General features: G+C 40.1%; 6 protein-coding genes across 15 annotated transcripts in view; 5 read left to right on the top strand and 1 right to left on the bottom strand.

Moving 5' to 3' along the window:
- The window catches only part of MTCL1 (microtubule crosslinking factor 1), a 101718-nt gene extending 67932 nt beyond the window's left edge, over window positions 1-33786 (top strand). For 3 of the 5 annotated variants that reach the window (XM_083869489.1, XM_083869492.1, XM_083869493.1), the window contains 9 exons: window positions 1268-1360; window positions 4174-4404; window positions 5975-6163; window positions 12279-12446; window positions 16259-16513; window positions 20525-20830; window positions 23082-23113; window positions 24747-26301; window positions 32846-33786. In XM_083869489.1, coding sequence (XP_083725615.1) covers window positions 1268-1360; window positions 4174-4404; window positions 5975-6163; window positions 12279-12446; window positions 16259-16513; window positions 20525-20830; window positions 23082-23113; window positions 24747-26301; window positions 32846-33037 — 3021 coding nt within the window. In that variant the 3' untranslated portion in view covers window positions 33038-33786. Of the gene's footprint in view, window positions 1-1267; window positions 1361-4173; window positions 4405-5974; window positions 6164-12278; window positions 12447-16258; window positions 16514-20524; window positions 20831-23081; window positions 23114-24746; window positions 26302-29862; window positions 29921-32845 lie in introns of all 5 variants that reach the window. The other 2 variants (XM_083869491.1, XM_083869490.1) reach the window with 2 other exon arrangements.
- A 90322-nt stretch (window positions 33787-124108) lies between these two features.
- NDUFV2 (NADH:ubiquinone oxidoreductase core subunit V2) lies at window positions 124109-136266 on the top strand (the record flags this gene model as incomplete). Its single annotated transcript, XM_083860321.1, is given in 9 exon segments — window positions 124109-124210; window positions 124213-124290; window positions 125346-125408; window positions 131068-131130; window positions 131214-131330; window positions 132905-133073; window positions 134277-134386; window positions 135120-135196; window positions 136111-136266. Coding segments are annotated over 9 exon segments (873 nt in total). The 3' UTR covers window positions 136205-136266.
- A 5717-nt stretch (window positions 136267-141983) lies between these two features.
- On the top strand, window positions 141984-201187 carry ANKRD12 (ankyrin repeat domain 12). 2 transcript variants are annotated; one of them, XM_083863668.1, is made up of 12 exons: window positions 141984-142159; window positions 161310-161447; window positions 167677-167824; window positions 175165-175311; window positions 176311-176508; window positions 179652-179794; window positions 181350-181497; window positions 183904-188591; window positions 194644-194742; window positions 196866-197009; window positions 199480-199575; window positions 199910-201187. In XM_083863668.1, the coding sequence occupies exons 2-12, from the start codon at window positions 161361-161363 to the stop codon at window positions 200093-200095; spliced, it is 6084 nt and encodes a 2027-aa protein (XP_083719794.1). In that variant the 5' UTR covers window positions 141984-142159; window positions 161310-161360; the 3' UTR covers window positions 200096-201187. The 2 variants fall into 2 exon arrangements, with proteins under 2 accessions (XP_083719794.1, XP_083719795.1); XM_083863669.1 differs by lacking the exons at window positions 141984-142159; window positions 167677-167824 and having other exon boundaries at window positions 161350-161447.
- A 2089-nt stretch (window positions 201188-203276) lies between these two features.
- Window positions 203277-230454, top strand: TWSG1 (twisted gastrulation BMP signaling modulator 1). The gene is made up of 5 exons (XM_083875452.1): window positions 203277-203292; window positions 205221-205386; window positions 212374-212473; window positions 216073-216339; window positions 223896-230454. Exons 2-5 carry the CDS (start codon window positions 205264-205266, stop codon window positions 224075-224077), a joined length of 672 nt encoding a protein of 223 aa, XP_083731578.1. The 5' UTR covers window positions 203277-203292; window positions 205221-205263; the 3' UTR covers window positions 224078-230454.
- Window positions 230455-230726: 272 nt separating this feature from the next.
- RALBP1 (ralA binding protein 1) lies at window positions 230727-263955 on the top strand. 2 transcript variants are annotated; one of them, XM_083868425.1, is made up of 10 exons: window positions 230727-230827; window positions 247600-247893; window positions 255041-255499; window positions 257272-257621; window positions 259033-259194; window positions 259695-259826; window positions 260330-260437; window positions 261184-261305; window positions 261694-261817; window positions 262041-263955. In XM_083868425.1, the coding sequence occupies exons 2-10, from the start codon at window positions 247650-247652 to the stop codon at window positions 262302-262304; spliced, it is 1965 nt and encodes a 654-aa protein (XP_083724551.1). In that variant the 5' UTR covers window positions 230727-230827; window positions 247600-247649; the 3' UTR covers window positions 262305-263955. The 2 variants fall into 2 exon arrangements, with proteins under 2 accessions (XP_083724551.1, XP_083724552.1); XM_083868426.1 differs by lacking the exon at window positions 230727-230827 and adding an exon at window positions 254685-254779 and having other exon boundaries at window positions 247782-247893; window positions 262041-263906.
- Window positions 263956-269714: 5759 nt separating this feature from the next.
- PPP4R1 (protein phosphatase 4 regulatory subunit 1) overlaps window positions 269715-288358 on the bottom strand; it is a 63820-nt gene continuing 45176 nt past the window's right edge. For all 4 annotated transcript variants that reach the window (XM_083881073.1, XM_083881074.1, XM_083881075.1 and 1 more), the window contains 9 exons: window positions 282189-282364; window positions 278029-278124; window positions 276581-276766; window positions 274947-275108; window positions 274243-274343; window positions 273751-273871; window positions 273514-273648; window positions 272365-272506; window positions 269715-270768 (listed from right to left, as the gene is read on the bottom strand). In XM_083881073.1, the coding sequence (XP_083737199.1) occupies window positions 270605-270768; window positions 272365-272506; window positions 273514-273648; window positions 273751-273871; window positions 274243-274343; window positions 274947-275108; window positions 276581-276766; window positions 278029-278124; window positions 282189-282364 (1283 nt within the window). In that variant the 3' untranslated portion in view covers window positions 269715-270604. The remainder of the gene's footprint in view (window positions 270769-272364; window positions 272507-273513; window positions 273649-273750; window positions 273872-274242; window positions 274344-274946; window positions 275109-276580; window positions 276767-278028; window positions 278125-282188; window positions 282365-288358) is intronic.

Here is a 288358-nt window from a genome sequence, read left to right as displayed (position 1 = left end):
CCCTAGAGGAGGGGTGAGGAGTGTCTGTTCCAGGGAGAAAAACATTTTGAATAACCAAAATGTTCCAACAAGGGCTGTGTGGCCTGAACAGCAGCAGCTGCTGGCTTTGCTCTGGGAGGTGGGAGGAGTGTCTGGGGAGGAGGTGGGTGCTGCGGCTGATCCTGGCAGGGAAATGGCAACACAGCCCATGAGAGCAGTCCCACGACCTTTGTTATGTCCTTGCAGCTGCTGAGGTTGGAGCACAAAGGACATGGGCCAGCTGAGAATTTGGGATTACACTTTGAAGCCTGAAGCAATCCTGTCTTTAAGGACATTTTTGCTCTGGGAAGTCGGAGTTTGGTGCTGTAGTGTTTTCTGTGGTTGCACACAGGAAGAGGATGGCATCTAGCCAAGCATCACTTTTGTACAGATAAATCAGTTTTAGCACTAACATGAGAGATGCAAAGTTCTGATCAGAAACATAAGCGCCACAAGATTAACTGCTGTAGTATAAATAATGAGATCTGACTGCCTTCTTGGGTCTTTATTTTTGAGTTAAGCAACTTTCAGGAGTAAAGTTGATGGAATGCCAAACTTAATGAGAACATAAAATTGAAGGTATTAAGATTAAAACATTATTGGACCTGAAAGGAGGGATACTTAATTATTTTGGTCATATCTCAGGCCCACACAGCTTATCACTGTGACATTTTTGTAGTCATTATTTTGAGTAGAAATCACAGAATGAAGTTGACTTGTGCAAAGAGCTGTCTTGTATCTGAAGAAAGGGTCCTTATGTATACTTAGTTGGTTCAATAAATGCTATCCCATTAACTGCCCTATCAAAACTGTTGCAAATGAATAAATAATTAGGTTCAATATGCGTGCATTAGATTAATCTTGTGCAGAGATGTTAAAATTTTGCAGCGTTGATTATAATGAAGAAATGCACCTCCAAATATGTCATCCTGTAAACAGGAGTCTCAGCTATTCAAGTGCAAACCCAGAGCAAAGGCCTGAAGGGAATATCTAATATGTAACATCAGCATCCCAGCTTTAGTTTCCAGAAGAAGCCACACAGGAAATTCCCACACAGATTTAGGACATTGTTATTTATTTGCACACTGTGCTTTGGTTTTAACTATTGATAACTGTGAGTTGTGCAGATGTCTGTCCCGTGGCTCTTTTCTTTTTTCCTTTTATTTACACCTCGGAGACACATTTTCTGCTAAACCTATCCCTTTGTCCTGCTGATCAGCTCAGGGATTCCCATGTTTTACCTGTACAGAATGTATCGATACAGGAGCTTCAGGCTCAGCTTGAGCAGGAGACAAGACTTCACCAAGAGGAGCAAGAAAAGTTTACAGAAAGGATCATCCAGGTAAATACAAAACCCACCTGCTGGGATGCAGCATGATGTGTGACATGAGCCTTGCTTGTCAGGACTGTGGGAACTTGTGTCCTGATGGCTGTGCCTGTTTGACCTCATCTGAGTAAATGAAGAATCTGGAATCTGGGGAAACCTAAACTCAAGCTTGTTGTACCACTGTGAATCTAGCTTCTCTGCTTGGTGGAGAGAAATTCTGGCCTCCCCTATGCAGGGGAAATTGTGGTAGAGACATGAAATACTGCATGGAGAATTCTGTCACCCTTCAGCTCTCTGGGAAAGGGTGCATTTCATCCCTGGGAGCTCAGTTTGGCTCCATACCCTATTCTGACTCCTACCCAAAAGAAAATCCAGCACCTCTCTGATGTCAGAGGAGTTGTTATGCACACATAGCTGAGAAGAGAAACAAATCAGGACATTCATTCTTGTATTTCTCAGTATTCAGTGCTTCCAATCTTTGTATTGAGAGCTGGTGAATAAATCATATTTTTTTTTTACATGAGCCCCCCCTGCTCTTTTGAAGGCTGGAACAGATTAGTCAATAGTTTTGTGATATCTAACTCCTAGAGCGAAAAAAAATCTGTTGCTAATTTCTGCAGGTTGTTTGGCTCCTAACTGAAGTTTTCTTTTTAAATTTACTTCATAGACTAAATTCAGCATAATTGTTGCATACTGTAAAGCATTTTTCCTTGTTCCAACTGATCTCTTTATGCCCAAGTGGTATATCTCTGTTTTTTCATAACCAGCTTTAATTTTCTGTTGATCTCCACTGGAGCTTTCGACTGGAACTTTTGAAGGCAACCAGTAAATAGATTTCCTTCCTAGTTGCCCCGACTGTGAAAGCTTTTTGGAAGCTATGCCTGCCTCTTAAAGTTCTTTTCTTTTGTAATTGCTATCCACTGAAACAGCATAATACTCTATGAATCGACCTCCACTAGGGTCTTCTGCAAGAATTCATGACCACAGGGATTTGAAATATAACAGCTTGTCAAAACAAAGAAAAATGCACTAAAATCAAAGCTAGCTGTCCATGTTGATAGCCAGCAGAAACAGAAGAATAAAAGTATCTTCTGGGTTCTTCTTTTTTTTTCCCAGGTTATGTCCATCCTTTTGATAATATTCCTTTTTTATCACCTTCCAGGATTTCTGGTGGAAATTACTCAGATTTTTGCTGTGTTTAATTTCACAATTTCATTTAGTGGAAAAGTTGTCATCAACATCAAATCTACTTCTTTCTTCCTGTAAAAATTAAATTTAAAATAAGCCCTTCCTTTACTATTTCATTTTTAGGAATGTTTAATGACATCAAATTGATGTGTGCTAGCAGTGTACAATCTCCATGACTGTTACTAGGAGTTGTGTGTAGGTTTTACACTGGGCCATACTTTTAAGCTTCATTTTAAACACATTTAAGCTAGCCACTACTGTAAATAATTTCAATTTAATTGGGAACTTTTTAAGGCATAGTAACATAGATGCTAAAAATTTGCATTATGCTGGAACACATCATTTAGGGATGAAGGCAAGTCCTTAGAAAACTATCTCATATGGACTGGTAGCCTGTTTCAGAAGCATCTGAAGGTTGCCTTGAAAATCAAACATATATTTTTTAGCAGTATTTATTGCTAGGGAGTCCTAGTCCCTGCAATATTCTTTATTCTTATGTGAACATTGTTTGTCGCAGGGTGTGTGCCGATGGTTTGGATTGCTGTGGTCATAAGTGTACTGTGGCTTTCATAGATTTCATCTATGGAGCTGGTCAGGAAAAGGAGAGGTTGTGTTCTGCAGAATGGAAAATAGAAACTGGCACCTGTAAACAGTGATTTTGTACTAATTTTCCATTTGCATTTTCTTTATCTATGAAGAAGCCACAGCTTGGTTGAAGTGGAAACACTTTCATCTATGCACCATATGAGATATTGTACAACTAACTTGTATAAGTCCTGTTGGGTGCAGATCATGCCATGGTTTGATTTTTATATATTGAGGGAGAGGTCACTTTTAAAGAATGATGTTTCAGGTGGCCTTGCATAGAAACAGGTATAATTATGCATGTCCTCTAAAGAATGAGCTTTTCTTGGTGATTTTAGTACTAAGGCTAAGACGTGTCAAATGCTGAGTTGCAATCTGTTCCTGTCTCTTCACTTCCTGCTTGTGTCCCAGATATAGTCATATCAGAATGAGAGACTGCTTACTGTGGTATCATTCAGATGCCTTCAAGTATGAACTGCAAGAAGTGAGGGGACCAGTAGTTGTGTCTGAGGTACAGGAGGTGTTTTCTTGAGAAGTGTTGCCCTTCTAGAGGCAGAGGGAGACGTAGCAACTGTGGAAAGATTGAATCTGTGGCTGTGGAGGGAAGTTGCAAGGCAAATATTCCAGGTTGTCTGAAGGGCAAATGTGGTCCCACCTTGTACAAATGGCTGCAAATGCATTTAGTAGGTGTGCAGCAGTGTGGGCTGGTGGCTGTGCTGGGAACCTACTGCAGAGATACAATCAAGAGAGGGAGGAAAATATGAGTGGTGTAAAATGTTTAACCAGCTTCAAGAGTTCTTGTGCATCTTTGAAGTAAATATCCACTTCCACAGCAGGTTACTTGCATATGGTTATCTGAGCAAAGCTTATCATCTTCTATCCTCTGATTTCCTCAGCAGTCAAAACTGCTGAGGAACTTATTGAGCCAAACTCAATAGCTACTCACTACTGATGAAAATTAGAGATTTCACTTTGTCTCACCCAATGAAGTACAAGTCCTGGAGACTGCCCCTGGACATCACCCTGTTGATATGTTGCCTGTTATTCCATTAAAGCTGGAGGAGGAGCATCTACAGACCCTGCGGAGAAAAGACTTAGAAGTGCAGAGCTTGACTTTGCAGAACAAACTGGAGGAGAAGACCTGGAGTCAGGAGAAAAATCTGCTGCAGCAGGAACTCAGGCATTTCAAGCAGGACACCTTCCTACTGTATGTCAAACTGAAGTGGCTGCTGAAACACTGGCGGCAAGGCAAGCGAATGGAGGAGGAAGGGGAGGACACAGTAGAGGTAACTGTCCCACCTTAATAACACAGATGAGTACTGGGATGTCCCTTCTTTAAGTGTAGACTTGAAATATGATGTGGCATCAGCAGCTTTCAAATTGCACATGTGTTGAAAGGGGATTCAAATTAAACATGAAAGCTTAAGTTGGCTTGTGCTGAAGTATATTCTGCATGATGTGTTACAGATCACCCATCTTTAAATCAAAACCCTTAACTAGTACAAACAGCTGGTCCTGAAAAACTCTTTCATAGTAAATGAAAAATTAATTAGGTCTCAAAGATATGACTCCTGAGTAATTTTTTGAAAGAAAGAAAGCACATTTGCAAGGTGAGGCAGTCAAATCTGTTTAGATGGATTGAGTGCTGTTGTTTTTCTCATCCTGTGCACAGTGTGTTCCTTACAAAGCCTTCAGCAATACAGATGGAGGGAAGCTCTGTTTCTGTGTTGGCAGGAAAATTACACAGCTTCATGTGGGAACTTACAGTGAATCATCCTTATTTGTTCCCCTTTTCCATACACACGTCTGTCGCCATCAGCAGCAGTGCACCAGTCATGGTGCTTTTCTAAGTACAGGCTTAATCACGATCAGGAATTTCAGAAGTGTACAACAACCTGGAATCCCCAGGCTGACATATCTTAGCAGGCTTGTGGTTGCCAGCCAACATGTACTGTGAAGGAAGTGTTGGGTTGCACGCCGAGAATTACCATTTGATTCTTAGCTAAAGAAAAAAAAAATAAAGTGTTTTCCCATTCTGACATTTTATACTAAATTCTTGAGAACTATAGGGTTTTTTGCAGGATCATGCAATTCTGAAGCCATTTGGTAAGCAATGAAGTAATTTTTCTCAGTATTTCTGATCCTTTTGTACCTAGTCTTTTCCAAGGTTGCTGCACTTGGCAGTACAAGTAACTTTTCAGGTCGGATGGAGTATGCTTAAGTTGAATACTCCAATGTTTTGTATTCTTAGATAAAGGGTGGATGAATATCTTTAGATTCATCTGCTGTGGTAATATGAGTCAGAAACAAGAGACGAGTAGCTGTTTATTATTTAGAAATAATTTGCTTCTACTTTACTTCAGCAGTGTTAATTTGCTTCTGTGTAAACTAGCTCATCTTCTAATACCAAAAAGCTTTAATTTCTTGACTGTCTGGATTTTTTGACTGGTTAGTTTATTAACAGCCCAGCTCTAGTCATTAGAGTCATTGGAGTCATGTTTTGCTCATGTTTTGCAGAAAAAAAAGTGATAGATTTGGATACTTCCTAATCTCCATTATTTCATCACACAATACAGCAGTGTTTTGTATAGTTCTTGATTAATGTGTGATGGATTATATCCATTATGTGACATTATGCCCACCTCAGCTGCATAAATCCCATGTTGCAAGCCTGCATAGTATTGTGTTCACCTCTGCAGTATGTGATGTATCACCCAAAGATAAGTTCTGAACCCTTGGTTGACATCAATATATGCCACCACAGTGATACAGTCCCTTCCCTTAGTCCTTCAGCAGATTTCTGGTCCTAGAGGCAAATGGCAAAAGTGTGTTCCTGTGTTCCCTCTTGCATTCTAGATCGAGCACCCTGAGGCCCTCCCAGACTTCAGCATTCAGTCTGAGCAGAAGGCAAACGATGCAGAGCGAGAGGAGGAGGAAGAGGATGTTGTGTTTGCACTGACGGATTTCTCCCAGCGGCCCACCACGGAGAGCACTGATCATGGACCACAGCTGCAGACTGCAGAATTACTGCAGCAGCAGAAGCAGGTACTACACCATTTATATATCTTACCCTGAGAATGGAAATTGTAGATTTTCTGAGAGAGTTCTGTGCTGCTGTGTTAAACTACCTAGAATCATATTGTGTAAATACTTCTAGCTACACAACAATTACAGTGGATTTCATCCATTATATTTATATTTAAATTTAATCACGAGCCACGTGTTTACTGTTCTTCTGTTGACAGATGCTATCAGTGAAAAATCCTATTTCCTCTTGTGGCTGTTTGCCCAGAAACATCTATCAGTACGTGATGGTTTGCAGAATTTACATGCTCCTCTTGTCTGAGCACATCTATTGTACTGTACTGTCAAGCTTTTAGCAAGAGCATGTGATTTTATTTCCTTTAAATAATTTAAGAGACTACCACATATATTTAATGTTTCCCTTAGAGATGATGGGAAAATAGTGTAAAATTTTCTTTCTGTCACTGGGCTTGTTTTTAAAAGTCCAATATCAAATCATGCTAACTTTTCCCTGGCATCTCCTCTACCCTGACTGTGTGTCAGAGCACTGCCATATATCCTAGCTTTTTCATTTGTACATTTAATATATTAACTATCCTAACAACACAAATAGAAAACATTCAAAGAAGACAGATTTCTTATATTTTTAAAATGAAAACTGTTCATGTGAGACCATCCTGTTACATGGATTCATTTGCAATCATAAATAGAATGGAGCAAGAATTCCATGTGAAAAACAAATTCAGGGGGAAAAAAGTCTTCAGTCTGTGTGCCTGATGTCCCTTCTCTATCCAGGCCTTTGACTTGGAAGCCTGCTCCATAGTGACAGCTCTCAGGCAAATATGTACTCCCTATGATCACAGTACTTGGCTGGAGTCACTGCAGGGCCTGGGGATTGTGTCTCTTTGCATCTGAGTTCTTCACCTTGAATTCCCCAGACTTTCATGATTATAACCTGTTTGCTAACTGCCTGTGTGTTGCAGCAGGCAATAGGAAGTCTCTATCCTATAAAAAGGATATTCTCTAGCTATTATTTTCTGCAAAGTGTGCTACTAAATTAGTATTCATTTGATCTGTTTGAAATTTGGAAATGTTCTACCTTGCTGGTCACCCAGACCCATCACTATCTTCCTCTCAGCAAGATATTCTCTGGAAAAAGGCTGTAGAAGGCCATGCAAGAGATGGTCTTGAACACATTGGTCAACCATATTCCATCTGTAGACTGATTTATTCTGGAATTAGTAAAATAAATATATACCAAAATGCTGTTTCTGTACAAACTTCATCATGTATTAACTTTCCATATAGAGCTCTTCATGAATTCAAATGAATTATGTATTCATTGAAATAATCATTGCTTAGGCATTAATCTCAATTAAGGTGACAGAAATGGGCAATAATTCATTTTTTATATGCATCACATACATTAGCAGTTCCAGCTAATCTTGCTTAAAGAATTGATCTGCAGGAACTGACCGCATCTCAGTACTCCCCATGATGATAAATAGCGCATGATACCCAAATGAACTTGTCAAGATAAAACAGATTCCTTGCTTCCCAACCAGGTAAAAGTGTTATTTTGACACTACAAGAATGAATGAGTTTGGTAAATATTTCTCATTTTAAGCACAATTATTTGTTTTACTTGCACACACTAGGGCATCTTCTCACAAACATTGCTGCGCTGAAAAACACACTGAGTTTTTAGGGGTTTTCTTCAGGTTCCTTAAGCCCACAGCTGGAAAAAAAACACTGTTTATACAGAGAATTTGGAATGAGTGTTGCAGCTGGAAGTCTCCAAGGTTTGCACCTGCCCAGGAGAGCCCAAAGTTGCTAGATCTGCCTGACAAACTCCAAGATGAAATGCATCAGCACTTACTTCACATCAGGAATAAAACTTTTAGTTAGTCTAAGAGTGGCTGAGATAACTAGGTCAGAAAAAAGAAAGGGCTTATTAACCTGAGGTTACCCATATTTATTTTTAACATTCAATGTTAATATTTAATGGCTTGTATTTTCAGACTGCACTCTTGCTGCTGACTTTCTTACTCTGCCTGGAAAGTGGAATTGTTTTGAGAAAAATTATAAAACCATAGGCCTTAATTTCAACATGCAACTTTTAATTTTATATTGCTATATTTTGAGATACTCAGTTGGCTGGAAAGTACACCAGTCTGGCTTGTCTGGGATTTTTATTTGGACAGTGTGTGGAGGGATATGGCAAGATGTGGCAAGGCAGTGCAGAAAGGGGAGAAAAAAGGCAAGCTGCTAAGAGGCAGAGTAGATATGGAGTCTGAGAGAGGTCAGTTGATCTTTCCCTGCATGGGATTGTCCCTTGGCTGGTAGCTGGGGGACACAGCAGAAAGTGTCAGGCAAGGTTAAGAGCGAGGCTGGAAGTTTGATTGTGTTTAGGAGATAAGCAAGTTGGACTGGTGGCACAGCAGAGGAGGGTTTGCTATAAGTCAGTGCTTCTATGTGTATGGTAAGAGATCAGGGAGAGCAGCCTGTGGATAAAGGAAGAGCTTTGTTTCAGATGAGTATAAGTGGTGAGATGCCTGTTAGATGGCGTAAGATAAGGGAATAAGGAGAAAAGAGTTTACACATCTGTGGTCCAGTGAAAAAATCTTTTAAAACCAGTACAGTAGTGTTGTTGCTGGGAGGGGTGTCAAAAAATCCCCAATTAGATCTCTTTTCTCTCATACAATGTTTGTTTTCTAAGCTTACCTAAGAGAAAAGCCCAAAGGAATAGTTATTAAGCCCTGAATGTACTAAAATGGGTTGCACCAGCTTTTCTTTTGCCTAGATCTGTGATTAGACAGAAAAAATACATGGTTCACATTTAAGCTCCTGACCTTGTGTTTTTAATTGACTGCTCTACTAAACTTCTCGTAATACCAGGCAGTGGCTGAAGTCTTCAGTGAAAGTTTCAATTGAAATTCTCCGAGAAAAAAGAATTGTGTTTGAAAGCAGAACCAAGCTGCAAACTACTCTTGTCCAAAACTTTTTCTAGAGCTGGATGCTCCTGTTTCTGTGGTTAACTCAATAAATGCTCCGATGTCCTGGGATTTAATTGGAGTTTGCTACATAAAAGTTTTGTTTGTTGACAGCTTTTTTCTATAAATCCAGAGCTGTGGGTACAAGTTCTAAACTTCTGTAAATCCTTTATAATTATCTTGTCTTAGATCAGTTGTGAATCAGTGAGATTCCTGTAAGCTTAAATTTTAGAAACAGCTAAGCTGCTAAAGGGCCATCTCCTTGCATGGAAGACTGTCCAGAGAATCACAGCCATGCCAAACCTGCTGTGCAACATGCCTGAAAGGAAAAGGAAACTTGTGAAAATACTTGTTGTGTATTTACAGGACTTAGTCTTATGAATAAGCTGTTTGGCAGTTTTGCCAACAAAATCTAAACCATGACTACATGTAATCAATGTATTTCAGAGCACATTCTCTCAAAACTACTTTCTCTGTTCTCCAAAACCACTACAGTTTGGCAAAAGAGAAAAAAGTAATTTCACAAACTTCTCCAACTTGAGACAATTAATACAAAGTCATGCAGAAGAGACTTCTCTCCAGGAACACAAAGTATGTAACCAAAATTGGATTTATATTGGCAAGGTAATTAAAATCCCAGCAAGCCAGGGGGCACCTGGGGTACTTGTCTCATAACAATGACATTGATGTAATGCCTCTAGAAATAAGAAATGCCCTCATCCCAGTAGGCTACAAACCTGCAATGAGGCTCTTTTTTCTCCTTTATGTATTAGTCCATATCTTCTTTCTTTGCAAACCAAATTTATAGCACTTTAAAATTATCAAATGTATGCACAGGAATGAGAGATGTAACTGACTTTAATGCCCTTTGGTTTTATTTTTCTTCTGTCTCATTTCTCTTTTGGAGACTTTTGACTGCTTTGCCAGAGAAAGGTTTGTACAGCACACCAGAAAACACAGAACGTGGCTCTTGAATGAAAGCACTTCACAGACATTTGGAGTCAGGTTTTTCAAAGAGGATGAGACCAGATTGTGATGCCTTCAATACCCAGCAGCTTCTGTTGTGACATTAAGGGCAAAACTTCAAAGGAGTTCTTATTCTGATTATTACACAAGGGGCTTGAAGTGTTTGGAGAATTTAGGCTTAATTAGGTAGTAGAATGAAAATGCATGGTGGAAACATAAAATCTCATTGCATATTGAATAGTAGGTGATCTTATATGCATGATGGAGACTGCTGCTGGATAGCAGGAAACTGCTAATTGGCATTAAATGTTAATGGAATTAATTCTGCTTCTGTGGGTGCGTTTCTTGCAAAACCCCATCTTGTACACCATCACTTTTCATTAGCCCAAACACACGGGTCAGTCAATGAGCACCTGCAGTCATTTTCCTACATCTGGCATATTTTTGTTGATGCATCAAATGGCTTGGAGAAAGTAGACCACATTTGTTTGTTTTTTAAAGAAAAAAAGGGAGCTTGGGATGTATGATTAGTGATTACAAAAATGGCTGAGGTGGGTTCAGTGATACCAAAAATCTGATGAGCATATGAAGTCAGCTTAGTTGTCTGCATAAAATTTTATAGGTATTGCCATTGAAAAAAGCACATGACAATTATTTAGATTTTTCTGTATGTCTGTTTACTTGACTTGTCTTCAAAATGCCTCAATGTAGTTTTTTCATGAAACACCAGATAAGAGGGAAGGCAGGAAGCTTTCACTTGGGAAAACAAGTTTAAAAAAAAATCAGTCAGAGTATCATGCAAGGATGGAGATAACTAATTTGAGTTAGGCCTTCCCAATGGAGTTAATATATTCCTGAGAACCAGGTAATTAAATGCTGAATTTTTTGAGTAAGCTTTCCCATTTTTCTGCCCCTTGCTGTGTCTGCTAGTCAAGTATAATTTCCATAAAAGTATTTTCTAGTCAGGATAACTTGTCAGATACAATCTCTGGTTACTCCCTGGTGTTTGAAAGGCTCATTGGGAATATTTGATTTAAATTTTGGACAAATAAATCATATATTTCTGTTTTCTCATTCAGTAACTGTGAAAAAATAGGTGGTGGGAAACCTTTTCTTTTACTCATCCGGAAGGAACATTTAGAAAACATTTTTTGATATTTAACATAAAAATGGCAGGTTTTGCAAATACCCAGAGAATGTGCAGAAGGTAAATGCCAAAACTAAGGAGAAAGAAATAAGATTTGTGTAAGAATATGTGATGTCCGCTCTGGGCTAGACTCTTAACTTAGCTGCACTCTTGGTTTCTGGCTACAAGACCTCTGACAATATTTTCAGTATGGCCATGACACTCTCAACAAGACATGAATGTGGTTTTGCTCTTTGATCCCCTCTGCAAGAGGAAAAGTGGCCTCCCTGGCCTTCATCCCTTCGGTACCAGGAAGGATGCTGCTGCAAAGTTAACCTGAGTGCAACTGCCTGGCATGGAGCAGGAATGTGAAGTACAGACTAATGAAACACCTTAGCAGAGATACTCAGCTCAAAGCCTCACTGCATTTCCCAAAACAATTTTATCTGATAATACAAAAGCAGTGAAAAGTTATGCCCTTTCTTTTTATGCATTTTACAAATATTTGGGATTTGATACTGAGCAATGACTGTATCTGTAAGACAGACATGTAACCACCCAACAAACCTCAGGAATGATACTCTTCTAGCTTTGGTTTACAGGTTTAAAAAAAATAAATATTAATTATGTCCTCAGTCCGGAAAGATGCTTAAGTGCCTTTTTCAAGGTGAATTAAGTATCTTCGGCTTTCAGGAAGCATCAGCACTAGGGCTAAATGAGGAGCAGAATCATAGAATCATTTAGGTTAGAAAAGACCTTTAAGATCATCGAGTCCAACCTAACACTGCCAATTCCACCACTAAACCACATCTCAAAGTGTCACATACACACATCTTTTAAATATCTCCAGGGATGGTGACTCAACCACTTCCTGAGCAGCCTATAGTCAGAGAAGACATTGCTATTCTTAGTTTCCTCAAGCAAAAGTTAGCCCAGGCACTTTCTCTTCCATGCAAGGGACACACAGTCATTCTTCATCCTGAAAAAATGAAGCTGGGGATTAAAGCCGGCATCTAGTGACAGCATTTTGTCATCTGCTTTGTTGTGTCAGGCAAGCGAGAACCGTAAGCTGCTGAATGCTCTGAAGGGTTTGCTGGATGACTTCCGCTCGGAGCTGCGGGACGAGGAGCGGGAGCGCCAGGGCCTCCAGCAGCAGTATGCCCTGCACAAGGCAGCCTGGGAGGTGGAGGTGACTCAGCTCAAGTGTCGCCTTGAACAGGTAACCTGCCCTAAGTCCAACAACTGTAAAGATCAGCTGAGGTGCTTCATGGAACAGGAAATTTATGACAAACTGAAAAGGGACTTTATTCATGTGTTTTATCCTGGTGTCTGAAAGCCCTCACCTGAACTCTGATCAAAGCTTTGCCTCTTGGGATTTCCAGTTGTCCCAGTACAAGGGCCCATGCAGTGGGCGCTGTGTGACGTAGGTGAGAACTAAGGAACCGAACCTCTTGCTGTATTTTCTCAGCAGAGTTGGGTGGTAATGGATCCGCTGTGGTATGAGGCATGTAGGTGTCTGTATTGCAGAGAAAAATGTCCTGAGGCTGACATGCTCACAATTAGTTCATCACTGTGCCTTGGTATGTAAAAACTGCAGTATCTGATTTATAGGAGAGAAAAGAGTGATTCAACACCAAATGGATACTTCAATGTATTAATACTAAATCAGCCATTCAAAGCTACTGGTTGGTGATGGATGGCACCTCAGTGAAGAGAGAGCTCTCACTACCTGCCATGGGATACTGTTAGAAGTATTTGTATAAAACCTGGTGACAGGTGCTACAGTGTCATGTGTGGCAGTTCACAAAAGATGTACTGTTTCTGAAGCAGCATGAAAACAAATCAGCAAAAACCCACAAGAATTTATTTCCAAAGCTAATGGCATAAAAGCTCTTATTTTACACCCTGAAGAGCGAAGGGGTGGGAGAATTAGTACATTCAGATCTTGAGAAAAATTAGTAGAGCTTCTCTTCAGAAGGAAAATATAATAAAATATTCACTGTTGGGACGGTGGTACATTTAGAAGGATTTACTAAATTTTAGAGTCTCACTGTGACACACAGGGCTAAGACATGAGCACTGCTTTTCCTGCCCAGGTACTGTGGACTGCTTTCTCAGAATGAAGGAGACAGCTTTCATTTTTAGCAGTCTTTTAGAGTCTTCTCCCAAAAGGTTCAAATTCTTAGTTCCTCTGGTTCTTAGCACACAAGCATTTCTGAACAATGTATCACTTGAAAAAGGAAACAAAATCAGTTCCTGTTTTGGCTCCTTCTAAAATGTCTTGGTGACAGATTTACCTTAAGGTCATGATGGCAACAAAGAACAAAACTTAGAGAAAAGTGTGACCACAGAGCCACCAAGCTTCCCTGCTTTGCCTTTGCATGGGCAATAAAATTCCAGGCTGCCACTTTGGCTGATGTTTCGCACAGGATGGTGCTGGCACTCCTGCTCAGGGGTTTCCACTCTTCCTTCTGGGGCTTTTACAAGGCTCTTTACTACCTCCACTGCTCAGCTGGAACTAATATATAACATTTGGTAATTACTGGGCAATGGGTGTTATTTTTTACATTTTTTCAGGCAAATGAGAAGAATGAACCCGGCCGATATTTAAGACACGAAACTCTCTTCCTAAGCCAATTCCCCACAACATTTCTATTACAGTAAAAAACAGGTCCTGAATGCAGTAGGAAAAAAGACAGCTCACCTTTAACCAAATACTAGCCAAGTCTGTCAGGTTCATGTGTGTAGAAGGATCTCTCATGATGCCATTTTGTTGTATTGATGGGTGGTGATGAACTTACCTCCCACCACAGATTTCATATGGAGCTGGCAACATCTTGACAGGCACACAGAGGATCAAGGTCTTTCTAGTCTCTGCTGTTATCCTCCCTGCTGCTGTTTTCCACCTTTTTTGTGAAGCAGCAGGTCATTTGACAAAAGTATTTTCCTCGACAGAGTCAACTCCTAATTAATAGTCACTGGCAATGATTTTGCATTTTGATGCTTCAACTATCTCTGTATAGAAAAAAAAAAAGAAGAAAAGGAAAGAAAACTCTTCTGGTATAAAACCACTGTGTATCATAGGTGACAATGTACTGTCATCTTCTGCTTTGGAGTTTTAGCACTGTAAAGATCATTAAAAATAAACAGAACTGCATATACATCTTATTTGGCAGAAGGATCCATGGGGATTGTTTTTAAAATAGGAAATAATGAGATTTCTCCCAAATATGGAATAGTGATAATGCTGAGGCAATAAAGAGTCACCATAATTTTCAGCCTCCAGCTCAGCAAGTGAAAAATCCGAGTATTCTGGAACCTGTAAACTGAGAAAAGTTTGCAAGAAACAGTGAGTTAGTGTTAGGGGCCAAACCCTATATGTGCTTTGAGAACTTGCATTAAGGACATGGGACCCATTAAGGATATGGGAGTCCCCCACTAGGACTTTGACCAATAGTCCAGCTTCAGAATGCCTGGGGATAATATAATATAATATAATATAATATAATATAATATAATATAATATAATATAATATAATATATTATAATATAATATAATATAATATAATATAATATAATATAATATAATATAATATAATATATGATGTCAGGTCAACTTTGTTAAAATAGGATGCTGCTCTTTGAGAATTGATTTTTTTGGTAGGTTGTTTGGTCATTTGAAAGAAAACAACTGGACTCTGAAAATTAGTGGTAGAAGACGCTGGTGTTTTTAAGACTTCTCTGTCACTGCAAGTGGCAGTAACAGGATGTTCTCTGCATCTCAGTACAATTTAAGTAACTCAAGCAACAATCTCTTGGTCAATTGTTGGGGAAGCTGTTCCAGAGACTAGTAAGCATCACTCCTGAATCCAGTCTGAAATTTCTTTGTTCAGAAAGTTCGGGCTTATTTTCCACATAGGGCAAGGTGAAGGTGTTGTTGTTCTCTCTTGCTACAAGAATATGCTTCCCAGCAGACCTGCTGCCTCTCATTGTTGAGGACAACGTTAACTCCAGGGGTGGAAACTGCTTTTCACTCCATTTCACCTGCAGAGCTAGGGGATGAAGATGTATCCCATTCTGAGTCACACACACATCTACTGAGCTGTCAACAGAAGGTCGGATTCCAAGGATAAATTCTTCACTTGCTTGAACTAATGCAAAAAAAAAAAAAGCACTTTTTCCCTCTTACAACGGTCCAGCACTGGCCCAGCCTGACCAGAGATATTTAGATATTGTGCAGTCTCTGCACTTGGAGGTTTTTCAGGATCCATCTGAACAAAGTCCTGTACAACCCATTCTGACCTCAGAGCTTACCATGCTGGAGACAGAAGGTTCAACTAGAGACTTCCAGACATCCCATGGAACCTATGTTTTCCTATGAATCTATTACCTTGGGCCAGCTCTTCTGATGTGTTTAAGCTGACCCTGATCATGAAATTGAAGAAAGGAGGGGAGGTGGCATCAGATAACTTCCCGTGAAATCAGTTCAGACTCCAAAACTTCATAGATGGGGGGGAATGATCTTGGTGCATCTGCTGCTGCTGCTAACACCTTCTCTTATTGAAAGGCAGAAGAGTCATACAATATCACCACTGCTGAAGGATGTTGTGGGATAAGTCTCTTTAGAAGATGAATTCACTCAGGTGCACTGAGTGATAGGACAAAAGCAGAGCAGTAGCTGAGGACATTGTCCTGGAAATTGTCTCAGAGATAATGATGAGGTTGGAGTTTATCTCCATGTTTCCTTCATTACTTATACCTGATACCTATATTCCCATCAGAAAGATCGTAACTGGTGCCTTAAGAGAATGAACTGGTAGAGTTTGAGAAGTTATTTCCTGTAGTTTTCACTGTCTTGATTTTAAAACTTTTTCCACGGTGAACATATTTGATCATTTATTGAGATCTTAAGATGTAAGAATTGCTATTATTCTGCCTTTACCATTGTGAAGTTAGGTTTTTAATCCATTGTCAGACACAGGTTTTTATTGCAGATGTTAACATCCTAGTAACATTTGACTTTATTCCCAGCTGGAAGGGAAAAATGAGAACACCTCTGGAGAAACAGGTCTTGGTTCAGATGCAAAGGGAGCTTTCAAAAGGGAAAGAGAGGAGCACAAGAAGCTTCTGGCTGACAGTCACAGTGTGGTGATGGACCTCCGCTGGCAAATCCAGCACAGTGAGAAGAACTGGAACCGGGAAAAGGTGGAGCTCTTGGACAGGCTTGATAGGGACCGGCGAGAATGGGACCGTCAAAAGAAGGAGCTGCTCAGGCGGATAGAGCAGGTAAGGAGCTGTCAGGTAAGGAGTCATCTTGGGTGAGCAGTGCCTGTCTGAAAGAATGAGGCCATTGTATCATTACTACACTCAGGCCAAGCTCAAGGGACAGCATTAAGAAGCAGCACAGGAATGATTTTGCTTCCTTGGCTACATCAATGTTTCTCATGTTATGAAACAGTTTATATACACAAGGGAGTAAAAGGAAAATGCTCATAATCCCTATAAAAGACCACTTATGAGAAATCAGCTCTAGGTTAGAGGTCATTTCCCCACTTCAATTACGCTGGACAAGCATGGTCACATTCTGTTTGAAAGCTTTAGTGCATCTCTGTGTTAAAGCACTCAACCCACAGAGTTATTCAAGGTTTGGTTGCCAAAAGAGAATGTTCATATATGAATTAGCCACCAAATATGCAGCTGCTGCAACTATTCAGTCTCAACTGAATTCTTTTTCTTTGGCAATGGAGCACAGGGGTTAACATGAAGAGCTCTGACTGATAACACAGTTATCAGTACTAAATATTCAGAAGAATATTGGTCACATGAATATTGTGCAAACCTCTGTTATCACTTGCAAATTTGGGAAATGCAAACCTACGCCCTTGTTTTCATGCCTATCTGTATTTTCATCTGCTTGGTATTAGAGACAAATAATACCTACTAAATTTATTATCAGGCTGAAAGCCGCACAAAAAAATGAAGTTTTATGAGAGAGAGTTAAAATACTCTTTTTGACTGAAAATTTTTCAGCTCTGAGTCATGCATTCCAGGAAATACAAGAGAAACAACTGAAATTTCGGATCCTCAACTAATTGAATGCTTTCTGTCCTTAGGACATCAGAAATGGAACCACACCAGACTTGTGCATGCTCTTTAGAGAGCATTATACTTCAGCAAAACACAGAATGGCCTCACAGGTTTAAATCAATGAAAGCCCACTGTAACTTCATGACCAATTTTTGAAAAGGATGCATTGTCTGTGTCTCATGTTCCCATGTCAGAGCTGCAACGAGAAGTTAAAGAAAAGACACCAGGCTGGAAATATTATGAGTACAAGACTAAACCTTGTTTTGAGCTGTGGCTGTTAAACCCACAGAGAAGCACTTAGGAAAATCCCATGTTTATGTGGGTATTTCTAAAACCAATGCTAAAAGTGTAGATCTGAGTGGGCAGTGCCAAACATGAAGGTTTTATAGACCAGAAAAAGTGATTTTTGAGCTTCTAAATTTCAAAAATATCAACAAACTATACTCTGGATTTCTTAACCTCCTATATGTCTGAAGAGTTTTGTGTGTACTTCATGCAGCTTTTTGAGCTAGCCCTTATAATGTAACACAGTACTGCATCTCCTAAGATAAAACTATCAGAGCCTGTGAGCCTTATAGGAAAGCTCCTCATGCAAAGTTCCTGGTTTGTAGGGTTCAGTGGCAGAAGGTGCTTAGTTAGTTCTCCATGGCTTGACTGGGCTGGTTTCTAAATTTCGGGTTGTAGTGGCCAAACTATCTCCTATGGATTCTTCATGCACAATGGGAATTAAATCACCCTCAAAAATTTTTCCAATGTACTAAGGATGTAAGACAGAAACTTTTCTTTGAAGAGTCACTGGTACCTCTTTGGATGTTTTCCTGTCCTTTTAAATTGTGGGGTTTTAGTTATATCCTCAATAGCTTGAGGGACTTCCCTGCAAATGGGGCACATTGAAGGAAGCCATGGAGAAATCCTTGTTAATGTTACCTAGCTTTTAATTCTCTTAAAACCTGACATAACCTCTCAGTGTCATCTTGGGAGAGCCTACCGAATAGCTCTTAGCTAGTGCTGCAGCTGATTCCTTTTGTTGTTTCTGAAACCTTTGGGCTTTAGCTATGTATTTACTGTATTGGCAATGAATAGGGGAAATAAAAAATTTTGTATCAAGCTAATTTCAGAGGACTAGATGACCAGAAATAGCATTTGAAATCTTGGCTACCTGCCTACAAAACTTCATAACTCCATCTTTGCTTATAATCAAACATTTCCCTGTGTGACAGGAAGCTTCCAAATATTTGCAAGCTTTTAATGGAATATCTTCTCAGATTGCAGTCGTGCCCTGCTTTATATGGAAACAATTAGTGTATCTCTGAAGTTCCTACTCCCCAGAGTTTTGGTGTGTGTATTCCATGTATGGCAATACACAGAGGATGGGGAGACTAGACCACTGTGTATGTTTGAAACAAAGTCTAAGAGATAGCAGAAGCGTGTGTGCCAGATTTCATTCTAATGCTTTATGCCAGTCTGCTTTCACACAGCTCCTGAATAATACATGTATGATAAGGGGGAAGTCACACCAATGTATAAAATATATAAAATACTTTACTCTGGATGGTGATGGGAATACTGCTTGCATAGAAAAAAACATGATGACCTACTTTCTTCAGAGCTCACAGTTGTTGTTTTTTTCTTTTTAAGTACTCTGTCACTTCATTTTCCCTTAGAAAATCTCTCTCCTCTGTGCTCCTGAAGCTAATTGTGCACAGAGAACACTAACAAATATTTAAATCCACAAGATCACCAGTATGAAAAATTGTGTATTTAAAAGTATAAACACATGGGGACTCAAAATTATTAGTCATTCATGAAAAGTTAGGGCAGTATTTGTCACTTCAATTCTCCTGTCAGCTCTCTGAGGTTCAGAGAGTAAGGCAGTATTGGTACTGTTCTCTCATAAAGGTTTCCAGAGCCTTGTCCTTATAGGATCCCTAAAACTCTGAAGGGCTTGCAATTGGAGCTATCTATAAAGAAAGCATGTAATTACCATTTCTCTTTCCTTTGAATCTTGCCCATATGCTCAAGAACAGTCTCCAGGATCTACTTATAGATACTCTCCAGCCCCTGCCTTTACAGGACACCTCCTTTTAATAAAACTGTTTCAGATTTTTTATATCATGAGCAAAACACTGAAGATGCATTTCCCTTTTTGTAGACCTGAATCAAGAAAAAATCTCACTGTTTTCAGCTCAAGTGTAAATTTAATCATTTGGGACCTGAAATGGTTTGGTCTAAATTAAGCAATACAATGTCTGTTGATTTTTCCGAACACAAGCAGCAAGATGAATGCTTTGTAGTTTCTCAGTTTCCAGGGCCCTAGTGAATGACTTGCATTTTCAGTTTATTGTCACTAATCTTAACATGCTGCTCTAGCAAAACATCAGAATTCCTTTGGTCATTTATCATGTTTGAAATTATCATTTACTTCATCCATCCTGTTGTATTTACAGTTAAAAGAGAAGCTGATCACATAATCTAATTTTAATATTGGCAATTTCACTAACGGTTTGCCTTCTTTTCACTAGTTTTTAAAAAGTGTAGAGTTAATGTACTTGATGCCCCTTCTATGAATACACATTTTCTTTGAACATGTTCTGCATGCCTAATTCATCCCTTTGACAATGCTGTTCTGTACAAATACTAAACTTTCCGGCCATGCATTCAGGCTAGGCCATTTATAAAACAGAGCTTTTGTTTTTTTGCTAAGCATGACTTTCCACTTCTGGAAACAAGTGATAAACGTAAAAGAGCAATCTTTGGGTTGCTGAGCAGAAGAAAAATGTGTTTGTTTTGAGGAGAAGGCAATTTGCTTACCCTTCCATCAGCTTCTACTGCTATCAAGATTGCTTTTAAATAACAGTCTGTGTTGATTTGTTTCCTTAAAAAACAGATTACAGACAGATGCATTATTTTGTATATACGTATATACTCAGTGTGTATATATGTATACATATACATGTAAATAAGTAAAACTGTACATATACACATTTAGTCACTCAAAATCCCATGAGTACTAGCATCAAAGTTCTAGAGAACTCTCCCTTTGTGGAACAACCAGTAGAGCAAGGCCACTGTGCCTTGCAAGTACAGCCCTGGGGCAGGGCTGTAATCCCCAGGGCAATGGGTACCTTGCTCCTGGAGAAGGATGGGTTCTGTGAAGTGCCATACACTGCAGAAGTAATTGCTGTTCCTTTTAATCTGCCTCGTCTCCAGCTCCAGAAAGAAGCAAGCCCACGGAGAGGAGGCGGTTTGGTGTGTGACCAGAACGAGAGCAGCCGTCGGCCGTTTGCGCCGCAGGGGAACCTCCGCGTGCCCCGCTCCATGGGGTCCAGGTCCTACTCTGACTCCGACACCATCCAGTTTGATGAGCGGTCACTGTCCAAGCTGAAGGAGAGTGACCGGTGCAGTGCCACGGAAAACCTCTTTCTGGAATCACTGTCTCTTGACTCCCCCGATGAGCCTGATGAGCACCGCTCCCGGCAGCTGGAGCGGGAGAAGTTCTTGACTGGACTAACAGAAGTATGAGCTCTTCTACATTTTATCATGCTGTCATGTTATCTCTTCTGTCAGGATCAGTACAGCTCCCCTGCTGTAGGAAGTGAGATATTGTGTCACGGGCACTGCTAACAGTAGTAAATTTTATATGGACAAGTTTTCATTCCTTGTTATGAGCTGATTAGACCAGTGTCAGTCACCTGAGAGACTGGGAGCCAGCCTGAAGGTCCCAAAGATTACTTAATCTTGTAGCCATTCATATTATGTATGAGAACTATATTTGACACAACATATTGCCTTAGAAGGCCTTCAATCTTTTCTAATTGTAAGTAGATACATATTTATGAAGAAACGTGGGCTTTACTTTGTCAGTAAAGCAGCAAGTGCTGTAGAGAGGCACTTCTGATTGTTCTGCCGTGGTTGCCTTCTAAACAGATCAGCATGAGTAAGTGAGATGAGCTGTTAAAAAAATAAAGCTATTCATCAGCAAAGGACCTACCCTGAAGTCACACCATAAAGCTATAAAGATATAAAATACAGTGCTAAAAGATGACAGTAGGAAATGGTGGATGAAATCTGTGTCCTCTACCATGGCAGGCTTATTTTCATCAGTTCTAGGTCTTCACAGTTTGTTTACATTGTTTCTGAATGAAACCAAACGTCCCTGCCCCCAAATGCTGGTACAAAACTAAAGGAATGAGAAATCAAGTTCTTTGAGAGAATGAAGAGAAAAGAAGATCAAGAGAGACAAGAAATGTGACTGTCCTTTTTACATAGCTGTAGGTAGCTGTGTGTTCCAGTTAGATTTTCTTCTCTCGGTGCCATAAGTATATTGCTGGCAGTGTGGGATCCCATATTTATTATTTCTTAGCTTTTTTTTTTCATATATGTCTAAGTGCTCAGTGAAGAATGTTGGTAACACTATCAGTGAACTAAGTTTTGTGTTTAATTTTGATTGCTGTTCCTCTTCCTTCAAATTTAGTCTGATCTTCAAAGAAAATCTCTCTTCCCTTTTCTGTTTTTCAGATATTGCCACCATTAAAAAAAGGGCGGGCAGCAATATTTGTCCTTGGTGATATTAGCATAGCTTCTTTCCTTCAAAGCATGTTTTAGGGAAACCTGGACAAAGCAATTTTCCCTCAGAGGGTTTGCTGAAGCGAGACTGATTGGAGTTTAATGAGTAGCATAACTGAGGATGCACAGAGGCAACTGCAGCTTGCTGATTCTACCTTCCTCTATATTTTCTTTTTGGAACTAACTGCAGTAGAAGTCAATCCAGCCTTCACCTTCATTATGCATTCAGTTAGGTCAGATTTACTCTGCAGTAACTCCACTGAAGCCATCAGTGTTATTCCAGAATTGTACCACAGGGAATGCAAGGAGGATCAGTTTACTACTATTTTTTTTTCCCTGACCCGGGATAAATAGCAGAAAGGTATTTGCTGAATTAAGCAGTGCTGTTTTTAAACAGTCCCAATTTGAAATGCACTTTTGGTAATGTTCTTGATTTCATGAGGTCAAATAAAATATTTACGGTACCACTGCGCATTTTTTTCCCCAATTCTATTTTGCATTCCTTGTAGTTTACTAGAAATACAAGTAAACAGATAGAATAATTGTACAGCAAATGCTTGAGAAGTAGCTATTTAAAACCCCAACTCATTATGGGAATTGTCATAGGGAAATAACTGCCATAAAAACATCTTAATGCTGTTAGCAAGCTGCAGGTATTCCAGCTATGAAACAAGCAAGTCTCCCCACACATTTAATATATCAGGCTTAAGGAATTTCAACCGGTGTCACTTGTTGGTTTCTAGAAAACATATAACAAAATATTATGTCAAAGAAACTCAGTTTATCTTTCAGTTCAGCACAGCTAGGCCTCTAGCATAAAGTAGATTACCTCCACAGAAAAAAGTTGCTCAAAATATATAGTCCAAAACAATATATTGTGGGAAAAAAAGCCTTTTTTGGCCTACATCTATTTGTGATTGCATGAGAATAAAAAAGTTCAAGGCTGTTGTAGATTTGGCATCCAGGCTTTACCTGTGCAGTATGTTATCCTGATGGGATTGCCCACTCTCCTGCCTATTTACAAAGTGAAGACTATTCCCATTGGCACTTTAAGGATCTATATCAGAGACAAAATCAGACACTTTTTAGAGACAAACATACCTGGTGCAACTAATGCAAAGTGAATGACAGAATACCCATAAGCTAATGCCACTAACATCTTTACAAATAACTTATACTGCTTGTTTCTGTTTTCATTCAGGAGGAAGAAACACACAAAGGAAATCTTCAAAGGTGAGTAAAACTTATAGGGGAAAGGCCAGCAAATACTCAGCTGCTGGAGCTATAACTCTCTGCACCCAAGCCACAGGCCCAGGACACAGCCATGCACCTCCTAAACAGCCTGCAAGCCAGATTAATGGATTTACCCAGGGATTAATTTGTTTCAATATGCTTCTGTTCTACTCTGATTAACTTGGGCCACATTCAGCTGTCACACACAAATATCAAATTCTATGAAGGTGCATGAAGCTGCAGCTTACAGTGAAATCTATGCCTGCCTTAGCAAGCAGTGCAGTACACACTGCAGGCATCTATATATAGAGGAAGACACTCTGTGCTGAGGACCTGATATGCTGCTGCATGTCAGGGATATTTTGCTTTGGACTGGTTCTGGTCTTACCCCATGGGCTGAATACCCACCTTACTCTAGAATGCATTACTTGTGCTTCTGGAGAGCATCTTCCAGCTCATTTTCATCCCAAAGGAACAAAGCCTGTGCTTTCTGAGATTGCCCTCCTGATGTAAACCAGAGCATGTGACTAGGAGATCCATTTAGAATCTGTACTCACCTAAATCCCTAACAGAGACACACCCAAACTGCAGCAGGAGCTCTTGATTAAAAACTCACAGTGTGACTAGGCTGTATCTTCTGGATCACTGATCCATGAAAACCACTGCTTGCTGACTTCTCATCCAGCTTGACCTAACTCATTGAGCTGACTCTCACAACTACACTAATCTGCATTTTTATTTAGTCTCATTCAAAAAATTTGATTTTTTTTTCTTAAAACAAAGCAGTAGGATAATTCATCTGAATGCCTGTGATTGGTACAAATTAGTAAAATGCGTGAGAGCCAAGAATTCAGCATTATCACTTAGAGATTCACTTCGGTCAAATTTCAGCATGAGCTCAGTTCACCAAGCCAGTTCAATGTAGCAGCATTTCTGCTGGATGTCCCACATCACTGCACACCAGCTGTGCAGCCTGGGCAGTCTCAGGAGTAGGGGTGGACTGGATGATTTTCCAGCAGGTCAGAAATACTCTACACTTGCTTTGAAAAGTGTGCCTCCTAGTTTCACAAACACTCATTTCCCATGAATGGTATAATTCTGAGATGCATCCTACTGCGCCACATTACAGATATTTGCCAGGCAGTAATCCATGAGAAAGAAGGAAATTAAGAACCTCTAGTAAACCATTTGGTACTTTTAATGGCACATCACAGATCTTTGTGTTCACATCTTATTTCAAAGATAATAAAAGGGGACTTAAATAAAAGAAAGACCTTAAGTAAGAAAAACTAGGAAAATGTTTTCCATGCAGAGGGTACTTGGGCACTGGAGCAGGCTCCCCAGGGAAGTGGTCATGGTATCAAGCCTGCCAGAGTTCAGGAAGTCTTTGGACAATTGTTTGTCTCAGATACATAGTGTCATTTTTGGAATATCCTGTGCGGGGACAAGAGTTAAACTTGGATGATCCTTGTGGGTCCCTTCCAACTTGAGTCAGTCTATGATTCAGGGATTGAAGTGGGTTTTTATGTAAGCAGATAGTGAAAGTTGGGTTTCCAGAGTTTGCTGCTGAAAATAAGCTACTCTGTGACAATTTCCAGGCACATGAGTGACTCTCTTGTGTTCCTCTCTCCAGGGCAATGTCCGTTTCTTCCATGTCCGAATTTCAGCGCCTGATGGATATTTCTCCATTTCTACCAGAAAAAAATTTGCCTTCATCTGGCAGCAAAGATGATATAACCCCTCCCTTGTCTCCTGATGATCTGAAATACATTGAGGAGTTCAACAAAAACTGGGATTACAGTAGCGCTAGGAACCATGGTGGGGCAACTGAGAAGCCTTCAGAGGGCTGGGCAGAAAGGACAGAAATTGGAAAAGCCGGGAACGACTCTGCTTCAGATCCATTGAAGGCATCCTCATGGTACCTCACCACCAGTGTCACTATGACCACCAACACCATGACCAGCCCGGAGCACTGCCAGAAGCAGCCGACGAGGAGTCACAGTGTAACTGACAAAATGGGAGTTCGGGTATTTCACAGCCCACCCGTTGTCCGTAGGTTCGATAACTCAGTGATAGCTGGCAGTGAAGGGAAAACCCAGGCTGAGCCAGACTTTCTGTTTTCTGTGACCAAAGCTATGGGGAATGTCACTGAGACAAAAGGTGCTTCCTCGGATATGTTTGGAAGGTGGTCTTGTGACCTGGCCAAACACCATAAAGATTTTCTGGAGAACGGTCTTCATCCCATTGAGCGTCCTATTTGCACTACTGTGGGCTTTGCCTCACCCTTGCACAGCTTGCAGATGTCCAAGAACATGAGTGACGACATGAAGGAGGTGGCTTTCTCTGTCCGGAACGCCATACGCTCCAATTCCACAGAGCCTCAGTTCAAGGACACGGCGTGCCAAACCAACGGCATGAGAACCACAGGGACACAGACCACCCAGACCATCAGCGTCGGCTTGCAGACAGAAACCCTGCGCAGTATCACCAGCAGTCCACACAAGTGTCTGACACCAAAGGGGGGGTCCACGCCTGTCTCTTCGCCATCCAGAAGCCTAAGAAGCAGGCAGGTGACCCCCGTCATTGAAAAGGTCCAGGCTAAGTTTGAACGCACATGCTGCTCCCCCAAATATGGCTCTCCAAAGCTGCAAAGAAAAGTCCTTCCCAAATCAGACCAGCCAAATAACCGGACTTTGCCTGGCACACCTCAGAAAGGATTCAGTGAGTCCGCCTGGGCTCGATCAACCACCACACGGGAGAGTCCTGTCCACACCACTATCAATGATGGCCTGTCCAGTTTGTTCAACATCATTGACCACAGCCCCATCTTTCATGAGACCTTCCAAAAATGCCCCAGATCTGGCAGCCGGTCCAGGTCAGCAGAACCCAGACCAGAACTGGGCACATTGCAGGAGCCTTGTACAAATGCCCGTGGCAGATCACCCAGTCCTCTCCGACTGGGGACAGAGACACAAAAGGAAGAAGGAACTGAGGTGACAAGTATTAGGCAGGACTTATCTGCTCCTCCAGGGTACACACTTGCAGAAAATGCTGCCAGGATCTTGAATAAGAAACTTTTGGAGCATGCCTTAAAGGAAGAGAGAAGGCTACCTTCACACAGCCCGCCAAATCTTAGCAATGACAACAGCACAGGAGAAACTGTCAAAGTAGATCCAGGGTCCATAGAGGTAATGAGTTTGTTTGTTTTTCCTCCTATAGCTAAGTGCACTCTTCTTTGAGCAAATGTATTATGAGATCTCTTGCAGTTCTAGTGAGTATTTACAGTGAATATCCTTGTCCTGTCCTGGTACCACCAGCAATTTCCAGTAGTGAAATTTTGGATTAGTCACTGAAGAATGTATGAAGAATTGAGTTTCTACCCTGGCAGCTTATTTGGCTTGAAAGCATCAGAAGAGTTTTATCCTTTATCTTTTATGGGATAAAAAAAGGTTATTCTGAATGGCTGGGATAATGGTTTTCTGTCACAAAATACACCACACGTTACAGATGCTCTAGGGACGCTAGGTTTGAGTAAATTTTTATGCTGGATGGAAAGGTAGATTCTTTCTCCTACACAAGAATAGGTCTTAACAAGTTTGTGTGAAAAACAGTCTCTACAATACCCTGGAGTAAGACTTCAGGGCCTTCAGCATATCTTTCCTGAATGTATCTGATTAAGTTTGGCTCAGGTCTGTGAATGTGATTGAATGGCCTGATGTTTGGTACTGACTGCTGCTGCCTCACAAAAATAACAAAAAGCAAAAAAAACCCCACATAAAATCAACTAATCTAGGCACATACTTATTTAGTGTTTAAGAATTCCTTGTTGCTATTTTGTGATCAACAGTGTAACAGGCATCATCTGTCTCAGCAAGTGTGCCCAGATGTTGGGGGTCAGTCTGAGGTGCAACAGCAATCAACAAAACAAGAAGGTGTAATGATGGATGAAAGCTTTCAGTTACCAGCATTTAAACCTCCTGTTTCTGGTGAACCTTTCAGAACACTTGAGAGTCTTACTCTTAAGAAGCCTAAAAAAGCTGAATTATGCCCAGCTCTTAAATGCATATGTTGTCTTTCTGGTACAGCCATGAAAAGGGGTATGTACTGCTGGTTGATGACAGTCCCTAGGGCAGAAGCAACTGTGCTGCCCCTTTGGCATCCTAGTCTTGGGGTGAGTCCTGACTCCAAGGCAACAGCTCCTTGACCCCTGCACACCCCATAAATCCACCTTGCCTTTGCTGGGCAGACTCCTACTACCCCTGCCTCAGATACCTCAAAAGGGAAGGTTCAAACCCCATTTTCAAACTCAACTTTTGGCATGAAGGATTTCTGGAGACCTGAGGGCTGAAACCTTTGGTCTGCAGTTCGCCTTGCCCTGGTGGGTGGCTCTCAATGTACAGTCAGTTCCTTTTCTGTAGGTACTGCTCAGAGAATGTGATCTTTTTTTTACCAAACAGACAACCCAAACCTAAGGATATGTTCCCTATGTGCAATTTAAACATATAAGCAGGGAATTTTTTTACATTAAAAACCAAACAAAAAACCAAAAAGAAACCACATGCACATTATAAATACTAGTGAGTGAAAGTGGTCTTGGTGCACAAAGCTCAGAATTAATAAAGGTGGGAAGCAACCTCATTTATTTGACTTTTTCCCACTATCTCTGTATTTTGTCCTTAGTTTGCAACACTGGGAATACACTACTGGGCCTTATTAGGAAGTGTGTTGTACTCTTACAAGTTCAATTCAGCTTTGTTTTCAAGTTATCCCTGGAAACTTTTAATTTCCTCCTATACCTTTTAACTGTCTCTAACATAAAATTTCAAATATAAATGGATGGATGTCATCCCACTTCATTACAAATTGCTGTTGGCAAAACACAAACTAGTGACAGTAGCTGAGTTTGATGCACAGAGAGATTTGGGTCAATGCTATTTAGCAAAAACTCATTGGCCATCAATCTGGCAGAAAATTGCTCCTTTTTGTGAATTCGCAGTATCTTTTGCCTAACTTTTTGAGTTATGAGCCCTAGTGCTCATAAGACTTGCTTCTCCCTGCAACTCCTATGTGGCTGTTATGACTGTAGTTCAGATGCACAGGTTTTGTTCTTTGGCTGGTCCCAGCATTTCTCAGGAATGTGGATTGAAAAGGAAAGTGGTGGGCATTCACACAATGAGCTTGGCTTTTCCTAAGTGAGGTGGTGCTCTGGAAGATGTACTCAAGGGAAGCGTGGGTTCACTGCTGAAAGAAACCACCTACGAATAAGTTTAGACTCTGCAGGTGCCTTGGGTTATTTGTGGATCACCCTGACCACACAAATCACACTTTGTACAAATTCCATTTAGCACATTTTGTACAAAGCCAGATGCAGCTGTTCAAGGAATTATGATCTTGAAGGAGGCAGCTTTGTGCTTGGGGCAGCGCCGACACAATGCTTCCACCCTCCTGTAAATCCCTGCTCTGCTTCCCTCTCACCTGTTGGTTTCTGGCCAAGTCAAGTGCCCTTCTTACCACCAAACGCCTTCTGGATTCTGCAGCCATGACATATTAATGACTTTTAAACTTGCATGCAGCACCTGTTGGTGACTTTTCCTTAATTTGAGCTTCTGAGTTGTTTAGTTACATAATTTGCTTCTATATTCCTGCTGCAAATATGAAATCTAGTTCATATATTTATCTATTTATGTACATGTGTGTGTGCATGTGAGTGTACATGCATACAGAGTAGCAATAACTTTGTGTTTTCTAACTTGCCTGGAGCTGCTTACAGGCAAATTCATATCCACATAGTGTGGCCTACTAGTGTCTTATCCTGCTAATTCACTAAAGCCCCATCTTACTTGCATATCATAGGATTTATATACATTTTACTATTAAACATGCAGATTAGCATTACCTAACTAACAACGTAAGAGCTTTATGAACATTTTGCTTTTATGACTGGCAAGGGTCTAGATTGTGGAGGTTACACAACAGTCCTGGACTGGGAGTCAGACTCATTTCTGGAGGCACTGTGAAAGGACCATCCACACAGACCCACAGATGAGAGAGCAGGTGCTGCATCCTCCGCTCTCCAGAGCAAAGCAATTGCCACAGGCTTGCCACTGAACCATTCAGCATGTGAGGGGGAATGTTGAAAATCAGGGAAGATGTCGTCAGAACTAAAGGGCTATTGGTTAAGCTTGAGTTTCCCATCCAGCATCACTGTTGAAGAGAAACAAGGAAGAAAGGTGAGGCAAAGCATTGTCATGAAACCTGAGCAATGTGAGTGTAAGCAATAAAAAATAAGTCATTTTCTTGCTTGTTAAAGATTTCCTAAGCAGAAACTCTCCCTTGAAATCAAATGAAGGGGGGAAAATACAGCTTTATTTGCTTTATTCCTCTTATAGTAATGTGGTTTTTCCTTAGCTCAAATCAAGGTTGGCAAAGGATAACAGATACCTTTCTCTGCTGAGTAGAAATGTTTGATTTGTTTATTGCTATGACCACTTCTGAAACTGTGCTAGGTTTGTAAAAGGTTGATTTGTTTGCTTCCTTCCTTTCCAAGTCTTGTTCTGCTAGTGGCTTATCTTTTATTTTTGGTTATTAGTTTCCCTGTGATAACACTGGTAACATGATCTGAATGAGTAGTAACATCGGGAGACTTCTTCCTTGCTGACATGAAATCTTCACTTAAAAAAAAATAATCAATTAAAACAGTTCTTTCCAACCTACTTGCTTTCTTTTTCTTTTCTGTCTGTTCTGTCCAGAACCAAACTGTCTTATTAACTACCCCCTGGGGACTCTAACCCTGCCTGCCTCACTGCTGTAAGTCCTTTCTACCTTGTTTCCAGAGCTTTCCGAAAGCAGTCATTCTTGAACATGTGGGTTAACAGAGGGAAATAAATGACCACAACTGCAGAGGTATCAGCACACCCCTGACATCCCTGTGAGGTCCTTTGTATGTGACAGTCAGGAAGAGCCCAGGATAGAAGCTCATCTCCTGTGTCCTGCAGCAGCAGAGGCTGTGAAGAGGTCACACTTAAGTCAAAATTTGTGCTGTTGGGTTTTTTTGCTAAGCTTTTAAAAATCAACAAAATTTAAGACCAACAAAAAATATTGGGGAGGGAATCAGATTTATGACAAACACTTTTTTTTTTTTTTTTTTTTTTTTTTTTTTTTTTTTTTTTTTTTTTAAATGCACAGCACTGTGCAGGGCTTCTGGGCTTCTGGCTACAGCAGCAAGTGCAGGTGAAGAGGACTGGGAAAGGGTCTTCAGCACCAGCCTGTGGGTAAAGACTAAAGTCACCTTTGCTCATTAAGCAGTTCTGGGCCCAGTTCTGTCCAGTGGCTGTGGTTGCCACAGTAGAGGGAAGACACTGTGCAGACATAAGCTGTGACCATCCATTCTGCCCCAGAGAAAAGAGAAAATTGTTTTCTTTATTTATTAATATGGTCATGGTGGCTGACAGCCTGTTTTAGGAAATAGCTAAAAACTGAAGCTGAGATCATCTTTCCATTTTCAGTGTACAGGCTAAGAAGTGTTGCCTGTCCACCCACACCCCTCAGCAACTACTAAACTAAATTACCCACAGGTTATTTATTTTTTTAAAAAATATTCTAGCTATGACAGCTACATGTAGTAAGGGAAGAGGGGTTTTTACAAACCATTCTGCAGAATTTCCTTGTCATGGCTGGATTTCCACGCTGCAGGTGGGGGTGACTGACTCAGCAGCCAACACTTTATAAGATTATGCTGCCAGTCACTTTTGGCCCTGAAGCAACATCTGTCACCAGCACTGCCTTGTGTGGTGCTGGGCATGTGTACATCACAGATAAGATGAGCTTAACCTTGCTGTTTGGTAAAAGCTGACCAACATCTGCAGGCATGGTGGAGAGAGGCTTTTGAACTGGGAGGCAGCAGCGGAAATAAATTTTCTTATCACTATGCTAACTCTGATTTAGTGCTCTGAAACTAGGATAAAGCAGCCAGAGGCAAGCAGCACTATAAAGATATCATTTTAAGCCTCCTTTTTGAAAGAGGCTAAGACAAAACCCGCAAATCTCCCAGCCTCAATGCACTGTGTTATGCTGCCTGTGTCTGTTGCTGTGCAGATGGATTTCTCTTAACAAATCTGAGTCTAGTGGCAGCTTTCACAGACCATATGCTGCCCCAGGCACAATGGGATAAGGTGAAGTAAGGACACACAGTCCATCTTTTTTGTTAGCACCAATTTATATTTCAGCCTTACTGCTGTTTTAGCAAGGGTTGTGAAGTTTATGGCACAGAGATGGGCCGGGGGATGAGGATGCAGAGAGGAGGGGGTGCAGGCTGAGGTGCTCTGCAAGTGCCAAGGGCACGTGGTCATGGCTCCTTCTCAAGCAGCTGTAGATCACCCCACTGGCTGCATGCTGCTCAAAATCACCTGGGTTCACCCTTCACTGAGGCTGCACTCAATGCACTCTCTCCAAAACAGGTGTCACCAGCTCCATTTCTCATACCTCAGCTCTATGTCTTCAAAATTGGTCTTTCTGTCCTACGACATTCATGTTTGGTCTTCCACTACAATTGAGAAGTTCAGTGTCGTACCACCTTGTTTGTTGACTGTCAATCACATCATGTTACCTACTCCAATATTCTCTACCCTTAGTCACTCTTCTCCTTCTCCATGAGAAACAGCGTGCTGAATCCTGACCTCCCTGCTGCCTTGGTATCCCTGCTCCTTACCGTGCCAGAGCTTTTCCTTTGCTTTGTATCATTTTTGGGCTCTCTCTTCATTTATCACCAGTTTGCATTCTGACTTTGGTTTTTATTGAACTCCCCCGAACATTCCAGTGACTGCTGCTTGGTGTACACATTGCTAGAGGTTGGCAAACTGCTCTGATTTGCTTTTATAAATTGCAGAAATTCAGAAGTCTGGCTTTGACCCTATGAGACAGACTTGCTTCCACAGTCACTCAGCTTGACGTAGGGAGCATCCAGAGCAAGGCGGGAAGTGCAGCTGTACTTTGAGCAAAGTCCATAAATATTAGAGGCATTAAAAACTTAATGCCAGGGTGAAAAATCACTATAGCAGATTATTTCTAATTGCAAAGGCAAACTAACCAAGACAGAAGAGTGTAAACTTGGTGAAGGAATAAAATTTCCAATTGCTTCCACGTGAATGTTGCCTTTAATATACAGTACCTCTGAATCCTGTAATTCAGGCTTCAGCAGCTGGCAGTTAGAAGTGGTGTTGCAGAAAATGAAATCTGTAGGTAAGCCTCATCTTTAACCCAGCTGGAGATCATAACTACTCCTGTAGTCATTATTCTGTGCTAAGAAATCTCCTGCATGTCAGTCTGAATTCTGAAGGAGTAAAAAAGGAGACAGTGGTTGATTTTTCACCCCGCTTGCAAATGCCAAACCTGGCCTTTTTACATCAGGTCAGCACTTAAAGTGTTGAATAGTGGATTGTCCTGAATTATTATGCAAATGTACTTTTCAGCTCTTCTCTTTCTAGCCGAGGAGAAATAGCAATTGAAGTTTGTCAGCTGCTCCAATCACCCTCTTTCTTTCATTGTCTCCTTGCCTGTTCCATAAATCATGGACACACACGGAGCCACACGCGGCCCGGTGCTCGCTGCTTGCTTTTCTCCCTTGCCACGACACCTGCTTAGCTTTAGTTTGACGGGTTTGTTTTGTAACTCTTGGCGCAGCCCGCGGTCCCTAAGGCGAGTCGCTAACGCTGTTTTGCTCTCTTGGCTGCCAAGGAACTGCCTTGTTCTGCACTAGCCCCGTCCCTCCAGCCCCGCTTCTCCCGGCCAGAGAGACCAGCGAACCGCCGCCCACCCTCGCGATGGGCTTCACATTCCCCTACTGCCTCACAGCCGCAGTCCACCGGAGAGCTGAGTTCCTCAGAGGAGTGCGGCAGCAAGGAGCAGCTGGCAGAGAGCCCCGCCTGACTCCGCCGGGACCGGCGCTGGACACCGCCCGCCCGCCCCAGGGCGCCCCGCCAGCCGCCCCTGCCAGGAGGAGGGATGCAGGGATGGATGGATGGAGGGACATCCGCTCGGAGAGGTCAAAGAATGTTCTCAGACGCAGCTGCTGAATGTCCTACCTGGGAAACAGAGGTGTTTCTGGAATGAAACAGTTAATGTGCCTGTAATAACTTAATTTTTTTCATAGCTGAGAAAACTATTTTTGTCTCCATCTTTTCTACATACAGTATATTAACAAAAACAAACAAACAAACAAAAAAAAAGGGGGGGTTAAAATGATATAAAGTAAGATTTAAAATAAAATGTAAATTAAGTTCTAAGGGAATTTGAATACATGCTTGTGCTCTCTCCAAATACTGACTGCCTTTTGGTTATATTTGCACTGTTATGTTTTCAGTTTTAGTTTGGGGTATTTTGGGTTGGGTTTTTTGGTTGGTTTTTTTTTTTTTTTAATTTCATGTAAACTAGGGTCTTAAGTTAATTTTATTCTATTTTAATGTCAGTGTTATCAGTTTTTAAAGGTAAGGTTCCTAAAGATGCTTCAACTGTCTGAAGCGATACCTTTTAAGTAGTGAAGAAAGCCATTAAGCTCGTTCACTAGACTTGTAATTAATCGAGATGGAGGGGAATACAGGTAAACACAAGTAAATGTGTTTAAAAAATAAAGAAAAGAATGCCTCAGAAAGTCTTACAGAGTTAGCTGTAAAATACACCTACAATACTTGACTTGCATGCCTCTGGGTCCTCGCACTTTAGTGCATGTACATACTGCTACTGTACCATCACATAAATGTGAGTCAATCTGTTTCACTGTAATATTGTTGTGAATTTACCTGTACTGTACTTTTATTGTTGGTATTCTTGCATTGACTATACAAAAAAAGAGTTTTTAAATTATTGTTAGCAGTTCAACTGGCTATGTACAGCGTTTACTGAGGACTTCCTTCGTTTTGGAAAAAACATGGAAATCTCTGGGCATACTAAATTGTAGCTGGTCTTGTTTAAGAGTCTGTTGGAGACCATGTGAAGTGGAAATAAAACCCTCAGTATTTACAAGCTGCTCGAGTGCTTCATAATGTTTTTTTAATGGTGGTACTTCCCAGGTTCATTTAACTGGGGGAAATAAAAGCCCCTGAAGTCCTCCTTTATTCATAAGGGAAGAAAAAACCTTCCTTATATGAAATAAATCACAGCAAAATCAAATATAATTATGTGCTCCACAGACTCCTGTGAACACTGGATCAGACCGTGGGAAGGTTCCTAAATTCCCCCTCCCTGAACTCCACAAAACATCTTCTCACAGACAGATTATAGGACCCATCTTCTCAGTTTCTCTGAGGCCCTATGGCTTGTTTTCTCACTCATGGGAGTGGAAACCAGCCAGCTAAATGGAACACCAGTAACATGACATGTCCAGTATTAATCTAAGCTTATGTACCATCTGCATTACACGCAGAGACCAATAAACAGGGCTTTTGTAAAACTGAAGGCTAACAATAAGAAGTAAATGCAGCCAAGAACTCACACTTCTGAGAGGTAGAAACCTCTCAAGCTACTTTGCCTAGGACCATCTGTTTGGCCACATGCTTTCTCTGGAGCCCCAGAACTGCTCTGACTAGTTATCCCATTGCTGAACTGGCTCATTCCTGTTCTGTTTCCTTAGCTGAGGTTTTCTGAGGCTCATATGTTGAAGAACACCATCTGGGCTCCCTAGAAGCCTTCCTGGTTAGCTCTGTGAAGAAATAAGCCCTTCACATCCTGTCCTGCTGTGTCACAGCCTGCTTTCTAGGAAGTTTAATTTTGCTGCTGGATAAGAACAAACTCCCTGTCTCCCAAATCACAGCCAATTTAGGTCTGATTTGTCCCGTATCAGGTAGGGCTGTGGCTACTGACCCAGGGCAAAAATGTCCGCCTGTGGGTCATCATTACACAAATGGCCACTTACCAAATGGGCAGTGATTGACCAGTACTGTTCTCTGTGCCAGAGTCAGAGCAAGGGGTGTCCAGTGCTAGTGCAGAGCAGCAACAGTCATGTTAGTGATAGCTGCCTTCCCAGCTGTCTCAAAGCCTCACTGCTAGACTTTTTCATGAGTTAAGCATAATCCTCCGATCTAAATGCTCACAATTGTCCATGGTGGCCACCCTGTTTGCTTGAAAAATCTTCCTTCTGCAACACATTGCTGAATTGTTGCACTAATTTTGGCTTGGGAGTGGAAGGAGGAGCACATGCAAGAAGCGTTTTGAAGGTGAAACACAAGAATCACAATGATTATTGGAGAAGACTAAGCCACAACTGAAAAATCCTTATTTGTTTTAAAATATTGCCAGTAGTAGCTTTGCAGGGATAAGAGGGAGATTGCTGCTTCCTTAAGAGCTGTTTCTCCTTGATGAAGTAATTGAAAGTTGCAAATGAACGAGCAATGTTGACAACTGGCAAGTAAAAACGATGTTCTGTTTCTTGTGACAGCTGTAATTTTTTTTTAATGATGCACCAGAAAATTAAGAGCACCAATCTGTTGCTTTGATGCCAGGAGATGATATTTGCCTTTCAAGTCAAGGATACACCAGTTTGCAGAAATAGCTGCTGGCCATCCTGAAGATCTGTGAGGATAAGCAGCTGCCTGTGGCTTGACAGGTAAAGTGCTTCTGAAACAGCAGGAATCACTGAAACTCTCACTGAAAAAGTGAGAGAGCAAGCAATAACAAGGAGAAGGTTAAGCACAAATAGAGCTTCTGTGGGCAATCTTAGAAAGAATGACATCAATTAAACATAATCTTCTTTCTAGTCTAATTAGTGAATACAGTGACATCGAGAAATATCCCATGTTACTACTGGCTCTTTGGAAACAACAGGGCTTTTCACTTCTTATATAGCTGCTGGTGGGTTTGGGACATTCCTACCCACCTTCCCATTATCCCATCATGCTCCATAATTACTTACATAAATCATAAACCAAAGGACAAGTCTCTAGTCCATCTGAAGTCCTTTTACAATCTTCTGAGAGAAAATGAAAAGCCTTTTTAGAAAGTCTGTAGCTCAGTGTCTGTGGGGTATCCAAATTATTGCCTCATGAATAATCAGGGCAGGAGAAGCCTCACAGATTAGCACACAAGTTCGTGCAAGGGAATGTGAATCCATCTGTCATGGCTTGCTTTGGTAAGCTGAAATAGGTGGATTTTACCCAGGGGTTTGTGGTGCCGGAGATGATGGCCTTGGGATATCACCTGCTCCTTCAATACAGAGGGGATCAGGAGCAGCACTGTGACCTGTGGCATCCCTTCCCAGTCCAGACAGCTTTTGAGGTGGCTGTAGCACCCCAGGATGATGGGATATCCCTCATGTCACAACACTGCTGTGTCCATGTGGGCACCATGAGGAGCAGAAGTCACCCCTTTCTCCCGTTTTACCTCCTGCCTCTTCACAGTGATCTGCCCATGATATGACAGGGAGACATGGATATATACCAGTGGCAATGGTGTACGGCCTCTTAACTCACCAACCCAAGGAAAATACCCAAGTACCCAAAATACCCAAATATTTCACAAGGAAATACCCAAAACTGGACAACCTGGCAACCCCACACCTGTGTTGTGCCTCAGTGACTGGAAAATGACCAGACTTAGACCATCTTTTCCCATTACCTTTCACATCCTCCTCTGCACAGAGGACCATGACCATACAGTACCCCAAGGCATGAATTTTCCCCTGATCTCTTCCTTTCCTGAGTATCTGAACCACCAAGCTCCTCCATGGTCTCTTTGGAGGTATCCCATTTCTCGCTCACTCCCTGTTCCCCAGTTTTAACTTTGTTATATGTAAATCATTCCAATCTACTGGAGTATTATTAAGCTGTTGAGTACATATAATTTTCATTAAAAATGACAGCTTATGTCTTCAGTCTCCACACAGCCCAACCTGCTTTGCAGAGAGGTTTAATAGCTTTGAGCAAAGTCTGCTTCCCTTCCCTGTTATCATCCTCTTAGCCATCATGCAGACATAAGAGACACTGTACCTTCAGTGGTGAGATGTTACTGCCTTGCTGTAGATGTTTCTAGAATAAAAGACTAGCATTTGTTGCTGAAAACCACTTTTTATTCCCTATCAGGGTAGATTTAGGATTTCTCTCATTATTCAATCTTCTTTTTCTGGCTTTTTTACAAACACTTTCTGGAGTCTAGTCTTGTCATCCTCTGGAAAAAAAATATGTGAGAAATCCTGAGAGAACTTTATGATTTGGGCAGGATCTCACCAATGAGGGAGGGATCAATGGGCTGCTCAGAAAAGCCAGTGCAGACTCTGATCCTGAAGCTGGTCTGAAGAAAGGTGATGCTCCATATTGAGAGGTGGGTGGCAGACTGTTCCCTTTTTGGGCACAGGGCCCAGGGTGGTAGACTGAGATCTGAGGAGAGAAGGTCAGAGAGAAAGAAGAAAATCAGTGTACTTGGCAGCTGCAAGTAGATGGATATCTGAATGAGGAAAAGAAAGAAGGTGATTTGGATATTGAGTTTTATATGTCTCTAGATGGCAACAAGCCTGGCTGAGCAATGTAAGCAGATACTGCACTAAAAGGGAAGAATGCTGTTAGGCTATGAAATGTGAATCCTATTAAATCTCAACAATAGCAAATTACAAATTTATTTTGTCCTTTTAAATGCCTAGGTTATTTTTGGGAAGGTTGAGGTTTTTTATATACCATAATTGTATTTTTTAATTTCTACAGTAAGACATTTACACAGAAAAATGTCATGGACTCAGGTACTCCCCTAATCCTCCTCCTGCTCCTCTCTCCCACTGTGATCCCTCTGGATTAGTCTGCAGAGGAGAGAGCTGAGTGCAAATGGATGGGCTCATCCCACAGGTTTTGCTCAGCAGGAACCTCTTTCTCACTGAGTTGGTTGGAACCAGCCTGGCTCAAAAATATTAAGCTCTGCCATAATGGCATAGGGCATTATTGTGGGTTTGGAAAAATTCCCACTTTTACATAGGAGATGAGCAGTCCATACATTTTAGCTATTAAGAATTGCAGTGTTAATTGTTTAGCAATTTAGAACATAAACCTCATTGATTTTCTGCTCAGGGAAGAGACAAGCAACTAAAGACATTTGGGGAACTTTCATCACAAATCTCTGACTACAGCTTCAATGTGTTCATCTTTAAAATACAGCCTCAATTCCTGATGTTGTCTGGGAGAAGACATGTATTGTGTTGTTCCTCATTGCATTTTCTGCACTCTGCATTGGCAGGACTGAAAAAAAATCCACTTTGCATATATGAATGAGAGGAAGAACAATAAAGGCCATGATTTTGTCACAGCTATTTCCATGACAAAACCAAAGACTTTTTAGAGGGAGTTTTCTTACTACAATGTCACTGTGGTTTGTCATGGAAATCACATTTCAGACAAAAACAAAGCCCTGGCTTCACAAATTATCTATGTTCCTTTTAGTCTGTGATGCTTCTGACAACACCTCTGCTTCACTATGTACACATAAAAATGTAAGTTAAATATGTTGCACAGGCATCTTAAATGTGTTACAAGTAGGTTCTGATGTGTACTCACATTAAACAAAACAACACCACCCAAACAAAAAATTAAACAAAAGAATTTTTATTTTTTAAGTAATAGGGCCATTATATAGTTGGAAGGATAACAGCAGTAAGAAGCTGGGAAAGACAGAACCCCTGGAAACCAACACCCTGAACTGTGTTTGGTAAACAAACCAGTTTGTTTACCAGTTTGAGTCTCGTTCTGATCTCCTGGGGAGCAGCCCTGGACCTGTGCCTTGGCTTTAGCAAACCTTGAGTGGCATCATTTTCATGGGAGGACACACAAAGGGACAAACCTTGCCTGTCTATAACACTGACAGCATCTCTCAGCAGCAGTCCACATTTGAGTGACAGGGAAGCTCCAGATGATGAGCTGCACTGTGCTGTGCTTTTCCCAAAAAGCCCCGGAGCCTTCAGCAGGACAGACTGACTTGCCAAGCCATGAGTACTGAAGAACACAGTGACACACAGTGGAGGAGACATGTTGGGACACTATTCCCTAAATTATGCAACATTTTTCACATCAGGAACAGAAGCAACATTATTCAGAAACTGCAGCATTATGGGATAACACCTCCTCAGGTATGTGGGTTACTTTTACTCAGCAAATAATTAGTGCACCTTCCTAGCACAGAGCTAAATAATTTAGCACTTAGAACTTCCCCACTTAGAAGAGTCTTCCTGAACTCTTGGTCAGCAGGTCTGGTTTAGGTGACCAGCAGCCCCCCTGACCAACATCAATCCTCCATGAAGAGCTGGGAGAACCTCCACTCACTATGGACCCTGTCTCACAAGCATCACTCAGCCCCTTCCAGCTCCCAGAACCAGAACTGATTTATTTATCTAGTCCCTACCAGGGTTTCTGGTTTCTCTGACAGGAGCTAGTTACCCTGAAGTCATCCCAGCACAAGCACAGAATATTCTTCTCATGCTGGTTCTTCAGGTTAGGCAGAGGCAGCTCTGAAACTCAAATGGAGCCAGGATGGGGAATGGAGTGAGGAACTAGACCACTGTTACCTGAGGCCACTTCTGACCTGAATGGAAAAAGAAAACACATACCCTACACCAAAATTAAATTATCATTTGAGCTACTTAGCAAGTTAACTAAATTGACTGTGACCTACATACCAGAAAGCGTTGGATATATGGAAATGCTTCTTTCCATGGGAGTCAGGTCACTCAGTAAAATCTAGTTTACAAATCCACACACATGTTTCTGAAGCCTCCATTGATCTTGCTGCAGAAACAGCCAATCTGAAGAAGCAGTAGGACATTTTTAAACCTTGACATCTATTAGGTCAGGCCTGCAATGGTTTTAGTCTCTTGTCAGGGTAGCAGACAACACTGACAGATGAACTGATTAGGCTTGGTGCACATTGCAGTGCAGACACAGTAATTACAGCCTAGAAACAATAATCTAAACAGAAAATAATGTATTACATGCAGAAGGTTCATTTCCAGCTGCCTAGAGGCAGCACCTCCACAGTTTCTATGCAGAAGTAAAACACATCTAGCAGCACACTGGGCATTTAATCTTTCTAAAAGTACATCAGCTAAAGACCAACAGCGGATGTAGTCACAGAAGAGAAGACAATTAAATATATATATTGAAAACTGTCTCTTAAAGGAAGATAGGAAAAGTCCATGTCTGTGTCTCTCTATATTTAAAACAGAAAACCTCTTTTATCTTTTTATATCTATCAATGTATTTATAGGGGTAACACCAGACCCTAATAACTGACACTTTGCATGGTCTATAAAGTGGCCTTTTCCACAACAGGGTGGAGGAGATATTGTTTAGACCAAATAGACTTCCCCAGCCCTCTTAGTATTTGTCTTTTATCCCATATCAGCTTCACACAACTTTTAACCACAGACTGCTGCAAACCTGTTCTTTGGAAATAGAGTCACCACATAGTATTTGCTCTGCTGTTTATAAACAGTATTTGTGTGCAAAATCTCAGCTTACATTAAGAAGAGAAATACAATACAGAGCTTTAAAGATAAGTTAAATGGACAGTGAAAATTGGCCTTTAATCTACTTAGGAAGTCTTTGTGATTAAAGTCTAGCATTTTTTTTCTGTGTTAATGAGGGACTAGGCAAGATGGTCACTGAAGAAATATCTGGGGAATAGCATATAACCCATGGCTGGTGTTGTTGTTTTCTCTTTTCTTTCTAAATCATTTACTTTGATAAATTTTGTGTTCTTTTCTGTATCAGTTTCATCAGATGGAGCATACAGACACAACCAAAATATGCATACGTAGGTTTTCAACCTCCTTCCTGGTGAGCTCCCTTTTTCCAGCAGGCATCTGAGTGTGCTACCACGTAAGCAAACCTCCTTTTGATGCATGTTTTATGCAAACAAGCCTTTGCTTTAGGGAGCAGCAGGCCACGAGCTGGCACATACATCAAACAGCATGCAAATCCTTCCCCACCAAAGACTTGGTTTATAGCATGCCATCGGATTGTAAAAATGTAAAACATCTGACAAATTCTGTAGGGCTATGGCAAGATGGTTTTCTAGAACAAGCAGGTATTGCTTTCACAGAGCAGATGTTTTGTAAAACCTTCTCTGGAACACCTATGCCCTCAGCTGTATATTCAAAAGCCATAAGAAACAGCAATTAATCGTCCCAATGCTTTATGGATTAGGAAGCAAAGGAAATGGGTGTAAATCTCAGATTAAACCAAGTCAGTTTAGACTTGGAGTTAGAGTTTAGACTATTGACTGATTTTCTGGCCACTAGTTTTAGCAGCAAGACAAAAATAATACTAAGAAGGCACTAGTATTCACTGGGAAGTTTAGGAAAGTTCAAGGGCCATCTGATTGGAACAACTGCATTGCATGGGAAGGTACCTCTTGAGGTAGAGCTGCCCTCAGTTATCCTAATGTTTTCTAGATGAGAAATAGAACATTATGTCCCAAATGAAATCAAAGAGGCTTTGTGTGCTCACCCTCTCTGAAAATGTTTTATTAGAAACGGACATCTGAAAATAATTTTCCCTCTTCTACTCAGTCCTGCCACTCTTACTACTTCAGTATTTAAACAGTGCCATGCCATGGTTTAATAAGTAGCATGACTAACATCTGTCTCATAAGGTACTTGCTCATCCTCTCCCTCAGGATAGACCCATGTGCAATGGATGTGCTTTTCTTATGCATGCACATCAAAAAATACATAATTACACAAGCACACACATGCCCATGTGAGTTTGTCAGAGAGGGCAAGATGAAAGCAAGCGTGGCTCAGACCTCAGGCAGGGGGTGCTGGGGTTCACTTTGCAAGAATGGGGAGGTCGAGGTTTAGGAGAGCCCCCAGAAGGGGCTGCCCAGATACATCTCACCCTTCTCCTGGATACACCACAGCTGTGTTGGGAAGGTGTTCATTGTTCTTAGCAGCATAAACAACCAGACACTCCTGGTGGCCAGTGTGACTTTGTGGTTACGGAAAATTTGGAATCTTACATGAGTTTTGGCTATAGCTGCTACATACAGTGCCTGGTAATGTGGACCCAAAGAGCTTGGCCAATTACCATATACCAGGATTTCTTACCAGTTTTGAGGAGTTTTCTCTATATTAGAACATTTTACTGGGAACTTGTTTTTATAGTAATGTCTGTGGTACTTGAGTGACCTGGAGTAGAAGAAGCCATTTCCTTAGTATAGGAAGAAACTGTGGTACTAATTAAATTTGAGCAAGTAGAGGCAGGAGAAAGGAATTTCTTTGTCTCTCTGTTATTGGCAGTGAGAGAAACATATTTACAGGGAGCTTTTTGGAACTTGGCCTCTTTGAATAGGGTATATCCATAGCCATTCAGGAAATACACTAATGCAGTAGCTGTACTATGCAAGAAGTTATCAGCTTCTAGTTATTGTCATAATGCAGGCTGGGTGCCCTTTAGTTGGCTGTGTCCCATGACTGAAGACAGGAATGCTCTTCATTTTTCTAGATGTGTGTGCTCTCTGTGAAGATGAAATTGTATTTTTTTTTTTAACTTGGATGGAAAATCCAGCAGTGCCAACAGTACTAATCCAGAGAGCTCAGCACGTCTGAGCAGGAGGGGTCAGGCGGCATCACAGAGAAAATAAGTGACAGCAGACATAAGAAACTACAACTGCTCATCCAAATTCTAGGATGAAGGTGAAGAACTCAGCAGGACTGTGTCTGACTGTCAGCCTGTTTTGTATCTGATTTTTTTTCCCTGCTCAGGTTCTATATGAGTTCAGGCAGTGCTTACACAGCCATTTGCTTCTTGGGAACATATGGAAGTTTGTTTGCTCTCCTGATGGTTGCTGTTCTTCCAGCTGAGAAACTGAGGCATTTAGATGTTAAATAATTCACTTAAAGAGCTGCAGTAGAACTTGGAAAACATCAGTTCCTGTTCCTTACTAGGCTGTATTGAGTACATCAGGCTGCCTTTCCAGTGGATCAGTGGCAAGGTTTAATAAAAGTATCCAGATCCTGTGAGTTTTTCCATGAAGCAAAGAAGGGGCCATCAGGCTATAGAAGGTGAGTCTGCAGGAGGAGAGCATCCTCTGGTGTTACAGAGCTGGTCTCTTAGCATTGCCAAATAATTTAGTTGATAAATTCCTTAAGGAAGTTACTGAGCCTCATCTCATACTGCCTAAAGCTCCACCAGTGAAAGCAGAATGAGTATTACAGTCACAGACATAACCTCCAGCCACTGTAGACTTGGACTGATTTCCTCTGGGCTCCACCATACTGTCGAAGGCAAAACTGTCCAGAGAGCAGCTCTGGGTGCTGCTGGGCTGCCTCCGTGAAGGGAGCAGCTCTGGCTGCAAGGATCCCCGCCATGGGCTTTCCACTGCTGCCTCACTAGAGCTCTGCAGAGGCAGAGAACCTGCCTCCCACCAGGCTGCTGCAGTGAATGTCTGGTACACAAGGGAGGGTGAAGCAGGACTGAAGAGGATAATCAGGGCAGCTGGAGTGGGTGTATCCACAGATCTGCCTCCATTTATGTTTCCTGCTTTTGCCAAAAAGGACAGCACAAAAGGGCAGCATCATAAATACAACATTTTAGCTGTTTTCCTAGCACTCAGAGTGTGAAATATGCTTGTGCCTTAACTACAGTCGTGGCAAATACCAACATCTTTGAGGATTTCCTGGGAGTTGCAGGTGGCACTCTGCCATATAGAGGGATTTAAACACAAATAAGAGCTGGTCTCAGTGGTAAATGAGGAGCATGGATCCTTACAAAATATGTTGCTTGCAGGCATGTCACAGACTCGCAGTGATATCAGTCTCAAAGGTGGTGCTGGCCTCCTGCCACCACTCAGCACATCTGAAGGCCAATTTGGCAAGGAACAGGACATTGTGTGGAGCTGTTTGTACAGCAAGTATGGTGCTGCAGATTGGGAAAATGAAATCTAGTATCACCTTGAACCATTTCTTTATGTTTCCTGCACTGAGAGTGCGACTTGACCTGAGTTTAAGCAAAAAGAAGGAACAAACCAAAAATGTTAGTTTTGTTTAATGCCACTTTTAGCTCTGTGGATAGCACCAGGTTTTCATTTGTGCCTGCTTGCCTGCACCCAAAAGCTTTGCTTATACTCTTTTATGGTGGGGACGAGCACAGCAAAGCAGCTGGGACAGGCTTTTCCTGCACCACTGAAAGAGCCCTCAGTACCTGCAGAGCCCTCCTTCCCAGCTCTGTCCTTACTCAGCACAGCAGGGCCTGGCATGTAAAAGGAGGATTCATGTAGTGCCTGTTGTCTGCTGAGCATGGTGAAAGCACTCCAGCATTGACTCTCTGGGCACTGGATTCCTCTAGGGGGGAATGTGGCAAAACTGTTCGTGGAAATCCAGTGCTGTTCTCAGAAATGAGTGAAGGTTGCTGTTAGCAGTATCAAAGAATCAAATGATTCCTTCACACATTCTCAATAAGATCAGGGCACAATTTTAAAAGACAAAGCATTCTAAATATCCTGGTATGTTTATGGTGAGCAGCTTGGCTATGACATTCCAACCTTATTCTCCCTTAGCATCCAGAAGAGGAGTCTATTTTATGCCTTAAAATTTGAGAAGGGCAGAAAGATCATGGGTTTAGAACATTGTTCTTCATTAACATATTTTTACTCTGTTTATTAATAGTTGAATTTTCTCCACTCCTCTCAAATGTCACCCTCATATTTTTTTTCATAATTCTTCATTGAAGTCTTAAGCATTCAAATTATAGATAGAGATCACGACAGACATGGAATATTATAGATTACATCTTCATCTCCTTGTGTGATTCAGTAACTCTGGCCAGCTTGGGCTCTAGAAGTATTGGTAACTCTGTAATTTCTTCACAGAAGCTGAGTCCTTCATAAAACTCATCTTCCCTTTTTTCTGTGGTGTTGGGCCCCAATTCTCTAGTCTCCATGTACATAAAGTACATGAGGGATTTAGCAAGGAAGAGGATATGGGATCAGGCCCTGGCAGCATGCAGAATATAAAGAAATTGGCTCCCACTGGGCCCCCAGCTGGCAGCATTTACATCATTGTGGCTTTCACAGCAAAGTGATCCCTGTGCCAGAGCCCAGAAACAGAACCCACTCCCTGCTCCTGCTGAGCAGCAGTGTAAGGGCAGGACATAAAGCCACTCAGGCCTGAAGGATGGCATTTCATGGGGCCTTTGAGATTGGCATCCAAACTGCCCATCAAAGGTGTCATGCTCCATTTTACATTACATTTGAAAAGAAGAAAGAATATGTAAACTGGGCTAAGTGTCCAGGCGAAAAACAAACTGAACTATCCTATGTGTGGGTGCATCTGAAGTCTGTAGCTTAACTGGCATTGCTTGATAAGATGAACAGCACAAAGATTACAGTGATGGAGGAGCACTTCTGCCTTCTCAGGCTGTGCAGACAGCTGAGGAAGCTAAGAACTTAGCAGGTACCTTCTTCCTCCAAGAGACCACCCTCTGTCCATCCACAGGTGTGTCCATCTCCCACATTCTGACAGAAGATCAATGATTCTCATTCTAAGCAGTTTCTTATTTCCAGCCAAAATTTCAGTTGTTGCTTTATTCCATTCTTTACCAAAACACAAATGGTTCAGATCCAGACCAAGCCCCTGGCTCATGCCAGACATTTTTACTGCTTTTAAAACCTTGACCAAAAAATATATTGCAAGGCTTGATTCTCCTGGCAACTTCTGAAGACATTTACATCTATGTAAAATAGCCCATGGATGAAACTCTTTGCAGAAATTACTCTGCTAGTTGCACTGAGAGTCACCAAAGTGACTCAGGCAGAAAGTCCAACCCAGATATTTTGACTCAGTGCCATTTCTGTGCTCCATGTGAATAGGAAAATGAAGGCACAGAAACCAGAGCACTTCCAGCCACGTCAGCAGGAGCCCCCTTTACAGACAGAGAGCAGAGATTGCCCAAGGATCTCTTTTCTTCCACTTCATTTCAAAATGTACCCCTAGGAACAATTCTTCTCCTGATTTCCATCATTCTTAAAATCTTGAATTTTGCTGAGAGGTATTTCAGTCAGAATCAACTTTTCTGACTTTTAAGGCTCATTGTTCCTGTCTCTTACACTGTTCAATGTGTAACAGCCTTGCAGTATGTCAGTCATGTTATACTACAGATAGCAATAAAAATTAAGATAATGATAAGGATACATGATGATACATGCAACAGCAATAGGTTTTTCTATGGTTGGGCCATTAGAACAATAAATATTTGCTGCATTGGGGACGGAAGGTTTTCTGTCTAGGACAAAATTTTCCCCCTTTTATACTAAGTAGGGTAATGAATTTTAACTTCTTCCACTGGAAAACAAAATAGTTCAAATTATTCTTGCCATCAAGGAAACTGAGAAAAGGCTTTGAAAAGCAGTATTGGCTCTAAACCTCTAAAGTATTGGCAGAATTGGCTCTAAACAGTGGTAAATAGCAATCCTGGTTTTGCAACCGGCTTTTCCAAGTAAGAGTTTTCATGGGCACCCACTCATCCTGATTCTGTTTCAGCACTGAGGTTTCAAATCAAGAGAACTATGCAAAACTATAGGTGAAAATACTGTTAAAAACAAAAATGCTTCGATTTTTGTTAATATTAGCTAAGAGTCAATACATTATCAGTTTCCTGCTGTGAAATAAGGGATTTTTTAAAATATTAAGGTGTCACAGAGGCTCCATGAGCTGAGAATATCAAACCCATAAATTACCATCATATCAAAAATAATGCACCTAGCTATCATAGGAGCTTTCCCCTGTACCAGAGAAAGGAGAGTGCTTAGACCCATGGGGGTTAATGTCTGGGAAAGCATTCAAATTACAGAATCCACAAATGACTGGCAGCCCCCACTAAATTCATTGTCTTGAATCAACTGGGAGTGGTGTAGGGGATCCCACAAGGGGTATTATCCTGTTTGGCCTTAAGCCACTCACTGAAAATATGCATATTGGAGGTGAAATTGAATTGCATAGGTTTGTTCTCTAAATATTCACCATATGTTCTCATAAAAGTAAGTGCCAGACCCATCTATAAAATGAACTGTGTATTGTGTAGCTGTTTTCTTTAGGCTTTTCTTCAAATTCTTAGTATACAATGTGAGATCTGTAAATATTTGAGTCATATACAAGATGCAAAATGAGTTTATTCCAAATTTTTAGAAAGGGAGGCTTTACAGCCTGAATGTTTGTTTACATGTGGATTGCTGTTTTATGTAATTACAGTCATGCTTCAGTCCCTCAGCAGTTTCAACTTATCTCTTTCAATTCTAAGCCAATTTGTGCTGTGTCAACTATTATGGAAAAGGTAAGTATCTTCCCAGAAGAGACCTCATCTCAGTCATCATTAATAAACTTGTAACACAGAAAAGTAACACAACCCGTTCTCTAGTTAATAACATCTTGTGTGGTCTGTAAAAGCTGGCAAAACCAACTGAGAATCAAAGCTGTATAGAATATATGTTCAACAGTTATCTAGTAAAATAATAGGAATGTTTTAGTGGCTCCAGCTGGCCTGTGTAGCAACAGAAGAAAACAGCTGTAATGGCCTTGACACTTTGACTATACAAAGCTAAAAGATGCCTTAGGGCCCCTGGGTGAGACACATCAAAGAAGCCAGGAAGAATTTCTGCTGCAAGTAGGCTTGGATTATGTCTAACACCAATTTCACTTGTAGCCTGTTTTCCTAGGTCTTATTAAATGAAGTTTGGATTTTCACGAGAAGGTGTGAAGGGAGAGGTGAATGAGAAAGAAACTCAGCGCCCTCCTGATGCAGCCACATGACTGCTGCAGTATGCCCAGGCAGGAATGAGCAATCAGCATCCCAGAACATGAACAAGGATGACAGGTGCTGGACAGAAGAGGAGTATGGGGATCTGGGCTGCCAGGCAAGAGGTATTCATGTCAAGAAGCAAGCACTGCAACCATTCTTGCAACAACTGCTGGAAATACCTCACAGCTCTGCACAAAACCCCAGAATGTCCAACATTCTTCTTCTGAAGCACTGCTCAAAAGCATCTATAAAGACTGAATCCAAAGACACTGAATCAAAAATATTGGCTCTGGTGGAAATGAAAGACAAATTTGTCTGTTAGGTGTCAAAATACTGGGCATGACCTGCACAATCTCTGAGCAAAGAGGACTGGTACTCTCTGAAAAGCCTTCACTGGACCCTGGGAATGGCTTATTGAAAGGTTTAAGACATGCCATAGGTAAAGCATGGAAAAGAATCATGACTGGGAGCAGGAAACACTGTTCCTTCCCTACCACCTCCTGCCTCAAGCATGAGAAACAAACACTAAGATCTCACAAAATCCCCCTGCATGAGCTCAGTGCAGGGAGGCACCCACACTTTTTTTACAGTACTTGTAACTAATCTCTCACCAAGTTTCCTTCTCAGATCAAGCACCTGGTATTGATATGTTATACCTTGAGCTTGGCAAATTTTGCTGTTGTGATGCTGGACTTTGTATATTCCATAACTTCAGGTACTGTTCATGGGCTGTGTTTCTCCTCCAAGATCAAACAGGGGCTCAGAAGCAAAGGAAAAGTCCTTTTTCAAACAAAGGAGGGATTTTTTAATCACCTAGAGAGACATTTTGCAATCCATTTGCTGAATTTTTTTCTCTTGTTCACAATATCATTGAGGAAGTTCCCAGGAAAATAACAGGAGGCTCACTAAAAATTATGGCTTCTTGGGAACATTATCTAAAGAAGCAAATGCTTGCCTAGATTTCTGCAGCTTTCTGTAGCAGAACTCGTGAGTTCCAGGGCATCACAAATTCCTATTTCTTCTTTCCTGTACTGTATATTTAGATTCCCATGAGGAACTTGCACAACTCCACCAGGACACACACTCTTCCTCCTCCTCATAATATGTTTATCATAAAAACTCTGACTGGCCTGAGGCCACATGGCTTACAAGCAATGAAGGTGAAGTTCCTTCTCTCAACTCTTACAAAGAATCACAATCTTTTTTTTGTGTTTGATTAAAATATGAATGTGATTATAGTACCCACCTTAAACATAATTTTGTTCTTTCTGTGACATAACATGTTTATTGCTGATCTTACTTTATATAGATCAGATACACATAATAGCTTTTGGCATATTGTTTCAGTAATATGTTTTATTTGGTAAGCTCCTAAGAAAGTAACCCTTGGAGCTTACATATTCATAGTAGTTTAAAAACAAAACCAAAACAACAACAAAACACAACTCTGATTGAAGGGTAACACTTCAGTAGAGATGAGATGGTTTACTTTGAGGCAACTTGAATTTAACACTGTTTCTACACTTTCTATGGAAAGTGTATGCCTTAATAGTGCTGACATGAGATCTCTTCATTGGTATCCACATCATATAGGGAATTCATAACTTACCAAACATCTAAAAGGAAAGACCTGGAGCGAAAATAACTATATTCATATGTCATTTCAAATGACACAATTCAAGGCTTTTTAAGAATAGGAGGAAAAGAGGGACCTGCTCATCAGAGAGATATGAACACTTTACAGATGTTAATTAACAATGTCTGGACCCCTGTCTTGCAATTCAAGATTTCAGAATTACTCAGGAGCATTTTTTTAAATTATCTCTTACCATACACCATGACTTTCCTACAAAGTCTTCCCCAGAATATTTTCTTAATAGCTTCCCCTTTACAGCTAGAACAGAAGATGGTGCTTTTAATGGACTTTAGTAGGATCTTCTAAGGTCCCTTTTCCAACAGACAGGCAGCTAGAACTGAATAAAATTCTGCTGTACTCCCAGAAGAGACAAGCATGCAGTATATGTGTAGAAGATAACACACAGTATGTTTGTAGGTCCTACTTCTAAAGAAGGTCATCATGCTCCCTCTGCCATATTCTCTTCAAGTCCGGGACTCTGCAGAAGGAAACCTGCCACTGCGTGATTTTCAGTTCAAGTCTGTCTCTTCTGATTCTATTTTCAGATCCACCACAAAGAGTGAGATGCAGCATTCCCTGTGGTGCAATTATCAAAGGCTCTGAGACAGCAAGTCACCTTAGATCCTTTCTGTTGTGTTGCTGAGAACTCCATGCACTTCCAGGATGCTTTTTTTCAAGCCTGAGCCCATGTGTTGAGCTCAAGTTTGTCCCCAAAAGGAGCTATATTGGGTCACTTGTTTCCCAAGTGTTTCAGGGCACTGTCCAGCCCTAAAATCATGTTAAATCAGTCAGATTAAATGGTACTTGAAGAGGTGCTGATATCTGGCGACAGACACAAAGGACAAATTGGTCTTCCGGAAATCATCTCAGCTTAACTTCTCCATCATTAGCTGTTGATCAAAACAGAGCTAGATACCTGACATTATTAAAAAACAAATGGATCCTGCAAGCTGTCTCAAAAACTGTGTGGTAGGAATAGCTCTGAAATAGTTGCAATGATAAAATCCAGATGGATAAGTCATCCATTTTCTAGCCATGGAAACATTGGTGAAACTGTTTCTATTTTGGATACAGATTAGGAAGCCCTGCTATCCTGGAGCTGCGAAAGGGATAAGAAGTTATTAATTGCTCAAAATGGGGTTAGGAGAGTTTGTGGTCCTCACACCAGATGAACCAAATGGAGCTCATCTCCAAAGGAAAGTGTCAGTAACTGCCTGAGAATTTCAAGTCCCTGACTTGAGAAACTGAAGCAAAGAAATGGAGGCAGGATGACTACAACCCTAGAAGGAGGTACCTTGATGAGAAGTGAAGAGCTACAAGAATGATTCCTTGATGTATTTATTTCCTGCAGAATGAAGACAGGTGGTCTTTATGATTTGACCAGGAATGCCAGAATGATTTATCATGTCAAGGTTCTCTCATGCAACATTGAAAGCAAAAACTCTGGAACAAGGATAAGGGAGCGGGCAGGAATTGCAGACTGGCACACAGAGCAGAGATCACTTCAAAAGACTAGCAAAATTGTGCACAGCTATATTTATTTTCAATTGAACATAATTTTGGATTCCCTCCATTCTACTGAGTTGAAAGAGGAAGAAAAAGATCACCCAACTCTCTAACATACCATGGACCTGCTCATTTCTGGAAATGTCCCAGGGGGTGAACATTATGTGGTGAAATGTTTGCAGCAGCAGTGCTGCCTATGTAACAGAAGGTGCATAGAGATTGCTCTAGTAAATTATTCATGGACAATAAATAATGTATAATGTGTCTCAAAGATTAGGGAAGTGCACTGTGCAATGCACACAACATTTCTATTCCAAAAATAATTTTTATTTTTGTTTGGATAGTTTTTTCTCATTAGCTCTGTGGGTAAGCATGACCCCACATAAGCCTGGGAATTTTTTCACACATTTTTCATGTGACAATTCTCACATCTAATACACAGACTAAAACAAAAGAAATTTTCTTGATACTGTCTTTATTGGAATTTATTTCTTTATTAAGTTCATATATAACAAGAGTAATTTATTAGCTTTATGTACACATACATTTTCTTGGGGGTAAATTCGTCTCTGAACCATATTATCCTGTTAGGTTTAGTGGTACTAAGAGTGTTTCCAATGGCAGTTATAGGGCAGGTTCTGTAGCAGTATGTACTGCATCGGCCTCCTGTGAAATAAGCTCTCCATCCCTGGGAGCTCATAAACTAGGATGTGAGAAGTTGCAGCTGGATGATGAGGTAACAAGAGAGCAAGATATCATGTCCTAATTAAAGGACTTGGCTTGCTTTCCACTTGGCTTCTGCAGTAAAGGGAGTTACTTGGAAAGTTACTTGTCTTCCTACCTCATGTCTGAATAATGTTTATTAATCATCACTGATTTCTCAGTGCACTTCTCCCCTGTGAGAAACAAGGGAGGATGTTTCTCTCTCCATTTCACTCTGCGGTTTGCAGCCTGGATGACTCAGGCTGAGCTGGGCTGTTTTTTCTCCTTTCATTTCAGGTGATGTGTTTACTACACTGGTCTGGGCTGCAGAACAACCTGACCTTCCCCATTAACTATTTAGAAAGAACTAAGAGAAAGACCTTTAGACTAAACTAATGCATACTTTTGCCTGAGATTCCCTTCCTTCACTCTTAGGATCTCTTGGACAAAAGCAGTTGAAAAATGAAGTAAAGTAGTTCACACACTCTTTCAGAGATATCAGCTTGAAGACATAACTGTCCTGTAAAGATTTATTTCCCGAAGAAAGTGTCAGGGGCAGTTCCAATCCAATTTCACACTTCTTTTAGGCTCTTCTTTCAGTGAAGATTTAGACCAGATTTTAGGGAAAAATCTTAACCAAAAGAGTTGGAACAGGTTGTCCAGGAAAGTGGTTAAATCACCATCCTGGAGGCATTTAAAATACATGCAGTTGTGGCACTTAGGGACATGGTTTAGTAGTGGACTTGGCAGTGATGGATTAATGGTTCAACACAATGATCTTAAAGTTCTTTTCCCAGTTAAATACTTTTATGATACATATTTTTCAAAGTCTCTTTTCTTATTATTTAATGCATCTTGGTAAAGATGTGAGAGAAGAAAATCTATACAATTCTAAATTTTTTTTCACTTAACTTTTTGAGTATCTTTCTCTTGTACAAGACAGATATTTTGTAAGTCTTGACACAAATACTTGAATAATGTCTGATTGCTCCTTGAAATTAAAATGGTAGCCATTAGCAGAACAGATTTATAGTTATGGGTTCTAAATTATGTTAAATCCAAACGTCATAGAAGTTGGTGGTTCAATTGACATAGGTGCCAATTGAACTGAATAAATACAGTACATACATCCAGTTTAAAAGTTAATAATTTCAAAGATCCCATTTATGCTTCAGGTAGTTAGAACTTACAGATATTCCAAGAAATCTTCAACATAAATACACCAAAAAGAAAAATTTCTTTAGCAAAAAAGTTACTTGACTTGAGTCTATGATTAATCACTTGTTAATAATGAGTCATCAGACTGCAGCTGTACACATCTTGGGTACTTCCAAGGTTTCAGATTTGTCTACTTTGAGTGCTTTAAAAATCTCATTTCTTGCTGAAGGGCACACATGCAATTTAAGAGGCCATAATATTCTCACACTATTGTTACAAACTGCTTTGCAAACGACTCTCAAATTGACCTACTTTACTCTTCAAACCAATTTCTCTGGAAATGACAGAAGTAATTGGCATGACTGGCAAGTACCAAATTCAGTGGAAGATGAGAGCATAGGAAACACTGAAAAGAAATATGCACCTTGCATTAGAATGATAAAGTACTCCAAGTACTTTGGTGAAATTACACAAGGAAAGAATATTCTTTGGGACAGCTAGAAGTAAAAAAAAATCAATAGATCATTATACCTAAAAACTATCAACTGGAAATCAGATGATGACCAGCAAAGATCTGTTATTCCATAGTTCTCCAAGGTTAAGAAGATCTACTCCTCCCCAAATCCGCTTAAAAATATATAGCTCCTTCTTGGTTAGTTTTCTCTGGTAACAGGTGACATTCATAACCTTCAGGAATAGCTCCATCTAGGGCTGTGCTTCAACAATCTGCCCTGAAGATGGCCAGAACAACAATTATAAGGGTCCAATTTGGTCAAGCATAGATATCACTATCAACAATTTACTTCCCACCTTATGTCTAAGTGTTTGCCAAGAACAAAGAGAATTCAGCAAAACTCCTAAACAACAAAAGACAATCAGCAAATTTATATAGTGAAAATGGGCTTAGAAAATTTCCTTACTTCACTGCACCCTACTCTTAGCCAAGTCTACTTGGCTGACACTTTAATGCTAGCCTTTTTCTCAATTGACCCCACATTCATTCCTACTGTGCTGACTGGATGAAAAGAAATCCAAGAAGTAAATGCTGCCTCAGTAACTCATAAAATTGTGGTTTCACTGGACGGTAATAGAGCAAAGACTGGAGGTGAGGGCACTCCACACAGAGGTACTAAGACTAGGCAGTCCCTGGCGTCATTCTATCTTCCCACTCTCTGCATAGAAGAAAGCCCTTGGCATGGCAGAAATGAAACCTCCTTCCTCATTCTCCCAATTAGATTTTTTCTCTCATCTTGGACTCAGTGTTGTGGTTTTAAATTTTTACAGTACCTTCAGGCTCTTGCATCACACCTATTCATTAAAAAGAACAGTCATCTTGAAATCATCTTCTATAGATGTGAAGACTGTGACTAAGTAACTTCTCATTTAATATACCATTCCCATCTTTTGGGTGACTTGGCAGTGCCGTAAGGAACTGCTGCTGTAAGCCCTCAATCAAACAGTCTAGAAATACTCATATGCCTCAGGATTGTCCATTTTGTTCTTTCTGCTTGTTCCACAGAGACCTATCAGAACACCACCACCATACAAACTCACCTGGAAGATTTAACAAGCAGCAACCAGCAAAAAATGTGAAACTGGAAGCCTTTTCTGACAAGAGTGAGCAGCTATTTAACAGCTGAAATCATTGGGATGGTTTGTGAGAGTCTGTCATCTCTCAGCAATGACAGTAAAGACCTCACCATTTCATCAGATTCCACAGAGGCCTTACAGAAGGCTCCCAACCTCTGATGCATGAGGTCTGGGATGCTGTTTAAGAGCTGACATATGTGCTGCAGAGAGACTGGCTGGTTGCAAACAGATAAACTGTCTTATCTGGTGTAACAAAATTCATGTTTCCCAACAATTGCCAGATGTTGTCAGTTCTCTCTTCAGAAGATGAAAAGGCAAAGAAGACATGCAAATTGTAGATGATAAGAGGATGTGACTCTGACCCCTGGGCCTGACAGTTGATATTAGGCTGCTCCCGTGGCTCTGCTCTCCCCAGTACATGGCTCTCCACATCCTCTTAGTTTTCATATTCACATAGCAAATTCAACATGGCATGCAATTTACAGAAAAGTAACATACCAGTACAAGAATGAGCTTGTATCTGAGGAATGTCAGGATCTTAAATGTCAGGATTTTGAAGCAAATACCTTTTTTTTTTCAAATGCCATTGAGTTTTGCAGCAATTAGGAGCATGGAACAATCTGTTTAATATCAGGAGGAGTAGAATCATCACAGGACGTGGCCTTCCATCGTAGTTTCATCACATGCTCAGCCAGGTTAAAGACACTTAAAGAAACCATTCCCTTTATGGGAGAGACAGAACATCCAAAAGCTTCAAGTCTTGACCAATGAACTTTTCTTTGACCTCACACTATCTGTGTGTGCACAACTAACTGTAAATTTATTTACATCCTGGTATGGGACCAAGCATGGTATACAGTAGCAGGAAAATAAGACATGAGTTTCCTGGAGCAATTCCTGTTGCAGTGAAAACTGTTGATTTGAGAGTTGAATCAGTAGCTATTTGAATGCCAGTACTCCTCAAGGTAGGCAATATTCCTCTAAGAATTTTGTTTTGCAAGGGTTTGTTTTCTCCTAAAATGAGATGGGTAAAAATGGCTTCATTTCTCATGCTTATAATTATGTTGGTCCTCTACTTCATACTACCTAGGGTAAAATATATTAAGTAAGATTCACCTTAGCTGCACTGAAAGTATTTCTTGTTCTGTTTGGCATAAAGAAGTGGGACCATCACACCATGGTAAGGATGATAGACTGTCCTTGAGGATCCTTAGTAGGGTAAAGGGAAACACCTCATCTGCCTTTCCTTGATGAAGCTTTACCTGTTTTTATGAAGTAACTAACACTAACATCACATGTCTGACCTAAAAGTTTAGCATGTGCTACTAACATCAGTTAATATCTCTTTAATTGAAGGTTTAGTAATTTTTGGTTCATTGGAGACTAAGATTCTAAATTCATATTGAAATGGTTTTTGTACTCTTTACATACTGGCCATAGCCAGAGGTATTTGTATGAAACATCCATTTATATACAAATATGGAAATTCATTCTAAAATATGAGGTCTCTTTCTCCTGGAAGATCTGACAGAATATTGGAAATCCTGGATATAATTTTACACCCTGCAGCAAACTGTGATCAAAGGAGTGCTCTTCCTGAACATTTCCTTGCTCCTTTCCATCTCATTTACTATGTCCTTGTGATTGCATAAGAAAAATGACAAATAAAAGTTCATCATTTCACTTTTAAAATGGAATGCATCAACATGATGCACTTGCTGTCCAGCGCTTTGGGTTGCCTGAGTGCTGGGTGACCTCACTTGCTCTTTGTAAGCCAGTAAGTCCACTTAGGCAGCTGTGTTATATGCAATTACCTTTAGTATACAGCATTCTTTTTTCTAACTGTTTTAATTTCTGTTTTACAAAGGAAAACAGTGTATGTAATGTATGAAAAACATCTCTATATGCCACTCCCTTAATAGAAAAGGACAAACTGGAATTTCAAGAGAGCTTGACTACATTTGCATTTTAAAACAAACTTTGGATTTAGCTTGCTGAGCTTCCTTTTTTCTTTTGCATGCCAGATGTCTGAAACATTCTGGCCTCCCATCGTTCAGTAACAATCTCAAACAATCCCAAACAATTCAGCTATGGCCTATGAGTTTTAAACACACCTTTTCAGGTTACCCAGAGGAAGGTTTGTTCTCATACATCTGCAAACCAAAACTCTTAGCTCAGAAACTCTTAACTTGGTCCTCAAATGTTTGCTGCAAACAAAGTAACTCTGCAAAACTGAAGAGAAGTGGGAGATTCCCTCCAGTTCCTCTCCTCAGCAAGGGTGGAGTCAGGATCACAATGAAAACACCAGCTCTGATCTAAAGCAGAGCCTCTCAAGGAGACAAAACTTGCTGTCCTCCATTTTTGGTGAGGAGGACAGTACCTAACCCAGCTCCCACGAGGGTATGGTGGGAAGCTGGACTCTGCCCTTCGTTTGTAGCTCCTGTTCTGACATGGGAGGTAACCCACGCCTTACAGCATGAGTGACTCGGGTACATCAGGTTGTTGAATGTGCTCATACCCCAGGATATGAGTGAGACTAGCTGGAATTACACAACACTGATATGAGACGAAAAATAACCCAACTTATGCTCAAGGTGTCCAGGGTACTAAGGTGCTGTCTCTGAACCAATAGATTAGCCCTAAATCAAGTCTATCCAATTCCTGCCTACATCAGTTATTTTTGTTCCACAAAACTGAGATACATTTTGCAAGTGAGATGAATACAAGCATGCCTCCTGCAGCAAAATCTTTTATCTCCAGTACAAAATCAACAGGGGATCTATTTCCTGTCAGGGAAACAGAAACCAGTATGGCTCAAATATGGACAAATTCACCTTAGTTCCCTGAAATCTGAAACGAAGACAGGAAAGAAATCAGTCACAGGGATAAGAGCTGCAGTTCAACTATCTTTAGTCTGCACTTTTTGTGTCACGCTAGAGGTCAGAGAAGCAGTGTATACTTATCCCTGAAATGACAAATGAAGATTAAATGAGACTATTCATGTGGAATTTCGCTTGTATCCTGAGCACATGCTGCTTTGAAATGTGCACAGAATTAGCATTCCTAGCCCAAGGAAAACAAAGCCCCTATCTAAAATTTCTGTGGTCTGGAGAACATGCAGAGGCTGCTGCAACCTAGCTCTGGGCAGATTTTCCATGACAGTGCCAAAGAGCAAAAAAGCCAAGACAAAGATTCTCATTTTCAAAAGTGTGCTTCCATCCTGGCTGTGGTCTTGTCCCTCTGCTGACGGCTGTGCCAGCCCTGGAGTATGGCACACACACACACTCTGGTTTGTAGCATGGAAAGAGAGTGAGCTACTGTGTTCCATCAGCTTCTGAGATTTCTGAACTTCCTGGAGCTTTCAGAACATACTGAATTATGCCAATGTTCACAGGCAAGAAATGACCGTTTAAATGAAAAATATTGCTGATGTGTTTTATCTGTATTGTCAGCTACTGATTCTAGACAGCATTTTTCCCTTTATGCAGAGAGACTGGGCTTACATGTGTGATGAATAAAGAAAACACTTGCTTCCTTTGCAGTCCAGGATCATCACTACCCATTCTCTGAGCCAGTCCTAAAAGGACTGACTTTTACCATCTGGTCCTCAGTCCCACCTTTTCTCCAGTACTTTAGGAAGTCCTACAAGCCATCTTCTCTCTCACCAACACGCACAGTGATTTCTAAATCCACTTAATATTTCATCCTTTTTAACTTTCCTCCTCTCCTCTCCTCTCCTCTCCTCTCCTCTCCTCTCCTCTCCTCTCCTCTCCTCTCCTCTCCTCTCCTCTCCTCTCCTCTCCTCTCCTCTCCTCTCCTCTCCTCTCCTCTCCTCTCCTCTCCTCTCCTCTCCTCTCCTCTCCTCTCCTCTCCCTCTCTTTTTCTTCCACGTCCTCATTTTGTTCATCTGAGATGCACAGCTATGGACTCACCCCACCCTTCTGTGGTACCCAAGTTCACTGCCTCCTCTTTCTTTTCCCCTCCATCTATTCCTTTTCCAGCTCCAACCCATCCCACCCTCCTGGCAATGCACAGGAACTGGAAGTGACTTTCCTTGTCACCATCACCCTCTTTAAACAGTTGCCTTTTGGTTAATCCAGGCTATGTGTATATGTGTGACTCTTTGTGTAAAAGTCTAGACAGCTGCAACTTGGCAACCTTGCTGGAAGATCTCCATGGAGTAAGGTTTTTAAGTAGCTGTTGGGCCTTAGTATCCAACAGGAAACAGAAATTTGACCTCAGTAACTAGACAAATGTAGTGCTAATTTCTGAAAGTTAACATAATCCTGCTTTTGTCTCCTATTTTCCTGTGTCACACACATAAGTATGTCATACTCATTATCTTTAAACATCTCATTTGGCCAAAAGATTGGTTTGGGCCTAGCAGAAAGGTCCAACTAGGCCACATTTTTATAGATGATGTTTCTTATTTCCCTGTTCTGTCTGCACCCTAGGCTGTCCCTCTGCCGCTGTCCTTAAATTGATACCAGTTTTCTAGGATAACTCTCATTGTACCTTTCTGGATAAAAATTTTTGATCCCTGACATAAATCCAGACCAACTCTGCATTTAATGCACTTAAAAGAATATATTATGAAATTACCATTTTTTCCTGTACACACACTCATTAGGCATAAAGAAGATACCACAGGTATCATAAATGGCACTCTGATTTGAGCTATTTCTAGGAAAAGAGCAGACATTCAAACCAGAAATGATTTACGCAGATTTATGGAGCTGTGTTTTTAATTTTGTTAAGGAGAAGCAGACAAGAAAATGTGTCACATTTTCCAGCAATTTACATGAAACCTCAGTGTACTCTCTGAAATCTTGTATCCCTGATTCTGCTTATCCAGGAGCTCCAACAATTTGAAGAGTCCACAGCATGTGCCAGCAGCCTAAACAAAAACAAGGATGAGGGAAGGATTCTTCTTTGCATGCGAGACTTGGCCGTGCCTTCCCAAACACAAACCCAATTCATCATCTTCCAGACGCTATTTCATACCAACAATTTTGCTGTCTCTTTAATGCATCTGTCTGTTTATCTATTCTCAAGTACCATCTGCTTGTCCTGCTCTCTCACACCGCACATGTTCACAGCCAATACACCTCCAAGGTGACAAATGAGCAGTCGAGCTAATTTCATTGGGATAAACAAGAAAGCAAGAGCCAGATGGAAAGCCATGGAGAGAGCCAATGTCATTTGGGGGGAGGAGTGAGTGTTTGGAGGAAGAATCACCATAACAACAGCAAGTGCAAAGAAGAGGTTTCTATTCTGTCTATGCCACTAATTACTATGAATATTTTATTCTTGCCCTGTGGTTTATCCATGTCCAGATCAACGATTTACTGGCAGATGGCTTATTTTGTTCTGGACTGGGTTTTTTTCACATTAAGTTTGACTGGTTTGATTTTCATGAGGTTTGGGGTTTAGATTTTTTTAGTTCTCTTTTAGGAGTTTAGACTGTTTTTGTCAGATGCTCACGGGGAAGCAGCACTTGAAGCAGTTTAATGGCTTTGTGAATTCCAAAATGAGAGCACCCTTTTATTGCAGATTTTAATTACTGTAAAGACACAAGTTGCTTGTTGATAATGTTCATTCAGACCCTGCTTTCAGTTTACAGATACCCTTTTGAGACTGTAACTTTTCTCTATATCGCACTTCTAAGCCCTGGCACAGCATAAAGATCTTAAATAATCCTGACTACATTGGCAAAGGTCCAGCCAACTTCAAAGCACCAAGATCTCTCTGGCTGTCAAAACACAAGGACTGGAGCCATTTAACTAAACTGATTTTAAAACACTCTTTAAGTAAAAAAATGCAAAGCTTGAAGTGTGTGTTTGTGTGTGCGCACAACTTTAAAACTGTTTTACATTGTTTTAGCCTGCTTCAGCAAGAGACAGCTCCAAAAGTGACAGAAGAAAACTTAAAATTGAGCTAAATATGTTTATATAGGCCTTAAGAGATTTTTAAAACATGGTTTTAGTTCAGTTTTCAGTTCAAACTGTGCTTGAGGCATATTTATGCAGCACAAAGCAGCACAGGGCAGGTACACATTAGCTGCTGCTTGGGGAGCTAGCTTACAGCTGGAAGCAAAACTCTTTGGCCAGACTAATAAACTTGTTCAAAAAAGGCACAGCACAGTGTCTTGTGGAGATATTTGTGCTAGCTGGGCATTCCCACATGGTAAAAGTCAGTGACCTTACTGCAAAGGACAATCTGGTTTATGATTTCTAGTGAACAAATACAGAGCTAAGCCAGCAGGTTGAGAAACCTCTCAAGTTCACTGTCATTGCATTCAATAATGGCTCAACAAATTTACCAATACAGGCTCAGCAAGCACTTTATTTTGCTAAAATGAACAGGCAAGGCACTTTAAAAAAATGTCTCTGGTTTTTGTACAATATCAGTTATCATTCAGTGTGAATTGGCTCCTATAGCTCAACATATAATATTAAAAAAAAAAAAAGTGAAATTATCATGATCTAACTAAAATACCCCTCTACCTGACCTTCCCAAAGTTCAATTTCAATCTTCTGTACACTGAGCAATTTCTTCAAAGACTAATCTATCTGCTAGAAACTCCTATTTCACGCTTTTCAGTGAAGTGCCTCTCAGAAAAAAATTGCTCCCTCCCCCAGTGAAATATAGACTTTCACTTTGAAGATACATTTTCAAGCAATCTGCTTTAGACCTTTGCTATACAAAAAGAGTCATTCTGGATGTAACACAGTCATGTACTATAAGCATTGTCTTTTAAAATTGGTTTTAGACTCTGTAAAGTAGGAGGTACTGTGTCTTCATGAATAGGAGCTGTTCTGCTGAATGATGCAGGATCACACCATGCGCTGGAAGACTTTACTCTTTGTCTCCCTTCTCTTCTCACTAAACACATGGTTCTCCACCAGCTTACTCAACCAGTTTGCTTTTGTTATGTTAAACACTCATGGAAAGATTAAGGCTCGGATCTGTCCTATATTCCTGTGTGTTCCAACTGCACTCGATGCTATTTGCATGAGAAGCACTATTTGATTAAATTTTGGGCATGGTATTATGCGGCAAGTTTGCACAATAAAGTGGGGGCCTAGGCTTAATAAACAGAAGGGTCCTTCCTCTTCTATAGCCTAAGATCTTAAGGGAAAGTCCACTCACGTGGAAAAAGGTCCTTAGTAAAAAGCCTGTTAATGGTTAAATTTGATTCTTAAAATCTTATGTAAGGTTTTTCTCTAATGTTGTAGTCCTTGGAAGACAATGCCATGGTAAATCACACTGTGTGTTCTTCTACTTGTAAATAAACAAATCATATTATATGCCTGAGGAGCACACCCAAAACCACAAAAATAAGATGTTTTAGGGTGGAGAATGTTACATATCTCTATGTGTATGTAAAAGAAATGTGTACAGTTTGCAGATGGAACAAAAATGGAATAAAACTTGCCATAAATATAGCTCTCACATGAGTGTCTGGTGGACTGGTATTGTAAGAAAGAAGTTTAGGTTTCACTTTTGTAAGATGTGTAAATAATCGCCAGAGCAAGGCAGTTTCAAGAGAACAGGCACACCTGCCTACACACAAATGATTGCAAAACTTTTTGCCTCCTCAGCGGCCATGAGATGCCCGAAGTCAACAGAATGGAAGACCTTGAAGTACCTCAGAACTTTTCCTGAACAAACATCAGGAACTCTGGGAGGCAACTTCATCCAGGGCCTCCCTGACAAGCCTCCTGTAGTCTGCAAGGACAACAGTACGAGAGGAAAATATTTGGTCACCTCAAATGCAGGAGACTCGCTCTATTTTCAGTACCACCCCCTCCTTTCCCCTGCTCACAGCACAAACGTTGAGGTGCTTCTGAGGATCAGGCCTGGCCTGGGCAATTTCCAGTGTCTTTATAACCCTTTGACCTTTTCTTCTGCCTTTTTTAAGCTCTGTTATTTCTATTTCAAACACTCTCGTCCATCTCAGGATGGATAGATGGATGGACCTGCAACTGGTGACCTTCTGCTCATTGCCAAGGTGGAAAAAGCCAGTGGACTCAGTTAGCAATGGATATTTGCCCACCAGTATTGCTTGCAATTATTTTCACATACCCTGGATGAAATGACCATTAATCCACATTCTCCCTCTGAATACACAAGGCCTTTGGATGAGTAAGCAACACCCTGAAATCAGTGAAGCAACTGCATAATGTGCAGGTGCTCTGGAGAGAATTGCCACTTCCCAGGGCTATCATGATTGTATAATATTAAAAAAGATAAATCCACAAAATAAGCCTTATATAACTTTTTTAAAAAAATGCCTCTTCAGCTATCCTTTCGTTATTCTTTCCTTACACTGACTGCACTTTGTTGAGGATCTCACTCCCACTGTATCTGAAATAAAACATGATATGTCTTTTGGCAAGATCAAAGCTGGAAATTTGTACCAGAACAAGAGCCTGTGAAAACCCTTTAAGAAAATCAATTTCCAATATAAAAACTGAAATGCAATAGCTTCTGTTTAATCTTTGAGGAATGCTTATTTGATTTACATGAACATGTAATACTTCATAACAGTACAGCTCCAAAAACTAAGTACAGTCTTAATAATCAATAATCAGCTTTGTTGTTGATTGTAGAGATGGGCAGAAGAAAATCTGGTGCTACATTTACCAGGTCCTGAAAATGGATTATACAGATGACAATTGGAGGAAAAACAAAAAAAAACCTGTGGTCAAACTGACCCAAAAACCACACCTGCTCCTGCAGTTGTACCATTTCAAACCACCTGTATTAGAGCTCTTTGCACGAACTTTACCATCCTCCAGCCTGCAAAGCTGCATAACAGGGGAAGAAGTTCTGGATTAGGACTGCCAAGTGAAAGAAGGTTACTTTTCTGGTGGGTTCAGGATCAGGGCTAGAGGCTTTAACTTCACTACTGATTTAAAATTGTTTGGGACTTTTCAGCTTTGATGCCTGCATCTAGAAATACTTCTCAGAAATGCTGTCCTTCCTCACAGCAGCTTTGCAGGGCTTAACGACCTGACATAAGCAGAACATTTTAAGATGCACATTATACACAGCTCCATTATTAATAGGGCTGAATGTTCTCTTTTCCTACGCAAAGGTACCAGGTCTCCTAAATAAAATAATTTTAGGCACTTTATGGAAATAAAATATTAAGAATAGGACAATTAAATAACTATTTTGGACGGTCTTTTATCTCCACATGTACCCAACGGTCAAGCACAGCTTCATTTAATTCTGCACTAGCCTAATTGCTGGGTACCTTCTACATCCATCTGTGTGCATTGTGGTGAGTACGTGCACTGAGGCCTTAATGAGTCTGACACCTGCTCAGATGAACAAATGGACTAGAATTATCGCTGCTAATATCATCCATACATTTAAGATGCTCTTAATTTAAAGGGAGTGGCAGTGCACTGAAATAAATGAACTGGTAAGATTACTCCAGCCAGGATGCATCTGCAGGAATGGTGACATGTCCCTGGGACCATGCTCTGGCAATGCAACTGGAGTGACTGCACCCACACACTCCAAGAGTGAGAGCTCTTGAAGCAGAGTAGTCCTGTGGGGAAGGTTCCTGCCAAATATACTTAGGGACGGGGGGCTGGGGAATGCTAGTTGGTTGTAGGAGCATCCGCAACGGCAGGGAGAGGGATCTCTGGAGACCAGGGAGCCTCTTGGAACACATAGTTTATTGCAAGGGTCGTGGGTAAAAGAGCCTTGCCTTCAGCCACCAGCCTCAGCTGAAGGGGTGCCCCAAGAGAGTTGGGTCCTTGTTACAATGCATTATATCTCTTTTTGAGTTGAATATTCTAATTTACAGTAACCAACCGGTGCAAGATACAAATCCTACAGAATTTACATACAGCCTATGAGAACTGCTATATTACCATATCATTCTGTATTCTCAACCTTAAAGGCTACTTTCTAATCTACCTTTTCCCTGATACCTTGGTGGTCTCCTCCCTTAGGCTCCTTGGTGTCCCTTTGTTTGCTATTACTCAACCCACCTCCAGCTAATCACCTTCTTCCTGCCTGCCATGCTTACATCTCAAAGCTTGCTTTCATTTCTATTTCACTCACAGGCTTTATATTTTCAGAATCTCTTGCCAAGCAAACATATCTGTAAGCTTTTCCTGTCTCATCTTTCCCAACAGTTAGCCTGGATCACCACTGTGATAGGGAGCATTTTAAGTCTGTAACAGCATAAAAGACCAAATCTCACTGATAAGAAATGTTCTCTGGCATTGTTCTGTTTACTGTGACTTAATTGCTAGTGAGCCCAGAACAGAAGTGCTACAGTACACAGAGCGAGGCAAGACACTTCAGTTCAGTGCCCATTACAAAAAAATACCACTTTGTGTTTTCCATGCCATTAATAGAATCCTTATGCAATTTTCTGGTCCCAGAAAGATTTGACTATTAAGTAGCTTATACTCTGAGTAACTATAGATACTACTGAGTCAAGCATCCCAAAGAGCCTCCCACAGCCAGAAGAGTTGTTATGGTTGTGCTTATGGTGACATTTCAGAAAAAATAATGCAGAGGAATAATCAACAGAAGCACAGATACAGCAGGATCATAAATATTTACTTCATATTCAGTGTGTAAAAGGGCTTACTCAATCTTGTTTACATGTATGTTACTTTAGTATTTAGCTAGTATTTCTCTCAGGGCTTTTTTTCCAAGGCCTGAAAGAACACAGATTCCAGTATAAACTTTTTTCAAAGCAGATTTTGTGGCACCCAGTTAATACTCTGTTCTTATCAGCATAGTGCTCCTGATTACCCTCATTACCCTAAGCTACCAAGACTGTGAAATTCTACCTCCAGAAGAGCCCTATCTTCTGTCTATGTTTGCACAGGTAGAGAGGACTGAGCTGTGAGTTTTAGCTCAGTTCTTGATTATTTCATGTTCTTCTTTCCATTCATTTCCCCTTTGAAAGCCTTGTGCCTGGGTTCTGCCATTTCATCCCTGCCTTGTCCTCTTCCACCAAATACAGGTCTGTCTTCCTCATAATTCCTATTCACTCCACTTCTGCGCTGCTTTCTGAGAGACAGTCCTTTGTATCTACCTCTGGGCTTCCTTCACCTCATCTCTTCCATCAACCTTACCACTGATTGCTAATGGGAAAAATGAACATGAATTTCCCACTAATATTTGGTCATTTTCTTCCACAGCTACTATGCAGACCCACTCCAGCTGCTTCCACCAGAAAAGACCTCAACTAATACCAGGATAAAGATTGAGAGGGGCTGCTCCAGGCCTAGAAGGACTTTTATATGAAAATGAGAGGATGCTCTCAAATTCTTGTGGGTACATGTTTAAGTACAGGATGTATATAGAACCACATGGCCATAGAATCAGAGAATCATTTAGGCTGGAAAAGACCTCTAACATCATCAGGTCCAGCCATAAACATGGCACTGCTGCAGTCACCACTAAATCCTGGTCCTAAGTGACAGGTCTACATGTCTTAATTTTTCAGCATTTTTTAAATTCATACATACATACATACATATATATATATATATATATATATATATATACTACAGAAAATATATTATTTATTTTTTAAAATTATCATTTGCATAGGGGCAGGGTGATCTAACAGCAAGGTCTCTGTGTTTACAGATTTATGAGTCAGCCTTCACATAAGCACATATCTATAATTTTAAATTTTAGTGTGCAATAACACTTCTTTTGAATTGCCCATGAAAGCTTAGGATCAGTTAGAATGATAACGCTCTGGAAAAAAAAAGGAGTCAGAGCATGCTAAAGCATAGGATAAAAAATTATATGAAAAGAGGGTGTGAACACTACAATATACATCTGTCCTTCATATAGGACAGTGGAGAAATTTAACCTCTGTCTGTTTAAGCTTCTCTCTTTCTCTTGGTTGTAGCCTCCAGCCCAGGTGGAGACATCCCTGTTCCAGCACCATGAGCTAAACTGAAGACGTGGCAGCCGTTTGCTTTTGCTCACTGTGTGTATGCTAATGGCTCAGCTGGATCAATTCCTTCATCTCACTGAGTCCTGAAAGGTACTTGTTAGTGCCTTGTTCCATTAGGACAGCACTATTAGAATGCACAAGTGATTCCTCCAGGGCTGTGTATATATTATATGGCTGGCCAGGACACCAAGCTGGGATTTATTAGTATGCAGTGTACAATAAGTAGCAATCAATACTTCAGTCTTGGCACAGTTTAACTCTGCAGAACAGTCTGAAGAGATACTTCATGCCAAATAGCAGCATAGGATTTAGTGCAGTACAGATGTATCTGAAATATTTTAATAAAAAGAAGGGTTATGAAAAACATTTGGCAGTTTCTGCAGCATGCAGCAAATACTACATTATATACCATCTATAACAGTATAGCTGAGCATGTAAAATGTATTAAAACATGTTGCATCCATTTCCTATAAGAAGTTTAATCTTTCTGTAAAAAACATAAATGTTTTAAGATTTTGGGGTTTTTTAATGTTTCCAATTAGGCTGGATTTGTTTGACTTGGTAATAAAATCCCATTTGTGCTCAGCTCAACTTATTTAATACTCTTGAGATAAGAGAAAATTTCTTAAGCTCTTTGCAAGAAATTCCATTCAACAGTCTTCAATTTAAAATGTTCTTGCTAGAATGTCCATGAAAAAAATGTATTCTGGACTCCAAATCCCAAATGTTTGTGCTGCCTTCAATTGTGGCAGCAGAAAAAGGCTTTTTATTCCAATTAACTGGCTTCCAGATGAGGCAGCATTTCAAGGACTGCCACTACCATGATGAAATCACCTCATGATCTCAGTCATTAAGCTAATGCAACACAAAAAACATACATGTTAGGGCTAAAACCAGACTTATCCCTTAGTGAGCACTCAGAAAGGGTCATGTATTAAAGAGTAACCCTTTAAGCTGCATGGGTCCCTTAGTGGTACAAGCAGCTGTAAAGAGATCCACATCTGAGGGAGAAAAGTGCTTCCTCCTGGGTCATTAGGGATGGAAGAAGACTCTGGTGACCATCACTGCATTCATTCAGACTTGAAATCCTGTTGGTTTCCCCACTCTTTCCAAGCATGTGAGCAACAGTGGAGTAAGTAACACTGTAAAATTCCAACTAAATATGCAGATGGAAATTTGAGCAGAGGAAATATCTTATTTACCAGATTCTGCTACACCACTTCTCTAAATAAAGCTAATCCTTTTCACACCAGACCATTGCTAAGTGCTAACAACAGGGGTCCCTGCAAAAAATAGAATTCCACGTGTCCCCTTCTCTTTTGACTCACTGCATCCCTAAATGTGTTGCTCTCATACATGAACAGGAAGGCTACAGGATCTGTAATCCTTTTCATGTCTGCTCTAGGAGTCATTGAGGCACTGGCAATATATTGATATCCGAAGGAACAGAGACTGGTGACACATTCACCCAGGAAAGGCACTGAAAAGTGGCAGCTCATTGCTCAAATGATGTATTCTATAGTGCTTCCTGAATGCACTACAAGGCACAGAAGCAGGCTTGAATTTCTGTGGTATGATATGAAGGTGATTATGGCATGGAGAAAGTTTATCAGATCTTTCACTGTCTTCTCATTCATTGCAAAATTGTGTCAAAAATACTATTGGGCAACAAACATCCGCCCAATTGGGAGTAGAGACATGCAGCTGTTGTAGCCATTGTGGGAAATATGATGATATTTTAGGTAAAATTGCATCTTGGTCTGGCATGGGTCTTTCTCTTGATCTGGTGTTCTTTGTCAAACCATTTGTGGTGTCTGTGCAGGACTGAATCCCCATGCATGTGATGACTACAGGAAACTGAAAGCCTTTTAGAATAGCACTTCATGGTTAAGAGCCTAAATCTGACTTCCTTTCTGCCTTATAGATGTAGCATAATGTCTGGAACAACAATGCCCCATTCAGTTTTGGTTTAAGGATTACTTTTCTTTCTACCACTACAAAAGAGTTGTATGGTACAGACATTCCAATTCAGCGCTTCTGAACTGGTGTCATATTTGAAGCATAGTCTCCTAGGCAAGTGAATTCTTTATGGAAACCTAGGAAATTTCTTATCTTTGACCAGCTGTCAGTACTTTCACTTGTAAAAGTGCAGTGTGCAGTGTTCACTCTGCTTTTCAGGATGTTCTGTCTCAAAATATTTTCTCTTGAGAGCCCTGTAACAAATAAACTGGGGAATTTTTAAGGTGCTTATTTGAGCTTAGGCTTTTTTTTAACCTTTAGATTAGTTATTATCAATACTAATATTCCCTAAATGCTTTGTCGTGGTAGTGATGTCTTATCTAATAGTGAAAGAAAATTTCAAGTCTCTTACTGAAATAAGGGAAAAGTCTCATTGCTTGGATATGTTCTATTTCTCCATGTTATCTAATAGCAAATCATTACTACAGACAAGTTTTTTTAAAAAATTGTCTGGGATGACATAAAACCTAAGAGACCCTCTGGAACTCCAGTAGCATTGAGACAGATGCTGTTTCTCATTTTAAAAGAGATAAGCATTGCAATATCCACAAATGGGGTGCAACATATAATAGGTGGAAAAGACACAAATAAGTAATAATGCATTTATATGCATACATGCCTGCATATGTGCATACATAGATCTGTTAGGGCAAGTCCAGAAAAAGCCCTCTGAAAAGGCTCAGAGGGATGGAGCACCTCTCCTATGAACACTTTCTGAGAGAGTTGGGGTTGTTCATCCTGGAGGAGAGAAGAGTCAGGGGAGAGCAGCAGCCTTCCAGTACCTGAATGAGGCCCACAACAGATCAGGAGAGGGACTTTTTACAGGGGTAGGGAGAGATAGGGTAAGGGGCAATGGCTTTAAACTGAAAGAGGGCAAGTTTAGATTGGATATTAGGAAGAAATTCTTTACTGTGAAGGTAGCAAGACACTGGGACCTGTGGCCCTGAGAAGTCATGGATATTTCATCCCTGGAAGTGCAAAATAGAAATCCAGGTTGAATAGGGCTCTGACCAAACTGCACATTGGTAGGAAGGTTGGAATTAATTTTAAGATCTCTTCCAACCATAAACATTTGGTGATTCTATGATTTTGTTAAGTTTAAGACTAGAAGTTGTTATCTTGGTTTCATTTCACCTTGAACATTAATGTTCCCCATCTAGTTGTCTGGAGATGTGTCCATTTTGAAGACAGTATTAACACACCTGTATTTTGTCAGAAGTCTCAGGGAGAAAAGTTATTAGGTTGGAGTGTGGAAAAAAATGTAGAATGATAGAGGGGTCCTTTTCAAGTATCTCACTGCAAATAGATTATACTTTTGAAGCAGCTCACAGTGACTTGCAGAGCCAGCTACTATTCCTCACTAATTACCAAGCAATGATACACTTCAGTAGCACAAATGTTCACTTTCTGTGCCTACTCAGTACCATTTTTAGCTCCATTTACTGAGGAAATGAAGCCTATTCTGTATCATTGGGAGGTCTATCTCTTTGTCCAACCCAGCAATACTTGGCTGACTTAAATCAAATCTGACACTTAGAGGCTTTAATAGATAATGGGAGACAATTTGATTGCTCAGACAAACATCTAGAGCTATTTTAGTTGTCCACATGAATCCTCCATCTGCTGCTCCAGAGAGAGATGCAGGTCTTCAATTGATTTTGTATGTTAGCTCCATGTGCAAGTCTCTAGAGCAGGACACCAGCTTCAAGCAGTGACATAAATGTCTAGGCACCAAAACCTTGTCCTAAATCCCAATAAGTTTTTTGAAAATCCATTGTCTGCTGAGCTAATGGCCACAGAGTAAAACTAAACGTTTACCTGTCATATTTTAAGTGCCAGATCAGAGCTGGCCACAGCTGGGTGCTGCCTCTTTCACACTGGTATGTGTGGGTGGGGAAGAGCCTGGAGATACTGTGGAGAGGCTTAAGATTAAGTGGAGAGGAAACTGCAGGAATGACAGGACGCTCATAAAAGGCTGTGATTATTGCAGTGAGGTCAAGGCTGGAAATTAAACATTGACTTAAAGAAAACCAGACTTCCTTACATCCACCGTTTCCCATGTTTACTATATAATAAATTGCTTATATGGCTGCTCATTAATCTCTCCAGACACAAATAACCCAAAAGGCCCTGATTCATTTTCAGACTTTGCTAACCATCTTTCCTTATTGCTCACCAGTAATGGTTCTCCTAGGGCAGACCCAAGGCCTGGCTGCTGAAGAGTCCCCTGCAAGATTGTTCCTGCCCCTGGACTTCAGTCAGGGCTGTTACCTGCGGCACACAGATGCATTCTGAATATTCCTTTCTAAAATGATTGCTGTAAAGAAGTAGAATATTTGCCAAATTTAAACTGAACTAATAGTCAAGGACTAATTTTACCCATTGCTCTGTCTGCCTGGATCTAATAATGCACAGATTAACTCCCAGCAACTGAAGCACATTTTTAAATACCCCTGTAATGAGTTGGCCATACTCCAAGATAAACAGACCCTAGAGATTTGTCAAATATTTCTAGCCTGAATGTTGAATACTGCTGAGGGAGGAAAGGTCCAGATTTAATCTATATTAAATATCTCACTTGTACCTTACTGGGTCAGCCATATGCATTATGATAACATTGGAGAACTAAAGAGATGAAACAGCTTTGTAAGTAACCATGAAAAGGATGGAAACGAGGACAGGAAACATCACAACAACCACTCTGAGAGACAGGAGACAGAAGTATAACTTGGAGTGGACATATGGTCCTGTTCCACCCTGGAGCATTACGCTGGCTCCCCTGGAAATAACAACAGCCCTGTACCCAAATTCAGAGCCTAACATAAGGCTCCAAGTGACTGACATTTATCATGGGAACAATCAAAAACTGAGACTATTTGAGATCTTTTCATCTTATGACCCTCTTGCTCCTTCTTCACAACACCTCAGAGTAAAAGAACCACTGGAGCATTTACACACCTCCATTACAACACAAGATCTTGGAGATCCCATCTGGGCTCAGCAGGCAGGCATCAGCAGTATTTTATTTACAGTCATCTATCTGCCATGGAAGGGCAGGTAGGGCAGGACTGTGAGCCCTAATCTCATAAGACACTGCAGGAAGGTCCCAGACATTCTCTGTCACAGCAGAGAGAGTTAAGTGCCTTCTATCTGTTCTGGTGATCTGCTGGAAACGGATGTAAGGGTGCTGTGTTATCCTCATTATTTGGTTCTTCCACCACTGGCAAGTTAAATAAAATCATAACAATACACTCTTCTTCTTCTTTTTGCATTTGGAAAACTTTGAATGCTTTTTGACATGTGGCTGCTTAAAACTGAAAATTTACAAAATAGTTTGTCTAATGTGGTATGTTTGACTAATAATGTTTTAAAAAATAAGCCTGGCAAGTTGTGTAACAGAAATGCTTTCAACGCTTCTTGCTATCTGCAGTTTGCAGTTCTCCCTGGCATTACTGATGGTTAGTCCCTCTCTTTCAAAGCCCCAGTGCATTAAATCATTTTGTAAATTGAAAGAAGTGTGCTATCTCCAGCAGACAAAGAGTGGATAGGAGATGTCCTAGGTTAATGCCAAGCCCTCAAAAAGCTTTTGAAATCCCATTACTCAAGTATCTAATGGATAGAGTAACGATGAATGCATTATGTTTTCTGTGCATTGTGTATAATTGACAAACATCAACACTCAGTGTGTTGGTAAATGGGATGGATAATCTGCCAGGTTTTCATTCCCCTTAATACTCTTTTCTATATTGTGGAAATTAATGTTTAGATGTTATATAGCTATATTTATGTGTGTGCTTGTATTTATATATATAATTTACATTATGTATATATAATTTACATATTATATTTAAATCTATAAATGTAGTTAAAGAGAACTGTGATTCTGTATATTAGTATAGTATCACAGCATGTTTAAAGTGTGACCAGAAAGCCTCAATACAACACTTCACTTTATCTATTACCTAAAGTAACAAAAAACATATTCACAGCAACTTTTCCCTCGTGTCTTCTCAAAAATCCAAAGCCACTTAATCATGAGCAGGGTTTAAATTCATTAGTGTCTAATGAAGCACAAGTTGTAGCCTTATGCAAACCACAGTGCTGAAAATCACCTTCATTCTCACCCTTCCTTTTCTCTCTCTTCCCAAATAAAGTCTGAATTCACAGTCATATATCCTCGACTACAGACACCACTATAATCTTACTCCCCGGAAAACCTCCCCACTCTAAAAAATAATACAATAACCCAGAACTTAAGGCTAACTTACATAAGCTTTGATGTAAGTTATGTATGGATTCAAATATTACAGCATATACACAATTATTACATCCTAGGTTACATTTTCTTTCCAGCTGAAGAGAAAAATCACTTCAGCAAAAATTCTGGGCATTTCTGAAATAACACAGCAGCATTTAGCAGGATATACTAACCGAGAGAAAACTGCACACTCCATAAATTACTAGACATGGATATTCTAGAAAAAGCAATGCACGCTTTTTCAAAGGTACGTAACACTCATCTCACTCTGTACTACCAAGCCAGTTTGACAAATGATCCCAACAAGGCAAAGAGCAATGTTGAGCTCTCCCAACTGCCTTCTGAATTCAGTAGTCTTCTGACTGCAGAGTTTGGTTTGAAAAAAAAAAAAAAAAAAAAAAAAAGACTATCATTGAAACTTGTGCAGAGAATTGGCCCTAAAACAACCTTACTTCAATTCCTTTCCTTTTATTTGTGTTTTATTTGCCTTGGGAAGCATGTGAGAGCTTCTCTCTGCTGTGCACCCACCCTGACTCAAAAGCCCCACATCCCAGTGCTCCAGGCTGCCTATTGACAGCCAGGCTCAGCAAAAAGAAGTCGTGGGCCCACGTGGAGAGGTGTGTTTCAGATACAGAGGCCTCTTACACAGAGCAGATGGGATCAGCATGGGATGAGGAAACTAACTTAATGTCATGGCTGTAGGGAACTACCAAGTGATGCAAATTTTGGCTCTGCTCTGAAGGGAGAATGAACACGTCCATTTGCTACTTCCGTTCAAAATGAAGGAGTTCTCTGTGCAAGCAGACAGAGAGACCAATTGCAACAGTTACTGGCTAAAAATTATTGGACAAAATTTAATAAGATGATCTGGATTCATAAAACTCATGAATGTGAGTGACATGATGTGGTGTTTTTTCTCACTAGGATTTCAGCTAAATCAAATTCAAATTTCTACCTGCCTCATGAGCCAGTAGCAGCGTGGTAAAACAGCTTTCAGCTGTCTCTCACTGTGCCACAGGGCAGGACTGCCTCACTGCCTTCCACATTTTCTGGTTTTTTGAGCAGCCCAAAACCCTTTGGAGCCCCAGTTCAAGATGAGATGGACTTTTGGATCCATGGAAGACTTCATTCCAGACTACGCCAAGTATGGATCACCACCATCTGCACAGTTGTTTAACAAATGTCTCTGCACGCCTACCTCTTGAGGAAGTGTACTGCACTGCAAAAATACTGTGTTGTTGGTATTTGCTGTGTGATTTATTTCTTCATAGAGAATTTCTTCTAGAAATTCTAGAAAATTTATTTCATTTCAAACTTGAACAAACCCGAATGTCAAAATAATTACATGTTTCTCTGAAGAACATTTTCCTGAGTTTGGCTGGCTCTGATTAAAGTAAACTAAGAATGAATGTCCTCAAACTCTACATCCACCATTTATCTTCCAGCAAGCAACCAGCCTGTTCTGAAAAGCCCAAACAGACGTGCTGAGCAATTCAAGTTGCCTGAACAAAGAGATGAATCAAAAGCTGAACAAAATGTGTACATGGGAGCAGGCACAGCATTGTGGCTTGGGAGCTACATTATCCAGCAATCACAATGTGACAAGTGGGTCCTGTGGCCCGGCTGCACTTCAGTTTGGGAAGTATTTTGCATAGTCTGCTTTGCATCTTTCTTTGGGACTAACCAAAAGAAGATGGAGAACAGGCTTTGAAAGGCAGACACATTGATTTGTCATACTATTCAGGTGTCAGATTTCTGTTTCAGTGGGGGATTTAATTTACTTTAAAAATCCAAAGGTTAATTCCCTTTGTTTACTCACTCCTTCAGATCCAGTTCTTGCAACACTTCATTCTTCTTACATGTTTTTGAAAGCCATATGCATTCTTACTGGGAACAAAAATCATCTTAAATTCCTGAGTGTCTCACCAATATTTCTCTATGACTAATGAATTTTTTTCACTCCTCCAAATCTTCTTCATTAAGGCCATTGTTTCCCCAAGGAGATGTCCTTGCATATTAAAAAATTGAACTACATTCTTCCCATGTACTTTGTGGCAGATGCAGCTGAGTTCTGAACACCTGTGGAGACTCAGCTTCTCTGTGAGCTGGTATCAGCCATTAGTTGGCAAGCTCTAAGGATAATGTCTGCTATCGTAACTGCACTCTTATTCCTTTCTTCATCATGTTCTTATTCTACAAAGTTTATGGCAGGGTTGTATAATTTTTCTAAAAAGCCTATGATTTCTCTCCACTAGGAACATGGTGAGATATGCTTATGAAACTGCAGATTGTGACAAAACGAGATTTCTGGATCCTTGTCTCAGCCTTTCACTGTTCATCTGTCTCTGAACTCTCTGTGTAGCCCCACCATTCCCACATATTTTACAGGAACAAATTTTGGGGAAAGAGTGACAGTGTTAATCACAAAGGTAAAACCAGTCTTTTCCTCTCTGTTCCCTCCAGAATGTCTGTTTCCCTTCAACACAAAAAAAATTCTGTTTATATTTGTTGGGGTGAGGAAGTTAGTGGAAGTTCAGGCTCATGGAAGTCTTGAGTGAAAGTGACAAGTGAAAGCAAATGTTTTTCTTTTTTTCTGGTTTTACTTGAACTTCTGTAAAGAGACAGTGAAGCCCTTTACTCTGAAAGAAACCCTGGCTGTTAGACAAGATGGCTGCAGTAAATGACAGAATGAGATCTGTCTGACCTTTGCGTGTGACAAATTTAACTGATAGTTACAGAAGAATTTTTAAAGTGGTAGAAGAGGAACTGCTATCTGTTTCCCATGTATGTAGGTGTTATACCAGCTGCTCACATAGTCTAGCACCTTGTGGCTGTTATTGGTTGTTTTTAACAATTGTGCTTTAAAGATTCTTCCCTTCTTAACACTGGTTTTCCCCTTTCTCCACTGAACAAACCTGTGTGCTTCACAACCTTACTTAAATAGCCACAGCATGGCCTGCAGAATTACCTGTCTTCTGTATGCAGCAGCCCAGAGGATTCCCATTAGAGCAGTCAGGAGGAACTGCTTAGCTTCTCTTCATTTCACAAGCCACCTGCCCATCCAAACCCTTCTTCCATTCTGCAGAGATAGCTCTGCCTAGTTGGTGTCTCTGACACTGCCCTTCAGCTTAATCTCTTGGCATAAATACACCTGGAAGAGAAAACTTCCTTTGGGACTTTATGCTTTCAGCACATGTTTCTGCAAGCCCATCCTCTGCCACGAAAAAAGGAGATGTGGCTGACCCCAGGACACGAGTGGTTGCTGGCAGGACCCAGAGAGACTCTTTCTGATCTCAGCAAAGAGATTTGAGTGGGGGTATGACTGTATATTTTAGCATATTCAATATGTTAATCATTAGTGATAGGGAATCAATAGCATCCTTTCCCAGAGAACAGAAGGGGGAAATCTGTCTTCTTTGAGGATTTGGCAGGGTAAAATGCTGGCTGACAGCTAAGTACAAAAGGGAGTATAAAATGAAGCTTGTGTGGGTTTGGGAGAGGACAGGGCAGAAAGAATCTTCATCAGCATTTATTCCTCCTTCTTTCTTGCTATTGACCCAGCTCTCTAACTACACACAAACATGCACAGCTTATTACACACCACTGCTGGTGATGTTTTCAGTGTGATGGCTTGCAGCAGCCTTGATCTTAGTTTCTCATCACTGTATCTGTAACTCACATCTACAGAACAGTAGTGACACTAGGCAGGATTTTTACAGAAGTCAAGGGCAAAAGCAGCTGAGTCCCCTTCTAGACACTGAAAGCATAATGAATGTCGGAATCATACCCTGGCTGTTCAGAAATTGGTGCCATTAGCAGGAAAAAAACCGCATACTCATCAATAAGTGTTGGCACTTAATGGCTCTGAAGTATTGGTGGGTTGGCAATTTACATCTACTCACAGCACTGCACCGAGTCACAACAATTCACTGTCTGTTCTCCTGTTGAAATCCACCAATACAATTTGTCTGACTGGCACTTGCTAATTCTTCCTTCCAGTCTCATAAATTATTCTGTTTAGAAATCAATAAATCATATATGGGGAATGGGTAAGGAGGTACGGTGCTGTTTAATTAATAGCTAATTTTCACAAGGTAACATCATGATTTCCCATTTTTTTGATGCAACTCCATAGATTTACTCAGAAGACCTCTCATGGTAACATGCACGTCCTTCTGAACTTCTAGAGATCAGTTTTCACTTACTTCAGTCTCTTCTGAGGTGCTTGTGTTCCCTGTATCTCTTGAGATCAAGCTTCCTTCCTTTATGCACAGGATAATTTTTATTCCTTTCCTTTGTGCTAAACTCAAAGGACTCCATAACCTACCTGAATTCCAGCCTGGGAGCCCACCCTGGTACAGCCCAGGTCCTGGCCTCTGCTTGCACAGGAAAGGGCAGAACCCACCACAACAGGGGACTGGCCCTGCACTGCAGATTGCTCTGGTGGCCTTACTCCCAGGTAAAATTCACCAGTGGCAAATTTCAACTTCCCACTGAAAGCTTCACTCATGAGTTCCAGCTAGCCCACTTCTGAAGAGATGAGACTACTCTCTTTTAAGGGAAACTTTCCAGGAAATGGGCATTTTACAGAGAATTCCCTTAAATTATCATGATTTCTCCTCCAGCTGTGAAGGAAAACAGCAATGAACCCTAATGAACCCTTGGCAATGTAGAGAGCAACAAAAAAAAAAAAAAAAAAAAAAAAAAAAAAAAAAAAAAAAAAGGAGATTCATGGAAGGTTCACTGAGTCTCTTACTAATATACTAATATAATATGAGACAAAGTACAGACAAAGTACAGGATATATTCACTCACACTCCACTGCAAAATGGAAATGGGACAGTCACAGCATCCTTCTGAAATGTAGTGTTTGACACCTGACACCACACCTTTTCTTGCTCATCATTATAAAAAAAAAAATAAATAAAAATAATATTTTATTGCATTTTCGTTCTCTCAATACCTGAAATTTTGTTCCTAAAATAAGTTTATTAATTTTTGATAGCCTGTTCCCCAGTGAGTTTAGCTTGATCTGGCCAAAATGTAATTATAGACAAAATGTAATTATAGAGATGATAGCCAATTTCATTAAAAGTTACAGTGTGTAGAATCAAATCTCTGTTTCTCTCAGGATTTTCTTTTATCAGCATATTAAATCACTGTCTCGGACACCTGATGTGGGAGAATGAATTAGAGGTGAAATGACAATTAGCCTGAGAGATGGAGAAGGCCCATTGCACACCATGTGTGGGGAATGAGACAGGAGAAATTTATTTGTTCTCCTTCTTCACAACTGGGCTTCAAGAAATCTTAAATTGTATCTCATGGGCTCTTTATTAAAACAATTAATATCTGGCATAAAAAATTATTCTCAAGTCCACACACTGGACTGGAACTTACAAGACATGGTTGTCATCAAGTACTTCACCTAATCTGCATGTTCCTGAACATCCTGTAGAATGTGGACAGTGGCACTGCACTCAGAGGCATTTTGTGGGGACAAATGTATGAAGACTTAGAGTGAGCTCAGAAGCTGTACTGTTAAAGACAAAGCAAGTGTTAAGCAGAATTTATAAGAGTGGTACATGTGTTCTGCAGATTCACATTTTCATCCATTTAATTCAGGGCTTCTGTTTCATCACAGATGTAATAAGCAACTGAATGAATGTACAAAAATGCATCCTACTTACACTGTGGCCAAGATTCTCAGCTCTCCACTGAGTTCAAGGTGTTGCAACAAATCTAAGGCACCCTGTAGGTCTTTTCATGTTTCAAATACTTGTGAATATCACGGATCACACATATACAGGGAGATAAAACAGCTGCAGATGAAACAGCTTCTCATGTTTGAGAAAATATAACAAAAATGTAAACTATTTTATAATGTCTCAAAATTATTTGCAATCTGGAAGGAAGTGCCTGCTAAGCTCCAGCTGAACTAACACTTATTTTTAGTCTAGCCAAACAGTTGCAGATGCCCAGAAGACAGAGACCAAAAACTTTTAAATTGTTGGACAAGTGGTATGAAAGCTCTGAAAATGTTTTGGAAATGCCTGAACATGAGTTCTGAGCAGAGAGAGGCACTTGGAGTGGTGTGAGGAAGTCAGGAATCCAGAAAGCCCACCCAGCTATGGAACCACTCTCATGCTCTGGTTGGATCTCTGACAAACTATTTATGAAAGCCTGAGGCCTCTGGTGGAATAAAAAACCTAAAAAGTAGGCTATTCATACAAAAATAATGGTCAGTTACAGGTGAGACTCCAGAGGGACAGTATCTCTAGATTGCTGGAGACTTGCCTACAGCTCCTACCTTCTAGGTCTCTTGTGATGTGGAAGCCAGGGCAGAAAACTTTGCCTCACTAGGTAGGTGATACAGGGGGAGAGGGCAAAATGTCATGAAAGTTCTTCTGCATTCAGACAGCTCAGAAAAGCATCACTCTGGTCTGGGGGAGTTTTTAAAATGGAAACCAATCTGTACTCAGCCAGCTCTAGAGTGTTCCCGCATAAGAAAAAATACAGATTCCACTCCGACGGCTTCTGCAAGCAGGTGTGGTTGTAAGAACATGGTCATCCTCAGTGACAAAGGGTTTGGTCTGGTGTCCTGCCTCAGAAAGTCATCTTTGTCAGAAACAATACAAGAAGAGAGGCACCTCACTGAGCAGTATGACACCTACTGCAGACTTTGACTATTTACATATTTTTCTTAAACAAAGATCTGAATTCCTGTCACAGAGTTTAACATCTTGCATTTGGAGGATTTCTCAGGCTTTTTTGCTTTCTATACATGCACTATATTCTTTTTAATTTGTGTTCTCCTCTAGCCTAAATAAAATATTTATTTTAACATAAATTCATAGATATTAATAAAAGCACTAACTGAATGAAGAAAGCTTGCCTACAATATAACATTTATTTGGTGATGTTCAAATTGTTTGAGGTCTTCTGGTTCTAGAGGTCACTGTAGTGTAAACTGAGGTAGTCACTGGGTGGCAGAGTGCAACAGGCACCAAAAATCTGGCACAGTTCTAACAACTGGTCCCTAGGGCAGGCACATTACTGCTGAGATGAGCTGGAGGACTGGATGGGTTTGCTGCCTCTTGGCATGAAGCATTTGGTGACCTGAACAACCTGCCTGAGAGGGATGCACATACTATGCCTCTGTGTCCTACAGAAACTATCAAGATAAAATGTTCAGTGCTGTCAATCATTTGCTTTATTTCCCTCTCAGTGTTCAAATCCAGTATATTAGTTTATTAATAAACACCGTTTTTCAACTGCATCTCCTGTGTATTCCCAGTGAAACAAATAAGGTGCACCAGAGAAGCATTTAATGTTCAGATTCACTGGTTTAATTTTATCCAGTTGCCACTACTGCCTCATTCTTCATCCTACTAACAGATTTATGTCTAGGTTTTTTGATCATCCATTATTTCTTTCCCTATGCAGCGCTTTGCCTTTTTGCCCTTATTCTGAGCAGACAAGTGATGCACACACATCTCTCTCTGGGGCCAAAGACACTTTCAATTCTTCCTCCTGCATTAATAACACATACAGACAACTTGTCTTCTAAGGGCTTTTCATTGAATTTTGTTGCCTCTTATTCTACAAAAAATATACTGCTATGAAAAGATTCTTGCTTGCTCCTACCCTTATCCTCAGGGTACTGTCATTGTTATCTATTAGCTACAGAATAGACTAAATTTTTCATATTTCTCAATAGTCTTCTTTATTATTTACTGTTCTTTTCACCAGACTATCAGCTCATTTCTGCTCTCTGCTATATATCGCATTTCATCATTATGATTTTGCATCGCTGTTTCCCCATCTCCCATAAAAGCACTCAGAGGGGACAGCCCTTTCAATCCTGGGGCTATGAAAAATGCAACTGCGGCTTGCACCAAGAGGGACTTCTCAGCATCAAATGAAGCACCTTTCTCAGAATTTTCCATAAACACTCAGGTTCACAGGAGTTTGCTTTTTAAGTCTTTTGCTTTGCTTGAGACTGCCCCCCTTTGACAATGTAGTGAAAGTCTGATGATGTCTTGAAAGAAAAGACCAAGGTTTTTTCCCTGTTTCTGCCTGTGACTGGAACAGAAGCTCATGGGGTAGGAAGAGCTGAAAAGAGCTGCTTGGCAGTACACCAGACACAAGGCTCCATATGAAATCGTGCTTCATTCACTGTTTAAATTCTTGTTGGTCTTGTTGTTTAGCATAATTCTGTCCCACATAACTATATCCAGCTGCCTCTCACAAGCCCTTTAAAAATGTAGGTCTTTACATACTCCTTTTTCAGCAACATATAACAATAACGAGTAATAACTTACTGTTAAGCAAGTTTCAACATGTACAAGTAGCCTGTTAATGTAAATAACTTGAAGGGCTGAAAAAGCCTCATAAGAGCTCCCTTAAAGGACCATTAAGTTTATCTTAGGATTTTCTTTTCACCAGAAGCCCAGCAGTCACCAACAAACAATGCTTTACATAACATGGGTCAGAAGGTTCTGTTGTGGTGATGCTCTGTTCTGCTTTGTCAGCCTGCCTGACAATAATCCAGCTCTGGATGTTGCTCCACCCTTGCCAAATGAGAACGTATCAGCAACTCCCACAGCTCCTCCAGGCTTGACTTCAGTTTGGAGATCAGCACAGCTGAATGGGATATTTTTGTACTTAAGGAAAGGGTGGGGAAGAAAAGTACCTTATTATCAAACAGGCTCTTTCTCAAAACGGCAATAAAATGCTTATGGCAAATTTCAGCTAATGGTGGCCTTTCCCCACCAAAATACTGCATTCTTATCTCCAGACTACACCCAAATCCCCATCCTCTGATATTGCTGGCATAAGGCCTTTAGGACAACAGCTTCAGCCACACTGTTATCGGAGTATTGCACATCCAGGGAGTCATTGGTGAGTTTATTTACACACATCCTGCCCTAGTGCCCGGCTCCCAGTGCCAGACATGGCTGGGCAGAGACTGAGCAGCAGCAAACCTGGTGTTGATCCTCCTCAGCTCACATCCAGGGCATACCTGCTTCTTGCTTCCTAACAGTGGGGCACTACAGAATCCTTCAGATAAAGACACAGCCACCTTCATTCTGCACCCCAGACTGCCCCATCTGAATTCCTTGCCATATGAAGCATTACATGGCCCCTTCTCCCCTTTACTTCTTCTCTCTCTCCACAGTGGTAATAGATTTTGGAGAAACAGATGCACAACAGCAAATTCTGCTGAGTTTTTACCTAACCCAGCTAAGAAAAGCAAACACAGCAGGGAAGCACAGAGGTTCATTCAGGGTGCTCCTTAGTTTTTGCTTGCAGCAAAAGATTTTGCTAGGCCTTACTTTGCATGTGTTTGAAGGCATGGAAGCTTATGAAGTTGAAGGCTTGTAAAAAAAAAAAAAAAAAGAGCTGAGTCTTTTTTTTTCCCCTGCATTTGAATCTCAGTAATGTCCTTAGACTATATTACTTATATATATATATAATGTGTGTGTGTGTACTATACACACACAATGCTGACTGCTTTTAGTCTGCTCTGCAGTCCAGCGAGTGTGTTTCAGCTAACACAGCTTTGTGCCACCTTTTCACCTGGGTCTCTCTTATTCTACAGGTGAATCCCGAGAGGACAGGACAGGACAGGAGGACAGGACAGGAGGACAGGACAGGTGGGTAACCCGCAGATATTTCTGCCACAAAACTCTTCCAACACCTTCTCCAAGCCCAGACCCAGGCCCTCCTGCCTCCCTTTGCCAGCACCCTGACCGTCACTCAGAGCTGGGGATGTTTGTGCCGCCTGGTTTCGCATCTCTCCCGGCGGGAAAGACTCCACAGGCCACCGCGGGGACTGCGGCGCCATCGTGTGTCGGCACCGGGACACCGGGACGCCGGGAACACGGGACACCGGGACACCGGGAACACGGGACACCGGGACACCGGGACACGGGGCAGTGCAAGGCGGTGGGGCGAGTGTCGGGCTCCACAGCCCGCCCAGGGGTCTCTGGCTGCGGGCAGACCGCCCCCTCTCAGAGGCGAGCTCTGCTTTTTTGGATACCCTCTGATGATACAGTTTTCCCATTTCCCAAAGACCTGGCCAAAGAGAGGTGATTAAAGTGCTTGGACTGAGGACGGAGCCAGGGGAATTGTAGGGATGGGGACAGAGATTTTGCAGTGAGGAGGGCGAATTTTCCAAAAACAGTTCTGTCTTTTTCACTCAATCCAAAAATATGGCCCAAGAGATGAACACAAATGAAGGTAGCCCATGGAGATGACAGGCTACTGTGCTCCACACTCCCTGTGATTTCTGGCAAGTGTATGGATGCTCCATCAGGAGAGCCCTGTGGCCCCCCTGCAGTACCCAGGATCTGCATTGTCCAATATCCAGCAAGCTCTAAAGTCCAACAATTCCAGAAGCCAGGTATAAGGAACATTTTCACTGGAGAGCATTTTTTCCACCTCTTGTACCAGTTTGGTTCTGTTTTGTTGGGTTTTGTTTTTCCAATACCATTTTTGCTCAGCATTTTTCATTTGTTGTAAGCAAAACTTTTTTTTTTTCCAGACCATCAGCATCTGCACAAGATTCAAGGTAGAGATGTACTGGGGTCTTCAGTGGAGGTACACCAAAAAAAGGAGGAATTGAAGAAGTGGGATAGCAGAGTCAAAAGCTACACAGGAAACTAATGATCCTCCAGTTGGCATTTCTCCTCAGAGCTCTGAAAAGTGCTTGGGGGGGAAAAAAGCAGCACAGAGAAGCAAAAGGTGCATTGTTAACCAGTCCATGAAGACTTCTGGTCCTAAAGAAAAGAGAAAAATAACCCCTTGGAGCATGGAATTAAACACCAATTAAATGGAAAAAACATTGTAAGGAGCTAAATGAAATGAAGAAAATAGGGGCACAGAAGTATCTATGAGAGGAAAGAGTTAAAAATGAAAGCGTAAATTTCTGTCCCACAGAAAAGGTGAAGGCTTATTTCAACATAACTGAAAATGCACTTTAGTTATAGTATCATTCTCTCATTTTTACAAGTTATCTCAAAAACGCACTTCTTTAATGCCACTAACCTTTGGATATACTTGTCTCCTATGTCCTTTCAAAGGAAGGCCAAAGAAGGATAGGGAAAGGATGAACAAAACCACACAGAAGGTGAAAGAGTATATTGATAATAAACTGATCCTGAGCAACTAATTCCTACACATTTAAATACTCCTCAGGAGAGTTCATGACATACAGCTTCTTCTTCTGTTCTTCATTTTCAAGCATCTATAACACTAAACACTTTGTCAAATATCAATTAATCAGAACTTGATGATCAGGTTTAGGGAATTTCTTATCTCAATAAATAATAGAGTGTACTCATTTGTACAAAGTATACAACAAAAATGTACATCATTTTATAATGATGTACAGAATTATTTGCAATCTAAAAGTAAATACCTGGTTGCCTCCAGCTGAACTAACTATTAAATATAAACTTCACTTGAACATCTGTATGTTTTTTACTCTTAGGAGAGGGTTTTTCCTTTCCTAATGTAAATGGCTGACAAAATGGAACAATAAATCCACATTCCTCAATAAGTGAACGTGCATTTAGTCTTGTTCCAATACATCATTTCCATTACTATGTGATACTCTGGTTATGATTATCGTAAGTTTCTGCTTTGAAATATATCAAATTTATTTCATGACACTGTATTTGGAAAGAAAGAAAAAAAGCTGCTGGAACAAGATAAGAAGTCCAGATGGGTCTTCTTCTTGATGCTCCCCTCACAAGCCAGCATTCCCTACCCTATCCCAGAATGGCACCAACCAACCAAATGCCTGAAGCAGACATAAACCCAGATGTGCTGACCACATATGTGAACAAATGTGAGCAAAGGCAGTTTCATTTCAGTGCTGGCAGAGATTGTAAGTGCTCAGCAAGTATGTGATCAGTCTACTTATATTTAAAGCATGTTGCAGAGTTTCAGATATCAAATCTTAGGGGTGATGCTTTGGAAATTGTAGCTCTGGACAGATCCCTTACATGATGATGCATGAAAGGATTCAGTGCTTTTCCATCAATCCGGCAGGTGAACAGATTCTAAGACTTAGTTCATTGTACTGGGCTGTAATGGCCCATATCAGTGTTCCATAAAATGGGTGCTGAGCTCATCCCTGAGTCGAAAAACATTATTTGGAGTCATAAATCTCTCACTACTTATTGATGGAATCAGCACAGTCGTTGTGAATTCCTTACAACTTTATAAGGTACAGTATAAACTTATATTTTATTATACCCTTTCAAGAGAATGTATTTTCTTCTTGGGCTCATTGATGATAAAATTCCTGCTAAAAGTAGAGAGGGGTAGTAGCTCTGGCTAAGCTCCAGCATCAGCTCTGCAAAATTAATTAACTTTTTTATTTGCTCTTTTCACTCCATACTGTGGCAATTTTGAGCAAGCAGATCCAAACATGTGGTTTTAATGCAAGTGCTAGGGAAAGAGTAAGGAGGCAACTCAGTCATAACTCAAGGGAATGTTTGTCACCTATAAAATTGATGTCAGAGAATAAAAATAGAAAGAGTGATAAAATAAATGAAATATGTGATAATGGGTGTCAGCATTGCAGACAAAGCAACAAAGGCAGTGCTTTGCCATAAGTCTAGTGTGAAGCAAAGATCATGGAGGTTGGCTGTGGATCTTGAATAGCACCCTAAGTAAAAGGCATAGAGCTAGTGACTGAATAGGTTAGCCCTGAAGTCAAAAATATCTTAGTTTTGCTAGATTTTTCAAACAGATGAAGCATTAAATGATCATTTGTGATATTTGCACACCCCTGAAGCTCTTGTAGTTTTGCCATCTGCTTTTTATTTGAAAATATCAAGTTTATGCATCGTATCACCTAGCAGGAGTGTAACAATTCTTGTTACAATGTCTGATTTTTCCGCTTTCCATATTCCCTGCATAGCAAATGGAACAATAAATACAAGGAAGCTCAGGTGATGATTGATTTGTCATCAAAATATGTCACTAGCTATCTGGGGGCTCAGGAAGGTTTTTTGCTTTACATCCTGAAGTCTGTGAAGCTCTCTGATTTCAGAGGGCATTTTAGAGATTACTCAGAGGGAATACTGTCTTTATGAGAGAAATGTTGCAGGAATCAGCATTGCAACATGCTCAAGAGTGAGCTGGCTTGCTGAAATCCCCTGCCAGCTCAGTGTGTGACAGCACAGGTAGACCCCTGCATGTGCCTTCCTCTCTGTAGATGTGTGTGTGCATAAGATGTGCTCATAAATATGTTCTAACTGTTAGAGGAAACAAAATTATAGCAGCTGGTAGGAGATGGCACTTTTATAACCACTTGCTAATGTTTCCATAGCTTATCACCAAGCATTTTAGAACAGTGGTCTTGCCAGTAAGTGCCAGTTCTTCTTGTTCAATTCAGTTTAATAGCTTAATAATGCATAATTTGAGTTCTTCGGTGCTGGTAGTGAAAGGACACTACACTCCATTAAGTCCAGGATATTTGTTTTGAGAAAAATGAATGAGTGCACAATTTTCTGGGAGCACTAATAGACTTAAATGGATTTCAAAAAGCCTTTTACAATTACAGTATAAGACTCAGCTGTGGGTCACATGCTCAGCCCCCAGGATCCATCAGAAGGCAGTCTGTCACTGACTTGTTCTGCATAAAAGACATTCTGTGGATCTTGCTGGGAGTGTCCTTGATTCATTGAGCTATGAATGGGATCAGAGTCAGACCTCTTATTTTTAGAACAGGCAGCACTCTTTATATAAAGATATATGATCTTGAAACAGTTTAGTTCAGTATTATATTGGTAATATTGAAGGCTACCCACTAGATGTTCCCCTTCTCACTCCGCTCAAAATTCTGGTATTGTCTGATTCACCCACACAGAGGGATGCTGGTGTCAGGATGGTTTGAAGTTCTTTCATTGACTGGTGGGTTTCATGTTCAGATTATCTCCACCCTCTCTTCCAGTGCTTATGTGTGATGGACTGTAATATAATGTAACACCCTCCCTGCTGCTTCCTCTGGCCTCAGCACTATTGATTAGGTGGCTACTGGGCTATAGAGGTACCTACATGAAGTGATGGACATTTGGAGCTTGTTCAGTGTTTTTCATGTCTGTGGAACATCACACCCCACACTTCAGACATCCTAGTTCCTGAGTCTTCAACACAAATTAATCCACTCAGCAATGTACAGTACAGGGCATGTTATTTTCTAATATCTGATTAACGTGTCTTTTGTGGCTGTAACATCTCAAGCACTTCAAATTAGGATTCTACTTTGGTGTTAGAACAAAATTGCTAAGAATAAAAAGGGGAAAACTGGTCGAAGAGATCTGACACACACAATACATCCAGTGTGGCAATGCACAAGGTTTGTCTGTATTTCTTTCATGTCACTAGAGGGAAAGGGAAGTTGGGATATTTTCTGTTGCTCAAGCATGGGAACTTTATTCCCTTCTGATCAGGTTGGTTCATCACATCTCTCCCCAACATCCTTCAGTCTGATACTTTGATAATCTCTTGTTGACTCTCCCTCTTGTTAAATGCAAGATATTCTCTTGAGGAGATGGGACTCTTTTTTCCAAGAATGCATGGTGTAAATGCCTAAATGAATTCCTGGCTGTGTCTTGCTTCAATTTGAATTTGTTTTTCCATTGCTCCTAGTGCTAGTAAAAGTTATTTGGAAAATCTATCCATTTTGTACCTATGTCACTCATCTCACGTCTAAATAATAAACAGATGAAATTCATGAGCCCATATGCTGAGACAATGTTTGGCATATAAACAATAAAGTATTAAAACATATAAACAATAGTAAAAAACTCTAAAAAAATTCAAATTTCACTCTTATCACATCTCATTTTCACTTGTCACATGCATTTGGAAAACTGTACTGCAGCAATATTTTTCTTTCCAATTTAATTTTTATTGACTTCTATTCTTTTTTCATTCCAACTCCCATAAACATGACAATATGAGTTTTCTATGGATGATTCATTTATCTTGCTGGCAGCTAGCCAGACCAATGAATTAGAAACAATCACAGCTCCATGACATCTATTTATATTTTCTCTCTGGTTTTGCTATGTTTAAGACAAAAGTACAGTCTTAATCAGCTAGGATGCATTTTTTAAAAATTATATATATATATATAAGGACTTTTAGTTGAGTTAAAATATTTTCTTTTTTAATTTTGTAATCAGGCCGAAGACACATGATTTTCTGCAAGGAGTTGCAATATTCTATTGAATGTCACAGTTATGATATAGTATAATTATTACATTTCTTATTTCTGGTTATTTCTCTCTCTAGCTGCAGTTTCTTCACATGTGATGAGGCTTATATTTGAGCACCATAAACTACTTCACCCAGAAAAAGGTTTTTTCCATACAACCACTTTTCCCTTCAGAATGTCACTTATGTTGTTCTCCACAGAGGAACTTTGAGCCTCCTGAGTTCTTAGGACTCTTGACCTGGAGTCAGCCCCTGTCATACCCATCTCTGATGATTTTAAAGGCAGTGTTGCTAAAGATTTTCCCAAGCACAGTTCCTAAGGTAAGATGAAAGCAGAATCTGAATCCATATTTCATAACACTTCCAACTGCAGGGGAAATCCTAAATAGCTTCTTTCATCACCAGCCATACTGAGGACAAGGATGTGACTTCTTGTTCACAAGAATTCTTCTGTTGTGAGAACTCTTCCATGTTCCACGACTCCCTTTGAGACACAGGATTTACAAGTTTGTATCCGCAATTTCTATATGAAGATGATCACTAAAAACAAGATATGTCACTGAACTTGAGTGTGAACAGGAGGGTCTGCTACTCAATACTTCACCAGGAGGTGACCCACACAGAGCAGCCAATGCTTCTCTTTACTTTGAGAAGTACTTCCTAAAGGAGAGTCTTGTGACATGCCCAGGAACTTTGCTACTTTTACCTCCTACTGCCAGTTTCTGCACTGATCATGTATTGTTTCTGCTCTAGCTGAGACCCAGGAGGGGAATCGTTTTGCTGTATTTCATTCCACATTCGTACATACGGAATTAGTCCTACAAAAGCTTACATTTGCAGCTGGCAAAAAGCCATGCAACTTATAATTTTACCTTGCCTCCAATCTTTGGTGAATGCTGTCATTGACACCAAGGTCATTGTGCACCATTGGGCACCATTGTCATTTTTGCCAGGAGGACTTAATGTCAACTTCATAGTGAGTTCTCTGAGGTTGGTTTTCATCCAGGTCACCAGCACAAAAAAAAAAAAAAAAAAAAAAAAAAAAAAAAAAAAAAAAAAAAAAAAAAATCACCCACTGCTAGGTAAACTAATGCAAACTGTAAAACAATACAATTGAAAGAAATCAGGAGGAAAGTCAAAAGATTGTCTCAAGTGTGCATATGCTTTAAACTTTATAAAGCACCAAGTGTCAACCAAATGCCTTGTGGTTATGAAGAGATCAGAAGTTGAAGGCTAGGAGCCATGAAATTATCAAGATTCACAGATACATTTTGCATGGCTGCTAAACCTCAAAATAATTAGTATTGAATATCTTTGCTAATAATCTAAAGCAGATGTTGGAAATTAGAGGCTAAAACAAGTAATCCTGGATGCCAAAAGTTTTCCAAAATTCCTATTTATGGCACACCATTGTTTGGTTGTTTTTTATTTCAGAAGTAATTGAAACATATCGTTTAGAACCCTTGCTGACAAAACCTCACATTTTATTACCTGCTCTGTGATTATCTCAATGTACACATGAGCATGTCTATTTGGAAGATTCCTGGCTTTCATATACCAATTTTAAAACTGTTACCAATTTTGGCAAACAGCCATTTAAAAGCAAATATAAAATTTAAAGGCAAGTTGCTCATAATTAGTCACGTTATAATTTATATTGCAACATGCTCTGGGAGCTTGTTTGGGGCGTTGTGTGATGCAGTCATAGAATGAGCCCTAAAAGGGATTTTATTAGAGGAGAACAGGCCCAGCTCTGGGAAAACATTTGTTCACTTGCTTCAGTCTGCCTTTAGTCATCATGGTCCTTACATATATTCTGAGAGGAGCATTTCCAAAATTTGGGCTGAATGAGTTAAAGGGAGAATTTCAGTGGCTTTGCTATGTTATGAAACTCAACATGGGTTTTAAAAACAGTTACAGCCCGATTAAAAGATTTATTTCTTTAAAGTCTGAATACACTGTCATTTAAATAAGACTCATAAATAGTACCTGCAGAAACACCATCTGGCAACTTTGACAGTATTAAGGTGTTGAAGCCTTTGTAAAACTTGGAAGAAAAAGTTGGAAACTGATTTCTAGCATAACACAAAGAATATAGAAATATAGAGAAAATTACATTTCTTTATAAAGCTCATTGAAGGAAAAAGCAGCCTTCATTTTAACAGTAGGGCAAGCAAGCTCTATTGACAAAAATTTAATAAATAACCTCTTAAAAATAATGATTTTTTTAAATGTTCTTTGGCAATAGTAAGTAAATCCCAGGCCCTTTAATCTGTCTATCTGTCTTACAAATCAGGACCACATTTGAGAGGACAAGGCTTGAAATATCGACCTAAATAATTTGTTTGTGCTGAAATTTTTGAAGTCTGAAATACATATCCTGCATTGTTGTCAGAGCTTTTCTCCAAGATTTGTTCAACTTCAGCATAAAGGAAAATAGAGGGACAAATCCAGTTGTGTCTTATCTGTTTGACGTGTGATTCTTTTTAACAGTCCAGTTACCTGTGGTGAGTTTGTTCAAGTCTTATAGAAAAATGGCAGAGAGAAAATGTAGTCCTGTCTTCTCACACATCAGGCTTTGTGTATAACAAAACCCTCATGTAGACAGGAGTCATGTCCTCCTTTTGCCTCAAGTTAGGCAAAAATGGCAGCCTTTGTGCCCAGGGAGCCCAAAACTGCTCCCAGGGGAGACAGCAGTGACCAGACCTTGTCACTGCTCTCTTTATTCCTGTCCCCATTTCTCTTTGTGGTGCCATGCTCCAGCCAGCTGTCCAAAGATCCTGGGAATTTATACTGTCAGGAAATGTATACTGCTTTCCTCTTCAGCATTGAATCTGACCTACATATTAACCTCATTATTTCTACATTTGCATGACAACGAGCAGTCTGCTGGGGGAAAAAAAAAAGCCAACAATAAATCTGTGTAAAAACCTGAGAAAATATAATAACTGTAAGTCTGATGGCTGCTGTATGAGGACTACTGCTTTTCTCCTGTAGGACTCCACCACAGAAACGGCTGAGAAAAACAGGAGGTAGGGAGAAATTGCAAGCACGATGAACATTTTGAGAAACGGTTAAATGATCCTGGCATAGATACAATGGAATTTACAGATCTTTGGGTTTTTTTCCCTGTTCAAAAGCAAGAAACAGCTTCATTTTTTCATCACATGCACCATGTTTTATACTAAACTGCAGTTCCAAAAATTTGCAAACTGTATGCACTGGGTAACTCAGCTCCTGGATAGCTCTGTTAAAATATTTTTATAAATAATAATTTATTATTTATAAATAAAATTAAGAAATAAAATTATTTTCACAACATTAATTATTCCATAAGAATTTTTTTAAGTTATGAATATGTTAATTGAACATGAAACTTTTAGAATTGCGCTTTTACATAAATCATGTAAAAGCTATTCAGCACAGTGGCTGAAGGAGATGTTATGTAAGTATTAACAGGACAGCTGCAGATTGGCTTTTATCATCTTATTCAGACAAGCTCCTTTGTTGTCCAGAAATCACTCAGAGTCCAAGCACTGACAAAAATCTTCTAAAATCTGTGTTCAAAACAAGTCCAGCAGTATTCTGTGACAGAATCATCTCCACAACAGAGCAAGTAGTTCCAAATATCTCTTGTGAGATTCCTCTGAAAAGTTTCCCACAAAGATATTGCTGACTGGGTTTATGGAGTCTCACTGGGCTTTTAGTTTAGCTGCAAAAAATTCCAGCCCCATCTACTGAGTCATTCTAAATTTGTAAGAGATCATATATTTAGAGAAAATACAGAGAAAATATACAACACTTGTCTTCTTCACCTATTTGAACTGTAAGTTTTTCAGAGAAGAGACACTTTCTTTATGATTTTGTAATAAAAAGGGCCCTACTGGCAGTTAGAGTCTTAAAACAATAAACAGAAATAATTAATGAAAAAATGTCAAAAAGTTCTGAGATTCACTGAGCCAAAAGTCTTTTATGTCTAAGAACAGAATTTCCATAAATTTACTTTACTTTAGACCGTCGTAATAGACACCTGCAGCAACAGGGACAAAATCATTCTACCTTTTCCAGAGCTCACCACTCTCTCTGTGAGAGATATGAGTCCCTCCAGCAGCAGAAAGCAGAAACAGGGATTCTCATAAGGACAGCTTTAATCTGAAATGCAGCATTGCAGTCACAGGCTGCCCACTAATGAGGGCAGCTGGGATATGTGACTGTCCAACAGATCCCTAGGCATCCTTAAGGAAGGAAGCAGAGCATGCCAGGTTAGATAAATCCTTCTGTCGCACCGGAATAATAACAAGTACCTTCAAAATACTTTCTAAAAGTTCAAAGAATTTTATGCACCAACTCACATCTCAACATATTATTGCACTGCAAATTAGTCATACAGAGCTCTTCCCATTTGTTTGTTTCATGAATCATGTGGGACAATACAAGGAAGAGGCTGCCTTTTTTTAGCAAGGAGAAATATTTTCTCAATTTCTTTGATTGCAGATAGCTTTCCAGTCACACACTCACAGACTGGCTCTGAGACTCTCTTCTAAACTCCTTCTTGTACTCCCTCTCTGCCTTCATACAGCTCTCATGCAGACTGCTGGACTAATGAGATGAAGTGGAGCTTGGCACGGTTTATGTAACAGTGGTGCTACACAGCCACTGAAACTGAGATGGAACAGTGAGATGCTCTCACTAAAGAAGGTAACATTTATTAGTGATGGGATTAGAATCCATTTATAAAATGTGATTCAGGCACCTAAATTCAGGTGTGAACAGTGTGGTTGTCTATGATGAGGCAGCTGTCTGTGCCATAATTTTACATAAAGGAGGTCAAAGGGTCAGTTCAGCTGCCTAAATCATAGGTGTCCTGTGCTATTTGAGCCTCTCAAGGGCAGCTATCACAGAAAGCTCGCAGAGAATTTGTGTCCTGCTGCAAAGCAAAGATCCTGCTAGAGACCAGGCAGGATGACCTTGGGCTAGGGGCCCTGTTTACTCACTCACACATGGGCATCCCCTGCCATTTGAGATGCTCTAGGAAATCCAAGGTGTTCACAGGGCTAGGAGATAGGACAGAGGACATCTGGGGGGCATGTGCCTGCCTGAAATGGCAGATAAATATGCCTGTCTAGGCAAGACACCCTGGCCACCTCAACTGGCACAAGATAAATATTTGAGGGTGACTAAATGATGATGTGTATGTCCTTGTCCAGGCAAATGGATCACATCTCTAGTCAATACAGTTGGAATGCACATGCTGATATCCATTCAATAATCCTCTAGATCCACCCATTGCAGGGGCAGGCTCCCTAGGAGACATGGAGAGGATTCACAGACACGGGTCTTGTGCTTGCGCTAGAAGTATCTTATCTTGTCTGGTGTCCTGCTACGGTTCCAGAAGATTAAATGTTTCCTGAGGGTCCTATGTCACACACACACACTGCATGGATGTTCCAGAGACAACAAGACATCTCATATACCACCAGGAGCCCATTTTTAGGCAACAGAATCCTGCAGTAGCCCACATTGGTTATAATAGTACCCTCACCATCAAACTCACCTACTGATACCCTGTAGAAGTTCATTGTTCAAGCCTGAACTGGGCTCTTCACCTCCAGCTCTGCCCAGAGCCTGCCATGCTGTAACATTTCAGATTACAGGCTGTTCCCTTACTTTGTGCCTTTGTTGCCACTATGGCAACTTTATGTCAGGTCCTTCCCCCAGTTATGCTGAAATATGACCATTGAACATAGAATCAAATCGCAGAATATACAAAGTAAGAAGAGATCCACAGAGGTCATTGAATCTAACTACTGACTCCACATGGGCAACCTAGAAGTTAACCATATATCTAAAAGTGTTGTCCAAATGTTTCACAAGCACCAGGTTTGGAATCATGACCTCTTCCCTGAGGCACTTGCTCCTGTGACTGACCACCCTCTCATTGAAGAACTATTCCTAATATTCAATCTGAAGTTCCCCTGATGATTTAAGTAATTTCCATACATTCTATCAGCAGGGACCACAAAGAAGAGATCAGCACCTCCCTCTCATTGTAAAAGAAGTTGTAAAGAGTAAACTGTGCTGGCTGGGCCTGATGCCCTGGTTGTCCTGCACGTGCTGCATGACAGCACTCAGGATGATCTGCTCCAGGACTTTCCCTGGCACGGAGGTCAGACTGACAGGACTGCAGTTCCCTGGATCCTCCTTCCCCCCTTCTGGTAGATGGGCATCACATTTGCTCACCTCCACTCAGCTGCGATCTGCCTGGTAAGCCAGGACTGCCAACAAATGATGGAACGTGGCTCAATGAGCACTTCCCTCAGTACCTTTGGGTGGATTCCATCCAGACCCACAAGTTACAATGACTTTAATTACAGGCAGTAACTAAAACATAGCTCACTATTGAGAGACTAATAAGTTTGTTTGTTTGTTTGTTTGTGGCTGAGCAAACCTATTGTCAAACAAACTGCCCCTGAGCAAATTCCTATTTGCTGTGTCAAGTTCCCTGCAACACCTAGGATCACAGTGACACGAAGAACAGAGACCTTCATTTTTTTCCCCCACTCCCATCCTTTTAATGACTTCCAAATCTCCAAATCTCTTAAAGAACCCATATAAGACTCTCCACTTGCTGAATTCCCAAGTTTTCCCTGCCTTACTGATTCAACCAAATCTGCCTGGAAATGGATAAAAAGTGCTGAATACCTGGTTCACTGGGTACAGGTTTCAGAGTGTTCTCTGTTCGGGAGAGAGTATCCTGAGATGGAGCCCTCTGAGTGCCATTAATGCTGCACCTGCTCAGTGTGCCCATGGTATCATCTGATTTTTTTATTTTTGTACAATTTTTAACATTTCTCATTATTACCTTGGCACCTGGGGACTGTGATTTGTAGGAAGGGCTCTTTTCCAGGCCAGGCAGAATTATATTACAGTTCAAAGGCATGTTTGGCAACTGCTAATAAGTGACTGGCTATTTTTAGATACTTCTTCTGATCTTCTCACAGTTCAGATCTGTCCTATTTACCCCCACCCTCTTCCTTTTTTTTTTTTTTTTTTTTTTAAACCAGAGATTTTAGACCCGTGATAGTTTTCACTGAATTTTTGGAATATATTTTTATTGCTTTCAAAAAGGTTTTCCATTAGATTGCTTCCACTTTGATTTTTCTAAAACTATGATATTATTATTTTGAACCTAAATCTGTATCTCTTCCATGGTGTAACAGCATCTGTCAGAATAAGGACTAAATTCCCATCTAAACCATGTGTTCACAGGGGAATTTTTAAATTGTATATCCAGTAATACCTGGGTTTGACATCTGAAAATGAGGTTTAAATCTTTTTGAGGGTCCTGCCCCTCAGTCTTTGCCATTGATTTGTAGGCTTTCCGATTTGACTGTTCTAATTCACAAAGTCAATTAGTGACCCCCTCAATGTCTGAAAATGCCTAGGACCGTTTGCTGAGCTAAGAGTAGCAGAGGAAGTAGAATTTGGCACCTTCAGTACCAGTAGAAATAAGCAGAAAAAACTGCTTTCTCAATATTATTTCACCTGAACTCACACAGGCAGTTGCCCTATGTGGAGCTAAATTTGTCTGAAACCCATGGTTCTAAAAAATCAGGGGAAAGGTGGGGGAAGATAATTTGGAGGAGAAATGTACAGTGGATTTTCCAAGGCAGCTGCCGAAATTTTCACTCATGCATACACAGAGAAGAAAAAATAGTGCAGTAGTGATGCTAGATCCTCTCTCAAGATATTTTTAGCATCTTGCTAAACGATGACATCCCCAAAGGAAGGGGATGTACTCTTGAGTATGCATTAAGTGTCCTAACAAAGTACAAATTATATTAATGTGCCATGAAAATTTGCCTTGGCAAAGCCAAAAACGAAGATTTTGTTTACTTTCCATTTCACAGGTACCTCTGCTTTTTGATTACTGCTACAAGCTGATTATAACACTGGGGACATGTAGGCAGGCACCTCACCAGGTGATAAATAAAGAAAGTTCCATCTGCCATGTATCACCAGAGTGATGTCTTCACAGAATACTTTCCCTGGATTATTTTTAAATCTACCTGGTTTTTGACTGTCAGAAATACCCATTTTTGGCTGCTAGAATTCTCTCCAGAGCTGCTGTGCGTTGGAGCACGGCAGATGATGAAAAAATCTGACCTGCTTAATGGAGGGGTTACAGGTGGCACATTAGAAAATGGAACATGTTTTTCTTTTTCTTGGTAGCTCATTATTGGAAGCTTCCCCAGTGCTGTGAAAACATTTATAAGGACTAATATTGCAACTGCTGCAAGTAAATTTACAGACAGGGAATGAGAAAGATAGAATGACAGCTTTAATAAAAAGGCCTCCAGCTGGAAATGTGAGGCTTAGTTCTTGCCTCTGATGTTCTTGTATAAATCAGGATTAACTTAAATTTTAAAAAAAAGAACTTATTGTGTTTTAAAAATGTGAGGTCAGACTCCTGATCTGGGTGAATGAGGAAGACCTAGTCAAAAAGGAATAACTACTACTAGTCTGTGTTTACTTAAAATATTAATAAAATGCATAAGTACATCAGTTTGAGTACACTTGCCTTGCAATAAAATCAGAAATTCCATACATCAGAAGGGATTGTTGTTGCAGTTGTGGTCCATATCCCTGGTAACTCAAGCAGCCTCCTTGTCTGTTCTGCATGGGAGTGCCTATATATAGCATGAAAGTCTGTGTGGGTAACACTCGTCATTTGGAGAGCCCAAATGCTTGTCCATGCATTGGAGGGATAGTATGAGAGGAAATGCCCATCCCAGCTTTGCCTTTATGTGCTAATCTTGCTTTCCAGCCATGTGTGATACTGTTTCTTGTAAACTACCTCCCTGGCAAGTGAGACACTGTATTTCTGTGGAGTTTTCTAACAAGTAGAAACAAGTCAGCAGCTTGCAGACAGGTAAACGACTAGCCCTGCTGCTTCATGGTTTAAATATTAGACTGTACTGGTGCAGAAACTTTGCAGATACTGCAACTCCAATATTTGCTGGTTTTGCAAGCTCATTTCCTACTCGGTTCAGGAGAGATTCTGAGAAATTTTTGCTGTCTAGAAGGGCTTGGAAATTTTGCCATGAAATAGGATGAGTTTGTATCCTGGTGGTGTTTTGCTAGTAAAAGAAAACAAAAATGGAAAATCTATTTATGTAGCTGACACACCACAGAGTCAACCATTTCCCAGTTATGTTTGATTTACTTTTTCCAAAACTAGTACTAATCATAACTCAGTCTAGTAAGAATTGCCTTAAGAGTATTGTAAGAATTGCTATCTAATGGTCTGGAGACAAAGAGTGCAAATGCTGGAAACTCAACACAAAGTGCCACTCACAGCTACAGCAGCCAGCTTCAAAGGAATTGAAACAGCTAAGAAGCTGTTTTATCCAGGCCATTGACAGAAAGCATGTAAGTTGTTTGCTACCATACCAAGGCTAATGCAAGCAAAAGATCATCCTTTTTTCATTTTTGTTTTTGTTTAGTTACAGTCTCTCTTCTTAGAGAGAATATAAATGCATTTATGTTGGAGCGTAATGATGCTTCCTGTTTCGCTAGTTCTTCCTTCCATAATAAATCCTGTCATTAGATTTGCCTTTTGCTTTCCACTAATGTTTTCAAAGCAGTAAATGCAGAGACTGCAGGATGTCTTTCCCTGGTGGTAATAAGTAATTAAAAACCTATCATTGTACCAGCATAGGTAGGATTCTTTTTCTCCAAAGCATTACTTTGCTTTCCTTAATTTAATCTAATCTGAACTCATTATGGGTCTTCTTTCTTAGCTCATGGCTCCTGCTTCTTATGTACATATCTGTCTTTCTCCTTTTCCAGACACAACTGGGTATAATAATGTTGGCTTTGACACAACTTCCTAGCACAGATATTTAAAACACAGGCTTCTTTCCAGCAAAACCGAGGCTTCAGCTGCCACAAATTTCATTGCCAGATTTCTGCCCTGTGCGCTTGGCAATAGTTTAAAGGACTGGAGTGAGATCCTTGTGAAGACTGACATCACAAACAGGGTCTTTTTTTGTTCCTGCTTGTACCAGGTGACCAGGCACTGACGTTCACTGTAGCTCAGGCAATGACCAGGGGTGAGTGCCTGAACTTCAATGCAGCTCTCCAGCCATGGAAAGAAAGGAAGGCCCTTAACAAGGCTTCTCATGGCTTTCCCACACAGCTCTGCTCACAGCATCCTGGTCCCAGGATACACAAAGGGCTGTGTTATCCCTGTGTATCCCAGCTACACCACATCAGGGCTGGCTTTCAACACACAGGCCATTAAATCCCTGTGGTGGTGAGGGAAGAGGCTGCAGGGCATCTAAACCCAGTCAGCACCAGGAGATTTATGTCTTGTTCCTTTACTTCCAAAACAGGCCCAAGATCACCTGTGCTCCAAAAGTGGCACTTGAATACAAAAGTGAATATAAAATATGCTAATGGATGATGGAAGCATTTAGGAGGGTCATCAAGTTAGCACTGGAATGAGTGGCACCAAATTCCTGGGAGAGCATCGTCCTTGGATTCTCTGTGTGCCCTCAGAGCCACTGTACATCATTTATTGGTTCAGACAATTGTAATGGATTTCTCATTCCCTCCTGAGGACAGTATAAAAAGGGATTCTTGGCACCTGGCCAATATTTTGGTCATTATCAGAAGTAATGGAAAAATCTGTGTTCCTCTTGAATGATCAGAAACTGGTCATTTTAGGAGATAATCTAAGGTAGACAGAGATTTTCATGGTCATAGAAGTAAAATCCTATAATTTTTTTATTTGTCAAGAACTTAAACACAAAATACAAGGAACAAAGAATTTTCATGCTTTGTTAGCAAGGATCCATTCAATTAGCATGGTTTTTTAAAGAGAAGGCTTTGAGTTTGCACACAGAAAAAGGTGCAGAGTATTAGTCATAGGAGTATACCATTGATTGAACTATGCAGTTCACTGGGAATGAGGTGCTTTATATTCACTGAATCAGATGCTTGGATTACATATTTTGTGTCAATTTACTGCACTCTCTCTATTTTAGACACAATTCCTTTTTAACAGCACTAGTAAGACTTTTGAAGCCAGTGTGAACAAGCAAGCTGTCCCCATATCAGAGAGGGGGTTCCTTGGAAGTCTAGATCATTATTTTTATGGTGATGGTTTAATTCTTAATAGCTTAACTCTCAGGCAGAGTTCAGAGAGGGCTGAACTCAGAATGCATAGAAGCAATCTAACTACTTACTTGGAAGTGAACCTATTAGAGCTCCCTCAATACCTTTAAAATGACTAAATTATGCATGGTGTTGGGATAGGTTGTGCTGACTGAAAATCAACCGCGGCACTCTGGAGGAGAATAATAATTACTCGGCTGAGTTTATATGTTGGCCTTGCTCTCACAGTGGGAAAGAATTCATGTGCTGCTTATGAAACTGTATGGAAGGAATGCAGATGCAGGCTGTTGCAATTTTTTTGTCCAAGATTGTGTCATTTCATTTGAAATTCCAAAATAAGGTCGCAGTAAATTTTCTGCATCCAAGTGCGAGCTTCTTTTTTTTTCTGCTGCTTCAGTTTGCCAGAAATGTGAGCAGTTGTAAATTTCCACACAAAATTGAATCCAAAAAGGACAGTGCAGATTTTCCACTGCACCTGTCAGGCAGGGAGTCACATCCACTGACTTCAAGAGACAAAAAGCTGTAACACTGAGTGCCCTGGGTATTGACTCTGGTAAGAACAGCAATAAGCCAAGTTTTAGAGTTTTTGACAGTCTCACCTAGAAAGGATAAAAATACCAGTGAAAGAAGAGTTATTCAAAAAGTACTTAAAAAGACACTGTGGAAGAAAGATTAAAACTACAGAAAGAAAAAAACCCTCCATTCTTATCACACAAGAATTACAAATAAACAAAACGTTCTGTGAAAGTGTTCTGAGTATGGTGAAATCACATTGCATGAGGTGCTTAAGATTTGCACCTGGGAGTTTTCACCCTGAAAACTGTATTTTGAGTTTTAGATTTTTCCTTCCAATGAAACTGAGGTTTACCATGGAAAAATTATGCTTGTTAGTTACAGGGGGTTTTTAGCTTTCATTGGTTTAGATTACGGCCATAACCTTTCAGTGAAATGAGGTCAGAAAAAAGACAAGATTGCCCTCTATCAACTGACTTAATCTCTTTTTAATTCTCTCTTTATATTTTTCCCTATGGCTAAATGATAAGACTAACAAGCTTCTTTGTTATTTTTTAAAGGCATGATACATTTTGATGGCCATATTTTTATAGTAAGCACCTGACTTTATTCCCAATTGGTCAAGCTAAGGCATGTTACAATTTCTTTGGTATTGCTCAATTTGACACACTTGATTTTAGCCAGATCCCAGCTGGAGCTCTTTTTTGAAAAATACAGGCATAAAACAATGAAAAAATAATGGAAAAAGTATTTTTACCATTACTTTTTAAGAATTTGTTCTTTTTTCTCTCATTTAACTTTTTTAGACATATAGTATATGAAAATTAAAAGAAGTCTAAAAAGTTTAAAATTAAAAGAGATATGAAAATTAAAAGAAGTGATCTTCTCAGATTTCAACAGAGCATAGATTTTGATAGAATACCTGATTTAAACATACTCAGAAAATAGGAAATCAGACTCAGAAAAGTATTAGAGTTTTGGCCTGATTCTCCTGCTATCTGAAAACTATAAAGTTTTGGGGTTTTTTATTAATAATTCAGGAGCTTATTAGAGTTGGGAGCAAATTCCAAGTTTAAAAAGTAGTTTATTTCCTCAAAAGCTGATTAGGAACCCCTGGTTATGTGACAATCAGGTTCAAAAGCACCTGAAGAACCTGAATATACCTAAATCCATGGGACCTGATGAGATGCATCTCAGGGTACTGAGGGAATTGACTGATGCGGTTGCTGAGCCACTCTCCATCATATTTCAAAAATCATGGGAGTCAAGCAAAGTCCCCAGGAATGATGCGTGAAAGGAGGACCCTGAAAATTACTGATCATTCAGACTCACCCCCTTGTGAAGTAAGATCATCGACCAGATCTTCCTGGAAGATTTGCTGAAACATATGAAACATATGGAAGACAGGGAGTTAATTAAAGACAGCCAGCATGGTTTCTCCAAGGACAAATCATGCCTGACTAACTTTGTGGCTTTCTCTGATGGACTGACTGCGCCTGGACATCTGTAAGGCCTTTGATATGATCCCCTCCAACACTATTATTTGTGAATTGAAGAGATACAGGTTTGATGCATGGACTGTTAGATGGACAAGGATCTGGCTGGATGGTTGTGTCCAGAGTTCTAGGCAATGCCTGAATGTTCAGGTGAAAACCCGTGATAAATGGTGTTCCTCCTGGTCCATACTGGGACCAATGCTATTTAATCTCTTCACCAATGACATGGACAGTGACACTGAGTGCACCCTCAGCTAATTGGCAGACAGCACCAGGCTGTGTGGTAAAACAGATGCACTTTAGGAAAGGGATGCCACCCAGAGGGATCTTGACAGGCTTGAGGAGTGGGCCAATTTTTTACCAAGACCTACGTGATAGAACAAGGGGAAATGGTTTTAAACTGAAAGAGGATAGATTTAGATTAGTCATAAGGAAGAAATTCTTTACTTTAAGGGTGGTAAGACACTGGAAGAGGTTTCCCAGAGAATCTGTGGCTACCCTATCCCTGTAAGTGTTCAAGGCCAGGCTGGATAGGGTTTTGAGCAACCTGATCTATAGAATGGCATCCTTGCCCAAGGCAGGTACATTGGAACCAGATGACCTTCAGAGATCCTTCCAGCCAAAGTCCTACTATGATTTTATGATTCTATAAAATATGTGGCTAGTCAGACATCTCCTGAGATTGGCATAACTGACCAAGGGATTAGCTGGGGTATCTACCCTATGGATTAATAGCTCAAGGGAAAGGAGCTATTACAGCTCCTAGCCTGTCTTTAGGATGACATTTCAGCTCTTACCTTGCACATTAGTCTTAATTGTTCCGGTAAAAGGAATAATCAGTTCTTATGTTCCCTGCAGGCTGGCAGCCTGAAATGTAATCTGCAGCCCAAGGGTAAAGATCTCATCTGAGTCACCTTTGTTCAAGATGAAAACCTAAGGAATTTTGTTTTAAAATCTTCTGGGTGAGTTAATATAATACCTGCAGGACAGCATGACTCTTCAACCACTTTTGCTATTTTCTCAGCACTTACAACTACATCAAATACATGCTCAACATTAAAAGCCCCTTGAGAAGTAAAGCAGTGATACAGTTGAAGGGGAGGATTGGGATGCCAATTCTGATCCCCAAATAATGACATCTTTCCTCTTCTTCCTCTGCCAGGTCTCTCATTCCCAATTTGGTGCCATGTCGTGATGATGGTTATTCAGGCTGCAGGACCATAATCTCTGCACTGCAGCAGTGTTTACAGCTATATTTGCTAGTCACTCAGGGACCAGCTCTGTCCCTGCTTCAAGCTGTGCAGAAGGCAGGCTTCTCTCTTTCTGGGTCACAGGTGATAAACAAGAATGGCCACCTCTTCTCCAGGGAGCTCAGGATATTTCTGCTTGTGTCTGCATATGCTCTCACTCTGCAGAAAGAATAAAACATCTGTGGAGAGATGAAATCTTGAATGCATTTTAAAAAACACTGGTGACTTTCTGAAAAAAAACAAAGCAAAACAAAACAAAACAAAAACACCCAAACAAATCAAAGACCCCCAAACAAAACCCTCAAAAAACCCACCCCCCCCCCAAAAAACCCCACCAAAACCAAAACCAAACAAACCAGATTTAATTAACAGTTGTTACAATCAATGGTGCTATGTAGTAGCTTCAAAATGTCAATGACACCCTAAGCAGTGACTAAAAAGAGGAGATTGATGTTTTACAGTAATTACTCTGCAATAGATTCTACGTTTACTCTGATTTATAAAGCAAAGTAAGATTACTCTCCCTCCCTTTCCCCAAGTGTTAGTTGTTAATCTCAGTATTTCAGAGGTTATTAAAGCAGGTAGGTTTTCGGCCTTTACAAATTACTCCTCATTTACTGATATCACTCACAGTTATGCGAGCAGAACAAACATTAAAAGGGATACTGATCCACCTCTCCAGCCCACCAGCTTCCTGCTGTGCATTTCCTACATCTTCGGAGCAATTTTAGAGTGTGACAGTTGAATGAAATTTGTCCCAGTGGTTAAAAATCTCATCACCATGTAGTTCCTTGGCACAAATTCACTCTAAGATCTTCCACAAATCCCAGGCCAGGCTCTTGGGGTTTACATTAGATGGTAGCACTTTAGGAGGTTGTGGCTGTACCCATAAGCTGGTTCTGGGAGCAGCCTTCACAGTCTGAATGTGGATGTTTTTCTCTTCCTCCTTCCCCTGTACTTGGGTGTACAACCCAATCATTATGAAATTCAGTCTGCCTCCCTAGACCAAGCTGAAAAAAATGAAGGAACACTGGTTCTGAGGTGTGAGTTGGAATAGTGAAGGCAGTGGGCTGGACAAGCCCTCCACAAGCCAGGAGTTGCAAAGCAGATGGACAATAATTAATAAAATCTAAAATGTGGTATTGCTTGTAGTGAAATGAAATAAGATGGGGAAAGGTTTCAACTAAAAATAAGGTCAAGAATAGAAGTTTAGATGGGAAAGAGTAAACTATGATTCTGCTGCAAGAGAGGAAAACCAGACTGAAAATAAACAGAGAGAAGAGTAATAAAGTGCATTCAGGTGGAACTCAGTCAAAACCAGGGACCTATCTGCTTTTCACAAATGTATAAGAAAAATACCCTATAAAAATTTCATTCTAGAGACCTGATGTACACACTGCACGAGATAGATAAATCCTACTCCAAGCATTGTCGTCTTATGTTTTCATTTGCCAAAGCTAGTTTGGTCATTAGGTTAACAAATCTGTGGACTTACCTAAGTTTTACCCCAAAATAAACAAAGTGCTGGCTTTTTTTTTTAAACTGAATTCTTTCTCTTCAGAGGAAGCCAGTATCTGCTGCTAAACTCAAAAGCCAGATGGTGCGTTTGGATGCATTTAGACATGACCCACTACACAGGAGGGAGTGTTGCCAATATAAAATGATACCTTTACCCTGTGGATTTGCAAGAGGAACCAAACTTCAGTGGGCTGATAAGGCTGAATGCAGAATGATGCTGAGCCCAGCACTGTTTACTGCAGGAGATTGATCGCACTAGCAGCTCAGCATTAGGAATTTAATGCCTTCCAAGGGGCAGCTTTTTCCCCATCTTAGGAGCTAATAGGTCTTACAAATGAATAAACTGTAAAAGTATCTTCTTGGACTGGCTTAGGGAAGAAGGGAAAACAGAGGCAGAGTGGATGAAAGAAGCCTGTCTTTATTTTCACCCACATTGCTAGCTTTAACCTTTCAGAGCAATTCTTGTACTCAGTTTGGCTCTCCAGTCATATAAAAACATCTGCTCTGAGTCTCTCAAAAGGAACTTGTTAATCTGCAATGCTTCATGCACACAACCAAACAAAACCTGGAATCCATCCTACGTATCATATGTGGCTATGTGGAAAGATGCCTGTGGAATTAAGCTGAGCAAGAGGCACATATTTACTTATTCACAGCAATAAAACACAAATAATGACTCAAAATGTCTGCAAGGGCCTTCATATTTCTCAAGCAATGCAAATCACTGGAGTCTGCTCACTTATAGGTGTTCACTCAGGTAACAGTGTTCTTAGAATCACTGAATGTTCACAAGGGACTTTTAAGGTCATCCAGTCCAATTCCCCTGCAGTGTGCAGGGACAACTTCAAACAGATCAAGTTGCTTAAGACCCCATCCAATCTTATCTTGGACATCCTTGGGGATGAGGCATCTACCACTTCTATGGGCAACCTGCTCCAGTGTTTTATCACCCCAATGGTAAAAACAAACCAAAACCAAAACCAAAACCAAAACCAAAACCAAACAAAACAAAACAAAACAAAAAAAAAAAAAAAAAAAAAAAAAAAAAAAAAAAAAAAAAAAACCCACCTTATATCTAGTTCATATCTACTCTCTTTCAACCTAAAACCATTACCCCTTGTCCTATCATTACATGCCCTGCCAAAAAGTCTGTCTCCATCTTTCCATCTTTCCCATAATCTAATCTCCCACTAATTTTGAAAGGCCACAATGAGGTCTCACCAGAGCCTTCTCTTCTCTCTGTGTTTGCTTTTAAACCTGATACCAAATGATTTCACTGAGTATTCTGTAGCTTTTATACTGTGGGAAACAATAAACACCTATTCCTCAACTCCCTTCTTTGTACTAGTTATGGTATTATAAATTTTAACACATCTCTCCCCCTTCCCTCCCACAGTGTGTTTTCCAAGTCCATGGCCTTGAGATAGCTAACTCTTTTTCTGTGGGAGTAGCTCCATTTTGCAGATCAATGTTGCTATTCTTATCAGCACCCTCGCCAGCTCAAGTAAAACCCTTTCTAGATCAATGGCAAGGATTTGATTACCTATGAAATATATTTGTGAAAACAAGATGTTAACTCTTACATTTGTTTCCTATTTTTTGACATGATATTCATCCCAAAAAGACCTTCTGGTTTAGCTCAGGATAAGTTTACATGGCTTTGGTAAGAAATCTTTTTAAAATGTATTTGAAAATTATATGTATGAACAACCGTAATCATCTGCTCATTGACACCTTCAAAAGACTGCAATAAACTTGCAGCTAAAAAAAAATCTGAGCTGATGTTTCCCCTATATCTCATATTTACACTTTGCCCACTGTCTGATTTTATTCTCTCATATAGTTCCTACAAATTAGCTTGATACCAAAGTCAGATTTACTGCCCTCAGAACAAATTCTGTTGCTCTCTTAAAGACTGCTGCAGCATCTGCTTTTATTTTTAATGGAAAAAAGAAAGTCCTTCAGTATCCTGGCTGAAACTTTCTTACTCTTTTTATTAATTTAAATAAATGTCTTGGATTAAGGATATAAATGATTAATTAATCAGTAATATTACTTCATTACTGGAAATAGTTCAAGTAGACACTTTACAACCAGTAATTTCAGCAATCTGTCAGTCTGGGGAGACCTTATAGCAGCCTTCCAGTCACTACCTGAAGGGACCCTAAAAGAAAGATGGAGAGGGAGTTTTTACAAGGGCACAGGATAGAGGAAAAGAGGAAATGGCTTTAAAATGAAACAGGCCAGGTTTAGAAGAAATATTAGGAAGAAATTCTTTACTATTAGAGTGGTGAGGCACAGAGAACATTTCCCAGAGAAGCTGTGGATGCCCTGCCCCTGTTCAAGGCCAGGCTGGAAGGAACTTTGAGCAACTGGTCTGGTGGGAGGTGTCCTTGTCCATGGCAGGGAGGTTGTAACTAGATGATCTTCAAGGCCCCTTCCAATCCAAACCACTATGATTCCATGACTCCTCTACTTTGCCTTCAGTTTCTTTCAGATCTCAAATCTTGTACGTGGTAGATAAATACTTCTCAATAAAGTCTGTGCATGGATATTTCTTCTCCCTTTAGCAATTCCAGCCTTGGGTGGAGGGTTTCAAGCCTTTCCTTCCATTAGAACCTGAGGCCAAATGCCATTTTTCTCTTATGGAAATTGACAGGAATAAAGTGCAGTACAGTCGTAACGTCAACATGCTTAGAAGCCCATGTCTTCATTGCAGCATTTACAAAGTCCTGGCAACAAATTTCACTATATAAAGTTAAAAACCCAGATATATACTAAAATCTGATCTAAAAGTAAAGGATCTGGTGAGTTACTGATTGAGAAATTAAGAGATGTTTCCAGGATGCTCGTAAGGATGTACAAATTATGTATGGCTACTCTGCAGTCCTCATTCAGAGGAAAACATGCACAGGAGTTTGAAAGCATTAAATGGAAAACTGAGAAACCAGGGAGCAATTTTCCTGCTTGCAGGCCTCCATAAAAACCTCTTATAATCTACATCTGTGAGTTCCCTGACAGAGGAAAACAGGTGAATAGTGTGAAAATCTGAAAAAAGAAAGACTATTTTTCTCGGCTGAGCCGATATACATACATGTATGTCACACGTATCAATACCATGCTTTGCAGAAATATTTCAGAGGTTGGCAAGAAATGTCCACAATTTTACAAGAGCTTTTAGTTAACATTGTCCTGACTCTCAGGACAGATTCTCAGGAGCAGAGAAGGGATGAATACACTGAAAACAAAAGGTGCACCTCCAGTAATAAGACTCCTGTAATATAAATAACACCCACTTCCATTTTATAGAATATTCCACCATCTGACTGATTGGAATAAAAATATCATTGTAGTCCCTGAGATCACCATCTGCAGACTTATGTAACAGCAGAAACTGTTTTTCATGAAAAAATATTAATTGCAGCCTATTATTAGCCATGAAAACATTCTTCAGTGTAATGAGTCATGGTTCCTGTCATCAAGCTAAATGCCGTTGAAATGTATTTCCTAAGAGCAATACCCTTAACTCTACTCAACACAGTGGTTGTGTCAGTGTGGGTATATGCTGGCCCTCCAACATTATATTGTGAAATAAAATGGGTACATGTGGAAGGACTTGAATGGCATCACAAATATTTGGACTTCTGGAGGGCTGATGCTGCCATAGCAACAAAGTCTCTGGACTGTTTAAATTTGAAGCCACCACAGTTAAACTCCCAGCTGTGATAGAAAACAGCTGTATTGGTAGCCTGCTGTTACCCTAATTTTTGCAACTACACTTGTTTGCAGTATGGTCCAGATTAATGTTAATAGGGGCTGTATTTCTCCAGGATTTTACAGGAAGACTGATGCCTCTCTTATCCTTCCTCCCACCTGACCACCTCCCACCTCCCACCCTTGTCCTGTTGACAAGAGTTTTGTCAACACCAGATTTCCAGAAGATAGATCTCCATGTACAAGTGTATTTATATATGTAGATACCAAAGCCATGACTGAAGCTGGATGTTTCAGCAGTAACATTGTCTTAAAGTTGCTATTATTTGATTGTAAAGTATAATCCTGACCTTGTAAATAAGCATATTTATATTTTTGCATCTTATTTTATGTATTTATATGCATATATTGAATCACAAACTAGAGGCAGTAAAATAAGGCTTTTTCCAGGGACATTCTTCTGATACTTATTTTCTTTCTGAACTTAGCAGAGGTCTGGTTTAGATTTTTTCTCTGCTTAAAAATTGTGATGCTTGAAAGTTTTTTTAATGACATATTTTTAATTTCTGTCTTTTCTGGCGTTAAACTAGTGTTTACAATATAATGACTCAGATTTTCGGGTTTTTTTCCACAATTCTTGAAGCAGTAATTATATTTATCAAATACTGATCTTTTTTCATTTGCCCAATTGTTACATCTATTAGAGTTATCTACCTCATGGGCAAATAGCATTACAACAATATGAGAATATATATCAATGTTCAATCCTTTTAATGCATTGAGTTCAACTCCTGGGTTACATATTTTCACTTCTCAGTTGTTAGTACTTTCCCAAGTAATTCCTTTTTTTCTCTATCTGCAGCCATTGCTACTCTGAACATTGTCCTCCCTGCTCTGAGGCTGCTTATGTCACTCTGGTGGAGTAAAGGCTCTGTCTAAACGTAGATTATATTTTAATCTACCTATTTTCAGGTCTTTTTCTTTGAGCTGAAAGAGAATCAGTTGTTCTGGTGAATTATCCAACCCCGCTGTAATTTGCAACTGTTCACAGCCAGAAATGGTGTATTATGAAAAAGCTGCTACCTATTAAAATATTTCTGGTGGGAATCCATTAGTGAAAATTTATGTTCCATTAATGAAATTAGTTATGTAGCCAACATAGCTTTCCACTAAGTGCTGGATGAAGACCCCTCTCCTTTCCCAGCTTGTAACTGGCTCACAAGTCATAGCAGAGTTTCTCACCACTGCTACCCCAGGGAAATAAAATGGGAGTATTTTTGGACATAGAGTCACTGCTACAAAGCAGAAACTTCCCTGTGAAGTGAAACTATTCATATAGATATAGGAACATAGTTATAGTTACACTGATACTTTTGACACTGTGTGACAGCTTCTGTAGGTATTTTTTCTCATGATTTGGAATATCTCTTTCCAGCTCAATATATGTCTCTTCAAAAGCACTCCAAGCCAAAATAAAAACAAGCTTAAGTGTTCACAAGAAGACTAAAATTAACTCACTGTCAGTCATACAATTAAACTAACATAGATTAAAAACTTCCCCAGAGAAAACAATCCTTAAACAAGTTTATTAATAAAAAAATGTGTGTGAAACACAAACTCACTATCACATAAGCTGTTATATCTCTTGGTACCACAGGGATTAAGATGGGTAGACAGAGACAATCCTGAATACATGCATCTCAGAGGAACAGTTACCCACTGGCTCACTTTACTGGTGATTTTTATTTCAGTTCTGGCTCTGAAACTCTGCTGCTGCAGAGTTTGCTGGAGTCTGGGGAGCACTGGGCATTCAGGCTGCTGCATTTTCCCTGTGCAACACCAAAGGTTGCTTGACCTGGGTGAATAGTGCAGAAAATAGATTATGATGCTAAATCCTCACTAGCATTTTTAAAAATAAACACCTTTTTATCTTGTGACCAGAGGCTAGCACAGGCTGTTCTACTGCTCTCCATTGCCTCCGAAAATTAACCAGCTTGGGAGCTCCTAATATATCATCATCATCATTACATTTGCCTTTGGAAAATTTACCTAAAATGTCTTTCCAGAGGACTAAATTGCAGCATAGCAGGGGAGATGAGAAATTGCTATTCACAAGTCACTGCCTTGCAAAGGTTAGCTTATAAAATGTGTGCTGACTTAGGCAGTGTTCTTCATTGCCATTTTGGGGATGAAGATTCAGTTGCATTAAGATATCTTAAGATTAAGAGGGTGTGCACACATATGTAAATAAGAGGAATTGCTGAGCTCTAAAAAAATAGCTTTTTTCACTTAGCTTTGCTCGCAGATTTTTAGGAAACTCTAAGGGCTGTGAAGATAGAAAATTTGCTTAAAATACTTCCATTTGTCTTACAAAATGTCAGTTTTCAGTATTTCCTCTGAGGCATCTTCCAAGGATAGTCAGGACACAGCACTAAAGAAATTAGTCAAGTGCCCGTTCTTGGTGGAAAAAGTAATTTGGAAAAATCGGATACCCCCAACATCTATGTAGAGATCTTGTCCTGCCAGTGGCTTTTCTTCCATGGACTACACGGGATTATTAATAATCATCAGCAGCAGCCCTAATAAACGATTGTGGCAGCAGGTAACATTGAGTCTTTACTTGGCCAAGTTTTACAGTTTTCTGACAACACTTTGTTTTTCAGAAGATAAGTCAAGTAGAAAAGAATTTTTGTAAACTCATCACTAAGTTTTCTGAAGTTGTATAGGTGTATTCAGCTGTTGTGGAAGTCACTAACATGTTACAACAATGAAGAAAATGTCTAGGAGTTAATCTGGTGATATAGAATTTACACACCATGACAATACGTTCCTATTACTTAGTATGATTCAAATTTTATTACGTGATCCTGCACATCCCTAGAATTTTGCATACAAATGAGTGCCTCTAAATTCTTCCTCCCATACAAACCAGAGCATTAGCTGGACCACATTTTCAATAAGGGGAGCTCCATATGTGTACATCTGTGTTTACATGTGCAAATCCCAAAGCTGTCCTTGCAGGTGAATGTTTTGGTATCTGTTACTTGCATGAAAATTGTTGTTACTAAGGGTAAGAATATAAGTATGCCTTGTATCAAATTATAGGCCTCAGTTTCCTGGAAAGATTTGTGCACATGAATTAATATAAAATAAATAATATATTGCCTGATCTGTTTTCTCTGTTAGGCTAATAAAAATGGTATAAATTTACTCCATATTTGGGGAACAAAGACACCCAAACATCCTATGCTCACCGAAAACATTGCTGCATCATTGCAGTCCCTGAGCCACCAAATGAATATTGGATTATTCAGGCATCTAAAGTGGAATTGTCCCATAAAATCTCAATTTGCCCTTTTGTTGGCTAAGCAGTGTCAAAGAATGCCCCTAAGAAGAAAGGCATGCTCTTCCCAAAGAACTGCTGTAAATTATCTTCCTGATCACAAGGCAACAAAAGGGAAAGAGCATGCTTTGCAAGCAGACATGTATTTGAGGCACAGCACTTCCTTAAGCTCTTCCTGAGCATAAAATTTTGTGCCAGACCTTTGCAGCATGCACACATTTTTCTTTAAAGTTATGAATTTGGTTGTAATAATCAGTGATTTCTTAGCTCTTTTTTAGGGCTCTAATTTCCAAGGGCTGCTTTTATACTCCCTTCATTTACACAATATTTCAGCTGTTGCAGATTGTAGAAAAAGTTATCTCATTCCATTGGATACAGGATAATCAAAAGGAGGCTAATTTCTATAGCTACATTTAACCTGTGTGAATAGGACTTAATTTTTCTGTAGGGTTTTTTTTTCCCCTAACATTTCCATTGAAGGAACCATTCTAAATAATAAAAATTATTCTGACAAAGGGAGCCACAAGATCGAGCACAGAGTGTCTGGTATCTGTTCAACTTTATCTTGCGTGCTGTCAACAGAGGATAAATTTGTAAACAAAGATTTTCCAGGATGTATTCCAGATTTGTGAAGAAAAATATTAGCTCCTCAGTCTCCATTCATCTTTCCTCTGTGTCATATGTTCTGCAGCTTGGGAATACTGTACATTGTGTACTGCAGGCATTTTGCATGTCAGGACGTGGTCTAAAATTTATCTAAGTGAATTTTTGCATTGTGACAATTCTCACCTTTTACCAATCTTTCCCAAGCAGGGAGGGATGGACAGCCTGAATGGAAGTCCTTCTCAAAACACTGCTCCAAGAGGCAGAGAATAGAGCCATCTATTGACTGGGGGTACAGTAATGTCTCCCTTCTGACATTCACAATGCTTTGGGAGTTTATGTGCCACCTCCTGAACACCAGCATTGTTCACAAGTTTTTATTTTGACAAGTGCCATACTTCACAGATACATTCTTGAGATGGAAAAGACCTAACCCCCACAGCTCCCAAGTGTAATTCTTTTAGCTATTAAGCACTGTGATCTAGAAAGCCTTACAGGACTTTGTTCCAAATGTTAGGTAATGACTTTGGTCCTCTCTAGTATTTAATTTAGTAGCTACCTAACAAAAATGTAGGGGTAGTGTAATAAATTGCAAAATACACAACAAAATTGTGAACTCCAACATGCTTTATTTATTCAAAATATACAGTGTATCTTACACATGTCTGGAGACTTTATGCTACCACGGTTAAAGTGGAAATAATTTATTACAGTAGTTTTAAAAGGCTGTATACAAGGCCATAATGAACCGAAAAACAGAAATCACTGGAGAAAATCACAGATTAATGCAAACAGAATCTTTACACAGTAACAGCTTCCAGACGCTCCGTTTGATATATTTCATATGCAAATAAGAAGTCTTGAGTTCTTTGTTTAACTGGGGGGGGGCGGGAAAGCCACACCAAACTAAAATAAAAAAATTAGTGTGTGCTCTGGCCCTGCAGGCACCTGTGTATTCCCGGCCCCATTCCCGGCCCCATTCCCGCAGCAGCAGCCGGAGCGGACGCCGGTCCCCACTGGGGGGCGCTCCATACCCAGGCGTGGAGCTCCGTGACCTGCCTGAGCTTTTCCAGCTGCTCCGGCGGGGCTGCCCCACCCCTCGCAGTATTCCGAACCACAGCTGGGTGTTTTCCATCAGCTTGGCCTTTACAACAGGCAGGTGCAGCACTGTGCTCCCCTCGGTGCAATTGGATCCCAGAATGGAGACAGCAGCTGCCACAGAACAAGGCACTGCCCCAGCAGCGATCAGCTCTTTGCTCATGACTGTCCATCTCTCACATCAAAGCCTGACCTTTAGTTCATCCTTTGTTTCGTGATAACAGCTCAGAATAAATCAACCTGCCAAACCTTCTCAAAGAAGTTCTAATGCAGTTGTTGACCAAACCTAGTTTAATATACAGCAATCACCGTGAAGAAACAAAGAAAGGCAAACTTTGCATCTGTTAGCAAGTAATAGTGCAGCTTCACAAATGCCAACCTTTCAAGACTATGTGCATCCTTCAGGACTCAAATCTAGTCTTTTAACAAATACTAATCTTAAAAAACCTTTTTTTAAAAGTTTTTCACTTTTTTTTGTGAAGTGAACTTGCTTGAGGTGAACTGAATAGCTGAAAAAACCCTCACAGGAACTTAGTGCTTATGATTTTGCCCACTAGAACATGGTATGAGCATAGGCTTTTGTTTTCCACTTATACGTTAAAAAACATAGTGTGTGAACATGAAATTGGCTGCAGGAGATCACACTGAAGATCCATCCAGTCCAGCAGTGGCCAGTAGTACACCACATTTTAATGGAGCAATCAAATACTGATGAAAAATCCTTGCAGTTCCTAGCATCCTGGAGCTCAGGCACTAACACAGAGGTAATGTTTGTGCTTCATAGCTTTTGGTGGTTTTTTGTTGTTGTTATTGTTGTTGTTTATTTGGTGGCAGAACAAATAATGAATTTGTTTTATTTCCATTTTCTCAACATGCGAACAATTTGCCTTTGGACACTCTGCATAGCAATATGTTCCACACTTCAGTACACATTGCTTGAAAAGGGGTCTATTTCTGTTTGTTTTGAACAAAAAAAAAAAACAATGTTCCTGGAAGTAAGTATGTGTTAGACACAAGGAGAGAACTTTGGCAGTTTTAAATCAGATGGGAGGGCTGCCTAACCAAACAGACTTACAAATGCTATTTGCATCATATATGATAAAAGGAGTCACAATTATTTTTATATCTTCTCTGAAATCAGGTGATTTCAGCATCTGTAAGGCTCAGCTACAAAAGCTATGACCTTTGGAACCAAATTAGCACACTGTTTATCCAGGCATAAAGATGCTGTGAGGATAAAACTCATTATTTCAGGCCTTTCCAGACTGAGGGAGAAGTTTTATATTCACAATGACATATGGGAAGTATGGTGATATAAAGCACTGAGGTGAGATTCTGTCCCATGCTTGAGTCATCTTACAAGATCTTTAGATGTGAAGATAGTTTTACACCTACTCTGTTCTGAGGGTGTCTGTGCCTGAGGAGTTCTGCCTGTTAATTTACACTGTTTAAAACTCTCTAAGGCACTCACAGGGTCATAACACTGCCTTGTATCATCTCCTTCTCCTAAAGCTTTTTCTATGATACAAAATACATGCTGTATATTTAAAGTCAGCAAAAGGTTCAGCCTCTTTGAACTGACTCTAAACTAAATCCATCAAGAAGCTCTGTGGTTCCTCCTTTTGACAGCTTAGATCTTAGTGTATTGCTTCCTCTAGAAGTCAGGCCAGGGTAATTATGAGTGAACCTGCTCCCTTAAATGGATAGGAAAAAGAACTTTTCTTTGGAAAACAGTTTAAAGACCGGTGGTTGAAAGTTTTTGTATAGAAAATACAATTAAAATCTAATGATAAAGGCCTGGATGTTTCTTACATTTATTCACAAGTGTAATTTTTAACAAGTGAAAAATAGGCCTTGAAATTTCCCATCCTAAGGTCAGCCAGAAAGCTAGGTGTAGACCTAGAGTTTTAAATCAATTTTGAATAAATCTGTAAACAAAACTAACTGGACCACATTCCTTCCAGCAGAACCTATGTGAAGCCTGTTGAATTATGTCAACAAGGAAAAAATTTGACCTATTTTGTTTGTAAGATGTTGCGCAAACACAACAAATACATTGAGCAAACAGTTCCAGGAAGAGTGCAGCATCATCATCCAAAATATGTTCTAGGAAACATAAGAGTAGGTAGTGAGCTGAAGACTTGCATCATGGAAAAAAGGCTAAATAAGGATTCAAATCTGTTCTAACAAATTTAGCCTTGCTGCTCTAATTTCTTTCTCTATTTTATTTAGAACAGAAGAAAAATCTACTTATCAATCAGACAGGACCAAATTCACCTCTGGTTTAACTAAGCCAGATTTAAGACCAAGACTGAATCACTATTTTCATTGCCAGAGGATTACACAGAGTGGGCATGGGCAAAGTGCAGGATACAATTCTATCTACATATATTGAATATCCAAAACCAGTAATGATACTTAGTATTCTATACCTGGATAAAAACACTTCAGTATTTACTTGCACAGGAGACCTGGTCTACTGGACTCACAGATATCCTATTCCTGTCCTCAGCTTCTGTGTGGTACCACATCCCCTGGCAGGAGTTTTTTCTCAGGTCCTGCAAAGACTGGTGAACTGGTGTTGGTACCAGAATTTGCTTTTTGCCAGCTTTGCAACTGAGCTCTGGGGACCACTGTAATGGAAAAGTTCTGAGAAGGTGAACCAGTCAATACTTCAAGAAGGCATCTGTTTATGCTCAGCTTTTAGGCAAACCTCCTGTTAGCAAACAAAAATCACACGATGTTTAAACATACAGACCTAAATATGAAGCCTTAGATCTACAATACTGTGACACTGCTGCTGCATTGTGTTTGCTGATGGTTACATCATTTGACAATTCTTAGCTTCCAAGGCACTGGTGGCTGAGTTTGACAGCTCTCCAACTTCTCCATGGGAAGCCAGAACTAAAGGGAACATAGTCTCCCTTCCCCAATCTCCCCTGTGTATCACTTCTGTTTACACAGCTTTCCTGTGGATCAAGACCAGTCTGGTCCAAAGGTTTGCTTCCTCTTTCCTGGGTCAGAGGCAGTCTGTTCTGTCTGCCAGACAGATTTTACACTCTTCTGTGTGCAGGTCCAGTTCAGCCTCTCCAGGTGGGTGTTTTGCAGACTGCATGCTGACCATCTGATTCAGGTCTTTGCAGTCTAGGTATGATTATCTCAGCTCTACTATTTTTGTGTAACTATGCCAAGCAAACAGGTATTACACGATATTTCACTTCCTAAGTCAAACAGTCTTATGATATGTCTGTGTACAAGGCAGGCAGGACGCCTCATGTTTCTGCTTTAACTCAAGCAGACTTGAAGCATATTTGGGTACAACACAAACAAAATATATTTCTCAAAAAGGTCTTCTCACTGCAAAGTTATCCCTACTGAGTCTTGCTTCCTGACATTCTGGAGGTAAACTAGGCCATCCTGCAACTGAGTGCAGCATGACTTTCCTTTTTTTTTTTGTCAAATCACCTTTTACTCAGCATGGAGCTACTCACTGACTCATCTGAGAACACCCTCTAGTCCTCCTCTACCTGAGCCAATGTAAGCTGCCTTCTCCTATCAGCCAAAAGCTAAATGTGCATGTAAACATTGGGTTTCTATAAAAAGAAATGGATTATTCATATGCTTAAATGTTAAGATGATGATTGTGCTCTTCTGACTTACAACTTGGTAGCAGTAATGATTACTTGTTTAATGAGGGCTGGATACAAATACTAGAGGGAATTTATAATCTCCTGTTCTTCAACTGTGAACCACAGCAGATGGTTTCAGTCTATGCAGATTAAGAGCACAGTAACACATTTTGTATTTCCATAATAAATAAGAATAACTTAGCACCAATTACAATTAGATTGTGCAAAATAGGAAAGACAGCATTCCAAGCAGTGAACACCTACTGATTTGAGCAGATTTTGAGATAATAAATATTACATTTGGCAGTTTAGAATCATCCACACCACAATTGGAGGAGAAACTGTGAGAGAGAAGAATGCATCTGCCAAAACTGGGATTTGGTTGTCCTTTCCTTTACATCACTCTTCCACTCAAGTCTTTACCATAATTTCCAATATAGCTTTTTTATTACAATTACTTTGGTCACTGGAACAGTTCCTCTGAATAAAGCCTCTCTTAGATCCTATGTTGTCTCCAGAAGGTTAAATCAAAGCATTAAACAGGAGAGGACAGATGGGGAAGTGCAAGATAATGACACATGAGTACCCATCAGTGTGTCTGCTATCAGTTCCAGCAGTCTTAAGTGTTGTCATCAGAGCAAAGAACTTTAACAAGGAATTTAAATGTTGTATTAGATATTCATACACATAGGAAATTTCTTCCTGGTGGGCAGCACAGGGCAAACATGAAACAATTGAGCAATCCATATTGTAATAGAGTTTCCACAGAACCCCCCTCAACCAGACCTGCACAAGGGCCTGCCCAGGAAATGCCACACACTTGGTTTTTGTTCATGAACTCACCATTCTGCAGCCCAGGTGGCTGAATTGATGCCAAACACGAGCTGGCAATTCAAAGCCAGGTGATGCCTTGTCACTGCACAAGGACAGTGCCCTAGATGGAGAGAGCATTCCTTCTATGACAGCACCTGCAGTGGAGACAGGTATTTCTGTTGAGTTAGTGCCAAGGTAGGCCCTTGCTTACTTTTGAGAAGTGATTGACAGTTAGCAAGTGTAGTGCAGATTTGAACCACAGATTTAGTCAGGAAGGGTTCAGGATGCAAAATGATCCCTGGTGTCTTTGCTGGTCCCATAGTTCGTGATGTCACCCAGTTTCTGACACAAGATAGCTGTTGTACAATTGCAACAAAATAATTACAAGGGTTAAATAGAAGAAACTGTTCCAAATGCAGCTTGTCTTGAAAGCAAAACCAATCCCTTGGAGAATAAAGGAAAGTCAGAACTTCCCTGTATTTTGTGGCCAAATTTAGGGAAAGAGTGTTTGCAGCAATATTCTGAATGGCTGTGAATGGGGAAAGATTGAAATCACTGGGACATTTGTTCGGGAGAGAGAAAGGAATGTGAGAGTGACAGAAATATGTAATAGACTTAGAAGTCAGCAAAGCACAAGGGCAGAAGGTGCATTAAAGTGGGAATTTTTTTATGAAACCCTAGATAGGAATTGTATCCTGAGAGGCATAAAGAGAAAGGATGATAAAGCACTAAACAGGAAAGGCAGGTGAGTTCAAGGGCCCTATTTTAAGATGGGATGGGTTAAATCATGCCTGGATCTGTGAAGAAGACAACCCAAAGAAGAGTGACTAGAAGGGCTGACAGTGATTAAAGGCAGTGCAATGAGTGGGCAACAGAAACTAAAAGAGAAGATGAAATAAGGTTCTTAGGAACACGGTCAGAAGAGGAAGACAAATGAGAAATTTGAAATCTCACTGTCTATCATGGCAGGAATAGCAAGATGAATAAGGACATATATAGTTTTGGGTCTGGAACTCTCCTCTGTCTCTTATCATGCTCTGCAGTGTGAGCATGTATCACTGTGTCAACTTTCACGAGAAAGCCAGGCCCAGGCTCTGGCAGTCACGCTGTTGGCACCCGGGCTGGGTGCTGGGGCCCAGAAAGGTGTGAGTGTGTAGGGGACACAGCTGTGGGAGGCTTTCAAGTTGCAAGCAGGATCTGTTCACCAGGATGCTCCTGTCAGCTTGGCAGCTATTTGTTTCACCACAGGTATCAGAAGTGTGGAACAGCTGGATCCTAATAAATCACTAAGATATCAAATCAGCAAGTCTGTTCCCAACACACTTAATTACTCTCCAGGCTTTGAATATAAGACAAACTTAATTCCTGTGTTTGTAATTATTATCCATAGAGCTGTGAAGGTAGCTCTGAGTAGGAATGCATATTTTGGTTTACATTAGTAAAACAGATTCCTTCCCTGAGGACCCACTTTGATGCAAGAGAAAGGCAGATCTGACCCACTGATAGCGAAAGCTATGCCAACAGAAGCATAAAGTCCTGCCAGGACCATCCAAGGTGAACAGATCAAAGAACAAACGAAAAACAGCTTCTGGTCATCTAGGATGGTGTCTATGTAATCACTCAGGAGAAAAAGAAAAAGTTACTGAAATACAGTATAATTATTATAATGGACAGAATAGTAGACAAGGAGGGCAGAAGCTTACTGTGCCCTAGGATATCTGACAGAATGAGCAGCATTCATTTTTAGATAAGATATTAATGCATTAGAAAGTCAGTGCCCTAAAAGTCTTACTAGGCAAAGTAAAAACAGCCCTTTAAACTGCATAATATTATCAACTGCATAATAACAATTTGACCAGAAGTCAAATTAACCTCTGGTATAATTTTGCTGCCTTTAGGGGCAAAATGAAGATGTTGTCTCCTTTCATGCACACATTCATTGTGTTGCATTTTTGTTACTATTTTTTTTGTAAACTCAACCCCAAGAGGTGTAATGCATTTTAATTTCTCTTTAAGTAGGTCACTGGTTTTCCTTTTCTGCACTGCCTTCTTTCTAAAACAACTTGTAATCTAAACTTTTATTTATTCTTTTTTAAATGGGGAGAAGATGGGGAAGGGGGGAGCAGGGAAAAAGCTCCACAGAAATTTCAAATCTATTTTGGCAATTCTACTGTATTTGATTTTAACCTCACCCACTCAATACCCACCAGGCTGTTCTCAAGTTCTTGTTTTTCCATCTGCTAGTCCTTCACAGAGAAGGATTTGGGGAAGAAGGCATCCCAGAAAGATTAATCTGCATACTGCAGAAAAGAGGAGACTTGTTCTTAAAGACCATGACAAAGCAATGCAACTTGTTCTTAAAGCTGTCACCATTCTGGTCATGCAGGGTTTTTGTAAAAAGACAGTGTGTTTCTGACCATCAGGAGCTTAAAAGAAAACTGCATAAAACTCCATCTTATTATGGTCTTCCTGCCCTTGTCTCCACTGAAAATTACAGTTAACTCTTCTCCCACCTCCCAGAAGATTTTCAGAACTTGGTGATACAATAGCACAAAATGTCAAAACAATAATTTAGCCAGCATGGGGTGGGGAGATCACTCAGTGAGGGATTGACAAGAATTAGAGTACATTCAGGGAGTAGCTGTCTACAGGAGGGTTCATCCCTGATTGCTTGCCTGAAAGGTGGAGAGAGATTGCCTCAGTAAATCCTGAGCGTGGGATGCTGCAGGCTGCAACATCACTGGTTGCATTAGGTCAGTACCCTAAAGCCCAGATTACAAATCCAGGGCCATGCCACAGGGACTACTGTGTTACTTGGAGCTTGTGAAAGCAACATTCAGAGTCCTATCTCTGCCAACACAAGATGTGAGGTTCACAGGCACTGTGGGAGGAAGATATAAATAATAAATGAGCTAAATAATGACAGCTAGCTGTACCTAATTATAGTTCTAGTTGCCCTTTTGAATAAAGAAAGTTCAAAGCTGCTGCAAAAAGAGGCTGATCCCTTTTCTGAATGGTGTTTGAACTTCACAGATTATTAACATGAAAAAGTGGTGAGGAGATGCCAATAGAAGCCACACCAGCCTGTCATAACCTTGTTGAAGAGAGAAGCAGTGTCTCTAACACCAGTTTATTTACACATCAAAACATTATTCAGCTTAGATTTATATTTAGCCTGAATACAGAAGCAATGGAAGAATTAAAATTAAATTGTGTACATTATTTGGAAGATGTTCTTCCTTACAGCTTTTGCTACCTGACTTGGGAGACTAATTTAGGAAAGTATCTCTGCAGCCTCTGTACATAGGGAGCACAAGGGTCAGTTAACTCCTGAAAGAGTGCAAGTCTCTGGCCTGAGCATTTAAGTGTCTAATGCTAAATATATGAATGTATTTACCTCCTCATCCCTCTGTATTCATTGAGAAGAATTTGTTCCTAGTGCCCTTCCTATGCTGCAAAACAGGGATTATGGACACTTGATCACCCTGAACTGATTTTCTCTCAGATTAGGATAAAAACATGGCCCACAGAATAGGATGCCCAGAGAATTAATGGGCTTGTGTTCTTTTCCAGCTCTTGGTGACTTCTTGTGGTTTACTGGGGGTCAGTACACATCTTCCTCACATTTTTCTATCTGTAAAATATATGCAATAATTCCTAATCACATTTTAAAAGAAATGTTCATCTTTGGGCAACACAGTTTTAATTACATACTATGATTAGTTTATTCCCAGCACAAGTAACTATCCAAGTTATCATTACATATTTCTAAATAATTTGAGTAGTAGATTAAATTAGGATTCTTTTTAAACTTTAAGTGCATTTACACTTTCATCTGTAATATGAAATGTACATTCACATAAAAGTTAAATTTAAACTGCTACAGCATATTGAAACAACTGCATTTGTAGGAAGCCCAAATACAATCAAAGAACTTATAAAAGTGTACAATGCCTTTGGGCAAATAGTTAACAAAAGTAATTGTAGGTTGGTTTTATTCCATGTTCCATGTGCCTTCTCATTTTCTTTTCAGTCTCTGTCCTCTTGTAGTTATTTCTCTAATGAAAAATGTTTTGTGGAAGCGGTTCCGTGTACCATCTCTACACTACCCACAGAGTCATCTTTTGTTGGAGGAGTTCTTCTGTGATGCTAATGAATACCCATTCTAATTTTTACAGTTCTTGAGTGAGTGTGTTAAACAAGCAGGCACTTCATTGCCTGCTTTATCTCTACTTTGCTTAGAGAAATGGGTCTCAGGTCATATTTTACACTAATTTTGCTCTTAGTACATACCTTTTTTTTAATCAATTTAAGCTAATCTATCAAAAGGAAAACACTTTTTCATCTGAAACACTCCTGATTATAGAGGTAGGTCAGTTTTCTGTACAGGGCTGCAACATGAAGATTGCAACTGAGAATTCTTTATTTTCCAACATTTTATGGTCTTAATTATTTAATATGATCTCTTGTGTTTGTCCCCTGTGTTTTTACACTTCCTAAAGTCAATCTCTGTACTAGTTAAATATGAACATACTAATATATTTAAAAAAAAAAAATTGAAAGACCAGAGAAATCTTAATAGCCTTTATTTTTTTCTCTTTTACATAGTGACAGCAGACTGAAGGTGTTTTAATGGGATAAAAAGCCTCTGATACCATTTGATAGATTTTAGGTTCTCTTCAGATGATTTGCTTTCAAAAGAATCTCTCCAAATGGCTTGCCAACATTCACAGTCCCCACACTGCAAATTGCATACTATTTATACTAATTAATGTTAGAGCATGTATTTGTGGATGCCCCATCCCTGGAGGACTTCCAGGCCAGGTTGGATGAGGCTCTGAGCAACCTGGCCTAGGGAAAGGTGTTTCTGCTCATTGAAGGAGGGTTAGAACTTGATGATTTTTAAGGTCCCTTCTAACTGTGCTGTGATTGTACCATTCTAAAATAATAAAAATCTAACATTTTCATGTATGATTGGTTAATATTACTTGTGGCTGAAAGTACTACTTTTGAATGTCAGAAAATATATAGTGAATGCGTGTACATGTGCACATGAGTAATGCATTAAAGATTAATGAAAGTTGATTTATTTATTATTGTATTTCAAAACGAAGAGTAATGTAACAGCCATTAAATATCCCTACTATTATTTCCATTTAAGTCAACAGCTTGAAAACAATTATTTGGCATAATGCATACTAATAAAGAAATCCAATGACAGAAAATAATTATTTGATTGCAAGTAGAAAAATGAGGTTTATGATCAAGTAAACAGTGAAAACAGATCAATGAAAATATCAAATACTGGTAGTGGTTCTTAAATTACAAATGCTTATAGTATCTGTCAGCATTGAGGAAATGATGAATAAGCAGCTGAAACACAACCACTGACTACAGTGAACCCAAATGTAAAGCACAGTAATCGAATCAGAGCAGTACCACATCCTGCCTGATCATCTGTGCAAATGAAAAGTATCCTGTTATAACAGAATTATATATTACATTTTTAATATATATATGTAAAATATATATAATATGTATAATATTGCTATAACAGTAACAGCTCCCAAGTATATCTGTGCACATATATACATATCCTTATAGGGATACATACATACATTTACCTGAAAGAGTAATAAGTATACTAAAATGTCCTAATATGTGCAATATTTTGTGCTTTGGGTTTTCTCTAGAGCTATCTGTTGAGATGTACCGTGGCACTCTTTACAGGAAAACTTTTCCAGGTGCACCTACATAGGCACCTGGCCTTTTGTCCCAACAAGTGCCCTGATGGATCATTTCATCAGTACAAATTCATACCATAATTATGAAATCTTTTTAATAAAACTCAGTTTGTTGTAGCGTAGTTAATCCTGCCTTTTTGAAAGTTTATACAAAATAAAAGAGGGTCTCTCAACCTAAGTAAGCAGACAAAAAGCTAAGTTAATGGTTTGGATGAAGGAAAACATTGTAAAGAAAGCTGAATTTTTGTTCTACTGTGTATTTACTAGAAGCAATTGTTACTCAAGAGCGTCAACTAGCAAACCATCAGAATTTTTGTAAAAATAAAATATGCATTGATAGATTTATAGTGTGAAATTAATGAAATTAATAAGGCTGCCCCACTGAAAGCCAGGGTAGGTGAGAGGGTGGGGACTGCAGGGGAGATTCCTCCTCGGAGAGAAGGAGGATATGGTAAGAGATGTTGGAACATCAAGTGATGCTTTGCCAATCTGGAATGCTGACTACTCATTAGAATAAAAGACTTCCTTCTTAGCTGCTATTCGAAAAATGTGAATTTATTTGACAGTGGAAAAGGTCCATTTGCACTCCTCATCATCAAGGCTCTGCACAAGGACATGTTCCCAAGAACCAGCTGTACCTAAGGAAGAGCCTGTCACATCTAACCCAGAGGAACTGCGGATGCCCCATCCCGGCAGTGTTCCGGCCCGGGCTGGACGGGGCTGGGAGCAGATCCAGCGGGAGGGGTCCCTGCCCATGGCGGGGGCTGGAACCGGGTGATGTTGAAGTTCCCTTCCAACCCAAACCATTCTGTGACCTTCGGTTCCAGCATTTGTACCGTATTAAGTGGATTACGGTGTCATAAGAGAACGCTTATCAGAGGCCAATCAATGTTTATGTTTTTCCTGAAGGAGGACACAACATGGGCGCAAGCATCCCAAACATTAAAACCCCAAACAAGAAGTGGGCAGGGAAGGTGGGAAACACAGGGCTCAAAAAAGCTTCACTCGCTCCTTGCGATTTTCAGCTCTTGTTTCCGAAGGAATCTGTTTTTTCCACGCTGGTGTGTACCACGAGAGGCTGCAATTCCCGGGGTCCCCTCAGGCAGCAATTGCCGGGGCCCCTCAGGCAGCAATTCCCGGGGCCCCTCAGGCAGCAATTCCCGGGGTCCCCTCAGGCAGCAATTCCCGGCTCCCCCTCAGGCAGCAATTCCCGGGCCCCCTCAGGGACAGCCTCATTCCCGGACCGGGCAGGCGCGGGGCGGGCGCGTCCCGGCGCATGCGCGCTGCGCGTCTCCTTGGCGGAGCGGGGAGGAGGGCGATCCCAGGCCTCAAGGAGAGGGCTGGGGACGAGGAGCCGCAGCAGGAGCAGCAGGAGCAGCAGGAGCCGGGATCGGCGCTCCCGCCGCCAAGGCCGCCATGCTCCTGTGCGCTGCCCTGCGCGCCGCGGCCGCACGCTCGGTAAGGGCTCCCTGCCCCGCCGCCCGGAGCGGGAGAGGCCGCGGCAGAGCGGGGAGGCCGCGGCGGGGCGCGGGGAGGGGCGGCCCGGGGGAAGGGAAGGTCGGTGCCTGGAATCCCAGTCTGTGGACCACGGACCCACAGTCCCGGCGCTTCTGCAAAGACGGCTTGATCAGCTCGGTCCTTCTAGCAGCGGATCAGGCAGTGGCACCTGCAGTGCCGTGCCACAGGATGGTCGCAGCCTGTCCCTGCCCCATGACCTGCCCCATCCCTGGGAGCTGGATGGGACTCTGAGCAGCCTGGGCTAGTGGAAGGTGTCCCCGCCCATGGCAGCGGATTGGAACTACATGATCTTTAGGTCCCTTCCCCCCCAAAAAACATTCTGTGATTCTATTTTAAGAAATCTCAAAATTGCTCAAGAATTATGTATAAAAATAAACGTAATTTAATATAAAATTAATTTTTAATAGAATAAATACTTGCGGTAGGTAAAATTATCATGTCTTACTAATACCGGCCAGAATCTAGAAACCTTGATCTGTTCTGGAATGTCAGGGAGTACAGAGAATAATCGAACAGAACTCGCATAGGGGTCTGTGTTCTGTTCATTCTTCCGGTTTGTGTTTACATTTGCCCCTTATGCCAGTTCTCAGCGTTTGGTTCGGTAACAGCTGAAGAAGCATGTAAAAGCTCACTGCAGAAGAACGTCAGTAGTAGTGGTGGTTTCTGCAAACTTTACAGCATATAGGATATAAAGTCACAAATCTAGAAATTCTTCCTGAAATATTGGAGGGGAATTTGTGTTCAAGGCACTTAAATTAAGCAGTAGCAGAGTTAAATCCTTTAATTTCTACATTGTTAGAACTGGTCAAGGCAGAAGTTGAGAAATTTGCTCTCCTAATAGTAAAGAAGAGTCCTTAATAACTTCTTGTTGACTTATTTTAAATTATTAGTGATGATAGTAGAATTAATGGCTTACAGTTAGAATGGAAATCAGACTGCTGCTGAGAGCAGCCCCTGGCAGTGTTTGCATTATTAACACTGTATTTTGCTTGTAGGCAAGACAGATCCGATACCTTCATGGAACAGCAGAGCGCAACGCCACTGGAGCCCTGTTTGTGGTAAATAATCTGCTTTACTCTAAGGGGAATGGGCCACAAGAGTTTGGCATGTCCTTTTCCAAATCTGCCTAAAATCTTCTGATGGGCAGAACTTTGCTGTAGAAACCCACTGGCATTTACAAATAAGAGGATTTTTTTTCTGTAGAACCTTCTACTAGAATTGTCATGGAGTATCAAAAGGTTTTATTTTAGTTTTTGGCTCTTGTGTTTCTTGTCTTATGTAGTGAAAATGCTCCATAATTTGTATGCGATTGCAGATGAGACTTCGCTTAAACTTTATTTCATTATAAATCAGTTCTTGTTTCCTTTATTTATTTTAGTTGAATTTGTAATTGGATCTCATTAAACTTTCTGCAAATCCAGTTTTCTTGCTTTCTGAAATTTGCTGCAGAATCACCTGTGGGCTCAGGTCCTAGCTGAGTTGAAAAGTACAATTCTTGTGCATGTTCTGTGTGATACAGCAGGTTGTACAATGACTCATAATTGAGGCCATTAGGGACTGTCATAAAAGGCATAAACAGTAGTAGTGACTGCAAAAAGTTAAAAGCCCTTGAATTTAAGTCCTGTGTAAAGCAGCTGTGTTGTCTGTCTACCTCTGAAGAGAACCTGAAGCATCTCAAGAGAGTGTGTATTTTGTCCCATTCTGCTCCATTCAGAGCTTTAGCTGGTCTGCAGTTTAACAGCTGAATAATTTGGCATTTTCCCAACACTTGGTAAAAATCAGCCCTTTACTAAAGAGTTGACCACTGTTACAAACAGGTGCTCGGGATTTTTGGACACGTTGTTGTTGTTTTCCTTTCCTTTCTGCAGCTGTCTCTACAGCTTTAATCATTAAATGAAGTTAATAGGATCTCAGTATATGCTTTGTGTAGTTTTCCAGAAATCTGAGCAGGAATTGGTGATTTACAGGGTGAGAGCTGGTGTTCAAGGAATAGAGGAAATGCTGTAGTCTGGCAATTTAGGAAACTTCAAGAGTAGTTGGAGGTTGGTGAAGACAGGCAAAAGATGTCTTTGGCACCCTAATGGCTGTTGATGTCTGACATATGAAGGTAGACAGCTTTGTAAATTCAAGATTTATGTAATCGTTTAAATTATGTGCTGCAGGGAGGAGCATGATAACAGAGAAAGACAAGTAGAAAAGCTGAGTGCTTTGCAGATATTTATTTAATAGCATCATTGATGCTTATTCCACAGCAGAATTTTTGCTAGAGGGGCATAAGAACTTGGTTCTGTGGGAGTTTGGTTTTTTCTTGTTGGTTTTTTTTTTTTTTTTTTCTCAGTTGTTGTTTTTTAATAAGGTAATATTTGTTTTTCTCTGAAGTAAAAGGTAATGTGAAGACAATTGGATGTCACTGTACGTGTGTTTGTTTGCCCTAACTAAATTCCAGATGTTACTTTAAATGGCAAATTTCAAGGGAAACTTGTCCTGCTGGTTTGACATGAAGGCATTATTTTAATCAACACCAGGTGTTCACATACAGTCAGAAAATTGGACTTCCTCTGGATTTCTGTAAATGGAAAAAACAATTGTAAAAGTCTTTTTTTTTTTTTTTTTTTTTTTTTTTTTTTTTTAATTACAAGCAGAAGAGGTGTCAAGTTTGTTTAAAAACTGCTTGTGCAGGATTAATGGGAGTAACTCAAACCTGTTGTGGTGGTCCTCTTAGTCTGTCAGTTTGCACACAAATGTCTCAGGTTTGTTTTATGAAGCTTATTGCTGCTGCTTCTTGCACTTTTCATGTATAAAATCTGTTTGTGAGGAAGTAAATGCATGCAGTGTATCTGTGTTGTAACAGCAGAGGACGGGCTAGCAAGGGAGCTGGTTGTCATAAAAGCTGGTATTAAAAGACATTTGCATGCCTGTGCTTCCCTTTGCAAACATGTTACATGTTAGTAGAAAGACACAGAAATAAAATAACTTCTGCTGAAATGCCTTTGTATTCTGAAACACCCAGAAAGAGCCTTTCTCTCAGTCATAAAATTCAACTAAGTGCCATCACAGGCACATCACACTTCCAGTGAGAGCATATCCAGTACAAAATTAGGTAAATTGTTTGCCCATAAGAATGTAAGAGCGATGCTCCAAATCTCCTAAGTTCTGATGGCTAGGGAAGGCCTGATTCCAGAGACATTTATTATGATTACCTTTCTTCATTGAAACATGCATTCTCTATACTTGACTTTTACCTGATTTTAGTCTTCTTAACAGCTAAAACTTAGCTCTTATACTTTATTGTTTTCAATACATGGACTGAGTTTCCTTAACACATGAACAGCCCTGATGTGGACTTTGTCACAGGGCTGCACAGGGGCTGCAGCACAAAAGGTTGAAGAATTGCTGTATTCAAGTTTTAGTTACATGTGAAGTTGGTCAGTGAGACTTGGGTTTGAGAGAACTTCCACCATCCTTACAGTAAGAGGGGGTATATCTTGAGTTCTGTCGGAGTAGTGAAGGTAGGGTACTTTCCTTTTAGAGGAGGAGTAATACATGTTTTTTCAGTGCTGAATTGATATGGATTCTAAACAGGTTGCCCTAAACATTGCCCCTGCAGACCAGTTCTCTCGTTTTGTTTTACAGTGCTTTGGACTGGTGCTTACCATAGGGCATAGGTCAAGTTTCAGGCCAACTTTTTTGCAGTACACATGAAAACTAAAATACTCTAATTATTCTGTTGTAATTCTTCAGTGCTGTTTAATAATTTTCTGTGTCAAGAAAGACAGGTGATTAGATCACTGGGAAAAAAACTCGTAATAATAAATGGCCCAGGTCAGTGTAGCAAAAAGAATATGATGTGACTATTCAGCAGCCTTAGTGGCTTCCATGGGAGTGCACTGGCATCTGTGGCTTGGGTAGCCTTTGCAGTGAAGGTGTTCCTACTTAAATAGATTCTGCAATAGAAATGTGATACGTTCAATGTATGAATGGAATAAAAACTTCACGTAAGATTTGGGGAAATTGAGGACCCTGGGAAGAGACTTGGAAAAAGACTTCCATGCAGGGAGAGTGAAAAGAGAACAGAGCCAGGCTCAATTCAGTGGTGCCAGGTGACAAGCCCAGAGGTAATGGGCTCAGAGAACATCAGGAAACACTTTTTCCCTATGAGGGTTACAGAGCACTGGCACAAGTTGCCCAGAGAGGTTGTGGAGTCTCCATTATTGGATATATTCGGAAGAAGCCATCTGGACACTATCCTGGGCAAGCAGCTCTGGGGGTACCTGCTTGAGCAGGGGAGTTTGACCCAGATGACTTCTAGAAGTTCCTTCCAACTTCAACCACTCTGTAATTTAACACAGTACTCTTTCCAATACAGTGTCCTTATTTCTGATCTTTCTCTCTAGAACCTGTATCCGAAAAAAACATAGAAATGCACCTGTGTAATTTATGGGCACGTCAGTGCATGCAAGTGTCAGATAAACGGCACATTGTCAGACAAATGTAAGACTAGAGACCATAAAAATTCCTAACTGCTCAGGAGTCCTAGAACAGTGTAAGCTCTTGATGAAAACTATCAAACTCTCCATGGCCCAGAATTAGATGGACCCCTTTTGGGAAAACGGAAAACATAAAAGGTGGCATGACTTTTATGTCATGTTTTGCTCACCTCTGCTGTAGCCTTTACAATATATCATGAAACCTTGCTACAGCTGTATCTTACAATATAAAGTCTTTATTATTCCTCTTCACATGTAGGGCATTTAAGGATATGAGTTTAGAGATGATACACTTGAAAGAATACCTGCTCCAGACAAAGAGGGAGATTTTAATAAATCAAATACATTTATTTGCAAAAGAAATTGTGACAAAGTACAATTGCTAACTATCAAATTGCTACGGAAGGCAAAATAATAGCAAAATAGGACTAGGCATGCACATTTGAGAAGGAAAAGCTAAGTTATGGAAATACTTATCATGAATTGTGGAATTGATCTGTGCAGCTAAGACATGGAAAGGTCTGTAAGGGAAAAAATTAATAAAAGCTGTATAGTATTTCCAATCTGTCTTTCCCCCATCAGCCTCTTTTTGAGAGCTTCAATTAGAATTGATAGGAAACACTCACCAAGAAGAAATATGAGTCATCAAATCCTTTATCTGGAAGAGTCAGTCTAAAATAATGGGAATTATGCTCTTTTATGTTATTTTTTTAAACTACACAGTAAGCAAGAAATTAATGCTTAATAAAATATTAGCATGTTCAAAGGGCATCAGTCATCTTTCTGTAATTCCTGTTCTTATAGGAAAGTAATCCTTGGTGAAGTATTATCAATGGTAGTTTTATACTGGGCTTGAAACTGTGGTGAGGGCACAATGTTTTCAAACTGAGGGTGGCAGTCATATTGTTTGCTTTGGGATATAGACAGGGTAAGCAAAGGCAATGCCTGGACAGACCAATAGATGTAATGGAAGTATTTGCCCTTGCAATATTTCCATATTAAAATTTCTAAATCCAAGAACAGCTGTGGACCACACACGTTCTAAGTTCTTCACTGATGATACATACTGCACTTCAATATGCAAGTGTCTTGGCAATGTTAAGGTTTTTCATTAAATGCTGCTTAGTGAGAAGTGTAGTGTGGCAACTGCAAAGTCACCCTCGGTTACTGGAGGAAATGATGCAAATGGAAGTCAGTGGGGGGGCTTCTTTGTTCTAAATACACTTCTAAAGCTTTTACTATTGGCTAGTTGGAGATTACTTTTAGCATCAAGCCTCAAGTATAGCTTGGATTTTCCAACAAACTTTCCATTTAATTTGAAACTTTCTCAATTTGAAAATGGTATGAAGTTTGGAATTAAACTTAACTATAGGTATTTAAAGGAAACCCAAATGAGCTGCTTAGAGACAGCTAAAAATTTTGTGCAGGAACATTTTCTGGTGGAAAAGCATTTTAATCAGAACTAAGATTTTATTACAGGAAAATGTTACTTTTTTCAAGATCTCCAAATTTGTATTTTCTGAATATAGAAGAACTAATTAAAATTTGATGTCTCCCTAGAAGACCACCTTAAAAATAACTTGTTAAAATACCTTATTTTGGAAATACTAATTCAAAATCCAGCTTCTCACATTTTGATTCATAATTGTATATAAAATGTTGAAATCCATTACAAATCAAAACAATACATTAAAATGGATTAATAATGTGCTTGAATGTGCAAATTCTTCTGTGTTTTAATTCTACATGAAAATTCTTGATGAATTGTGAAGTTTTTTTATAATTAATGTTTCATGGTAAAGAGAAAAATTAACTGTTGCTTTAGTCTCTTATTTATTAAGGTATTAACCAGAGCATTCTTGCTCTGCCTATTGTAAATTTGAACATAATTGTCAAACTGTATTAACAGTGTTAAAAATCTGTATTTTGATAACACCACCATACATTTCCTCAATATTTCATGTATTACTCGGTAAATATTTTTTTAATAGGAAATAATGGGAATAGGTAATGATTTTTAAGAGTGATGCAGTAAGTATCAATATTTTTGATAACTTTCCCAAATATATTTAATCACCTTAGTACTATGAAATTTTTATGTGGAATATGTAGTTTTTATTCAAGCAGCTCAACTGTAACTGTGTAACAAGAAGGTATTTTACAACGGTAAATATGTCCTGAATAATCTCCTAACAACCCATTTTTACACGTTTTTCTTCTTTTCTTGAAGCACAGAGATAGTCCTGAAAACAATCCAGATACTCCATTTGAGTTCACACCTGAAAACCTAAAGGTATGCAGACAAAAAAGAGTTCAATACACAGACTTTGCCTTTAGAGCAGTATTGATTTGTTTTCCTTCTTTCCCTTTAACAAGCGAATAGAAGCGATCATAAAAAACTACCCAGAGGGACACAAGTCTGCAGCTGTCATGGCAGTTCTGGATTTGGCCCAAAGACAGCACGGATGGCTGCCCATATCAGCCATGAACAAGGTATTTAGTAGTTAATTATCTTTCAAGCATAATTTTATTGTTTTCTTTCAATATCTTACTAGAATATTAACATTAATTAATGAAAGCTTACTAACGTGGGAATTTACATGTGGCACGGAATTGTGAGAATTGCCTACGAGACTACATTTTTAAAAATAATAGGGAAAATTAATGCAGAAAACTCAGGGCTCTGTGTACATAATATTAGCCCATTGGTAGAAACCACAGACAGAACAAAATCAACAATTAAATAAAACCTATTCAGATAGACTTTTCTCCCAGAATGATCCTAGAATTAGGAACAGAAACTTGATTTTGTTTACTGCTGAATGTGGGTAAAGACAAAAAATGTAATGTCAATGGAGTTTCCTTCCTCCCAGATTAATGGCATTTCACACATTGCCTGGATTATACTTAATCTCTAAGTCTGTAAGGACTCTGCAAAGCAGTGTTACTGTAGTAGATGTCCAGAGTGTTGGGTAACACCTCACAGTAAGTGCCCAGAAGGCCTGTCAGGTTAATTATTAAAATTGTTTCAAAATAACCAGGCAAACAAGTACACTGCTCCAAAGTGAGAGGCTGCACGACAGTAACCAAATATGAAGAAAAAAAAAGAAATCTGGTTTATATTCATATGAATAAACCTGTTGTACTCTGTGTTACCATCTGGCATATCATCAATTTTAAAGTGTAAAGTTTTAAATTCAGTTAAAGGTGAGGATTGTGAGCATGAGAGAAATGACTGAAGGAGGTAAATGAGCATTTAAAGAAAGGCAACTCATGTCAGCTGCAATTTCTACAGCATAACATAAAGCCTCAAAGCTTCATTAATGCTGGCAGTGTATTTTTGTTTATTTAAGTTTCAGGTTGATACAATGTTTAAAACGATCTTAAGGCTTTTAAGTGAACAAATATTTTCCATGATTTGTTACTTGCCTGCTAGAGAAGCTGGAAGGTAAAACAGTTACTCTATTGAAACCAGAGCCAGTTCTCAATTTGAACAGTTTGCCAAGGTTCCAGGTTAATGAGGTCAGGGATACTTGCACTAGAACTGGCTCCATGGAGACCATGCTTCACTCCCTGCTTACTAGCTGTGACAGGAATCTGCAGATGTAGCCCTGGTGTGCCACAGAACCTGAGGGAGACCTGCTCTGTATGAATTAGATAAGCACACTACCCGCTTACAAGTATTCCTTACCAAAAGGCTTCCATGGATTACTGTGGGCAGGCTTGTACAGGTTTGTTCATTCACACAGCACAAGTGCAGTGTGAGCTGGAGCTGACTCCTCACATCTTCTTGTGTCTGACAAGAGCTGCTGGAGGGGAGCTGACTGGAGCTCCTTGCTGGGCTGACCCATGGCTTAGGGGAGTTTGTGCTGGAGCAGGGTGATGCCAGTCAGAGAACTGGGTGTCCAGGCTTAGCACTTGGAATACATTTGTGCTGTGATCCCCAGCCCTGCCCTCTTACTTACCTGTTACTGCAAACAGGACAGGTGACTTGAGTGAAGAGGTTTGCTAAATGCCTTTACTGCTGCCCTCTGAGGATTCAGTATAGCATGTTTTTCCCATCACAGGTTGCTGAAGTTTTAGACATGCCTCCCATGAGAGTCTATGAAGTAGCAACTTTCTACACCATGTACAATCGCAAACCTGTTGGGAAATACCACATTCAGGTCTGCACCACCACGCCGTGCATGCTGCGAGACTCTGACAGCATTTTAGAAGCCATTAAGAAGAAACTTGGTACGACACAAATTTGCAGTACACTTCTTGTAATTTTTTTTACCTTTGTTTAATGATACTGAAGTAAAATTCTTCATATAGTAGAAGAAAAAAATGGCCTTGTTCAGCATCATAAGGTTTACTGAGCCCACCTCTTTAGCTTGTCAAGGTCCCTCTGGATGATAACACCATTTTAACATGATCGATGGGTTCTCCATGGAAAAAGTCAATTAAGAAAGGTGCAACATGGGATGTAAGGAGTACTCAGGGGTTTTCTGTGTGGGCTGGGGTTTTTTTCTCCTTTTTGGGTGGTTATAGGGGAGAAGAGAGGGTAAGATCAGCAACTGACAACTCTTCCCCTTCTATGAAAATCTGTATTAACTTTTTCTAAGAACTAGTGATAAGAGCTGCAGAACAGCTGCCTGTTATCTCTCATTTCATATACTCTGTCTGAAAAAGGCATATTTAGATGAAATGTCTTGTTACTGCATAGATAGCTTAATTTCAACTGAAACTCTCAGTTTGAGAAATCAAAGCAGTAAGGATGATTCTGTAATTTTTACTGAGACAGGCCTTAAAACTTCTATTATTTCCAACCCTTCTACTAGTAAATGGAGGAAAACTGCTTTTCAGCATTCTTCCTCCCATGGAATATTTTGTAGAGATCAGACTCTGAGATGTTACTTGGACTAACTTGCCTCTGGGGAAGGTCTGTATCTCTAGGAGTAGAACGATAACATGCCATGGACACTAAATGTGTACAGTTCAGTAAATCGTTCTTTCTGTATGAACTTGCAAGCTGTTTATGAATTTGTAGCTAACAATGCTTGGATGTTGGTTAATTTGGGAATACTCAACACTGTGTATTAATGCATTCCCTATCAGCACATAAAAGCTATGTGTCCCTATTTTTCTATTTTACTGTATTGATACTAAAAATGTTCTTGAGTAGATCTGTTGTGTTTCTTAGAATTGTCATTTCATGGTTATTTTTCAGTGAATCATACCTGTAAACAAGGTCTTAAAAATGTATCTGAAAATTGACTTAATGGTTTATTAGAAACTTCTGTTTAATTGAAACATTTTTGACTTTTCAGGGGATTTAATTTTGGCAATGCTTTTAAGGCCAAAATACAAGTAATGCAATATCCACGGAGTACTTAGATTCATGTTTATTACTCTTGTTAATAACCATTACTGAGCCTAATTAATTTATTGGTTTAGGTATTAAAGTTGGGGAAACAACACCTGATAAACTCTTCACGCTGATAGAAGTGGAATGTTTAGGTGCTTGTGTAAATGCACCCATGGTACAAATAAACGACAATTACTATGTAAGTACTACATTCCCTTTTAAAATTTAGATTAAGTTTCTTTGCTGGCTTACCTGTATTTTCCAGTTGTTCCAGATGGTGAAGTTGTGGTCAGTTTTGTAATTCCTATTGGCAGGAACAACTCATTGCCTACAGCATCTTTTAGTTTCTTGGCCTCTTGCTAGAACACTTCATTTGTATCAAGTGTATCAGTGTATTTTTCATTTCAGTTACTGTCTTGATTATACAAGGGGAATGATGCATTTTTGTGATTGTGGTCTGCCTGTAAATCTGGAATTTTTAAATAGGTATTTGATAACATTTTGAAAGCACTTTAAAGCAGTCTGTTGGAAAGTATGGACTAATTTAAGAAATGTTGTCTTGAACTGTACCCAAAATTTTTTTGTTGCAGCCGACACCATTCTGCAGTATGTGTCCTGGCTTGTGTGTGTCCTGGGTAGGCAGAGATCCAACTCCCTAATACCAGGAAGCTGAAAACACAAATCCTTGGCCTGCATCAACATTGTTTGTTTTAATATAATTTCTGTAACTACATGTGAAACAAAGTCTCAACACTAAAACAACAGTAGACTTTTCAGTTTTACTCATTCTTTAAGCCACTATGTGTGTTAACGGACGGGATCAAAATTACCTGCACTAGGGTCACACTGATCTGCTAAATCTGATGTGCTGCATTTAGCATAACTGATGACTCTCTCAGTTTTGTCAATGATTTGATTTCTTTTTTTAACAGGAAGATTTGACACCCAAAGATATTGAAAACATAATTGATGAGCTAAAGGCTGGCAAAGTTCCCAAACCAGGCCCAAGGTATGCTACATTCATAATAAACTAATATATAATTGCCTGTATTTATAAATTATATATATTATATTTCTCACCTGCATGAAGGGTGATTCTTCTGAGAAACTAAATTACTTTTCCAGTGATTTGAGTACACAGCCTACAGCTAAAAAGCATTCATTAATTTACTGAACAGAAGTGCATGCATTCAAAGCCAAAGCAAACTGGAAAGACCTGAGAATTTGCATGCTCTTGATGACTGACCAGAGTAGCATCAAATGTGAAGGAAGGCATGAATTCTGATTTGTCTTAGTACTTAACAGATGAATGATGTCACCTGTTGGAATTTTTGTCTATATTATTTAAACCAACAAATTCCTGTTGGCTGGCTGGTTGGTTTTTTTTTTTCTGATTTCTGACAAAAACCAAAGATTGTAAGTTAGTGAGAGGTTGTTATTGCTGAACTTTTCTATGTTATTTTCCACTGTAATTTGTTAGCCCACCTACATTTGTGTCAATTGGGAAATTAATCTGACTTGGGTGTTACTATTACTGTTGTTTCTATAAAGATGTTTGGAATACAAGAACAATAATCTTAAACAAGTTAGAGTTTAAAAAAAACACAGGGAAGCATCTATAACAAGACTCTGATTGATAAAATTTGATACTGCCTGGTCAACCTGTAAAGGAATATAAAAGAAAGGAAGTGGTCCTAGCTTGCATTTCAGTTATGAAAATATTTTCAATACTTGAATTTGGAACCCTTTCACCTTAACAGCTACATCACACTTTTTCTGAATGTCTGAATGGAAAGAACAACAACAAAAAAAAATAGCAGCTTCAGCCTTAAGTCAGTTTTGTGACTGTCTTCTATCCAATGAGTAAACAGAATCTGGATTTTTATCAATACCAGCAATGAATAAACTGCTTTCATTTTTCAGGAGTGGACGTTTTTCTTGTGAACCAGCTGGTGGCCTTACTTCCCTGACTGAACCACCCAAAGGACCAGGTTTTGGAGTTCGAGATGACCTCTAAGGATTTTTGTAATATAAGATGAACTGTCTGAAAAGAATAAAGTATCTTCACTCTCAGTAAAATTATGCACATTCTAATGTTTTGGTTTAAAAAAAAAAAGTGACTAGCAATTAGACTATCCAATTTCCTGTGGTTTTAACTACAGCACAGTTTAATCCTAATTCCAGATTATAAGAAAAGTGGTTCTGTAGACTCTGTGAAGTGACTCCCTGAAAGAGTTCCACTTATGGTCAACGAGAAATGAAGTTGCGTCTTTTGATCTGTCATTTAAAATTCTTTCAGCTTTTTCTAAAGTTCTTTGAAGAAGCAACAAAACTCACAAATCTGGCAAATGCACAAGCAACCAAACTGAGAGGAGATTATCTGGCAAAACTTCATCACGTTATTTTTATTGGCAATTTTTAAACAAACAAATACAAACAAGGTTATCTGAGCCGTGTTGTGTAAAAAATCTCATAGGTTCAGTTAGAATTGGTTCTTCTTAAGCTTAATTCTTCTTAGTATCATTCCATAATCAGGAAAAATGTAAAGCCCCAAAGAGCAGTAGTACTCTACCAAAAGAATTAATAGCAGCAAATACCAACTAACTTCCTGTGTAAATTTATTTAGTACAGACAAGGTAGGGAGTTGGGGGAAGACAGAATATCCCAGAAAGTTCAACATCTGCCTAAGGGTAACAATATCTGACACTGCAGCTTTGATTCACAGACCCTTCTTTGACCTTACTACTGTGCACCAGCTACTTTAAAGAACTAACCTGTGTGAAATTGAGGATTATCTTTCAATATAAAAAAGTTGAAGATTAAAAAAAAAACCAACTGACTGCATACTGACACTTAATACCAATGCTTATAAAACTGGGCAAATGCTTTAGCTATACAGACACACATTTCCATGTAAATTAGGAAATGTGGACACATCAGTCACCTGAGACCATATTGTGTCGGTCTCTTCTAAAATCTGCCATTGAACTTACCTTTGTATTACAATGGATGAGATAGATGAAACTTAAGTGTATCATTTATAATTTTATTCTAATTTAAATTTAGTTTGTTTTGACAGTCTGATTAATCCTACTTCATTGACTATTCTCCCTCTTCGGAGTTAAATTCTGTTTTTACAGATTACCTGCACAATGACTATCTCATGTATTCTGTTCATGCACCACCTTTATTTCAGTAGTCTGTGAAGTTCCTTCACACGCAGTTAAAAAAACAGAATTACTGCTGGTAGTTCTGGGAACATAATATTTATATCTGTAAAGCATTTGTATGAGAAACTTGCTATCTCTTCCATATTACTATATTTATAAAATGAAATAATTGAATTGCGTACAAATGGAAAAGAAAATTCAATAAATACATACAACTCATGAGTGAAGCAGTTTCCAAACAAGCATTAAAAAAAAAAAATCTAGTGTAGAAATAGCACAGAACATAGTGCACAGAAAATAGTACTTGGATTGAAATCTTATCTGTCATGAAGTTCCTGAATGCTCTTCTGAAAGGTCACTCCGTGTGTGTAATAGCCCCGGGCCTTGCAGCAGGCCAGGCGTCTGGCACGACGCGGCACTTCTCCAGAGACATGAAATGAGGCAGACGGCATCTCACATCTTGACGCAAAGACAGACTCATTTTAGTATCCCAGTCTGACTACGCTGTTTGTTTCATTTTAACAACAAATTCTAGTCCATACAGCTTTACCTTATTCTAACCTTTGAAGTATGTGTTGAATACAAGTGAGGATGTTGCATGCACTGTGGAACTATATATACTGTGCTACAGTTATTCATGGTTTTGTATGTAACAGTGAAATCCCATGGGACTGCATAATCCTGTTGAAGGGAAACATAGTTTTGGACCTGCTGAGCTTGAAACTTCCAACTATACAAACACAAAGCTCTAGAATGCCAGACTCCGCCCATTTTCAAAGCCAGACAGAATTTTTAGCCTTATCTCACTTTTCTCCCTGTTTTATTCCATTTGCACATGACAGTTTTGATGTCTGTCTCATGAACATGGACCTCCCCAGTTCCCACATTTTAGAGATTGTTAGTGATGTTCCACAGACAAGCTGTCGGTCATTTTGATGCAACATGTGAGATTGTGCCAATCCCTTGACTAGAATAGGGTAATTTACATTATCCCTCCTGCATGGCACAAATCTGATACATCACTCTTTAAATTGAGTATTGGAGGGCAGCTACAGGACTGTGAAATGCCCACAGAGAAATTAAAAAATAACTATTACTCTTCTCTCATTATACCCACTTCATTCATCAGTTATATGAAGCTTTATGGTCCTTATATGAGGCTTTTTGGTCCTGGTTTCTCCTCAAAAAAGTTTGGGCAATCATTGTATTAAATGGTTAAAAATAATCACATCTTGCATTATTTCAGGTTTTGTTGAAATTTGAACATTTCAAACATCTCAAGTAGAAATACATATTCTGCATTATTTGTTACATGTAGCTGTTTACTATATACAATAAATTATTTTCCCAATGGTAACTTATGTAGGATTGTGATGAGAATTAACAAGGTGATCATTATGAAAGAGTTCCAGAATAGTGCAAGAATTGATTTATCCAAGTTCTCTTTTCTGTTTTTGAATAGCTGTAGATAATACCTTGTGCTTGCTTTTACTAGTAGTAAAAAAAGTGTATTTTACTAGATGTAGGACATTTTTTGTAACAAATATTAACAGGATGTAATTTTCATCATCCTCAATAGCAGAGGGTCACTAATACTAATTCTAGGCAGTAGCACTAACCTGTCAAATAATTACACACTTGCAATTCTGCAGTTAATATCCTGGATTGTAAGAGTACTGGGTGGTGAGTTAAGCAAAAAAATGAGTCAACTACAGCACCAGTCAACACATTCCTGAAACTGGTACTGCAGCACCAATAGAACTGAGTCTGTGTTTTCAGTGGTCTTGTCTGCCTCTCCTTGAATGAGGGAAAAATTAAAGAACTCACATACTATATTCTCTAAAAGTGGAAGATAAAGAAGTAAAAAAGAAACTGGGCAAGAAAAACAAAAAACTACCTCAAGAAGATTTTAAAATAGGTAGTTTTGTGAAAGGAAATGTGATTTAGGACACAGAAGCACAAGACACCAAAAGAATCCACTGGACTGCAAGGGGGGAGGGGAGGGGGGTGACGAATCTTTCCTTTGGTGAAGACAGAAGAAAGTGTGGAGTAATAGGAAATTCTAAATACCCAATCATGTGTGTGATGTTGGATAACAGAAAGGATTTCCATGATCAGCACACACTGCTAGAAAAATGTTACCTAGAAAACGTTCTGTCATTAAACAGGAAGAAGCAGTGAAATCCCATTCCAGCTGTGCAGGATTTGCTGGCCTCGGGCTCACCTGCCAGTTACCTCCTTGAGGCTGGGGCACACAGTTTCACCTCTGTGGCATCCTGCAAGTTCTTATGTCAGATTTTTGGACTGCAGTCTGAACTTTTCAATCCCTCAGTTACTAGACTGAATTCAGCAATGACACAGTTCAACCAGATGCTGCACCTTTTTGTCCTAAGACCAGCAGGTCACATGGCTGGTGACACAGGATGTTCCTCTGGGGAGGCAGATCAAGGGAAGTCCTGTGCACACCAACACTGCAGCTACAAAAGCATCTTGCAGCTGTGCTCGATGTAAAAAGGAGGGGCTGCTGGAAACAAGAGCAAGAAACAAATGCTGGGGTAGCAACTAGAGCAACTAGCAGTCAACTGACTGATGCTTTCCATTAGTCCAAACAGCAGTCCTTACAAAAGGCTTAAGGATTTTCTCCAGTTACTGATAGATATTATCAGTAACATCTGCTGCTGCAGATATTGCTCATGAGACTCCTTCCCCATTACCTCAGCTGCTGGTTGTGAACACAATACACACCAAATTTCTCAAACTCCACACTACTCGTGCACAAGGATCAAAATGCAGTTCTCAAAATGCAGGCCACACCTGTAGCCTGTCATGTTTCAGAGTGTGGATCCCTGTATAATACCATAGGAAGAAAAATTATTCTGCCTTTGGAAACTGGTCTTACTCCACTTATGCTGACATTCCACAGGCTGCCTGCTATTCAATGAGTTTGCCACTTCTAGAGATAGCCTCTGCCATCAACTGAACACAAAAGAACATGAAGGCAACTCCCTTTGTTACATGGTCACTCACACTGACAGAGCTGTTCCTGGCCACAGGACAGGACCCACTGTAACTAACAAGCAAATGAAAATGAAGGCAGTTGCTTTACAACATCAGTGATCTGGACCAGCATTTTTACAGGAAGATTGTGAAAGCAAATGAGAGAAGTCTGTCTCACACTATGCCGTGGAGCATGGGAATATGAGAGATTTTTGCTGCCATCCTCTATTCATTCTGGTACATCATGGGTGGGGATCAGAATATACATCAAGTCCACACAATAGGTGGCCACAATCAAAGTAACCTTTTGATTCTGGAAAAAAAAGTCTCTTTTCTGATGAATAGGATATCTTAAGGAATTTCTACCCAGTAACAGATTAAAGCAATCCAGTAGCAGAGTGATCACAATTAGGACTATGTGCTAAAGGGCTTTGTTTAGCTGCCGTGTCAAAAGACTACACCTGGCAGCCCTTAAGCACCTGCCAGAAGCAGAACCCACGAGTACAGCACCAGACGTGTGCTCCTTAAGTCCTGCCACACACTACTATTGTTACAAGCAGATGCAAAACTTCACGAGTGCAGACGAACAACCCCTTTCCAAGGCTCAACTAGGGCTACATGGTCAGTCAATTCCGTCACCCCTGATAAGCCTTTACATGACATCTGCCTCATTTGTGCCAGCAGGGCACCTCCAAAGAAGTAGCTGAGGAAGCTATTAGTTGTCCTGTCCTGCAGCGGCGGGCGGGAGCTGTGCCCGTGGGGGGGGGAGGGATGCAGCACTAACCGGACCGGCATCCCGCACCTTTCGCGGCCCCCCCGGGCTTTCCGGCACCGCGCCACACGCACCTGCCTCCGGGGGCTTCTCCCGAACACTGCGAGGCCTTTAGCCGCGGCCCCTCCGTCCTCGCTGCGCCCGGCCATGGGATGGAATAGTGTAGGATAGACCGGGACGGGCCGCGCCCGCCGCGCACGCGCACTGCGCCGGATGGGTAAAACTCACTGCGCCATCACCGCCGGAAAAACCCCTCTCCGGGGAGGGGGCGGCGGCGGCAGGACGGGGCGAGGCAAAGCGGGGCGCGCTGGGGGCTGTAGGTCGGGTCCCGTCCCGCGGCAGCGACCGGAAAGGCTCTCGTCCGCCGCCTCGCCCCGCGACCGGCCAGGGCCGCCGCCGCCATTTCCAGAAGGTTCCAGCGGCCGCGGCCCAAGAGGATGCGCCGCTGCCCCCGGCAACCCCCCCTCGCGCATGCGCAGTGCTCGCGCCCTATTCCCCCGTTCCAGCCCCGTCCGTCTGCGGTATCCCGCGAGCCCGTTATTTCCCGTCGCCCCGCGGGCACCCGCGCCCGTCTCCTTCGGGATGGGGCCGGCGCCGGGAACGGAGAGAAGCGGCGCGGTGCCCGCCCCGAGCGCCCCGAGCGCCCCGTCGTTGGCAGCGGCGCCGCTCGCCCGCGTCCCGTGCCCTGCGCGAGGCCCACGTGGGCGGCGCGCGGCCAATGGGAGCGCCGCTGGGAGGGGGGCGGGGGGAGCCGAGCGGCGGCGCGGGGTGTGAGGAGAGGAGAGGAGAGGAGGGAGGGAGAGAGGGAAGGAGGGAGAGGAGAGGGAGGGAGGGAAGGAGGAAGGGAGGGAAGGGAGAAAGAAGGACGGGCGGGGTGTTTGCAATCCCCGGAGCCGCGGCTGAGCCTCAGCCCGTGGGCACTGCGGGTGGCACTCGCTGCCCTGCCCGATTCCCCGCGGCCGCGCCGTCCACAGGGGCAGGAGCAGCAGGAGGAGGAGGAGGACGCGTCCCGCCGCCGCGCTCCCGGGAGAAGGTAAGGACCGGAGCGCACCTTCCCGGCGCGCGGCGGGGACCCCCAGCCCCACCCGGTGCCCGCGGGGCGCCGCCCCCTGGTCCCTGAGCCCGGGGAGCGCCCACCCGGCGCCCGCCTCGGCGGTGTCAGCGCTGCCGCCCGTGTCACGGCACCGCGCCTCCCGCCCCGCTCCGGCCGGCCGCGCTGTCAGCCCGTCAGCGCCGCGGCGGGAGCCATGGCCGCCGCTGTCACCGCCCGGCCCGGCCCGCCCAGCCCGGCCCCTGCCCCGCCGCCCGGCCTGAGGGGCCGCCGGCTGCCGGGGGTTCCCGCGGGAGGCAGGGCCGGGACCTGCGGGCAGGACGGGCAGGGCCAGCGGGGCGCGGGTGCGAGCGCGGCACGGCACTGTACACACACACATAACACACAGACACACAGGCACACAGCACACACGCCCCGCCTCCGTGTCGGGAATTTCGGCTGCTCCCTGCAGCCTGGGGAGTTGCCCGGCCGGTGCCGAGGCCGCCCGGGTTCCCGGCAGGATAAGGCGCTCCCCGCCTTCCCCGCCAGCGCCGGGCGGCCGCCCATGGGCACGGAGCGCGGCGAGTCGCGCCGCACAGGTGACAGCCGGCAACAAAGGAAGGGCAGGGAATAATGAGAGAATGCCAGGCTCAGCTCTTCGTTCTCGTTCCTCTCAGACTTTCGGGCTACCATTGATAATGTTCAGTCTTGTATAGTTGGGGTTTTGTTTTGGTGGCGGCGTTTTGGGTTTGTTTTTTGGTGTTGTTTTTTGTTTGGGTTTTTTTTTTTTTTTTTGTCTTTTTTTCTCCCCCTAAAGACTGTGTATGAGGTAAGAAATTAAAGGATTTTTTTTTAAACTTCCCAGTAAAATAAATATTTTGCAGAATCACAGAATCAATTAGGTTGTAAAAGGCCTCTGAGGCTGTTGAGTCCAACCTGTGACCAAACACTGTCACGTCAGGGAGACCGTGGCGCTGAGTGCCATGTCCTGTCTTTCCTTAAACACCTTCAGGGACGTTGATTCCACCACCTCCCTGAGCAGCACATTCCAATATCAGTATTACTATTTAATATCACTATTATTAGTTAGAGCTCCTATGGAAATTGCTCGGACACTGTCACTGTGTTCCGTGCCTTTCTTCTGTGGCCCATGTGATATGGAAGAAAGGGAATCTTATGCCTCTGAATTACAAGGTAACTCATGGGATAAAACAAATCTTTGATGGAGAAAAGTGAGTGCATGGTGATGCTTATAGGAACAAAAACCTATTGGACAAATGTGGAGCAGTCCAAATGTACTTATGTTCCAGGAAAAAATTGTCTAATCTTGGAATGCTAGGGTAGGGTGAGATCATCATGTCTATAAGAAATCAGTAACTATTATTAAAATAATTCATGTTTATTGACAAGCCATGATTTGGAGGTTGGGGACACTTCCTTCTCTCTAATTTTGAAACAGCAAGGGTGTGGGTGTTTTTCACTATACAAGTTGATGGTAGCTTGGTTGTCCTCAAGTCTTGGTTGCTGTTGGTAGGGGCATGGTGAGCTGCTGTGCAGGTGCTCTGGAGCTGCAGGGAGCCTCTGCTTTCTTTATTTCTTTCTTCTGCTATAATCTTTTGCTGTTGTTTGCTGGGTAAAAGTCCACAGAGCAACAGATCTTCAGCATTATTTGAGATGTCAAGGTGTTTTAACTGTTCTTACTATTTGAGGTTTGTGCAGGTGTTGGGTGTCTCTTGCCTTTGTCTCTTGCCTTTCTTCATTCTTTGAGATGGAAATTCAGACTCCCTCCTGACCTTGTGACTTGATCAGCTGGGGACTTTAATGTGTATTTAGTAGGTTTCTGTGCAAACTTGAGAAATGGTCTGTTCTAATAAAACTGTAGGGTTTGAGGTACAGCAGAATACTTACTTGGGAAGGTAATGGTGAACCCATTGACTGTCTGTGTCTTTTTACACTCCACCTCCCCCTTAATAGTTCTACTTTTCTGTATGTGTCATACAAGCTAAAATGTCAAGGAGTACCAGTGTTTTTCTTGGTCCCCAGAGGACCATGATGGCTTTGTTGTGGCATTGTTGGTTTTTCAGTGTGTGGTGTGAGATTCCCTTTTCCTATTTCCTGGCTTTTCTGTAGTAATCACTGAGTTGATTAGAGAGCCTTTGGTTCTTTCACAAAAATGACAGCTCAGTCTTACAAATGAAAATATTTCTGTCTTTCTATTGCCATCTCTTTGTGTGTTCTTCTCCCACCCGGAGGATTATTCAAAATTGTTTGTGAACTCAGAATACTACAGACATTAAAGCTTAGGACAGCTGTTGTGTAAGAAAGCAAGCCCCATGCCACAAACTGAAGTCTCTGTGCAGTTTCTTCCAACAGGCTTGCACAAGAGGTGACTTCTTAGAGGAAAGGGCCTTTTAATAAGCAGGCTTGTGTGAAGCTTCTGTGTTTGTTTGCTTTGCATTAGTTGCAGGAGGTACTTCTATGTTACCACTTAGGATTAAAAGCATATACTGAAAGTTGAATATCTGTTTATAAATCAGTGGTCACCAGTCATTCTCAAAACACAGTTTCTCTGCATCTTTAGATGTCTGTTTAAATTGCTAGAAACTCAATAATTTCAAACAGAAATTACTGAGCTGTTGCAGCTTTAACTTAATTAGGTAGAAGGTCCTGGGTATCCTTTTTAGTGGAAATACAGGTGCCTAGAAATGACTGAGCTAGAACTTCTTCCTCAGTATTGGGCATAAAGGCAGGAAAACAAATTGTATTTGTTGAACTGATTTAGCATGTTTAGACAGTCTTAGGCTGATGAAATTGCCTGAGAGACTAGTGCAGTTAGTCCTCTTTAAAACTGGAAAAAACTATTGATCACAAAATATGTAATGATTAACCTGCTACTGTTAATATACACGCTCAGAATAACCTACTTTTGACATTTTTTGCATCTTATCTTACAAAGTGATGGGCTGGGCACAGCTGTTTGGTGTTTCTTCTTTTCTGTGTTCTATTGCAGATGGAATATTATAAATGTTGATTGGTCATTTAGTCTCCAAATCAAACTGTTTTTTAACTACATCATTAGACTCTACTTAGATTCTAGTGACAGATGGTATGAAATAAATATTAGCACAATCTCAGTCTTGCATTTTGTGTTATTACACTGAATGATTTTATTAACAGAATAACAGAAGTCAGAGCTCTGCTGACATCTTTAGGGTTTTTTTTCTTGTCAGTTCGTTATTATTCCAGAACCTAGAAATGTCTTAAAAGTTCTTCTCTAAGCTTATGGAGGCAGTTGAGGACCTTTATTGCCACCTTGCTAAAAGACTAAATATTCATGTAGAGACATGAAGCCCTTGAGAGTAGGGCTTTGCCTTAGTTTATTTTAGATATTTTTTTCCTGGATCTGATAAAGCATCCTTATGTCTGCTGCAACTGCTTTTATCTTTCGCAAGCAACAAATGAATAAATGCTCCTCAGTTTCATGGCTTCTACACAGAGTGCTCTGGGTAGTGATAATGTCACAAGAGGATTGATTTCACACTGGTTTACGTTAGGAAAAGCCATTAGCAACATTAGAGACAGAATTAGGGGCTATATTAGAGGCAAAAACTAAAAATGCACTCTGAGGAGGAAAACTTCATGTATTTTCTTCTCTGGTCCTGTCATCCGCCTTCTACCCATGAGTAGCTTACTGGAGATAGAGAGTATTGGAACAACTCTTTCCTTGTCTTGTCTTACTTCATGAGACTGGAAAGCATCAGAGGTAGAAAGCACTTTTTCCCCTCCTCTCTGGGCTTCAGAATGTATTCAGTGCAATAAACCCCAAATAACTCTTACACATTTCCAAGTGTTCTGTGGTAGATCTTAAAAAGCTCCATTGTTTGATGAGAGCAGAAATGCACTTGTGTGTAAAGACATTTCCTGTGGTTTCCCTTCTCTTTCCAAGCCTTTTGCATTAGTCCTGCTTAAGAGGTGTCTGGCTGTCAAACCTTTTGAGCTCTGTTGGCCAGGTAACTTTCTTAGCTGGTCTGTGGAAATGTCTTCCTCTTGCTTGTTTTCTTCAATATTGTGTACAGCAAATAACTAACTGAGAGAAACCAACTTTCTGTGGTGCTCTGTACTCTTCAGCAACCTACTAATCTATGTTCTTATTACTAGTTTAATAATAAGGGAAAACGTGCCTTTCATTTAGTGTTATTCTCTTTCATATGTGGGTAATGCTAATCTGTTGACTTCAAGAAGAAACAGGTGTCTTGACATCCCTTTTACCTTTTTTAAGTAAATTTTTAAAAAAACCTGTTTTTTGTCTTGAAAGTGACTGGTTCTTTGCCTTCCTGTCCCTTCGATTCTCCAGATGACACAGTAAAACTTCAATGAAAGTTAACTGCAGTACTCACTGTAGTTTTACAGCCCTAAATAGTTATACTTATCTGCAGACAGCATTCTGCTTGTTCTCTGTTTCCACTCCATCTGTTCCCTCGCTATCTCTTTTCTCCCGAAGAAAGATTCTTTCTGTAAAGGAGCTGACAGATGATGTAGTTATTTTTGTGAGATTTGGTGATGGCCAAGAGGTGGCAATAAAGCCTGTTGAATATGTTGCATGTCCTCACGATTTAGCCAAGACAAAAATCTCTGTTATCCAGTTGGGAATCCATGAGTAAGCCAAGGTTGCTCTCTGTCCAGCATCTACAGGTTTAGATTTTTCTTATGAATGGTTAGTACTCCAGCTACCTGCTTTACCTGTCCTGAATCCTGCTGTAGCTGAAGGACCGTGAGTAGATGTTGGCAGTTCATCTGTTCTTAGGCTGTGAAGGACATTTGTGTGTGTTTTCAGTAATGTTCTTTCCGGCAGTGCTGCAGATAAGTTGTGGGTTTTCTTGGTTTTAGATTGACAAATTATCATTAGTTTCTGAAGATTTAAATAGAAATTACTGAGGTTCAAATAATAACGTATGATATAGTTATGAAATCTCTTGTCTTAGAGATCTGTAGGTTTCCAGAGGGAAAGTAGATTCCTGTGTAAAGAGTTGAAAATTGTTTGGCAGTAGGTTTGCTAATCTTATGTTTGTCGAAGTACTGATAAAAAGGCTTTTAAGTTTTATTCTGGTAGATTCTGCATATGCAATAGTCTTCCTTAATTGAAAAATATTTATTTAGCTACATCTTTAAGTAATAACCAGTAGATCAAACCTGACTTCTCCGTGTAGTTTAAAGAGTGTATCATTTTAAGCTAAACTGTGCAGGTGTTTCCTTTGAACTCATAGCTCATCCTAAAAAAGACTCAAGAGGAAGCACCTGTGAACATTCAAGTTTATAGACACGTAGATTAAAAGGGAGGACTAATGGATTTTGCAGTAAGTGTCTTTGACTCCTAAAAGCCAGAGTTCTTGGGCTAGCATATTCTTTTATTTCTTTGGAATAGATTTCCTCTTTGTAGACTCAAGGATCTCCTTTGTTTTGAGAGCCTATTGAGAATAAAGGGCGATCCCTTCAGGCACTCCGGGAACTTATCTGTGTCTGATTCTAAGAGGTGAGGTTGTTTTTCCGTGTGAATGTTTATTTTAACACCTAGGCCTTTCCCTCAGTAGGAATATACTATTTGCATTCTACACAGATATCCTGATATGGTTGGAGTGTGACACCCACACTCACAAGATACACTGGTTCTTCTGGCCACCTCTGTGAGAATGTGTTAGAATAAATGCTGTCCTGACTATGTAGCATAAGTTTCTGGACAATGCAGAAGACAGAAACCTTGTCCTATGCTGAACATGTCAGCAGGAGGAGAGAGCAGCCTGTGGCCATCCTGCTGCTGTGGTAAGAGAACATCTGCATTTCTGATTCATGGGACAGAATCACAAACTAGCTGAGGTCAGAAAGCCCCTCTGACCCATCACCCAGTCCCTCCCAGGCTCCCTGCAGGCTCAGCTAGAGCAGTGTGCTTATGGTCATGACCAGTTGAACCTGGAATTTGGCCTGATAGTGCAAGTAAAATATTATGTTTTAATTTTAGTTAGTCTGTTGGGATTCCTCGCTGAACTTATTGGTGAAGGCTTGATAAATTATTAAACTGTCAAACTTTTTTCTCATTCAAGTATGTAATAGAACCTTTTTTCAGCTGTTGTAGTTATTGTGTTTTTTCTGACTAATTTAATTTTTGAGAGTCAAAGGATGCATTCTTCTTGTACTGCCTGTGTGTGGTAGTCTTGTAAAGCTGTGGTACATTCTCCCAAGTTCTGCTGTACAGATTCTTAATTAAGGCATTTTAAAAAATAAGTTTAATTACTAATTATCTGGTTGTATAAGTAAGACTTCTTTGCACTTCATTTTGCCTGTTAAAAATGCAGTTTCTGATATTTCTTTTTAATGCAAGACAAATCCATCTACGTCTTCTGTATGTTACTTGTGCTATAACTTAATGGAAAAAGTCTCTTCCTGTGCTTGACTCTGAGTAAGCTTGTGAGTGAGAAACTGAAAGTGAAACAATCTTATTTTCTATTGCTGAAGGAGAAATATGAAAAATAGCTGAAGTATAATTAGCAACAAGAGAACTTATTCAGAAATTATTATTTGAATATTGAGACCATCTGCAAAGGAACATAGTCCTTTTTTTGATCCTTTGGATTCTTTAAAGAGGAAAAACAATTATTTATTTGAGTTGCTCTCTTTGTACTGATTCTTTCTGTGTGTTTCTTTCCAGTGATTCCTTGCAGAGCAGCCAGCCTGTGTAAGAACACTAATGTATCCTCCATGAAAAGACAAAGGGTTAATCCTAGAACAGAGAAATGCACTTGAGAATAGTACAATGCTGACAAGTGTCCTTCAGATTCATCTTGAATTCTGGCACTGGTTCAGATCCTTGCTGGCTCACGTGAAGGAATGCTGTAGAAAAAGTATAAGTGGTTCGGAAGAAATGATGCCCCTGCTCACTATGTGGGAGCCACTCCTGCTATACTGAAATGAGGGTTGATGTCTGACTTCTGAAAGGAAGATTTGTCACCATTCTGGGAGTGGCAGTGTTTTGTTTTTTTTTCCTTTGTTTCTGTTTGTTGATAATGCCAGGAGATAACCAGAGAATGTGTATCTATATGCATAAAGAAAAGCTTCAGCACAAGTCTCTCAGAATCAGGGAGGAGTTTCTGCTTTTAAATAATTCCTAACCATGCTTTAATGAAAATATCATCTGGTTTATGTTATGCAAGTTCCACAAACTTCCAGCTTTTGTACTTCAAGCTGTTCAATTTAAAATCAGTTTTTTAATAAAATGTAAATGCTTTCAATGCAGCACTTTTCTTGGTTATTGAGAGGAAATTATGTGATTGAATAGATAGTAGTAATGGTCTGCCTTTCTTTGCAAGATAATACTGGCTTATTGATAAAGATTCTGCCACTCCTGTGCAATCTGGGATGCCATTGTGACATCAAATGTCCTGCTGTTTTATGCTTTTCTAAAAAAAGTTACCTTTCCCCAAGCCTGTTGTGAAAGTTATTAATTACTTAAGACTATGGTTTTGCAAGTTCATTTGTAATATATGTATCCAGCCTACATGCTTCACTATTAAGCAACCCTTCAAAAACTTCTCTGAAGTAATGGAGAATTCCATAATCTTAAACTGGTGGAACTGTTGTTCTGAAAGTTTGTCCTGAATATAGACAACTGTACTATTTCTATATAAATCAGAGAGTCCTTACTGTAAAGACAGTTCCTTGGCCCTATGTGTTCCTTTTACTAAGCAACTAATGTTTAGGATTTCAGACTTCTGAAACTATTTGTTCAAAAATTTAAAGAAGAAAGCATAGTATTTGACCTTACTTTCTTGTTCCTTCAGATATTTTCTCATCCAGTGCTTTCCTATTTCAACTCTGTTTGTATAGAATCTTTTTAGGGATCTCTATTGCAAAGCACCATCTTGCCTGCTCACCTGTTTCCAGGGTTGTGCCATCCTGTCTGTTCAGGCTGTGTTTGTCAGCATTGGTTTTTCACCCTAAATAACATTATATAAACAGATTAATTCCTAAGGCTTTTTTTGTTGTTGTTTTTAAGTAAGAAAGGAGTTCAGCATCCTAGAAGGAAGCTGTACAAGACTCATCTAGGAAAATAATTTATCTCCTTCCTCCTTTTGCTTTCTGCCTCTCCTCAGCACCTTACAGGGCTTTGCTGGCAGTTTCTTGGTGTCTTATTTTGGATGGGTTTTGATGCAGGTGGGTGTAGGGTCCATGAATCTAAATAATTATTTGAGAGTGTCCCATCCTTTGAAATGATCTTTTTGGATACTTGTTCTTCAATATTCAGTATACTGTTGTGAGATGTTAAAGTAAAGCCTATGACTTTTTTTTTTTTTTTTAACTTCTTCCCTTTTTAGTTATACATGTGGAAGAACTTTAAAGGTCATTTAAAGATACCTGGGATCCTTCTTCTTTTCCTCTGTCATGTTCTGCTAGTAATTTTTAAGTCTTACATGCCAAACAATATTCAATTGGTTGACATAGCACCTGCAAGGATATTTTGACAAAATGTTAGTTTTTAATGCGTTTTCTGCAGTGCCTTGGAAAGACATAAACAGTAATTAATTCCATATGAGTTTAAAAGTGTGATACCAACAAACTGCTTTGATTTTTTTATTTTTTTTTTTTGTTCGTAATCTTGATGTGTGGAGTGACATTTGCAGTGGGAGGATCTCAGAATCTGTTTGAGACTGGGAACTTCAGAGAAAGTAGAGGAAGGAAATGGGAGGAGTGTGTCGCAAAAGAAGTGAAACAAGTGCTTCTTGTCAGTATTTGCATGACTTCTTGTTGTGTTCTGCAGCGTGGCTAACCTTTACCTTCTGCTGTGCCAGAAATGCTGTCTGCTCGGTATTAGAGCAGCACTGCTCATTTGCCCTGTTGTACACAGCAGAATTGCATCATGAGTGGATGGGCTTTTGGTTGATATTCCACTTTAAATGATAAACTGTTTGAATCTCTGGGGTTAAATGTGTTTGTGCAGTCTAGGTTACTGCTCCAAGAAGAGTCCTGTGGCAGAAGCTGGAATGAGTTCTCTAACTTAGGAGAAGGTTACAGGATGAGAGGGTCCCATGTTGAAGGAAGTTGAACACTGACCTTGCAAATTACCTATTTTCAGTCTGTTTTGGGATTTGTGTGAGCTACTGGCTTTTTATGAGCACACGGAAAGTGTTTTCCTCACAGGGGATATCTGCTTTGAGACTGTTTGACCTTTTTCTTTCTGCAGAGGTAGGGAAGAGTGGAAAAAAAAGTTGAAAATAAAGTCAATAGTAGCTATGGTCTAACCAAATATTAACTACTATCTAATGCAAAATAATCTGAAAAATAAAGTCTTTGATGTTACAAGTGTGACAAATTGGTCAAACTCCTCACTTCATTTTTTTCTTCCTTTCATTATTTCTGTCAACCCAATTTGCTGTCTGTAAAATGAAGGAAATAATGCATTTTCATCTTCCAGCAATATTGTGAAAATAAATTAATATTTGTGAAGGAAGACGGACCACTCCTGGTTTTGATTTATGAATATTTTTGGAGTTGTCTGGGATAGGTGCTGCTTTTTATTTAGGATGTTGCTGTTTTGTTGGATTTTTTTTTAAAGGTTTGTTAGACATTTCTTCACTTTAGGGAGGTAGAAATCAAGGCAAGCTGAAATAGCAGGGGTCATGTTGAGAGTGAGAAATAGATTATCTTTCTCTAGGAGCAGGTGAAGCCACTTGCTGCAGCTGTTTGTGGTCCTTGGTTCCTCAGAACTTCACCAGGTTGTCAGTATGTTGTTTTCATTCTGACAGGTAGATTTTGGAATTTTAGTTCAGAATTTGTGAGGCTGGAAATGTCCAACATACCCCAGTAAAAGCTGCAGTTCTTACTTGGTTGACATTTAATATAACGTAGTAGAAGCAAACCTTTGTGAAGATGAGCAGGGGTATTTCTAAGGACAAGCTGTGACATGGAAGAGGAGTCATCTCTTGCTGTTACTGCAGCATGATTTCTCTAATGAACCATATTTATGAACCCATTGTGCCTATAAACTTCCATGTAACACATCTCAAAGACATACCGGGGTGTGATGTTTTCAATCAGTAAAGAGGATTTTGTAAATTAAATCTTGGGCCAAAGTTTTTCTTCTTCCACAGTGTGGTGTTTGTGAAGTGCTGCTGCATGATTTATAGGTGCCTACAGTTAGGAAGTTTTGTTCTTTCCGTATTTTTTTTTACTGTGTTTTTCTGCTCAAGTATCAAACTCAAACTGGTCTGTGTAAAGTCCGACTAAAGCTGAAAATGTCTGACTGATGAGATAACTGAGAGACTTAAATAGACTTCTAAATATCTCTTCACCTAAACTATTCTTTACTTCCATGTATAATAAAGTTCTTGTATTCTTTGATAAACTTTTGTTTAGTTAAACTAAAAGAGGAGAAAAATCTTACTAAAGGTTAATTAGAAAGCTATAGATTCAGTCATGCTCTTTAATCAAGAGTATTTGTTATAAAGAAGTTGACAAGTCTAGGTGCTACTACTACCACAGAAATCAGTTGAAGAGTGTTGTGAAATCTGTGGAACTTGAAACGAAGCACAGGTAAACTCATGCTCTTAAAATAGAGATTATCTATAGGAGCCCAAGGTCCTATATAGACAAGTGCAACAAAACCACTGCAAAGGTTTTGTTTGTTTTCTGTATAGGAAAGAGTTGTATGTCCTCTCATATTTTCTTTTTTTTTTTTTTTTTTTTCCTCTTCCTAGTAGAAATTCCTAGACTATGAGATACATTCCTTATTTTGCTAGGAAGCAGTGGTGAGTTCCAGCTGAAGTATTGGAAAATCTTTCTTGCTGCCTGAGCGCTGGCTGTTTTATAGGGATTTCATCCTACCCCTGTATAGTGTAGTCTGGCCTGCAATGAGTGGGTACTTCAGAGAATATTAAAAGCTGTTCTGGAGATTGTGAGTAGTCACTGTCCATGCCTGTTTTACTGTTATACTTTATTTTATAAAGGACACCTTTATAAAATGGAGTTCAGATAAATAGTTTATTTTGCTTGTTGGAGAAAGATTTGTACAATTCTTATATTTGGATCTCAGTATCTGAACATTTCAAATTAAAATGTAGGAGTGCTCTCTGATAGGACAATGAGTCCATTCTGTTTATTTGCTAGTATCTGAGGAGTCTCAAAAAAAAAAAAAAAAGGTGTATATCCAATTTATCTCATGGCACGTATTTCTGAAATATATGTTTATTAGGCTGATGCTTTGTTTTCTTCAATTTTTTGGATATATCCACTAAAATCTGGTAGGGAAAAGTGCTGCGAGGGGAGGCACTGAGGCATTGTTTCTGAGATTGCACAACAGGTATAGCAAAGGAGTGGAACTAATCCCAGCACTGCATGTTCTATCCATAGCGTTGTCTCAAGCATTGTGCAAATCTTAAAGAAAAACTGTAATAAAAAAGAATTTCTCACTTCTGAACCAAGAATGTTTTGTCATATTTTTATCGTCAGATGCTGTAAAATCTGCCAAATTTGTGACTCATGTCCATGCTGGGTACTGCATTTGCACTTAATACAGCAACAGACTGTTGCCTTAGGCACATTAGTTTGAGACTGTGTTGGAGCTTAGTTCTTTCATCATAACCCTGACACTGGAATGTGCATGCACTGAACCGTTGCAATTGTGTGAAAAGACCTTGTGAATATTTTCCAAATAAAAATGTTCTTGTCACCTTTCATCTGCAAAAGCCACTGCGCGTATCATTCAGACAGTGCTCTCTCTAACATACTAAATTGCTGTGCTACCTAAAGCCAGTAGTGGTTAGTAATTTATTTGCTGGTTACTGCCAAAGAGCTGAATTGTGAGTACAATGAGACACCATGGAGTGCAGGGCAAAAAGAACCTGGTAAATTGTTCCGCTCAATGCATTTGAAGATATTATAGTGTGTACCACATACAGGAAGTGGTGAGGGTAAAAATACAATCTCAAATAGTACAGTATACACAAATAGCCTTTTATTTAATCTTTTCTTATGCAGAATGTGTTTCCCTTTGGTCTTGTAAAGAAAGAATAATACAGTTCTAGCCTGCAGCAAGAGGCAGGCTTGCCAGTAGGGATGTACTGCAGTGTATATTTAGTCCATTATAGCTGCATATATCTAATGTAGTATCAGCTTCTTAGGAAAAATGTTTTTACACTCTAGATTTTGTACCTATTCAACTTTGCCTTTGGCACCTAGGCAGTTAAAACATTCCCTAATGCTACTTAGCAGTAATATGTGCTGGACTACAGCAGTACCCTCTGTTGCTAAATGACTGAGAGGAAGTCTTTTTTTTAGGGGGATACATATAACGCTGTTTTCATAGGACTTGCACAAGAAACCTAAAACTATTTCTTCTCAATAAAGTCTTTAATGACCTTTCCAATGTCTTCATTGTGAAGATCAAATAAACTGCTCTAATGATTATGGAATAGCTGTATTGATACAGTTTTCTGCAATGAAGACCTTGATACAGATTTTTTTTGGCTGCAGTCACTGAAGTTTTGACCTTTCAGAACAGTATTTTGTATAATGTTCTGATGAGATTTTTAAGTGCTTGCTCTCGGCAGTGTCCCATCCTTTACCATTATTTTTGACGTTTTCATGAGACATCAACAATGTTCGAGACTTCATTTCTGCAGGTATGTCTGTCCAAGGAGATAGTGGAAAATGGACCACAGGGATAAACTGGTCATTCTCCATGTAAACATAAAAGGATACGGAACGCTCGTGCTTTTTTACAAGGCATAGGAATGGCAAGGCTAAAGGCTTCTGGTTTGTGTTCTGTAACACAGGAAAAAGTATTCTGGGGAAAATAATACTTGTGTGTTGATCGTGGAGTCCCTTGTGCTTTTCTCCCAGAGGCAATCCCTTCTTAGCATTGTCCTCTCAAGTCTCTCTCTCCACTGCCTCCTTGTCGCAGTCACATTGTGTCATTTGGCTAATCTGAAGCTTTAGAGTTATTTCTCTGTGTGGGAGATACTGGGTTAGAATACAGACAGGCGTTCTTTCTGTAGATGTGGTGTTTAAACTGCAACCCAGAAAAGCATGTCCCTGTACTACTGGCCTTCACTGCCCTCCTGTGTGTTGTAACCTGAATGGCCTCTTTCCTCACAGTACCAAATTGCTGGTCTTGTGCCTCTTAGCACATCCCCAGCCTCTAACTGAAATATCCTCAATAATCTTTTGTTCTGTCTCAAGCCCTTTTTTCTTACTGGACACTGTAGGTGAAAATCTAGATGCTGATCTGATAACACGTTCATTTACCAGGAGCCATTTCGTTGTGTAGCAGTTGGCTCTGGTTGAGTGACTGTGTGTAGAAGCACCGAGTTCCATATGAAGAGAATAATTGGCAGTGCTGTTACATCTCCTATCACACGTTTCATTTAGCATTAATAATTAGTTAACCTCTCTTTTGGAAAGAAATCACTTCTCTGAGCTGTTTGCTGAAGGATGCTTTTGTTGTGAAATAAAATACTGAAGTCATTTGCACTTTCCTGATAAGAAGAAAAAAGAACACAGAGTGTTAAACTTAGTTAAATGAACATCTTTTCGCTGAAACTCTGCTTCTTACAGGATTTAAAAATACCAGTTTTCTGTAGCTATTTGGTCCTTTGTACTATACCCATTCCCTTTCTCCCAGTGTGTTAACCTCATCTGTCTTTGACACACTCCCACCAGAATGCAGATAACATTTGGTGTGGCTAGGCGTGAGCTACCTACATACTTCTTAATTAGCCAATGTGTACATACGGGTTGGCCAGCTGGCTTTCTCTGAACAGAATATGTAATGTTGGCTTTTGCCTGCCTTTCCCTCAGTTCAGCTGTTCTTAGACATCTCTCTTGTACTCATCCACTAACTTTCTTTTTTTTCCTTTGGTAGACTCTTAATAGCTTTGAGATCTAGATCATACCAGTAGTTTCAAAATAAACTTGGAAGAGACAAATTTCTAGGGCTGGGAAGGAGGAGATTGCTAAGAGAAAATCAGGTCAGTCTTAGTTTAAATCAGTGACTATCCTCTCTCCTCTCTGTAGTTGAGTTTCCTATGTGTAGTGTTTTCAGAGCTTGATTCCTCTTGATTTAAGCTGAGAAATGTGTTTAGGAATTTGTTGAACGTGCTCCAAACTTTAATGTGGATTTAGTACATGGAACTGCACTAGAAGTACTCCAGTGCAAATCTGCTAAATGTGACTAGTAAATTTGGGATTTTTGTTACCAGCTGTTCCACTCTACAGATTTGCTCTTGATAATTCTTTACTTCTTGCTAATTTAGATGTAGCCATAGTTGTCATTTTCAGTAGTTTAATTTCCTTAAAACATTCTGAAGCATTCCTGTAAACTATTTATAGCAGAAATTTTTTATAGTTGATCCACTGTTTCCTAGTCTGCAGTAAATCCTTGTTGAAAGAAAGGGATTTTTGTTTGTTTTCTGTTTTTCTTCTTCCCTGGAGATAAAGTAAGATATGGAAAATATGGGAAAGCAGAGGTAGTTGAGAAGATTACCTTACTCTAGACCCCTGCTTTTTAAATGCAAATGCTTTCTAGAGCAGGAGGATAGACGCAATGTCTTGGAAATTAAGTCAACTACTGGTATTCTTACAGTAAGTTAATCTTGTGTCCCCTTGCTTTGATGTAGTAGCAGCAGTCAGTTAACCTTCAAAATCAGCTGTACCACAGGGCTGCCAAAGAAAACCTGCCCAAAGCATCCTGCAACATTTTGCTGTAGGTGTTGCAGGCAAGACACTGAACCAAAAAGGAAACAAGTAGTTCAGTGAGCACCAGAACTAATGATACTTAATTTCTTAGCAATTTGTGTCTTGTGGTTGACTGACTCTGATAATGTGCAGTTCTCAACTGAAACTTCCCCCCATAACTAAGAGGGAAAAGGAAAGTGGTTCACAAAGGCCACTTCATGTGGAGTTCTCTTACAGGCAGTACATCATGAAGCTCATAATGAAGCCTTCTCATGGGAAGAATGGTGATGGATTATTATTGTTATTCTTATCCACTGGCCACTTCTTCCCGTGAAATTTGTGAATGCTTAATATTTGAAAATTTCTGCTGCTGTCAAATATAAAGAAAATCCATCTGTAGGCTTGGAAGTCATTAGTGAATCATACATGTGCCCCTAACACAAACACATGGGGTCTTAATTTCTTAGAAGACCAGATTGCAAGATGTAAAGGAGTGAATGACAGTGGCAGCAGCACTGTTGTAGTACTACATGAAATCCCTGTTTTTTTCATAGGTAAAGACAAGCTTTTTCATCAGTGCTAGATGTAAACTTATACAAATTAATACAGTAACTTGTTTGCATTAGAATTTTATTCTATCATTCATTTTCTGTAGCTAATTGTATCTGAAATTCTGCTGGTTGGCGGGATTTTTTTGGGATTGTTTTATGTGTCCAGGGTTTTTTAGATGAAATAATCCTAGTGTTTTATGTCACTTCCCATAGATCTGTCTAAATGCTTACTTTTGTTACTTCAAGGAGAAAACAGAATTTTTAGTTCCTTAGTTGAAAAATGACTGAGAGAAGAGTTCAGCAGTATTTCCAGTACTATGGCTCATGATTGGTAATGAATGGGCAGGAAAGATGTCCAAACATAAAAAAATCTGATTTTGTTACATACAGAGAAGTTTCTTTAGTAGGAAGCAGATACTGTTTTATTGAAAAGCTTGAAATCAGTTTGCTTGAGAGAAAGCACAGCTGTCTGTGCCTTTGTGTCAGATGAAAAGCAAAGACACTGCTTGTTGTGACAGAGGAGAATAATTTGAATGTAAAGAGCTTAACTTTTAATTTAGGGTTCTGGTGATATAAAATGTGCCAGCAAGATTGCCTAATAAACCAGTAATTGCATTAAGAAATAAATGACTCTGAGGAAAATTCAAAGCAGACAGATCTAGGTTTCCATGGAAGACCCTATTAATATTCTACATTTTAACTATGAATGCAAACATTTGTGTTTAGAACTTGAATTGAAATGGCATTGAACTTCAGACAAATAGAAATAAAATTTAAAATGTCAGTAAAATCACTTCTTCAGCAGAAAATTTTATTGTATATACTATTGCTATGTAATGACTGGTTGAATAATTTGCCTAATTTCTGGGCCACCGTAGTGATATTTTAATAGTTTTTAAACTATTTTTAAACTACCCTTTATGGAAAATATTTTTTTCTCAAATATGTGAAGCATTTATGTCTGTTTTAAATTTTGCACAGTGATTGTGCAACAGAGTCTGGTACTTGAAAAACTTTATGCAAATAGTGCTGTTTGTTAGTCTTACAGTGTGTTGGTTTTGCTTTGATAATACATTAAAACTGAGTGTCACATACTGAACTTCCAAAGCAGTTTTTTTTCCAAAACATATTTGACTTGGGTCAAGAATTTGATAAATTCATGTTTACTTTTGATCACAGAATCACAGAATGGGTCAGGTTGGGAGGGACCACAGTGGGTCATCTGGTCCAACCTCCCTGCTCAAGCAGAGTCATCCCAGAACACACAGCACAGGACTGTGTCCAGAGGGTTTGTGAATGTCTCCAGTGAGGGGGACTCTGCAGCCTCTCTGGGTGATCTGTCCCAGTGCTCGGTCACCTGCACAGTAAAGTTCTTCTCATGTTCAGGTGGAGCTTCCTGCACATCTGCTTCTGCCTGTTGATCATTTGGTAAAGAAAATTTAAACATCCTATGCTTTCTGTTTTCATTTACTTCTATTTGTGTATTAAGCTTAACCGTATTATTAAAAATACCTTTAAATAAAATCTATTTTGAAAGTGTTTTCATAATCCTCTTGCCCCCATACAGTACTTGAGGCTGGGTTTTTTTGTTCTACCATTTTAAAAAGTGAACTGTTGCTGTCCATGTAAGACATGCAGGGAGGTCAGGCCTTCTGTGAAGGGCAACTCTTTTTGAGTTCATGTGGTTTAGCCCCTGCAAGTGAGGCAAATGAGATCAAGGGAGCCCAGCCTAAGCTAATAAAATTTTACTAAGCTCATGAAGTTTGGCTTCTTGCTGTCATGCACTAGGGAATGGCATATGAAATCAGCAAAGGAAGAGAAGCAAAGTAGGAGTGGAGGTAGTTTCAGGGACCCAGGTAACAGTAAAAAAAGGAAGGAAAGGAAACATCAGTTTATATAATGAGAAGTATTCTGATTAAAAGAATAAAGAAAACTTTGACCCATTGAGTGTTTAAAAGTAGTTGTAATTATGATACATACAATGGGAATTGTTACAAATGAAACTTACGGAGAGGATTTGAGAGGCTAAATGAGCAGAAGCAGATTTATGACTTGTCACTTTTTAAACTCATGGAAACATATTTGCTACTATGGTAATACACTATGTTTGGTCTAATCAGCACAGTAGTATTCACAGTAGTGAAGATGGTAACTTGTTGCTTCTTTTAGGATTAAGAAAAGTTTTTTTAAATTACAGGAAACTCAGTTTAGTGCTTCTTTCTCTTCTTTGAACCGGTAACCATTTTTTGTTCCTGCAGCTGTTGTAAAAAGTGACTAAAAACAGAGACTGACAACTATGTGCTTTGATGTTCATTAAAATTGAACAATTACTCTCTGTATCAGTAGGGCTGAATAAATCCTGTTAACACTCCACAAATGAAGGGAATATACTAATCTTTCTTTTGTCTTAGGTAAGAGTAGAACAGTCTGAGTTTCACAACATTGTATCATGTATCCTAGCAGAGACAAGGTTCTGGTTATAGAGTGTGAGATTGTTTCTAATTAATCTCTTCCTGTTTTTCATAAGCTTGTGGTTAGTGTTAAAAAAAACCCCAGTAAAACAAAAAAACCACCTCCTCAGGTGTAGAAGAAAGGGAGGAAAACAGCAGACCTTAGTGCAACATTTCCTACCTCTCTGTCTCAAGGATTTAGCTTTTTGAAATTTTCTTCCCCTCCTATTCTGGAAGATTAAGGAAGTAGCATGTTACATTGTTGTATACAACAGTATTAATCTTGGACAAATATTTAGATTTTCCATAGTTTAAACCTTATGGGGGATGGATGTGTGGGCAGGATGTAGAAATTTGTTTGAATATCAACATCTCATTTCAGGTGTAGTGTTCAAAATGGTTTTCTCAAAGTCATCTGCAGCAGATTTGTTTTCAGTTAGCTGTGTCAAACCAAAATAGCGGCCATCATCCTAAAACAGCAACAAGCTCTCTATGTGATGATCCCAAAATTTTAATAGTAGAGCAACAATAGAAATGTTGCAACTGAAATGATGACTTGATCAGGCATAAAATTATGACAGCTCAGTAAGATTGTGATTACGTAAATATTTGTAACAAAATACATCAGCTCAAAGAGACCCATATAAAGTCACCAGCTCTGAAGTGCTGTCAAATGCAGTTTTACCTTTTGTGTGACCTTTCTTCTCAGCCATTCTTACAAAAAGGGTGGCTCTTTCTTCTGTGGAAGAGGCAGGTCGGACATCTTCCATTGTGTGAATCTGTAATGACACGTGTTTGGTATACGGTGGAGATGAAACACTACACAGCTCTTGGAGCTTTATATAGATGTATTTCTGTCTCTAGTGGTGGCTTATGTAATTGATCTGATAGACAGTGGAAATTAAGGTTTCTAGTTCCAGGTTTAAGCTTTAGAGGATTTTTCTTCTAACAGGCATCTCTTGATCCAAGAGAAAGAATAAAAAATCACAAGACTTGAATTTCTTTCCATACTACTAAGAATATACAATATTTCAGTTTCCTAGACTAGGAAACTTAATTTCTCTTCCCAATATTGCTAGAAACCTTGTTCATCTTTCTAAGCCCTAGGACATTTAACACTAATTGAGATACTGAACCTATTAAAATAGCCAAAAATGTTCAGTCTTCCAAAAAGGTAAGCTAGAGGGATGAGGCAGTTTAGCAGCTGACTTGGTGCTTTTTTCATGACACTGTCCCCAGTGTCATTTGTGTTAGGCATTTTGGGGTTTTGCCCCAAGGTCTGAGCTGCATGTGAGGAAAAGGCTTGAAGCCAGGTGTCATTATTAGTCATTTTTTGGGGGTACTGTTCAGCTCTGCTACCATCTGCAGTAACATTTGTCCTGAAATGACACTGCAGTGTGTATATTTATGTAATGTTGTTTGTTTGTTTTTCAGACACAGGATGAACCCACTGATACAAGATACAACTAGCTAAACAGCTATAAAATGCCCAAATTTGGGTCTACAAAAACAGTTCAAGTTGAAAATTCTGACAGCAATAGCACCATGGTGGAAAAAACAACTGCAAGAAAGGTAAAAATCATATTAATGCCCATTTAATTTCAGTAAAATGAAGCGTATTTCATGATTTTTGTTGGTGTAATTGGAAGAGATAAATATGAATCTGTGTTCTGATATCTTCAGTATTGAAATAATTTATACATTTTTACAGTAATTCAATTGTAAAATAAACTGTGGGACAGAATTCAACTTTTATTGTAACTTGCAAATTAATCTAAAAGAAAGCTGGGTCCTTTGGTGTTATTTGTTGTAAGTTAGTATATAGTCTCCTTATCTTAGCTAATGTGAAGTTTTCATGTACTCACAAGAACACAGTCCATATTTTATTTTATTTTGTTTTACAGTGTGTTACTCTCTGTAGCAAACACAAAACATTTGTGAAGAGCACAGACCAAAGAAAAACACCGTTTTCCAATATTCCTCTATAACACAGAGACTTGTTCCCTCTGTGAGGGAGGAATTAAAAGCCAAATGCTGCAAAAAGCTTAAGAGTAGCTCTTGTACAAGGGAATCCCATCTGAAAATTGCACAGTCCATTTTTGAGTGTTGGGGAATGAAGGAATATAGGAAGTCCAGTCATGCTGAAGGGTGGTTTGTCATTTATAAATGTGAAGTATCCCATGATTTTTGGAGTTCTGGAGACAAGGTTCAAATCATCATAGATTCTCCTATTTGTCTGCCTAGTACACTTGTACAATACCCCGTGGGTTTATCTGTGCTACTAATGAATAACAGAAGCTGTAATACTCTGCATTGAGAATGATGGGTGACATGTATATTGCCCTAAGGAGAGAGAATCTGTTTGTTTCCCAAGAATCTTTAGAACTGTCTTCTCTAGAAAGGGATTTTGTGCGTGTGGTCATACTTACCCTTTTGTTAAAATCTGTATTCTCTGCAAGACCATTTGAGGAATGGATATAATGCAGGAAGAGGTTAAAAAACAGGAAAGGATAAGATGATTTAGCATCTATTTGTAACTTTTTGTCTTCCAAAAACATTCACAGAAACCTTTAGACTTTGTTGTTTCATTGGTCCCAGTAAAGTGAGGCAAAGGTAACTCTTTCTGCTTGCTCCGATGAACTACTTAGATAAGAAGAGGAAGGTAACAGTAAAATAGGGAAAGGAAATTGGCTTACTAGTAAAAGGAATGTTGGGTTTTCTTTCTTTTTTGTATTTATTCTGGTCTTTGTTTGGGATATGGTCAAGTTAATTTAAGTGTTACTCAGTAATTTAGGGAAAGAGTAGGGAATAGAAGTTTGACAAAGGCTGTGAATATGAATCGCAGTGATGGACTGATTAAGTTGATACCAAAAAAATAACCTGATAAACTGCTTGCACTGTTCTATCCAGTGTTGCTCACTGTCCACCCTGGTACAGTGTACAGCTCGAGATTAGAATAATGTAGGGTTTGATTTGGAGTTGTATGATATAAAATGATGTGTAATAGAAGAACCTTAATAAAAATGGAGAATTATTATTATTAATGGAGAATATAAGTGTTTCAGTAAATGTTCCTGTACTCAGGTTTTTAGCATAATAAATAGAGTTGTCATATTTTGAGAAGAACTGAATACATGGTTTTGTTAAAAGTTGCTTAAACTGTCACATACCTGTTCTCTAACACATGGACAATTGTCAGAAGTGTTCAGATGGCCTTTGACTAATCTGAACTTTCAGAGTGGATTAGAAAAGACAAAGAAATTATTGCCAAAATGTCATCATTTAGATTCAGCCAAGAAAATTATTTGAAATCTGGCAGGCAGTAGGCTAAGAGTAAAGTGTGAGTTTGAGCAACAAAAAGTCATGAAGGCAAATCTGTACTACATACGCAAACTTAGAACTCTGAAGTAAAGATTGTCCAGCCCAAATCAACAGTGATAATTTTAATGAAATATCTTTAAAAGGTAGTGAAAATATCTGTAAAGCAAATAAGGATTTTTTCTCAATGCATGAACATTTGCAGCCATGAATTTAAAGGTAATAGTTCTTAAATCATGTGAAAAATGTTAGGAATTCATTAGCTAATGTAAGTGATGTTAGCAAGTGCTAAGGAATAGTGAGAAATAATGTTCATAAAAAACAGTGCCTCTTACAAGTCAGCAGTAATGTCAAAGAATTCTCATTCTTCACAAAATAAAAACTGCAATGACCTAAATGGCATAAGACTATTCTAATGGTTAACATAAGATAAAAGAAAAAGCACTTGCAGGATTTTATTTCCATTTCATAGTTTTTACACTGTTTAGCTAGTTCTGATTTTTGCACTCTTAGCTGTTGACAGAGAAATGTAGTGCAGTTACTGGTGTTATTATTAGATGTAATCTTTCATATTTGTCCAGAAATTAATGCTTATTATGCAGCCCTAACAACCAGTGAATAGCTATGTGAATCAGCTATGTGTCTTCTGAGAACTCACAAAAACCTATTAAAAATAACATTGCTGTTAACAAGCTGAGTTTATATCATGTATGCATTAGGGTATATGTAATTTTATTTCAATTGCTCATCTCTCAAGCATAAAAAATAGTACGAGTATATACAGCAGCTAGGCCATCTAATATTTGTGTGAGATATTTTGTAAACATATGAACATGATGGCATTTTAATTTATCTGAATTTATATGTTGTATGGCCAAAGTCAGGAAGTAAAAGGACGTAAACTATGGATATGTCATCCAAAGGAGAAGTACATTTAGAATTTGTAAGAATTAATTCTCTCCTTGGAAGACTCCAACAATAGTGCCCAAAACCTTTTAATACCATACAGAACACGCTTCAGTATGTAATTATCTTTGAAAGGCAGAAAAAGAATGCTTGTTCTCCCAGGGCTTAGTACATCTGCTAGATTATATGGCTCTCTGTTGTCTCCTTTTGTGTCTTGTCATTGATTGTAGTGGTACCAGACAATAGAGCTGGAATGGGATATCAAGAAATTGTCCAGACTGCTGTTTGTTAGCCTTCTGAGACGGTTCCTGTTGAACAGATTAAAAATGTGTTCCTCATCATAGCACACTAGTAAGGTTTTGTTGACAGAGAAAATTCTTCCTTGTTACTACATCCTCCAGTGAGGCATGCATTAAATGTTGAGATGTGTGGATCCAGTTCATCTATTTGCCCCAGAGTAGAATAAGCTGTACTCAGTTCCTGACAGATGTTTGCCAGACCTTTTCTTTAAAGGCTTGCCTGATGGAAATTCCTGTCTCCTTGGGCAGTTTATTCTGATACTTAATTATGCTGACTGGCATAGAGTTAGATACTTAGTAGAAGGATAAATAACCTTTGCTAGTCCCCTGTTACAATCCAAAGCCATTAAATGTTCTCTAGCTGAAGTGGTCATGGAAAGTATGTAATGCTTTTCACTTTACAGCAGTTTAGTTTTTTGAACATCAACATGTCTTCAGTGTTTTATCTGATTAGCAGTTTTCACTTCAGATTAATTAACCTCTTTAGAAAGTCCACGGGACTTACAGGCTATTTTATGAAGAATGTCAGATTCGTTTTAGGTTGCTTCCATGTGTCACATTAGAGTAATGCAGCAGACCTGTTGATGCTGAGTTTTGAACCTTGCCTTAGACCCTGAAAAAGAGATGTCCATGCTGTTGCAGTGACCAGGAAGAATTGGAACAGTGAATACTCACTCTTTAAAATCGAATGCCTGGTCTAACCTGCAGGGTTTCTACTTCTTCGTACTTCTATTTCCTCTACTTCCTTTACTTGAAGTTGAATCCAGGATGCCATTAAGAATTTTCTATCTTTTAACACAGAATTTTGTGATTGTACAGTTGATTATTTTTATCAGTTTGTAGGGCTTTGGTTTTATCCTGGCTTTTCCTATTTTGTTTTCTATTAAGGCTGCTTTTCAAATCAGTCAGTCATTTTACATTCCCCTTGTCAGGGCTCTTTGCTTCTCCCTCTCTCTCAGTTGTGATGATGTCTCTATTTCTGATTGTATCTCTATTTCAGCATTGCCAACAAAAATAATAAATAACATCAACTTTGTGCAGACTTCTCAAACACCCTGTTCATTGCATCTTTTGGATTGGAAAGTCCACCACTGAATGCTGAACACTTATTTCCACAGTAGCTAAGGAACAGAATGCTGCTTTTTTTCAGTTTTTGTGTATTCTATGTATAGTTGTTTTGGTTTTTTTTTCAATGTGCTTTTATTTATCTGAAAGTAAGCATTTTGAACTCTTTTTCCTCCTAATTAGATTATCACAAAATTAATTTTCAGTTATTATTCCAAAACTAGTGTATATTTAACATAATACAAGTAAACAATGTAAGAATAAATGTAAAGCAATATAGTTACTTAAGCAGTTTGTGCCTCTGTGAGCACCTACTGATGTATTTTACTAAGGAGTGCCCCCAAAAGAATTCTGTTTAGAGATTACCAGCTACATAAAGTTGTGGGGTTTTTTTTGTTTGTTTGTTTGTTTGTTTGTTTTGTTTTGTTTTGTTTTTCCTACAGAAGAAGTTGAAACCAATGCTTTCTGCTTAGGAATTTTAGATTATTTTTATTTCATCCTTTCTATTGCATAGTACCTAACATAAGATAATATTCTAGAGAATTAAATAAAATTTTGATGCCACTTCATATTGTTGGAAATTCACATACGCAGATAGGAGAAATAATTGGTTTGTTTGAAACAAAGGATGAGAAAGCTCTTGGTGAGGTTGGGCTCAAGTGAGAGATGTGTGTGGTGGAAGAGATGGGAAAAGGCTTAATAGAGTTTGGATCTGCTCTTGCCAAAATAGAGATACATTTGGAAATGATGACTTGTGTTAAATGGATTAACTTCTTTCATAACTAATACCACAGACACTATGGGGTCTAGGGGAGTCTTAAGGGATTTGGGTTTTTAGATTTTCTTGTTCTAGGATGTAAAAATAAAAAAATAAAGGGTGCTGTTTCCTTTGCAGTTTTGGAGGAGTGTTGGCTTTAGTTTTGGTGTGTGGATTTTCTGCATTTTGTTTTGGAATTTTGGTTTTCTGGGTTTCTAAACTTGGAGTTAAGAAGATAGGTGTTCTCTGAGGGCAGCAACCTTTATACCTCAGGAATTCTATTGACACAAACTAATGCCTTCTTTGTCACTTCCTTTGTACAGATATTTGTCTTCTGAAAGTTGTAGGGTTTATTTGCAGGTTCTTTTTCTAATCACTTCTGCTTAACTTTTTGGCAACATTTTAAACTCAGCATGTCAGATGATATATTCCTACCTGAGCTTGGGAATTTTTAAAAAAAGGAAAGGTACCTTTGAGAACAGTACCTTTACTTCAAGTTATTTTTTTAGTTTTCCTCCAATCCGAATAAATCTTCAGAAGTACCAAGGACCAGCCTTTTGGTTTTTGGTGATTGGCAAGTCAGTGTATGTTCTTCTTCTACCTTTAGGAAGTTAATCTATTAGTAATTTTATCTGATGATGTGTTAGGAATGATATAAAGCTATGGAGTTGTGTCAGCTGACAGAGTGGATCATGTATTTCCACAGCATGTATTGAACAGAAAACATCTCTGCATTGCGTCTCGATTGGTAGGCTAAGATGTTGGGGTTTGCAGAGGGTTCTCTCAAGCAGCCTTTACACTAATCTGGTATCTTACATTCTTTCCTCCTATATTAGTGAAGTAATCAAGTATGAGTTAATAGTGAGCCTGTTTAGCTTTTTCTCTGTTTTTTTGCACTCTCTAGATTTATACAACTCAAGACTCTAAATACCTGTTTTTCCTAAATTTGATACCAGTTTAAAAAGCTTCTTCATAGATTTTTCTCAAATGAAACATTACACTGTTATTGTTGAAATAGAAAGGGAGTTCTGTATTGACAGATTACAGGGTGGGAGTGGAGGCAGGGGAGGGTAATTAGAGGGGTTTTCAAAGGTTTACAATTCACAGTCTGAGTTGCATTGTGGGCTTTTAGTGGGATTCTTATGGTCAGGGAAGGAAATTGGGGTGGTTATCAAGACTTGGCAAATTCTTTTCAGTTTGTGTTGTTCCTTTGCTAATTAATTAAGCCTCTAATAGTGAACAGCATTTCTGCAGTGATGTATCTGAAAGTAGGAATAACATAGAAGTAATTTTAAAAAGAAATGACAATTCTTTTGGTTGTTCAAAAAATTTTGTAATACACATACTTATACACAAGCACGTACATTCTCACATATCAGTCTTTTCAGTCTGTATACGTTATAAGACTTTCCTGCTTTATGCAAAAATTACTTAGTATACTTTTCATTTATATTAGAGCAAGGACAAGATTGCCTCCTACAGCAAAACTCCAAAAGTGGATAGGAGTGATGTGGGGAAGGAGATGAAAGAAAAGTCTTCCATGAAACGTAAACTTCCTTTTACTATTAGTCCATCCAGAAATGAAGATCGCAATTCAGACACAGGTAGAACCTTTTTATTTCCTTAACTAATAATTTGTTGGTAAAATACGTCCTAACTTAATTAATTGTATGTTTTTACATTATTTTTTTTCTCTTTAAAAAGAATACTAAGTATAAATGTTGCTTGCTTGCTTCTGATTGTTGCATCTCAGTCTGATAGGCTTTCATCCTGTCATTAGCAATGACCAGCATGCCACCCTAGTTGATCTATATTCTCCAGCTGTTTCCTAACCTCATTCTATCCTTCTGTTTCAGTAACAAATCTTTCTTTGTATTGTCATCTCTAGAGGTCCATTTGTTTGAACGAGTAAACAGATGAAAAACCATGTGAATGCCTTGATTTGAGACACAGCTGTCAGCCTTTCATAGCCTTTTTTGGGGAGGGAGCATTGGTGGATGTACTGTCCTTCATAGAAAAGGTTGCTAAAGTGACAGAGCTAGCTAAACTAGTAATGGAGAGCACACTTCCCTTTTAGTTTAAGTTCCTATGATGTGTACCTTTTCTGCACAGGCTAAGCAGTTCTTCCCAGCTTAAGCTTATTTATATTAGAACTGATTTCAAGGCTTCAGGATGCCATTCTTAACACAGTTCTTTTCAAGATGGAGGGAGCTGGATGCGTTCCAAAGAGGTACAGTTATCTCTGGGTTTAGGTAATTCATTATCTTTGTCCTTGTGCAATAATAGTTCAGTTGATAACCAAACAGTATTGATGGTCAGCAGAACGTGTTGAAATACCCCAAAGAGTCAGTGGTACAGTTTTTTTATACAGTGCTTATTATACATTTGAATATTTTCATGACCAGGTAGTTCTCTTAATATGCTTAGATTTAAATGCAAGGTAGAAGTGTATACCTCAGTGGGTGTTTAATTTTTGTTCAGTATTGATTTCCTGCAGAAGATTTGGCTCCTTAATAATACATACATATTTTTATTACTGTAAAGAGACTGTAGTATGAAATCCGTATTTGAAATAGTCACATTACAAAACAGTGCTCTTGGCTGTAGTTCTGTTTCCAGTGGTTTTATAGCATTCTTGAGTTTTACACTATTCATGATACCATTTGATTCTGAAATGACCATGTCTAAATTAGAAGTATGCTCCCAGCACCTGTTTTATTAATTTTTTTTCTTGATTTTTACCATAACTATTTTTTCATAATAGAAATTAATGTATTTAGATATAATATTTAGTATTTATTGGAAGTTTTGTGTTGACAGTCTTGTTATGTCTCCCCACCCCCATCAGCTTTAAATAAGTAATTTTCCCAAGCATCTTGTGAAGTAGCAGAACTTTTTTGGGTTTATTTGCTGTAACATTTATAGTCACAGTTGCCACAAACAAGGTGAATTACTTCAGACACTTAGACATGCAGAACAAGACAGTGCTCATGCTACAAATTTTTTTTGTCGGAAGTTGTAGCAGGGAGTTGAAATGGACAGTTCCAGTAGGGGCAAGAAATATTTAATATAAAAGTAGAAGGCATGTGGCTCTTTACTGTGGTAGCAAACGTCACAACGTGGTGACCATTTCATTTCTGCTGGGGTAAGGAGATTACAGCAACTGCCCTTTTGCAGGTGGGAAACTTGGTACATAAACCTTCCAGAAACTTTTGAGCAGGAGCATTGCTAGGATGAAAAGACTGTTCCTGTAATGCAGATTCTGTGCCTAACCAATTAGATTAGACTACTGGGAATTGGACACTTACACTGGTGCCAAGTTTGTCACTGACATGGATTAGGACTGACATCAGTGGTCATGAAATGCAGTGCTGCTTCTGGCACAAACTTGGCATTATACATGGAAAAGGTTTGCTTTCACTGAGCTACACTGTTGCCTCTCACAGAAGTGTCTCCCTGATAGCTGTGTACAGAGAATGGTGAATGTTGAGAAGGAAGAAAGTAAATTTTTGGAAATGAGAGTGTAATTGGACACAGAGAGGGGAAAAAGAAAAGGTAATGAAAAGCTTCTTATCAGCTTCAAGATCTTTAAAAATATGTCTGAGTTAAAAAAACTACAAAACGTGTAAGTAGCTAGAGGTACATAAAAAAATCAGTTTAATAGTTTAATAAATGGTTTGTCCCCAAGATACATTCTAGGGTCACTAGTTGATTGTAGAAACTCCATGATAATTGTATTTTAAGCATGTAAATGAGTCAAACAATGGGGATACCTAATTTTTAGAGCTTTACATCATTAGAGCTTTCTTAGTTTTAGCTCCAGGGTCTTCCATAAACTAGAATTTTGTCCTTTTTTTACTGATTCTTGCAAAAATTGGTCCTTTGTTCCTTTTTCTAGTGGGCTTTTTTTTTGTTTATTTCAGATATTGTCTAAATACTGCAAGTGATAATGAATATGGACAGCCAAAATGAATGTTTTGAGGATTTGTTTTTTTTCATTTGATTTCTGCAACACTATACACAAAGTACATTTTACACTCAGTCAGTTTTGGCAGGATTGAAACCAAACAGCTTTTGTAGAGTACTGTAAGAGTCTAGAACACCTCTTTATCTAAATTTAAATCTATTTTTTTTAAATAGAAAATTCTGCAAAAAATATGTATTCAGTGTTTTAAGATTGAGCCTTTTAGTTACTTTCTTAATAATTTAATACCCATGAAGATTGCAACTAGTTGTGTAAAGGCAGTCCTGCAACACCATTGATGGCTGCAGGAGCTGCAAAGTCTCTGCAGGTCTGAAAGATAATATGAGGCCCTTCTGAAGAGGCCCCTGGGAACAGGACACACCTGGAAGGACACTCTGTCCCTGTCTTTATCAGCAGCATCCTGTTGTGTTTCTTCTGTTGTGCAGGGCTGTGACACTCCCCTGGCTGTGGTGGCTTCCCGAAACTGAGGGCTCTGTTGTGACGTCCCCATTCTTGGTCAGGGCAACCAGAAAAAAATAATAAAAATGTATACATCCTGCAGGCAAATTTATTTATACTGCAGTATAGCTTTAACCTATTTATAAGTAAATCTTAGGGAGGAGTCTACATGAAAGCTTTGATTGAGACTGTTGGATTGGATGGTCAGAGCAGAATCATTTATTGTATCTTGTAAAATAAAATAAAAAAAAAATTAAGTCTCCCAATCCAAAACCATAATCTGATTGAAAAGCCATCAGTTATTTAGATTACTTAAATAGATTTATTTAAATTTTCTTAATTTTATTTAGATCTTTACTTGGTTTTTAGTAACCTCTGATGTGGTTATTGGAATAAGAACAATAGACAAGTGTTGATTTTGCAGAGGTCAGATTTGTTTGCTTTCTCCACCTTACAAGTCTGAAGAGAGAAATTCAAATTTTTCATAATAATTAAACACAACTGCAGATCCTAAAAATTTTCTCATTGTAAAGAGAGTCTTGTTGCTGAGTTGATTATTCAGGAACAACGGTAATTTGTTGATCTTTCTTGGAAACTATATTCTCCTGATTTACTGTTTACAGCAGGATTTTGATTTTGTTTTCTGACCCCTTAATTTCAATCTTTAAAGTAGTCCAAATGTGACACAGTCATACTTCTTTTAGCACTTAGTTGACATCCAGAAGAGCAAAACAACTGGCCTCTTCATATTGCATGGGTACGTCACAGTAACACAATTCCTGTGCTTGTGCTTTCTGTAGTTACAGAGGTTAGTGGGGGTGTTGGAGGGACTGTTCACACACTGCTTGCTGGATTTGGGCTTATTGTTCAACTATAACAAGTTTATTTAACTGTTGTTTGGGTTATAGGCAGGAAAGTGGAGGTAGTTTTGTGTGTTGGTTTTGTTAAATAAAAATGTCATAAACTTGACTAATTAGGTATCACAATAATACCTTGAAATCTCTACATTGGTAAGTGCACTGTGGTGTCTCTGCATCACCTTCTAAGCTTTTTCTTTCCCTGAGGGTAGGAAACACAGCTAGTCATGATATGTTTCTCTTGGAAATAACTTCAGCCAGGTTGCAATGATGATGCAGAGCTCAGTAAACTCTTGTCTCTGAACTTCATCATCTGCAGAGTTGGTCTTGACCTAGTAATGAACATATTATATTCCTTGTTATTATATTCCATTCATTATTATTCCTTGGTTGTAGATCATTCAGTCTTATGACTTCATAACATTTATTTCAAGCAGTTTATATTTTAATTTTGCATGGTCATATTTTTCGATGCTGTTATTCTTTATGATTTGGACTATAATGGGAGTCTTACTTGAAAACAGACTATCATGAGCCCTGAAGTTTGAATTTGTTGGGGTTTTTTTTCTTAATTTCCTTTATCCACTGAAGAGATTATTTCACCAAATGAAATATTCTGCTAGTTTGGCATGATTTGTTCTGAGAAATCCATGTATTACATTACTTAATAATTTAATTTTCCAAAACATTAAGAATTACTTGAATAGGAATTTGTAATTTATCCAATTGGAAAAAAAAAAAGCAAGCAAACAAAAAAGCAGATACATTATTGCCTTGGGACAAACTCTGTCATGCACAAGTTATCCTAAAATAATCACCAGTGTCTCTGATGTTCCTCGTGCCAGTACATTTTAAGTATTGTGAGTGGATTTCATTGAGCTCTTTTACAAGTAAGTGCTCAGATGCTCCTGAATTCCTGTTTCATATAACTTGACTATTTCGAAATAATTTTTTTAAGTGGTTGGTGAAAAGCTTGTGTTGCCAAGGGAAAAGCTTAAAGAGATATTGTCCAGAGGGATTTGGCTGTGTATTACGAAGTTTATTTAATAAAAGTGGTTGAACATGAAGCCACTTGAAGAGTTCTAGTTTTAATTTTTTTTAATAAAAAGTGAAAAAATCTCTTATGTTCTATTTCTAACCCTTATGTTCATTTCTAACTGTTGAAGAAGAGCAGAAAGTGATGAGAATGTGAATGTAAAAGAAGATATTTGTATTCCATAGAACCTGAAAACAAAATGCTCAAGATGTGAAAAACAAACAAAAATACTAAAACAAACACCCAAACCAACTGATTGAGTTGGGTAGTCATTTTTATACATCAAATTCTACCTAAACTTAATATCTTAAACTGATTCTGTTCCTTTATTAGGGAAGTTATTACTGTTCAAATTGTAGAAACATGAAATTCACAGTGATGAAAAGTTTTCTGTTACTTTTTGTTTCATCTGTTACTGTAAGATAAAGAATAGGTGAAAGGTTGAAGTTCCTAAATGTTAAGTTTACACTCCTGCTAAAGTGTAATGTACTGTGTGGTGGAATTCTTGGAACATTGATTTTTCTTCTGATGTATAAAACTTTATATGCTCTACTCAATTTCTCCTGGTGTTTGTTTTTGGGTTTTTTGTTTGGTTGGTTTTGGGGTTTTGTTTTTTTCTTTGCTTTCTTCCACCCCTTTTGTCAGAACCAGATCATATCCATGAGGTCCTTGGGGGGATTATCAGGTGCACCTGCTATAATTTTGAGACTTTTTTAGGTTTGTTATTGATCGTATTGACTTGTGTTCATTGAACTGTTTAGATTTACTGGAAACAAATATGAAGTCTAATATCCATTTGAATAAAATTGTCTCTTTTTGAGCAGTAAGTGCATAATTACAGTATAACTTGGTGAGAACAGTTGTGTTCTTATTTGGTGCTTTTAATTGGTAAGATCTAGAAATACTTTGCAAACACTGTGTTAATAAAGTATAATAGAAGAATAATTTACCTCACCACTGAAATGCAGCTCTGAACATGAGGCAGGAATAAATTGTGCTGATTTAAAAAAGGCAAAACCCAAAAAACTCAGCCTCAATGTATAAAAGAGTAAAACCTAGATAATCAAAAACTTTATTTCTTTTATTTTGATGTATTATTTTCTCAAGCTTAAAATAGCTATACAATAGTAAGGAATAATTCAGAATAAAAATAAATGTGTTTTTCAAGGAAAGAATCATGAGTAGTAAATAGCATATGCTAAGAAATAGCTGATTATGCTAGTCAATCTGAAATGTGTTATTTTGATGATATTGAATTATTCAGTAAAGAGTATGCTGTACATTCTTTGCAGAAAGAACCACATACTTGCAGTAAAAAGTTGAAAGTACAATTTTATTGTAAAGGGTTTTTTTTTTATTTTCCTATGCAGATTTTTTCCGATAGTGCACAACACAAATAGTGTTGATTTCGATATTGAATTAATTTTTTAGATATTCAAGACTGTGAGTTGCCTGCAGTTTAGGGGAAAAAAATCATTTGATTCTGTAAAAGAGATCTTGTTTCCTTTTTAAACATCATGGATAAATTTATAGAGGTTTTTAAAGTATGTACATGGGTCTGTAGCTTTCCATTCTTAGGTACTCTCACTGGCAATTGTTTAGCCCATAATGTCTTGTATTTCTTATGGGTCACTGGAATTCAAGATAAGAACTGTTGATGTGCCTTCCTGTGCCTCAAGAACATTGCATTACTAGAGCTTGTGTCTGTAATCAGGCTGGGAAAATGAAGTTTAGACAGGGCTAGTAAGGCAGAAAATGGATTGAGAGGAAACAAATGGAACAAGAAAGATGGTAGAATAGTAGAAAGTGAAAAGATAACTTGGGAACTCAAAGAGACTTAAGCTTCTAATTTTTACCTCTCTGCAGAAGGTCAGTGAAGTCTTCCTCAGCGGAGTCCTCTGTTTTAAGTTTTTCTGCTTTTGCAGATGATAGGGTTTCTTGGTTTTGATGGGAGTTCTGTTTTGGTTTTGATACGTTTACTCAGATGTGTAATTTTAGCTCCTGGTTAAAAACTTGGCGATGAAATATTAAACAGCTTCTGTAAATATTGATAAAAAGAAAGGAGTTATGTATATAAAATAGCTGTATGTTTTTGAAGGATATGAATCCTGGAGAAGAAATTGCTTTAAGATAAAATAACAGGATGAGTTTGAGAGAAACAAATCTTTTAACCAATTGCTTAGCAGATACCAATATTAAATGATCTTTTCTTCATTTTTGACATGGTGTCTTGAGAGAAGTAAAAGAGAGTGTAGTCTTAGATCTGTATTCAATATTGAAAGCTGACCAGCTGACTTTATAGAAATTTTAAGTTCCTGACTTTAATCTCTGAGAATTAAAATTGCGACATACACAGCATTCCTTCTATGAAACAGGTTTTTCATCTGTTAGAATTTTTTGGTAATCCTGATTACAGCTTTAAGTGCTTTATCTCAGCAGCTTGTTATCCTAATATGATTAGAACAGGTAACCAACGCTAATGCAAATGCAGTAAGTTAGAGTTGTAATTTCTGTTTTTCATCACCTGCTACCAATCACAAGTTTACAGACCTTAAGAGGATGGCTTTATTTTTAGAATAATATACTGATGGAATTGCAGTTTGAGTCTTGAAATGTTCGTATTTCTAGAGAAGGAAGGTCCGGAGAAAAAGAAAATGAAGAAGGATGCTGGGAATAAGAAATCAGCACCCGTTAGCATTCTTTTTGGTTACCCTCTGTCAGAGCGTAAACAGATGGCACTTCTCATGCAGATGACAGCAAGAGACAACAGTCCAGGTGATCTTACAGAGTTAACAGTTTTCTCCCTCCTGCTTGTTTAATTCTGTCCTAGTCAGATTATTTGGAACACTGATGTTTTTCAAGTCTTCTTTTTTCACGTATTTTAAATCATTCAGACTTCTGTTAAAATTTATTTCATGTGGATGATTAATTTGATGGAAAATTCTTGATCTTCTATATTTATGTGGAAAGCTTTGCACTGTGATAGCTGTAAAAATTGAAAATTTAATTTCTTCCATCGTTATTTTTGCCTCCCAGACACAGTTCTGTAATGGAGTATTTAAAGCCTGAAATACTTTCCTTTTTTTATTATTATTGAAGCTTAACTGTTATCTCATTGTTTCACTTTGGAGCAGGATTTTAATTTAGGAGGAAATGGGACCATTTCCTTCTGATTTAATGGGAGAGAGGGGAGACATCTTGTTTTTAATTCATCCTTTCAAACTGTCCTTGGTCCAGCTGCATTTAAAAAAATCTTTACGTATGTATATGTTCTACAGGTTAAAGTCTTTATAAAATTGCTATTTCAAAGCAAATGGCTGGGTTTCCTTAAGGAACTATCCAGTCCACCCAGCTGTGTTGGTACAGCTGAGGATTTGTATGTAGTACTATACACAGACTGTAATTCTTTAAACTGGCATCCTGGTATATAAAAATCCAGTGGAATTTTGCTGGGGGAAGGGGAACCAGAGTAGATACTTAAGTGCATGATCTCACCTTGTCTTGATTCAGGAGAGTTCATACCAGAGTATGTGAACCTTGTAGTTTGGATAGACTTTATCTGTCCTAGAAACATGCTTAAAATAGTAAGAATTTGCAAAATCTCCTTTTTCACATTAAAAATCAGCTTTGTGCTAACACTTATGAAGGGTGACATGTCTTTTATTTAAATATAATGATTCACAGGTCATTATCATCTTTGAATGCAAGTGTTGACAACCTTTTTACTTCACATAATTTTCATTAACAGTGACCATTTAAAAACTTTTTTTGTAGATTCCTTAAATCATTCCTTGCAAACAACACCAACACAAAAGAAAACTCCAACCTCTTCTTCAAGACAAAAAGACAAAGTTAACAAGAGAAATGAACGAGGGGAAACTCCTCTACATATGGCAGCAATTCGAGGGGATGTTAAACAGGTCAAGGAGCTAATCAGATTAGGTGCAAATGTAAATGTAAAAGATTTTGCAGGTAAGTTGAGTACTCTTAACTGTGTAAGTTAAAAGTAACACTGAAGTTGTTAGAGGTTTCCTTTCAGTTCATGTTGTATGTAAATGAAAAAGTGTAACTTCCTGGAAATTCCCAAAGTGGTGTTTTTAATTTCCAGTGGCAGTGGTAGTACTGGGATGCTATAGTACATAGTGTATTTATTATTGGAACAGTGTTTTAATACCTGGAGGTTTTAGTTGTGTCTGGGCCTTTGTGCAGTAGGTGTTTACAGAGATCTCTGCACACTTGCTGAACTTGATAGGGGGACAGAGTTAAATGGTGAGACTGTGGGCTGTGTGAGGAGATGCAAGGTTTAGTAATGGTGAGGGTGTTGGTGGCCTGTCTTCACTGGGACAGCTGATAGGCTCCAAGGCAGGTGAGAGTGGTATGGTTGCACTTGTCATCTAGTCCCGCTGGATTACTAACAGCTTTGATATGTCAGTATTTGCTGTGATTTAAACAGTGATTGATGAGCTTTGTTAAGTTGTAACATATACAATATTTTTAGGTTTATGCGTTTTGGTTTATGGGTCTGAATTATGTTCTCAGTGGGAGTGGTTGAGAGGAGTTGGGGTAGCAGGCCCCTGTAGGAGAAACTAAGAACTATATAGGATAATTAGTTGTCAGCTCAAACTTGACGTCAAGAGAGAATACTAATTAGATGAACTGAAATCTTGACTTTATGTAAGAAATAGATTGGTAATTTCTTAGTTTGTAGAGGGTAGCTGAATTTCTATTTGAACACGAAGCTGCCCAGGACTGGCATATAGAGGAAGAGAAGACAAGCAGAAGTAGAACACTGTGAGATCTTCAAAGAAGTTGAGATGGGAGATGAGAAGAACTTGTTGACAAGAGCAATTTTAGAAAAGGAGGGGGAGGTTCAGGGGAAGACAGGCCCATAGAAATCACTGGGAGAATAATAGAAACACTTGAAGAAGAGATGTAGTGGGTTGACCTTGGCAGGCTGCCAGACACCCACCCAGCTGCTGTCTCACTTCCCTTCCTCAACAAGGTGTGGGGAGAAAGTGAGATAGAAAAAAGCCCTTGTGGGTCATGTTTAAAGACCATTTAATAAGAATAGCAAAAGCTGCATGTGCAAGCGAAGGAGGAAAAGGAATTTCTTCCTTCGTCGGGCAAATGTTCAGTCCCTTCCCAGGAAAGACAAATGCCATTACGTACAAACTACCCTCCTTCCGTCTCCTTTCAATGAGTTTTTATTGTGTGACATCCTGTGGTATGGAATATACATTTGGGTCAGCTGTCCTGGCTATGTCCCCTCCCAATCTCTCGTGCAGGAGGAGGGAGAGAGAAACCCATGACACTTCACAGGCCCCGTTCAGCAGTAGCCAAAACTCACCAGCTGTGAGTACTGGTGTAGCCCCGAGGGCAGTGCACATTACTGTATGGGTTGCTGTGAGGGAAGTTAACTTCACAGTTTCATCCCAGTCTGACCTAGGACAGATACTTAGTTTTAAAGGCAGATGAAAGGAAAAGAACAATGGCTGAGAACTGGTTCTGAGAATCAGTTGGAAATAAGTTGTTGGAGACTTCATTCAGAATTCTGGAGGAGCTGTTTGGAATCATGTGAGATATTTTTTATTGGTAATCTGAAGTGAGAAGCAGAGATGGCTGAACTTCAAAATACTGTGCAGAGGGAGAAGTCAAGAAGAGGGGGGGAGGATTGAAGCAGTGAGTCATGAGTAGAGAAAAGTAAGAATTTAGGATGCAGTGTAGTGTAGAGAATTAGGGGTTTTTTAGCTAAGGATTTGGCAGAACTAGAGGAGCAGAAAATGAATTAGTAATGGAGGAAGTAACCCTGCTCATGGGATATCTGCCAGAATGATACTGCCGTGTGAGAACAAGAGTAAAGGAAACAGATATTGACAGCAAGCCAGCACTAGAGTTGGCAGGCTGGACTTTGTGAAAAGATGGAAAAACAAAGCAGTACAACATGGAGAAAAATAAATTACAGAGATAATTAATACAGAGAATAAAAGACAGGGATCAGAGGGCTGAGAGCAGAAGGGTGTTATCATATTGGGTGAGTGTGAAAAGGGCAAATGGCAAGAAAATGGAAAGAAGGAGGTGGTAGCCAGGCAGTGCTGGAAGTGAGTAACCCAAGTGATGACTGAAGAGGAAATTTAGTGTATGAAGAACAGAAAGAAGTGTTTTACTTTAGAATAACTTAGAAGCTTTTTCTTTCTTTTTTTTTTTTTTTTTTTTTTTTTTTTTAATTTAAATTAATGGCAGCTTGGAAGTTGAGTGAAAGATGAAGGTGAGAAGTCCTGTTACTGAGGGATTAGATAAGTTAGGGGTTTCTTGTACCTCCACTTCATGAATGTACAAGACTGCTACTGATTAGAAACAGAGTTCACATGATGAACTCTTTTACTGGCTATGTTGGAAACAAAAGTTGAATGCCTCCCCAGAACTGGGCTTTGAGAAGGCATAAACAGCAGTTCAGGTCAGCTATGAAGTGGAAGTCATCAAGCTGGGGAGAGGAAATTGAGGTAAGGAATATAGCATGTGTGGGTTGTCATCTTCATTTGATGCTCTGCTACAGAAAATGAGTGCTGAACTTGTGGAAATCAAAATTGCAAAAAATTACTAGTGTTCTGGGAAATACCAGAATAAGTTCTCTGCCATTATTTATTAATAGCTTATTCTCTAGCTGCTAATGTTAATGATTCCTAGTTACATGTTCAGTAACTCTGTAGGAGCACTGGTTATGGTAATTTGGCTCACTTACTGTTTCAAATAGTGTGGCTTTCAAAGAGTTTCCATATATCATTATGTTATATATACACCTAACACAGTTCAGATGTTTACTAGTCAAAGAATCTCTAACATGTTTAGCCTGGGGATTTTGTGCCAGATTTTGTCTTCTGCTATTTGATTTGTGATTCCAGTGTTCAGTTTAATCTCAGAAAAACTTGGAATTTGATGTAAGGTTTGAAGTTGATAAAGTTGATGTGTTGTTCTTCAGAGGGATGGTGTTGCTGTTCTGCCAAGTACTGTGTGTGAGAGCATGTTTTGAAATGTTTGGAGACAATAGAGATCTATAGCACAGGAATGAAAAACCAAATCTTTGATCTTTGTCTTCAACCTACCATTCTTCACTCTAGGTTGGACACCACTGCATGAAGCTTGTAATGTTGGTTACTATGATGTTGCTAAAGTTCTGATAGCAGCAGGAGCAGATGTGAACACACAGGGCTTGGATGATGATACCCCACTTCATGATTCTGCTAGTAGTGGACATAGGAACGTGAGTGTTCTGGGAGAGTGGGAGGGGGATAAATACGTGGTGTGAAATGCTGAAGCTTCAGAACAAATCCCAACTTTCCTCATTGCAGTAGTGTTGTCTTGCAGTTCTGCTTCTGCTGTTTTGGGAGCATCTTAAAGTTGTTCTGATTGTCTTTGTTTCATCTGACTTCTGTTGCCAGATATTTTCTACCAGTATCTGTTTTCTTAAATATTTAAAAGGTTCACCTTTACTTTCTTAGTTAATAAGCACTTAAATGGCTTTTTTTTTTTTGAGAAACCTTTACTGTATAGAATTCTCAAAAGAAAAATGTCTCCTAACAGTATACTGTGGATTTGTGTATATTGTACATGCATGTTTATAAATATTTAAAGGTACATATTCTGTATTTCTCATTAAATACTATTTATGGCATTGAAATAGACAGTTGATGTATATATATTATTATTACTACTACCAATCAGCACTTAGTGGAGAAGATAAATGGAGCTCTGTAGGTACTTTACATTAAATTCTACATAAGATGTAGAAATTACTCTCCTTTCCCTTTATCTCTTTTATTTCATTACTGTGTGTGCAGTCTGTTGTATAAAGCCAAAGATAGAGTGCACCTTGCAAACAAGTTGTTCAGTTGGAAAGGTTTATCTGGAAAAGCTAGAGAAATTAATTAGGATAATCTGTTGGGAATTTTTTTATTAGCTGTTTAGTAACTGCTTTTTATAGGTATGTAAACAAAGATCTTGGGTCTTTAGATCAAGCTTTCATAAAGCTATAGTAGAGTCTTGGAGAATGACACCTCTTGCTTATCTGGTGGTATCAGCACAGGTAGCTGTGGCCATCTCACTGACATTATGTACCAGAATAATTCTGAAGCTTCCTGTTAAGGTATCATTGTCTGCTGGATTTCCATGTTCTTTACACATAGGAAAGAAAAAAGTAACTAATATTGGACACTGTGCTGAAAATGCAGTGGCCTTGGTATCACTGTAACATTAACAAATTGTTGCCCTTGATGATGGAGAAGTTGATGATTTTGATTTATTGCATGCAGTTGTGAGTGAGTGTGGTTTGTTCCTCCAGTAAGATATTTGGATCTCTCAGGGCTTTCTGGAAGAGCTGGGGAAACCAATAGTACTGCAACTTGTAAAACTTTATTTGTTCCTTATTTAAGTGTAATAAAATTTGGAGCAAGAGGGTGGATCAAATGCAGAAGAATAGAGTGTGATAGGTGGGGAACCAGATAAATTGTGTGAAGAAATTCTAGGACAGCAAGAACAAAAGGCCCCTGTTTCTTCCTTTTATAGTGATGCTGTGTCTGTGTAACAGAGGGCAGCTGTCTCTAGTCTTCCCCTTCACTTCCTTCACAGACCAGACTATGTTTGTACTATCTGGACCTTGCATTTTAGTTGCTGAAGTCTTACTTTCCAGTCTCAGTATCATAGTTAGGATTTAGGATTGCATCTCATATTACTAAGATTTTGTGTGCAGCAGGGGATTTTTATGCTGGTCAAGTAACATACTGTGGATAACCTAAAACTTAATTTATTTAATGCTGCAGATTGTGAAGCTGTTGCTTCGACACGGTGGAAATCCATTTCAAGCCAATAAGCATGGGGAAAGACCTGTCGATGTTGCTGAAACTGAAGAATTGGAAATGCTATTGAAAAGAGAGGTGCCCATCTCTGATGATGAGGACAGCTGCTCAGGTAAAAGTAGCTATTTAATTGCATACTTAAATTCCTAATTTCACCTAAGGTTAAGTGGTCTTAATCTTTTGCATAGCGTTAGTTATTAAAACTTGCTGCAGGTAAGAATTTATATTGCTATGGTTGTCTTCCACTTTTATTTTTAGAGGTAGTTTGTTAAATTTTTCAATTTAATTACCTGAAATGTGTATTCTGAGTATTTTTTTCTTTTTACTTTTCTCTCTGTCTCTAATAAGCCATTCACACTTTGCAAATCAATCTATATCAGAATGATGGTTTTACCAGAGAAAGATACAGAGGAAAACACCATATTTGTTATGATATAGTGTGTTTTCTGAGATGGTTTGTTTCATGATGAAAAATATCCCCAAAGTCACTTATTTCCTACCTTTAGTAGTAAAATCAGGAGTCAGTGTTTCACATGGGTGAAACTTAGTTACTCAGTGTAGAAAAGTTCCTGACAGTGGGGTAACCACTCCTTTATGTGGGCAACCAGGTAAATAATTTGCTGAAGTGGAGGCAGTAATTCTTGGTCCCTCCTGTGTTTCTGCAGATTGAGGAGTATTTAACACCTCTTGGAGCACAGAAAGAATTGTTGCCTCCTCAGAAGCAAAAGATTCTTGACTATGAGTAACTTTTACTTAAATGCCAGACAGGAACTTTTCATTTGCCTTTCACAGAATCTTCCAACAATTCAGAATCTTTTAAGTAAAAGAAATGAGGTGAATTGAAAACTGGCTGAATGTCTAGGTTAGAAGGGTGGTGATTAGTGGCACCGAGTTTATTTGGAGGCCAGTAACTGCCTGTGTACCTTGGATCTGTACTGTGTCCACTCCTGTTCAACACCTTCCTCCTTAATGGCTGGAGTAGAGTGTACCATTGGGAAGTTCCCTAATAACACGGATCTGGGGCTTCTGAGGAGGGAGTGGTGGATCAGAGAGCTGTGCTGCCATCCAGAGGAGCCTCACTGTGTTGGAGAAATGGGCTCATGGGAATTTCATGTAGTGCAACAAGGGGAAGTGCAAAGTCCTGCAGGCTGGGGAGGAACAGCCATCCAAGCAGCAGTGCAGGCTGGGATCTGACCAGCTGGGAAAGTGGCTTTGCAGAAATGGCCCTGGGTCATGGTGAGCAACACCAGCTTGATCATGAGCCAGCAATGTGCCCTTGCTACAAAGTAGGCCAGTGGTGTCCCAGCTGCATTAGGAGAAACGTTGCCAGCAGGTTGAGGGAGGTGATCCTCCCCCTCTGCTCAGCACTGGAGTGCTGCGTCCAGTTCTGGGCTCCCCAGTACAGGAGAGACATTGATGTAATGGAGAGAGTCCAGAGAAGGGCCAGGATGATGATGAGGAGCCTGGAAAAGCAAAGGCTCAGGGGAATCTTGTTGTGTAAAAATACCTGAGGGGAGATTGTGAAGAGGACAGAGATGGGCTCATGTCAGTTGTGCTCAGTGACAGAACCAGAGGCAATAGGCACACAGTGAAAGACAGGAAGTTCCCTCTGAACAGCAGGAAACTTTTTTTTTTTTTTTTGCTGTGAGGATGACCAAGCAGTGGCACAGGTTGTCCAAAGAGGCTTTGGAGTCTCCGTCTTTGGAGATAATTCAAAAGTTTTCTGAGCACGGTCCTGGGCAGCTGGCTCTGGGTGTCCCTGCTTGAGCAGGGTGGGTTGAATGAGATGATCTCCAAAGGTCCCTTCCAACCTCAACCATTCTGTGATCTGTGAAAAGCACATGAAGAAGAGCATCATGCCACATGATTGTAAAAGTTGGTTTCTCTTTCCCAAACAAATAAATAAAACCCAACCCCCTAGGACTGTTTTCTATTCAAAGTTTCACTGTACTTCAAGAAAAAAAGTCATACTGCCTTACGTTCTGATGTAGCGTTAACTTTTTTTGCATTAGAATAACCTGAAATACTGTGCATGGCCCTTCTCTTCTGAGGGGGAGTTTCAGAATCAGTTTCAGCTTAGTGAAAGCATTACTCTTAAAACAAATATTTTTGCATATGTGTAATAGGAACTTGTTACTATTTAGCAATTGATTCCTCAACAGTCTGTCTGTGCAGGGTATTGTCCTTCAGAAAGAGTCAAGTTATACAGGAATTAAGCACAATAGGTGAGATTTTCAAAATTTAAAGTGCATTACTTTTATTAGATATAAATGTTAATTGGTATTTTTACATGCCTAAAGAGAGAGAGAGCTGTAAAGGGAGGGGAGAACTTTGGTTTCATGACCTTCTGTTTTCTCTTAAAAAGCCTAATTCTAGTGAGAAGTTTTGTTGTGTGTTTAAAGTAGGTTTTGTTCTTTTTTCATTTGTAAAGAGGTGACTGCTGAACTGAACTCTTTTATCCTGAAGTGTGACAAGTGTCCCATCAGTATTCAACTTATTTTCGGTTTCCTTACTCTAGATTCTGAAGAAGCTCCATCTGTAAATCCTTCCAGTGTAGATGGGAATGTTGATTCAGAAGTAGAAAAAGACTCTGTAGCCAACAACAGCAAACAGACTGTCCCTAATAAGGCACCACTTCCATCTGCTCTAGATGAGTATGAGTTCAAAGATGATGACGAAGATGAGATGAAAAAAATGATTGATGACAAACATATTCTTAGAAAAGATACAAGGAAAGAAGATGAGACTGAAGTTGAAAAGACCAGCTTATTTGTGAAACAAGAAAAAGTTGTCCTTTCAAAATCATTCAAAAATAAAAAGCAGAAACCCTCTAGAGTTCTGTATTCAAGTTCTGAAAGTTCAGATGAAGAAATACTTCAGGACAAGAAAATGGTCTCTCCTTGCTCTGTTTCAGAGACATCAAATTCTGATGTCAGAGTGAAGAAAGAATATATGGTTACAAACGAACATAAGCAAAAGGGCAAAGTTAAAAGGAAAGTAAAAAATCAGAGCAAAAATAAAGAGAATCAAGAAGTCAAGCAAGAAAAAGAAAATGCTAGAGTAACAAATATAGCTACTCCTGGGTTAGATTCTCTAGATAAAGTTAGAGAGGAAGAAACCTTTAAGAAGTCTTTCACCTCAAAAGAAGATTCTTCTTTACAGCTGTTTCATATCACTGCTGGAAAATCTCCAAAGCATCCCTGTGGGTTAAGTGAAAAGCAGTCAACACCATTAAAGCAAGAAAACACCAAAACTTGCTTATCACCGGGAGGTTCTGAAATAACACTGCAGTCCGAATTAGTTCGGTATGATCACAACACTGATTCTGATTATCTAGTAGAAAGTTCTAGTGGCAAATCTTGCAAGCACAAAGAAAAAAGCAAGCATCATCAAAAGGATTTTCACTTGGAATTTGGTGAAAAATCTAGTCCCAAAATTAAAGAGGAAGATAATAGCTCAACATTTGAGAATTCAGAATATACTTTGAGAAAAATAGACAAAGAAGGCAAAACACTTAAAAAGCATAAATTAAAGCACAAAGAAAGGGAAAAGGAAAAGCACAAAAAGGAACAGGATGGGGAGAGGGAGAAACACAAACATAAAGATAATGCTAAAGAGGTTCAAAGAAATATTGAGTTTGACAGAGAATTTTGGAAAGAGAACTTTTTCAAAAGTGATGAAAATGATGATACGTTGATGAATACAGAACATGAATCTCTTTCTTCAGACAAAAAATCTAAGCTAGAAAAAACTGTGGCAAAAGAAGATAAGTTAGTTAGGGAGAGACAATTCCAGAAAGAGAGAAGTATTAAAGATGAGAGAGAAAAAGAGAAGAACAAAAAGGACAATGAAAAGTTTCTCAAGGATGAAAAAATAAAAGATACAAAAGAAGAAAAAGAAGTTACACTTGCAGATAAAGAAATTGAATTGTTCTGTTTTGGTGTTAAAGATGAGGCAGCCACTGTGCATGTAATAGAAAGAGAAACAGACACTGAAAAGCAGGAAAAGAATTTAAAGGAAAATAAAGAAAAGACAGAAAGGCGATTCTCAATCAAAGAAAAAGATGTTGAAAAGATAGAAAGAAAACATGGAGAAAAGGAGAAAAAGTTAAAGCATGAATATAAAATGGAGAAAGAAAAAGCAGAAGTAAATGAAAATACAGAGAGAGTAAAGGAGAAGTCCAGTTTTCAGCAAGCAGAAAGGTGTCATAAGGAAAATGATAAAGTAAAAAGCATAGGTGCTCTTAAAAAAGTTGATGACAAGGAAAGAAATAAAGAAAAAACTGATAAGAAGCACGATAAAGAAAAGGCTGATAAAGAGAGACATTGGGCTGAAAGCAAAGAAAAACACTGTACTGAAAGAAAAGGCAAACAGTCTGAAAAAGAATCTGAATATACTAAATCAGAAAAAAACAGAACTAAAGAAAAGGAATTTGAAAAAAAAGACAAATCCAAAGACAGGGAGTCCTCATCATCAGCAAGCTCAAAACACATGCAAGAGGAAAGGAGATGCACTGTTACTGAGAGTAATAAAACAGTTCATGACAAACTGTCATCTTTGAAAGAAAAACCAAAAGATGATTTGTTGAAAACTCCAGATGGTAGAGAGAAAGATAAAAAAGATAAAGATATAGACAGATACAAAGAGAGAGACAAGCATAAACTGCATCAGAGTAGTTTACTTAAACTAAAACTTGAACATGAGAAACTTAAGCCTAAGCCAGCTCCTGCACCGAAAGATGCTCGGCCTAAAGAAAAAAGATTAGTCAACGATGATTTAATGCAAACTAGTTTTGAAAGAATGCTTAGCCTTAAAGATCTGGAAATAGAGCAGTGGCATAGAAAACATAAAGAAAAAATAAAACAGAAAGAGAAGGAACGTTTGAGAAACCGCACTTGTTCAGAACATAACAAAATGAAGGAAAAACTCAAACACTCATTAGCTGAAGTAAAAGGCAAAGAACTGATTCGTTCAAAAAGTTCAGAGTTGCCAGATGTTTGTATGAAGGAAAAACAGCAGAAAGATGCTACAAGTAATAGATCACAGTCAGTAGATATGAGAAGTGTCAGTGTTGCAAAGCCTTCTTTGGCTTTAGATAATTCAAATAGATCACCCAAATCAGAAAGTGAAAAGATGGGGCTGAGCTCCAGGTCAGTGTCCATGGTTTCTGTTGCGAGCTCTGAGGATTCTTGCCATACCACAGTAACTACTCCAAGGCCTCTAATGGAATATGATTCAGACTTTATGCCAGAAGGTTCTGATTCCCAAATGTCTTTTTCACAGTCACCATTTTTGGCAAGTGCCAAATCACCAGCCTATGTGGAAAAAGAGTCTGATGGTCTTGCTGAGTTGCCAGATCGCATTAAGCCATCTTTCACAAACAGGATCCCTCAAATGTATGTTAGATCAGCATCTGCTGAAGATGTTAAGTTGGTTTTAAATGAGTGTAGGCCTGTTATAGAGGCTCGAAGATGCAGCATGCCTGCTGCAGTTTCTGAACACGGCAAACAGCCTCGAACATCAGAAGAAAACAGCCAGAACTCTCTGCCATCAGCTCAGACTTACAGTAGCACTTCTCCTAAACCAGAACTGCCGTGCAGCACGCTTGAAAGAGATTTTCAAAGCAGTGTCACTGTTCTGCAGTCAAACTTCACATCATCTCCAAATCGAGCTGTTACCAACAAGCAGACAACAACGGGGACAAGTACCATTAAAGATACTGCTCAGATAAGCCCTTCAGAAGACTCTAACATGCATTTAGAGCCATGTAGTCAAAGTGGTGTGACTCAGCAAACCAAACCATGGGATGTGCCTTTTGACAGACTTAATTCATTAAACAGTGACTTTAACAGCTCAGGTTGTGGTGTATCAGAGCAAGATGCTAAAAGCATTATAGCAGTGCATAATTCTGAGAGCAGGACATTAAAAGACCAACAAGTATCTGAGTTTTTGCCTCAGCACCCTGAAATTAAGGGAAGTTCCTGTTCTCAAGAATCTGCATCATTTTTGCCTTCACAGTCGCCTTGTTCTTTACCTATCCAGCCACTTCCAGTTGTGTCAAAACACATTTCTTTACCAGGCATTATCAGTCAAGAGTCATCATTTGTACAGCAGCAAAATCTAGTTCAGACTATGACTTCTGCTTTGGATACAGATGCTGCTAGTTCCAGAGAGTTGGAAAGTGCTTTCTTCCCTTCAAACATTAAGACTGATGCACCCATGGCTGTATATTCTGAGACCTCTGCAAAAGATGTTTCACAGAGCTATGAAAGGGTGAATGATTTACCAGTGGTAGCGTTAGAGAAAGATACTCATGAAAGTGATAGCTGTTCACAGTTAAATGTGAATTCGTACTCACTGAATAAAGTTGTGTGTGAGAATGCCCTGAGAGAAGTGGATGGTAACACAGCAGATAGTTCAGATATTAGAAATGAAAAAGACCAACAAGAAAAGTTGGTCTCTGTGCATGTTGTTGATAGTAAAGCCAATGCTGAGCTCTGTGGACTAAGTTCAGGAACATCAAAGGGAATTACAGATGAATTGGTTAATAAAAGCCCCTGCACTGCAGACAGAGAAAATGTGTTGGCAGATGATCCACCACAGTACTCCTCTCTATCCAATTTGGAAAATAGTTCACAACAGATTACACAGGAAGAGGTGCATAAATACAGCCACATAGTTAAAGTAGAAGAAGAAGTTGCAGAGGATCAGAAGATGGAACAGCAAGAAGTACCTCAGAGGATCACGAGGAACAGGGCAAATTTGCTTGCTAACCAAGGCAAGCAGAATCCTCTTGGCTGTACACAAACATCAGAAAAAGAGTCTGAATCATCAGCATCTATGAAAGCAAGGATTAGATTAACCGAAGATGATGATGCTCAGATACATCATCCACGTAAAAGGAAGGTGTCACGCGTGCCTCAACCTGTGCAAGCAAACCCTTCTTTGCTGCAGGCCAAGGAAAAGACCCAGCAGTCACTGGCAGCTATTGTTGATTCTTTGAAACTTGAAGAGATTCAACCATACAGTTCTGAAAGAGCAAACCCCTATTTTGAATACTTGCACATAAGGAAGAAAATAGAAGAGAAGCGTAAATTGCTGTGCAGCGTTATTCCTCAGGCTCCTCAATATTATGATGAATATGTGACCTTCAATGGCTCCTACCTGTTGGATGGCAATCCCCTGAGCAAGATATGCATCCCAACTGTAAGTAACGTGGTCTTTCAATGTGCAGTGCAATGAAAGGCATGTTTTGGTTTTACTTTTGTAACTTCCATATTCTTCCTAACTTGCTTCTGTATATTCTGCTGCAAGCAGTAAGTTGACATATGTCAAATTAATATTGATTAATAACATCATATTTAAAAGCCCATTCACTGGAAATATAAACAATGATTTCACAGTCACTATAAGACAAACTATGTGTGACACCTGTCAAGGGCATGCAGACAAATACTATATTTCAAAGTAGGTAAAGCCTACTCTCTCAGAAGTGGAGTCAGTTACTGAGAGCTTCTCTGAATTTCTGCTGTCAATAATTTGTTAACCTAATTAGTCAAAACTGTTTCATTTTGAGGGGGGTGGATGTGTAGTGCTTCAAAATACTGAGTCCATCACCAAATGTTTTAAGTAGGAGAGTGTCTGCCAGTTGTCTCAAAAGCAGCAGATGTAATCTGCTGTGTCCTGGCTTTTATAATCCATCAATCTAAAGTGTTCATAATTTTATAAAATTATGTCAGTGGTTTTTTTTTTCCTTTTTACTGAAGAACTTCTATAGTTCAGAGATACTTGTTTAAGTCTAAGCTCTCCATTTCTGAATGGACAAGTTATTATGTCAGCTTGTCTAAGATAACTCACCCTCACTTTTACTTAAAGTAAAAGAGCTTTAGCTTTTTGCAATGGAGTTGAGGATTTTTTGATGAAGTGATGAATAGGAGTTTAATGTATAAATTTAAAAATATTTTCTTCATTATGTAGCTAGTCTTAATTCCCTGCACAAGCTGTTTGTTCTCATTTTTTTTTGGAATTAGTATGCCAATTATAGTCTGAGGAAAAGGGTGGGTAAGATGACCCTTTTGTAAGGTCTGTAAGTGAACCAAGGTGTGTGGGAAGCTTTGCCACAGTGTACCAGGCTGTCAGCCTTCCCAGGTCTACAAATCTTTCTCAGTAGCTGTTGCAGCATCTGTAACATCTTCATCTCTGGAGATGTAGATTTCATTTTTTTTAAGTTGTTGCTAGTCAAGTACATACTGTTTCCAAGCTACTGCTTTGGCATCACACTTTAGTGCTTAATTTGGCATAAGTGGAAAGTAGAGAAGTGTGGCATATATTTTTCCCTGGCCCATCTCCTACCTGAGCAGTAGAATTAAATTCCTTATCAGAAATGGCAATTTGTGTAGACACTGTAGGGACAGCAGAGTTTTTGACTTGATATTAAAGCACTGCCTTATAATTCCTTCCTGACTCTATTGTTGTGTATAATAGGGACTCTTCAGTTAATGAAAATAAATTTAGGTATTGGAGAGCAAAATCTCAGGTAAGAGGTTCAGAAAATACCAGAGATGGAAGTGTGCTTCCTATTCTGAATAGCTTTTAATTAATTAGTGGAAAGAAAAGCCTCTTGAAAAAAAAAGTTGATAAGAACATAAGAATATGTAATTGAAAGGTTACAGTTATTGATTGTCTCATTTAGATTTTTGGTTTTCTTCCTTATGCATACATGTTCTGATGGTGATGATGTTTTAAACAGTTAATTGTTTTGTGTATACTTGGATGGTCCTGGTAATACTCTACAGATGTAGAGAGAACAGGTGGAACTTTTTATTTCAAGCTCCTAGAAGCAAAAAGGAAGAATAAATTTTGAGAAGCCAAAATAAATTATTAGGAAATTGGTAGTTATTTTCATTAGAATTAAAGTGTAAGAGAAAGCATGAGTTTTGTTCTAAATAAGAAGGTACTCTAAACAAATCAGTTTTGTTTGTCTGAAAAATCTCCAATGCGACTATGTGCTTTATGTAATTACTGTCACTTGTGTAAATGTACAATTTTAATAAAACTTTTCATGTTTCCTTTCAGAAAAAAAACATTGTTAAAAAAACTAGCAATAGTTCCGATTTAACTTATTGGCAGAATTTTCGTGTGTACACAGTTAAATAATTTTATTTTGTTACCATTGAAAGTCACAATCATAATAATTCCTGTTATAAATACTATTAAAAAAAGTATTTGTAAACCAAGGATCACTTATTTCTCAGAAATGAGTGTTTGTTTGTTATACACACTGTCCAACAAAGTGAAAATAAAGGCTACGCTTAGTCTCTCTGGAATGGTGAAATATTAATGGTGTGTTGTTACGCCCGTAATCCAGAATTTAATTAGCAACTGTAAAATTACCTTTTTGCCAAGTTTGTTTTAAAGGTGTTTTTTTTTTTTTCAATTCTCTAATGATTCTCTGTTTAACAAATTTTTGCCTCATCAATTTACATACAGAGAAAGTAGATACTCTTTCTTTAATTATTCCTGTGTTACAGATACCTTTGTGTAGGTCTGTGTGAAGACCATATATTTAGCTCTGAGACTTGTAATGGTTGGTGTAACATACTGTTCTCTGCATTGGAATTTTAATGATGCACTGTAGTTTATCTGATGAACTTCAAACATGCTGTAGGTGGGAACCAGGAGATAGTGTGCTAAAACCTTGTTTCCACAGCCTTGTTTATACATTGTAATTTACAACCTGGATCACCTAAGGCTGTGACAGTATTCACATATGAATTATGGCTTCCCTCTCACCAGTACAAATACAAAACATAAGGTTGGAGACATCAGGTCAGTTCAAAATAGAAGGAAACAAATCTGAATCTTCTAACAGTAAATTTCAGTTGTACTTGGCTCTGTTGCCTTTCAGATTGTTCCACGTTCTACAGGGTTCAGTCGTCTGTATCTGTATTGTCTCCTGAGAGGAGGTACCAGAATGATTCACTGCCAGCCTCCAGTGGCTATCTAGTAGATGTGTTTCTAGTAAAGGGGATTCTCTATGATCTCCCTGGAATTGCTGTAGAAACTCAAGTGGTAAAATCTAATTTTAAGGGTATTACCAGAAACTTGTTTTTAAAATGCATGAAATAGAGCATTAGAGCAGGTCAGTTGTTTGGAAGACATAGAAGAGTGGAGGGTTATAGCAGACACAAATGTGTTTTGAAGGCTTGTAGAGTGAAGAGTTGATGCTCTTGTAGTTGTTTTGAAGCATGCAAGGCCTGCAGGAAAGTTGCTGATGGATTTTGATGTGGGGAGGGCACGTCTTGAACATGAACTCTGCCCAATCAAACCTGCTCTAATGGCTGGCTCCATGTGAGGTGGAGCAGAGGCACAAGGCCAAGTTATGTCTGGCTTTTCTGGGTCGTTTCTCAGACTGGGAACACAGAATTCTCTGAAGCAGGCAGGGCCCCTTTGTTTCCCTCTCTTCTGTTTGGAGTGTGGGACCTTAAGAAAATAGTTTGATATTTTGATTATGCAAAAAACAGAGGGCACTTTTTTTTATGGTGTTCAGTTTCGTGCTCTGTTTTTGCAAGTCTTACCAATGTGTTTGTATTTTCCCTACACAGTTTTTTGTGTTCTCTTTAGTAACAGTTTCTTTGACTAGAGACTCTGAAAGGCTTCTCTGGCTGCTCCTCTCTCAAAATCTTTAAGTTAGACTTTCTGGTCTCAAAGAAACCAATTTCCTTTGTCTGAATCCAGTGCTGGTTCACAAGCTGTGATTTCCAGCAGGTGGTGTGCAACTGCCCAGATCCTGTGTTCAGACTCTTAGGAATCTGAGGCTCGCTCTGCCCAAGTTTCCAAGAAGAGAGGAAAAACCAGATCATTCCATAAATGACTGTAACCAAACCTAGCATTTAGCTGTGCATTTTGGCAGGTGGTGCTGGGCGGGAGTGAAGAATTTGTGGATGTATCCAGTGGCAATAAGGGATCGCTGGGGTCATGGAGACCTGTCAGTGTCACACAAGTTGGAACCTAACCTGTGTTCAGGGCTCAACATAGTCTGCTGGAGCAGAGTTGTAGACATTTAAATAAAAGTCCACACAACTCTGCTGTCTAGATGATCAGCTCCTTGTCAGGTTATTTCTGTAGTGTTGATTCTTATTTCTGTTGCACAATTAAACCATCAGTAAATTTAAGGGAATAACATTTTATAATATTTGAAATGTAGTGACAGGACAAGGATGAATGGCTTAAAACTGAGAGAGGGCAGGTTTAGATTAGGTATTAGGAAAAAATTCTTCACTGCTAGACTGGTGAGACACTGGAGCAGGTTGCCAAGAGAAGCTGTGGCTGCCCATCCCTGGAAATGTTCAGTGCCAGATTGGATAGGGCCTTGAGTAACCTGGTCCTGTGGGTGGCATCCCTGCACGTGGCAGGGACTTGGAACTGGATGACGCCTATGGTCCCTTCCTACCCAGACCATTCTGTGAAATTGTTCAAGTGATATGGATGCTTGCCAGCTCTGAAATTTTTATTTCTGGAAAATTTAGGTGCATAAAGCCGAAGCTTATTTATAAGCAGATTGTCTATCTTAGATGCTTCTTATCTGTGTGCTTTTCTGTAAGCAGAAGAATGGAGATTGTGGGAGATGTTTTGGACTTATTAAAGTTAAAGCTTGATATTACTTGCAAGCATTTTATCTTATTCTATTGAAATACTGTGACAGCACTGTTGTACTGTACCATGAATACATGATTTTTAGGGAAATCTAGACTATAGGGGTTATATTTGTTTTTAATATTGATGTTTTACACAAAATGGCATATGCCATAAACATTACTGGTTTGAGAGCCAAACTGTTTTCACTAAGAAAAATTAAGTGTATCCTGTTCTGTAATTCAAAATATGAAAGAGTTTAATGTTGTTTTATACCGTATAATAATTTAAGGAGTGAACTGCAATCAGTGATTCATATTATGTTCTGTGATTCTAGAGACATTGATTAACTTCCAATTGGGAAAAAATTGTCCTGAAATAATTTTCCAATGCAATAATAATTCAAGAATTCTTGGTGGATAAATCACTTTCTTACTGGAATGTATAGGTGCAAGATTGATACTAATAATCTAGTTTAATCTACAGTGTGTGTGTATTTCCATAATGGATTTATTACTTCTTGACAGTTCTTCAATCATTTTATTGAAATGAATTATCTTTGTGTTAGGTACAAGGTATCATAACTGCAGGTATGTATTTGAGCTGTGGTTGTTGAGTATCAGTGGCAGTAGGTGATGTTTCATGTAGTTTGAATGGGTTTTTCCAAAGCAGCATCAGGGCTCTTGGATCTGTCAGTTGTTAAAGCCCATGCTGAACTGTCAGATAGAACTGACATAAAGAAAAGTAAAATTTGGGTGGAGCCTTAAAACTCGCAAGTTGTTTATTAGTTACTTCTCAAAAAGCATTTGATTTCTGCAGTTGCCAGGTGGGCTCCAGGTGCCTTGTCAATGTTTTTGATACAGCTCAGACCAGACAGTAATTCTGGTTGTTTACTATAATTGACTGAAGATGCAAAATGTTTATAGTATAGCAAATCAGTAGCAGCATTGATATGTCACTTGAGTCTATTTGATTTTTTTAAAATTATTTTCTTTTTAAGGAATTAGTTTTTTTAAAAACTTATTTGAATAACTGACAGGAAGAAATGCTTTTTCAAGCTACTGTCTGGGTCTCTAGTCTACTTTTTGTGCTTGCCTGTGTTCAGCATGATTGCAAGATTAGGAGTATGGTTGGTTATCTTTGTGCAGTATAAAATGCTGTTGCCATTGTGTGAATATATCAAGTGGTTTTGGGTTTTTTAGCAATACTTTTCATTTTTTTAGTTTGCTCTTGCATTTTGCTAGGCAGTTTTTATCTTCTCAAAATGAACAGCTGTGCTTTAAAGAGTCTTTAAAACTGAAAGCAAATTGTATTCTTACTATATTCTACAGTATAGGCTTTTAAAAAGAACAGCTATGGAATGCTCATAATGACTGGTTAAAAGCACTAAACAGCTTGAAACGCCATTTTCACTTGGGTTTATTAATTTTATGGTATGGAATCCTTAAAACCTTTTACTGCAAACACACTGAATTCACATAATGGGAAGTAAAAAGCTTGTATTTTTCTTTAAAAATGCCTTGCATATTGTTTCTTAGGTTTGTTTTTTTTAATAGATCACATAAGCAATGCTAAACACATTAAATACATATTCACTATACTATTTATGAAACTTTTTACACAGATTACACCACCTCCATCACTGTCAGACCCACTTAAGGAACTATTTAAACAACAGGAGGTTGTAAGGATGAAACTACGTTTACAGCACAGTATTGAAAGGGTAAGACTAATTCATTTTTTTATGTCCTGGATTTAAGCTTTAGGATCATTTGCTTTTTCAAGGAACAGACTACATTTTTCTCAATTTAACAATGTTTAAAAGTAAACTTCTTTCTATCCAAATTTATCAATTGGAGAAACTTCTAAGTGGCAGGGGCGGGGGGATGGTTTAAACAGCTGTTATCAGAACCCTCAAGTTGGTAAGGTAGCAGCTTTTTCCTGTTAATTGCTCTGAGTTGTGTCCCAGATTTATCCTAAAGGCAGTGGGAAGGAAGCTTCATACTGTAGTTTTGAAAGCTAATGATGGTTGTAGACTTCAGAACCAAAATGACAGAGTTAATAGAATTGAAAATGTAGTAAATTCTGTATTGAGAGATGTGTGGCTCCAAGACTAAAATATATTTGGCAATATTATGCTCAGAAACTGGGTAAAATTATATTAGAACTATATCTATAGGCATCACTGATTTTGAGCACAGGAATAGAGAAAGTATTCCTTGTTTAGGAGTATGGTTTATTTTTAGGTTGCCCTTTTTCCTTGGTAACCTAGCTTTAGATGCCAGTATCGTGAGCCAGGTTGCTTGTGGGCACAGTCAGGACTCATTTCTGACAGGGATGTATCATAAGGATTTCCACATAGTTACACAGGGAGCTGCCACATCAAACCCAGTGTGATGCTTTTTCAGTTGACAGTTTCAATGTGACTCAACAAACCCAGCTGAGAGAGGGGTTTTACTTGAATTTAGTATTTCAGTGAAAAGTATAAAATAAGTAGCACAAAGATTGTAAACATGGTTCAAGTTCTGACTGAAAATAAATAAGTTGCAACTAAAAATATTGTAGCCAGCAGGGTGAGGGAGGTGATTCTGTCCCTCTGCTCTGGTTAGATGCTCCCCCCCCATAGAGTGCTGCATCCAGCCCTGGGGTCCCCAGCAGAAGGAGGTCATAGACCTGTTGGAGTAAGTCCAGAGGAGGGCCATGAAACTGATAAGGGGGCTGGAGCACTTCTCCTGTGGAGAACAGACTGAGAAAGCTGGGAGTGTTCAGCCTGGAGAAGAGAAGGCTCCAGGGAGACTTCATTGGGGCATTTCAGTATTCAAAGGGGCTTATATAAAAGAGGGAAAGTGACTTTTAACACAGGCAAATAGTGATAAGACAAGGAGAGGGTACATTGTAAACCGAAAGAGGAGAGATTTAGATTAGATATTAAGAAGACATTATTTATTGTGAGGATGGTTAAGCACTGGGACAGAGAAGCTGTGGATGCCCCATCCCTGGCAGTGTTCAAGGCCAGCGTGGAGCCATGAGCAAACTGGTCCTAGTGGAAGGTGTTCTTGCCCACAGCTGGAGGGTTGTAACTAGATAATCTTTGAGGTCCCTTCCAACCCAGACTCTATGATTTTAACCAAAGGGAAGGTGCTCCTTTTCCTGTTTTCTGAAAAATGGGAAATATAATATTATAATCTACCTTCTTTTGATAAAAATTAGAGCCATTTTATTGCAGAGCAGTAAACACAAACATTCTTGTGTGTCTTAAAATACTGTGTATATTCATAGTTATTTTGCTCGAATGGGCTGTTCTTCAAATGAAATCCACTTTATGCAACTGTAAGTCAAGCTTTGTCAAGTGAGTTGTATTTTTCTTGTCTCCATTTAGGAAAGAATATTTCTGCAGCTGTGAATTTAGGGAGTTACTGCATGATGTTTAAAAAAAAAAATCTTGCAAATTATATTTCTGCTTCAGTTTGTTTGGCCACTGTGCCTGGAGTAAAAGGCTTCATACTGTTAACGTTCATAAATCTGTATCCCAACCCTGTACTCCTCCTACCTGTCATCTTTCACCACCCTCATTAACCAGAACATGCCTCAGTAAGTGGAAATATTCAGCCATCAGTGGAGGCTGAGGCTAAGGAGAAGGTGTTTTCAGTTCTGACATCCATGGGACACTCTGCATCATTAAATTAAAATTTCAGGTTTGATCAGAACACCCCTTCCTACCTTCAGCAGCCCATTTCTCACAATGTTCAAAAGTGTAAGCCCTAAAAAGAAATGTTTAAATTAGTGGACATTTTTATGAATGCTTAACTTACCAAATGTATATTTATATGTTGATATCTTAATTAGGAAAAGCTTATTGTCTCTAATGAGCAAGAGGTTCTACGTGTTCACTACCGAGCAGCCAGGACCTTGGCTAATCAAACTCTGCCCTTCAGTGCCTGCACTGTGCTGCTGGATGCTGAGGTGTACAACGTGCCTCTGGATGCTCAGGTAAAGATTTGCCCTTCACAGCTTCAGAAAAAAAGGTCTGGCTCACCTGGCTCAAGCATTCAGAGAGAATTCTATTCCCATAGCAAAATTGTTATTGATTTGACTGGAATTATAAGTTGTTACTTATATTGGGCCTCAATTGGGTGTACAGTAATAGGAGGATATGGGTGTATGTACATGGTTTTTATGTTTTGTACCATGTCTGGTTTTCTTTTACCTCCAGGAATTATGAGATGGATAAAATAAGCAAATTCCTTTGCTGATTTTGTTATAAAAACAGATTTCAGTCATGAACAGAACATGTTTCTGAAGCTTACAAATATAGCTTAAACAAGAGCAAAGAAATTATCAGCATAGAATATCACATCTATCAGTAATCCAGATAATTGGAATACAGTAGTGTGTGAAGAGATGAAACTCCTTTATGAAATTTGGAAATGTTTTATGGATGTATCCACATTATACTTTCCTTGTCTTTACAAGGCAGTCACTAGAACTACCATAAAAAACAGATGATCAACAGTGAAATGTTGAATGCTACCAGATGAAATAACCTTTTTCAAAATTACTTCAGGCTCCACATGACTGACTTGTGCCATGTTATTTACATGTTCAGTGTGGGTATTTAGTCCTGATTAAAACGTAAAATAAGCAGTGAGCTTCACAATCTATGTGTATTGTATGGACTGTCACTCAAAAGTTGGCTGCAGCTGTATCTCTAAGAGGAAATAATCTCACGGTGTTGGTATTTTGTGGACAGCTTTTCCAACTAAGAAACACGGAACCAGCATTCAACACCTGTGAGAGTGACTGTGAGAAGCACATAATGCAAGGAGGAAATGTTCTGGGTGTAATAAAAGTGTTGATGCATTGGATGTTGGGCATTTTAAAATGAAACACATAATTTCCAACATATGGGAGATTTTACATTAGTTCTGGACCCCTTTGTAGAATTATTACAGTTTTCAATGTTTCCTCAGTCAGTTACTGCATTTTTCCCCCGTCTTTACAGAACTAGAGCTATGCCCAATGAGGTGATTCAGCAGGAGATAGCAGTTTATGGAGACTGTATCGTTGTCTCATTTTAAGCTTCATGCAGATAAATTTTTAAAGCATCATTTACATTTACATAATTTCCTTAGCACTTTGCACTGATAGGGCAAAAAATTTTCTCTTCCAAAATTCCAAATATCCTTTCCTTTATTTCGGCTCCAATTCATAGGCCTTGAGCTTTTTAGCGATGAGGAATACATGAGTTGTGCACATAACTGCATTTTTGTAGTTTACATTTTACAATTCATTTTAAGTAAGCTGATTCTGTCTTTGAATTTTGTGAAGTGAAAGGAGTCTTCGTTGGGGGAGAAGTTGGGGTGTGTGTGCCCCCCAAGTATTGCCATTTTTTTGACCATCTCTGTAATAACAGGAGGAGTAATAAAATACCTCTCCTTCCCCCTCAGTACTTCAACAGCCTTGTTTCAGGCTGTGGTAATTTTTCTTAGGAAATCACATTGCATATAATGTTCAGCAAATTATGAAATAAATTTTTATGTAATTGAAGCCAATGTTTTATACTACCAACTTGATGGTTTGATTTAAATTTGTTTAATGGGAAGAATGTAGATGCATGAGAAAACATTATCTTGTAATTCTGCCATTTTCCCCGTTAGTAAATACTAATTTTGTTCTCTAGAAAGGTCAATCTTTGCACATTCGGTTGGGCTTCTTTTTGTTCCTTCTGCTACAGTGTACAAATTCCTGCAGTGTCTTTTTTTTTTCCCCTGAAAGAGGAACAGCAGCCTGTTGTATTTGGTAGTTATTACTTAAATGACTGGCAAAGTCTGGCTTCAGGACCATGTATAGAGTATATCTAGTTTCTCACAGTGGGCAGATGTGACATTCCAAATCCATATGAAATAGTTGAAATTAAAAAAAAACACAAACCTATTTCATTAAGCAGGACATAAGACAGGTCTGCTCACTTTTTTTAATCTTCTGGGGATTGTGATGGCAAAAATGTTTTTTAATTGCATTTAATACTTGTATAGTCAGTTAAATCAGGCTGCCTAAGATTTCCTTTATTAATGTTTTTGCTTTTCCCTGAGGGATATTGATTTGATTTGTTACTCTAAAGAGAAAAAAGAGAGACAGTAATTTTGTGGAAGGATCTGCCTTTTATTAGTTAATACTTTAAGGTATAAATCTTTGAGCCTCCCACTCTAAATTCAAAACCAGAGCACAGTAAATAGCTTGAGGGAATCTGAAAATATCCAGTTTTAGTGAGCAGCTGGCTCACAGTAGAAGTGTTGGTCAATATTTATACTTTTATATAACTTTGTCCTTTGAATCTGTTTTTCCATGGGAAGCAGTGTTTGTTCATTGTTTATTGTTCATGTCCCACAGAGTAGGTTTTGTGTTTTAAAGTGTGTTTAAGATTGAATCATCAAGTTTGAATAATTTATCTTTTTTTCAGACTGATGACAGCAAAACATCGGTGAGGGATCGATTTAATGCAAGACAGTTCATGTCATGGCTGCAGGACGTTGATGATAAGTTTGACAAATTAAAGGTACACTCCTTGGTCTTCCCACTTAAAAAAAAAAAAAAAAACAAAACAAAATTAATGTCATTATGAAGATGAGATGAATAAATAGTAGATTTGTGTACAGTAACATGGGCTTTTGTGGAGGCAACACAAAGGAAGGTCTATTACTATAGAAAAAACCTAACTTTTGTTGCTGTGTAGTGTAATGGAATATTTTGCAAATTTCTAAATATATACTGGGGGAATTATTTACTGTCACCAGAGAGGCTCTTACAGATACTTCCTAACAAGTGTTCAAATTTGTTGCAATAATATTTTTTCAAATATTTCAATAACTTCTTTCTCAATTTTAAACCAGACGTGCCTTTTGATGAGGCAGCAGCACGAAGCAGCAGCACTGAACGCGGTGCAGAGACTGGAGTGGCAGCTTAAACTGCAAGAGCTTGATCCTGCTACATACAAATCTATCAGCATTTATGAAATTCAGGAGTTTTATGTTCCTCTTGTTGATGTTAATGATGACTTTGAACTGACACCCATATGACAACCAGCACCGTCTGGCTCGCCCCTCCCCGTGGACAGCTAGAGACTGAGGTGCAGTGATGCACAAAGGTATTTTTCTTTTGAGACAGAGCACTTAATTCTGTGGAATACTACCTTTCTCAGTAATTCAGGTGTTCCTACAGAGAAGTGTGGCACAGACACTTGTTCAAACGCAGAAGATGGATGCTAATTTTAAATTCAGATTCCCAGTAACTGCTGTTATCTGTATTTTAAAATTGCCTGTAGCTTTAGAGCTTATTGCTGAAAAAGATGACAAAACCTGGTGAGTTTACAGCGCTGGAAGCTGTTAATAACTAAAACATCCACCAAAAAGCAAATGATACTTAAAATCTGCTATAAAGCTTTGTATTATGAAACTTTAGTAACAGTTGAACTCCCACAGAAGAATGATGAGAAATCCTGTGGAAGAAAGTGTAAGACTTGGAGGAAAATAATCAATCTTATTATGTTTTGTAAATTACTGTACAGATTTCTTTTTGGAAAAAAGATGTAATATTGTCTTCATTTTTAAATAATTTATTTTATACATATTGTGCAAATGTAAATAGTCTTGTAATTAATGTTCAAACCTGTATAAAATAGATATTTTAAGTGTAAAACTGTTTTTGTCTAATGTTTTATTGGACCAAAGTTGTCGTTTTTATTAAGTGTAGTGTGTTCCTGGTTGGCAGTTCCTTTTTGTATGGCATGCGTTTGATTTAGCTGCTTGTTTCATCACCATAACTGTAAAAGGATTGAACTGTATTGCATGCTCCACAGGACTCTGAACTCCTTCCCTTCAATAACTGATTCCTAAACTGTTGTAATATTTACAAAATCATACTTCATATTAGTCTGCTGTTGTAATGCCATACCTATGACTTCCTATACTGAAAATATTTTTGTGTAAAACAAAAAAAACAAACCCTTTTGCTCTTATATGGTGGTCTCGTAATAGAGCCTATTTTTTCCAACAAAATGCCTTTGAATTAAAATTCTTAAATTGTATATTGTCTATTTTAATATTAATCTATGGAAGGGATATGTAAATAGTTGTAAATATAATACTTAATAAATTTTATTGGTCATGTTACTAGTTGGAATTTCTTAATATTGGAACATTTGACATATCAAACCTTAGCAGTCCTGGAATATATAAGGAGACTCAATGGAAAAGTTAAGAAAAAATCTCCATGTTGTGAAATTTAATGCTTTTTTATTCTTGGTTCTGTTAATGAGCAGACAGTTAATTATTTATTAGTAGGAGGTTACAGATATTCATGAAAAAGATTTGTTACCCTCCAGGCCGTAAATTATTCAAGAATGCTTGGGATCCGATGTCTGTGAAATTATTTCTGAAGGAAATGAGGCTTAGGCAGGACAGCTGGTTACTCAAAATAAGAGATTTAAAATCCTTGGTCTGGACTGATTTTTAATGACTAGGTGAGCTACCACAGAGAACTTAGTCCGTGTGCTTGTGTGAATGTCCAGGGGGCATTTCCTGGGGCAGAGGGGACACGGGCAGTGAACAAGGGACTGTGGACAGCAGGCTCCTTCCATCTGCGCATCACTGCTAGTGCCAGTTTAGAGTAAACAGTAACTCATGCACAGTAACACCAATTAATATGAAGTTCCTGCCCTGTCACTTTATTTTTTCACTTTACCTGTGTAAGGAGTTGTTGTTTCTGCTTTTATTACAAGGAATATCTTCCTGACCTCATTCAGAATTGAAACTAATGACAAAAAAGCAAGTTTCTTCTCAAAGTTAAATGCTCTGCTGAACATAACTGTAAAATCTTAAAATGCTTCAGAAACCTCTATTACTGCTTGAAAAGATTAGGAAAAATGGATGAAGCTGCAAGATGTTAACTAGTAAATAGGTACAAGCTACTTCTATCAGATACTTAATAGAGTAGTAAAAAGTAACAGACATGACTGGAAGTGGCAGAAATGTGAGAAAGGATTAATTAAGAGGGTAGCAAAAAGAATAGAACACAAACTGGGTTGCAGAAGTCTTGGCTGTGTTAGAAAAGAAGTGTGTGACAAAAATACTTGGGATGCAGAAGACAAGAAAAATATTTTGGCAGGATCTTGTAAGGAGATCTGAAGACAGATGTTTCTTAGCATTAGCCTGTGTCTTCTTTGTAAGGAGAAGCGATTTCCCAGTATCAGGATCTGTGCAAGAGAGTTTTTGTAATTGCAACTTAGTAAGTTTTATTGCTCTGAATGTTTCAATCCCGTAGATAATGATCTCTTGGCTTCTCTGATTTGAATCCAGGGTTTGTTCCGGTTGTTTTTGGTTTTGTTTTGGTGTTTTTTTGTTTGTGGATTTTTTTCCCCCCGAGTTTATTCTGTGGGATGATTCCTCATGTGTTGTTTAAGGGCACCGGGCTGTGGATTTCCCTCAACAGAGTGACGGGAACTGGGAAGAAGGGATGAGAGGAAATACGGTAGTAACTCGTTAGTTATTCGACCCTGTTTCCCTCGCCAGGGTCTCGCTGCCTCCTGGGAAGCCCGAGAGCTACTCTGAGTTTCTGGGTACTCAGCCAAGATCCTCTTGTGTTTTTCTTCTAGAAACCAAACTTTTTATCTTGGTCCCTTGGAGCTTGGCACGTGGGAGGAAAAAGCCGCGGCCCGGCCGTGTTTTGGAGGTCCTGGGAGAGGCTGTCCGGATGCCCAGGGTCCCTTCCCAGTGCCAGGCGGCCGCTGCCCTGCCCCGGGCACCTGCGCCTTCTCCGCCTTCGGGGAGGCTCATCTTCAGCCGCGCTGCCCCCCGGCTCCTTTTCTCCCGCCCCGGGCGCCCCGCTCCTCCCGGCCCGGCTTCCCCGGGATGCCTTTCCAGCCCACAGCCCCCCGAGTTTCTCGCTGCTCGCACTCGGGTTGCGGGGGGAATATTCCCTCGTCCTCCCCTGGAGAAGCCCCCCCGTCCCGTCGGGCTGGGCACGGTCCGGCGGCAGCTCCCAGCCTCCTCCTCCTCCTCCCGCCCCGCTCCTCTCGGCGCCGCCCGCCGGGGCGGAGGGTCCCGGGGGGAGGGTCCCGGCTCTGGCTGTGCCCGAGGCGGGGCGATGATGCGAGGCCGCCGCCCCCGCGCTGCCTGCGGCCGAGGGGGGAGCAGCGGGACCAGGCGCGGGGTTTGTGTCGCCTCCGGAGCAGCGAGAGCCGCCGGGGGAGCGCGGGGAGCCCGGCCCGGGGTGCCCGGTGAGGCCGCGGGGGGCGGGCGGGGGGCGCGGGGATGGAGCCGGGATGGGGGTGGAGGTGGAGGAGGTGGAGGAGCCGCGGCCGCTTCTTTGTGGCTGGAAAGTTTCGGCGCGGCCGCCTGCGCGCTGCCGGAGGAGGAGGAGGAGGAGGAGACCCGCTCCCCGTGCGGGGCCCCGCCTGCCCGGCAGTGCCGCTCTGGGGGCTCCTCTCCCGCAGCTCCCCCTGTCACCGGCCCCGGCAGTGCCATCCCTGGGCCCGGCCCTCGGAACCCGCGGCGGGGACGGGCAGCGGAGCGCGGGTCCCTCGGCCCGAGGGGTTTTTTGGGGAGTTTCCCGCCCCGGGTGCGATCCCGGCGGGGCGGGGGGCGATGCTGGGCCGGGATGGGCTGCGGGAGAGGAGGAGCGGGCGGGGGTCCCGCTCTGGGGGGCGCCACGCCGGATAAAAGTCCGGGAGAGCCGCGGTCGGGAATCGGAGCTGGAGCGGCGGAGAGAGGCCGGGGAGGGAGCCTGGAGCCTGGAGACGGCCCCGCTCGGCCGGGACCCTTTATGTGACCGAGCCTCGAGCCCCGCGGGAACAGCCCCCGGCCCCGCAGCGCTTCCCTCGCTCCAGAGCCCGGGATGCGGCACCGCCGGGGCCGGGCCGGCAGCTGTGGCTGCTGGAATGAAGGTTCCCGGCTCCGGAGAGCAGGGAGGGAAAGCGGTGAGGGAAAGATCCCGCGCTCCCCGTGCGTGCCCCGGGCCCTGCAGGGGGGTCTCCCAGCCCTGCTTGGCACAGATGGCGCCGTGCCCGGCACCGCCACATCCAGAGGCTTTTAACCACCATTGTAAGAGGGACTAATGGGACGCAGACTTTCCATGTCCAGATCGTGCCTTCTTTACGTGTTTTCCACTTTTTTGCTCGTTGAGGGTGTTGGGTTTTGTAGTTCATAAAACAGAAAAACGTTTCAAGATACCAAAGGAAAGCAATCCAGTGCTCCATTAACATTCTTTCTCTCCTAGGAGAACAATACAGGCTCACTGTAAGCTTGCCCAAACATGGGCTGCCTTTTATTATATATTGGTACAGTGCCTGGTGCAATAGGTCCTCCTTCGGCCGGGTTCATGTGCAAAGCACAAAAAAACTGAGTAAAAACTCAGTAAAAACTGAGGGGCGCGCTGCTAATCGTGATGTATTTGTCACAAATCCCACCTGCCGACAGGGTGGCTTCTCACGAAGGTAGAAAGGTGGAATGCTTTGAACAAGCCAGGTTCCTCTGTCTGTTTGATGTAGCAGATGCTTGTCGTCTCTGGTTGATCTCAGACATTTGCTCGGCTCTTCAAAGTTACCTTGTTCAAAGTGTCTGGTACTTTTTTTTTTTTTTTTTTTTTTTTAATGTTGGTGTCTGTATATTTTAAAAAAAGAAGTTAACAAGTTTGTGATTGGGTCAAAGCCTGTGTGACATCTAAGGGTCCATGTGAAAACAACTGCTGGTCTGCATTAAAGGTGACAGGCAATTTATCTTGTTGTAAAAGGTTGCTGTATGGCCTTGGTCCTACAGACCTGTGTGTATGTAGTACCTTAGTCTGAGGAAATACTGTGTAAAACCCATCTGGCTACTTTGGACATTTACAAAATTAGGTATCCTTTGGTGGGTTTTCTCATCCAAGGCATTTTTTAAAATCTTTGCTGCTTATAGGATGCCATATTTGATACTGCAAGCTTGAGATTGCTCACCTCAAGTTCATTGCAGTTTTAATCCAAAGGTGCAAGAGCAGAAAGGTTTGGATAAACAAGTCAGCTGGAGAAGGTGGGGTTGGGTTTGTTGTTAAGTACTCCAATTTTCATTTTTTTTTAAATATTTATATTTATTGAAGGAATTGCAAGGGAGGAATGAAATAGAATTTAACTTGAGTTCCAATAGCCTTTTCAGTGGCTGGTTCTTGTTTCAGTGCTGGTTGAAGTACTCGTGAACATTGCTCACCTGCAGGAAACATGAGGTCACAGTACATCACAGCGCCCACAGTCACTGTCCTTCTGTTCCTGCTGTGGATCCCATCATCAACAGGCTGCAACAAGGCTCTCTGTGCCAGCGACGTCAGCAAATGCCTGATACAGGTAGGAGTCCTGTGCCCTCCGTCTGCTTTCCAGTGTTCAAAAAACAGTCCTGAAACTGCGTCCTGGGAAGATACAAATAACTGGTATTTTATCCTAAATAGTGTCTCTTTAAAGAGGTTGGTTTGGTCTCCTACCCATAAAAGTGCATATTAACAACCATTTTATAGACAGAAAATACCAAGTGCATTTTTATATGGGCATGCTTCTTCTTTTTTTTTTTTTTAATTGAAACGTTTTCAAGCCAAGAATTATGTCTGTCTGTCCCCTTAATTTTCAATTTGTCCAGTTCCTTAAATCTCAAGCAGAGGGTCAGGACTTGACACCTGATGCTCTCCATAACATCAGGTTTGTACAGTGAATTAAAAGATGCCTAAAAACCAAACCAAATACTTCTGAGCTGAACTGGTAGGAAATGGATGTTAAATTCAGATGCTGCTTTTGACTCACTGCGTGTCTGTACAGTGAAAGAAACAGAATGAGACCAGGTTGCTCTTCTTAGAGCAGGATTTAAGAGATGTGGTTTGCAGCAGAACGAAAGGACTTTTTCTAGCAAAATGACAAGCAGTTCTGGTGGCTACCAAGTATTCTTTTAGTAGTGGTAAACAGAGCACGCTTCTTGTCTCCAGACTGAAAAAGGAGGCTTCATGTGGTCAGCTGCAGCTTCTTTAAGAGCAACTGTTTCCTACTGCCTCTTTGTAGATTGGAAGTGCAATAACAGAGCACCAACATCATATGGCAGTAACATGTGGGTGTGCTTTCTGTAAATGCATGGTCACAGCCTGAAAAGAGATGCAGAGTGGCCTCCAGCAGTTCCATGTTTACTTCATTTCACTGAGTTCTGTTAAAAATTTGTCTGGGTTACAAATAATAACATTTTCCAGATTCACAAATCCATCCTGTGGAATGAAAACTGACTGTAGGCTGAGCCATCTTCCATCTGGGTTCTGCACTGCCTTTGCTTTAAAGCAAAGTAAAAAAAAAAAGAAATTGCTGCTTCTTCCAGCCCCACCACAGTCTGTGGAGTTGTTAAATAGGGGAGCAAGAATGAGGCTTCTGATTTTTACCTTTTCAAACAGAACTCCAGTGGTTTCACTGGCATGTTGGACATTGTGCACTGTGACAAGCTAATGCACTTATAAGCCCCTTCTCTTGCATTTTTTGAAATCGACTCTAGGATTGAAACCTGTAAGAAGTAATGCCAGTTGTGACACTGGATGTACGTGGCACTTAAATGGTAAATCCAGTGGTACAGATTTGTTGATGCAGGGGAAAGTTGTTGGTCCAGGTGCTGGATTTCAGTCCTGGAAGCTGTTGGTCTGCTGCTTGTTTTTCTGTAAGCAAAGGTGAAAAGAGGGAAGATGTGTCTCCTTTTCTGGTGCCACTGATGGAGTCCACCATGAAAGAAGAGATTATCTCCTCCTTGAGTAATCATCTCTTATCGAGTCAAGCTTGAGACAGCAAGCATTTAAACTTTATTTTTATGAGCTAGTCTGAACAGAGCACAGCCCACGAGGGGTGGAGTTAATGCAACTGGAGTCCTTACTCAGCTGGCAATAAATGGCTGAGGTTCAGCAGTGCATGGAAATGGCTCACACAACTGTGCTTTCCTTGGATTATGTCGGCATCTCTGTAGCAACACAGCTCTGTGCATGCAGAGAAATCACTGAACTGCTTTACTTGTGGTAGATATGTTCTGTCTTACTTTGTACGGGTAACGTGGAGTTCCTTTTTAAAGCATTTCCCTAAAACCAAATTCATATGCAATTCTCTGAGACCCTGAAGTAGCCTAGGCCGTGTGAGTTGTGTGCAGTTGCAGGGGAATTACACTGTTCCTTTCCACCATTTGGCTGCTGACTTCCTGCACACAGGCCTGACTTACCAGTCAGTATTCATTCTTTATAGAAGAACAGATCAGGTCAGACTAGTCTGTGGATAGGAAGTATCCTAAAGATTTGACTTAAATCTATTGTCATCTTTCTTCTTGGCTTTTTCCTTTGTTTTAAAACTTCAGTGCTGTTGTGGCAGAAGTGCTGCACTGGTATATGCAGTGCATGTTCTTTTCTGGATAGGTATGCAAGTAGAGTATATTCATGTACATTTTTCCTCCTCTAAACTCTTCTGGAGGAATCTGAACTTAAAAATAAAATACCATGTTGAGGGAGGTTGCTTGACTATCTCATGACATTTTCTCTCACCAGCTTTTATCACTGTTCAAGTTCGAAAAAGTCCACTGTTCAAGTTTGGCAACAACCAAGATAATGTCATTTGGATACAATTGAGGGAGCAAACAGATTGTGGATGTTTGTCATCTGCATCTGTGTGCAGAAAGCGGGGCTGCCTATCCTGGAGACAGACAGACAAGAGACCTGCTATCTCAAAAAGCCTACAGTTAACATAAATATTTTTGCCAGCATGGCTAGAAGTCAGTACAGTCATTACTGCCACTCCTTAAGAGCTGCTCTGCTTAAGGGTGGTCTCTACATAAATATTTATTTTGTTAGATCCAGAACAGTGCATGAGATCAACAGTGCACATGGATTTGGCCTTCCCTTTGTATCTTGTGCTCTGGCTTCATTGATGCTCCTCTTTTTTCCGTAAGCAAAGGCCTATAAGAAAATAGCTCGAGGCATCTCTCTGCATAAGCTCAGCCTTTGCTAAGAAACTTTGTGGCTTCCTGTAGTTGTTGAGAGAGATGTGGGTAAGACTTGGGAGTATAGAGAGTGAGTCCACAAAATTAGTTCCCTTCAAGGCTCTGGCCATGGCTCCTTCCCATGTCCCTGGGATTGGGGAATTGCAGTCCACGAGCGACTGTTGCCGTGCATTCCAGGTGGAGCCCTGGGTGCACACGGAGCGTGTGCTGCAGTGCTTATTGCAGCACATCTGCTGTTGCTTGGCCGTGTGGGTTGTTTTGATGTTTCCATGTGTGGAGGAGATGAAAAGGCCGGTTGCTCTCACTGGGCGGAGGGGAGGCGCACACTGTGTCCTTGCAACATGGAGGAGGAAATCCTTGAAGGCAGAAACCTCAAGGATGAGACGTTCCCACAATTGTTCAGAGCAAACGGGTTTGAGGCGAGTCCCAGGTCGGCTCTTGAGGTGCAGAGTTCCCGGCAGGAGTCAGGCTGGGGTGGAATGTCGGTGTTGGGCTGGAAGCTGAGCTTCGCTGCCTCATCTGCAGCAGTGCTTTAGACTGTTGCTGTGCAAAGGAAACAAATGGTGTTATAATTCAGGCACGGTTTTATGATCCTTCTAAAGAGAGGTTGTTTTGCGGAGAAAACAGGATTTTCTCTCTTGAATTCTACAGACCGGCAGCCACCTCAGCTGGTGTGGTATCGCTCCAATTAAAATCTCTTTTCATCTGTCTTTTTCACCTCCTGTTAATCTTGTGTACAAACTTGTCAGCCTGAAAGAATTTCCAAGACATTTTAGCCCTGTGGTATGAAATAAATGCCACTCCTTAACTTCAGGGCTTCAGCATCTAAAAATTACTTCCAGTGTGTGTTTTGTAGCTGCAGTACGTAACCCAGTTGGGTTAACAAAACAGTTCTAGTTGGTTCACTTCCAGGAGATTTTCTGTTCTAGGAAAAAAAGCTCTCTTTCTTTCACTCCCCCTTCTAGTTTGCTGAGAGGTTTCCAATGCCTTCAGGTCCTGCTTCTCCCCACACCAAGAAAATATTCTCTGGAATTTCAACAAAACTTTGAAAAAAACTTCTTCTAAAAATTTTTGTTCACTTTCTGGAGCAGGAGTATCTTTATTGTACAAACATGCCTTCCTCCTACTTAATACTGTGTTTTTAAACTGTGAGGCTTATTTCTTGCCTAGCAAAATACATTCTCTGATGCCCCTTCAGTAGTTCAGCTTGGGAAAGTTGCCAAGTTGAGTTATGAGTAATATTTTCTTCCACTAACGCCTCACCACCCCCAGCTATCAACAAGGAACGTTCCTTCTTCTGCCTTGCTTCACCCACGTCTCATGTAAGCATTCTTTTAAAGAGATGTATCCTGTACCAGTATCCAGGGTGGATGAGTCAGGCAGGAGGACTCAACTGGTTAAAGAAACCATGGATGTGTAAACAGATATATGGAAAAAACATACAATTGTTGCCCTAAAGTAGCAGAAGACTAATTAATTAGGTTGTTCTTTCTTCCTTCCTCTCCCTCCAACTTTAAAATAAAGAAATAATAAAAAAACCAACCAACCAAACAAACAAACAAAAAACCCAAACAGCAACATTAAACCCCCTTAAATATTGCATTGCTCATAAGCCCTTCCTGTAAAAACAAACTTGTTACAATGCTGGTAGGTGTAATGATGCTGTCCTCAAGTTAGTGCTTACACACATAGATGCTAAGCAGATTTTTTTGTTCACAGGTTGTGCAGAATTTAGGGTTACATTTAATTCTCTGAGAATGCTCTTCATAAAACTGAAACAATTTTAGTTTTGTGAACTTTCTGGCTTCTATTCATGTACTACATTTAATAGTTTAGTGAGAATTGCCTCCTCCCACATTCTGGCCTCTTGGTGTCTTTAAAATATAAAAGTTGTTTGCCCGGTTTTACTGTTGAAGACTAAATTGGATGTTTTTAATGCTAATATGTATTACTATTATTCTCTAGCCAAAGTAAAAGTACTCATGGTTATTTTTAAAGTTGTTTTATTCAGGCTTTTTATTCTAAAGGCTGACAAAATCTGTTTATCAAGTAGTAAGATAAATATTTTGAAAATGGATCATTGATTCACATAAGTCATCTTTCTAAGTTTGTGGTGTCTCCTCTTGCGGAAAAATGTACATATTTTGTTAATCAGCCTGTTTTTCATCTTTTACTTGGAAACAGCACAATTTGTGTGGAAACAGTGATAGGTGCCATTCATAAATTTTGAGGATGAAATAGTAATAAATCTTAGTTTTCCACTCTAAGTAAAAATTCAATACTTACAGGGGCTACCTATTGCAAAAATGTTTGTGGAGCAGGGGTTCACTCTCAATTGGTCATTGGGGCAAACAGGTCACAATAAACTGCAGGTGACAGTGTTTCTCAGCATTAGTTGGTGAATTTTGTTTCTTTGCTGGATTCCAGATGACTTGTGATCTGGAATGAAGTGAATGGAAAAATAAGGAATCAGTGGATTTATACTGCATTAGTACATTGTAGCTTGTCTGCAGCACATTCTAGGGCTTGTTCAGTTTTAGTCCAGACCTGGGAGCCTTGCAGCTCCATTTGCTGTGTTCTGGAGACCTGTCCGCAGACAGACTTTGCTCTGGCCTCCCCCTCTGAAGTGCAATCCTTGGTCTTCTGTGTGCCCGTGTGAGTTGGTGGAGCAAAGGGTGGCCACTGTGCAGCTCAGCAGGCTGTGGATATTTGCAGTTGCCAGTTTTGCAGAGTAAAGAGAGAACAGGGTGCAAAACTGTACTTTGCTTTGCCTTGCAAATGTGCTCCTGACATTTGGTATAAAAATGCCTCCTTTCTCCCCTACCTTGTGCTTCTTAACAATAGCAAGCAAAGAATTATTTAAAAAGTGGAATTTTGCCCTGTGACCTTCTTCCCGAGGTACTTCAAAAAGAAACCTCACTTTGCAGGTGACATTGGTGCCTGCCTGTAAGGAGAGATGCCTCTGGCCCAGCTGGAGTGGAACCATGGGTGGAGACTCCAGGACAGGAGAATTTCAAACCAAACCACCTTCCTGCCCTTCTCTTCTGTCCATGAGCATCTCCTGCAGTGTGTCCCTCCTCTGGCACTGATAATGGGATCAAAGAGTGGGGATGGGCATAATCTTCCCCCTGGCCTGGTGTGTAACAGATTTGCCAATGGCCCTTCCAGTAAAGCTAGGGGTGGAAAGATCCCATGGTCAGTGTTTCCAGTAACGGGATTTTGCTTTCTCCCCAGTTGTGTGTAATGTGATAGTTAGACAGACGTCATCAAAACCAAATTCTTAGACAGGACAACCAAAGGCACTTCTTGGCTTGTCTGTGTTTTGCGCTGTGATGTAATTCAAGGCTGTGAAATATTGTCATGTAGCCACAGTCTTTTGGCCAAACCGGAATTACTAGTATGGATTTGAGTTAGAGGGAAGGAGACTGCCTGGTTTTTAGATTTTCTTCATCCATGTAGGCTTTTTCCATGCTCTGAGGTCCACAAGTGTGTGTCTCCAGCAGGACTGCTAAACCACTGCTTTTGGGTTAAGTAGTACAAAGAGAAATATTTGTCTTTATGCTTCCACGCCTTTTCCATCTTTTTAGGTTAGTGATGATTAAAGAAAAATATGTGTGTAGGTCATTTCACTTTCTAGAGGCTCTAGAAGTCTTGTAGTATCCCAAGGTGTCAATTTGGAGGGACGAAGCATAGGGTTGTTTTCATAGTAGCAAAAATGAATCATCTAGACCTGGGGCGGATGGGTGGGGGGGAAAATCTGGCCACTAATGTTGCAAACAGAGAGCAATGTGTAACAAGTGTTAGGAGGTGCAGAAAATCCTGTGGTCAGACGACTTAAATGGGTAAGTTCCTCTTAGAATCCAGGGATAGGTGTGATGGTAGACATCATGCATGTCTTGAGTGGACACATGTGGCTTATAGTAGCTTTCTTTTTTAGCTAAATTATAATGTACGGTCACTATTTATATATAAAGAAGCATCCTTCTCTGAGTTTCCTGTTGTGATGGGAAAAACATCCAAAGAACTTGTAGATTTAGGCATGCGCAGAAGTGCACGCACCTTTCCCATGAATAGGATTTTTTGTTTTTTAAATGCTTACATCAGATTTCTCTTCAGAATGTCACCTTTAAGAAAAAAAAATGCAAACTTGCAAAACATCCTTTTGTAAACTTGGATCGGTTTTTGGCTGGAGTTGTTTCACCATTTACTCACTGTATTAGCGTACTAAGCTTTTTTAATGCCCTAATTTGAGCTGTGGCTTGAGGAAAAATCGCTCTGCTGTGTAGTTATTTTACATCTGGGATTGCTGCAGTGTAATGAGTGTCTGTTGATTCCAGGAGCTGTGTCAGTGCCGCCCTGGGGAAGGGAACTGTTCCTGCTGTAAGGAGTGTATGCTCTGCCTGGGCACACTTTGGGATGAGTGCTGTGACTGTGTTGGTAAGTTTGCATTTTTTGGGGGGACTTCCTGCTTTTTTCACATTGCTTTCTCCTGCCACATGCTGAGCTTACAGTCTTAAAATAGAAGTAAAACACTGGGACAGAATCTGTGCTTTAAGCATCTTACAGCTCGTGGGTACAGAATAAATTGCTGTGGAGACCCAAGCATCTGAAGCCTGTGATTGCTGTATGGAGCTGGGGGTGGCAGCAGTCCAGGTACTGCTTGTTAAATATCATCATAGCTGATTATTAATTTTGTCTCTCAAACATAAACCTCCTGTTTGTATTGTCATCTTGAGGAAACTCCACAGCACCTGCTTTGTGGGGTTGGGTGCTGTGTGAAGGTTTCTACCTGTAAAGGGTACATTGACAGTACTGGGACACCTTTAGGATTGAGTTGGGACTAGTAGTAAATATACATGGCCCGGTGTTTCCACTGTTCTTTTATTTACAAAAACAGCTCTTTGTGAAGGCTGAGAAAGAAGCAGACAAGGTCTTACCATAGGACTAGATGACAGTCTTAAAAAGAACACATTGCTGCTGACAGGTGGTGTTCAGAGTGCCCAGATCTTTGCCAGTGAGTGCTGTCCCCACTTAAGGAGCATTCTAGTTCTCTTTTTTGTTTGATATGTAACAGAAGCTCCATCTTCCTGTGGTTGTTATATGTCTCCCTGTGCTGCCATCCAAAATCCTGGCTTCCAAGAAAGGATTGCATCTTGAGTGTTGTACCTACCTGCTCTCAGCTTTTCTGGGTCAGTTTTCTCTGAATTCATGAAGGTAGTTAGTGTCAAAATGCCCATTTTCAGTGCAGGTTATTTCCCTAGTTTAGAACCATTATCTGCTGTAGAAAGCTAGGCATAGTGTACTGATCTCTAGGGAGAGGAAGAACCTACCTCTTGGAATTGTGAAATCCACACACGAGCTTCTTTTCCTAAATCTGCAGGTGCCTCACTGTTCTTTGCCGTAGTGTTTTCCAGGAGAGCAGTTAACAAGGTTTAAGGTTCAGTTTCCGAGTACTGAGTAAACTGAAACTTCTCCTGATGGTTCTTTAGGTGCCTCAGACCTTTTTGGATTCTATGGCATGGTCCTATTCTTCTTCTCTTCAGTGTAGGATCCTCCTTGCTGTAGCCTTATTCAAGTGAGGAAACAGGAATACATGCCATACCTGACTACCTAGACACAGTTCTTTGCTGATACCTGAGCTGATATTTAAGTTTCTTTATAAGCTGATCACGTCTATTGTAAAAGCAGATAGATTGTTGTGTCTAACAGATCATGTGTGCCTTGAAGTCAGGAATTACCTCCTGTCCTCCACCACTAACTGTACTGGTGCTCAGTTAATGCCCCCACGTTTTGTGTATATTCTCTCTCTTCTCTAACAGGGAAAAAACAGCTGGAGGAGGGAGAACAGCAGCAAATCCCCCCTTTCATTTGAGTTAAGCTCTTCTAGTCCCTTGTGTAACGGCTTGTCTGCTTCCAGCATTTTAATGGCCCATTTCTGCATCTTCCCATCCATTCCAAAGCAGTAGTGTAGACATGTTTGATCCTTATAGATTGCTAATAAGTTAAACTTTTTAGTTTTCTTTTTAACCAAACCTGCTATTTTATAATATTTACTATATAAAAATATTACTATAATTCAAGTGCTTTTAAAAACATGTAAGTGAAGGATCTTTGTGGATGAGCATTTATCCATTAAACTATAGGAAATGATTTTTTGGTACCATCTTAAGGCAATATTTTCATACTGCATTGATATGCAAACAAACTTGTATACATTCTGCAGGATTTTGGTAAACAATCTTGATGTTGTTTTTTTTTTCTCTTGTGTGTCCTTTTTATCAGTGAAATTTATTTTCCAAATCCTACCTGGCAGAGGTCGGGTCTGACAGGTCTAGAAAGGTCCACTGGTTTCACAACATTAATACAATGACATCTGAAGCATACATCCCTTGATGTATCGGTACAAAACTCTTACCTGGCTTGAGATCTTCCTAACTGAATTTCATGTGGGCATCCTTTATTGCAATTGTATGGTTAATACAGTGCTTGTTATTGTTAATATCAGGGCTTATTAAAAGGTGATAAGGAAGGAATAGAATTTTTTATTAAAGCAGTGAGTCTAGAAAGGTCTGTGAAGAACAAACCTAATTGAGAGGAGTAGGAAAGCAATCATTTACAGTAGGATGTATTTGTAAGTGGAATTATTTTTTAGTATGACCTAATGTTGTTTAGAAAAGAGGCTTATTTTTTTCCTACTCTGTACTTGGCTCACCTTTTTATAGGAGCAGACTGCTGTGGAGTGTTCCTATTACCAAATGCTGTTAATGCTAACCACTTGCTTAAGATTTGCTAGATCTCATGCTAATCACCATGGACAAACTTCCCTCTGCTTTGTTCACTATGGAAATCCATCTACTTAGATTGAGAAGATTATGAGTTTGTGTAAGGCTCTAGTTAAACACAATTATTTCTCAAGCTGGAATCCTAGTGGATCTACAGGGCAGGAGAAACTTCTCTGGTTGTGCGAGGCAGGGAGACTTTGAACATTCATGTCTCATATCATTTTTATACTTCAGGAATTGGTGTGCTTTGCAGCTGTAGCTGTCTAAACCTGTGAAACTACCCAAAATTATATCCAGATGTACATGAGGAAAATGTATTTCCCTGTCTCTTGACAGGTGTCTTCTAACAGTGTTTTATTGCTCCTCAGTTTAAAATACCTATGCAGATACAAATTTTCTTTTTAATCTTGGTTGCTTCCATGGATTGGATTTAAATTGAGATGCCCTTCGGTTTCATTGCTAGTAATAAATGTTAGTGTTTAAATGTTTAATGACAAACTGGAACTAGCATTGCATATCACAAAAATATTTTGTAGGAATTGGCAAGGTGAAAAAAGATTACAAGGTTTCAAAAAAGATACTGCAGAAGATGTTGAAAAATAAGGAACAGGTAACCTAGAAATTAGAATTTTGCCTGTTGTGGCCCCTCCAGCTAAGTAGCAAAATGACATTCATCTTGGCTGTCTCTACACAAGTAAAGTGATTCAGACTCATGCTCTGTCCTGATAGTGATCTTTGCATCTCTGGCAGATGACTAAAAAGATCTAGTGCACTGCTGCAGCAGGATGAGATGGAATACTTGAATTGTGATCAAAAGTTTCACATACCTCAGGCTTATCAAGATATTCCTTTTGTTCAGTCCTAACCTTGCATTCCAAGTTTATGCTCCTATTGGTTATAGTGTGCTTTGTCTCTTCTCCCAGGGAAAACAAACCTTCCACTGAACCCTCCAAATTCTAAGCTGTAGTGCTAACACTGAAAGGGAAGCAAAGTGCTGTTTAGATGAGGTTTTTCTTTTCATAAGTCACAAGTGTGTTTTGTAGAAGTCTGAGCAATCCAAAATCTGCTGTTATGGAAAGCTTGTCCTGCTGTATTTGATAGCACTTCTGCTACTGGGCTGAGAGTGGGATAGATATGAAACAATTCTGTTCTGTTTAGCAAAAAAAGAAGCAATTTTAATTCTCTAAATATTCCTGCCTGTTTCAAGAAGAGCTTAGGGGGTTCTGTGTAATTTACTTTTTCCTTCCTCTGCAGGTATGTGCAATCCTCGCAATTACAGTGACACACCTCCAACATCCAAGAGCACTGTCGAGGAGTTGCATGAACCAATTCCTTCCCTTTTCCGGGCACTGACAGAAGGAGATACTCAGCTGAACTGGAATATTGTTTCCTTCCCTGTGGCAGAAGAGCTGTCACACCATGAGAACCTCGTCTCCTTTTTAGAAACAGTGAACCAGCCACAGCATCAGAACGTCTCTGTTCCAAACAACAATGTCCACACACCTTACTCTAGTGACAAAGGTAATGACTGTAGTCTCTAAATCCCTAGCATCTCCTCTTGTCTCTTCCAGGAGCCTTCTTGGTGCATATCCTGTGCTTCTCTTTGCTCACCTCTTCTTTTCCCATAAGAATGTGTGAAAGGTTCAGCCTAATTTTGAGCATGAGATAAGAGAAGGAGTGAGGCAAAGGTGTTGAGGAATGTGGAAGGTGGTGTTAAAATGACTGATGCTCTTAGGAGACACAGAACCACATGAGTTTATCTCCATAATTACTCCTGTGGCATGAGGCAGTTTGTTCATGTTGTTTCATGTGCATTGGCAAGGTGTGTTCTCTGACCTAGAAACAGTTACCTGTAGCTTAGGAGACAGGACAGACCAGAAACTGAATCCAAATCGTGTATTGGTGCAGAGGTAGACAACTGAAACGTGGCTTAAGAGGTCTGAGAAAACCATGCGCCATAAGCACTTATATCTGGAACAGCTGTTAATTTCTTTCATCTGAGCTGACATAACTTGAAATCTTTAGAAGGATGTTTTGTATGAAATCCAGGATTAATAGTAAATCTATGCAATGTTAGAAGGATTGATGAAGGAAGGATAAGTGACAGACTGACTTCAAATTAAGTAACTTGGTGGTAGGGGTTCAACTTACAGATTCATTCCTCCAATTTTATATGAAGTTTTTTATATTCTTACCTTCAGTTTAGAGGACAGACTTCAGAATACTGTTTGCTGTGGCTGGGTAGGGGCAAGATGAGAAGTTTGAGGTAGTGTCAACAGTGGTATAAAAAAAATATGTTTCTTGGTTTCCATACTAAACCTGAAACACTTTTCCCTGCAAATGATTATGTCAGATTTTAAAGAATCTCATAAACAGTTCATAGTGAAATTGCTGCTTAATAGGGGAAAAAGAGCATCTGATTTATTTTATCAGTGCAATTAATGCTTTGGTTCCTTCCCAATATGCACTTGAAATATTCGTAACCCCATATGCTGCTGTTGTGATGGCCCTTTTATCTTATCAATAAAAGATACCCTAATTGATGGACATGCTGCTTTTCTGTACCAGTGTGAACCATTGACCTGGTTGTGTGTCTGACTAGGACTGTTGCTGATTAAATGGAACCATAATGGCAACTTTTCTAATTTCCTTTGGCTAAGGCACATTAGAAAAATAAATTAATTCCAGAACTAGGAAACCAGATGGGCAGAAAGCATCTCGTTCATATGTCTTTGATGTTATTAAAATGCTTGCTTGCCCTTACGAGAATAATGTACAAAGCCATGTAAAATTAAAAGCCCCCAAAAGCCCTGTGTGCAAAGACTACAGTACTTACAGTTATAAATTAAACTCAGGGAAAAAAAATTATGTTTAGTACAGCCTTGAATATATCCCACTGTACTTAGGTACTGCAACCCAGATGGCCATTCCCTGACAGTCTTTTACTACTGTACCAACAGGATGGGCTAATGATATTTTTGGATTAAACTTGGAATTTGAATTGCATCTCAAGGGTGTGGAGCAGTTTTGAGTTCAACAACACAGACAAATACATAACACTGCCATTTTTTATTAGTCAAAAGTCTCCTTCACTTCTTTTACTAGGAACATATTAGAGATTAGGTTGAGAGAGCTCTTACTGGAATGATGACAGTCCAAAAACAACAGTTGTATTTGGAAATAGTTACCAAATGCCACTGGCTTTCAGTCCTCAGCAGACACTTAAAACAGAAATAAACGTCAGAGCTGTTCTTGTAATCATTGGCTATGCTTTCTCCATCTTAGTGACCAGTGAAGAACTGGAAAAGACAGAAAATTACTTTCCACATCCTATTCCTGTACTTTTAAGTACCTAAATATGTAAGCCTGCCAAAGAGTCTCTTTTCTTGGTCACAGTGCAGATAACTTTGTAGTGCTCTGCTTTCTCAAAAGTCATATTAAATTTTGCTTATAAAAACATTGATGATTTGGGCATTGAGAACAGAGAAGGTGGAAAGAAAAATTAGTGTCTGGCCTTAGTCAATTGATGTTTATTTAGGTGGAAGCAGGACAGCTGGGGAATAGTATTAGATGTTGTGTGAGCCATGGGGTAGCATTGTTTCTAATATTGTCTTGCTGAGTTCATTGGGGAAGCCATAATCAAAAGGTGGAGGGGTAATTGGTTGGGACTGAAGAGCCTTGTGAGCATGGGAAGAGTGAGGTAGCTTAGGAAGTTCCTAGAGCCTGATGGCTTCTGCCTGTGCAAAGTTCACTCACTAAATCAGGTCACTGCTTTGACAAGCTGGAAAGTGTTAGAACCACTGAAAAAGAGGGAGGGTCTGTGAATGTGTATGTATGTGCTCAGTGGCAGTAAACACAAACACACTGTGCAGTGGGAGAAAGACCATGTCTTTACCCTTTTCTTCTTCCCAAAAATGCTGCTAGGCATGAGGGCAGGTCTTGCAAATGGAGATACTTTTAAGGTCACTTGCTAAGCAGTTCTCTTCGGGGCTGTGACAATCAGGGTTTTAAAAAAATATTCCTGTGAGCAGGAACACAGATGCCTTATGTTTTCTTTACAGTGCTGTGCCTCCTCCATTTTGTGTTTCTTTTGTGGCTTCTTGCATGCTTCCCTCCAACACGGTGTGTTGGCAGCAGCCAATGGCATGGCCTGTAAAGGGCAAGGGGCTAATGAGAGATAGATTTTGTAGGGAGACAGTGGTCTCTGTGCTGTCTTCTGGAAGAGATTCCAAAATTTGGAAAGGCTCTGCTTACAAATCCCCCCATCTCTAGTGTAACACAGCTCTGATTTTAGCTTTGCTGCACGTTCTTGCAGGGATTGCTGTTAAGCTGGCCCAGGGTGCCAGACTTGCTTGGTGCAGTTCTGGGTGGGTGCCAGGAAAAGCAGCAGCAGCCACAGGAATCACGGCTTTGTGCCTGAGTGGTGTGGAGCCACCACCAGGGAGGGCAGCCATGGATCCGGGAGGAGGTGGGCTGCGGTGGGATATAAAGCATTCCTTTCTTGCCCCAGCCTACTCTGAACCCAGCTGCCAGACCTTGAACTTCCCTGTTATTTTCCTAATGAGTGTCTTCCCTTTCCTCCTGTGAACTGACTTGTACTGTTTTAGCTGCCAAAGTTATGCATGTGCTGCTGGAGCTGCTGGAGCTCTTTGTATCAGTTGTTTCTGGCACTTGAGCCTCTACTTCAGAGAGGATTGCAATGGTTATTAATCTGGAGCTACATTTGTACTCCATTCTCTTTGCTTTACTTCTAGCTGATACCCTCAGAGCTCTGAACTGTGAGTTCAGAGGTTTAAATAAGCTTAGCTGTTTCAGATGATGACAGGATGTTGGCGAGAGGGAGAGGGGAACTAGATAATTTTTTGGCAGTTGATAAAACAAAATCTTTGTTGTAGTTAAGGATTTCTGACTTACATTGCTTGGTGACACAGGGGATGGTGTCTGCTCTGCAATTCTCCTCCCCTCCAGTGCAACAGGGAAGAGGAGAGCTAGAATTCCAGTGAAGAGACAGCTACCTCTGTAGGTAGTCTAGGAAGATTTTTTAAAAAATGTTTGTTTTTATTAATTGACATAAAATTGATTTGTTCAAAAGTAGTAGATTATGTAAGTTGATTGTTCATAATCAGTTGCAGGTTAATCTCCTTGCTCTTGTTTTCCACTCTTCTCACTAGACTAATGTTTTTTCTAGTGGAAGGTGTTTCCCTGCCAACAGAAGGAGGGTTGGAATTACATGATCTTTAGGGTGGTCCCTTCCAACCCAGGCTGTTCTATATTAAAATGGTATGACTGCTGGATGGACAGTTACCTTTTTAAAGAACTTTTAGAGCTACCAATAAACTGGCCAGCAGGCAGCTGAAGTTACACAGCACATTTAACATCACAGATCCCATACAGCAAATTATCATTAACTGGGAAGGTTCTGTGAGTTGCTAAATTCTTCTATATTACACCAATACAGATAGTTTTATAGCAAAGCCTGGTAGTTTCTTCTGTTCATTTTTAATTCAGACTTGGTTGTTGTTTCTCCTACACAACCTTCACTGAATATGAAGTGAGAGGGGGAAAAGGTGAGAAATTAATGTTCTGAGAATAAAAGTTTACTGCTGCATCCTTCTCCCTCCCTGCATCTGCAGTCTGTGGTCCTTAGTGTGTGAAAATTGGCAAAATGCAAATGAGAAAGCTGTTATTGCACTATGTAATATTGTTTTTATCTATACTGAGGGAGCCAAGTGATGACTCTGTAATTAGGTTTGGAAACAGTTTAAGTACTCTCCCAGCTCCCAGCTGAGCCTGTGGGTATGTATTTTTTTTCCTTGTGTAACTGTCTTTCTCCACTCTATAGATCAGAATTTAGTGCTTGAGGGGAGGAATTCTCCTGCTTTCAGTAATTCAGCCTCTACATGAGCACAGAGGCATTGCTGAGGAGGGGGCCAGGAGTGCCCTGGGACAAACACAGTGCACCCTGGACAATATGACTTGTTCAGATCTGGAAGTCTTTCAGTGAGTAAGACCTCAGGAACATTTTGATAACATATACATGGAGTGTGTCTTCCAGCTGCTTACAAGAGCTACTTGGAACCAGATGGATCTAGTGCTAGCTCTGGCGTGCCACATGCAGTCTGCTCTCCTCCCTTTCCAGCATTTTTGTACTCATCCTCGAGAGCCTAATCCTCTTGACTTGTGTGCAGGTGGAAACAATCTTTCTTCTCCACTCTCCAGTCAGTCAAGATTACTGTCCTTGGTTGTCACTGCCACCATAATAAGGTTGAATTTTGGCTTTGGTCCTGGGAGAGAGATTCAGGAGACCAGTTTCTGCAGTCTCACAGGAGCCTACTGATGCCACCTAGTTTTGCCAGAGTTACAGGCCAGGTGCTGCTGCTCCCCTGGCCTCCTCTACCCAGAGAGATGTCTCCCTGTTCAGTGTCATTGATCTTTACATCCTAGAAATCACAGGCTCTCCTTCCCCAGGAAGTTTATTTGAATTCTGCAGGCATTAGCTGATGAACTGGGGGCTTCAGCAGGACTTGTGAAGCAGCACTAACAGTGCTGATGCTGTCAGAGATGACGTTAACATGAAGGTGAGCACAGATATCTCCTTATGCAGAAGGGGCCAGACTTTCTCAGGTGTGAAAACAGCCTGTAAGTGCTGGGAGCAGTTAGCACACCTCAGAGTATTCACAGCTTTCCTGACAACTTCCCTGACCTACCTTAGGCTTTCCTTTGTGTGTTGCAAGTTGGAATGCCATGATCAACAGATAGTGAGCACTTCTGGCAACCCCTTGGATGGTTGCTTCCTTTAAAAGAGCTGTTTCACTCCAATCTGGAGACAGCCATGAATCATTTTGCCTTCTCAGGCTTATCCAGAGACTAAGTCAGTTGGCTGGAGAGGGCATCCCAAGAGGTGATTTTGCCAGAAGAAATCTTTCTAGATTAGCCAGGATTGTCTCTTTCAAGGCAGAGGCCAGAGGCTCTGTGCCTCCAGCTGACGCCTTCTAAGACTATGTATAGAATTTAAGAACAAACTTGATGTAGTAACACTTAAGTAGGAACTACTAAAATGGTATCAAAGGACTGAATAGAGATTAAGCAAAAGGATATAAAGAGTTTGAGTAATGTGCAACAGAGTCTTCTGTAAGGTTCTTGTGCTTGAACCCCAGCACTGACTTGGATGACTGATGGGACATGAGACTACTGCCTGGAGACTTGCTTCTATTTTCTCATCCCTACCCTTCCACTAAAAACTCTCTGTGAGGAGTGAAGTCCCTTGGGACTACAGCAATCTGAGCTTTTTGTCACTGCTGACGAAATGTTGCCAAGTCCTTGTGCATTCCCCATAAAAGTTGGAGCTGCTCTCTGGCCTGTGAATGCCTTCTTGCCTTTGAGGCTGTGGTGGCTGCATCTCCCTACTGCTTTCCAGCTTTGGCTGAGCACTGTAGGTGTATACCAATCACTCTCTGCACATGGTACCACAGCATACACTTCTGTTCAGCTTTTTCCTCTTCCTCTCTGTCAATCAAACATCCTTACTGAAGCTGTAGATATGTTGACTGTTTTCAGGCAGAGATTTTGTTCTCTGAGAACTCTATTCCTCTAGTTGCTGTGCCTCAGGATATATTATAGGGGCTTATAGAAATCGAGGTGGCAAAAATGGGACAGGACTTACACAGCCACAGTGCAGTTTGTTGATACTCCCAGCAGTACTTTCAGGTACTGCAAGATTTTTTGGACAACTGCAGCTTTACTTGCAGCACAGATTTCCCAGGAGCAGAAACTGCTTCAGCTCTGGGTCTGTCTCTCCTCCCCAAGACCCCTATTGCCTGTTGCATTGTCTATGGTGTCTGCAAGGTGTGTTTATCAGTTTGGAGCCTGACCAAAGCAGTGAATACTCTGCTGCTTTCAGTGGGCTGGCAGCACATCCTCTGACCTTCTTGCAGCTGTTTTGGTAGTAGCAAGGTAATTTAACAGTGGTCAAAATCGGTCATTAAAAAAAACCCAAACCAAATCCACTGCCTTGATTTATTATTTAAGTTTAGATTACTTTATTTCTAATCCACATTGGAATGTAGATCAGTGGGTTTCTCCTAGGTGCACCTTGAGTAGTAATAAGCTAGAAAGCCCTTTGACACCTTCTGCTCACAAGTTGGTCTGATGTGCGTGAGGAACACATTTCTGTTTGCAGACAGCTGCCAGTTGTGCTTTTCCCAAAGTGTGCCAAGTTATGCTCTGGGTAAGTGTTATGTAATCATGGTCCTTTGGAGGATGAACAAAGTTTTATGGTATAATCACCTGGTCAGTACAGAAGAAAGATGGTGGAATCTGCCAGCTTGGAGAATTGGAAGTGGACTGAGGGGGGGGGATGGTTTTGTTTTATAGTTGTGGTGAATGCCTTAGCTCCATTTTGATGTTGCAACACCAAACTTCATGGCATTTCAAGTAATTGCATGGGTGTTAGAAGCACGAAGTCAACATTTAGGCAGAAGGGGTTTCTTAAGATTAGTAGTAAAGCTGGTGGTGCTAAAAAAAAGGAAGAAAAAAGTGTGCAGTTTCATGCTGATGAAAAAAGAATTCTTTAGGTCTGTGATTTTTTTCTGGCTGAAGATTATTGTGGAGTTTGGGGCGGGTGGGGAGAAAGAAATATTTACATGTAAGTAAGTTTTATGTCTTTTATGCTTTTGATTTTTTTTTTTCAAATAATTCTCTAAACCTGAAGTTTTTTGTGGTAGCATATTCAGAGGACATATTCCTGCTTGTAATTTTGGCATAGCTCATCCTTACACTCTCATAACTGGGTGACAAAACTCAAAAACATTCTTGCCTGTGAATATAGAAGTAAATTAATCCAGAAGGAGATCAGACAACAGGTTGAGTTGTAGATGCTGAAAATTTGAAGTTGATAGATTTTACCTTGTCTTTCTGCCTTGCCTCTCTGCTTTTACTGTCACCTGTTTTTCCTTATGCCTCATAGTCCTGTTGGTTTGCAATCATACTTCTAAAGCTGCTCATTTAATTAATTTCTAACTAACCTTTAAAAACACTTTAAGATCTTTTAAACCACATTTTTCCCCCTCTTGGTTTAGAACACATGTGTACTGTGGTGTATTTTGATGACTGCATGTCAATACATCAGTGCAAGATCTCTTGCGAGTCCATGGGAGCTTCCAAATACCGATGGTTTCACAACGCCTGCTGTGAGTGCATCGGGCCAGAATGCATCGACTACGGCAGTAAAACTGTCAAATGTATGAACTGCATGTTCTGAAGCAGGAAAATTGTAATATAGCAATGCTGAGGCCAAAGTAACCTCTCTCGGTTAAAGAGATGAGGATTGCAAATACTGTGTTTTGGTGGAGTGCCTGCTGGTTGCAATGAAATGTACCTGGTCGGAACGAGGATGTATAAAATCAGAGAACTTTTATTTCCTTTTTTTCTTTCTTTTTTTTTTTAATTCATGTAAGCGAGGCTGACTAGTAGATGTTTAAACACTATGTTTTAAACTTATTTTTCTGTATTTTTGCTCAGATGGTACAGTCATGCTCATCACTGCTGTTCTGATTGTTTTCCTTTGATTTGAAAGTGTTGACTATACTGGTTTTCAGAACATAGTATACTATCTTGTAGTTTAGAGTAGGGAAACCTTTAGAATATGGTAATGAGATTTCTATTATCTAAATTCAACAAATAAATAAATGGCTGCTAAGTTGGAGGTAGGGTGGATGTTGTTTAGGGGCTGGGCTTTTGGGATTTGGTTTCTGGTTTTGTTTTTTTAACTTTATTACCTTCCAGTTTTTGAGGTTAGCTTTTTGTTGTGGAAGTGGTACTTGGAGAAAAATAAAAATTCATGCTTTCTCTTCAAGTTCAAAGTATGGGCTGTCATGGATAAAATCCTAACTTCTTAGAAGGGCTGCCCAACAAAACACCATGTATGGGACACTTCTCCTCCAAGTTGCATTTGCCCTGCTCTCTTTACATTGGGGCCTATGATGCATAATTTATGTGTTACACAAAATAATCTTTTCAGTCTTCTCTTAGATCCTAAAATAAAGCTGTAAAGTGCAGTTGCATTTCCCACCTTTTGCACTGTTCTCTAGGGTTGTTATACCCTGAACATTTAGTCCAGTAAAGGAAGCATGAAAGGCTGTGATGGATTTAATGACTAAAGGAATAAAGAATGAAATTACAGGAACAAGCAAGTGGTACAGGTCTACCAGCTGAGCAGCTGGCAGCAAGCATGTTCCCATTTAGTAATTACCTGTGAATATTTATTCCAAAACATTTTTATTATTATTAAATTTATTTTTCCCCATAAATTTTTGTCAGTGAAGAAGGGAATATGTGTCTGCAAAGGCAAAGTTAAAGTGTTGAGTTTAGAACATTGTCCATTTTTCTAAGTAAGAGGTTTTTTTATGTTGACAGTTACATAGCAGTTACTACAACCCATTTAAGGGCTCCACTCATAATGGTACTAAGTACAAGAATAAAGGGTATGAGTAGTTAATGGTCAGCTTTTCGTATTTATAATAATGTGGGTTTTAACTCCTTGAATTTTCTAATGGAAATATGCATATGCAAACACAAAAAGGAATTTGACTATTCATTTTTGTCTCATTAACCTCAGTCTAGAGGGATTAAACTGTTTTCTAGTTACACCTGTCTATCTGTACCATGTACAAATGAAAGCAGTCATATTACTTTTATTTTGTTGAAAAATTTCCCTGAATGTTTTTTTCATTTTTTTCTCTCATGATACAGTTCTTCCAATAAGATGGAATAATAATAATAATAATGATAATAATAATAAAAGAAAAATCTACTCTTGTTAAATAATGTTACTTTCTTCAGTGTCTTTTTCAGCTATAAAGATGTACTTGAATGATGAATGTTATTGTTTTGAACTAGTGGATAATGGAATGTCTTCATACTTTAAACTTACAGTTAAGTGATAAAAGATCATAGACAAGAATAGAAAACTTAGCTTATAACAGAGGAGTTGTTCTTCCTATATTTTACAATTCATGTTATATTTTCTTCTGCTAGAATTTCTTAGAATGAATGGAGAGGAAGAATGTTAGAGTAGCTGTGACTGTAGCTGGAGAGTGATGCATCAACGTTCCTGACCAAGACAGGAGACACGTAGCAATCAAGCAAGCAGGAGGTCATTAGCCTGCTTTGGACTTTTGCAGTCTTAAATGATTGGAAATATTAGGGTAGCTCACAATCTTCTTGGGAGAGGAGCAGGGCTGATGTTTCTGGTCATGGATCTGTGACATTGTGTCCATTTACATCCTCAGAATTTCACTGTGAGGTCAATTCAAGGCAGGGTAGGAGGAATGGAGGGGCAGCCTAACAGGTGTCCAGGAAATGCTGTGGAGAATGGTATAAAAATGTAAACACAGTTCTCTAGTGGCCCCGAGAGAAGGCAGTGCACACCTTCTGGGGCTTGCCTTACTTCTTGTAATTCCTGATGCTGTCTAGAAAGTGTTGTGTGTACACAAATGTCATGCACCCAGTGTGTTTTACGATGATGAATGTTTTGAGAGGTATTTTAATAAAAAGACATTACTGGTTCTTGTGTTTTCTTTCTCAAGAGTTTCTCAGGGAAATATTATCAAGGAAGCACATTACAAAAGTTACTGACCTAGATGGATAGAATAATAGAGAGAGTTAACTCTCCAGCCATTTTTTTCCATACCTAAAAGTGTTGCTTTGAAGTATCTTTCTGTACATAAATGATTAATACTCAAAATGTTCTTTCTGAAAAACCTAACCATTTTAGAAAGTTGTTTATTTAGTCTTATTAATTTTGCAGGAAAAATCATAATTTATTTTGAGGTCTCTTATTTCACCCTATATCTGGATAACCAGCAAACCATCACCTACATAAGAACATGTTTTTAAAACTTCTTTTAGTTAGGGATGTTCTTCAGGTAAAGCATTGGCCCCTTTTATCACTCTCCTTTGAGACAGAATTGCAAATCACTGAATATAAAGGGAAGCAAAGAGGAAATTCGTATAGTAAGAAATTATACAAATCCCTGATGACTGAAAAGGGAGGGAGGACCTTTTGTTATTCTTTCTTTAAAAGTAAAAAAGTTTTTGTTTCATTGCTTTGAGGTTTGAGTTTGTTTTGTTCGGGGTTTTTTTTATTTATTTTTCCTTGCAGGCACTTGAGTACAAAGGTCATCATGTGACATTGCTTTCCTGTCATTTCTTAAGGTTCTTGGCTTGCTTTTAGCTTGCTTAATGGATTTCACATCTAATTCCTAAGAAATAAATATAAGAATACCTGCTTTTGTCTTTAATAATATATCTAGTCACTCCAGCATTCCTCCCAGGATTATGGCTATTCTGATATTCTGACCTGGCTCCCAAGCCCCTCATCCTGCTGGCTGGAGTGACCTGAAGTTTGCTGGGGGCTGCACAGTGACACACAGACCCACACGGCACGGACACACTCCGGTCTCTCCGGCCCTGTGACCCACGGTGCCCTGTCCAATGGATGGCACTTACACCTTCGTGGGCAAAGCCTGGACACTCAGAGCCTGGCAGGATTTAAGGAGAACAGAGGACAGACCATGCTGATGAGGTACCTGCAGAGCACAGCCAAACAACAACCTAACACTTCCCTGTTAGATGGTTATGTCTGTTGGACTTGGCAAAAGGAACACCTTTATTTACCAAGGTTTGACACGTTCCCCTGGCACGACACCTTTCACCAAATCACCAGCACATCATTAAAATTTGTGCCACTCACATGAGAAAACACACTTAGATACAAAATCTTCCTAGAAACAGAGCAAATCTGATTCAGACAACCACATCTAGGATGTAAGGGTGGCCAAGGCTCATTTTCTTATACCCTTGTCATTGCTTAAGTGTTTATAAATTTTTCTTCCTACTGCAGAGAACTTGGAATTATTTGGCTTTAAGCAACCTGTTCTAGGAGAAGATGTTCCTGCCTAGGGCAGAGGGGTTGGGAATAGATGGTCTTTAAGGGTCCTTCCATCCCAAACAATTCTGTGATTCTGTGGCCCCGTAATACTGCTCATAGGGCTTGCTTAGGCAGAATTCAGCATCATCCACCTTTTCTGGCTCTGTTCTCCTGTTCTGTGGTAATTTCTATGAACAACATACTTTCTCCCCCAAAGGCATTAACTAATTTATTGCTTCTAGGTTTTCCTGTTGTATCTTCAGGCTCTCATTGTTTCACTTGTTTGTTTCAGTGTGTGGCCAACTAGTTTCTTTCCTAAGCTAAATCTTTTTATATCTGCTGTGTATTCTTTTATTGCTAAGGAGAATTACACAGCATGCCTAAAGTTATCCCAGAATGGTACAGTCCATGGAGACTCCCAGCTTTCCCAGACAAACTCAACCCCAGAACTGGCTTTCCTGAAGTAGTAGTAGGAGGAAGGAATTATTCCTTAACACAGCCATGGCTTTTCCCTTTTCTTTCCCTGACCAAATGCTTTCTGAAGCTCCCCTCCATTATTATTTTATTACTTTCAGGAAGCTCAGGTACATCAGTGAAACTGATTTTCCAAACAGAGAGCCTGGCACCTCAGAATCCTTGCTTTGCTTTGTCTCTAAAGCAGTTAGAATTTTCTGAGTGAATGTGGGGCAAGCTGAGGGTGTAAGAAAGCACCTCAGTCTGTATAAATTGGCCCCAGACTACAGTGAATTTTGCAAGTTAGAAATCATCCAAATGTGTTTCACATGGCAGTAAATTGGTGTAGTCAGCACTGCACACAATTGCTTGTTTGTCCTCAAAATCTGGGAGAAGATTCATTCTGGGTTCATTAGCTGATGGGCCCATTGTGCCTGAACTTTTGTTGGCAGTGGCCTCTAATAATAAACATTCTTCAGAGCTGAGAGCCTCTGGCCACCGTCACTTCAAGTGGGGATCCTCATGGGCAACCATCTCCAATTACTACTGGATGTCACAGAACTAACCCTTCTCTCTTCTTTTGCCAGGAGTAATGTGGCCTTTATATAGAACAAAAAAAGAAACACATTAGCTGTGATGTTAAGTTAAATAGCCTGTGCGCCCTCGCTGTTACACTGTGTCTTATGGAGAGGAGGAGCAAGACTGGAAGTTGCAGGGTTATGTAATACGTGGTGAGGACAATATCCCTGTGCTCCAACACTAATCGGAGTGTTTACAACCCTCCCTTTTGTAGCTTCCACTGAATAGCACAAATTCCTGTGGGGGACCTTTTATATTACCGCAGGAGGTGGCACAAAGAGCTCATTCGACAGGGACTAAGCAGCACTGAGTCCCAAGTGAATAAATGGAGCAGGTGGCACGCTGCCACAGTATTAATGGGTCCAATAGGCCGGGGATTATGCTCGAGGCTGTGGGAATGAATCGGCCCTGCTTCTGACTGGAACAAATTCCCCTGTTGATGAGCAATCCTGAAAGGGATTCAAATTATGCAGGTGCTCAACGTAACAGAAACTTGCATTGTAAGAGGCAAACCCTCCCCACAAAATTCCTTATAACATCACCATAAACAGGATGCATCTTGAGATGGGGATGTGTTCCTTGGCACAGGTCACCTCAAGCAGCATCCAAAATGTTTCTCCATTTCCCTCGCATTCCAGAAAGCAGTAGGGAGGAGTGGGTAACTCCTCTCAGGAGGTCAGGGTTGTCATGTGGGATGAAGCCGAAGCCAGTGGCTGTTCTCATGGGAACTGAGGATGTGGAATTCTGTCAGCACTCCCATCACATGGGAGGTGGCCCAGGTGCCCCCACCTGTGGGGCTGTGTCAGCTCCCACACTGAGACTGATGGCCTGTGGTGTTTGCTGACCTCCCCCTCTGACACGTGTAATCTCACAACTCATTTGGCCATACCCATCATTAGTCACTGCCAAAAGAATCTCAAAATCACTGAATGGGTCTGGCTGGAAGGGACCACAGTGGGTCACCTGGTCCAACCTCTCTGCTCAAGAAGGATCATTCCAGAGCACACAGCACAGGACTGTGTTCCAGATGGTGATTGAATATCTGCAGCAGGGGAGACTCCACAACCTCTCTGGGCAATCTGTTCCATCACCTGCATGGCAAAGTTCTTCCACATATCCAGGTGGAACTTCCTGTGAATCAGTTTCTGCCTGTTGCCTCTTACCCTATTGCTTGACACCACTGAGAAGAGCCTGGCTTCATCCTCTTGGCATCCTTCCTCCTTCAGATACTTATAGATATTGATGAGGTCCCCTCCCAATTGGCTCCTCTCAAGACTGAACAGGCCCAGCTCCCTCAGTCTTCCCTCATAACAGAGATGCTCCAGCCCCTTAATTATCTTTGTTGCCCTCCACTGGGGCTGATCCATGTCTCTCTAGTACTGAGGAGCCCAAAACTGGACACAGCACTCCAGATGCGGCCTCACCAGGACTGAATAGAGGGGCAGGATCACCTCCCTCGACCTGCTGGCAACGTTCGTCTTCCTGCAGCCCAGGATACCATTGGTGTTCTCGGCCACAAGGACCACTGCCAGCTCCTGGCTCAGGGACGCTTACGTTCCTTGTGTTCCCAGTCGAGCGATGGACCTGCTGCCTGCCGGCTCTCGGCAGCTGCTGAGGGAGCCTGGCACACGTATGTCGCCTGGGTTCCCTCATCAGCCGGACCCCGCTCCCGCGGGCCTGGGGGCCTCACCAGCGATGGGGGCAGAGGAGCTGGAACCCCCCGGGGCGCGCTGACCGCTGGGAGCTGTAGTGCTGCGGCCGGCAGAGACCTGTAGTGCCCTTGCCGGAAGCATCTCCCGGGAGGAACTACAACTCCCGTCGTGCTCCGCGCGCGGAGAAGCCGGGCCCGCCCGCCCCACCTGCCCCGCCCTCGCGGCCGCGCGGAGCGAGGCGGCGGCGCGTGCGCGGTGGCGTGGGCTGGCGGCGCTCCCCGCCCGTCCCTGCGAGCGCCGGGCGGCGGCGGCGGCGGGATGGGGCGCGAGGCGGGGCGTGCCCGCCGCGCCTGAGGCCGAGGCGGAGCCGCTGCGCGGGCGAGCGGGACCCCCGACGGTCAGTGCGGGGCGGGGGCGGGCGGGCGGCCCGGGCCGGCTCCGCCGTGAGGGCGCGGGGCCGCTCGGGGTCCGGGCGGGGGCGGAGGAACGGGGTGGGGGGGCACACGACTGGCGGCGCGAGCCGCCACCGCCCCGCGGCGCGCGCGGCTGCCGGGTGGGGGAGGGGCCGGCGCGGGCGGCTCGAGCGGGGGGCGGGGCCTGGGGAGGCTCCGCCCATTTCCTTCGGGTCGGTGCTCGTCCTCCCCCGGTCTCTTCCACCTTCCCTGCCTCTTTCCTTCCCTCTCTCCTTCTTTCCTTGCTTCTTCCCTTCCTCTCCTCCCTCCGTTCCCCCCCGGGCGGGTGTCCGGCCCGTGTGCGATACTTTCGGGCCGTGTTGTCCCTCCTGCCCTTAGGGGACAGGCGCCTTGTGCGCCCTGTTTCCCTTGGGCATTTGCTCCCTTTGGATCGTGCGGAGTTTGCTGCAGCTCAGCCTGGGCTGTGGGTTGGCTCTCTGCAAGGTCGCTTTGAATTGGTTTTTTTTGTGGGGAGGCAGAGGTCAGGGATTTTTATTCATTTACCTTCACCTGGAGGTCTTATCTTAAAACCCAGACTGTTATTGTAATTTTTCTACAACTAGTGTGATTAGAAGGTTCTAAGGATGTCGTGTTTCCTGATAATGTTGTTTAGAATGTGTCAGTGTCCATTATAGAATCACAGAGTGTTTTGGAAGGGACCTCAGAGACCACCTAGTTCCAGCCCTTCTGCCACGAGCAGGGACAGCTTTCACTAGCCCAGGCTGCTCAGAGCCCCATCCAGGATGGCCTTGAGCACTTCCAGGGATATGTTAGTGGGTGATGTATGAGCAAATATGTCTTATTTTTAAGTGACAAAGAAAATTCCAGCAATCCACACCAAAAGTATGTGTTCATGAGAATGGTGTGGTTTGGATTTCCCCCACCCCAATGTCCCTGAGGTTAATGATAATTGTTGATGGGAAATAATCATTAAAAAAAAAAAAAAAAAAAAAAAAAAAAAAAAAAAAAAAACAGGCTAAGGCCTTTTTGCCCGATGCATAAACCTGGGTGATTTGTGCATGTCCTTTGTTCCAGCACAGGAAAATAGCCCTAATTGTGTCCTTAAACGGGTTTCTGACCTGGAAATAGCTTGAAGTGCTTACCATAAGTGCTCTGCATTGCCATAACCCACCCTTTCAGGGGTGGAGTTAAGGCTTTGTTGGATATGATGCAGGATGGTAATGGATGTAAATTTTATTAATGAGCTTGCAGGAGAATGGCAGAGGGATCCCTGAGATCCCTTAGGTTTGGATTTTGATGTTAGTTGAGGTGTTGCATACAGCTCGTGGTGGATGGTGCTGTGCTTCAGTTCATTTCAGTGCAGTCTGTCTATAATCCACACAGTCAGCATGACAAGCTCTTGGGGGGGTCTTTTCTACAGAGAAATAAACAGGGATTAAAATAAGCCCTTCCAAACTGTTGTAGTTTTGCATTTAGTACTTCTAAGTGTGTGAAATTTGTTAACCCCCTTTCTGTAATGTTCTAGCTAACTACATCAAGAATAGAGTGTCTAGTCTGTTGGAGTAGGGAGCTTTACATTCCCTGTCCTAGGGATGTCATTTCTAGCTTGGAGAAAACAAGTTTTCTTTAGTCTTCCCACATGTGAAATGGAACATAGGAATAGCTGCCTTCAAATCTCGATACTCCACGTGCAACTTTGGCATTGTTCTGTCTTAGTTAAGGTGTGTTCAGGGGTAGGAGGGCATGTTTTGTACTTTGGATTGGTGGGTTTTTTCCCCAAAGTAAGGATTTCACAGTGAAATCCCTGGTGTGGTTGTAGTTATGTGGAGAAGAAAGTTCTTTTTCTGTGAGGCAGATTATTTCCATTTCTCTATGTGCACATGTACACTAGCATAGGTTGTCCTGGAACTGCAGTGACTGCACTCCTGCTTCAGAGCTGCACGGCTCGCTTCTGCAGATGTCCTGAAAGCAAAGCTGACAGTCACAAGCACTGCACCTAACCCTTTGGGGTTCCCATCTCCACTGTACCCTTCAGGCATGATTCCCAGTAAGTTTTAGCTGTATTTTCTTACAGAAAGGTTTGCATATTCTCCGAGTAAACACTGCTGTTTCTTATGGGCAGTTTTTAGACTAATATGGAAGATGCTGCTGTTCAGCAATAAATACCACCAAATGCTAATTTACTTTCCTTCTGTAAAGCTTGGTGTCATTTAGGTAGCCTCAAAATGCCAAAATACAGTCTGATATTTACCTTCAGTTTATAGTAGTACAGTGTAGCATAATCTACCAAGCTTCTCTCTGAACTCTTGTATCTGACTATGTTGAATCAGTGAATGATTCACTACACTTACAACTAGCCATGGTTTGCCATGTGCATGGTTTGCAGTCCTTCATCAGATCCTCCTGCTGTCCCCCAGAACCTCATGGATCATAGTTTTCAAAGTGTTGCTCACAAAAAAAGAAAAATCAAATTCTACAGTTGTGCTGGAAGTACCTTATGGAGCAGGAGGTTTTACTTAGGCTGCATCCCCAGAGGTGGTGGTGTTGAGAGGTGACTGCTGTCCAAATAGGGTTTACATCTTCTGCTTGCCATGGCCAAAACCAGAAGGGTAAGGATGCAGGTTGAGTTTAGAAAAAGGATGAGCATAACTCCTTTCCTGTCCATACTTACCCTTCTCATCCCAACCATCCCTCACCTCTTGGGCTTGACACCACGGAATACAAACTTGGTTGAAGGTGTGGAGGCATCATAGAGTGACACAGACTTTGATAGGGGCAGCAACAGCAGGTCTGCAAAGCTGAATAGCAGCAGGGATCCAGTGCTCCGTGCTTCCAGTTTTTCTTTAGGCTGCGGTAAAATGTGGGGAATAACTGCTTACCTGGGGCACCTGCTGGGAAATGGAGGATTTATATGGGATTATCCAAGTAAGGAGTGGTGATGCAGTGAGTTGGCTCAAATATAGCCAAGGAATTTCTAGTTTATGCTGTCCTGTTACTAGCAGATAATATACTGGAAAAAAAAACTATTTAGGTTTCATCAGTAAAGTGCTGTGATAATTTTGAACTAGTAGGAAAGAATTTGTGAAACAATAAATATGAGGTAGTGTGACTTCAGTGGATAATAAGAAGGTAAAAACAACACTTAATACCTGAACAAAGTACATCTGACCAAAAATATTTGGAATGTATAATTGGCTCCTTACTGTTGTTTATTATTAGCTGTGCATTAAAAAAGCCCAGAAAGCAACTCTTTTTTTTTATCTAAAGATGAATTCCATGTATACATCAGAGACTGAGATCTGCAAATTCAAAACCATGAGATCACAGTGTTTAGAGCAATCAGTTCACTGCCTACAAGCAGTATTTCCTTTGATAGTTAATTAAGGTGTGTTTAAATAGAGAACATAATTTGGTATTTTTTCCTTGTCTAATTCCTGTGATACTAAGTAAACAAAAGTACAGATAATGAAGATGTCCTAGTTTTTTCCAGAAGCAGCTTGGTGTAGAATCCTGCATAAAAATAGCAACTAATTATTTACTAAACACGTAATTTTATAATAAGAAAGCAAAGGTGCTTGCCAGATGCTAAAGCAGTAATAATGTAAATCAGTACATATAGTGAATTGTTAATGTGTGTTTGTGATATTTAGCCCAGTTTAAAAACTATATGTAGAGAAAATGTTATATTTTAAATAAGCAAATTTAGTATTGTTTTCTACAGAAATAGGAAATAGTGCAAAATAAAATAATGCGATTATTCTGCTATAATGCTAATAATTGAAGAATGTCATATAAGTCACTGCATCTGTGCTGGTGTGCCCTTAGTTGTGAACAGCTTGCCATCTGTCCGTTTGTTGTAAGTGCTGGGGAGACAGGCAGAAATATGGACATCATGCAGTCAGTGCAAAGAGAGAATTTCTTTGAAAGAAGGATTATGATCCTTGATGTTACACATTAATTTATGATATGATCTTGCAGGTGACCCCTGCCTTGCTTCCACCAAGGCTGTGTCTTCCCTGGAGGAAGCAGGGAATGGTTAATGATTCCTGCCAGGCTCAGCCCGCCAGGAGCACAGCGCAGGGGCAGACCCTGTGTGAAGGTGCAGAAATGCCCTGCTTTGGCTGCTGGGGGATAGACCTTCTCACAGGTCCACCTTCAGTGCAGTGGAAGGGTCAGCTCCCCAAACAGTAGGAGCAGATTCCTCATATCCAATCTGCTGTCTTTTATTCTCTTTCTCACCCACAAGGAACAGAGCTTTTTTAGACTGGCTATTCCAGTCTCTGGAGGCACACAGGGAAGCAAGGGATGAGTGATGGGTGTTTGCATGAGGTGGGAGCGGCCAGATGGTTGCTGGAGAGGAAGAAAGAGGAGCTAGTGCTGAGTGGTAAGGTTTGACATTCCAAATCAGAATGCAAGTTTGGACCAAACTGAAAATTATTTTAAGGAAAATAAATTTAGTTTCATGTTCGTTGCTTTGTACGTTTCTTAGCAGTGACTAAGTCTTGAGTCAATTCCTATAGTTATGTATAGATAAAATATATTTTTGTACATTTTTGTCCTCTCTAGTATGAAAATTTCACAGGTTTCTGTTATTTAGGTGAAGGCAGCTCATGAAATTTGCTTCCTGTTTTACAGTTCAGTTGAATCTCTAGGCCTTTTCTATTAGTAGAGGACAAGACATCTGGCAGAAAGGAGCTCTTGGAACTGATCACAGAACTCTACTACAAGAGCTCAAAGAATGATTGAAATATATTGAAAACAATATATGATGATAATTCTATTAACTTGACACTAGTGGGAAAAAGGATATCACAGTGACAAAAATTGCAGCTTGTCTTTCTCATGAGAAAAATAAGTAAGAAGTCTTAAAGGGTATTACTTTAAAATCATACCTAACTTTGTAAAATAGGAGCTACACCTGTGAGTTTGAAGTTATCATTTAATGTTTATCCTCTAATGGCTTTTGTGAAATTTAACATTTAGCTTACCCTGGTGGTGAAGCTTGTTGCTACTTTAACATTTCTTGCCTGCCCAGTTGTGTTTTGTAAATACAAGGATCTGCAGTCAGGTGCAGAATTTTTCTGGATGTTGCCATGAAAATGAATTCTCAGTGAGTTTTATTAGAATGAATTAAATTGAGTGCTAAATGTAAATTCTAGTGCTAAACAAGCCAGCAATTAAACTCTCAATTCATGTTCATGGTATTAGTAGTGGTTTTCTACCATGAATACTATGCAAGTTCATAATTCTCAGTTATTGTTTTCCTGTATCCAATATACTGCCTTCACATACTTAATACTGAGTGTATTAATGTAGTGTATAATTACTGATAAAAGGTAGTTAAGTTGACAGATATTTTACTGTATTTGTACTGCTCCAGTAGATTTTAATATCATGAACCAAATGCTGGATGTAAAAGCGTTATGCTAACCTGTACAAAACACAAAATACCTTTTTTTTTTAAACTGGATTCAAAGAAAAGTGTCATTTCCTCTTTTAAGTTTCAATTGTGGTAGCTTCAAAGGAGATGCCATTCTTCTAAGATAGCCTAAAGAGCTTTTCATATTTTATGTGATATTTTTAATTGATTGAATGGACAAAAAATATAAGAGCCTGGGGGGAAAAATACCAAGTGATTGAACAGATTTACTCAGAAACTCCTTGGATTATTTCAGTCCATTGGTTTTAGCTTTTCTTGTTCTTTAGATGTTTTAATCTTTAAAAATTCTGTAAGTTTTCTTTGTGCTGGCCACTTGTTAATTCTAGATGCAGAGGTCTTTCACAGGTCCTGCTTCTGAAGTTCTCATCCTGAAATCTGGGGTTGCAGTTCCCCAAATTCATGCAATGGGAACCACTCGTGGGCAGATGTGTTTTAAGCAGCCAGGTTTTGAAACATTGTCGGGGCAAACAAATTTCAATTTTCCAGCTGAAAGAGGAAGTGATGAACATGCGGAGTTCTTTGTTGGTTCAGTAAATTAGTGTGACTGATACACTAGGATGTGTATTTAAATGCATTTTCCTTCACAAAGAATAATTAAGAACTAATTTTCTGGCAATGGCTTTCACAAATGTACCTTTGAATATACCAGAACCTGTATACAACAGCAAAAAGCAGTGGAGAAGGCACATCAGTTTTACCTGGGTCACTCATTTTGTGTGCTGCAATTTTATGATATTTTATTTGGTCTATGATTAGATTTGTTTGCAGTTTTCTGTGGGCTTTTTTTTGGTTGCTCATTCTTTGTAAATCCTTTAGGAAATAAGTTTTTAATGTTAGTTCAGTCAAACTTCAAAGACATCAGAAGATACATAAACATGTCAAAGAAGTTTTCAGTTAGTGTGTATCATTAGAACAGTCAGTTGGTGATGGATATTTCGACAGGGTAATTACATTTGGTGGGTTTTAGTACTTATGTGCAAGGATTTCACCACTCTTAAAATTGCCTTACACTGATGGAGGCAGTTTATCTTCTCCTGAGGGAGGGATGGGACATAAGTCCTTGGTCTTATGTGTATTGGGGCTTCCATTAAACTGCTCTAATTTTAATTAAAACAGCATGACTTATGTTTAGACAAGGCAACACAACAGATTTGGGAATGGCAGTCCAAAGTTGTTTGATCCTGTGCTATCAAATATCAAACTTTTCCTCCATCTGTGAAGCATACATAATTTTTAATGTTGTATTTGTGTAATTATTCAGTTAATTTTTATTGTATTTGGCAAGTAAGTTGAAAACATCAATCAGTGTATTTCTTAAGGTATGGGGGTTTTTTTGTGATATTCTCAAGACATAGGATTGCTGAAAATTGCTGCAGTAGATGCTGCAGACAGAGCTAAAGGAGGCCTGTTTTAGAAAATGCATGTGAATGTCATTTTAAATTCTGAGGATGTTTATACATTTTTCTAGAAGGCTGATGTTTCATATAAGCTTTCTTCTAAGGCTGTTTGACTAGGTAAATTGGCATAGAAGACAAGGCAAATACTGTGAACTTGTGGGTCCTGCTGCTGTTCCAGTAATTGGCATTTCAGTGGATGAGAGACTCCTGCTTTCTCTGCAGAGACCAGCAGCTGCCCCACGGTGGGTGGTGCTGCACTTTGCCTTGCGTGTATTTGTGAATGTTCTCTGTGTTCACGTCGTGACATTTTGCAACATCTCAGCCCTGGAGGTGGTGATGTTAATCATAATTAATAATCTGCTGAGCTTGTAAATATTTAAATTGACTTTCCCCTTGGGTATTGAGTGAATCTGGGGCAGACATGGAAAACAGAACTCGTTAATCCCATCTCTACATATGGTACTGAAAAAAATAACTAAAAATTCAGAAATTTGCTGAAAGGCTAAATCCTTCATGTGGTATTGATGAAGAGCTGTCAGTGGCATTAATGGGAATATGTCTGGGAAGAAGAGATGGTACAGCCCTACTCTTGTATGGAAACTTAACATACCATGCTAAAAATAAAAATTTTCTCTTCCATATAATGTGAGTTTGAAAGACATTGACATCTATTCCCGCAGGTTCCTGCTGCAGACATAACATGGATCAGCAAAACAATTATTTTGCTGGCATGTCTCAAAACAGATCTCAAAATAAAACAAACTACATCAGAAAAACCTTTTGGTGGGTAGCACTGCATCTACAATAAGGCTGTGCTAAAAACTGCTGTGCTGGGAGCACAGAAATGTTATACATCAATCCATTATCGTTAAGTTGGGAAAACGTTTGCGTGCAGCCCAGTCTGTCCTTGATTTTACTCAAATTGAGCTTAATAGAGCAACCAGTGGAGGCTGATTTCCAGGTCAATAGCCACTGGTGTTAGCTTGATAATAAACAGGACTCTTAAGCCAAAAGCAAAGGTGATGCAGGTAGACATAGTTATCAAATAATCACTAAGAATAATCAGCTGATAGACATGGTTATTAAATAATCACTAAAAATAATCAGAGAGGTTGTTATGTAAACAGTGTTTCTGGATCAAAGCCTTTTTTTATTTTTCCTTTCTGCTGTTATAGTAGAAGTTTATCTCAACCACCATAGTTCCATTTAATATTCAATAGAAGCTGAACATGTTTTGCCATTGTTGCACTGGAACATGCAGGGTTTTAAACATGAAAAGAATCATACATGGAAATTGATTATCTGTGTCGTGTATCACACTATGAAGAGATCCAAACAAAGCTGTTCTTTGCTTCCTCTTATGCTACAGAGTTGTCAGTTCAAGTGACATCCTGTAATTGATAGATCTTTTCATCTGTGTTCAATACGTGGTGGCAAAAATCCAATGTAAAGCATGAGAAAGTTAATTTTCACAGTTCAAGCCCTAAAGGTTTTTGTGTCATTAATATACTTTCGGAAATTGCTTCTTTCTGGGAATGATAAGGCCACAGAATTGAATATTCTTTGCCTTTGGTAAGGTAAACTGGATTGTTTGTACTGACCTTCCAGTTAAAGGATTATGAAGTGGCTTCTGCAAAGTTAATGCTGTTTGAAAATTCTGTGAATAGAATAATGATCACAACTCACCCAATTCAGTGAAGAAGCATGGTGCTTCTAATTGATTTTTTTCTGTATCCAGTCTGAAAGATGCTATCTCAATACTGGATTAAAAAGGCAGACAGTCTGGGCTCAGCGGGCAGTTCTCCGTGCAGCACCTGGGCTCTGCCATTCCCTGTACATGTTGAGCAGGTCTGTGCAGTTGCCAGAGTGTGGGAAGGCTCTGTCCCTTTGGCACTCTGTGTTTGAGGGTGGCAGCAGGTGGCTCTCAAAGGACAGGCCAGCAGACCCCAGTGAAGTGATGTTTGTAGGGGCACTCTCCTGTCCTGCTCTCGCTGTAACTGGCACAGGCACAAAAGGTGATGGTGATGCAGCAGCAGTGACACCTGCCTGCCTGTCAGCTGAGTGTGCTCACAAGAGTTCCACAGAGCTTGAACTCACAATGCCTGACTGCATCTCCAGGGGTGCTGTTGAATTTACCAGGTGAATTACTGCTGCTGCAGAAAGGCCAGTGCATTATAGTGCACATTTCTGGTGTGTGGGCATTCCCAGATTTGTTGCCACTGTTAAATCCAAAGCCATTTATCCTTGCCGTTTCTAGTATTTTAGCATGTGTTAGCTAAGACACTCTTAAACCCCAAACCCCCCTAAATTAGAGTTTTTATAGGCTTGTTTTTTTACTGGGTGTTGGAACTGAGTGTGCAGAGCTCTGCCCTCCCTGGAAAACTAGATTCTGTTCTCTGTTATTTGATCTGTTACGGGTAGTCTGCAGATACTCTTGAAAGAACAGCAGAAATGCTTAAAACTCCTGTAAAATATTTTATGGCAAATCCATTGGTTTTTCTTCTGCTTCATTTTGCATTTTTTACTCTGTATAGCACTTGCTTTTTTAACAGCATTTGTAGTACATTCAGCTCAACCAGGGTTTAGGATGTTTGGGTTTTTTCCCTGATTCTGCCAAATTGACAGCTGTTCTCAAGCTGGATGCATTCAGGTCCTGGAGTGTGAGTGAATGATGCTGTGGTTTAAATCTCTGATCAGGGGAATTTGTCATTAAATAGATCCAGCCCAGGAACTGATTAAAGTCTAGCAATTAATATTAATTTGCTAAATTATAATCACTGTACAACTTGCTGCAGACCTTTGGGGACTAGACAACTCTTTGAAGGACTTGTCAGAAAATGTGAATTGTAAAAAAACTTGTATACAGTCCCTAGGGCAAACAAAACCATTGGTGATATTACGTTTATAGTGATTGTTAAGAAAGCAAAGTTCACACCTTTTGTTGTATTCTCCTGCCTTCCTCTGTTAAGTAGTAAAAGTAAAACTTTCTGTTCTGTTTTACAAGCATTAGTACTGGTACAAGTGGGAATTTGGAGAGGAGGACAAGGGAGATGGGGCGGGGTTTTTACACCAGGGATAATTCTCAGGCCAGTATAAGCAATAGTGGGTATTATGTATGTTGCACCATGTGATGGTTTTCAGAAGTATAGGAGGTTCAGTATGTTAGCGAGACAGCTGTAGTCTAGTCAACTCTCAGTAATTCAGCTCTTATCAAAAGCTACGATATTTTAATTTGGACTGAAAAGTTCTGTTTCAGAGGCTGGTACTTAAATTTATTTTTCTTTAAACACTAACCACATTCTTCAAGCTGTTCCTGAGAATTCAGCTAGCAAGAAAATGTCTCTTTTCTGTAATAATAAATATTTTGGCAATCAGGCAAACCTTTTTAGGGCTACTTTTAATTTAGAGGGGAAACCTAAATTTGGCTGGATAAGACCTCCCAGATTGCCTTGGTTATGTGTGGCCCATAACTTGCAGAAGTTTTAATGAGAACTGAGTGTGGGAGAAATAGAAGGTGGTGAGGGAAACCTGGGAAACAGTGAGCAGCCAAGAAGTGAGGTTAGATGAGACACTGGGTGTGGAGAACAGGAATGGTGAAACTGGGGTTGCACAGGTCTAGGTTGTGAACACCTGCGAGGTGAGGAAAAGATTGTGAGATAGAGGAGATGCAGTCCTGATTGTGGAGGAACTGAACTGCAGGAAAGGGGGTGAGGAAGCAAATGGAGAGAGCCTGGGGAAGAATGTCACTCATGAGGCTGGTGAGGGGCTTGGAACACAAACCCTGTGAGGAACAACTGAGGGAGCTGGGGCTGTTTAGCCTGGAGAAAAGGAGATTTAGAGGTGACCTTATCACTCTCTACAACTCCCTGAAAGGTGGCTGTGGTCAGGCGGGGGTTGGTCTCTTTCTCCAGGCAGCAACTGACAGAACCAGAGGACACAGCCTTAAGCTGCCCTCAGGGAAATATAGGTTGGATATTAGGAAAAAGTTTTTTACAGAAAGGGCGATAAAGTACTGGAATGGTCTGCCCGGGGAGGTGGTGGAGTCACCATCCCTGGATGTGTTTAGAAAAAAACTGCATATGGCACTTAGTGCTATGGTCTAGTTGAGGTGTCAGGGACTGGACTCAGTGATCTTGAAGGTCTCTTCCAGCCCAGTGATTCTGTGTGAAACCGTGGAGTGGGAAACTGATGTACTGGGCTTGAGTACTATTACCAGAGGTGTTGGCTTGTGCTGACAAGACCATGGGATCCAAGAGCAGTATTTACTGGGGATAAAAACAGAGAATCCTGAACAGTGGAGTAGCACATTGCCAAGAAGTTTGGAGAATGAGAAATTATTCTCAGAGTGGGCAGTAGCAGTTGCAGTGCAGGTGGCTGATTAGTCAAGGTACTCCTGCAGAAGTCTGGGTGCACTGCCCATCTGCCTTGTGGTGCAGAGTTCAGGCCTTCTGCTTGTTCTTGAGAAAGCTGCCGTGCAAAGCAATTAAACAGCTTGTTAGCTGGACAGTTATTTGCAAGAATGCCCCTTCTATATTTGGTTGTGATCATAATGTAGTGCACTGCTTTGAAGCTGCTTCCATGGCAGTTGATTCAGCTGGGGAAAGACGTGGGAGGACTTGCTGGGATATCCCTGAAGGATGGAATGAGCCACATGAGGGAGAGCCACAAGTGGGGCATAGTTTGTGTGCCCTCTGTATAGGGCTTTGGTTGTTACCCTGTAACAAAGATCTGTGCCCAGGCTCTTCTTGTAGACTATTGCTTTGGAGAGGTAGTGGGATATAAATTGTCACAGCCTGCTGCTCCAGGGAGTGAAGATGTTACAGCAAAATAGGAGTGTGGTGGTATAGCCAGTGCAGGAGGCAGCACCATGGGACAGGTGCTTTTTCTAGGCAATTCTGGTCCATCTCTTTTCAATGTGCTCTCTCCTGGAGCAAAGCATTCAATCATCCATCCCCTTCTAGGGTTCCAATTGTTTTTTTTTTTTCCAAAATGTGTCTCATGGAAACAGCCTGTGAATTGCATCCTGATGGAGCTCTGCAGACTTTTGTAGGCTGGGGCTGTAATACTGTTTTCTCTGAAGTGAACCAGACTGGAAAGCACGTGCTGCCACATATCTGGAGATTTTATCTTCATGCAATTGCAAGACTTTATCATAATAGGATTGGAAACCTTGTTTTTGATATTTCTAAAATGTCTAGGGTAGTATTTAATTATTTAAGGCTGGCTCCCTACTGATTAGATTATTGAAGAGCTGGAATACCCTCAATAATAGGGATACAGCTGCATATTCTAAATGTGAGCTGGCTCCTCCAAGAGCCCACTCAGATATGGATCCTGTCTGCACTCACTGAGTGTCGAGTAAAGTAGTTTTGTCTGTTTGTAAATCACTCCTGAGCTGGAATGGACTCTCAGAGCAGAACTTGAAATGCTTTGGATGGTGCTGTAACTGGCAGACTTTATCCATCTACAGGTAAATGAGAGACCACACAAAAGCTGGTTTTGTTACTTTTAGAGGTGATCTGAGGCTGGCATGATTTGAAAAATGTGCAGCTTGCTCCCATGTGAATTCTACTGTGATTATACACCCTCCTTTGAAGTAAATTTTCCAACATTCTCTTGGCATCATATATCCTGTAAAGTAATCTGAGGTTTAGGACCTGAATTCTGCTAAACAGTTTGTATTTTATTCTTTTTATCCGAAAAATTCTGTGAAGTCCCTTCTTGAGGCTTTTATTTTTTGCCAATTATGAAGAGTGTGTGACTCACAGGGGAGTTACTTCATGCTGTGTTTGTGTGATTACCTGTGACTTGTGAAATTTTAAACTTGCTTTGCCTGTCTACATGAAGTACTTCCCTATTCCTCCTTCTCCTTTCATGGCTTTGTTGCCTTACTGAAGAAAGGAAAGGGCTCTGATTTTATAGCTGGCCACTGCTTATTAAATGAAATGGACTGAAATGCTGCTGTGCGGTCAAATGTCAAAATTACATCAGAGGCCATCCAAGAAGTGTTCAATTAAAAACAGTGATTTGTATCCAGCTTTTTAGCATGTTGTAAAAAATGCAATAGATACAGAACTTAGATGTGGCACAGACCTTGTATAGTCTTGGTAAATAAATTCTGACTTGATCTTCTCATCTTATTCAAAAGTCTCAACAGTTATATGAGTACCACTCATGGTTTCTGAAGTGTTTTGACATGCTTAGCCCACAAGTGAGTTTTTACTCTTTCTTCTTATGGTTCATTACTTTCCAAAATGGAGCTGTGTTTGTTACTAGGATATTTTTTGTCCAAAAATGCTGTGCCTCGTTTCTGCAAGAATCGTGTCCTTCACCCATGTCCAGATCTTTTGGACTGAAGGTCTGTGATGGTGGGTGAGGTACTGCTGTGCTCTCTTCTTTCTTTTGGGTAATTGTGATAGAGCAGGTGCTGGGAGCTGAGTGAGTGTGCTCACTCCACCTCCATCTATGATTAGTGACTTCTTGGGACTGTTTTCACTGTAACACCCAGGTATTCAGGAGGTGTCTGTTTGTGGCAAAATGGAATGGCCAGGGGACACCCACTGCCCTTCAGATGTGGTCTTGCATAATACTTGTTGCAGAAAAATTCCACATCCTTCATTCCACCCAGGAGCTTTACCAAATAACATCTGTGCATGCAATCACCTGCTCTAATTTGCTTCTGCTGTTGCAATTGGTTACAAGGCACAAAGTCACAGTAGAGACTCAGTGCAAAACAGAAATAATGGAGCCTTCTGTACTGCATGAAAGAGCTGTGGATTTCAGACTGTGCCTCTCTTTATTGTGTTCATGCCAACTTAGATGATACACTGTTGAAAGGGAGATCTCTTAAAGCTGGCTATCATGTCTCTCTGTCTTCCATTTTCTATGGTTTTTACAAACCTCATCTTTACTTGCCGAATATGCAGTTCAGACTGAATTTTTTAGGAAAGTGTTCAGTTATTTTCAAAAATGAGGCTTGAAAAAGCACATTATTTTGCCTGTGCAGGCATCTTCCTTCCTTTCCCCAAGCCACTTTCCTGTGCTTAGTCTATGGTCTGGAAAGGTGGTGATGGCACGATGGCTGGGAGATTTTGTGTTAATGATGTACCTTCTTTCCATGTTTAAAATCTCTTATAATTTGGTCTTTCCTTGGGGGATAGAGGAAAGGTCATGATTCTGCCCATGTTCATGAAGGCTTCTATTTGACATTCAGTTATTCTGAACGCAGTGTTGAGCAGGAAGATAGTTCAAGAAACTGCATTTTGGGAGTACTTTAAAAAGTAGCTAGGTCTAAGAAGGTGCAAGAAGCTTCTCTGATGTGTCTGTAACAGCATTTGTGGCTCCTGTGGAAGAAGAGTCAAATGTCAAGTGAACGAGAAGTGGAGGGAGTCAAGGAGTCTGCTGTTGGTGGGGAGGTAGGCAGGGACTTCTTGTGACCCTGGGGAGAGACCGAGAGCCACTGGGAGAAATGGGGACGAGGTGAAAAGATGAGGTAGATAATCGTGAGGTAACAAAAAACAGCAGCAGAGAGCATTCGGTAAGAAGTGGGAATTGGCAACTAATCAGATAGGAGAAACAGAGGAAGAAGAGAGAGAACTTTATCTGCAAGGAAGTGGTGTGCAGCAGGGAAGTAGGAACTGCCCAAATAAAAAGTGAGATGAAGGGAAAGTGGGAAACTGAGCTTGAGTCACAGAGACCAAAGCAGATGAAGATCAGATTGTCTATGGCACACTGAGGGTGAAACAAAGTAGTAGGTCAAGACAAGAGCTATGGGAGTACTGACACTGGGTGGTAAAGAAATCAAAGCTTGAAGTTATAAATACTAAGAAATAATTGAAATCTGAGGAGATGAAGCTGTGTGTGTGGTAAGACAAACGAGAGATGGCCAAAGAGAGGGGCTGCGCTCCTGTCATTGTGGTTCTGCCACTTCTCTGCTTTTCATTGTTAGTGCTTGTTGAGCTCTTCCAGGATCAGCTCAGCAGCAGAAGCCTGTTGGAGCACCTAAGCAATTCTAATCATCTCAAAAAGAGTAAACTGCTGCAATTGGAGGCAGAGGAAAGTTAATGGGGGGGGGGGGGGGGGTGCTGTGACCTTCCTCATGTGGCAGCAGGGAGTTATTGAATCTCCTGACAAATGAGGTGAAGAGAAGTTTGAGGGAAGGGAACTGCTGCAGAGGAGAGGCAGGACTGGAGCAGGAACAGATTGGGAAGAAATAGTCTGAGAGAAGGAAGCTGGGAGAAGAGCAAGCCTGTTAGGAATGTTCCTTCTCAGAATTCCTAGAAGGCCCATGATTTTTTTAGTCTTGCCTTTTATTGCTATCAGAAGAAAATGGTAAAAGACAAAGGAAATATAAAGATTTATATGGCAGTAGAACATTAACATCTATTAGTAAAAGTGGAAGAGGTTTTTTCAGTAGGCTTAAAAGCTGTGTTCTGCTCACAGGTCTTGATATGATTTGGGCATCACAGAATTTCTCCCTTATTTAAAGGCATAGGAAGTGATACATAGAGGAAAGTAATGCTTTCTTGAAGCTTTAAGATAAAAAAATAAAAAAAGTAGTCTTAATTTGTTGCATTTGCAAATACACCCTGTTGTCTTAATTTTTAGCCAGTGCCTCTGCTTTAGCCAGAATGAGGAATGAACAGTAGTAAATAAAGATTTCATGAATATTTTCTCATCATAATTCTGTGTCTTACTGTGCCCTATTCAAATTCTGATCTGAGTAACTGGTAATTTCCATAAGCACTGTGAGTGATCTCCTGTGGGGAGATACTGTTGCATACATACTCTAAAATTTCACTCTGATCTGCATACAGAGAGCTGAAGGATGAGAACTCAAAAAAAAAAAAAGAAATTTGAAATTCCAACAGCCAATAAAGTGAACAAACCACCTGCCCCAAAACTCACTTAGCTGGACTCATTTATAATTATTAACTGGGCAGAACACAACACCATGTCATATTTTTTCTGTGTGCTACCAATGTGTAAATAAAACCCAGGAGTTGAGTGATCTGCTGAAGAGTGTTGTGGAATGTATCCTTTGTGACCGTTTGGACACAAGGGGCCAAATCCAGCCAAGTGGACTCCAGAGGTGTGGTGTGCCGTACAGCATATCCATTCTGTGGAATTTCTGAAATTTATCTCTGCTAGGAAGAGTTTCTTGCTTATGAGTTCCACTGCTGAGAATTTATGCATTGTCTTCCTTTAGCAATTCTTGAATAAGCTTTTATTGGGCCATAACTCTCAAGCAAACAATGTACCAGCATCTGGGTACAGATGACCTAATACAGCCTCTTCAGAGGGGAAATTGTTGTATACCAGAAAAGCATAATCATTATTTTTTTACCTTTTTTAATTTGCAGTAGTATAATTAAAAGATGGATTTGCTTTAGGTGTATTTATTTTATTTTCCTCCCTTATTGCAACAGGCTAGGCAAGTTCTTATTTGCATCTATAAAATGTACTTGGGAAAGAAGAAAATGATCTTTGCCTTAAGGGCAGTCAGTGCTCACAAACACCCTGAGCTTCCAGACAAATCTATCTGATGTCAAAAAAAAATTAAGTTAGCAAAATAATTTGTAGCAAATACTACCAATCAGTATGCAAGCTGCCTATGAATTTTGTAAGAATTATTTCAAGAGTTCAAATATTCAGATACTTAATATATATGTTTTATATATCATAAAGTATAAATGGCTAAAATGGCAGATCTCATGTTAACATAGCTCCGGAGTTAATGAACAAATTCTGCAAACACTGAGCTTAAGACCTGATGTTATGTTACTGTGTCTTGACAGAAGCTGGAACTGTCATAGAAGGCATTGCTGTTTATAATTTCAGGGTAGAGCTCCAAACAAGGTGTTCTAAAACCCATTGCTTAAAACCATGTGGATTTTCTTTTTGCTTTCCTCCCGTGCAGGTGTGATGGACAGGTAGCAGAAGATTTCACTTTGATATCCAGGTGTCAGAATGACCGAGTGCTTCCTGCCTCCCACGAGCAGCCCCAGTGAGCACCGTCGGGTAGAGCACGCTGGGGGACTCGCTCGGACTCCCAGCTCTGAGGAAATCAGCCCCACAAAATTCCCTGGATTGTACCGCACCGGTGAGCCTTCCCCACCTCACGACAGCTTGCATGAGCCTCCAGATATAGTGTCTGATGATGAAAAGGAGCATGGGAAGAAGAAAGGAAAATTTAAGAAAAAAGAAAAAAGAAGTGAGTAGACGACTTCTCCTTTTAATTCAATGCTTTCAAGTTCTCTTTCCTTTTTTCTCTCTCAAAATTGCTAAGTATTCCCAGTGGGTTCTTTTAAATTTGTTTCAATCTGAAGGAAGTTAACTTGCTACAAACAGACTTTGTGCAGCACCTGTTTCTCTTGCTAAAAACTCCACACCTTAACTTTTTTTTGTTGTGCAGATACAGTTGCCAAGCATGAGCCCAGAATTACTGATAAACACATTTATCCAAAACCTTTCATGATGCATTGGTAAATTCTGGCATGAGGTTCTTCTTCACATTCTAAGTGGAGGTTTTCAAATTTGTTTCCAAATACATCCATTTTTAATTATAGCTGAGGTGCTAGCAAGAGTAAAACTGTATGTCTGGTCTGAATTGTACACTTGTGCATTTGGAAGAAGCAGTTCCAACAACTGTAGCCCTTTTCCCATGTTCCCTTATTCCATGTCTTCCTTATTCAGTGTTTGCTTTTGTGTCCCATCCCAAGTTTTCCCGTGCACACTGCACCATTAATCAAGCCGTCATAAAATCTCTGTCCTCTTTTTTCTCTCTAGCCTCTCAGTTTAGTCTGATCATGCAGTTTTCCTCCAGCAGTGCCAGAGTATTATTGCAGAGGTCAAAAATGTGCAAACCAACACTGAGATCTGAATTTTCCAGAACTCACAGAGCAAAGGTTAGAACAAAGTAAAGCTTTGAGTGTAGAATCCTTTGTCAGTGTATCAGTGTCCAGAGTGGAAATTTCATATAAAAGTTTACACCTCCTCCAAAACAACAGAACTGTCAGTTCCTACCTTTAGATTTGTGCAGAAAATGTTTGAAATATGAAATAGTTTTTATTTAAGAAAGTTTTTGTACATATTGTGAAAGAACAAAGCACTTGGAAATACTAAGCTGATACTGAGCACTCTCAGAAAGACCCTTCCTGTCCAAGTCTCTGAAACCTAAATATCACAGCCCAAGTGCCAGTACATTGTGAGTGACATTTGTTTTAGCAAAATTTCAAAATGTCTGTATCTCTGATGGCAGTGTATCCTGCTACTTCTTACATGTGGAATTTGGAAGATTAGAAACAGTGAGGCAGCAAACAGTATTCTATTAGAATTAATATGGTGACTATTTGTAATATGCATGCACATATTTAAATAATCACTCCTTATGAATCTGCTGTCACTGCACTGCTTTTAATCAAACCAGTTTCCTGGAATGCAGGAATTGTTTCTACCGCAGTTAAGAAGGAGTCTTGCTATTTTAACTAAAAACTGTGTGCCTGAAGGATACTGTAACTCAAAAATGCATCCTCAAGTTAAAACCAACAGTTGAAATTCCTACAGGTTTTAAGAAAAGTGATTCTTTAGTGGTTTTCTGTAATGTAAACAATATTGACCCAATACAGATTACTGGATTTACAATGAAAATTTGGTATTGATTGGAAAGGTCTAAATTCTGGCTATCAGTAGTTGCTTTTTTACTGTCCAGCTTTCTGTTAGAGCTCTGCATTGCACACCTCTAAATCTGGAACTGGTAGGTGCCAACATTTTGTGCTGTGAGGATTTCTTTGTGTGGGATTCAGGATGTCTCATGGTGATAGTGTAGCTGAAGGCTGTTGTTTAGGAGGGAAAATGCTGCTTCAGCAAATCCACACAGGTCTGTGCACACTGGCACTGCAACTGTTTTTTCCCACAAGAGATTGCAACATTTTATAGCTGATGTAAAGCAATTTCTGTTACTTAAAAGCAACTTTAAAGGTATGAAAAAATCCCCAAAGAACACAAAAATGCAAAACATGGGAAGAACAAAATCTTCTCTTGCAGCGCTAATGTAAAAGCATTCAGCTTTTCTTGGCCCTAATACATGTCTGTCATATAATTGCCAGACAGATATGAAGAGTAAGTTACATACCAAGCTCTCAGTACATCTCATAGACTCCAAAAATAATCAATATTGTACCTCAACAGACAATTTAGACGACCTGTCTAAATTACAAGTGTTCTGTACAGTTGCTTATCGTGGTTGATTTTAAGAGTTTTCCTTTCAGATTTGACCTTTGTTATTCCACCCATCCTTTTGATTCTTCATTTTATTTCACCTTTTCAATTCTGTTGTATGTCTTCAGATTGTCTCTCTTCATTTTTTCTGGCTACCTGCTTTGGTTTTGAACAGTGCACAACCTGCCATGATCATGCAGATTGGGGTATAAACAGATATAAGTGAACCTGTCAGTGAACAAAAGACAAGTTAACATTACATTATGACAGAGTGAGTGTTTGTTGAACTTGCAATATTAGTGAATTAATGACAACGTCATTCTAACACCTGAAAGTGTATCTAAGTTTAATCCCACAAAAATCTTGAGCTATTTTGATAATACTCTAAATGTAAACTCAGAAGTGCTTAAAGAGCAGCAGGGAAGGGAAGGATAAATATCCCAAAGTTACTCAGTATGTTTTTTCAGGTAAATAATTTCTGCAAGAGTAATGTACTCTTAGCTTCATTATTATCACCTAGATCAAAAAAACATTTTTGTATGCTAGCAAAATAACCTTTTCCATATTTTTTATATAGATATAGTTATTTAATGATTTGATTTTTTTTCATGTTAGTGTCAGTAGCCTAATAATAAACAGCAATTATTCTGGGGGAAAAGTGCTAAAAGTGTTTTGGAGCTAATAGAAAATTCAATGGAATGTTGTTTTTTATGTGGAATATCAGCTACTGGAAAAATGTTTCAGCCACTAATTTTTATTCTCCCCTCTTCTGTGATAGACTGGGTGTTGGTTGGCTGTACAGTGAGTTAGATTAGGGGATTTACTAGAGATTAAAAGGAATTTTCTTTTTACTGTTTTAAATCAGATCTGTTCCCTGACTCAAACAGAACTTGTCCTGTGACAGCAGGAGAGCAAAAATGGATCTGTGTTAAGCAGTAATGGATTATCTGAGACAGCAACCACTGTAATTGATTTTTGAAAATGTTTAACCACCTGTCACTAATCACATGTTGATAAAGCCATGAAATATGCAGTTCCTTGCAGAAGAAAAATGTTATGATAAAATACTTCTGAAGAAGCTCTTCTACCCATTAGAATTTCTGTAGATAAGCAGTCTGTATGTAGCAGATCTTACTCTGCTTATTCATTTTACTTCTGAGATTGATGCTGGTGGGCAGGATGAGTTCAATATGCAGCAAAAAAAGGATTTTTTTGTTTACAAGAATCTTTATTTTCTTTGTACAATTCTCAGGAAAATGGAGAATTGTTGGAATTGTACTAAACTATCACATGAAAGATTAGTAGGATCCGTGGTATGAACTCCTCTGAAAATTTCAGGAAATATTTTTGAAGACCAGATCCTTAATGTGTTGGACAGGGCATCCTTTGGAATGTAGATGAGAACTGAAACCAAACCACTGCTATTGCAAACAAAACATTATTTTTACTGTCTGGTGTGTGGAGAAGCTCTGAATACAGTTTTCAGATCTACAGACCAAGAAGTTATTAGAATTTTCTACATCTAATAAAGATTAGAGGCTCTTCATATCAGGGTTTATCTCTGGGATAAATAGGGTGCATTGCTACATCCTGTTCTGCTGACAAATCACTGTGTATCTCTGTATACCACTGTGTGTTTATCTAGCAAAGCACCATTTGCAGATAGTTTAAAAGTCTGCCTTCCAATGCCAGTGATTATTTTAAATCAAAATGAAGTAAGACAAATTTCTTATTTCAGCTTCATTTGCTCTGCTGGCACAGTGCTGTGGAGTAATCTGAATGCAGAATCTGTTTGGGAGTTGCTGTGCTGACATCAGTGAGTCAAGTGAATACTAAAAACAAACTGATCTAATGGAAAGTTGGATAGTGAGTGTTGGTAGTGTCTGTAAGGTGGAAGTTTGTTGATAATAAAAATGCATCTTGTGGGCAAGGAGAGGAAGTAAAAGCCATCTACCCAAGCTTGTTGTGCATTTGTCTCTCTTAGTTTTCTTTAGTTTTACTTAGAAATGCTGTACAGTCTAATGACAGTCCCTCTGACAAACTGACATTAGGTAACTAATGCTTGCAGTGCACTTCAGTCATATTTGACCTACTAATTCTTTCATATGTAAAAGCTGCCCATGTTTTCTCTCAGTCAATTAATTACAGATGCTGCAGATTTCCCTGGGGAGCCAAATCAGCTGTAGAGTTATAAATTACTTAAAAACCCATCAAAGACCCGATGGACAAAAGGTCTCTTGCAGTAGGTTTGATAAGTGGCAGTTCTGAATAATGCCACCCTTGGAGTTAACAGTAAATGCCACAGCATGATTTTAGTGCTTTGTTGTGAGAACACAGGAGAAGTATTCCCAAGTGTGCAAACTGGTAGAGACAGTGGACTTGCTGCATGACAAAGATTATAAGCCTGTAAACTAGATTTTTCCAGAGTAACACTGGAATTTTTTACTATTTTTTTTAAAGAGGTTTTCATAATTCTTGGTAAGATAAGGGCTATACTTGAAGCATTACATTTAAAATAACTACAATGAAGGCATGCTTATGGAAGGAAGGTCTAACAAAAGGAACTGGCACATTATGCTGTGTCATTATGCTGGTGAAACTGGAATATTTATTACATTAGTGGTGTTCTCATATAGATGTGAGGAAAATGTCAGTGACATAGAGTAGAGTGATGAGAAAATGGGGATTATTAGCATTGGAAGTCTTGAGGAAACAGTGAACAGAAATACCAGCTTACTATACCCTAGGTAATACTCTTTCCATATTTAAAATTACCTGATTTGTCAAGCACTTCTGGTAATTTTTGTTCTGTATAAACTTAAGTTGTTTATATTTCAATATATTGTATCCCTGGTGAATGGGATACAGCAATTTTATAACCAAAAGTATAATAAAGAAAATTGGGCTGTTCTTGAGAGACGTGCAAACCCTCTCTTGGTATGGGTGGGATACTCTGTGTGAGTCTGGATTAGTATTTTTCTAAACTTTGTAGACTTACGTTGCTGAGACAAATTTTAAAAGGCTGGGTTTGTATTTAACTTGCTCCTTCATGTTTTCTCGTGAATTCAAGAAATACCAGTTTCAGTAATGTTGTCTTGCTGGTGACATTGCCACAGATCTAGGAAGGCACCGGGGCTTGTGTTGCACTGAGGAGTGTTGGGACACATGAGGAGTGCTCTGTTGGTGGCACCGACCTCCCAGCTTGGTCCCAGTGCTGACACTTCCTGATGTGCGTGTGGGAACCCCCTGCTGTGTGACTGGGAGCTGTCACAGCTACCCAGGAGGAAAGACTGAGGGCAGATTGTTCTGGGCTCTGTCTGGGGAGCATTTGGCTTTCTGTTTGGAAATTACATCTCTGAAGTTCATCTTGAACCTTGGTGCCAGCCCCATCTCGTTCTCATAAAACACAGTGAAGGTGTGTGCTCCTGCTTTGTCTTGTTGCTGGTGGATCTGCAGTTGCTTCTGTTTCAGAGTGAGATTTGAATCCTTACCCATTTCTGGGCTTAGTTTACAAAAACCAGTAAATGACATAACCAGTAAGCACGGAGGAGAACTGGCTGTGGTTGTCCTTCAGTTAATGTTTGCATTTTTATGTTAAACTCCACTTGGACAGGAACAGTTCCACAGTGTTTTTCAGTCTTCTAGCAAAGTGCGTGGTAGTCTTAGGGAGGAGTATCAGCTGCAAAGACTGAGCTGATCCAATAGTTGTAATTATTTTATGGTAGCTCCATGCTTTAATACATTTCTTATATTTGTTTGACTATAACAAGCTATCTTCTACAGAGCAGTCAAAGAAGTTTCAAAATAGAGACAGTTCTTTTATATGCTGAAATAATGGTGAGAAACTCTCCAGTCTGGTATAGTTCAGAATTGGAAGAATGAAAGACTGAATGGCCCCTGGTTCTTCTGCAGATACTCCACCTGGGAAAAATTCTAGCCTACGGTCTTGTGCATGATGTGCTCACATATTATCTAAGGGGGTAATTTTCCTCAACCCAAAACTATTCAGGCAGCAAGAGCACTTGGCTGTCAGTGCTGCCTCACAAGAGCAGAGGCTCTGCCTGTTTGCAGGGGAAGGGCTTCAGAGGGTCTCTGTAAGGGGGGCTTGCTGCCCACTGCCTTGGGGGACCTGGCTGGTGCAGATGGCCTGTCAAATGGCACATTTGTTGACCAGGTTTCAGGCTTACTTTTCTAATATGGGATAATGTCTATGTAAAATTAGAATTAGTGGACTTGGAAGTTGTGTTGGATTGCATGTTGCTGGGTTTGTTTGTGGATTGTTTTGGTTTTTTTGTTGGTATGTTTGCCGGGGTTTTTTTGTAATCCACCTTTAAAGACTTTTGTGTTCTTGCCTGAAGGTGAGGCAGGGCCAGCTGCAGAGGCGTAGTGACTTAAAAGCACCTGGTGCATGTTTTAGACAGCACTTGGATTTCTGCTGCTGGAGTGGTGTGCTCAGCCCGGGGACTTGTTTGAATCTCTTCCATGTGCATTTTAAGGCAAATCTGCACTTTCATGGGCAGGTATTGTTCCAGTGTTACTGGAATTGTGTTATTCATCTAGGGAAAAGTAAGTGCTAGTGCTTTTTTGGTTTGGGGTGAGTTTTTTTATATTTTATTTGAAACTGAAACTTTATTAACTTCCTACTTGTCTTTGATTCATAATATCCTGGAAAAGGATTGGGGATTTAAGTGGCTGGAGTTTCATTTGTTGTTAATTGAAATTTGTTAGATTTCTGTGTATGCAGTAGATGGTCCTTAACAGCAACTCTTATACTGTTGATTACAGGAACATAGAGAAGTTGCCAGACAGTTGTTTTTATTTTGCATTTCCTTGACTATTAGATGGGGATCTAGCCCATAAGATGGACATTGCCATTATGAGTAAGTATATAAAGTATTCATTGTTTAGATCGTTCAGGAGCTCTGTGGCTTATCTTTGATGTAATTGTACAACTTGATTTAATCCTCATCCACTCGAGTGTGGAGCAACTAAAGAAAACCTTCCAAGGAGTCATATGGGCACTGTTTTTTAATTCATGTTGTTTCTTCCCTCTCCTCCTTACGTGTAACTTCTTGTTGTTGCTGTGTGGAAAGTAAACAGACTCACAGCTGTCCCTTCCCTTCTCCTGCTTTGCCCAACAGCGGAAGGTTACGCTGCGTTTCAAGAGGACAGTTCCGGCGATGAGGCTGAAAGTCCTTCCAAGTTGAAGAGGTCCAAGGGAATACATGTCTTCAAGAAACCCAGCTTTTCCAAAAAGAAGGAGAAGGATTTTAAAATAAAAGAAAAGCCCAAAGATGAAAAACACAAGGAAGAAAAACATAAGGAAGACAAACACAAAGAGAAAAAGTCAAAAGACTTAACTGCAGCAGATGTTGTAAAACAGTGGAAAGAGAAGAAGAAAAAGAAAAAGCCAATTCAAGAGACAGAGATACCTCAAGTGGATGTTCCAAGTCACAGACCCGTGTTTGGCATTCCTTTGTCTGATGCAGTAGACAGGACCATGATGTACGATGGCATCCGCCTGCCAGCAGTTTTCCGTGAATGTATAGATTATGTAGAGAAGTATGGCATGAAATGTGAAGGCATCTACAGAGTTTCAGGTATTCTGGGCACACTGACATGCAGGTTCCTAAGTCTTTACTCGCAATTTTCTTATTATTTTATCATTTCCAACATCTGGATACATTGGTTTTAGTGCCGTTAATTATCCAAAAAAATAATCAGGTAGCCAAAGTTAGGCAAACTTGTAGGTCTGAAGTACCAGAAAGAATTGGTAATGTGGTGGTACTGCTTAATGGCAGTAAAAACACACCTGTTTCAGCCTTTTGTTAAAGGATGGTAACAATGAAGAAAACAGATTAGTATGGCCAACTTGCATTCTTTTTCTTCTGCTTTAGAAATACAATGGTAGCTGATTGCAAAAGCAAAGATGAGCTATAATCATTTTATTGCTTGTGCTTCCCACTAAGTTGCTTTTTCCAGTTACTCCTATTGTATTTTTTTTTCTTGAAAACCTATTTTCTTTCAGCAAATTTGCTAATAAGTAGAAAATGCAAGTTTCACTGTTTAACTGTAGCAACAGGAGCTAATTAACTGTGGTAGTTGTGTAACACCAGCTTACATAAGTGAAACCTCAGTTTTAGTTATGTTAGACAAACCAGTCCCCTCATTTGTGAGCTGCACCAGAAATGCAGCTCCTGTAAGTACTCCTGTGGGTACATTGGAGGAGACAGGAACAAGCAAGAAAAAGAATTTTGGGAAAAGCATTTTGAATCACGTTACCCAGCACTGTAAACCGGGAGTGAGTGGTTCTACAAACCAGTAAAATGGTTCTAAAGGCTTCATTAGCTGTGTTCATGCTGTCCATCCACCAACATGCATGGTGTTTGGTAGGCATGCAAACATACTGCAGCACCTTAAGCAGTTCCTTAGTCCTGCCTAGTGAAACATTTTGGTTGCTTGTTTTTTTACACACGGTGTCTTGGGAGTTTTCACAGGTGTGTTTTCCTTAGTTTCTGCTCTGTCCTTTGTAGTGTTCTCCAGTGCAACAGCTCCCTCTTGTGAGTGTAGGGTTGTTTAAATTGAGAGCTCAGAGAGAGCATTGCCGTGCCTTAGCAGCCTGTAGCTGTTGTGATGGCTCATTTTGGCCATGAAACTGAGCATGTTTTCCTGGCATTTTCCAGGGGCTGAGTGTGCCCAGTTGTGCTCATCGAGTATGAGCCAGGCCAGGGCTGTGCACCAAGTTGGTGTAGCCTGAGTGGGTGTTTGAGCTGCAAGAATGAAATTTCCCCAAGCTTAGGAAGATTGAAATGAGTTTATAAAGACACCTTGGAGAAAATCTTGGCTGGATTGAATAATTATGTGAACACACTTTTATTCATGTGGTGACTCAAATCAAAGATCCTGTGTGAGATTCCTTTGCTGAGGAGGGCCAGCTGGAAATCTGGAAACTAAAAAGTGTGGGATTTGTTTTGACAAAGGAAGGCTGTTATAGGTAGAGCTTGTGGCACAGCATGTTTGCTGCCTGGCTTAGGGATGGATAATTGAACAGCCAGAAAGAAGCTTAATGCAAATACACAATTGATCTTGAGTTCCCCAACCTTTCCTCACCCTATTTTATGTTCCTTGATGAAAGAGAATGCTGGCACCTGTTCTGATTCAGAGCTCTGTAAGTGCTTTGGTTTTGCTTCATAGGAGTAGTCAGTGCTTTTAGAACCAGTGATCATGTAATTTTGAGTCACGATTTTCACTTCATTACATGTGGATAGCTTTTAAAAGTGTTTCTCAATTACCTTAAAAAAAAAAGTTTAAATATAACTCTTGGACATTTACAGTCAACATTTCTCTTAATTCTTGATCTAACTATTTTAAGGAATAAAATCAAAAGTTGACGAGCTGAAGGCAGCCTATGATCGCGAAGAATCTCCAAACCTGGAAGAATATGAGCCCAATACAGTCGCCAGCTTGCTCAAACAGTACCTGCGGGAACTGCCCGAAAATCTGCTTACCAAAGAGCTCATGCCCCGCTTTGAAGACGCTTGTGGAAAGAGCACAGAAGCTGAGAAAGTTCAGGAGTGCCAGAGGCTGCTGAAAGAGCTGCCAGAGTGTAACCATCTCCTGATTTCTTGGCTGATTGTGCACATGGACCACGTTATTGCAAAGGAACTGGAAACAAAAATGAACATCCAGAATATTTCTATAGTGCTCAGCCCAACTGTCCAGGTACGTGCACCACACAGCAAGGCTTAGAGCAGAACTGCAGCCCAAGAAAGGCTTCTTTGTGGGAATTCTTTTGCAGGTGGGAATTGATTGTTGCCTGATACAGTTTAGCTAAATTACATCTCCTCTTTATGTCTCAGGAACCTGAAATGCTGGAAAGGGGGAACAAAAGACTTTGTGCATGTGAGCTTCCATACTGTGGGTCTGATATCTGGGTTATTATCAGCGTATTACAAAACTGCTGTGTTTCAATTCTGTCATGAGGACAACTCATTTAATGTTGAATTTGTTCAATAATTCATGCAGATACACAGTTTCTGTGGGGTTTTGATTCAGTCATAGTTTAGTGAACATGTTGTTGCTTAATTTTAATATTAAGCTAATGAACCTTGTCCTGCACATAGATCTTCCTGGTGCAATAGTGACTTAGGTAAAATGGCTTTGTTACCTGCAGCCAGATGGCTGGGGAATAACAACTGACTTGGTTTTCCAGTAAGATTTTGATTCCTTAATAGACATCTTGGAAATATTTCATTAAATACAGCTCAGAATTAGTACTCTGCATGATGAAAATGTGGCATTATTGGGTGTGGGTCTTCTAGAGCAAACCCTACAAGTTAGGAAAGCCTGACTTTATAATTATGAGTCCTGGTGGATGCCCAGTAGCAAAAGGGCTGGGTGTTATTCCTGGCTCTTTTGCTGTGCCAGACACCTCTCTAACTAGGAAAAGAACTAACAATTAGAGTAAAACAATGCAGGCCCAATCATGTTTTGTTAGTAACTAGATTTTAGCAATTGAAGTGCAGGTAGTGACAGAGCTCTAATATTTGTTTCAGGATAATTTTTAAAATTTTTATTTTAAAGATAAAGCATCAAAATAAATATGCTTGCTTTTGTCTCAGGTTAAAACAAGGAATATAGTGAAAGGTGCTTTCATACCACTTTTTTTTCTACTATATTAAGTCATCTGAGAGAGAAGCTGTAGAGAATACTAAGAAGTAGGGGGAAGAGAGAGAAGATATAGGCAGCCGTCAGGTATAACACAGTAGGGTTGATGTTCCCTCTTACTAACTGCCTTTACCTGAGTACAGAGAGATTTAATGCATTTCTGTGTCTACCAGTGATGGAAATAATTCTGGTAGGTTAAGAGATGTGAAGATGCTGAGTTTAGTATGAAAATGCCTCAGATGAACAGGTAAGAGAAACAGGGAAGTGATCCCTTGAGGCCAGCACGGCTTTGTTGAAAGTAAAGATAATTTTCAATCCAGATTTTAATCTCTAAAGATAAAGTGACATGACTGCGGCTCACAGAAAGGTTTACTAAAGGCTGCTGTTTCTGAAGGACACTGTGCTTTTCAGATAAAGATGTGAATAAATTTTCTTAACCAATATCCCATCTGTCCATGCTTTGCAGATCAGCAACCGTGTCCTGTATGTGTTTTTCACACATGTTCAAGAGTTCTTTGGAAATGTGACCCTCAAGCAGGTGACAAAACCCCTTCGCTGGTCAAATATGGCAACAATGCCAGCACTTCCAGAAACACAGGAGAGCATCAAAGAAGAAATCAGGCGACAGGTTGGCAATTACTTGAGTGTGTTTCTGCTTATCTTTGCCCTGGCTTTTGTATAAAAAGTATATTCAGTATATTCATTATACTTTTGTATAAAAGTGTATTCAGTAGAAAATTCTCCTAAGTTTGTAACATACGCTTTAATTCATCACAGTTATCAGTGGAGACCACTGGGAAGAGCTTGATGATTTCCTTTCCTTATTCATGTGTGGAAAGTTGTTTCGGTCTTGAGATGCTCATAGCTGTGGAGTGCTTTGCTATGTAGGTCAATACATCTGTTGTGGGAGGAAGGTCAGGAGGGCCCATTAGGGAGGGTGGTTTCTCTAGTACTGCTCTTCAGCTGGCTCTGGATCCCTGCTGGGTGTGTGTTCACACTTATCATGGACGTGACAAGGTTCTGGAAAACCAGAAATCCCAGCCCATTGCTAAAAGCCAGAAAGATCTTCCTTTTCAGTCTGCCCTGGTACAATGTATTTAAAGACAATTTCTTTGACAATCTTTCTAGGAGTTCCTTCTGAACTGTTTACACAGAGACTTGCAGGCAGGGATAAAAGACTTATCCAAAGAAGAGAGACTCTGGGAGGTGCAGAGAATCTTAACAGCTCTTAAGAGGAAACTAAGAGAAGCTAAGAGACAGGTGGGTAACTTTTCTGTTTATTGGCCAGTCAGCTAAATCATGGATGCTAATTCATAACAGTGCAGAGGCACCCAGTTAGATCAAAACACCTTTCCATCTTTGCTGCAGATTTTCTCATTTTAACTTCACATGCCTGACAAGCAATTGTGTTTTCTGCTTAGCTGGCTCTCCCTAGGGACAAGAAGATCTTCACAACTGTTCACAAAAAAATGTGTGTGTGATGAAAACCCTAGTGTTTGCTAGGGCACATGCTCATTACATGCTTAAAACATTGAGTCTTAGAGTACCAAGAGGAATTACTGGAAGACTCGAGGTTAACAAGTCTGAGTAGTGTATTTTAAACTATTTTATGTCCCACAGATGGGACAGACCATGCTCAAAATATGGAAGACAATTGTGATGGTGGTTCTAAATTTGGAAAATAATGCATTCAAAAAAATTTTTGTAGAGTAAATACAGTGACCAGGGAAGCTGTCCTTTTAAATGTTTTCTTTCTCTGGTAGGAGTGTGAAACAAAGATTGCACAAGAAATTGCTAGCCTTTCAAAGGAGGATGTCTCCAAAGAAGAAATGAATGAGAATGAAGAAGTTATAAATATTCTGCTTGCACAGGTAGCTGGCAGGCACTTGCCTGATGGTATTTTATATTTCAGATCTATTAAACACTCCTTTGTCCCTTCTGATGCAGAGGGGACACTGCAGGCTCAGAGGGGTCTCTGTGTCCATTAAAACCACAAGGCTTTGTTTTGATGGCCAATGAAGCAGGGAAGGAATGCTGACTGCAGGAGTGAGCCCAGAGCTGAGGAGACTCTTGTTAACAGCAGAGACACCATGAAAGGAAAAAAAGTGGCCTTTGTTGTTTATGTATGTAGAAAGCATCACTTCCCAATGTAGTCAGATTCAGTACTGTTAACTGCTTTCCTGCTGATCAAAGGAAATAAGGCAGCTATTTTGGCTTTTTTGCCTTCTGCTGCTTCCCCCAGTAGCTTTGAAAATGAATATATGGAGGAAAGTACAGAGGGGAGAAGATCAAAGACGTGTAATTCAGTTTTTCTAGTTATTTTACTGGTTGGCCAGAACTTTCCCCTGTGATTTAAGGAAAGGCAGCCAAACATGCCAGGATTTGGTGTGTCATCTCCACAACTATTCAGTATGGTGATTATCTTGAGGATTCAGAACAGACATTGTTGAGTTTGAACTTTTTATTTGCTTTGAGGTCTTGATGGATCAAAGTTCAAAGCAGACATGCTAACCACTGCCACTGAAAGTATTTCAGAGAACAGCATCATCACATACTTATTGTATGTTCCTGTAGGAAATAAAGTCAAGGCTTTAAGTGAACTAACTGATCATTGCAGGAGAATGAGATTTTAACAGAACAAGAGGAGCTGCTGGCCATGGAGCAGTTTCTGCGGAGACAGATCGCCTCTGAGAAGGAAGAGATAGATCGGCTCCGAGCAGAAATAGCTGAAATACAAAGGTAAAGGGGACAGCACTCTGTGATTAAAAGTACATAAATGCTTTGCTGAAAGAATATTCTAAACCACACTTAAAAGCTCACCCAGTGAACATCGCAGTTGAAAGCCACTTGTTTTTTATTAAGTCTTGACAAATTTGAATCTTGCAGGATATTTTTTATCATTTTAACAATGGTATTATGATCTAAAGGAAACTTGATCCTGTGCACTAAAAAAATCCCCCTAGGAAATCACTGCTTTATTAAATTAAGCTTTGAAAGAACAGTCTGATTTTGCTCTTTAAACCATTGGCAGATGATTGAGAGGATGTAAGTTAAGTCTCTTAAATTGCCATAGTTCTGGCAGAGTTTGAGGAAGTGTTTAAAGTGGAATTTGCCCTTGGTCTTTCAGTCGCCAGCAGCACGGCCGCAGTGAAACCGAGGAATACTCTTCTGAGAGTGAAAGTGAGAGTGAAGATGAGGAGGAGCTGCAGGTCATCCTGGAGGATTTGCAGAGACAGAACGAGGAACTGGAGGTAGGATGTGGTTCTTAGCATTCACCGGTTCTCTCCCGTGGTGGTTACGTGATTGCACAGGTGCAGACTGGTCGTGTGCATCAGTTTTGCCCAGGCTTGTGACCCACACACGGCTCTTAAATCACTGCTCTGTGTGAGTCCCTTTTGCTGTCTGGGCCAGCAGTGCTAAACAGCCCTGCTGTCAGAGGGAGGAGCCCTGACATTTGTTTCCCTTCCTTAAAAGATCAAGAACAATCACCTGAACCAAGCGATCCACGAGGAGCGCGAGGCCATCATCGAGCTGCGGGTGCAGCTCCGCCTGCTGCAGCGCGCAAAATCCGAGCAGCAGGGCCAGGAGGAAGAGGAGCCGGAAAAGCGGGGGAGCGTTTCTCAGCAGCAGAGAGACACTGTCCCGGAGACAAAAGCAGCCAAAGAGCAGCCAAAAGCAAGCAAGGAGCAGCAAGTGAAGCCATCGCCAAGTAAAGACAGGAAAGAAACTCCGATTTGATCCGGCTCCTTGGCTATGCATAAAATCAACCGAACTGTGCAAATTACTGTAATTTGAGTCAAACTGCACAAATTATTGGTGGCTGTGTACATTCTGTAAAGAAACTTTTCTTTTAAGCCCTGGAGACTTTTGTCTCTAATACTTGTGGCTTCTACTCATCAGACTCAGGTGAGTTTGGAGAGGCCAGAAGAGTTTTCCAGTTAGTATCAGATTATTTCAAGACTGGTTTCCTTCAGGTGATTTAAAATAATTCAGTAACAGTTTTATTTCAAACCAAAATCATTATTTACATTCAGTGGAGCAGAATTGGAAGATCTCATTTTCAGTAAACAAACAACACCCACCCACACTTACTAATGATTTGCCTTGTGAATCTGTTCATTCTCATTCACCATTATTTCTGCTTATTAACCTAGTCACTTCTTGCTTGTGCCTTTGATACCTTTCTGATGCAGATTATATACAAGGGAGCTTTAACTTTATTCTGGGTTGGCTGAAACAGTGGGAGACTGTGGGGTATCGTGTTTACCTAACATGCCCTTAAGCTTCATTTCTGTTCTGAGATGTACTGAATAAGTGTAAAAACTTGAGAGATGTTATTTATGTCCCCGTATGATGGAAATGTCCATGTCCTTTAGCAGTGTAGGTAACCCACTGACTCATCATTAACCACCCTCATCACACCTGTTTGAGACAGGCCCTGTTCACACTGCTGCCATGTAGCCAAGAGCTTTGTCTTCATCCATTTTAAATGTGTCCATCTCTTGGAAAAAGCCACTGCTTGTAGGCAGGGATGGGAGTGGTTATGTCTTTAGGACAGATCTGCCTGACCAAGCAATACAGCGTTTCCCCTGCACAAATGCCAGTCACTTGTGATCCCAAACGAGCCCGAAGAGCGACGCCAATGGGAGGCACCGGGGGTTCAGCAACAGCCTCTTGTTGGTGTTTAACAAACCAACCACTGCTACCTGGGACTTGGTTTTGGTTTGGCTGTTTTTATTGCTTCTACCCTTCAAAATCCTCCACTCACACTGGCATTTAAGGGCCCTCTAATGTTTCAGATTATGCTCATTGGACTCAGCCCTCAATCCATATATAGATAGAAACTCCACAGAGTGCATATAGGCTATCTTATTTTTTAATCTGGATATTTATTTTCAGCACCTGTTGGATGTGGTTGTATTCTTTATCTATTGCACTGTTGTGAATCATTGGCCATGATTTGATTTTTGTACAAATAATGCTTTGATATGTTATAGAAAAAAACAGCATAGTATTTTTTTAAAATTTGGAAAAAAGTTTATAAACACAGAAAATGTGATCAGATTACAAATGTAAACTAAAGCATTCTCCCTTGCCTTCGTTACATACATTTTATATTTGCTGGCAATATTTAAACTTTTTGTTTGTTTAATTCACACTAATTCCTATTGAATTGTCATGAATTTTTCTAATGTTCTTCAGACAAATCTCTTAATATTGGTTAACTTTTATTTTGTTAGGATTGTATTTATCAAGCAAATAAATTCAACAGCCATTTGAAAGTAGTTTCTCCTTCATCTACTTCATAATGCAGATCACAGTTACTCTTCTTGGATGAGTGCCTGCAGCTGAGAAGTTTCTATGAAAAATTACTCAAAGTAAGGTCTGAAACAGGTTCCTGTAAGCAGAAACTGGGTGTCAAACCACCTGAGGGATGTTTCTTTGAATTGTTCTGTGCCTCAGCACAGGTGGGGCTTGGGCTGGGCACCTGCTCTTCCTCTGCAGAGGAGCGTGACTACCCCAAGCACAGAAGCAGCTTCCTCACCTCAGTGCCTGCAGTGAAAAAGGCACAGAGCAGCAGCCATCTGAGAGCATGTGGCAGTTGTGAATCATTAGCCAAAAAAGCCAAAGCTAATTTCAAATAAAGTGGAAAGTAATTACAGCACAATAATCTGAGAGTGTTGTTCAGATCACATTATAAATTTCTCAATCCCAAGGGCTATAGAACAAAATATGGGCAGCCTGGCCACCTGCATGATACACATATGTGTCCTGAAGGACCAGGTTATCTAAATCATCAGGGATCAGGAAGAACCATAAGAACAAATCATTTGGATTCCTGTGCCAATATGAGCCAGGATACAAAGAGGGGGTTTGCCCACAGCAAGTTACTGAAATCATGACAGCTTTTATACCCATTGAAATCCTGCAGCTGTACTTGGAACAGCCTCAGACATCTGGCACACCAAGCAGGATTTTGCCCTCCCAGTAACTCTTTTTACCCTGAAAAACAGCAGCCTGAAGTGAACTGGTATTGTCTCAACAGCTGAAAAGAACTGGGGTTGTTTTATTTACTGAAAGATAAGAAAAAATAATGAGCAGTGCTGCTCTCAGATCACATCCCCACCAGAAGTCTAAAAACAAGCCTGTGTGCAAGGCCTTACAGGTTTCCTGGGCTCTGCGGTATCCCCACAGGCTTCCAACGCCAGCTCAGCTTCATTCTGACCAAAGCAGAAGCTGCCTGTGCTGGTGTGATTGTGGAGGTTTCCCTGCCCAGTGCACTGAGGTACTTGGAATTCCCTGATGTGTAACACAGGGAACCATAAACAGGCCTCCAGAAATTCACTGTCCTTTACCATGGACATAAAGGACTCCTGTACAGAAGGTTTCCACCTCTATTTACCATTCCTACACTAGCACTGGGGGGATCCCTTTTTATCTCTGTCCCCTCAGATTAATAAGTTAAGTAGTAATTTTTAAAATCTATGTACTGAAGCCAAGAATTTGATACCTGAACATGTAAAGCTAATTTCTTTCAATTTAAAAAAAAATAGGTAACAATGAAAGCCTCAACCTAAACCTCTGCCAAAAAGGTCTGACCAAACTTCATCTGTCAAGGTTTTCATTTCTCAGCAAGCAGCTCTTACTCCCAATGCTTCATCTGCACAGGGAAAAATGTCTCATCTAGACCAAACGTGGCTTATATCCAACAGCACAAGTTCTCCACTGTGTTGTTTAAAGCGCGCTCCAACAGCAGAAGGCACAGCACTGTGCCCGGTGCCAGAGCATGGCTGGCTGTCCTTCCTGTCCCTCGGACCAATCCCTGGGCTGCTGTCCCACGCCCTCCCCGCGGAGATATCCACAGAACCTGTCAGGGCAGGCCCTCCTGGGGCCCTCTGCCTCAGCCTTGGCACTGCCACTGCTGACACAAAGGACGTGCTGCCACGTTTCCTCTGGAGTTTCTTGTGCTGCTGCCTTAACAGCGTGAGCTAGAACGTCTGCCAAAGGATTACAGTGCACAAACATATGATTCTAAACCAGACAACCCCACTCCCACACCCTGGAAGAATTCCCCATCCGAACCGCAGGAGTTCTCAGTAGGGTCATGAGGGTGCTCCAAGATGACCACTGGAGGCAGACCAGCCCTGCAAACTGGGCTACTCAGCACGGACCTTCCCCTTCCCAAATCCCTCCTCTCTCTGAACTCCCTAGTCCAGGAGAGGAACTGGTCCTAAGGCTCCCCCTTCGGTGGGGGAAGGGAGCCTTGAGCACAGCTGTAGCCTTGCTCATCTGCAGCTCAGCAGATCACCATGGAAGTCTGCAATCCCAGCATTTTGAGAGATAGGAATACTGCATCCCAGATTTTTGCACCAATGGACACCACTTGCTGACACAGGAGATGTGCCTGGGAGTCCCAAAGAGCTCCTGCTTCTGCACACTGTTATCCCAGTGCAAGGCCTTGAGGAAGATGGGGGTAGGACATTTCTGCAGGCAGCACTGCCTATAGGAAACACTGTCAGGAACAAAGATCCAGAAGGTGACTGGAAAAAAACTAAAACAAACAAGACCAACCCCAAAACCCTCAGTCAAGAGACCAAAAGGAGAAACCATGAGATCAATGACCAGTACAAGAGAAATGGCCTGGCCCCCGTTTGTGCCTTTATCGGCACCTTACCCAGACTGAGTTTATTCGGGTTTTTCTTACACCACAAACCCAGATGACTGAAAAATAATTGAAACTCCTTTTGATGTTCTAACAGTGCCTCTCTCCTCCTCAGCCCTGCTAAAAAACATGCAGAGAAGTGTGCTCAGTACGTTCACTTGTCACAGTCACGATCCCAAAGCACCTGCAGGTAATCCCTTCAAAGCATTTCCCACACAGAGACATTACTACACGTCTGCAGAAATGGGTCACGGAATTTCAAGCAGACAAAGATCAGAGAGCTGTAACATGTTTAAACCTTTGGTTATTTATCTCTGCTAAGTGACAGAGTATTTTAATCAGCTAGATGTAGTCCAACCTCAACAGCAACTGAACCCTAAAATAATCCCATTAACTTGGACCTTTATTTATTTTTCTGATCTAAACAGAATGTTAATTAAAACTAACAGGCAGAATCTGAAGGCACTCGGGCGGGGGGAGCAGATCATGCACGCTTTAAATGAGGTTTTCTGTCATACTTTCCTATTTTAAGGCAGTCTATCCGTAAGTCATAACTCTGCACATAAAGAAATGATTAATCACTTTAAATATCCTTTCCCTGCTGGCACAGACAGGGAGACAAGCCTTTCCCATCAGTATCAGGGAGGACAGAGCAAGTGGAATACAGAATCAGCTTTTGTCCACCTGCCTGCCTCACACTCCTCTTCCCATCCTTCACAACAGAGGGGTGCCCGGGCTGTAACCAGGTCAAAAATAGTGAGCTGCACAGCAGCTTCTCCAGCAGAAGACAAGGGACTAGCAGGAGGGAAATCATTGCCTGAGCCATGGGATAGACTTTGTCCTCCTGCCCCTCCACTACCAATTCCAACCAGCCACCTCTGCAGCCTGACCTCTGGCAGTGCAGGACAAGGGGGCAAGCACTAACAAGGCTGTAACAAGTACCCTGCTGTTCTGCTGTCCTAATGAACCCACGGGGCCAGGAACTTGTGCAGCAGCCATCTGGGACATTCAGAGCAGTGAAAACACAGTTTCCAAGCCTTTCTCATGGTTTGGTTATAAACAAATCCCCTCCTCTACAGAGTTCCAGACATTTGCCAGTTTTATTAGCATGAAATCTGCAGGAAAGTGTGGCAAGGAAATGGTTCCCTGGGGAGAAACAACGGAAGGGAGAGAACCTGCTGTGGAAAACAGCAAGCGGGAGTAAGGCAGTGCTGCAACCAGGACATGGGAATAAAAGGAATTTCCTGTGAAGAATTCTCACGAAGAAGATGCAAGATGAGTGAGCCAAAAGATTAAAAAGCAAACAATTAAAATTGCCTGTGAAGAACCAATCTGGTATTCTACCAAGCAGGTGGAGGTTGAATGATGATACTTTTGAAAACTGTGAACCAACAGATGACAACTCGGGAGCCACCTCCCTTTCTGCTCAGGAAATCCTGACCAAAAGAGAACTGAACTGAGGTACAGAGCTCAAATCTTTCCTCAGGCAAGGCACCCAGGAGATAATTCAGCAGGATCTCTGGCAGCATCCCCAGACACAGCCCCACAGAAGAAACAGTGCCTTTTAGCAGTGCTCAGAATAAGGATGCACATTTCCCCAAACCCCATATCCTTAGGGACACTATGAAGATTGAATTATTGACACTGCTAACACTGCTGGCATGAGAAAATCCCCTAGCAGAGTTCAGCAATAGAGTCCACATCCCTCAGGCTGTGAATCAAATGCTTTTGGGAAATGCTGAGAATAAAGCAAGTCTTTTCTTCTTCTCTGCTTCTTGGGAATCATCAAACAGAGCAGAAAAGAAGGGGGGTCTATGACACGCTGGGTGGAGGAGAAAGGACAAAGCCACTTCTCTTACTCACTGAAGATGATCTTCAGTTGTTACATGAAAGGGGAATTCAGGCACTCTGAAACTGAAAACACTCAAGTCTTCCTTAGGAAAAGCTTCAAACTCTCCCTCAAATTCCTAGGCCTGCACCACTACTGCATAAATAAAGCATCCAGAAGTTCTGCCTCAGTTTTCAACATAGAAGTGTTTTACCTCTAAGTAACTAGAAAATACCTAAAAGGGATCAGAAACAATTCTTCATTTTACTGGACTTGTGGAAGGGTACATGAGTACAGTGATGGAATTAGGTTGGGCCATGTTAATTCCAGACTCCAAACACTGGGATTTAAGCCCCAGTACTCCTCCAGTGAATACTGTGCTCCATTCACAGTCAAGAGGATGACCTGAACCATCCTTTGTTCTCAACAGGGCCTGTTCACCTCAGGAACCACACATATGATTCAACTACAATCTAACCTTCATTACACTCAGGCAAAAAAAAAAAAAAAAAAATCTCAGATGAAGGGATTTATGTTCTCTGAACAAAATGCAGAAATGGTCTGGACTTCAGTGCATATTGCTAAAATGGAATTGTCTGGTCTGAGAGAAGATGAGGCACTTTCAGGTGTTCTCCTTAGGGCAGCAGGGAGAGCTGCACTGCTCCCCGCTTCCACACAGCCTGCTGCCATCCATAGTGCTGTCACCCTGCCTAATCCTCCAGGGATTTTGCCAATTTTGAAAAGAAAAAAAGAGATATGCATGGGGAAAAAAATTGATATAAAAATCCACACCAAAAAAAAGCAGATTGAAAACACACACTTACAAAAAGTAATAAATAAATCCCATAAAAATCCTCAAGCCTAAAAGAAAAAAAATCCTGCAATTTAAATACTCAAACCTACCCCAAAAATCCCCAAACCCACCACACTTCAAGGCAGACAGAGTTGACTCTGCATCTTAACCACCTCCATGGCTATGCTAAGGAGTACAAAAGTAGCCTCTGGGGAGTAAACAGCAACTTTCTGTTTACAAGAGAAGAAACTGCAGAATAATCTATTTTCCAAAAAAACAGACTGTGAAAAAAGAAATCCCCCTAAGGCTCAACTGCCAGGGCATCAGGTACCTGACTGATAAGTGAAAATTTCTGCTAAAATACATCAAAGATAAGCTGCCACAGCCATTTCTATTTCCTTGAGAAAAAAGCTTCTCATGCTTTGGATGCCACAAGCTGGAAGAAAAGTGATTTAAGGAAGTTGTCCCTGGACGACACAGAAGGAGATACTGGATCAGTAATTTTAAATGAGAGGAAAGGAGAGCAGTTAATGGACTGCAGGCAGGTTAGGGGCAGTTTGAACTCACAATTTTCTGTAAATCTGACTGAAATGGATGTTCAGACTTACTTCCAGCCAAGATGCCATTTCACGCTGGAGGCAACAGGTTCCCATACAAAAAGGACACTTTGAAGAATCCAGCAAAACCTCAACAACATGGTCAAAGTACATCTGTGCTGTCGCATATTCCATCTCAAAATGCAGAATTCTTCACGATCATTAAGCAAACCCCTTGTCCCTGAAATAGCCACCAAAGTGTAGAAAACTGAAAGAAAAAGTCCACTTAAATTTCAAACTTGTTTTTTTAATGTCTTAAAAAGGTCACAAGATTTCTTTCAATCTTATTAATAAATTTTATTTGGACAAGTAGAGAACAACTTGTATCACAACAGCTTTTAAACAACATGATTAAAGACTGCAGCACTCCAAGGAGGCTCACAGATATGTACAGTATATGAAGAAAAAAGTTGCACCTTCAGAGCTGATCATGATCAAGTTAAAAATACCTGACTTAAAGTACATGTGCTAATAAATTTCCTTTAGGTCATGACCAGCATGAAAATAATTAGAACACAGGTACTCAGCAAAGTTTTCTGCTAATGCGTACAGCAATATGCTGCATTTAAGGATTAAAATCAGATTCTAGTTTAGTGTTAGCACTGAGCCCTTAAGAGAAATCCAAATTTCTACTTTTTCCCATTTACAAACATCAAAGCTATTCCCACTTAAGGGTGTGCCCAGCTGCACACAAATCGAGTCCTTGACTGATAAAAAGTTTAGCGTTAATACTGGAGGTCTCAGTCCCTGTACAAACTCACCTCTCTGGCCATCCCGCCCCAATCAGCTGCTACAGAAAATACTTGCTAAGTTAACTCCTCAGGAGAAACAATGCAGGTCTCTGGAAATCATCACATCCTTTCTACAATGAAAATGATCTGCCAATTCAAGTTTCATTTGTTCAGGAAGACAGAAGATTTAAGGCTTCGGTGGCAAAAATAATCCTCTGAGCAGTGTTTTGCTAAAGTCAAGCTGACACAGGTATGTTTACTTTGCCTTGACTTAAAATCCCTGGTTATCAGATTTAGATAACATCCACCTGTTAAATCTGGCAAGAAATCCCTCCTTCCAAAGAGGTTGCTCTAAATCAACCATTTTAGAAGCATTTTGAGGATAGTTTGTTTAATTTTTTTTTTTAATTATAGCAACATTCAGAACTTAGTAAGTTGAAGAAGCAGTGCTCATGGCATCATCCGCAATTTTGGTACTGGCAGGGTGGATGCTCGCAAAATACTTGACATCACTGTCACCATCCATTTGGAGAGCCATAATTGTTTGTTCCACAGCTTCTTGGTGAGAGTTGGCAGAATTCAGGAAATACTCTGTAAGAGAAAATGCACAACATTTATGGGAGGAAAGGACAGCAGATACTTCAATGCCAACCTTAGGGTACCCCATGAGATACAAAATTTCAGAGGACAGTACACACTTACAGTCCAACTGAAATATCTGAGCAGGCACACAGATATACTTCCAAATATACCTATGAATTCACCTTAAAAAAAAATCATTCCATGTTTCAGAGCACAGTTCCTCTAATGATGCTGTTCAAGCACAGGATGTCTACAGCCCTTCAGGATAAAAGGGTGACAAACTCCATAGCCAAAGAGGAAGAAAAAGCCTGGAAGCAACTCCAGATGAAGAGTGCTTATATTTGTGACAGAGGAAAGAAACCATCAACCCAAGGCCATGCCACTCTATTTCCCTACCAGCCCTGCCAAATAATTATCAAATGATAGAGTGAAGATAACATGAAACAGGAGTGGAAGAAGTTCCAACATTTGACAGTTTTGATGAACTACACAACAGAAGGTGCATAAAAGCAATGTAACTACAAATGGCTCACAGGAAGATTAGTTGAGACCTGAGGTTTAAAAACACCTGAATTGATTTTTTAAATCTGCCTTTCCCAATCTATCCATCCTCCCTAATCATACACAGAACACTTTCGAGGCAGGGATTACCTGTGCCATAAGCTTATGTAGTGGCAATGCAGGATGGAGGTGCATCATCCATGTGAGGGACACAAAAATACCAACGCCACATGACAGCAGGAAGAACAGTGACATCCTTGGCACAGTTAACATAAGATAAATCACTGCCTATCAGCTGATCCATCTCGACTGTCTCCATATGCTTCCTCAGAGTGAACATGCACAAGGCAACCCCCAACAGCTCAGTGCTCAGCAGTCCTCAAGCCAGTGTATGGTGTTGAGAGTGGAAGTGACCAGAAATAGACGAAGTATTCCAAGTGTGGACACTGTGCTGTTTTACAAAACAGCCTAACACTTCTAATTCTGCTTTCCTTTACAGTGCTTTGGACTCTGAGCACTGATGACTCTTCTGGCACCAGGGATACTTTCTGAAGCATAGTCTGCAATTTGAGAGTTGCATGTCTTATTTCCCTGAGGAAAATCCAAAGAAGCTTTCTTCCCACTGCTACAATAAAATATAAAGGCCAAATAACAGCTATCTCTTCTCCGCCAGTGAGAAAATAAATGGTGGTTTGTATTTGTATTATTTTTTCTTTCTTACTCTTATTACACAGAACAGCAATAGATTTTTTTTTTTAACTAAATAAAGGACAGTGTTCAACAACTTCACAGTTGCTAGTTGCTCACTTGTGCTTTCCAATGACACCTCTACAAAGTAGCTCACTCATGGAAAATGACACCAAAAGAACAGGCTGGCATATGAGCAAGAACTCATTTCCTCAGGATTACACAACAGCAGGTCAGATACCACAAAGGGGTCATGGCTTTATGTCAGCCAAGGTAATATCTCACACCAGAGGTGATAAAAGCAACATCAGCCCACATCTGATGTGGCTTCTTCTTTCCAAGATGAATTTAGGAAAACTAAGAGACAAAAAAACCCTCATGCAATCACAGCCCACTGCAACTCCTTCCGCCACTAACCTTTCTCTAAAAGGGTTTGCTTCAATGTTTTTGCGAGCAGAACTCGAACATTTGGAACCTTGTCAGATGCCAAGTGTAGTAAGTGTGGCAACAGATGCACAGCAAACTGGTCCATGGGCAGGCAGTCATCTTCAATGATAGTCTGGCAGGAACACAGAGCCAATTTCATTAAATTTCAGCCCAGGGAGGATGAAATCTCAACACATAATCAGAGCTAACAGATCTTACTGCCTTTGTAGCACCTATACAGTAGGTAGTAGCCACAAAGTTTTAAACTACTGTACAGTACTTTCTAGCACAAACACAGACACAATCAAGCAAACTAGAGTTGAGGAAATTCAGGCTCAGTTAAAAGCCCACTTTATTCTGTATGAAATTTGGAACTCCCTTTTTTCATTTAGTTTTTTTTAATCATTGTACCACTTGAAAACAGAAGAAAAAAGTTGAGGACCTTTGCAATCCTTCTCACAGTTTAAATTAGTCTTTGTTTAAACTAGACACTAAATTAAGACAAAAATGGTTCATCTCAATAAACACCTCTTATATCAGAACATGTTTCTCTAAATAAGCTCAAGGCTCACATTTCTCCAAACACTTCAAAGAATTGTCCACCTGGGCAGCAGCCATGGTGGCTCCCAGTCTGCACCTCTGCTATAGCTCCCAAATTTGACCATTTCCTTCGGATCCCAGCTGGTTTCAACTCCTGTTTGTTTTGATGAGAATGCATCAGTTTTGACCAAGCTGCACAACCTGGCTGAAGAGGTACAGGCAGCACCTACTGATTGATTTCTAAAGATAATTTATTATCTCCCTTCATGCTGAGCAACAAAGCAGCTTCCCAACTCAGAGATTATTTTGCTACACTTGTGCTCTATATTCAATATCAGATTTGATGACCTGTTGCTCATATGCTGAGCTAAAGATGCAGTCAAGCTCATCTATGAAGAAACAGAGAAAAAAACAGCCATGAAACTATTCCCTTGGAAACAAAGTTCTCAAATATTCACCAACATAGTGTCAATAGACACCTGGAGAGTTCCAGTCCCCTTAATTCTGATCACCACCACCCCTCAAAAACCAAAACCAGACAGACAACAAAGAAACCAACGTCCCTGCAACCCCCAGAAGATAAATGAAAAGACATTTCACCTGGCAAATAAACACAAAAGTCTGCCGACCAGACCATTTGTGGCATCTACAGAACTTTGCAACAAGTTCATTCATGAGGTCTATCACGAAGGTTGGTGTTGAAGCCATGTACAGCTTTTTCACCATTTCACTAACCTTGAAGAAATGAGAAGGAAAAAAAAAAAGTAAATACAAAAATCACTCCTTATCACCAATGCTCAGAATTCTGGAATCCTAAATGCACTTGGATTGCTTTACCAGCTTGTAGGAAATCCAGCGGACAGAGGAGACTTTGTCTGCACAGAGGCTGAAGGCAATGGGCCGCAGGTAGTCGTAGATGTCCCTGGCACTGTACAGGTCTAGAAGCAGAATCAGCTGCCTACAAGACGAAAGAACCACCAAGGTATCCCAGTAAGAAAAAATGCAGCTGAACTGAGTATCATCATTTATATGGCAATGCTTATCAAATATGCAATGTGGCCATAATGAAGTTACTGGGAAGCAAAATCTACTTTACAGTGCCATCAGCTTGGCTGTGAGTCACTTGCAAATATTGAACTGCCACTTATTCACATTAATGACAATACAACTACTGTGAATTTTTAAGCAAGGGAGACATGTGGGGGAGGAGAAGAACCATCTACTAATCAAAAATGAAATTAAGAATGTCACTGCAAAATAGCTATTATATGATTTTCACATTTTTAAATAACCACAACAATAAAAATAATCATTCAGAAAACCACATACTCAGCCAGCTCAGCACGGAAACGCCAGTTCCTGCTGTTATCAGTCACCAGGAATTCCTGAAGCTGATAAAGATACTCTCGTCTTTTATCAACATGAAGAAGCTGTAACAGTAAATACAAACTTTCATAAAGAACTACAGGCTACAATCAGCAGATAGAACGAGAGCTTTAAATACAACTAATTAAACATTCTTTTTTATTTGAAAAACTTAAATCCTTAGCAACACTGTTGCTTTCCTGGGCTAAACTCTGTAATGCTTAAAGCTGTAAAATCACGTGGGGCACTACTGACAGGAAAATGTGAGTCTCTCACTCAAAGAAAGGAGGCATAAGCAGTAAAGACAGTTTTAGGATTTGTGTCTCTCAGCTCCAGAAATTAGACAGTTGCAGAGAAACTTCTACAGAAATCTGACAAGTAAGTTGTGTAGGCAGATTAGAGCCCCCAAAAAAACCTCAAACCCCCAAAAAAACCCAACACCACACCAGCCAACCAAAAATTATTCATATCCTGAATAAAATGAACAAAGCTCTTCAGAGAAAAAAAAGTAACAACACAGATCTCCTGCAACAAATATTCCAGTATTTAACATATATCTGCAGAGATTCCCACAGAGTTACATGGGTGTTGTGCTAAAAAACAGGTGCATACAATGAAATGAAGCAAAATCTGTCACTGCACTTGACCAGAGCTGAACATAGACATACCTTCAGGAAGTCATGCAAGTGCTTAAGCACACCTATCCTCACTTCATCTAGGTCCTTCAAAAAGCCATTGAAGACAGGAACTAAATCTCCAGCTGTAAGCTGGTCTCCAAGGATGACAGCAAGTTCATGTATAGAAAATGCCAGTGTCCGCCGAACCTTCCACTGCAACATAAATAAATCAGTGTTATTGATCCAAAGTGCTCAAGGTGAACCTGAGGCTCAGTATCCAAGCTGGACTCCTAGCAAATGCCACTACTTACAAATATCTTTAGTGTCTCATGTAATGACTGAAAATTACATTGGAAATTTAAAATGGAAAAAAAAGGAAAACAGAAAAGAAGACAAATGACAAGGTATCATTTCTTCCACCTGACTATCAAGGAACTATTCAAATATAAGTCATCAAAATATTTTAATTTTCCAGGTGCCAGGAAGCAAAACAGTACTTCTGACATCACTGGTCTTGCACACATTACTTTTTGCTTTAAATTCTTCAGCATAAATTAGTTTCATGCTACTACTCTCTTGTTCTGTTTTTAAAATTAAATGAGTAAGATATGTATCCCACAATATTTTAGCTGGGATATTTTAGCTTCCATAATAGGTAAAGTTTCTTTCACACCCAGCAGCCCAAGGACCAGTGGAGCTTTCAGACACCCTAAATTGAGGGCACATTGTTTAATTCGAGTAATTATTTCAAGTAAGTCTTTTAAAAATAAAATAACATCTATCCTTTAGCCAGCTCTTTCCAGTTAGCATGGGCACTGTTCTTTTGCCCTGGTTCGGTGATCCAATCTTAATTCAGATTAGACTGGTGACGAATTCTGGACACTTCTGAACACAGGGTAATTTGTTTTTACTTATGTTTTGAATTTATTAGCTGGTTGTTTTTAATGGCTGTAAAGGAGCCCGGAAAACATGAGCAATAGCCATGTATAAAATTACTCACCATGTATCACTGAGAACTGCTGCTCTGACAGAGCAAGCAGCAAGTTCAAGAGAGGTGAAGTAGTCTGAGAATATTTAAAAAAATAAAAAATATCATCTCCAAAAAAGGAAACAAAGGAGTCTGGGAAACAACTGTAAACCAACAGCAAAATGCAGAAAGCCACCTCCTTACCACCTGACAACAAGGAAAATGCTGCTATTTCCAGGATTTGTTTTTAAAGCAGCAGTGCTGCTGCATGGTGATAGGGATGTTATTCCTGTATGACTAACTGGATGTGGCACCAAGGCCTGGTGTGAGGCTGACTCACTGAGCTCCAGACATGCCTGCAGGGACACGTCTGCTCGCACAGCAGCACAGCCCAGATTCTCAAACGCAGGAGACTCCCAGTCACCGCCATAAGATCTCAAGCATGCAGGAAATAGGAAACCTCTCCTAATTTTCCTACTGGAGATCCATCTCCCACTCTCTAATCAGCCCATTTCTTTACTACCTGAGCACCACACACCCCCTGGTTCATCTAAAAAAACCACTGCACCTTCATTCCTCATAGGATAACAGTGGTAATGGAAAGCTCTGTGTAAAAAGCACAGCAGCCCAACATCCAGTAAACAAGAGAAACCACTACAGAGGTTCTGATTAGTCTTTGTCACACAGGAATTTCAGCCTGTTCACGGCTCGAGCTCACCTGCATGTCAGATGCCAGAGTCTCGTAGGTGTCCTTCAAGCAGTGCCAGTTCTGCCTGCCCAGGGTCAGAGCCACGCCGGGCAGGCTGTAGGCGCAGTGCTTGGCAATCTCCGTGTCCACTGTTTGTGCGCGGGACGGATCAGTCATGGATAAATACTGATCCAGCAAGGCTTGAGGTACAACATCCTGCAGCAAGAGGAAGGCAGAGCATCCACACTTTTCACTTACTCCTCATAAGGCTCACTGTAATTCCAGGGCACTCTTTTTTCCCCACAACTATAGAATATTATTTAATTACAGTGTCTTAATAAGAGCAGAATGGTTTTGTATCTGGTAAGTTCCACCAAAAGGTTCCAAAGAGACAATAACATGATTAGGGACTATTTGAAAATATACAGACCAACATAAGAGAGGAGCAAGTGGACCAGCCTTCTTAGGGAGCCCAGGAATTGTGAAGACTACATTCTACCTTTCTGCAGACATTCAGGCTCCTGTGCTGTGCAAATTGGCCATTTTATATCATCCATAAAGACAGGCAGAACAGCAAATGATGAGACTCGCTCAAAAAAAAATCTTTCCTATTTCTCTCAAAGTCTTGAGAAGGTGGAAAGAAGAAATTAAAATACCTTGGGGAGGCAGGGAAGGGGAGTGTGTTCAATGTTGCTTCCAAACGCCCTGAACAGTCAATAGGGATGAAGAGGCTTCCCAGAGACCAAGAGATCTTTGGTGAAGACCAATCCTTCTGTCCACTGAGGAATTAAAGCATCTGAACCAAAGCTCTATGAAAACCTCTCTGTGCTGGCTTCACTACCTTTGCTTCAGTTGCGTCAGGGACTGACTCCATGAAGGGGTGCACAAGAGCATTTTCCTAACACAGTTGCTGAATAGCTCCACCAACAAGAACAAGTGAGAGACTGAGGTTTCCACTCAAGGAATCCCACTGATGCAGAGTGGCACTGTAACACCGGACTACGGAACAACCAACATTTGATTCCTTTTGGAAAAAATACTAGAGGTAGTTCCAGCTTAATGAAACACTTTCAAAACCGTTCTTCAAAAAGCTGTCAAGAGGTGGGGGTGGTTTCTCTCAAAACATGCAATTAAAAAACCATCATGTTTCCTCAATAACCTAATTCCCATTACAGCATGCTTTCCATAGAAAACTAAACCAAATCAAACAGAGCCTGAAGATCTTTGACAACTGTTATCTCATGTCAAAAAAATACTGTCATCTCTCATGCATAAATGTAACAGAAGCAACTGCTAAATGAAGCCATTAACTTGGAAACAAGAACTCTTTTAAAACTACTTAATTAAGAGTTTCTTTAATATAAACTATATAATGTCAGAAATGACCAAATGGAAAGGGGATAAAGGAAATCCCCATATCCATAAAAAACTTCACTTATCTGCTACATATAAGAAAACCAGAAGTCACTGTAATTTACCTGTACTTTGGATTTTCTTTCTTCTTCAGGGCTGAAACTACTGTTGGTACTCAAATCTGAATCATTATGAATATAGTGAAGCGTAGAATCCATACTCTGTGAAAAAATGAAAATAAAAAGGTCACACAAAACACACTCTAAGATTAAACACAAAAGAAATACCAACATCAAGAAGTGCTGTCTTTGCCTCAGAGTCTATTTCTTAGATTAAAGGAATACATGTTTTACTATCAAATACAATTTTGCTGCAGCCCAAAATCAAAAGGTCTGCAAGATAAATCTGTTTTCAATTTCAAACTGAAGTCCCTCTTAGTCTGCTCCATTTTGGTTCTTATGGAATGAAAATCACAGGAGAGGAGTACCTTTGAGACTGCATTAAGGAAAATATAACTAACATATAGGTCCCATTGCTTCTCCCCAAATAGAAACTGAGAAAACACCCGCAGCTCATTTTGTTGGATTTGTTGCTTTGGATTTGTGCTAGAAAAAGGTGAAAACAAAGCTACCCTCACACTGAAGAGTAGAACCTGATGAGACTCACACTGTTGCACCCTTCCTGGAGGTGATTATTCTATAATCTTCTCTGGATAAGCTTCACCTTATAAAAATGAGTCCTACTTGGCCATAGCTGCTGACAAGAGTCATCACCTCTCTGAGCAGTCCTATTGAAATAAATTTCAGCAATCATTTTAGCACCCTGGCTACACATCTGGGCCTTGAGGATAAGGACTCTGTTTGAGAACAGTGGCAGAGGTGTGATGGGCTGCAATGAACTGTGTTGCTGGGGGGATGCAGCACCGACGTTACGAGCGCAGCTCCCCAAATAAATGGGTGTCGCAAAACAAACCATGAATTTCATGCAGTATGCAATGAATATCTGAAAAGCAGACCAGGCTGCTGTGTGGTGGAACAAGACAAAGGAATTTTTGCTAGATTTGAGCCAAGGTATCTATCTATTCACAGATGCTGCAGGGTGAGCTCCTAGGGTCAACACAAGCAACAAGAACATGCCTACTTCCACCAGCTGTTCAGATCATTTTGACAACAAAAACTTTCCAGTAAACTACAAACTTCTTCAAAAAAAGCCTCCAGGATACAATCTGTCTTCCTTGGTTTGACTTCAGACAGTTAGCTTTTCCTTCTCCCTGAGCTGCTTTCATCTAAGCACTGGGCTGTAATTTTAGCTGCTGAGGTATAATTACAGGTGATAAAGAACAGGCAGAGCCTGTGAGGCAATTGCATATCTCTGGCACAGCAGTCCATGTCACCTGTCAGGCTTAGGAAGCAGCAGCAAGAAGGTGTGAAAGAGCCATGGAAAGAACAGATTTGCAAGCAACTCCGTAACTAAATGTGTCCAGAAGCACACAGCTCCAACTATAAAACCTCCGGAGGCTCTGAAAACTATCTCTGCAGGATTTTTAGTTTGACAGTCAATTCCTCCTTCAGTCTTTTTTAGCCTTTTGTTGAAAAAAGAGATTACTTTCAGCATTGCCAGTCACCAGCTTTGATGTCTTACAAATCAAGGAATTATGAGGGAGCCAGTACACCCTAGCCACAGTGCTTTCCATGAGTTGCCAGTTTGCATGGGACCAGAGGTTAGTCATCAATTCTGTTACAGTAAATATGAAAGGACTACATCTCACATTCCCTATTACCTCAGTTCCAAAAGCTTAAGCCAAAAAAAATCGTATTTTATGGATTGAACCAATTCAAAAAACTGAATATAATGGAGGGTGTCACAGATGGGAACGTTTTTACCCAGCCACTTTTGAAGTCAAATATGCATTCCAGAGAGGAAGAGCTTCAGCAGAAAAGAATGACAGCCATCAAGTATTTAGGTTATGCAGTACCTCTACCCCTGAAAATGAAGTTCCATCTGTACTTCTTCCATGCACACACCAAACTGAGCATTGCAGAGACAGGACATGAAAATTCAGCAGGGTTTAGCCTGAAAGCTTCTTGTGTACTAAGTGCAAAATCTTTGTCATGGCCTTACAGATCTCTAAGGTTAAGCTTCCCTTGGCTGTGTAACAAGAGCTCAGGGGTTGTGCTCCAAAGATCTCTGCTTTGTGTCAAGGGTTGCACACCAGGACAGCTGGTGCTGGTGTTTCCTGACAGGGCAGCTGGCCCAAACAAAGAAGAGGCCAGTGTCAGGGGTCCATCTCCTCCTGGCATCCATCCTATTCTTAGAGAGAGGTACTTGTGCCAGACAGGAGTGGGAAGGTTTTAGCCCAGTTTCCCTTCTCCCTCTACCTCCAAATAAAAACAGACTCCAATACCCACCCCCTTATCAAACCTTACAGAAAACACAGAACCTAAAGAAAATAAAAACAGTGCCTCTTGAGAAAAAATAAACAACTATCCTCAACAAACAAGCTTCAGCACATCCCAAAAATCTTACTGGTCCACTCTATTACACCATTTATTTTCATCTGAATAGAGAATCTCTCTTTAACATGCAGCATTAACTCCTTCATGAGCCAATACAGCTGCCAAAGGACAAGCAAACTGTAGTTTTGCTTAGTGGTATATATGCAGAACTGTGCAGGCTGCATTCAAATATAAAATGCTGGACAGTTTGATTTCTCTCAAGTCCAATACCCTACTGACACACTGCTATGCTGAGACTTAAAAAAACCAAGAAAAGACAAGAAGAAAAAAATCACCACAACAACAAAACCCCCACTAAACTAAAAAACCCGAACAACCACCTGTGAAAATCAGAGGTCTCTTCACTGCCAGGGGCAACATTCCACTTGCTCAACAGATCACAGCTTGATTCCCAGAATTCTAGGTCACCTCTATAATATCCGCTCACTTGTAAAATGAGGACTTGATTCAGTGCCAGTAACAAACAACGAACTGACAGATTAAGAGCATCCTTGTAAAGCGCAAAACTGAAACATGCAAAATCAACATAGACCAGCTATGCGACTGGTTCTTAAATTTTCTGTCAGCACTATACTCTGTATACGAAAACATAAAATGCAGGACAGGTCCCTCTGAACAAACACCAGCCTCATCATCCCCCAAAATTCTTAAGAATGGAGGATAAATGTACACTGTCATTTTAGGTTAGCATTAGAAAGAAGAGATCCTGTAATAAAAAAACCATATTGAGCCTGACATAATGGAATTGGGGGCAGGCTGGTGTTTTTGAAACAAACCACATTTGTAGAGTTAAATTAGGATTGTGTATAATCAGCAGCATCCAAGTAAATGTCACATTCCCGAACTCCTCATATGTTTTAGGTCTATGGTAGACCAACAGAGAAAAAGTTAATTAAATGTCATCAAGAAACACTGCTCTAATTAAAAAGGATGAAAATGTGTGCACTGAACTGAAATGAACTTCTAGACATTTCAAAGATGTTTGTCAAAATTTCATCTGAAAAACACAATTTCAGTAGTATGATTCAACAAATCACTTGCTCTGGTTTTATGGAGCCTATTCTGGAACCATTGCTTTCTGAACAACAACAACATTTAATAGCACCTGATCTTGTGGCATTATATGCAGTGAATGTAGTGGGTTTGGCCTGACACAGCAAAGAACAGAAAAGATTATCAAATGCCAGAACTACAGTCAGGCAGGAAACGAGGAGGGAGGCTGAAGAAGTAAGAAGTAAAAAACTTCAAGATGTTACTGACTCCTAGAATAACTTTCTCTTTCAGCAGTCCACACAACATCTCAATTGCAGGTCCTTAACTTCTCTGATGCAGACCAGTAAACCAAAATAAATCAATTCAACAGGGAGCAAAGGGAACAAAGTATTTCACTCTAAAGATTCAGGGAGGGACACTGGAGAAGATCCACTCATTATCAGGAGGGGTTCTGTTTTAAGCAAGGCAATGTCACATTAATAAAATGCAGTAGCATTAAAACATCTTCAAATGCAACAGTCACAACAGAGATTTTAATAGAAACAGTTTCAACACTTTGCATGGACAAGCACAGAACTGGCAAAAACAAAGGCACCCAACGCAACTCATTTTATTTTAGTAGCTAGCACTTCAGTACCCACCAACAAAAGGGAATGCCAAACCAGCCCAAAGTAGAAAGCATTCGGCTGCAATCCTCACAGGAATGCAAATTACAGCTTTGTTACTGGAGCCCTGGAAATCCTAATGGGGGAAAAAAATAAAATCTCTCTTCTTACCTCAACAGTGTCACCAATTAAAGGCACAATATCACTCAGTATAGGTTTAAAACTTTGTTGATCATTGATGGTTAGTTCAGTCTGTGAATCTGTTCCCTTGCCAACACTGGCCATCGTCTCTTCTTGAGGATCCAAACTGGATGCTCTGAGTGCAGCAGACAACACCTCCACTTGTGCTGCAGTACATGAAAGAGAAATTCATGAGAGACTAAACTGCAATAAAACTCGTAGCAAGTCCACAGATCAACTTTTAGGCAGTGACTAATTAACTGAAAGATGGCGGAGGAACTACAGAAGTACCAACTTAAGATTGTGAGCTGTTGATAAATCCCAAACTAGGGGCCAATTCAGTCCTAGATTAACACCCCACTCTTTTCCTATGGTACTCAACCAAACCACAGTCCAGTGAAATCTGGCCCTAAAGCTAAAATAAACAAACAAACTCCATAACCCAAGAGGAATAAGGAGACTGCTGCTATGGCCGGATTGGTTCTTTACCAATTTTAGTAAATATTAATGGTGCAAATAGGTTTTTTTGGGGCAGAAGAGCCCATGAATACTAACTTACAGACTGGGCCATTTGTGGGAGGTGGGACTAAGAGAAAGAGGGACAAAGTAATTCAAATAAAGATTGAGAACTGGTTTAGTAATACACAAAGGATTTCAGTTCTGACAGGTTGTTTCTCCCTCTATACATTAAATCCTTACATTTTAACAGCAACTCTAAAGCAAGATCTATATAGAAAGATGCCAAGCCCGATACTTCAGCCCCCTTGGATACTCCAAACAAATAAGAAGGTTGTACTCTCTGATATTCTCACTCATCTAAAGAAGGCATTAGCACTTCATACTCTGCTATCCAATCTTTTGGAAAAGATCCAGCAGTTCTGAGGCTGCTCTGCTTTCCATCCCTCTGTTTACTGCCAATTAGAAAAAGCTTTGTTAAGCAATGTTCCTTGGATATGGCCTGACCTGAGATCAGGTATTGGAGGCAATCTCAGCTGCGAGTGACACAGCATTCAGTGCAGATTAATCTACCCTGCCACTCTCCTCCTCCACTTCTTTCCAAGAGGGCAAGGAGGAATAATCTCCTCACTTATTAAATTTACCCAGCCATCCAGAAGATCTGTTCCTCATAGATTTTGTCTTTTCCAAGGTTTCTTAAATGTTCACTGTGAATTACATGACAAACCATATGCTTGTTTTTAATCCCACACTGTCATATTAAACTACATATTAAACCTCTTTTGAATATGGTTGTTAACAAGAACTAAACAAAGAAAGTTGGACTCATTTGTAGATGGAAGAAACAGATATGAAATACAACTGTTAAAAGAAACCAAAATCGTTAATTCAGCAAAATCTTAGATTAGAAGCCTTATCAAAATCTAGCAAAAACTGGAAAACACGCTGTGGGTTCATTGGTTTGTTGGTAGAGTCTAATAAGCAGGAATAAAGACAATTCTTTACAATATGCAATGCTAACCCTCTAACTGTGTCCAGGTTCTGATAAAATAACCTGAAGATATTATTGGTGTATTATTGTATTCCTCAACAAGGAACAGAAAAAATACAGTTAAAAACTTAAACATATAACCAACATGATATTAAGACTTCCACTATAAAACATATTTTAAATATATATATAATGTGAAAAACATAGTTTAAATATATATATAATATATTATCAATTACATATAAATAGATAAAATTAAGGAATTTTACAATTTTTAAGATTAATTAGAAACTGCTACAACCTTACTCTTCAAGTATTACTTCACTGACAATAAATTTATGTACTTTAACACCCATGAGAACAAAAATTATCAAGGTTAATAAATTTCCCCAAAACTTAAATGTTGAATAAATCACCTCCAAAACCAGGCAAAATAGGTGGCTATGCTAGGGCAAGAAATGCCTGGACTATCTCCAAACTATTTTCATTTAGGTAAACCTATATGGCTTCAATACTGTTTATGTATTTTCTGAAAAACCCACACAGAGCTCCAAAGATTACTTCTAGTAACCAAAGTATCTACAGCAGTAATTGGGAATTTTCCAAGACATATTCCCTACCCATGCCCCACTGTCCCTGGACCACCTGGACCACTCTTGCTTAGGGGCCCAACAGGATGGAGACAACACCTATCTTGATTTCCTCTGTCTGCTCTAGAAAAAATATCACAAAAATGTGCATTTCCTCAGCTTCTTGTCAATTCTACAATCTCAAATGTGGGGATGAAGGACAGGAGAAGCCAAACTCCCAAGGATTTCATTGACTGGCAAGTGCCTTCTTTCTTCTTTCAGTGTTTATTCCTGACTTCAGTGCTGCCATTCACTGAAAGGTGAATGACCTGAAGTCTATAAACATCTTAAGGTTTAGCTAAAAGCAGAGCCAAGCTGCTGCTGCTCCTCATCTCTCAAAAAGAGATTTCCTACTGACATGAGACAGGCAATGGTTTCCAGAAGATAATTTCAAATTCAAGTAAAGGATAAGGCTCCCCTTTCACGAATGAGAGAAATGCTTCAAGAAGGGAATCTGCTGGCTAACCAGCTTTCACAAATACCATCAGTAAAAATTGGAGTGTAAAGGTCAGTTCTGCACATAGTACAGAACTCATGTAACTGCATTGCTCAGATAATGTCAATGTTCGCTGGATCTTAGACCATTAATTAACTTTTTCTTCAACTTTTGCTTCAGGTGAGATGGATTTTTAAATAAGAAAATATTTTGTCTTGACTACAGTACCTGCATCCTAAAATAACTGGTACAGTCTGTAAATTCTAAACCACATTTTATCTGGTTTTACTGAATTTCCTGGTTCCCAGGAGTTTCTGTCCTTTCAATAAACCTTATTGTTGTTTTCTATGTCTCCTGATGTTTCACTAGAAAACACTGATGTTTCATTTATTCTTTCTTTCTTTCTTTCTTTTTTCTAAAGGATTTGCCTTGCTTACCCCCACGTCTTACTCAGAGGCAAAAGCTATGGGCTGCAATAATGGGTAGAGAGATGAAGTAACTGAAATGTAAGAACAGAGTTTCTTCTCCACTTACTCCTCACCTGTTCCATTAACAACATATTTTAGACTTCTATTGCAAGCAGTGCCAGTAACCTAACTTATAAACATCATTCTTGTAAGGGAATGGGATCAATTGACCCCACAATTGGGCTGGTTTGTCCCATTAGGTCTCCTTTTGGCAAAGCAGCTTGTAACTGGCTTAACCCACAGTTAGCCTCAGTAGCCTGCAAGTCAGGCTTCCTCTGTTCCCCCAAATAACATTAAGGAAAGCTGACATTTCATGATTTAGCCTTTTCTATGCAGAACATAAGATAAAGCCAGTTGAAGAAAGTGTCTGTGGAAAGAAAAATATAGAAATAAAAACATCTGAGGAAAGAAAAGCAACCTCTGAAGAGAAGTGAAGGCGGCAGCAGCCTCAGAGAACTGGAAAAACATGACCTGAAAAAAGACCCTGTGATAATTTTTAAAAAGCTGGCACACTTCACAGGAACGTGCAGGTTCCCATTTCCCAGTCGGAACGTTCCAGATGTCTGGCCAGCGGATTGGAAAGATTCTTTTAACAGGGATCACAATATCAGTGCTTAATTTTGCAGAGCCTGTGTAGCTCTGCTAGACAGCAGTCTGTGAGAAGACAGGCTGTCTTTATCTCAGTTGCTGACTGCTCAACCACCTGTTACTCAGATTTCTCATTGAAATAAGCTAGGAAGGAAAGCCTCAAGGTAAAGAGTGAGATTCAGGTGAAGCAGCTCATCCTTTTTTGAGAACGAGATTAGGGGGAAAAAATATTCTATGATGGCTACTGATTACCATTAAAAATTTGTTTTTTCTAGAGATCTCATCCGTGTCCATGCCTTGAAGCCTTAGGAGTTCTAAGGCTTGAAACAGAAACTGCTCTACAGAGGTGCACTGCAGAAAACCCCAAACAAATCAATATCAACCACACCCCTCCAAAAAAAAACCCAACACAAAATACCAAACCAAAACCACATAACCATGACCAATGCATATAAATAGTAATCCCTTCGTGTTAGGCATCCAAGACATCTGGAAGATGGGGATATGCACTGAACATGCCATACTCTGGGCTGCACAAGCTGGGAATGCCTTTCCTTTGACTCTTCCCATTGGCATGGTACACTCAGGTACCCCTCAGATAAAAACTGAGAAGTTCTTTCCCAATACTTCTATAATGATGCAAACAGGTGAGGGGAGAAGCAACTCCCATAACACAGAAGGATGAAGTGAGACATGTGAAGTAGAGGAATGCCAAACCCAGAAAAGAAATGAAAATAAAAAAAGCAAACAGGAGGTGGGATACATGTGGAGGGGAGGAAATAGGGGTACAAAGGTATAGTAGTTGCTAGGGATGAACATACAGCGCAAAGCAGAGGGTGAGGTGGGAGAAAGGAATAACAACAACAACAAAAAAACCCACCAATAAAACCCCAACAAAACCATATTTTCTGACTCAGAAAGAATCATTGCTGGCTGAACTTCAGCACCAAATCTCCACATCTGCCTCAGCCATCAGGGACTGGCTCTGAAACCAACTATCAAAATAGAAATCATCAACCTCTTCTGACTGAACAGCAAAGAACAGCACCTTATTACCATCCCTCAGTATTCTGCAGATTCAAATAATAAAAATTCACTGTGACCTTAAGAAACCTCAAAAACTCTGTGCCATTATGGTTCCACACAACAGGAATTAATTTTCTTCTCATAAATTTATATAACATTAAAAAAAACCCAAACAAACGAAAAAAAACCCCATGTCAAGAGAAGGCTGCTGAATATGCACAGTCAAGCATGGAGAGGCAAGGTACAGCCAGAGAGAAAGTCATCTGAACAACTCAATCTTACTGACACATGCAAAACATCATACACCACAGTCTCATTCCCAAACCACACCTCATCACTTCATCTTGTCATGCCTTCAGGATGCTTGGCCAGTTTGCTACAGAAGCCAGAAGATGTGTACCCATGGAAGCTCTCCAGTATGGCAGGCCTCCACTTACCCACCACAGAGAACACAGCATCTTCCACTCCCATCCCTTGGCTGGGAATGCAGCAATAAAGACAGGAGCACAGCATGGAAGCAGGAGTCCAGGACTTAGGTGACAGCAAGCCAATGAAGAAAATAAGTGCAAGAAAAAGATCACAGGGATTTAAAAAGAAATAAAGAGAGGAAAAAAACCCTCCTAGCTTGCTCAGTCATTGCTGTCAAAGCAAAGCCTACTCACAGTACAAGACTCAAAAACATAATGGCCAGCTTTGCAGAGAGGGGAAGGGCAGGCAGGGAAAGACCCTATGGACCATTTGGGACCAGGGCTGTTTGGCATACATTTGTAAGCCATATATACTGGAGACAAATTTATCTCTGAAATTAGGTAATTTCATAAAATTTCTATGAAAACAAATTAGGATAAACTTTTGACTGAATATTTATACCATCAGTTTGCAACAACAGTTTTAGATTACACTGCCATGAGCAGAGTCAGGGCTCTGATCTTCTGGATTACCACCCCCCAGAGCAAGCCTACCTTTTGTCACAATTTAGGAAGTGTAAGATTCAAAACACAGGCATTAAGTCAGCTACTCAGAGACTAAATTCTGGATATCTATCACTTCTATGTCTGCCACAGTCTTTGAGACAAGCATGCAAAATTAATACTACTTGCACCTTGTGCAAAATTAAAATTGCAATGTTACTAAATTGAAACAGGCATGTTGTTAAATTCCAGCTTCTCAAGTATTTAGACCGAATAATGAGAGCAAAGGAAAGAGGAAAAAGAGTAGAAGAGTCAAGGAGTCTTTTATGGGGCTTCACTACACAGCCTTGATCAAGTCAGAGTGGGGAAACCCATGGCGTTCATAACCTAGTAACAGTTTTCTTCTGCTGAAATGTACAAATGCTGGCCAACAACTCCACACAAAACCTCCTGACACCCAGTCAAAAGAACTACAAACAAAAAGAACTCCAAAAACCTGCTCTGAAACAAGACATGAACACAAAATAAACAAACTCATCTGGATATACAGCTACATGCTCACATAAACCACTGTAATTTATGTGTTAAGGTATGTTCTCCAACTAGAGACAAAACAGCTTTACAAAATAAACCTAAACAGCAGTGCAAGCTTCTGCA

This window comes from Zosterops lateralis (genome assembly GCF_965231275.1).
Source record: "Zosterops lateralis genome assembly, chromosome: 1".
NCBI classification, from domain to species: Eukaryota; Metazoa; Chordata; class Aves; order Passeriformes; family Zosteropidae; genus Zosterops; species Zosterops lateralis.
The sequence above is the reverse complement of the archived record's forward strand: the minus strand, read 5'-3'. Positions and strand labels throughout refer to the sequence as shown.

Excerpts from the sequence above, each read along its gene's own strand:
- ANKRD12 (XM_083863668.1), top strand. The coding sequence starts at position 161,361 with ATGCCCAAATTTGGGTCTACAAAAACAGTTCAAGTTGAAAATTCTGAC. Across the intron at positions 175,312-176,310 it reads AGCAAGAGACAACAGTCCAG|ATTCCTTAAATCATTCCTTG; the intron begins GTGATCTTACAG and ends CTTTTTTTGTAG. Across the intron at positions 199,576-199,909 it reads ATAAGTTTGACAAATTAAAG|ACGTGCCTTTTGATGAGGCA; the intron begins GTACACTCCTTG and ends ATTTTAAACCAG.
- RALBP1 (XM_083868425.1), top strand. The coding sequence starts at position 247,650 with ATGACCGAGTGCTTCCTGCCTCCCACGAGCAGCCCCAGTGAGCACCGT. Across the intron at positions 257,622-259,032 it reads TGCTCAGCCCAACTGTCCAG|ATCAGCAACCGTGTCCTGTA; the intron begins GTACGTGCACCA and ends CATGCTTTGCAG. Across the intron at positions 259,827-260,329 it reads TAAGAGAAGCTAAGAGACAG|GAGTGTGAAACAAAGATTGC; the intron begins GTGGGTAACTTT and ends TTTCTCTGGTAG.
- TWSG1 (XM_083875452.1), top strand. The coding sequence starts at position 205,264 with ATGAGGTCACAGTACATCACAGCGCCCACAGTCACTGTCCTTCTGTTC. Across the intron at positions 212,474-216,072 it reads TGAGTGCTGTGACTGTGTTG|GTATGTGCAATCCTCGCAAT; the intron begins GTAAGTTTGCAT and ends CTTCCTCTGCAG. Across the intron at positions 216,340-223,895 it reads ACCTTACTCTAGTGACAAAG|AACACATGTGTACTGTGGTG; the intron begins GTAATGACTGTA and ends CTCTTGGTTTAG.